General features: G+C 41.3%; 2 protein-coding genes and 1 long non-coding RNA gene across 16 annotated transcripts in view; 1 reads left to right on the top strand and 2 right to left on the bottom strand.

Moving 5' to 3' along the window:
- RIC8B (RIC8 guanine nucleotide exchange factor B) overlaps nt 1-109,056 on the bottom strand; it is a 140,802-nt gene extending 31,746 nt beyond the window's left edge. For 2 of the 10 annotated variants that reach the window (XR_014233215.1, XM_082349911.1), the window contains exons 1-9: nt 108,564-109,056; nt 101,221-101,268; nt 66,924-67,532; nt 57,148-57,242; nt 40,399-40,627; nt 39,550-39,645; nt 34,183-34,327; nt 24,163-24,307; nt 7,767-7,886 (exon numbers count right to left, since the gene is read on the bottom strand). Coding sequence is in view for 3 of the 10 variants with exons in the window: in XM_082349911.1 (XP_082206037.1) it covers nt 7,767-7,886; nt 24,163-24,307; nt 34,183-34,327; nt 39,550-39,645; nt 40,399-40,627; nt 57,148-57,242; nt 66,924-67,532; nt 101,221-101,268; nt 108,564-108,647 (1,571 nt within the window). In the remaining 7 variants the exon portion in view is untranslated. Of the gene's footprint in view, nt 1-439; nt 579-3,633; nt 4,819-7,766; nt 7,887-24,162; nt 24,308-34,182; nt 34,328-39,549; nt 39,646-40,398; nt 40,628-57,147; nt 57,243-66,923; nt 67,533-101,220; nt 101,269-108,563 lie in introns of all 10 variants that reach the window. The other 8 variants (XR_014233211.1, XR_014233210.1, XR_014233212.1 and 5 more) reach the window with 8 other exon arrangements.
- LOC309609055 lies at nt 40,634-56,887 on the top strand. The gene is made up of 3 exons (XR_014233233.1): nt 40,634-41,222; nt 41,258-51,379; nt 51,687-56,887. It is a non-coding gene; the product is annotated as an uncharacterized lncRNA (long non-coding RNA).
- A 10,011-nt stretch (nt 109,057-119,067) lies between the features above and the next one.
- Nucleotides 119,068-286,205, bottom strand: RFX4 (regulatory factor X4). Of its 5 annotated transcripts, none has more exons than XM_082349885.1 (18): nt 282,507-286,205; nt 258,438-258,524; nt 227,867-227,927; nt 212,662-212,785; nt 197,987-198,048; nt 193,710-193,923; nt 192,179-192,256; nt 184,912-185,075; nt 165,788-165,888; nt 163,714-163,772; nt 159,609-159,753; nt 155,224-155,318; nt 154,688-154,805; nt 142,779-142,898; nt 142,276-142,437; nt 130,986-131,148; nt 129,160-129,298; nt 119,068-120,673 (listed from the first exon to the last, which is right to left on the bottom strand). In XM_082349885.1, the coding sequence occupies exons 1-18, from the start codon at nt 282,862-282,864 to the stop codon at nt 120,401-120,403; spliced, it is 2,523 nt and encodes an 840-aa protein (XP_082206011.1). In that variant the 5' UTR covers nt 282,865-286,205; the 3' UTR covers nt 119,068-120,400. The 5 variants fall into 5 exon arrangements, with proteins under 5 accessions (XP_082206011.1, XP_082206012.1, XP_082206014.1 ...); XM_082349886.1 differs by having other exon boundaries at nt 142,276-142,434; XM_082349888.1 differs by having other exon boundaries at nt 285,545-286,205.
- Between the last annotated feature and the right edge of the window lie 2,153 nt (nt 286,206-288,358).

The raw sequence follows: 288,358 nt of genomic DNA, 5'->3' as shown, positions 1-288,358 counted from the left end.
TATTTAAAATTTTATAGTCTGTCTTTTTTTTCCCCAGATATAGTTCAACATTTTCCTGAGCCACCATTTCCCTGTAAGTATGGTCCTCTGGGATGCCTGGGCTTATGTAACCTCTCAGGACCTCAGAGAAGGTTCCACTTTTTAGGCTTCTGGTTCCTCCATAACTCTTTCTCCCAGAAATGACAGTGCAATATTGGGGCTCAGATACTAACATACCCAATAGCACATTATAGAATAGGCCAGATGTGTATGTGTATAAAACACCTTACGTGACCTGGAAACAAGAGAATACTCTTGCCCACAGCACATGTTTTTGTGCAATACAAACAAAGCATTCAATTCAAGTGTACTTGTTGAAAAACAGGACATAATTAAGCAGTTGGTAAAATGCATTCTTGTTTCCCACTTGCAGATCTCCCAAGAGTCCCTTCGAATTTACCTATACGAGTTTCAGCTTCCCGCTTGCCACTTAGCTTGATAACGACTCAAAAATCATTCCCTTGTTTTCAAGGGCTCTTCTTTCTTGTCTGCTCTGTGTACTACAGGGCAGTATTGACACATGGAATTAATGACAGGGTCTGTAATGAAACAACAGTCATGCAAACACCAGTCTGCTCTTTTGATAAAACAGCATGTTAGAGACCTATTCACCTCCCTCTAATTGAGTACTGCATAATAGTTCCGATCCTTTTATGTAACATATTTTGTTCTATGATTAGAAAAGAAGAAAAAGGGGGAGCCTATGAAGCATTGCTTCCTTCAATCACCCCCTGATTAATTCTCTGATTTTAATGAGGGTGGCTGCTATTTAGGCAGGTCCTGTTACCTACTTGTTTTGTTGACTTCTGTACAATGTATAACAAAACCCATGATGGCATAATTGGGAACCATTTCTTTGGCACAGGGATTCCTGTTCTTAATGTAAGGTTGGCTTGGAAAAAAAAGAACCCTGACATTTAAAATTAGCCATTTCATATTTAATTCCCTTTCACATTTGAAAGATAGGATGAAAATTAGTATATAAATAAAGCATTTTAATTAACAGAGCTTTTCCAAAAGTGCCTGCTGTAATGGAGCCTGTGAGAGCCCGGAGAAAGAAGCTCTGTAATCTTTGCTATAATTCCAAGTCTGAGAGTGCATCTTATTTCAAGATTTCAGTATCAATGGAACAGTCCATAATCCACTGAAGTACAATGGATTTCCCAATAACTTGTGATATTCTTAAGTGTTTTTAACGCTTTTTTCCTCACAGAAATTAAAACAACCTTTGGCACTGGTTAACATATTCAGTTATATACTATGAAAGAGTGTCCTTTGCTGATCCTTCGTCTTTCAGTATAATCTTTCATCTAATGGCTTCCTAGTGCTGACTGGTTGGTTTTACTGTTCTTTCACTAAGCCACTAACCCAGTAGGCAGGAGAGGTGTGGTGACTTTTCTATACCAAATTCGAGGTCTTCAAGCTGCATTTTTCAAAAACATTTCTGAGATCCTTCCCTCAGCCTCACCATTATGCTTTGGGATTGGGTACAGTTAATTGGGAAGGTAAAATACGTAACATAAAAATATCATTCCCAAGACAAATGGATATGGCATGTTATCTACACCATGTCCTTCCACTTCAGGAGTTGCCTAAACAGGCAACAGTCCTGTAAATAAGTAAGTAAGTCTTTCTAAAGTTAATTTTCTTAATATGATCACACTGAATGTAAGAATTTGTTAGAATACCTATAATCATTCTATTTTCAAAATAATTAAAAGACTTTATTAACATAGAATCATAGCAGTTTTACTGGTTTCCTTCATATGAAGTTGTTTCTGTTTGTTTTCTGTTTTTGATATAAGCTACTTAGGACCTGACTTGATATTTGAGAAAAGCTCAACTATGGAATGAAAAAGCAGGAATGAATGAATGGCCTCCAAATCTTAATTTCTTTGTCAGGTAAATATGCTTACTCTCTGTCTTCGTGCTTTGCATCTATTTAAAATTTAGAGCATATTATTAAAAATAATCAGACTGACAAATCTGAGAGCTGTTGGTAATTTTTCAAAATAACATAAGATCTGGAATATGAAGACTAAGAACCAAATCCTGACTATGTCATTAACCAGATGCCTGATCTTGGTTCAGTCACTTCATCATTGGTCCCATTTACTCCTCAATAAAATATCTCTTGCCCTATCTAATTCACAGGGCTGTTTTAACAGTCAGTGGAGATACTTTTTAAACTTTAAAGCACTATATAAATATTAGTCTTTTATTATTCTCATTTCTGTTAGAAGATCACATGCAAAGCTTCTAAAAATTTGCTATCTACCTCACATTAAAGAGCATGGTTAAGAAAATATAGAGAAAGAGGTTAGGGATAGTGCTCGAAAAATAAAACTCAGTTTTGTCCTTAAGTGAAGGTGATCTTTATTTCTTGGTAATTTCTCTACAGAACCTTTCTTTCCTGTTGTCCAAAATTAGCAAAATAAATATTAATAAGAGGTCAGCATGCCAGCTGACACTGTTGAATAAAGCAGTAGAAATGGAAGTTCGTACATGCTCTTCTCAATCAATCATAAAGTCTTAAAAGTTAAAGGAGGGTGACTGAGAGCAAACAGTCAATGGAGATTATTCTTATTTGATGTTTCTCTGATAAACAGAAGTCATTTCACCTAGTGCTTAAACCAAGAGCTCAAAGTAGGCACTCACTCCTACTACAGAGTTAAAGGCCAATGATGGGCAATACTAAGTTTGCGTGGCATCCTACTAAGAGACGTCCAGCCAGCTTCTCAAATTAGTCCTCCCCTACCACTTTAAGGGTATATCAGTTTAACTGGATCCAAGTTCCCTTAATTAAGCTTCTAAGCAACATTGCAGTGTATTTTAATGATGTAGAACAGTGCTATCTAATACAAACATGATGTATGTAATCTTAAATGTTCTAGTAGCCACATAGAAAAAGTGAGAAAAGATAGGTAAAATTAATTATAAAATAATATGTTTAATCCAATATATCAAAAATATTATTTCAATATAAAATCCATATTAAACAATTGAGATATTTATTTTACATTCTCTTTTTGTACTGAGTCTTTGAAAGTCTGAGTATTTAACACTTACAGGACATCCCAATTCAGACTAGCCACAGTCATATATGGCTAGTGGTTACCATATTGGACAGTGCAGATCCAAAGGATTTTCTGATGTAAATTAAGATCTTGACACTTTTGTACCTAAAATAGATCTCACAATGCTATAAAGACTGGATCATATTTCTGAAATGTACCTAAAAAGCATTTCCTTGATTAAGTCATCATAAAGGTGGGAGTAATCACAGTTATTTTTGTGAGTAAAGTAATTTAGTTACAAGAAAAAAATTATGTAGTTATTACTTTTCAGTCATAAATTACCTGTCCCAGCTTCCATAAGTTTAAAAATAACCTTTGGATTAAAGGGGAACTATTCCTATATTTGATACTTGCATTTACTAAGAAAGCCATGTCCCAAATACTACACAAAGGCTGGCAAAATATATATATTGGATAAGGAGTAGATAAGAAAAGGAAGAAATGGAAAACAATTATTTATATAAATGTAAATTTTAGAAGATTTTGATAGAATATATAAGCAATAAAGGCAATGTACCTTGTTAAACAGTGATGGGGTAAGGGCAGAGTAGAAGATTAATCAGTCCTGGTTCCAATTAAGAAACTAAATGGGATTAGAAAAGTCAAAACAAAACTGAAACTTGAAATATTACTTCCCTTGGTTAACTTAGGCTTAAGCCAGTCAATCCTCTCTCCCCTTTTGTGGAGGAGGCCGCGTCACTACATGCGGCTCGTGTGCTGTAGCTGAGGTGAATGCAGTTGTCTTAGCCACACTGGACTTGCTTAACCACATACAATCCCCATTCTAATCTCCCGCTTAAATTGCAGGGGCTTATTTTTTTTCCAATTCAGAAAAGGAAAGAGGAGGTGGAGAGGCAGGCAAATTTCATCCCCTTTTCCACCTCTGTTCTCACATTAAAAAAAATGTCAAATGAAGCTTTCTATAATCTTATGCCTCAGGTCTTATGCTTATGTCTGATAAATATTACAATTATCATTCTATATTAAAGAAGTTAGGTACCCCAATATTTAAATTAGCCAGTCGTGGGCCAAAGTACCTTATAGAATTCCTTCCCAGACCTGAATTTTATGACATCTGGCCAAGAAATGGAACTGACAAAAGTATACTTTCAAGTCTTTAAACCATGTAGGCTATTTTATTGAGCAAAAAATTAACCTTCGATTTGGGGATCTGCTTTATACATTATTTCATCATCACACACTGGGGAAACCACAGGGTACAAGGCACTGTACTAGCTAGACATGATGGGATTTATGGGGTTCAAATTATTCTCAAACTCTTAAGACCTCTAGGTCCATTGCCAGTCCCCTTATCTACATCTGTCACAAATACAATCCTTATACTAAAAAAAAAATTTAAAAAAATCACTTGGAATATACTGTCAGTTGGTAGTCAATGGGAAGAAAATGTTTGAGCGCTAATCTCTCCAGTATCCTTAAAAATCTAGCTGAGATAAAGCTGCTAAGGTGGTGAGCAACTTGAGGCAGTGGCTATGTCCGGCATGGAGGCAAAATGGAAATGTAATTTTAATTTTTGCATTGGTGGTTTTACAGTTTTGGTGGTAAATAACATCTGTACCCTACACCAGGCTCAGTAACAGTACTTGGCATGACCAACCTTAGTCATCACTTTGGTAAGTGCTTTGGCACGGGCCACTGTTGCTAACCACCATCCTGGTGCAGGTCGTTCACATCTGCTCTCCTATGGATGGAAAAAAGGAAGTGTCTAGCGTCCATTCATTGGCCACATCACCTCCAATCCTATCCTTTACTCGCACGCCTTTCAAATCAGGCCCAGGAGAAAATGATTTCACTTTTGGAAAGAAAGTTAATCAGACAAAGCTACAGTACACTCTTGGCACAGCAAGACTTGGTGGGATGCGGAACATCCTTAGAGTGACAGTTGAAGGAACTAACCAACAGCACACTGCTGAAGAGGATGATTAGGAAATGTTCTGGCAAACACTGACTCTAACAGACAGACACAGTAGCACAGTGGACAGAGCAAAGGTCTTGAGTTCTGGAAAATGAAGTTCTTAGCCTTACTTTAGCTAGAAAGACAGTGTATGTGAAAGTGTTTTGTAAACTGTGAAAGGAAATGGATTTTCACCAGTCATTAGCTTGGAAATGTTTGGGGCAATTCTTTGGGCCTTGCTTTCCCCAATGATAAATCTGATAACATATTACTCAAATAATGATAAAATAACCTGAGCTCTTTGGAAGAAAGATGCAGTATGTGAATAAAAAAGATTTATCTTATTAATAAGAATAAGTTTCCCCCCACCTAGAATGAATGGTCATTTCTCCATTTGTCAATTCAATACCTCTTAAACTTCAAGGATCAGCACAAATGCTACCTTCCCTGTGAAACAGTCCCTGATTTATCCCAACAGAATGAACTGCTCCTTTTCCTGGGTGCTCACAGTTCAACACAGACCTTATTTTGTCATTACTTCCTTCTAGAATATTCTAGAATAGATTACAGCCATATCCCACACTAAAATGTGAGTTTTCCAAAGGTACGGACTACCACATTCACCTCTGAATCTCCCTCATCTTCCTAGCACAGTGCCTTGCACAGAGTAGCTGCTTAATAAATGTTCCCTGAATTTACTGAATTTAATCTACTTTGGCTTTATGGCATCTTTTTTACCTCAAAAAACCAAACCAAAAACAACAGTGAAAAGAGAGAAGAAACTTAAGACAAACACATAAGACACATAAAGAATGGCTTCATTCTTTGCATTCCTGCTTTGGAATGCCCACTGCTGATCTCCATACAGTTTTGTCACTGATTGTTATTAGTGAGAGCAAATGTTAGAAAGCACATAAAGGCAGACAATGTAAAAATCCCACCACATGTCATGAAAAAAGTCTGTGATTTAGGACTATTCTCAAAGTTGCCTTAGCTTCAACTTTAATGGCAAAATTCATACCATCAAAGCCAACACAAGACATATTTGCTCTGCTTTATACATGTGAAAATCAGTATCACCTTCAGATTGAGCTGGGCATCTGCTGGGTGTTTACTCATCTAGGGCAAATGGGCCAGTTGGATAGCATCTGTGTTATCTTTTAAGAACTCATATTATTGAAATGAAATTTATGAAAAATGTAATTTATTCAACCTAACTAGTTCACTGTCTTCACGCTAATGTGCTCTACTCAGGCCCTTGGTAACATTTCCCCCTCCAGCTTCTACCAGATGGACTCTGTTGGTTCTCATCCCAGCTGCTGTACTTACAGCACTGTTTCATTAGCTACCTCAGATCCTTTTGGAAGTACAAATCTTACTTTTATATGTTCATTCAGAACCTTTTACTCTGCCTCCTATAGGTCTGTCCTATCAGCATCTTCTCTTTTATTGTAAATTCATTCAGGGAAGGAACATGTATATTGTATCCAAAGGTATGGAGAATGTCATATGCAAACAGATAACAATGTCTTTTGAAGACTGTGAGCATAGTGAGCTGTAAATTCTAACCTTCTTGGGAAAATGATGGAAATTTAAAAGGACTAACTGGAAGTTAACTAAATTCTAGTCATATTAGCTTTGTAGATGATGAAGCTACTTACTTCTATGTAACTTGTACCACATTACCAGCATCATGTGAAAACTCAGACTCTGCAGAAGGTCTAAATACCCTAACTTGTCACACTCCCCATGTCAGCCTCTTCTTATTTTTGAACACTTCTACTCTAAGCCTCCTGCTGTGCTCTTAGCCTCTGCTTGTTTCTTTATTACACTTTTCCCTTTAATGGTTGGCTTTCTGGCTTTCCCGTTCTAGTTGCTACTCCTCTTGATTGAGGGATACTAGCCTTTGCATAGCTGTTATGAAAAAGGAGATGACCAGAAGAAATTCACCTTCCAGTGGCAGCTGCCACCAACACACAGAAGCACTCACTCAAGATGGCTTAAAGGAGACAGTGACTCAATATACGACTAGAAAATTGAGCAATTCAGGCAAGTGTGAAAGGAATTAATACTTTCTAATAACTCCTCCAAGATGACTAGTTGCTTATTAGTATATATTTGATTTAATTATTTTCAAAACTGGCTATCTGGGGAGGGGAAGGAGGTGTGAAGCAAGAAGGGAAGGGGAGATTGTTTTTAGAATCCCTAATTAATACAAGTGCCTGCTTTCAGAAAATCCTTCATTTGAGCTATTCCTTTTCACTTTTTCCTATTGGGTGCATGACATTTTAGAATTCTTGGTTTTAGCAGCAATCCAGAAAGAAAGAATTGCAAACTTGCACATCAAAAATGGAAAAAAAAAAAAAAAAAGCATCATGATTTGGAACAAAAACCAAAACAGACTAAAACAAAAAATACAAGAAGCAGCAAAATCATTGAACCTAATTCACAGCATCTTTTTGAAGACAGGGAGGTTAGTTGGTTAAATATCACAATGACCTAGTAGTTACTATCCTAGCTTTGAGAGCTTAAATGTTTAAGAATGCACATCCATAAGCGGCACATGTAGAAGAACCATGGTAGCCAAGAGAAATCTGAACTACTGCTGCCTGGGCCATCCTGTTCCAATCAACATGGATTTCCAGAGTTGCTGTTCTATGGTAACTCTCAGTGAGAGAGACAAAGAAATAGAACATTTTTAGAAACCAAGCAAAAAATGGATGGGAATACAATACCTGGAAAGTTTATCAAGCATGTTGACAAGTTTCATGGCTTCATATTCTTTTTGTTCTTCTGTCATTTCATCTATGGGGTTTGGCATTGGTTCCTCTAAATGACCAGTGATAAGATTAATGCTACAAAAAGAAAAAAAAGTTATGCTGTATGTTTTCAAATTATGCTCTTTCTATACTTTTCTGGTCCAAGTTGTAAGTTATAATAAGAAAGAGTATAATAGCCAAAAAATTGGCAATAGCAATTTTATGATATAGAACTGCTATAGGAATTTTTTTTTAAATCGACTTTTCCTGCTAATTTGCTTTGGGAAATGGGTGATAGCGAACTTGCCAACTTTTTTTTAAAGGCATGGCTGCTTTTTAAAAATATGAAATTTGATTGGTGCCGTTAGGATAAATATCCTTGGATGCACAGCTTCTTCATTAATTATATAAGGGACAAATGATTTCAGAGAAGGAGAAATCTATTTTGTGATACAGCATAAAACAAATATGTCAAAAAATTGGAAAAATGATGACAGAGAGGCTGGAATCTGAAAATGAAAGCATGCCAATTTATAATCTCAGGAAATTAGTCCATTAGTGAGACCACAGAAGGCAATGAGTGTTTAAATAATAAAAGATAAAGCAGAAGAACAATTTTAATTAGATTTGATCTGACCTAGATTAAAAAAAGGAATGAAATCTAGCCTACCAAAAGACAGGTATACCATCTGGCTTTCTGGAAATAGATTTAATAAAGTACTTAAGATGAATAAGTTCCATAAACTTTGTATGAAGTTCTAATACCAAACAAAACTATCCTCTTAATTAAAAGTCACATTATTTTTTTTTTTGAGGTGAAATAAAAGATAATTCTTTCAATGGCTGCCAAATATTTATAGCTTAAACATCTTTCTGGAGAAGCAGAAAAGAGGTTACAGCATTTTGTACCAGCCAGGTACACACAGTATGTTTTTAATGATCAAATGAAATATCCCTGCAAATGGCAAATCGCTGATAAGTTACTTTCTAGGGTCTACAAACACAAATGGTTTCAGGGGCCAGGCCTTAAGGATATGCAAATGAGTGAATTGGTCAAGTATAAATAACATGGAGTATTGAGGACTAGGGTAAAATGGAGAACAGTGCTAGTCTAAACAGGGAAAAAAAAAATCATGCGGGCCAAAACCAAGACACTGCGATTAATTACATCATCTGGTGGCTAGCTTGCCAGCCCTGCTTTAGACTTTTACTTGGGCAAGTTAACTTTCTTTACAGAGCAGGGCTTTTCTCACTTGGAGCAAGGGCTAGGTACTATAATCTGTTACAAAAAAATATTTATTTTTCTACATTCCTCAGAGGCTGCCTGACATACAGATTCTTACAGAAGGACTCAATGCTCCCCATCCTTAAAAACCGGATCTAAAACATACGTTTTGCCATTCTTTCATAAGACCTATGTCTAGAGCCACGGTTAAAAAACTTTTTCCTTCAAAGTAGTGGAACCCCTCACCCTTTTTATTTTAACAAATGAAATCTACACAGAAAGCTGATTTATGAAATAGATGAAAGTGGAACTGCTCAGGCAGAAGAGGGGATAGGGACGGCCAAGGAGAGTGCAGGCCTAGAATCCCTTCTATTTGTCCGCACTCACTTGCTTCCTCTTAAGGCAGCCCCTAAGGCACTTTCAGGAACTCTGGGGAAACAGTCTGAAAACCCATAGGCTTCTCAGTGATTCTTAGCCTTGGCTATACATTGGAATCACTTGAGAAACTTTAAAGACGAGGCCTGGGCCTCACCTGAAACCAGCTAAATCTGTTTTGGTTTTTTTCCAGGTGATTGTGATGAGCATTGAGGTTAAGAACCACTGGGACAGAGCGCCTACTTGAGACATTCACTGTGTGCTACTAGTCCCTCTCCCTTTTTTCAGGTGCTCATAAAAGAAAAGAAAAAGGCGTCTAGTTAGTGGCCATTAACAAAAATGCCAAACGGGGTCATCACGTTTCCCAAAGGTCAAGAACAAAGAGGACCCAGACGAGGCTTCTGAGAACTATGGAGTTTTTAAGAAGTATCCAGATGCCATAGTGAAAATGTAATTCCACCACCCATCTATAATTTGCTTAGGTGTGTAACGACGGGACATATTTTCACTGGTTTCTCTTCTGCTGCCTGCTAAATTAGAAAAAACATCTAGTCTTATAAATAAGTAAGTAAAGGTACTTATATATAGGCACATACCACTTACCAAGCAGACAAAGGCAATAAGGCCTTAGAAGAAAGTATAAGGGAAGGCAGATGTATTAACTATTTAGACCATACTCATCTGTCTCTTGAGAGAAGGCTTCTCTCCTCAAGCTCAATGGAAGGGTGACTTAAATCAGATCCACACACTGTTTTAGAATATAATGAAATTAGCACAAGCCATCATGTGCCTCAGGGAAAAAATCTGTCAGGAGGACACACTGGTCAGCTCTGTGGTATTGTGGATACCACAGCACACAAAGTCAGGACATGCATTCCTGGATCAGAGCGTATTTGATTCTTTTCTTGGTTCTTTTAAGGGCTTAATGGAAATGATCTCTGTTTTCCATAAGCTGACCTCAAGTCCACTGCTGCTAAAATGATTTAATGTCTTGCTGTGAAATTAGCTACGAAAGTCACAAAATCCTTTGCTCACTGAGCATGAAAGCAGCAGCCAGAAATTCACTCTTACAGAGTAAGAACTTACCATCCTTTACCCATGTAGTAAAACATTCCAAACCCCCAAAATCACTCCAGGGATTGAGGTTTCATCTTTTTTCCTTGAAAAAACACCCCCTCCCCCTACCCCCACCCCGGTACTCAGAAGAACATAAACAAAGCCACAGCAAACACAAGTTGCTGAACCATGCCACTCTCTTACGGGAAAAATGCCAGTGTTCTGGGGGCAGGAGGCAGACTTGGACACTGTCTCCCCTCCAGCTCCCCACTTCAAACCAATCTCATGTAGCTTCTACCCAGAGGAAGAGAAGACAAATAGTCACCACCACAGCAACAGAGTGAGGTTTCATAAAAAACTACTTTTGAAAAAAAAAAGACTATTTTTGGTTGAACAAACACTTGCCACCTTTATAACCTTGAACAGTACAGTTTGAGATTTAACTTTACAGGTTTCAGGATCTTAACACTGAAATTCTGGGATTGGTTTTTTGTTCCAAGACTCTGAGTCCTAAGATACTTTAAGTACACTAACTGTGGTGGATATTTTATTGGATAATTTTATATTTATCATAATTTTTCCCACCCTGTCTCTGCTCCCCTCCCCTATCTACTCAGCACTCCAATCCTATTTTATGTCTTCCAATTAGAGGACAAGAAGTATCCAAACTCTTATGTGTGATATGTCACCAAGAATTTTGTATTATGTAAGGCCATTATATGACAGCAGCTGGAGACAAAAGGATTAAGACTTGCTCTTCAAAATGTTGCTACATTTGGCCAACATCAACAGTACTACACTAGTTCACTGAACAAAAAAAGAGCTATTAAATGTTCCCTGAGCTATATGAAAGTTAACATCTATCTCTAAAAAACGTGGATTAAATTTTGCTCAAAGCACCCTGGTTAATCAAGAGGCTATAAAGTCAAGTCCCTACAGAGGCTAAGGCAGATAAGATGAACAAAAAAGATACATTATCAGGGGATTGGTTCAAGATGACAGAGTAGAAGGATGTGCTCTCACTCCCTCTTGTGAGAGCACTGGAATCACAACTAACTGCTGAACAGTCATCGACAGGAAGACACTGGAACTCACCAAAAAAGATACCCCACATCCAAAGACAAAGGAGAAGCCACAATGAGATGGTATGAGGGGCGCAATCACAATACAATCAAATCCCATAACTGCTGGGTGGGTGACTCACAAACTGAAGAACACTTATACCACAGAAGTCCACCCACTGGAGTGAAGGTTCTGAGCCCCATGTCAGGCTTCCCAGTCTGGGGGTCTGGCAACAGGAGGAGGAATTCCTAGAGAAACAGACTCTGAAGGCTAGCGGGATTTCATTGCAGGACTTCAACAGGGCTGAGTGAAACAGAGACTCCACTCTTGGAGGGTACACACAAAGTAGTGTGCTCATCGGGACCCAGGGGGAAGGAGCAGTGACCCCATAGGAGACTGAACCAGACCTACCTGCTAGTGTTGGAGGGTCTCCTGCAGAGGCAGGGGGTGGCTCTGTCCAACCGTGAGGACAAGGACACTGACAGCAGAAGTTCTGGGAAGTACTCCTTGGCGTGAGCCCTCCCCCAGTCTGCCATTAGCCCCACCAAAGAGCCCAGGTAGGCTCCAGTGTTGGGTCATGTCAGGTCAAACAACCAACAGGGAGGGAACCCAGCCCCACCCATCAGCAGTCAAGTGGATTAAAGTTTTACTGAGCTCTGGCCACCAGAGCAACATCCAGCTCTACCCACCACCAGTCCCTCCCATCAGGAAACCTGCACAAGACTCTTAGATAGCCTCATCCACCAGAGGGCAGACAGCAGAAGCAAGAAGAACTACAATCCTGCAGCCTGTGGAACAAAAACTACATTCACAGAAAGACAAACAAGATGAAAAAGCAGAGGGCTATGTACCAGATGAAGGAACAAGATAAAGCCCCAGAAAAACAACTAAATGAAGGGGAGATGACAGGCAACTTTCCAGAAAAAAAATTCAGAATAATGAGAGTGAAGATGATCCAGGACCTCGGAAAAAAAATGGAGGCCAAGACGGAGAAGATGCAAGAAATGTTTAACAAAGACCTAGAAGAATTAAAGAACAAACAAACAGAGATGAACAATCCAATAACTGAAATGAAAAATACACTAGAAGGAATCAATGGCACAATAACTGAGGCAGAAGAACGGATAAGTGACCTGGAAGACAGAATGGTGGAATTCACTGTTGTGGAACAGAATAAAGAAAAAAGAATGAAGAGAAATGAAGACAGCCTAAGAGACCTCTGGGACAACATTAAACATAACAACATTTGCATTATAGGGGTCCCAGAAGGAGAAGAGAGAGAGAAAGGACCCGAGAAAATATTTGAAGAGATTATAGTCGAAGACTTCCCTAACATGGGAAAGGAAATAGCCACCCAAGTCCAGGAAGCCCAGAGAGTCCCAGGCAGGATAAACCAAAGGAGAAACATGCCGAGACACATAGTTATCAAATTGGCAAAAATTAAAGACAAAGAAAAATTATTGAAAGCAGCAAGGGAAAAACGACAAATAACATACAAGGGAACTCCCATAAAGTTAACAGCTGATTTCTCAGCAGAAACTCTACAAGCCAGAAGGGAGTGGCATGACATATTTAAAGTGATGAAAGGGAAGAAATTACACCCAAGATTGCTCTACCCAGCAAGGATCTCTATCAGATTCGATGGAGAAGTCAAAAGGTTTTCAGACAAGCAAAAGCTAAGAGAATTAAGCACCACCAAACCAGCTCTACAACAAATGCTAAAGGAACTTCTCTAAGTGGGAAACACAAGAGAAGAAAAGGACCTACAAAAACAAACCCAAAACAATTAAGAAAATGGTCATAGGAACATACATATCGATAATTACCTTAAACGTGAATGGATTAAATGCCCCAACCAAAAGACATAGACTGGCTGAATGGATACAAAAACAAGACCCATATATATGCTGTCTACAAGAGACCCACTTCAGACCTAGGGACACATACAGACTGAAAGTGAGGGGATGGAAAAAGATAGTCCATGCAAATGGAAATCAAGAAAGCTGGCGTAGCAATACTCATATCAGATAAAATAGACTTTAAAATAAAGAATGTTACAAGAGACAAGGAAGGACACTACATAATGATCAAGGGATCAATCCAAGAAGAAGATGTAACAATTATAGATATATATGCACCCAACATAGGAGCACCTCAATACAGAAGGCAACTGCTAACAGCTATAAAAGAGGAAATTGACAGTAACACAATAATAGTGGGGTACTTTGACACCTCACTAACACCAATGGACAGATCATCCAAACAGAAAATAAATAAGGAAACAGAAGCTTTAAATGACACAATAGTTAATGTATCTGGAGAGATACATTAAATTGATACATTTAATTGATATTTATAGGACATTCCATCCAAAAACGGCAGATTACACTTTCTTCTCAAGTGCGCATGGGACATTCTCCAGGATAGATCACATCTTGGTTCACAAATCAAGCCTCAGTAAATTTAAGAAAATTGAAATCATATCAAGCATCTTTTCTGACCACAACACTATGAGATTAGAAATCAATTACAGGGAAAAAAACATAAAAAACACAAACACATGGAGGCTAAACAATACGTTACTAAATAACCAAGAGATCACTGAAGAAATCAAAGAGGAAATCAAAAAATACCTAGAGACAAATGACAATGAAAACACGATGATCCAGAACCTATGGGATGCAGCAAAAGCAGTTCTAAGAGGGAAGTTTATAGCAATACAATCCCACCTGAAAAAACAACAAACATCTCAAATAAATAGTCTAACCTTACACATAAAAGAACTAGAGAAAGAAGAAAAACAAAACCCAAAGTTAGGGGAAGGAAAGAAATCATAAAGATCAGAGCAGAAATAAATGAAATAGAAACAAAGAAAACAATAGCAAAGATCAATAGAAGTAAAAGCTGGTTCTTTGAGAAGATAAACAAAATTGATAAACCATTAGCCAGACTCATCAAGAAAAAGAGGGAGAGGACTCAAATCAATAAAACTAGAAATGAAAAAGGAGAAGTTACAACAGACACTGCAGAAATACAAAGCATCCTAAGAGACTACTACAAGCAACTCTATGCCAATAAAATGGACAACCTGGAAGAAATGGACAAATTCTTAGAAAGGTATAACCTTCCAAGACTGAACCAGAAAGAAATAGGAAATATGAACAGACCAATCACAAGTAATAAAATTGAAACTGGGATTAAAAATCTTCCAACAAACAAAAGTCCAGGACCTGATGGCTTCACAGGTGAATTCTACCAAACATTTAGAGAAGAGCTAACACCTATCCTTCTCAAACTCTTCCAAACAATTGCAGAGGAAGGAACACTCCCAAACTCATTCTATGAGGCCACCATCACCCTGATACCAAAACCAGACAAAGATACTACAAAAAAAGAAAATTACAGACCAGTATCACTGATGAATATAGATGAAGAAATCCTCAACAAAATACTAGCAAACAGAATCCAACACCATACACCATGATCAAGTGGGATTTATCCCAGGGATGCAAGGATTCTTCAAGATATGCAAAACAATCAATGTGATATATACCACGTTAACAAATTGAAGAATAAAAACCATATGATCATCTCAATAGATGCAGACAAAGCTTTTGACAAAATTCAACACCCATTTATGATAAAAGCTCTCCAGAAAGTGGGCACAGAGGGAACCTACCACAACATAATAAAGGCCATATACAACAAACCCACAGCAAACATCATTCTCAATGGTGAAAACCTGAAAGAATTTCCTCTAAGATCAGGAACAAGACAAGGATGTCCACTCTCACCACTATTATTCAACATAGTTTTGGAAGTCCTAGCCACGGCAATCAGAGTAGAAAAAGAAATAAAAGGAATACAAATTGGAAAAGAAGAAGTAAAACTGTCACTGTTTGCAGATGACATGATACTATACATAGAGAAGCCTAAAGATGCCACCAGAAAACTACTAGAGCTAATCAATGAATTTGGTAAAGTTTCAGGATACAGAATTAATGCACAGAAATCTCTTGCATTCCTATGCACTAGTGATGAAAAATCTGAAAGAGAAATTAGGAAACACTCCCATTTACCACTGCAACAAAAAGAATAAAATAGGGGCTTCCCTGGTGGCGCAGTGGTTGAGAATCTGCCTGCTAATGCAGGGGACACGGGTTCGAGCCCTGGTCTGGGAGGATCCCACATGCCGCGGAGCAGCTGGGCCCGTGAGCCACAACTGCTGAGCCTGCGCGTCTGGAGCCTGTGCCCCGCGACGGGAGGGGCCGCGATAGTGAAAGGCCCGCGCACCGCGATGAAGAGCGGTCCCCGCACCGCGGTGAAGAGTGGCCCCCACTTGCCTCAACTAGAGAAGGCCCTCGCATGAACCGAAGACCCAACACAGTCAAAAATAAAATAAATAAATAAATAAATAAAGTAGCTATAAAAAAGAAAAGTGCTTTAAAAAAAAAAAAAAAAAAAAAAAAAAGAATAAAATACCTAGGAATAAACCTACCTAGGGAGAGAAAAGGCCTGTATGCAGAAAAGTATAAGACACTGATGAAAGAAATTAAAGATGATAGAAACAGATGGAGAGATATACCATGTTCTTGGTTTGGAAGAATCAATATTGTGAAAATGACTATACTACCCAAAGCAATCTACAGATTCAGTGCAATCCCTATCAAATTACCAATAGCATTTATTACAGAACTAGAACAAAAAATCTTAAAATTTGTATGGAGACACAAAAGACCCCAAATAGCCAAAGCAGTCTTGAGGGAAAAAAACCGGAGCTGGAGGAATCAGACTCCCTGACTTCAGACAATACTACAAAGCTACAGTAATCAAGATGATATGATACTGGCACAAAAACAGAGATACAGATCAATGGAACAGGATAGAAAGCCCAGAGATAAACCCACACACCTGTAGTCAATTAATCTATGACAAAGGAGGCAAGGATACACAATGGAGATAAGTGGTGCTGGGAAAACTGGACAGCTACATGTAAAAGAATGAAATTAGAACACCCCCTAACACCATACACAAAAATAAACTCAAAATGGATTAGAGACCTAAATGTAAGACCGGACACTATAAAACTCTTAGAGGAAAACAGAGGAAGAACACTCTTTGACATAAATCACAGCAAGATCTTTTTTGATCCACCTCCTAGTGTAATGGAAATAAGAACAAAAATAAACGAATGGGACCTAATGAAACTTAAAAGCTTTTGTACAGCAAAGGAAACTACAAACAAGACGAAAAGACAACCCTCAGAATGGGAGGAAATATTTGCAAATGAATCAACGGACAAAGGATTAATCTCCAAAATATATAACAGCTCAGGCAGCTCAATATCAAAAAAAGAAACAACCCAATCCAAAAATGAGCAGAAGACCTAAATAGACATTTCTCCAATGAAGACATACAGATGGCCAAGAAGCACATGAAAAGCTGCTCAACATCACTATTTATTAGAGAAATGCAAATCAAAACTACAATGAGGAATCACCTCACACCAGTTAGAATGGGCATCATCAGACAATCTACAAACAACAAATGCTGGACAGGGTGTGGAGAAAAGGGAACCCTCCTGCACTGCTGGGGGGAATGTAAATTGATACAGCCACTATGGAGAACAGTATGGAGGTTCCTTAAAAAACTAAAAATAGAACTACTACACAGCCCAGCAATCCCACTACTGGGCATATACCCTGAGAAAACCATAATTCAAAAAGACACCTGCACCCCAACGTTCACTATTTACAATAGCCAGGTCATGGAAGCAACCTAAATGCCCATCGACAGATGAATGGATAAAGAAGATGTGGATAAAGAACATTTATACAATGGAATATTACTTAGACATAAAAGGGAACGAAATTGGGTCATTTGTAGAGACGTGGATGAATCTAGAGAGTGTCATACAGAGTGAAGTAAGTCAGAAAGAGAAAAACAAATATCGTATATTAACGCATATAGGAACCTAGAAAAATGGTACAGATGAACTGGTTTGCAGGGAAGAAATTGAGACACAGATGTAGAGAACAAACGTATGGACACCAAGGCGGGAAAGTGGCGGGGGGTGGTGGTGGTGTGATGAATTGGGAGATTGGGATTGACATATATACACTAATAATGCATAAAATGGATAACTAATAAGAACCTGCTATATAAAAAAATAAAATAAAATTCAAAAAAAAAAAGATACATTATCAAATCAAAGGAGCTTATGCCTGGTATGACAGGGGCCACAGTCACTCAACTCCATCAGTCAGTTACCATGTGAGAATGCAGGCCTAATGTTATCAGAACTTCCACTTTTTCAAAAGAAGTTAGAAATTCAGCTTTTCACCTGAAATATCTGAATTCTAAATTATTTTAAGAAGCCCTATGTAAAACAAAAATTAAAAACATAAAACCAAATAACCAACACAACATCAGGCAAGTGAAGCAAAACCTACCTGTGGGCTAAATGTAGCCTATGGGCTGACAATTTGTAACCTCTAGGAAAGGGATCAGGGTTTTTAGGAAAAGGTGTTTGTGCGCCAGATCACGGAAGAAGGGGGCAGGTGGGGTGGGAAAGGAGACGTTATATGCACATGAAATTAGAAATGTCTTTCCAGGAAAAACTCTCCATAATATCTGCCACTCCACAAAAACAATCAAAAGAGCAGAGTGGAAATTTACCATATCCTGTTTTCTTGAATTCCATTCCCTGGTCCCACTCCCCAACTAGATGTGAAGCTTGATGAGGGCAGGGACCTCAACTGTCTTGGTATCCTAATGTTGAGAAGGGGCTGACCAAGTTAAATTTATTCAAAAACTCAAAAAAATTAATTTATTCAACAAAAATTTACTGAGTGCCTACAGTATGTGAGGCACTATTTTGGGGCCATCTCAATGAATAAAAAAATTTCTCTCATGGAGTTTATCTTCTAGTGGGGAAAAAAGACTAAATGAATAAGTAAATTATATGGTATGTTAGAAGGTAATAAGTGCTATGAAGGAAAAAGAGGAAGGAAGTGCAAGGTGGAGGGGTAAAGGTAGGAGTGTGGCAATTTTTAATATGGGGACAGGACAGACTTTACTAGGAAGATGATAATTGAGTAAAGACATGAAGGAGGTGAGGGAATAAGACAAGTAGCTATCTGGAGAATAGGCATTCCAGGCAGAAGGAACAGTCAGTGATGCAGAGGCCTCAGACAAGAGTGTGTCTGGAGCATGACAAACAGTGAAGAGCCCAGTGTGGTGACAGTACAGTGAGAAAGGGTGCGTGTACATCACTGCAGGGACTTTTGGTGTTTAGCCATTGTAGAGTTTTGAGCAGTGATGTCTGACTTACATTTTATAAGGATCGCATTGGCTGCTGAGTTGAAAACAGACTGAAGAGTGACAAGGATAGAAGCAACAAGACCAGTTAGGAAGCTATTTAAAATGATCCTGGAGGGAGAGAAAAGTTTAGCTTGGACTGTAGTAGTAGCAGTGATGGCAGTAAGGGGTGATTAGATTCTGAATGTATTATGAAGGCAGAGCCAGAATTACCTAACAGATTTTTATGAATTAGAATGAACTGAATAGAACTTTTAGCTTTCAGGGATATCAGGGTTTATAAAACATATATTTTCTCATTTTCTACTTTGGTTATATCAAAGAAAGATAATAGATGCTCTAAGAACAGGGAAATTATGTGAGGGGCAAATCATCTCTCCCTTTGATTGGCTTTGAAGAATATGGTAGCAGTTAAAACACAAGCTTTGACTTCACACCTGTTAGGATGGCTATTAGATTAAAAAAAAAAAAGCCAGAAAAATAGTAAGTATTGGAGAGGATGCAGAAAAACTGGAACCCTTGTGCACTGCTGGTGGGAATGTAAAATGGTATGGCAGTTCCTCAAAAAATTAAACATAGAACTACCATATGATCCAGCAATTCCACTTCTGGCTATATACCCAAAAGAAGTTAAAGCAGGGACCTGAAGCAAGGACAGATATTTGTACACTCGTGTTCATAGCAGCATTATTCACAACAGCCAAAAGGTGGAAACAACCCAGGTGTCCAATGATGGATGAATGGATAAACAAAATGTGGTAAATACATTATATAGAATGTTATTCAGCCTAAAAAAGGGAGGAAATTTTGACACATGCTACAATATGGATGAGTCTTAAAGACATTCCAAGTGAACTCAGTCACAGAAGGACAAGTATATGATTTCACTTATATGAGGTTCTTAGATTCCACTTATATGAGGTTCCTAGTCACATTCATAGAGAAAGAAAGTAGAATGGTAGTTACCAGGGGTTGTGGGGAGAGGGAATGGATACAGAGTTTCAGTTGGGGAAGATGAAAAGTTCTGGAGATGGATGGTGGTGATGGTTGCACATTAATGTATATAATGCCACAGATATGTATGCTTAAAATGGTAAATTTTATGTATATTGTACCTCCAAAATAAGAAGGCAAAGTGAAAAGCACAGTAAAACCTGCTTTGTCTACCTCAAAAACAACAACAAAAATCTCAAAAAACACCAGCTCTGGAGTTAGGCCACCTGACCACTCATGAACGGTGTGCCCTAGACAAGTTCTGGAAACCACTGAGCTTTAGTTTCCTCATCTGTAAGATGGGGATAACCCTAGCCCAAAGGTTTGCTGTAAAGATTAAATGAGATAATATCAGGAAAGTTCTTAGAACAGTACCTGACACATATTAGATAATAAATACCAGCTATTATTAGCATAAGTGAGCTACTTGCTAAGAAGTAAGCCAGCCAGAAGGCCTTGGATCCAGTGAGTTAGTCTATTAAGTTAAATCGTCACTATGGAGCTGCATGTGCTAAAGAAGCCACGCAACACTAGGTGTTTCGTGGAGTTATGGTTAAATTCAGATACAAGGTATTCTGAAGAGACACCAGTTAATAATGGTGACTGAGGTGAAAATGTCTCAAGTAATTTGAGAATTACCATATAAATATAAAACTGATTCCACATTAAAAGAGTAGGGTAAATTATGAAACAACATCTTAATCCAAGTTTTTGCATTCTATTAGCAATGTAAAGAAATAGGGTAATGTGGTGTAATTCTTTCACTTATTTATCAACTATTAAGTATCATGTATCATCCATACAAATAGACGTACTGAATACATACAGATGCGCCAAGTTGCACCTAGGCAATTAAAAAAGCTCCAAAATACCTTTTTAAATTATAGTGCTTTATAATGTTTCCTACATTGGGCTGTTGGATTAAGAGTGATATCCTTGATGTAAAGGATATAGAAAAACTATGGTTGTGAATCTGTAGGAAATGAAACCTGAAGCAAAGCTCAATATTGTAGGTTCAGGTAACACACCTTTTGCTGGCCATTTACCCAAATTAAAATACAAAAGAAAAATTAGAGAACTCAATTTTGAAAGTGCAAAACTGGTGTGATTGCAAACATCACAAAGGTTGGTTAACCAGTATACATGGCAGAAGTGGCAAAATTTTATTTTTGATTCCGGTCTTTAGAGATCTGAATTTAGGTTTTGTTTCATGATTGCTTACAGTAAATAAATTTCAGTTCCTAGAAAAGCTAGTTTCATCCTATTATACATAAATATACCATCACAGTCTAAACTAGGCATAGAATAATTAGAATCTAGAATTCTAGAATAACTAGAATAATTTTAATCTGCTGGGTATGATTATGAACTAGTATGGGGTATTAAGAATACAACGGTACATCCTAGAGTTCTGCCCACTTTGGCCATTCCGTCCTTCCACCCCTCCATACAGTGGCCCTATAAATACACCTTTTTGGACCCATAAGCTCCTATATACCATACCTAGCCTGAAAGCAACTGGTCTAAAATGAGCCAAATGTCATTACATACACATTTTTCAATTGATGTTTGGAATGATTTACAAACCACAGTAATCAGTTATGTTATACCACCTATTCAGTCAAGGGGCCTCCATGCTCAGAGGCATAAAAGAAACGGGTTAAAGTCAGAATTTAGAAATTTGGTTTCTTTTTGATAGAGGACCAAAGCTTATCTGAAAACTTTTTACAAACATGGCTAGACATACACCAAAAACCTGTGTGGCATGTACTTGATTCTATGAGTGTATTTTGTCTAAGTGTGTTAATTGCAGAAAGCCATTTCCAGTCCGTTAAATACATTTATTTTGACACAAAAAGGATTGTTGTGATATTAACTGTCTCTCATAGCCTGAATGTAAGCTCCATACAATTCTTAGTTTCAGATTCCACTAAAGGATTATAGGTTACCTTGGTGCATTAATCGGAATCCACTTACATTTTTGACAATGGGACGAGGGTCAACTGGATGAAGGGTAATTTCTCTGCTTTTGCCAATGCTAGCACTGTTTGTGAATAAGTGCATCATAAGAGAAGCAGACTGTGATCCTGAGAACACTGACTGGTGAGAAGTAATCAGCGGGTAGGGGACTAAGTCATCCTTTCAAATGCTGACTTTATAAACTTGACTAGATTGGTAAGAAGTTTTCTTTCCTCGAGCTTGTGGATCACTGCCCAGAACACAAAGGATTGTCTTGCTTGCAAAGTACTTTTCCACCACCCCTTCCATGGGGACCATTTTAATAAGTATTTTAAATTAACAAATGAAACATCCCACTACACTGTTGCACCTGAAAGAGGGAAGATGTAAGAGAAAAGCAGATGCAAATCTATCTGAAGAGGGAAGATGTGATGCTATGTGAGAAAAACATATTTATACTTATAATGAGCAATGTTTAAGAAACACAACAAGATCTCACAATGGTGACTATTCTGGCCACACTAACACACCATTCCTATTAATGATATAGGCCAGATCCAAAGGCTGAAGAAGATTCCAACCAGGGATGTTAAGGCCTAAGTACAGAATCTTTCTGACAGAGAGCCAAAACAATAATAATATCAAAATCATGGTCCTTGATTTAAACAAACAGTGCTTTCCTGAAATCTAATATCACTTCCATAATGTAACACATTTCTATTTCCTGTACTATTGGGAGAGACCCAGTGTGTTCTCGTATTTTTTCTGAGGTTCTTCTTGTTATAGTAGCGTTCTTGTGTTCGCTAGATATATGACCAATACCATTTTAGAAGTCATCTACCAAATAAAATCAACAACACACATTGAGATGCAATGATATCAACCACTCATGAGTACTCTAGAGTTTTCTATGTTAGTTGACTGTGTCCACATACCCTGGGACACAATGAATGCCTAATGTAATTTCTACCTTCATTTAAAAATATGAGACTCCTTAAATGGTATATTTTAATGTCTCAAATGGAGAGACAGAAAATATTAAACTGATATGGAAATATAGTTTATGGAATGGAAAAATCAAGAGCTAGCAAGAATAGTTTAGAATGATGACTTCTATAATTATGGAAAGATTAATGTATTATTTTTCTATCTTAGCTTCAAATACCTGATAGAGGTGCCCAACTTACAACATCTACATGGTGGCAGTCTTGAGAACTTACTGCTTAGAGCCGCTGCTAGCTTTTTTTCCCCCAAAGTCTTTTTCTTCTAGGACACACTCCTAGATCCTGTTGAGGCTGATAGCCCTGGCGATGCCACAAGTAACACCATCTACTCAGACCTGATTTGCCAAGAATACAGGCCATATAAGTCCTGTCTGATTAGGGAATGATCTTTTTCTTTTACCTTCTGACAACCTATTATTTTCATTTCAACAAAGCACAATCTATACTTTTAAAAAAAGAGCCTAATTTTGCAGATAATGATTTTTCTATCCCTGTTCAACTACTACATTATCCACATCACACTCTAGAAGACTGTGGATAGAAAACATAGCATATGTCAATATCATCATCAATAGGGAAGGGCATACCCTTTTAACATTCAGTAATGAAAACCAGAAAACTGAGCTCAAATAACTCCTAATAAGTGGAAACTAAGAAATTTACCTGGGATTGGAGTTGAGAGGGGGATGAAAAGGATGGGGAGTAGAAGAGTAGAGGTGGTTTGTTTCGGGATAAGAGACGATTAGTGTCTTTGACTTGTAAGCACTGACTCAGGGAAAACTTGATAGAGTCTCTGGTTTGCCTATCCAGTGTACTAATGCCTCTGTTAAAAGATGATTCCATAAGTGTTTGATTAAAATTTACCATAGAGCCAGTTTTCTTTCCTTTTGCTAGTAATGTGCCCTGTTGCTTTACTTTACTGACTCATAAGGGCTTTTCACAAGAGGAAATATCAGAATGTATGGAACCTACATTTAGATTTCTGAGAAAGACTGAAGTATCAAATAACCAACTTAAATACTTGGTCTTGGTTATACCTTATAAAATCTCAACTTATGGAAAGGAGAGCACAAAATAAGCAACAATATCCTTTAAATATATGACGGTAGACATCTAAAAACGCTACCTCTCTTAATACTTAGGAGAGGGTAATGAGCACATGCAGCAGAACATTTCTTGCAATGTTATCCTTCCTCGATCACTTGAAGTCACCCTCTAAGGCACTAGCTATGAAACTGCCTCTAAAACTATTAAACAGAAAGCTTCCAAATCCACAAAGGAAGAGAAATACTTGGAAAATGAAAGCCAAAGGAAGTGAAAGGCAAATAACCAATTCAAAGGCAGACATAGTTAGGTGAAAAGAAACATGATACTATACTTTGGTTTTGCATTTTTGTATTCTTCAGTGTCTGTGTCCTCGTCCTCTGAGTACCAATTATCTCCTCTTCCTCCAGCCAAGAGGCCCCTGGCCGCCAACAGTCCTGCAGCGTTCCCATAGCCAGTGTATTTCAGCAGGCTATCCACTGCAAAAACAGAATAGGCTTTTAGACAGGAATCCCTGAGTCCTCACTATCATCACCAACTACTCACCAACACAGGGAGGCTAGAGATATATGCCATGGTAGTAAATCTTAAAATTGAGAGGTTTTCAAAGTGTGGTAGTAGTAATCCTACATGCTCTGAGGACCAAAAACCTTTTTTCAGGTATCAGAAATTCAAATGAAGCTGTTTTGAATATACTTTGTGGCAGGAGTGGGGCTTCTGTGACCGCCAGGCCATTGGTAAGGGTGGTGTTTTTAAGTTTTTGATCACAAATTTGATTTCTTTATTCAGTTTCAGAAAAATGATGATTAGAAAGTTAATGAAAGCCAGATTGACATTTTACCAATATAGCACATAATGTGAATCTTTCCTATTCCTTTTATAGGAATTGGAGGGAAAGAGATTAAGAAATAAGAAAATCTAAGGATATTAGCAAATAGGATAGGCTAAGTTACTCCTTTTTCAAAGAAGTCAGCAACAATATGTAAGCACATTATACCCACTGAAAGGTAGGCCAGGAATTGCTGGACCTTAATAATGGTTCTACCACTTACTAGCAGGCTCTTTACTCCAATTTTCAGATACAGACAATTGGAATAATATCTACCTCACTGGTTAATACATGCAAGGTGCTTAGGAAAGTATCTGGTACAAACTAAACGTGTTCTTTTCCCCTAGTAATATGTAAAATGATTATTTTATTTTTTAAAGATTTATTTATTATTTATTTTTGGCTGCGTGGGTCTTAGTTGCGGCACGCGGGATCTTCGTTGAGGCATGTGGGATCTTGCAGCACGCGGGCTTCTCTCTAGTTGTGGCATGTGGGTTTTCTCTTCTCTAGTTGTGGCGCACAGGCTCCACGGCGCATCGGCTCTGTAGTTGTGGCACGCGGGTTCCAGGGCACGTGGGCTCTGTAATTTTGCGGCACGCAGCCTCTAGTTTAGGCACGTGAGCTCAGTAGTTGTGACACATGGGCTTAGTTGCCCTGCGGCATGTGGGATCTTAGTTCCCTGACCAGGGATTGAACCCGCGTCCTCTGCCTTGTAAGGCAGATTCTTTACCACTGGACCACCAGGAAGTCCCTAAAATGATCATTTTAGACTTATCTTAACAACAAGAAAAAAAAAGCCCAGTGAAGCACTTGGTGCAGGTCCTGTGTAAGTATTAACTTGTCATCAGTTCATCAATGTAAGGGGAACCCTGAATTGTAGGAATTTTTTTGATTTCTAAGTACCTTTAAGGAAAATACTAAGGAATATTTAGCAGCTTTATTTAGAAACTCTTTTCTTCAGGTACAGTTTCAAGGTGAACACTAGAATATTCAATCAAAACATAAAAAATGGCAAAATTTACTTAAGGCTTTCAATAAAATGTCATTCTAAAGACAACTGTAGGAAACAAAACATAACACTACGTATTTTATCCACGTATAAAGTCTTAGTAAAATCTACATCTGAAATACTACTGTAATTCATATAACTTACCTCAAAAAAGACAAAATAAAGCTGGAGAAGATTCAGAAGAGGGCAATTAAAATGACTTTGGGGACCTGAAAGGGGCAGTGGATAAGGAACTAAGTGGTTAAGGAAAAGGGATATACATAATGAGTATGAAACCATGAAGGGCATGGATAGGATGTAGGATAAATAGTCCAGGATAGAGTTGTTCATTAAATTTTCAAATACTTGAACGAGAGGGTACCTCCCTTGACACTGAAAATAGGTAATTTGGGGGCAAATAAAAGGAAGTCTTGCTTTCAAAGGACACAGCAAATGTGAAATTTGTGCAAAAGGAAATACAGATTAATAATATAAGTAGATTAAATAAAGTTTTACACTAGTCACTTTTAACTATTTTCTACATTAAAACCTACTGGTAACTGTGGTCTCTTTGGTAATAGTTCTCAATGGGTGCTGGGTAGAATCATATTAGAATTTAATGAGGGATCATGGTGGTGTAATCTGAAAACCCTCTGAATAAATCTGATATGCTCCCTCTTGCCTCCACAAGATGGAGTGATTTAGATAAATTAATGGATTCTTGATGGGTTATTAGGGGAAGTGAATATCCAGTGTATACAGATATTCTTAATATTCATGACCTTAACCACATGGTCAGACACAAAGTCACTGAGGCTGAAGGATCATATATCTGAACCCACATGACAATGATACTCTCACTAAGTTTTTGGATAAGGTTTATATTTTTTAACAAATACGATGTTTAGCAGTTCCAGAAAAGAAATATTCACTGAAAATGTGAAAGTCTAAACTGAGATGATATAAATAAATGGTTTAAATAAATATACTTAAAAAATAAAATAACAGTAAGAAAGACACAAAATGTAAATAACCACCTACAGTGGCCAAACATTAAAATAGCTTAAGAATACAGTTTATGAAAGGCCAAAATAGGTTAAAAAGAAGTCAACAGAGCACTAAATAACCTGCTTTCTTATGCAGAAAATCCTCCTGGAAGCTAGTCAATAGTAAAAATCTCTAGCACTTTTATGAAAATAGTGCTTACTGCTCATTCACTGGAACAAACATTCTGTGTCAACTCTGTGACAGCTTGGGTTACAAAGACTGTTTCAGACATACCTTGCTTTCAGAATAGTAGACAAGGCTACAGCCAATAGTTTAAAAATCAAATGAACATTTGCTAATGAGATAAAATACTTAAAAATGGGGGTTGGGGAAGAGGAGACAAATGGACTACAAAATCCACACAGTGAGAGGCATTTTCTTTGTGAAGTTCTGATTTATATTATTTGGTGGAGTGTTTTTAGTTACTTTTTAGTCTATTTTCATATATACTGTATAACATCCTGTTTGATATTGGGAACGTAGTAAGAGGAAAATAGACTGAATTTGGATGTTAAGATGAGTTGCTAAGGCAAACAAAAGATCTTCTGAGTGGTCCTTAAAAAAAAGAAACACACAAATGTATTTGTTCTTTGTCACAGTACTCATCCATGCAATTAGATGAAACTGCTGCAGAAATGAAACAAAACAGCATTCAGTCAGAAAGTTGCAAGAAATATTTCACCATTATTTTATCAAGATGCTAGAAGGCACTATGAACAGAGGAAAGCAACCACAGCAGCACACTGCAAAGTCAGAACTGCACTGGTAGTAACGGCATTATTGCTTATGTAGACGTGGGTTTTATCACACTCTCCTATGAAAACCAATAAAAGGGGTTTTGCTCTTTTACTACGGAGAAAGAACGGCAGAGCCAGATTCTACCCAGAAACGATTCCCCCTTCTCTGTTACACAGAGAAGGATTTACAGTCATTTTCCATTCAGTTAAATGCTGTGACTTTTTGAAATCCTATACTAGAAGCTTCCTCTGACTAGTCTTCCTACTTCCAGTCTCATATCCCTCCATTCCTGGTTCCACACAACTGCCTGTTATATCTTTGATATTCTTTTTTTTTAAATTTTATTTTATTTGGCCACGCTGCACAGCATGTGGGATCTTGTTTCCCCAACCAGGGACTGAACCCGTGTCCCCTGCATTGGGAGCACGGAGTTTTAACCACTGGACCACCAGGAAAGTCCTGCTGTTATACCTTTGTAAAGCAAAAAATACGATGTTACCACCTTCCTGGATAAAACCTCTAAAATCTCCCCGAAAGGCTAAAGCTCAAGTTCTAAAACAGGGCCTAAAGGAATCTTCATTTTGTCGCACCTGCCTTCTTTCCCAAACTCATCTCCTATTACTCCTGTGCATTGTGGGTTCCTCACACTTTGAACTAGTCTCTTTTCTGTACATACCAATGCTGCTTTCCACTCCTCTGTTCTCTTAGGTGAAGACTTTCTCTGACTTTCTCTACACCAACCAATCACTCTTCCAGGTTGCTGCAGTACCTGGCACATTCCTCTCATATGGTGCTTACCATAGTATCCTACAATTATTCCTTTGTATGGAGAAGTCCACAAGACACTGTATTCACCACACTGAATTCACAGACAGCACAAATATTTGGCCTTTCATTAAACATTTATGGGGTACCTACTATCTGTAAGATACTTTGTTGAAACACTGGGGATCCAAAGATGAAGACAAGATTTCTGACCTAAAGAAACTCAATGTCTACAATAAAAGTTTGATAAACAAAAAGTTACAACATAGCAAATGTCAAAAGTATTAACAGAGATAAGTAAAAATGGTACAAAGCAGAGAATGATGAACTCTACCTCAGATGATCTTCACACAGATGATGCTTAAGGTGATCTTCAAGAATACATAAAGCTCACTATGCTAACAAAGATGGGAGAGGCATTCCATGCAAAAGGAACAGCATCTGCAAAGCTATGGAGATATGCCAAGGAACAGTGCAGTATAATCATGCAAAAGTAAAGAATTTAGTATGATTAAGCAGAAAGTGCCGGGTAGGGAGTGGATTTAGGATACACTATAGAGGTAGGCCATGGAGGTAAAATTTAGATTTTACCATGTAGGTGACAGGGAGTCACTGAAAGTTTTATAAGGGGGAATGACAATATTATATATGTATTTTAGAACAGTCCTTTTCTTAGCCCTGTGTAAGACAGAATGAAGAAAACCTGACCAGAAACAGAGGGATAGGATTATTTTAGTAGTTTATTAAGAGAGACACAGATTTGGAAATCCCCCCAAAGCAGGCTGAAGCAGAAGCCAAGTGAGAGGAAGAGACGGCTCAGGAAGCAATGCAAAGTGAAGATGGGGCCAGAGAGAGCTTTACGGAATGCTAGCAAGTCGATGTGGACAAAGATACGAGTTAGCAACTCAGACTGAAAAGAATGAACAGAGAGGTAGGTCAAAGGAAATCTAAGGGTGTGTTGTAGCACAGAAAAAATGACAGTGGTCAATAGTGTCAACTGTTAAGAGAGATGTCATATGATAAAGACTAAAAAATACACATTCCTTTTGAAAATTAGTTAATTTGTGACCTTCCTGAAAGCATTTTCAGTGGCATCTGGGGAGTGGGGAATGGTGGAAAAGCGTTGCTTGCAGCAAGTTGAAGCCTGAGTGGGTAATGAAGATACTGAAAAGAACAAATCAGTCTTTCAAGATGTTAACATGTGAAGGACAGTGACATGAAGATGTATATAGATTGAGGAAAACATAGGGAGAGTCGACAAACAAAAGAACAGAAGGTAACAACTGATGAAGCAAGTCTTCTGAGAAGACAGGAAGGGAAAAGATCATCAGGAGAGGGAGACTGCTTAGCTCCAAGCTAAAGAGACACCTATTCCTCTGAGACTGAAATAAATGAGACAAAAGTAAGTGTATAACAGTGTGGGGCTATGTGCTGAGAGAGTTCAAGCCTTATTTATCTCTGCAACTCAGCTCCTTCCCTACCACAATGCCTAGCACACACTGGGAATTAATAAATGTGTTAAAAGGTAGGGGCTGGGGAGGAGGGGAGTACCCCACAAAGGCAGGGGGTTGTTTTACAAATTATTTTCTTTTATTAAACTATGTAAGGCTTGTCTTTAGGACCCCTTATAAAGTACACAATTTGCAGGGCAGGTTATAAAAATTTAGTTTTGTCAGCACTCAACAAAACAAGTCAGTAGCACGAGCACAAGTTAACCTGTGGGTCGCTATCAGTTGGAGATGTAGTTTAGCCTGGCACAGATGGCACTTGGACGGCTTTTTCTGTGCCAAGTCTTCCATAAAATTTTGGTCTTTGTATCTTGCCCCATTTCAATTTTCCTTTTTAATCTTGTCTCTGTGTTCCTAACCCAATTTGATTGCTGTTTGCTGTCTCTGCTTAGTGGTCTGAACTTTGTGCCTTGGTCATGGTACCTTAACTTTCAAACTCAGCTTTGAACATCTTTAAGAGGAAAGTTCAGTCACTCTGATAAATTATCTTAAATTTATTTCATTTTGATATAATCTGCCTCCAAACCCAACCCAAACTCTAAAATCTGATGACTTATGAGTTGAATATGGACTACAAAATTTTTTGGCGGGTGGGGGGCAGAACGTTTTAAATTAGAATTAGTTGACAGCATTTAAAAACTCTCCTGAAAAATCTGGGTGGTTTGGTAACACTGGCCACATGCTCCTTCATGGTAACAATCAGCTGGAGCTAAATAGCAGCAAGGTCCCTTTTCCAGTCTCCCACATTCCCCTGTTCCTCCACTCCCAACCCACAATCTCCCCAACAATTAGCTAAGTGTCAGTTTTCATTTATCATCTTACGTTCCGTTCATTTGACTTACTTTATTACCAGCCTGGCACTTTGTAGGCATCTGAGTTTGTAATCCTTGATAAAGAAAGTAAATAATATGAGGGCAGAGACCTTGCTTATCTTGTATACCTTTGTATTCCCAGGGTCTAGCTCAAAAAGTATTTGTTGAATAAGCAAGCTTTTATTTCAGAAGAATACTTTTACTATTAAATCAAACTAAAAGGAAAAGCAGACGAATATATATAGAATTGTTAAAGATCAAATGAAAAAGATACAATTTTGCTAATATGGGTTTGGGGCTCAAAGTTAGGACTATGACACCGCAAATACTGGGTCCCAGGGGGAACAAAGCTAACCATTTCAAATTAAAAACAATTAACAGATTCATTTATCAATGTATATACCATATTTGTTACGACACCAACTCATCAGTAAGGTGATTGATTATATTTATATATATAATTTATGTATTTAGATATATAAAATTATTTAGATATATATTTAGATATGTAGTTTATGTATTTAGGTATGTAATATATATTTAGATATGTAATTACGGAAGAAATAAACTTCATTTTTCCCCTCTTAAAAACTTTACATGTACACAAGAAATGCATGCTCATTGTAGAAAAATTATACAATACAGAGAACTAAAAAAAGTCACCAGTCATTCTACCACTTAGAGGTAACAATGGATAAGATTTTGATGTATTTATATTTTGATAAATACTTTTTAATGAATAGATACACATGTGTGGTTTAGATTTACATGTATATATGTGTGTGTGTGTATATGATCATACTTTAAATACAGCTAATTTCTGATCTCAGTAAAATCGATTTAATTCAGCCAGTATTTGCAGACTACTATATGCAAGGCACTATTCCAGTCAATTTCAAGATGTAGTATCTTTTTTCAGTCATAAAATAACTGAATTGTTTAAAAGAGCAGATGTTAAATAAACTAGTCTATGAGAACAGTTGAAGATAATTACAGTTGACCCTTGAACAACACAGGGGTTAGGGGTGATGGCCCTCCATGCAGTTGAATATCCTCCTATAACTTTACAGTTGGCCCTCCATATTTGCTGTTCCACATCCGTGGGTTCAACTGACTATGGATTGCGTAGTACTGTAGTACATATTTATCAAAAAAGAATCTGCATATAAGTGGACCTGGGCAGTTCAAACCCATGTTGTTCAAGGGTCAATTGTATTATGAGAGGAAATATGGCAGAATGGAAAGACAGCTCAACTGCATGAGCTTGGATAAGACCCTAGCCTCATTTATGACACTGAAATAATAATAATGTTTACCTTAGAGAGTCCTTATGAGAATTAAATGAGATTATGGCATAGAATGTTTGGCACATGAATACATAATAGTTGTGTTTATTATCATTGTAATGATATTGATCAAATTATGTTGCTAATATACCATCTTAACAGTAACTGAAGTGGTTGTACCAATTAGTCAGAAATGAAGTTTAAGAATTCAATGAATGCAACTGAATAACAAAAAACCCCAAATAATACGATTAAAAATTAGGCAAAGGACCTGAATAGACACTTTTCCAAAGGCATACAGATGGCCAACAGGTACATGAAAAGGTGCTCAATGTCAATAATCATCAGGGAAATGCAAGTCAAAACCACAATGAGAGATCACCTCACACCTATTAGGATGGCTTTTATCAAAAAACAAGAGATAACAAGTGCTGGCAAGGATGTGGCAAAGATGGAACCCTTGTGCACTGTTAGTGGGAATGTAAATTGGTGCAGCTACTATGGAAAACACTACGGAGGTTACTAAAAAAATTAAATATAGAACTACAATATAATCCAGCATCCCACTTCTGGGTATATATCCAAAGGAAATGAAATCAGAATCCCTATGAGATATCTCAACTCTCATGTTCATTGCAGCATTACTCACAATAGCCAAGATATGGAAACAAGCTAAGTGCCTATCAACAGATGAATAGATAAAGGAGGTGTGTGTGTGTGTATATGCATGCACGTGTGTGCACGCACGCACACACACACACACACACACACACAGTTGACCCTTAAGGAATGCTAGGGTTAGGGACGTCTACCCTTTATGCAGTCAAAAATCTGTGTATAATTTGATAGTCTGATCTCTGATTCTGTGGCTCCACATCCACAGATCCAACTAACTGTGGGTCCAACCTACCATGGATCATGCAGTACTGCAGTGTGTATTTACTGAAAAATATCCATATCTAAGTGAACCCGAGCAGTTCAAACTTGTGTTGGTCAAGGGTCAACTGTATGTAAAATCAATATTATTCAGCCATGACAAAGGAAATCCTACTATTTACAACAACATGGATGAACCTAGAGAACATTATGCTAAGTGAATAAGCCAGACAAAGGCAAATACTGTAGATCTCACTTATATGTAGAATCTGAAAAAAAAAATCAAACTCATAGAAACAGAGAGTAGAACAGTGGTTACCAGGGAACAGAGGGTAGAGAAACAGGGAGATCTGGTCAAAGGGTACAAGTTATAAGATGAATAAGTTCAGTTATAAGATTAATAAGTTCTGGGGATCTAATATACAGCATGATGACTATAGTTAATAATACTTTATAATACACTTGAAATTTGCTAAGAGAGTAAATATTAAGTGTTCTCACACCACACACACACACACACACACACACGTAACTATGTGAGGTGGTGAATGTGTTAATTAACCTGACTGTGGTAATCATTTCACAATGTATATGTGTATCAAATCATCATGTTGTATACTTTAAATATATATAATTTTATTTGTCAATCATACCTCAATAAAGCTGGCAGGGGAGAAAAGAATTCAACTGACTGAAGATTTTGAGAGACGTGAGTGAAGTTTTTCACTTCTAAGTTATCTCTCTCACAAAACTAGGGTACTTAAAAAAGTGTAATATAAAATCTGCTTAGTTGGGACTTTTACACTAGTACTTTTATAAACTAGGAGATGCAGAAAGAAATAGTAAGAATATCTGAATAACTTGGTTAAAGTTCCTTGTTTGGAGAGCTTTTGTAGAGCAAAATAATCCATATAATTTAAGGAAATATTTTAAATTGTTAGATGTATCTCAGAAGACAATCACTTTATACATACTTGTAAAATAGTATTTATTATAGTATAGTTACTTTTTAGTTTCTCTCTACTTCTGTCTTACCCTCATCTCAAGGGTAAGAGGTTTATCTTATGCATTTATTGATTAAAGAACTTAATGAAGAAACCAAAACTCCTATAGCTTTAATTCCAAGAGGAATTAAAAAGTGGAACTAACCCAGGCCTTTGCCTGGTTATCAAAATATTAGCACCTGAATTACTTAAGCAGATTTTTCAGAATGGCTCCAGGTCCTGACTCATCAAGATTAAGAAGCCTGGGTTAAGGAGACAGAAGGCAAAGTTTAAACATGAGCGTGTTTGGTAGTGTATCTGCCTGCATGTCTCAATGAATTCAGAAGCATGTAGAAAATGCTTTTAAATTATTAATTTTTATTATCTGCTCAAGGCCTCTAATGGAACAGATAGAGAATAAGCTCTGAAAAGAGTGGAATGAGATGGCCACTAATAACAGAAACATTTCTCAAATTCCCTCAGAAAGATGAAAAAGTAGAGGGCAAAGAGAGTTTAACCTACCTCTCTCTTTGCAAAGGACAAAAAGGAATTCAGCAGCAATTTGCTTGACTCCCAGGTCAACGTGTGTCATGAGGCGCACCAGCTTATTTCTCACAGTTGAGCCAACTTCAGGTCGATTTGTCACATCCCTCAGTGGTGGTAAAACCTAATGGCACAAATGCAAAACCATCATCAATCGTTTAAGTATTAGAGTAAGCGAGAATGGTACCAACCGAGCTTAGTTTTGTAAGAGTAGAAAAAACATTAAAAAATAAATAGGTTTACTTCCAAATAGAATAAAGCTAAACAAAAAACAAACCTCAAATAATTTCATGCCTGTAATGAAATTTCATTTGAAGTGAAACATCTCTTCACTGTACCACCATGATATATTCAAACCCATTCCTGAGTTTTTACTCATCTCAGCACCTGGAATGCCCCTGCTGCCTCTATCAAAATCCATGTTAAAGTCTGGGTCAAATTTCTCTTTCTTCCTTAATACCCTGACTCATATTGATTTTTCCCTTCTTTTAATTCCTGCAGCATTTTCATTATTTACTAAAAAAACCCAAAAACCCTGTACATATGTTTTCTAGTTGTTTTCTTTTATAATAAAATGGTTATTAATTATTGAGTACTTCCTATGTGCTAGTTGCTGTAATAGATGATATGCATACATTCTCTATAATCAACCCTCACAGGAACCTTGCAAAGGAGGCAGTAACATCACTATCATCCCTATTTTATAGACTGATCCTCAGAGGGATTACATAACTTGCTTGGTTTATCTGTTTGTTTGCTCACTCACTCACCCATCCATGCATCCACCCAGACCCCTCCTCTTTTGGTTCTCCACACTGGTTGCTTCATCTTAGCCTCTGTGCCAGTTCTCTTTTATCCTTTTGTTTTTAAGTGCTGGAATATTCAAGGGTTAAGTTCTTGGGAAACATTTCTTTACTATTTTCACTCTCTATTGGTGATCTCATCCAGTTTTACGGCTTTGTATGGTCTCTATTTACTGATAACTCCCTAAAGTATACGTCTATCTTGATTTCTTCCATGACCTCCAGACTTTTATAGGCTTCTCAAATTTAGCATGTCCTAAGCAGAATATTGAAGCGCCCAACAAAGCTGTTCCTTCTACAGTTTTCCATCTCATTAAATAGCAAGTCTGTTCTTCCAACTATTTACTGCAAACACCTTGGAAACAGCCTTGATTCCTCTCTTTCACATCCCACATCCAATCCATCAGCAAATTATTCTGGCTCTACCTTTGAATTATATCCATAACCCAACCACTTCTCACTATCTCCTCTAGTATTACCAAATTCAAGCTACCAATATTTCTCATCTGAACTATTACCACAGTCTCCTAAGTCATCCCTGCTTCCATCCTGGTCCTTCTATGATCTATTCTCTACATAGCAGCTAGGATGATCCTTTGAAAGTCAGATCATGTCATTCCTCTTCTCAAAGTCCTCCAGTTCCCATGGCTTCTCATCTCACTCATAGTAAAAGACGAGGTCCTTCCAAATTCCGTAGGTTTCACATAATGTGGCTTCCTGCTACTTTTCTGACTTAATTTCTATTATATTCCTTGCTTACACTGCTATAGTCTCACAAACCTCCATGGAACTCCTTATACTCACCGAGCACTTTCCTACCTCATGGTCTTTGCATTAGCTGCTCCCTCTGCCCAGAAACTCTTTTTCTGGAAACTGGCTTGGCTCATTCCCTTACTTTCTTCAGGTCTCTGTTCAAATGTCATTTATAGGAAGACATTCCCTGACCACCCTATATAATTAACCTTCAGCATTCTCTTTTTTTATCCCCCTCCCTCTGCTTTAATCTTCCTCATAGCACTTATCACCACCTAACACAGTATATATTTCTTTCTTTATTGTCTGCCTTTTTCCACAAGTCAGTTCCATGGGGGCAGGGATTTCTTTCTGTTTTGTGTACCGCTCTCAGTGCCCGGCATATTACAGGTTTCAATAAATATTTGATGATTGAAGGAAGAATGAATTAATTCAAGTAACTTTTTAAAAGTGCCTTCTATAAGCTAGGCACTATGCTAGGAAATGAAGATAGACACAAAGTCAAATTATAATTTACTATACCAGACTCTTTATGTGTATGTATATTATTTTTTATTTAATCCATTCAGCTGACTTCCTTCCTTCCTTATCTCTTTCTATACTGAGTGCCTACCATGTATCAGGAGGTACTGGAGGCCCTGGAGATACAGCTGGGAAAAAAACCCAGAAACTAAATCTCAGAAAAACTGAGTAATCTGCCCAAAGTGTTTATAGAATCCATGTTTCAATATCTCTGGTAGGATAGAACAAAATTCTCTTTGTGCCCGGTAGGCACAAAGTAATTGCACAATAAATTCTTATTATTTGATTCAGCCAACCATACTGAGTTTATCTCCCATTTCTAGAGGAATGAGACATGTAACAAATGATTTCATGTGGTATGTACCTACAGTTCCAGAGTATAGTATCTATTAGTAAAGGTTATCGCACAAAAATTCTCTTAGGTATGTTTTGGGTTCCTTAAGTTTTTGAAGTGAAATTTTGTAGTTTTTATTGTTACATATCATGCCCAAACTGCATATGTATGGAGCATTTCTATTTCCCCCCAAATACTACCCTCCATTAAATTTTTTCTTTTCTTTGAGAAATCTTGTCCAGTTCCTCTTTCAAATCCATAGAATCTTCATCTCTTCTATTAGCCTCTCCAGATGAATCCAACCTGAATCAGTAATTTCTACCATCTGTTCTCTTTCTACCTGCCCAAATACTGAATACTCAAGACCAATTTACTTTGGGTACGCACAAGTTGGATTTAATCAGGTATTAACTATGGGGCACAATAATTAATTAGCCATGGTTCCATTTACACTATTATCAAAGTTAATCATCTGTTACTTTAAGTTCTGCCCTTCTTGATCCTCATAGTCTATAGTGCATCTTCCTCAGAAGGAAAGTTGATTTCTGTATTGTGCCTTGTATCTTTCTTTAGTTGTCTTTTACTTGTCATGTCTCCTTCTTTATCTGTACTGTAGTATTTCTTTGAGGATAAGGAGTGGGTCTCACAATCTTTTGTATCTACATAATGTATAGTCCAAGACCCTCATATAAATAATCTATTTAACAAACAGATTTTGGGGGGGCTATCCTGGTTAGAGATGGCAAAATCTAAACAGTTTAGTTGAACGTGGATCTCCTCTGTGAAAAAGCTAAAATATAGAACACAAAGTATTTTCATTTATTATTCTCCACCAAGTCCTCCTAGTCATGATAGAATGTCTTAAAATAATCAAACTTGGAAATGACCTTAATTCATCAATTAACTAATTTATTTTGCTTAAATGATTATTCATGCTTTGATGGTAGCTAGTCTTCCAATAGACTATAAATTCTTCAAAGATAAGAGTCCCTACTTTCTAATTTCTCCTTATCAGCAATATCTATTAATGTGCTCTACACACAGTAAAGTGCTTATTAAATCTTGACCATAAACATATGGGGGAAAATGAACCTAGTTAATTTATTAAGAGAAATTCTATATGGCAATAAATGAACAATGAGGTGAATGGTGGTACCATGTAGTGAATGAGGAAAGAAGGGGAAGACAGAGGGTGGGGAGGGATGGGAAATCAAGAGATTAGTTTGGGATACGTTAAACTTAAGATACCTACTACACATCCAAGGGGAGGAGATGAGTAGGCAGTATGTTATGTAAGTCTGGAGCTTAGGGGACAGGTCAAGAGTAGAGATAGAAATTTGCGAGTCATCAGTGAATAGATGACTTTCAAAACCATGACTGTTGAATGAGACCAACAAGAGAGTAGAAATGGAGACAAAGATAATATTGCCTTGGGGAGCTCAAACACTGCAAAGAAGAAGTTCCCTGTTGTGTCCTAGACACCAAGTGAAGAAGGTACTTCAAGTAGGAGAGAATACTTAATTACATCAAAATGTTACGGGGGAATAAAAAAAAGATTTGAGAACTATTAGATTTCGCAATATCGGGTTGATGATGTTTGACAAACACCTTTGTAGTAGAATGAAAAGCATGAAAACCTAATTACAGTGGGTTCGGAAGAGAATCAAAATTAGTAAAAAGAAGAGAGCGGGTGAGCACAGAAAACTGTCCTGAGGAACACTGCATAAAGAAGAGAAGAGAAATGGAGAGGCAGCTTGAGAAGTGGGATTAAGGGAAGGTTTTTCTGCTTTTAAGATGGAAGATGTGTTTGGGTGCAGACAAAAATGATCCAGTACATTAAAAAAAAAAAAAAAGATTAATGTAAGAAGAAAGAGAGGGAGTAAATACAGGAGCAAAGTTCTTGAGGTGAGAGGGAAAGGTATCCAGGATACGAGTGCAGAGGCTGGCCACAGAAGGAAGCAGGGACAATTCATCCCTTGTGATAGAGGGGGGAGACAAAGGACATGGGGGTACAGATAGATGCAGACAGACAGCAGATGCAGAGGCAGAAAGATGACTTCTTACCATGAACTCCAACTACTACCATCTTACTCCGAACCTTCATCATCAGCTCTCTTTTGGGCTGGTCTCCTCACATCTACTCACACTCCTTTAGTCTATCTTATATATAGTAGCCAGAATATCTTTAAATATAAATGAGGTCACATCACGTCCCTTCTCAGAACAGTCCAATGCTCTCCCTTCTCACTTAGAAGAAAATCAAAAGTCCTATACAACCTTACGTTATTTGGTTCTTGCTTACCTCTTTTACTTCATCTACCACTCTCCCCCTCGCACAATGTTCTCTAGCCTTCTTGCTTTTCCTTAAGCATACCAAAGCATCCTCTCATCCAGGGACTTTGAAGTCGTTCTGTCTGGTACACTCCTCTTCTAGAATATTCACAGAACTATTCTCAGAGAATATCCTCTTCCAGATATTCTCAAAGATCCTTTCCTTACTTATCCAAGTTTCTGCTCAAATGTCATTTCCTCAGAGAGGCTCTTCCTTATTCCCTTAAGTTTTCCCTTCCCCTGTATCTTTCTTCTGAACACTTATCACCACTTGCCATTGTATCATACATTTATTTGTTTACTTTTTGTCCCCCTACAATAAGGGAAACTCCACAAAGCAAAGACTTCATGTGTATTTCAATGCTTAGAATACAGCACACAGATCTCAATAAACATTTGTTGAGTAAATGAATGAATGAGTCAAAAAAATAGACAGGGTCACTTATTTGTGGATTAGGAAGATTTCAAAGATTTAACACTAACTTTTTTGAGTTTCTGATATTCTGAAAGAAAACGACTGCGAAAGAATTCGACTCATTAATTTTATGTTAAAAAACACATATAAGATTAACTTTGAGATGTTAATATGCATTAAACAGTTACCTGATCTTTGAGAAATTTTCTGATGTTTCGATGGGCTCGGGAACATTCTGTTAATAAGCTGAGAACTGGAGTTAGACCCTCTCTATAGCTGCTTCCCTACAAAGAAAACCATACATGCTGCATTAGTTTACTTTCTAACAGTTTACTTTTCTTCATATAACTGAGTATATTAATACTCTTTTTTTTGAGAGGGAGACACTTTATGTTACCAAAGCTGTACACAAACTATTTTAAAAATTATTTTCCTAAAAATATTTCCATTTCATTAGTTATCTTCATGTTTACTAATGCCCATTTTTATCCTTCCTGGATTTTTCTACATTTTGTAGGGCCCTCACTGGCTCAGCAAATGGGCTTAAACAAGGCGAAGGTTTTGATGACCAACCCATCCTAGCTTGCTGCCTTTTAATATAGATACTCGACAAAGCAAGTGACAGAAAAGAGAAAATAAGCAGCTTACAACAAATGGAAAGTTGACAATTTTCTTTTAAAGATGTCTTTTAGGTGTTATGGAAAGTAGTTATCATCAAGTTTTGGGGGGAGATAATTTTTACTTCTAGAACTTACAAAATACCTACATAGAAAAGTAATTACTTTTTCCTTTGTTTTCAGGCACTAGTCACAATTTTGGTGTCGCATCAACACAATTTTCAGCTTTAAACAAATAAATTCACTTGGTTTCAGCAATTTATCATTTACTACAGTAAAATGCTTTCCGGAGTATAAATAATTATTCAAGATGTCAGCTATAAAAAAAAAGCTTAGATTCAAAAATCACATCCTGTGATGTCTGTAATGTGTGTACAATTACATTCTTTAGAAGCATCTTCTCAATTTTATCAGTCTTACCTTGTCTATTCTCTTCTCCATAAAACTGAGTAAAACATGAATGGCCTCCATATTCATACCATTGTATACCATGGTATTATTTTTCAAAACTGTTTCTTTCTCAGCTGTTTTATCACTGGGCAGTTCATCTAGTGTCGTTGCTTCTGGGGCTGTTTCTTCATGGGTTAATGGACAAATGAGAACATCCAAACAAGAGACCGGAACATTGCTTAAAAGGTTGACTGCATTGCTGAAAAGCAATTTAAAAAGACAATATTTTAACTTGACTGACTAGTCCTTTAAAACACAAACATAATAAGTTCAGAAGTGACTTTTAGGAGTCAATTAAAATTCTTCTTTTTCAAAATGAGCCTTTAATATTATTTGGCATTTACTGAGTAACAGAAAATAAAGAGAACTGTTTCAAATACACACATGACAAATTAGAAAGAACAGATGTTAAATGGATACACACAATCATATGATGTCATGTCACTTTCTGAAATGCTAAAATAGGAATTAGTGAGCTTTAACACTAGCTCTTTAATTTTATTATGATACAATACTAGCTTTGCAGTTTTTCCTTGGGATTTTAAATCCTTCTGTGGATCCACTGGTGTCTTATTATTCCTTAGATTACAACATAAAGCATTTGAGAAACACTGTATATAAGCAGCTTATCACAGAGGCAACAACATTAAAAACCAAATACTGTAGGGTTAAATTTTGTACTTTCTAGATATAGAAATACAATTTTTAGATCATCCCTTATTTCATAAGACATTTGCAGAAAATGGTAAATGGTGTTTTTCTCCTTCTCTTGTCCCCAGATTTCTTTAAAAGAGGCCAAAAAAAAAAAAAAAAAAAAAAAAAAAAAGAGGCCAACATAGCTACTTCGAATCTCTATTCCCCTCGGCCTTTCTTTCTATGTATTAATAAAATAACGAGCCTGGGATGCGCACCAGTAGGGGGAACCCAAACCTTGTATTTTTTGGTATTCCCTAAAAATCTTGTTCCGTTGCTCAGTGTATAAGAGATTAAAATTAAAATTGTTAGTGTTTAATTGACACTAACAATTTAAAAATTGGACATGCTCTCAGTTCATATATTTTCCTTCATGCATTATTTCATATTTTTTCTTTTAAAAGGAGAGGTGGTGTTCTGTGCTAACTGGATCTTAAAAGGCTGTGCCTCAGAACTTCCTGATAAACAACAATGGAGAGACAGGCATTACATTTCCTAGTGACAGAGAAGCAGATCTAAAAATAACTGCATCCTGACTAAAAATAAACTCTTGCAAATACAATTTAAAAGTCTAACCACTTGGAAACCAAATTCAGGGCTTAATCTAACTGATGCTGTCTTAATTTAGCCCATAGTAGTTCCTTTTAATTTAGATTATAGTGACACCTTCAAATATAAAACAAAATAAACAACAGCAAAACAGAAATAAAATACAAAATATTTTCTCTCCTTTACCCTGAAGTGTGGCTGCATTTCCCCAGGAATGAATATTTCTTTTCTTTCTTTTTATATTACGGGAAAAAAATTCATAAGAACTCAAAGTTGAAAAAGTAGACAATGGAGAACAATAACTGGTAATGTAAAGGGCACCAAAAAATCAGAACCAAGAACAAAAATAATTTAACAAGTCCTATAAGTGAATGGTTCCTGGTAAAATACAAGTTATTTGGTTGTCCCCACTAAGAATCTACTGCTGCTGCTGCTGCTATTACTACTACTACTATTCAACAAAGTCTCTAATTTTGATTATTTGTAAATAATCGCAATTGGCTGAAATACGATGCTTTTCCCTCAAACTTTCCTTTTAAAAGTTTTGCAAACATCTGTAGTTCCTTATCTATAGATAAAAATATTGCACTTCTGACTTAAGCATTTGGAAACAGTTATTAAATATCATAGATTCACTGGGGTTAAAAGAAAAAATAATAGAACTCTACGTTAGAATTACTTTCTAAAACTGTAAAAGCCACTTTGAAATGTTAGTTTTTTTTCAACACATAGAGCAATAGGCTGGAGTCCACCAGTAGTATGATTCTCTGAATCTACCATAGAGACCACACTGAAAAGTTTAAGGCAATGCATTTCATTACAATGGAATGCTTCCCTTTAAATTCATTTAAAATAAGCAGTTTCCAGGAACTTCGTAAATTTAAGAAACCAAATGTAGAGTTTGATTCAACAAATATTTGGAGGTTTTAGGCTTTTCAAGAAAAGTTCCCATTTTCTCGTTTCTTATTAAACAACTGGGTTCCCAAACAACTACAAAATTAATTTTCTGGCTCACTGTGTTTGAGCTATTCTTTTTAAGTAAGGAAAGCCAGCTTTTTGAGCTGTCACTTCTCTGACAGTTTTATTTGTGGTAGAAGAGTGTATGAAATTCTCCAGCTACCAGGAAGTCAGTGACTATGCACAGATCCGCACAATGGTGTTTGCATTCCTACTCCAGGGGGTAGAAATACTGTGTATATTACTCTCCCCTTTTCAGCTTCCTAGAGATCATTAATCACTGGGACATGACATCCTCCCACTTATACTCCCAGCCCCCTCCTGATATGCAGATTCAAAAGCAGGGCCTATTTAGAGCTCCTTAATGCTCTGATTAAAGCCTTGATAGTTGTGGGAGAAGGAAGGCAACCTAAAATCCAGGCCTGTATCAGCTGAGGGGCTAAACATAATTTAATACCAGATGACACTAAGGAGCATGATAACAGTACAAGCAGACCTACAGCTGTTGGCAAACTTTCCTGGTCAAATGTATCTTCTTTACATTTGGGGCTCACATATCGTTTTTCATGGCTGGAAAATCTACTTAAATGAACCTCAAGATCTCCAAAAGATTTTCACATGTAAATACCTAAGTTTACTTTAGTCTAACTCAGTTCAGTAATTATTTATTAATTACTTATGCCAGGCATTTTTTAGGCAGGTATTACGAAGAAAGCAGAAATAAATCCCTGCCCTTCTGGAGCTTATTTTCTAGCATGTAGAGACAGTCAATTAAATGTAAGCAAACAAAAAAAGTTAATTGAATAGAAGGTGATAAATGGTCTGAGGGTAAAATTCAGGAGGGTAAAACAGGACATGAGAGTTTTAATTTTGAATAGGGTAGTCTGAACAGACCTCACTGAGATGGTGTCATTTAAGCAAAGACTTAAAGGAAGTTAGGGAGTGAGCCCTGTGACTACATGCGGAAAGGGCATTCCAGGAGGAAGGGCAGGAGCAAAGGTCCCAGGGCAGGAGCAGTGGCATGTATGAAGAACTGCAATGAAGTTGGTGTGGCTGAAGCACCACACACAGGGAGAGGAGTGGGACAGGAGCTCAGCTGGGTAACAGGGGGGCCAGATTGGTTTTACAGGCTATTATTACTTTAGTTTTTATCCTGAATGCAATGGGGAACCACTACAGGGTTTGGCATAGTAATATACTCTATCCTTATGTTAAAAGGATCACTCTGGCTACTGTGTTGAGAACAACTAGTAGGACGTCAAAGGTGAGGAAGACCAACCAGTTAGGGTGTTATTATAATAACTCAGGTGAATGAACATGGTGGTAACAGTGCAGTGGTCAGATCTGGATACATTTTGAAGATTTCCTGATAGGCTAGTTGTGGGGTGTGAGAATACAAGGTTCTAGCCTTAGCAAGTGGAAAGCGAGAGTTGCCATAAATTGAAATGGGAAACACTGCAGGAGAAGCAACATTTTAGGGGAAGAGTAAGAGTTTAATCTTGGATATGTTAAGTTTGGAATGTCTGTTATACTTCCAAATGGAGATGTTAACAGGAAGTTAACTGTAAGAGTCGGGAGATCAGGGAGGGAGATCTGGACTAGAGATATAACGGGAGGAGTCATTAGCATGTAGATGGTATTTAAAGACCAAGACTGGATTAGATCAGTAAACGAGTGAGTGTGGATTGAGAGACTATGAGAGATAGGCCTGGGGCACTCTACCACCCAGAGGCTGAGTGGGAGAGGAAGAAATTACAACTAGTGAGGTAGGAGGGAAACCAAGATAGGATGGTATCCTGGAAGAAAGTATATCAGTAAGAATGGAGTGATCACCTGTGGTCAAATGATGTGGACAGATCAAGTAAGATGACAACTGAGAAATGTCCACTGGATTTAGCAACACAGAAGTGACCTTAATAATAGCCATTCTGGTGGAGTAGTGGGACTAAAACCTGAGTAGACTAGATTCAAGAGAGAATAGTAGAAGAATCAGATAGATCCTAGAGGAGGTTTATTGCAAAGCGCAAGAGAAGACTGGAGCAGCAAATCCAGGTGGCAAAGTGTTAACCCACAGGGACCTGGTCATTGTTCTCTAAGTGTGCTGTAGACATAGTCTCATTTCTGTATTTGTCCATGTTTTCTCCTGTTTAGAATGGTCTCATTCTTTAAGATTAGCTCAAGTCTCACTTTATTCTCAACAAATATTTACTATGCCTTGTACTAGATGCTAAGTATACAAAAATAAATAAAATATGCTCCTTTTCCTAAGAGAAGACAGCATAACATAATTTGTAGAGCAATGGGTTGAATTCTAAGTTGCCTCCTAGAAAAGTGTGCGTTGGGCAAATTACATGACCTATTCTAGGCCTTGGTGTCCTTAATTCTAAAGTAAAGGGAAATAAATTTATCCCATCAGGTTGATGTGAGGATTAAATGAAAAAAGGCATGCAAAGCACTCTGCCTGGTACATAGTAAATGGCAGCTATTAAGGAGCTTTTGAACAGGAGACATACTATACTATAGGAGGGAACAGCAAATATCTGGAAGAATGAGAGAATATGGTATCTGTGGGGAAATGAAAACAGGTTCCTAAGTCTAAAGCAAAGGACAAGGCCTCTAAAGGACAGGGCCTTAGTAGGCATTAAGACAAAAAAAGTGTATGTGTGAGTAGAGTGGGGAAGGGGGATTATAAAGGGGATTGCCATGATGAGATACATGTTACGGCCAAATGGGTTACTGATGACCTTAAACCAGAGTTGTGCTGGCAAAGGAGTAGGTGCAGAAGCCAGAAAAACAAATTTCCCAGATGCCTTTGCAGATCATTAATAAATGCATAGTGACAAAAGAACTTTGCTCTTAATCATAAAGACAGAGGGGAGGCACAAGAGGATTCTAAGCAGAGTTACTTTTTGAAAAACCACTCTGCATGCAGTGGAAAGGATGGACCAATCTGTCAGGTTAGGTAAAATTTTCCCACAGGACAGAGCAGCTTGAGTTTAGAACTGGAGAAAGAAGGTGGTCTGACAGATCTGGGGTTAGGTGCTTGAACACTGGCAGGACAGGACAATTAGGGAGTAGAGAGAGGTGAACCAAATGATGAACCAATGCTTTAGAATAGAGAGGGAAGAAAGGAAACCTTCAGGAGGCTTATAGGTAGGAGAAAAAGGAATCACCAGGGGATCAGAGGTCTGGATGAGGATGGAGAACAGGTAGAGTGTGAGTGAGGAAGACTTCCCTCATCATGCTAGACCATAGTGAGCATGTTATCTGAATTCTATTAGCAATTATTATTTGGATAATTAATTTACTGGGAAACTACTCAAAAACTATCTTGTGACATCTCTTCTATTTTTATCTTGATTGTTATTTAACTTTTCAGAATATTCATGTCTTGTTTCCCCATTTATACTCTATGTTCCTCCAGACTATGCACTATGGTGTGGAATCCTTCAAGAACCTAGCATGGTGCTCAGCTATAGTTCAGATAATATCTGTTCACCTAGATAATTGTTATTCACAGTGAGAATTAGGTTAAAGAGCTAAGAGCTTTAATAACAAAAAAAAGAAAAAAACCCTCTCCCCATTCTCTCCAAACTCTCCTTTTTCTGTATACCTATATAAGCTTGTTTATGTTTAACACAACACTCATCAAAACAAGTGCATTTATTCACTTAGCAGCCTCTTTTACCCCCTAGTTGGAGAGCCCTGGAGAAAAAAGATTATACTGTATTCATCTTTGTTGCCTCTAGAGCTCAACGTAGTGCCTGACACATAGTAAGTGCTCAGTTAATAAATATAAACCAAAATGAAATGGTCCAATTTTCAAACATTTATTAGAAGTCTGCCATGTGTAAGACATGCTTACTTTTTTTACATTTTACATTTTGCAATATGTGTATCAAATCAACACACTGTACACCTTAAATGTATACAATGTTATATGTCAATTATGTCTCAATAAAGCTAGAAAAAACAGACATTATGCTTAGCACTGTAATGAGGTGTCATTAGGTACTAAACTGTCCCCTTAAATACGTGAGATAAAATGAACTGGTTTAAACAAAGAACAACAAAAAAAAGCAGGGAGGTAAGTACTTTTTTTTTTTAATTTTTAAATTTTATTTATTTTTTTATACAGTAGGTTCTTAGTAGTTATCCATTTTATACATTATTAGTGTATATATGTTAATCCCAATCTCCCAATTCATCACACCACCACCCCCCCACCCCCGCCACTTTCCCCCCTTGGTATCCATACATTTGTTCTCTACGTCTGTGTCTCTATTTCTGCCCTGCAAACCAGTTCATCTGTACCATTTTTCTAGGTTCCACATATATGCGTTAATATACGATACTTGTTTTTCTCTTTCTGAATTACTTCACTCTGCATGACAGTCTCTAGGTCCATCCACGTCTCTACAAATGACCCAATTTCGTTCCTTTTTATGGCTGAGTAATATTCCATTGTATATGTGTACCACAACTTCTTTATCCACTTGTCTGTCGATGGGCATTTAGGTTGCTTCCATGACCTGGCTATTGTAAATAGCGCTGCAAAGAACATTGGGGTGCATGTGTCTTTTTGAATTATGGCTTTCTCAGGGTATATGCCCAGTAGTGGGATTGCTGGGTCATATGGTAATTCTATTTTCAGTTTTTTAAGAAACCTCCATACTGTGCTCCATAGTGGCTGTATCAATTTACATTCCCCCCAACAGTGCAAGAGGGTTCCCTTTCCTCCACACCCTCTCCAGCATTTGTTGTTTGTAGATTGTATGATGATGCCCATTCTAACCGGTATGAGATGATAACTCATTGTAGTTTTGATTTGCATTTCTCTAATAATTAGTGATGTTGATCAGCTTTTCATATGCTTCTTGGCCATCTGTATGTCTTCTTTGGAGGAATGTCTGTTTAGGTCTTCTGCCCATTTTTGGATTGGGTTGTTTGTTTTTTTGATATTGAGCTGCATGAGCTGTTTATATATTTTGGAGATTAATCCTTTGTCCATTGATTCGTCTGCAAATATTTCCTCCCATTCTGAGGGTTGTCTTTTCATCTTGTTTATGGTTTCCTTTGCTTTGCAAAAGCTTTTAAGTTTCATTAGGTCCCATTTATTTACTTTGGTTTTATTTCCATTACTCTAGGAGGTGGATCAAAGAAGATCTTCCTGTGATTTATGTCAAACAGTATTCTTCCTATGTTTTCCTCTAAGAGTTTTACAGTGTCCAGTCTTACATTTAGGTCCCTAATCCATTTTGAGTTTATTTTTGTGTATGGTGTTAGGGAGTGTTCTAATTTCATTCTTTTACATGTAGCGCTCCAGTTTTCCCAGCACTACTTATTGAAGAGACTCTGTTTTCTCCATTGTATATCCCTGCCTCCTTTGTCATAGATTGACTACAGGTGTGTGGGTTTATCTCTGGGCTTTCTATCCTGTTGCATTGATGTATATTTCTGTTTTTGTGCCAGTACCATATTGTCTTGAGTACTATAGCTTTGTAGTATAGTCTGAAGTCAGGGAGTCTCATTCCTCCAGCTCCGTTTTTCTCCCTCAAGACTGCTTTGGCTATTCGGGGTCTTTTGTGTCTCCATACAAATTTTAGGATTTTTTTTCTAGTCCTAGTAAAAAATGCCATTGGTAATTTGATAGGGATTGCACTGAATCTGTGGATTGCTTTGGGTAGTATAGTCATTTTCACAATATTGATTTTTCCAATCCAAGAACATGGTATATCTCTCCATCTGTTTGTATCAGCTTTGCTTTCTTTCATCAGTATCTTATAGTTTTCTGCATACAGGTCTTTTGTCTTCTTAGGTAGATTTATTCCTAGGTATTTTATTCTTTTTGTTGCAGTGGTAAATGGGACTGTTTCCTTAATTTCTCTTTCAGATTTTTCACCATTAGTGTATAGGAATGCAAGAGATTTCTGTGCATTAATATTGTATCCTGAAACTTTACCAAATTCATTGATTAGCTCTAGTAGTTTTTTGGTGGCATCTTTAGGATTCTCTATGTATAGTATCATGTCATCTGCAAACAGTGAAAGTTTTACTTCTTCTTTTCCAATTCGTATTCCTCTTATTTCTTTTTCTTCTCTGATTACCATGGCTGGGACTTCCAAAACTATGTTGAATAACAGTGGTGAGAGTGGTCATCCTTGTCTTTTTCCTGATCTTAGAGGAAATGCTTTCAGGTTTTCACCATTGAGAATGATGTTTGCTGTGGGTTTGTCATATATGGCCTTTATTATGTTGAAGTAGGTTTCCTCTATGCCCACTTTCAGGAGACTTTTTATCATAAATGGGTGTTGCATTTTGTCAAAAGCTTTTTCTGCATCTATTGAGATGGTCATACGGTTTTATTCTTCAATTTGTTAATATGGTGTATCACATTGATTGATTTGCGTATATTGAAGAATCCTTGCATCCCTGGGATAAATCCCACTTGACCATGGTGTATGATCCTTTTAATGTGCTGTTGGATTCTGTTTGCTAGTATTTTGTTGAGGATTTTTGCATCTATATTCATCAGTGATATTGGTCTGTAATTTTATTTTTTTTGTAGTATCTTTGTCAGGTTTTGGTATCAGGGTGATGGTGGCCTCACAGAATGAGTTTGGGAGTGTTCCTTCCTCTGCAATTGTTTGGAAGAGTTTGAGAAGGATAGGTGTTAGCTCTTCTCTAAATGTTTGATAGAATTCACCTGTGAAGCCATCAGGTCCTGGACTTTTGTTTGTTGGAAGATTTTTAATCCCAGTTTCAATTTCATGACTTGTGATTGGTCTGTTCATATTTCCTATTTCTTTCTGGTTCAGTCTTGGAAGGTTATACCTTTCTAAGAATTTGTCCATTCCTTCCAGGTTGTCCATTTTACTGGCATAGAGTTGCTTGTAGTAGTCTCTTAGGATGCTCTGTATTTCTGTGGTGTCTGTTGTAACTTCTCCTTTTTCATTTCTAATTTTATTGATTTGAGTCCTCTCCCTCTTTTTCTTGATGAGTCTGGCTAATGGTTTATCAATTTTGTTTATCTTCTCAAAGAACCAGCTTTTACTTCTATTGATCTTTGCTATTGTTTTCTTTGTTTCTATTTATTTCTGCTCTGATCTTTATGATTTCCTTCCTTCTACTAACTCTGGGTTTTGTTTGTTCTTCTTCCTCTAGTTCCTTTACGTGTAAGGTTAGATTGTTTACTGGAGATTTTTCTTGTTTCTTGAGGTAGGCTTGTATTGCTATATACTTCCCTCTTAGAACTGCTTTTGCTGCATCCCATAGGTTTTGGATCATCGTGTTTTCGTTGTCATTTGTCTCTAGGTATTTTTTGATTTCCTCTTTGATTTTTTCAGTGATCTCTTGGTTATTTAGTAGCGCATTGTTTAGCCTCCATGTGTTTGTGTTTTTTACGTCTTTTTCACTGAAATTGATTTCTAATCTCATAGTGTTGTGGTCAGAAAAGATGCTTGATATGATTCCAATTTTCTTAAATTTACTGAGGCTTGATTTGTGACCCAAGATGTGATCTATCATGGAGAATGTTCCATGCGCACATGAGAAGAAAGTGTAATCTGCTGTTTTGGGATGGAATGTCCTATAAATATCAATTAAATCTATCTGGTCTATTGTGTCAATTAAATCTTGTGTTTCCTTATTAATTTTCTGTCTGGATGATCGGTCCATTGGTGTAAGTGAGGTGTTAAAGTCCCCCACTATTATTGTGTTACTGTCGATTTCCTCTTTTATAGCTGTTAGCAGTTGCCTTATGTATTGAGGTGCTCCTATATTGGGAGCATATATACTTATAATTGTTATATCTTCTTCTTGGATTGATCCCTTGATCATTATGTAGTGTCCTTCCTTGTCTCTTGTAACATTCTTTATTTTAAAGTCTATTTTATCTGATATGAGTATTGCTACGCCAGCTTTCTTGATTTCCATTTGCATGGACTATCTTTTTCCATCCCCTCACTTTCAGTCTGTATGTGTCCCTAGGTCTGAAGTGGGTCTCTTGTAGACAGCATATATATGGGTCTTGTTTTTGTATCCATTCAGCAAGCTTGTGTCTTTTGGTTGGAACATTTAATCCATTCACGTTTAAGGTAATTATCGATATGTATGTTCCTATTACCATTTTCTTAATTGTTCTGGGTTTGTTTTGTGGGTCTTTTTCTTCTCTTGTGTTTCCCGCCTAGAGAAGTTTCTTTAGCATTTGTTGTAAAGCTGGTTTGGTGGTACTGAATTCTCTTAGCTTTTGCTATCAAATCTGATAGAGATCCTTGCTGGGTAGAGTAATCTTGGGTGTAATTTCTTCCCTTTCATCACTTTAAATATGTCATGCCACTCCCTTCTGGCTTGTAGAGTTTCTGCTGAGAAATCAGCTGTTAGTTCCCTTGTATGTTATTTGTCATTTTTCCCTTGTTGCTTTCAATAATTTTTCTTTGTCTTTAATTTTTGTCAATTTGATTACTGTGTTTCTTGGTGTGTTTCTCCTTGGGTTTATCCTGTATGGGACTTGCTGCGCTTCCTGGACTTGGGTGGCTATTTCCTTTCCCATGTTAGGGAAGTTTTCAACTATAACCTCTTCAAATATTTTCTCGGGTCCTTTCTCTCTCTCTTCTCCTTCTGGGACCCCTTTAATGTGAATGTTGGTGCATTTAATGTTGTCCCAGAGGTCCCTTAGGCTGTCTTCATTTCTTTTCATTCTTTTTTCTTTATTCTGTTCCACAGCAGTGAATTCCACCGTTCTGTCTTCCAGGTCTTTTTTTTTTTTTTTAATCTTTATTTATTTATTTTTGGCTGTGTTGGGTCTTCATTTCTGTGTGAGGGCTTTCTCTAGTTGTGGCAAGTGGGGGCCACTCTTCATCGCGGTGCGCGGGCCTCTCATTATCGCGGCCTCTCTTGTTGCGGAGCACAGGTTCCAGACGCGCAGGCTCAGTAATTGTGGCTCACGGGCCTAGTTGCTCCGCGGCATGTGGGATCTTCCCAGACCAGGGCTTGAACCCGTGTCCCCTGCATTGGCAGGCAGATTCTCAACCACTGCGCCACCAGGGAAGCCCTTCCAGGTCTTTTATCTGTTCTTCTGCCTCAGCTATTCTGCTATTGATTCCTTCTAGTGTATTTTTCATTTCAGTTATTGTATTGTTCATCTCTGTTTGTTCTTTAATTCTTCCAGGTGTTTGTTCTTTAATTCTTCTAGGTCTTTGCTAGACATTTCTTGCATCTTCTCAATCTTTGCCTCCATTCTTTTTCGAAGGTCCTGGATCATCTTCACTATCATTATTCTGAATTCTTTTTCTGGAAGGTTTCCTATCTCCACTTCATTTAGTTGTTTTCCTGGAGTTTTATCTTGCTCCTTCATCTGGTACATAGCCCTCTGCCTTTTCATCTTGTCTATCTTTTTGTGAATGTGGTTTTTGTTCCACAGGCTGTAGGACTGTAGTTCTTCCTGCTTCTGCCCTCTGGTGGATGAGGCTATCCAAGAGGCTTGCACAGGTTTCCTGATGGGAGGGACTGGTGGTGGGTAGAGCTGGGTGTTGCACTGGTGGGCAGAGCTCAGTAAAACTTTAATCTGTCTGCTGATGGGTGGGGCTGGGTTCCCTCCCTGTTGGTTGTTTGGCCTGATTCGACCCAACACTGCAGCCTACCCGGCTCATTGGTGAGGCTAATGGCAGACTCTGGGAGGGCTCACACCAAGGAGTACTTCCCAGAACTTCTGCTGCCAGTGTCCTTGTCCTCATGGTGAGCCACAGCTACCCCCCGCCTCTGCAGGAGACCCTCCAACACTAGCAGGTAGGTCTGGTTCAGTCTCCTATGGGGTCACTGCTCCTTCTCCTGGGTCCCAATGCGCACACTACTTTGTGTGTGCCCTCCAGGAGTGGAGTCTCTGTTTCCCCCGTCCTGTTGAAGTCCTGCAATCAAATCCTGCTAGCCTTCAAAATCTGATTCTCTAGGGATTCCTCCTCCTGTTGCCGGACCCCCAGGCTGGGAAGCCTGACGTGGGGCTCAGAACCTTCACTCCAGTGGGTGGACTTCTGTGGTATAAGTGTTCTCCAGTTTGTGAGTCACCCACCCAGCAGTTATGGGATTTGATTTTATTGTGAATGTGCCACTCCTACCGTCTCACTGTGGCTTCTCCTTTGTCTTTGGATGTGGGGTATCTTTTTTGGTGAGTTCCAGTGTCTTCCTGTCGATGACTGTTCAGCATTTACTTGTGATTCCCATGCTCTCACAAGAGGGAGTGAGCGCACGTCCTTCTACTTCGCCATCTTGAACCAATCTCCAGGGAGGTAAGTACTTTTTAAATACACACTGGTTCTTTTGGGTAAAAAAAAAAAAAAAAAAAGCTTTGTAGATGCCAATGTGTTGAGTGAAAGAAATTAGGCTGAAAAGCTGAAAGAAATTAAATCAGATCTGGTCCTCCCCTCTCCTTTCTTCTCTAGTGTATAGGCCATCCCCATCTTTCCCCTTCTCTCCAAATAAAACAAAATCACAACCACATCCACATGCAACTTTTTTTTGGCTAAGTGTTTATGCATAAGCTTACTGATTATGGACAAGAGGGCTCAAAATACTCTCAGGCAGATATTAGAGTTGGACAGAATTAGGATGTCCTTTAATGGAGCCAAAAAGTTGGATCATACCAACAATTTACTTATTACCATAAGTATAGACAAAAGGAAATGAAATAGAACAAATAGATTTTAGAAACTATATAAGATGCTGATTAGTGGAAAGGAAGTCAACATCAAGGTCAGCTATCTTTGTGAACTAACTCATTTTATCTCTAGGTCCATGTCCTCCTGATTTCTCTAGGGAAAAAAAAAAAGGCACTGTCTTACACAGACAACATATCAGAAAAACTGCTGCTAAGCCATTTTTTGATTCACTCATCTCCTAGAGCACCTTAACAGGCTCCTGACATGCTTACCAAGCATCTGGCTTGAGAAAATCTTAGAGAAACAGAAAATAGATTTCACTACACAATCGCAATATATACAAAGAAATAGCTTTCTAAACAAAACATCAAAATTCAATAAACTTCCACAATGTTCACTGCAGCTCTATTTACAGTAGCCAGGACATGGAAGCAACCTAAGTGTCCATCAACAGATGAATGGATAAAGAAGATGTGGCACACATATACAATGGAATATTACTCAGCCATAAAAAGAAATGAAATTGAGTTATTTGTAGTGAGGTGGATGGAACCTAGAGTCTGTCATACAGAGTGAAGTAAGTCAGAAAGAGAAAAATAAATACTGTATGCTAACACATATATATGGAATCTAAAACAACATAAAAAAATGGTTCTGAAGAACCCAGGGTCAGGACAGGAATAAAGACGCAGACGTAGAGAATAGACTTGAGGACATAGGGAGGGGGAAGGGTAAGCTGGGACGAAGTGAGAGAGTGGCATGGACTTATATATACTACCAAATGTAATAGATAGCAAGTGGGAAGCAGGTGCATAGCACAGGGAGATCAGCTCAGTGCTTTGTGACCACCTAGAGGGGTGGGATAGGGAGGGTGGGAGGGAGACGCAAGAGGGAGGAGATATGGGGATATATGTATATATATAGCTGATTCACTTTGTTATAAAGCAGAAACTAACATACCATTGTAAAGCAACTATACTCTAATATAGATGTTAAAAAAATTCAATAAACTTTAAAAAAGAGCTTTAGAACTAAACATTGGATCTAAAAGCTAATATGCTCATTATAATAATAGTAACACAAATAGCAGTGGCTGCAGTGTTGTGGCAGTGGCAGTAGCAGCTCCTCCCCCATTTTCTGAGAGCTTACTCAGTGCCAGGGACGGATGGCTTTACTAATGTCTCATTTAGTCATTATTACAACCCTTTGAGTTTGATGACAATGCATAACCACACAGCACACTATCTAGGTTTACCTCTTTCATTACATTTTTCCTTAAAAAAAAAAAAGCAAAAAACAAACTTAGAAATTAACTTTAAAAAATGGAATGAGATGTTACCTTGAAACATTCTGATTGTTTTTTAAATGATGCCTTAAACACACACACACACACACACACACACACACACACACACACACACTCTTTGCAGGGTCACTACAAATGGGCAGAATTTAGTACACATTACAATTCTAGTAAGGTTCTTAAAACAGCCCTTTGAGGTTGGTATAGTTTTTTTTCTGCATTTAAATGGATTAGCTTAGAGTCATTACTGCTCAAATGATACTAATCACTTTAATTCGGATTAAAGGGACATGCAGGGCCAGTCCAGATAAACTGTCAGGTCAGCAGCAACCTCAATCTCCCAGGAAAGCCTTTTAGCAATACATATAAATCTTGTCTATGGCTCTAGGGGTATTCCTTCTTTTTACAGTGCAGCTAACAGATATTTTATCAGAGAAACTTAAAGAAGTAAATTTAAAGAAAAATATCTTTTAAATTTATTTAAGAAAAATAAATATTTAAAGCAAATATCATCAGAAAGTAAAATAAAGAAATCTGTACTTTAAAAAAATCTGAGTGTTAAAACCTCTATACAGTTTTGCTCTCTTTTGACGAATACTGGGTACTGTTTTAAAATATTAAATTCACTCTTCAGAGAAAGCCTTAGCAATGTTTTTGTGACTACTGTAACAATTCCCATCAAAACACTTTCTTCTCACATCCTTGTATGAATGCCATTTAACTTGTGATATGTAATTCCCTAAATAAATAAATACATACATACATACATACATACATACATTTATACCTGGGCTTATAAACCCATTTTCTTGTAGTTTTAAGTTTTAAAAGCTAGATTTCTAGTGTCTCTTGATTATGAAAAATTAGTCAGACAAAAATGCTTAATAAAATCTTTTTAGAGGATATGATTTACTGCAGTTAATCTGATTATTTTTAAAGACACAGCTTCAAGAAAATTAAAGGAAATTTTCATCTGTAGCTGCAGAAAGTAGTATACTTTTTAATTTTGAAGAAAACAATCTTTTGAAGGCTTGCAGGGCAGAGTACATAAAGATAACCCACCAACAAACTCAGTACAATATCAAATAATAAACTGCCAATCATAACTAAAATAATATGGGTATGACTGAAAAAGAACAAGGGTATGTTTCATTTTACACTCTGGTTGTATTTCTATAGTTTTATTTAAGCCATATTTTGGAAAACAGAATACTATAAATGCTCAAAAGGTAATTTCTACTATTAGAAGAACTCAGTTTTAAGTTATTTGTAAAGCAGACTTAATGCCAAAGTTATTTGTTTGCAGATTTGAAATTTATTTGAATTGTTTAAAATGCCATTTGTGTTCTTATAGAATAAAGCATCATGAGCAATCTCATGTTAAAATCAGAGGTCTTGTTACTAGAAATCTGATACAAAATAGTAAGAGAACTAGAAAGATGCATTAATACTTCTTCAGCTGTTCTCAGAGAATGATAACTTTTTTTTAAAAATTAATTTATTTATTTGTTTATTTTTGGCTGCATTGGGTCTTCATTGCTGTGCGTGGGCTTTCTCTAGTTGCGGCAAGCAGGTGCTACTCTTCGTTGCTGTGCACAGTCTTCTCGTTGCGGTGGCTTCTCTTGTTGCGGAGCACGGGCTCTAGGTGTGGGGGCTTCAGTAGTTGTGGCTCTCGGGCTCTAAAGCATGGGCCCAGTAGTTGTGACATGTGGGCTCTAGAGCACAGGCTCAGTAGTTGTGGCTCGTGGGCTCTAGAGCGCAGGCTCAGTAGTTGTGGCGCATGGGCTTAGTTGCTCTGTGGTATGTGGGATCTTCCCGGACCAGGGCTCAAACCCATGTGCCCTGCATTGGCAGGTGGATTCTTAACCACTGTGCCACCAGGGAACCCCCGAGAATGATAACTTTTAACAGCAGTCCATAATAGCTCTAATAGGCAAGTCACAAAAATTGAACTATTTTTTATATATTAATACTTGAGACTGTGGCCCAATTTTTATAATAAGTTTTAAAAATTTAATTAATGTTGCTTAAGATATACTTTTTGGTAAATACTCTTAAAATGAAAATAGTGAGAGTATTAGTTTAAGAGTAGTAATTAAAATCAGGGTTCAACCCCAAGCTCTTTCACTTATTAGGGCTGAACAATCTTGGAGAAACTGCTTGATTTTTCTATGACTCAGTTTCATCATGTATTGAAAGGGAAAAATAGTACCTACCTCATAAGGTTGGTGTGATGATTAAAAAAGTTAATCTTTATAAAGCACTTAGCATAATGCCACACACAGTACTCAATAACTGTGCGCTATTATTATCGTTGTTCTGGGTTTTTTTGTTGAATGCAACAAATGCCAAATTCTCTTCTCTTGTTGGGGCTTAATATAACAAAGTCAAAGGAGACAGAATGAAAATTTCTCATCAGGGCATAGTAATGATTTCCGACCTACCAGCTACCCAGTTTACTGTAATATTTTCACTTTCTTGTGTTTATAACAATTAAAATCAGATGCATAAAAACAATAAGAACTTATTATGTCTTTCACTGAAATATCAGTAGAGGTTACCTACCTGTGTAGCTCTTCTGTTTTGTCTTCAGTTGGACCTACGATTAGTAAACAATGGCGAAGAACAGCTGCCATGACACGGAACTGATGAGAATCACCCTATGGCAAATAAAAGAGAGGTGAGGAAAAATTGGGGATTGAATGAATGCCTTAATGAAGGAGTTTGGTACGTTACTACAACCCTGGGAGTCATCCTATGGCCCATCTAACCCCCAAAACAGTTATTCTTATGCAATACATAATAGAAGTCAGGATATTCTAGGAAGAACTCCCAAGTATTAACAAAGTATTAACTAAGTGAATTGTCATCATCTCATATGAACAGCTACAGCCACTGCCAGAAATGGCTGAAACCATTAAGTTGTTGATCTATCCTCCCCCTTATGACATGTCAGGCAAAGAGAAGTATGATCAGCATCCATATATTACCTACTCTGTTTTACCTGTCCATAAGATTCAATTCAACTAGGGATCTTTTCCATTTCCAGAAAGTCTAGATTCTTTTGTTGGATAGTATACTGTTCCAGTTTACGAGTCATTATAAAAATTCAAACAGATATAATACTATCAGATATTTTAGAAGCGGGTTGTACATCCTTAATAAAAATGTCTTATCTCTTAACTTTCAAAAACAATGGATTAAAATCTATAATTATCAACTTCATTTTAATGAATCTTCTTAATCTCCTAGTTCCTCCAAATCTTGTTCCTAGTTTCTCCAAAGCGACCAGCAAGTGATGAAAAATAAGCACTCTGAGTTTAATCTCCTATTTTCCCAATGTTTACTCATTGGTAGTGGTATTAGACACACATAGAGTCAGAGGGAAGGCAAATAATAGGAAATAAGCTAAGCTCTGAATAATCACTTGGTTTACCGCCTCATTTATCGTGAGATCTTGGGCCACTACAAATTTTTTAATCATCTGAATCAAGGTTGTACCTTTCTTCTTCCAGATTTTTAGTAATTAAGAAGACATATGAAATTAGTGATAATTATCTATTATAATCAGATCCTGGATATGTTATATCTCAGGAAGGTTCCAATTACTTCAAAAGCTATTAAAATTTTTAAAGCTCTGTGTATATATATAATTGATTTCAAGTCTGTGTAAAGTGAAATATATTCACATATTATACATATATGGCCTATATTCATATATATAACTCAGCCCTTCTAGGAAGATGTCTTTTATAAAATCTAACAAACAATAGCACAGTTTCATTACTCATAATGTGTATAGCAATGTTTTAAAATAACACCATCATGTGTAGATTTGGAAGAGATGAAGGTCTCAGTGGCATAACAGAAAAAGCACTTTACTTAGAGTCAAGAGTCTAAGTTGTGACCTTAGGCAAGTCATATAGCTTCTCTAAGCCAAAGTTTCCCCATATGCATCTCCACAAACATGAGATTGTTAGGGTTGTAAAAGGATTAAATTAAAGCAGATGATACACATGAAAATGCTTACTACTTTCAGTGAAATATTTGAGGGTGAGGGGAAGGATGAGGCAGGAAGGAAACAAAAGGTAAGACTGATAGAGCTGAAATGAGTGATAACGAAATTATTGCATGTTGGGGAGGGGGACCAGTGGAATGCTAGAGACACTAAGGTTTTAGAATGAACACTGTTCCACTTGCCATCCATCTTCAAATGCCTGAATCAAAATTCTCTAATATGCAAATATACTTTTACATACCCCACGTTACATGAAGCACACTGAAATGCATGTGAAACTCATCCATTACTTAACTCTTAAAAAGATCATATTTTCCTTGGTTTTGATAATTAACTAGGAATGCACTTCCTTTTAAACTAGATTTTCCTTTATTTTAATTATCACAATCATTCTCTTCTCATGCTGATGTTGACAAGCCTCTTGCAAAACTCCATTTTGGTCCTTCCACTATTTGCAACTGTAAGTGAAAATCCTACTTCTTTCCATCCCCTTTCCTCCTGTCCCAATTTTCATGACACCAATTCCCCAGCTGTACCCTGTGTCTGCATGTCCTCTTTTACTGTAAACCCACTAAATTCTATTTCTTTACTCAAAACAACTACTGAAGTCCCGGGATTGTGTGCCTCTACTTTTAGTATCACTGACTCCTTTTCATCCTTCAGGTCTCAGAGAAGCCCCTTCTTTGACCACCTTATTTAGGTAGATTCCTTCTTTCATTATCTCTATCATTGTATCTTGTTATGATTTCTTTCAGGAAATCATAATCTGTAATTCCACATTTCTTTACATACTTACATATGCATTGTTTTCTCCATTCATCTAGTACCTTCACAAGTTTTAGAGGGCATGTGTTTAACAAGTGTTCAATAATTTTTAATGTAAATGAAAAGTAAAACAAAAAAGTGATCAAATCTTAAGTGTACAGCTAGATAAATTTTCACAAAATGAGTACGTCCATACAACCAGCATGAAAACAAAGCAACGCCAAGATTGAGAACCCCAGAACTGCCCTCATGACCCCTTCAAATGACAGATCTGCTCTTCAATTGTAATTCTAACATTTAACATCATGGGTTAGTGATTTTTGTTGTCACAAATTTTATATGAATGGAATCATAAAATATAGACCCTTCTGTATCTGTTTGTGAGATTCATCCATGTTGTTGTGTACAGTTGCAGTTTGTTCATTTTCATTGCTTGAGAGTGGTGCTATTCAAAGTGCAGTTTGTGGACCACTACTGGTCCACACCCTGTTTGCCACTGATCTGCAAAGCCATGAGTACAGAAGGTACACCTGAACATTTAGAAACTTTTCAAGCAGTCTGACATTGTGTGTAATATTGTATTATACAAGAGTTCCATTCTGACAGCTAAGGAAAGAAATGTGGTCCCTCACAGTTAGGTTAAGAAAGCACTGCTGGCCACATAGCACAGGGAGATCAGCTCAGTGCTTTGTGTCCACCTGGAGGGGTGGGATAGGGAGGGTGGGAGGGAGACGCAAGAGGGAGGAGATATGGGGATATATGTATATGTATAGCTGATTCACTTTGTTATAAAGCAGAAACTAACACACCATTGTAAAGCAATTATACTCCAATAAAGATGTTAAAAAAAAAAGAAAGCACTGCTGAATACAGTGAGTATATTACAATTCACTTATCCATTCTACTCTTGATGGACACTTGGACTACACTGAAGAGTGCTGCTATGAACATACTTTCTTATATGTCATTTGGTATGCTGGGTCATAGGGCATATACATATGACAGACTTTAGAAGGTACTGCCAAACAGTGTTTCAAAGTGTTTATACCACCTTACACTCCCACCAGTTGCTCTACAGCTGTGCCAACACTTGGTATTGTCAGCCTTTTAAATCTGTCATTCTCGTGGATGTGCAGAGATTTTATTATGCATTTTCCTGATGACTGATAAAGTTGAACACATTTTCTTATGTCTACTGGTCATTTGGATAGCTCTTTTATGAAGTGCCTGTTCAAGCCTTTTGCATATTTTTCTATAGGGTTGATTGACATTATTTGTAGGACTTGAATATATTCTAGGTAGAGTCCTTTATCGCATATATGTGTTGAAAATATCATCTCCCATTTGGTGGCCTGTTTTTTACTTTCTTCTCTTGATGAACTAATTTTAATGAAGACCAATTTGTCAATTTTTCCTTTATGGTTTCATCTTCATTTTGTCCTGTTTTAAAAATCTTTGCCTATTTAAGAAATGTTTGACTTGTTTAAAATAAAGTCATGAAGATAATCTTCTGTTTCTTTCCAAAAGCTTTGTTATTTTACCTTTTACATTTAAGTCTCTTATCCATCTCAAATTAATTTTTCTGTATGGTATAAGGTAGGGATTTAAATTCATTTTTAATTGATTAAAAAGCCCACCTTTTCCCCACTGCAATTCAGTGTTACCTGTATCATAAGTCAGTTGACTGTATATGTGTAGGTTTATTTCTAGATTCTTTATTCTATTAGTCTGTCTCAATAAATATTTGTTGAATGAGAGCTATCACTTAAAATGTCTTACTTAACAAAGGTCAGAGTGTACAGTATTTCCTACTATTGGTTGTTCTGCTGGGTGACTTTACATAAACAATTTAAACTCTTTGATGTTTAGTGTCCTCATTTGTCAAATGAGATTAATGCTCCTCCTATCTTATACAGATGCTTGAAAGAGTAAATATAATTGCTCTTTTTAAAACAATATACACAGTTTATACAACTGTCATTTACTTCTTCATGAGCTTAGTTTTGATATCTTTAGGGCATCAACAGTCTCTCCTCTGTAATCCTACTATCTCCAAAGGTTGAGAAGGAAAAAAATTCCTAAGACAAAGAGAGGAGGAAGAAAGAGAAAGCAAGCAGGCTTGTGACAGTAGAAATCAAAGTGAGATAACACTAAAGGAGAGGTAAAAACTCATGAAACTCTTTGGGATCTTTGTGGGGGCGGGGAATCTTTTTATACAGGCTTTGCTTCTTATTTATAGATTCCACTACTGTACTATTGCTTTCTTCTCCTGTGCAACCTGTGGAAGATTTTCACTTTTGTTTGGTAAAGGTATCAATATCCTCATACCTTTTCATTCAACGCTTCAACCGATCTAATCAATGCCTGAGAAAAAAGTCTGAAAGGAGAATACTTCACACCAATGAGTCCTAAACTGGTTTTGTTATCCCAGGGTAGTTCTCATTACTTCAAGAAGGTTTAGGAAACTTGTCCTATGAAAATTCAATTTCAATTCTACACAAAGTGAAACACAAATACACACTCACACACAAATGTACACACACACTCTTATTTGGAAATACAGCTATACATCAGGTAGTATTTCACCCTGTCTTACCCTAGCCATTTTGCAGTTATTTGTCCTACTAAATTGCGTATGTTCCTTACAGGCAAAGATTAAGTATTCCACCTCCACATCTTTTACATTTAACATGGTGCCAGGCATAAACTAATAAATGCTTTTTTGAATTAACTTACAAAAGGAAATATAAATGTTATAAAATAGTGTGCTGTATCTCCAAAAAGGCTAGAATCTGCTCTCTAAACAACATTATTAAATGTTTTAGGTTTCTAGAAAAATTAATAGTTTTGAAAATTTAAAAGGTATCATAAACTTTCCCTCCTCCCTGTCACTTTGGCTATTTCTCTTATATACTTCTACTATACAGATAGCAAACTGTATCACATTTAATTTCTCATAAAACAAATATTCATTGAACACCTACTCTGTGCTAGGTATGTTGCTTAGCAGAAAGACTATGCCAGTGAGGTCAGACATACCCCCAAAGATCTAGAATATATGGCATTTGTAGCGTCTGTGCATTTCTGAGTTGATTCTTTTTTATTTTCAAACATATAGAAAATATACAGAAGAACAGTATATAATGTGACAAACAGTTATATATCCATCTGTTTACATGTCTGATTTTCCTATAAGACTGTTAGTTCTCTGAGGGCAGAAATGCTTTATATTGCATCTTGTGTGCCTAATACAGAACTTTGCACATATTGGGCACTCAATAATAAATGTTTGTTGAAAAATGATTCAGTTAAAAAACATGGTACAGCGTGAAGCTTTATTTTTAATTAAATAATGTCAAGTCCTTTTTTCACACTTCCTTCAAAGTCTCTAAAATCATTATGGGGCTAATCTCTTCTGTTACAATGTGACATTCCCAATTAACTCCTATAGATACTCACTGTCTTATCTCACTCAGATAGCATCCTTTGACTACTCAGATACTTGTACTACTTCTCTGTTTGCACTTGGTTGTCTGGCTCTAACATGTGTGTTGGTCCTTGTATTTTCTCATTACATTGCATTGATACCTAGGAAGCACTGCAGAAGGGAATGTGTGCTAAGTAAGGGATCTCTAGAATAACATGCCTTCCTCCATGAACAGAGAGATTTAGCAAAGTGTTGAAGCAGGAAGAAGACAAGACCATTCCCATTAACTTTTCTAGAATTGATTTTGGGTCCTATAAAAGGAATAATTTGACTTTTTTAAACATACTACCTTCAGGAAAGGGAGAGAAAGAGGGAGGAAGGCAGGGAGACAGACTGACACCACATGTGGAAATAAGGCCAACTACATTTCCTAATGAATGGAAAGGAATCTCTGAATTAATCTGCTTGATGGCATTGGCTTCCAGGCAGGAATTTAACATTGAGGCATGAACCTAAAATGAACAAATCACACTAATTTACTAAACCTCAAAAAAAACCTAATTTTCTGTTTTTTTGTGAATTGTAAATGAACAGTCATAAAAATACCTACTGAAACAGTTACAACCAAAACCAAACATCTGCATTTTCTGTGACAACTGAGTTGTAAAGTAGGTAAAGATTTTAAAAAGTGAAATGCCGGGGGTTTGAGAGCTGTAAACTAGCACTATTCTTCTGAAGGTCAGTTTGGTAGTACATACAAATTTAAATACATATGATATACACAAAAAACCCTAAAGTTTTGAAAAACCCTTTGGCCCATGAATTTCAGGAATTTATCTGCAAAGGTTTTACAACAAGAAAATTCACCGTGTATTACTATGTAAAACAGCAAACAATTGCAAACAATCCAAATCTTTACACATAGGGCATTTGTTAAAGGTTGATAGATCCTTATGAAGGAATACTCTTAAGTATTTTTATACATATACTTATGAGTATTCTTTCATAAAGATTTATTATCTTTAACAAATACGAGAAGAGAGTGGTTGTTAAAAATTTTTTTTGGTTGCAGAACTCTTTTTATACCCCAAATGAAATCTAGTTACAACCTAAATTTAAAGAAAAACAATAGCAACAGCAACAATCAAAGGTGCTGGGTTTTTTTGGCCACGCTGTGCAGCTTGTGGGGCATGTGCCATCTTAGTTCTCCTACCAGTGATCGAACCCCTACCCCCCTGGAGTGGGAGCACAGAGTCTTAACCACTGGACAGCCAGGGAAGTCCCCAAAGGCGCTCTTTTTAAAGAAAGGGTGGGGAACTTGAAACATTGTCCACTCATCCCCAGAGGTTACTCCTAGGAACATTATGGCTTCAAGGAACACACTGTGTAATCCACTACTCTTCAAGAACATTTATTGTGAAAAAAAAAGCAAGATGATAAAATGACTGCATTTTTGTAAAAAAAAAAATATATATATCTATATATATATATACACACGTTTATATATTACACAATGAATAATGGTTAGAAAGATATAAATCAAAATGCAAACAGGGTTTATCTTTGAATGGTAGGTTTATAGGTAATTTGTATTTTCTTATTGCTCGTATGCTTTTTTCCCTTGGATCTGCAGTATTATTTAGCATGTATTATTTTCATAATAAGGAAAATATTATTTTTAAATCTATATTTTAAAGTTGGATTCTTCTGTACAGTATGCTTTCCATATCCCTTTATTTCAGCTGGTATTTTAAGGTATTAACAATTCTTTAGATGCTTGCTCAACTAGAGAAAGATGTCTTTAATCTGACAGTCAAGGAGATATTAAAATTCAGGTAAATGGACCCTTAATGGCAAGTTTCTCTACATCCTTACTACAGATTTTCTTTATGCTAAGTTATGTATACCTCAATAAAAAGTACTCTATGTTCTTATTTCTGTGTCTTTCCACACGTTGTTCAATTTCTGAGAAATGTTTCATCCCCCCATTCAAATGGCCAAATCATTCTCAGTCTTCAGATCTCAGGAGAGACTTTTAGAGGTCTTCTCTATCAAGTATTCTCCATCATTGTACTGTTTCTCTCCTAGTACTTAACATAATTTAAATTATATATTTGTTTACTTATTACCTATATCACCAATAAAACTGAAGTCTGCAGAGACTATGTGTATTATTTGCCAATATATTACACAACGCCTAGCATAATATCTGGCAATTGTTCATAAATATTTGTTGACTGACTGATTTACTAAATGCTTGCTAAAATTTGAATTTAGAGACTTATGGAGACTCAAGTGGTTTAAAATAACCTTTCCCACACTCTTGCCTAAGTGGGTTGGCAAGGTCCTGTTTTCAATACTGTTTACAATTTCTGATAACTTCAATAATAGCCCAGAGTCATATTAACTAGGCACATTTTACAATGCTTGTATAAAGTGATCCGTGACTCACAAGAGGTCTGTTGAGATGCCTGCTTCACGACTACTGATCCTCTATCATGTATCTTTTGGAAAATAAACATTCTATAATACAGAATAAGTATTTGCCACTTCAACATTTTCTGAAGCTTCTTCCAGCCCTGCTATTAATTATAATTGAAGCACACTAATTAGGGCTAATCTCAATATACTGATATTTATTACATATCATTCCATATATATGCTGATGTGTAGCCACTGAACTATAAACCCTTTCTGTCAGGAATCTGAAGAGCGTAGGCTACTATTTGGGGCACAATTTAAATAACAGGGGCTCCAACAATGGCAAACCAACAGTCTCAGAAGAGCTCTTGCAACTAAATGGAGAACTTAAAAACACCAAAACAAACAGTGTAAGAAAAATAACCATAGAAGGTACCAAATAAGCATAGAGACATAACATTTTAAATACTTCCAAATATTTGGTTTCAAAGCATAAATGGAGCATGTGGGCTTTCCACATCTTTTTCTGCCAAGTCCCAGGAAAAACTGACCATACTACAGTCATCTAAAACAGCTGTTAGGACTGATCTTCAAATATTTGGTTTCAAAATATAGACCTATTTGCACTTTAAAACTCAGATGCCTGCATACTCCTACTATAGCACTGCACTGAGATAATCCTTTCAAAGTAGGCTGCTGGCAAAAACAGATCTTTATTCATGGTGAGAACTGCTTCAAATGGACACAGCAAAATGTTAGCCTAAGTCCTAAAGTCAATTGTCAGAAAAGATAATTTGCTCTGCCACCAAAATACTTTTCTTTCTTTTCTTTTCTTTTCTTTTTAAGGCAGAGACTAAATTTTATGAGTTATTTAAGGTTAAAGAGAGAGGGTAAATGTGAAATGTTAAGATTCTAGAAGCAAGGGAAAAAGTTTATGTCCAGTTTACTTAAAATTGTTGACTTCCTTAAACTAAGCTTCTTATTTAGCATATTGTTCTTGTGGGTACTCAAATTTAAACTATCAAATCTGCCTCACTTTGGGTTGCTAGAAGGTCCAAGCCACAGAAAAGGATCTTAGTCTAGCAATAAGTCAAGTGGTTTAAAATAAACTTTCCCATATTCTGGTATAATTATACTTGTTTTCTAGGACTGTATATAAGCATGGCTATCTAGTTGTCCTACACTTCTGATAGTTATCTAACACTACAGAGTAACACGTTAGGAGACTAGGATGATAGGTGATAAACACAGTGTCTTTTACTCTACTGAGCAGACATCAATTCTGATTGATCAATTTCAACTTGCCTGAATATCTTTGTTTCTTTAAGACTGCAGGCAATGAAAATGCCTATACCTTTATGAATCACATTGTTTTGTTTCCCTTTAAATCCATCATTTAAACCTTGTTCCTGAAAGAGGCACTTAAAAAAAAAAGACATGATAGTACAAATCAGAAAAGGAACTATATTTGGCATCTAACAAAACAGTAGTCAATCTTCACCCTATTCTTCTGGTAAGTGTTACACAAATGGGAAGAATAAGAGTTATAATGGTTAAGAAATGTATCTTGAGTCATTTAAATGATTAATGAGGGAATTGGAAACTTTTTCCACCATTTCCCTACTTAGCATTCCTCTCTGGCAGGCAGCTCTAAGGACACCCTAAACCAATGAAATTCCAAGTAGATAAGAATATTCTTCTCAACCTTACCTCTTTATGCACCTTCCAACTGTCTACCGTCACATTGAAGAGAGCTTTGAGGGCCTCAATGGCACAGTCTGTCTCCTGAGGTGAGAGAGGAGGTCCATTACGGTCTATGGCCGATTCATATTCATCGGTCCACTTGATGCTAAAGGCACTTTCCAAGATCTGGGTTAGCAGCGGTAGTCCTTGGAGCTCATAACGCAATTGTGACCTGATGTCGGTGTGCAAAAGTGACAGGACGAAGAGCAAGCGCAAGTCAAAGCACTTAATGTCATTGATAAACTTTCGGTCCTTGCACTTTCTCAGGAGGTTACAGAGCTTTGCAGCAAGGTTAAGTTCCAGGCTGAGCTGCTGTGCCATCTGACTGTTGAACACTATGTTACAAAGACATTTTAATGACTCCACAATAACTGGGAACTCTGACACCTTCTCCAAAGAATCATCCGACTCATTTAGCTTGGCTAGTCGCAGCAGTATCTGCATATTTTCCTTAGTTGTTACAGGAACTAAAACCTTTTTGTCTCTGGAGAGAATGCGGAGAACTTCCAGGCAGGACACTTGACATGTTGTTGGGATGTCCTTTAAAAGGACTTTAAATATGCCTTCACAGAGTTTCTGAAAAACAAGAATGAGTATGAAAAAATCATTATTTGGCTTAAGTGATTTAAAACAGAATGTTTCTCTATCAATGTATTTAATTGCAGTTCAAAATCTGGCTAGAAAAGGTTTTTACTTTTTTAAAGTCACAGAATGTTAGAACTGAAAGAGACCTTATATTTGGTGTACTTCTTTCACTTTACAGATATGGAAATTGAGGGCCAGAAAGGTTAAGTTACTTGTATGGGGCCAGGGTGAATTAGTGGGGTAGCAACAGATAGAGTATAGGTTTCCTAATTTCCAACCCAATATTCTTTCTATAAAATCACTTATTCTCTTTTTAACTGACTAGTTTCAAATGTCTTATATGGCTTTGTTCTCAATGAATTTTTAACATCAGACTACACATACTATCAGGATAGAAGGTAATCATCTGAATCATAGCTGTTTCCTTCCTGGAAATAAAGATTAATGCCTTGAGAATTGGTTCACAATTGGCCACAAGTATAGGCTCCCATAAAAAGACTTAAAGAAGTCTGCATTTCTGCCCAGTTTTAGCTGTGCTATTTCTTCTGAGTAGTACTACTGCAGTAGTCCCATGTTTTATAAACCTTAGAACTCTCTTTAGCTAACGTGTAATAACATTTAATCATCAAGTGACCCCAGAGATCTTTTGCTGCCAACACTGATAAAAATTATTCCAAGTGTTGGGTTCCAAAGAGGGCTCAGCTAGCATATATGATGCCTTTGAGTCAACTGCAAAAAGGTGCCCCTCTCCAGGCTAACTGCAAAAAATGTTCCTACTGGGTAGACAAATTACAAAACAGCCCTCTTCCTCTGGGCAGCCCTGTGCCAGGACACATGGCTTGGGAAGCTCAGAGTGTGGGCAGGATCTTAAGCTTCCCTTTGTTCTCTTGGTGCAGGGCACAGATTACACAAATATATGTAGTAGTCCTGGTTCCAAATTTTGCTACCACTATCTCAGAAACAACTCTTTATTTGGACCCAAAGTGTACTCTATCTTGAATTTTTTGAAAAATAGTTATTTCTGTCATCGCCAAATTTAAGAACCACTGATAATTCTCTCAAAATTCAATGTCCAGCTTTCTTCTCCATAAACTGCAGATCTGGGTCTCTGAATCTCAAACCTTATATGTGCAGCAAGCAGGTATAACCATTCCACTGCTGACCATTTCTATACCCGTTACATTTTATTAAAATAACAGCAACAACAACTATGACCAATACAAGGTTTTACAAAGTTTCTATTAACCTATCATCAGACTTTAACTTTTTTAAAAAGAGGCTATCTGTGGGTCAAGCATTATGATCTTGGCAGGAATCCTAGGCCATGTGCATCTTCTCAGTACATCTGAGTCAAACAGCTATGGAAATGTCAATTTTATTTTTTATTTTTTTATAAATTTATTTATTTTATTTATTTATTTTTGGCCGCATTGGGTCTTTGTTGCTGTGCGCGGGCTTTCTCTAGGTGCGGTGAACGGGGGCTACTCTTCATTGCGGTGCATGGGCTTCTCATTGCGGCGGCTTCTCTTGTTGCAGAGCACGGGCTCTAGGCACGCAGGCTTCAGTAGTTGTGGCATGCAGGCTCAGTAGTTGTGGCATGCGGGCTCTAGAGTGCAGGCTCAGTAGTTGTGGTGCACGGGTTTAATTGCTCCACGGCATGTGGGATCTTCCTGAACCAGGGCTCGAACCCATGTCCCCTGCATTGGCAGGCGGATTCTTAACCACTGCGCCACCAGGGAAACCCGGAAATGCCCATTTTAAATGTACTATGCTCTCTAGATGGAGGTGGGAAGGAAATTAACCTAACAAGCTAAAAAAAACTCTATCCCTGGGACTTACCTGGTGGTCCAGTGGTTAAGATTCTGCACTCCCAATGCAGGGGGCCTGGGTTCGATCCCTGGTCAGAGAACTAGATCTCGCAGGCCACAACTAAGACCCGGGGCAGCCAAAAAAAAAAAAAGGCACTCTATCCTTTAACATACCTGATAACTGGAAGGGACTTCCATTTAATGTTTTAATATCATTGTTAAAGCATTTTTTTCATGAATGCAGTTTTGGGGTGAAGGAAAGTATAATGTGCCTACTATTAAAAATATAAAAAATGGGAAATTTTCTCCAATTTCAGATCTTTCACATCCAAGACAAAAAAAAAAAGTACCTTCTACATACTATTTCCTATGTGGTATATTCCTGGGTGGTGGAGTTAAATAACCTTTGCTCCCATACAATTTTACTCAAGAGGGAAATTATCTACATTCCTAGTTAAGAAATACATAATAAATATGATATTATAAAATACTATATATGTGAATTTGGAGTTCTACATATCTAATAAAACACAGAAATCTTTAGCTCTTTTCTTTCTAAACCAAAAACAAGAGCAACAATAAAATCCAGAAAAAAAAAACTGTGGGTAATATGGCTTCCTTCTTCCTCCACCTTCAGACTCAAGAAAGAAAAAAAGCAAAATATGAATACAAACTGGCATAGCCAAGGCTATTAGCCAAATGGACTATTAAACTCTGGGACATAAGAAGGCTACATAAAAGAAATTAGAGAGGCCTATAAAATTTATAGTTAAAAATTGCCTCATTTAAAGGCTTGTAGGAGATCAGCAACCGAGACTGTTTTAAGCACAGTTTTCAGTCATAGTTGTTTTAAACTCATCATAGTTGATGTCATTTCTCATCACAGACTTGCCTCACATGACAACAGTTAGGTAGCTTTTTGCTGTAATGTCCCTTGAAAAGTAATACCACTTCTTGGACAATGACCCCTCCCTTTTTTGTATTACAACTTGAAAAAAATCAGACATAAAAATATAACAAAGGAATAGTTAACAGACACACTCATCGCTGTACTCCATACGATCATTTCTCTTCAGAGAATATTATAAAGAACAAAGAACAAATAAACCATGTACCACAACTGGATGAATCAGAAAGTTTTGCTTTGCACATGAACACCAAGCAAGAACACTGAAGAGGTAGCATTCTTTACGATTGCTCCATCTGTTGAGTGCATGCGCGACTTCTATGTTTCAAAGGTGCTCCTGTTTCACCTTTATTTTGCCCTAATGTTATTTTCCTGTGCTATAACTTTTTTTCAGTTGATTTTACTCTTCCTAAAACATGCTCTGTTCTCTTCAAACACTTTCCATAGCTCCCTGTTGCCCACAGAATGCAGTTGAAATAAGCTGTGTCCCCTTTCCTACTGCTGTCTCCGTCACACACATACTCTCCTTCTCCTTTCTTTTCCAAGTGCTCCAAAGGGACTCCCAATCCCCTGACCATATGTCCTGAACCTTTCTCCTTCCATTCTCTCAGCATGGCCTACTCTGTCCCCATTTCCACCAGTCAGGACCCCACTCTTTTTCTAAGGTTTAATTTGAGGACTAAGGGGTCTAGAAGACTCCGAAGCCACTCCCTCATTTGCTCTCTTTCTATATAGCACTTAGTTCCAACAAGCACTTAGTTCCTTTTAACAGAGTGAGCTGTTGGGGCATCTCACTCCTTTTCCAGGCTCCTTGAGAACAGAGGCTATGTTTCATCTGTATCCCAGTGGCTGGCCCAAGTGTGCTACAGCTGTCTTTAAGTGCAAGATAACCACAGACTCCCAAAGATTACCAGCTTTAAAGTCTACCACCTGACTCTCCAGCCCCTTCCAAAGAATAACTCCTTTGTATTCCACCACCAACCACCTCTCACTATCAAGTCTTCTCTTCCTCATTTTGCAAGTACAATAAATCATCATTACATAACATTTTAAGTACAAACTGTTTTTATTTACTTTCAAAGTATTTATTTATACAAACTTGTTATCATTGTTCAACTGATATATTTTTAAATCTGAAACTATTTTGGTATCTTAGATAACCATGGAACACATAATTTTTTTTCCATTAGAATGGATGGAAATACCTTCTAAGTTAAAAACGTTTTCCTTAGAGGTAGGTTTTCAGGAACGAACTAAAGTCATAAAGCAAAGCTTAGGTGTGCTTACAAAGTATAATTACTTCAGAGAGGCTGAGGAAAAGCCCTTTTAAAATGCTCGTTAGCTTAGGAGCCATGGCTATTTCCGAAAAGTTAGACTGCAAGACCCAGCAGCAGAGACTCAAGATTGAGATTCTCAATCTTAATACCAGGTATTGTCAAAAATTTTTGGTAGTTTGCTCCGGAATGGAAACCCTAGAGTATACTACAGTAATGGTTCTCAAACTTCAGCATGCATGCTAATCACCTAAAGGATTACTCGTTGTTGTTGTTAATTTTATTGAAGTACAGTTGATTTACAGTGTTAATTTCTGCTGTACAGCAAAGTGATTCAGTTATATATATATATATATTTTTTTTTTTTTCATATTCTCTTCCATTACGGTTTGTCACAGAATACTGAACATAGGTCTCTGCGTCATACAACAGACCTTGTTGTTTATCCATCCTGTATATAATAGTTTGTCTGCTAATCTCAAGTTCTCAATCCTTCCCTCCCCACCACCCTCCCCCTTGGCAACCACAAGTCTGTTCTCTGTGTCTGTGAGTCTGTTTCTGTTTCGTAGATATGTTCGTTTGTGTCGTATTTTAGATTCCACATATAAGTGATGTCATATGGTATCTGTCGTTCTCTTTCTGACTTACTTCACTTAGTATGATAATCTTTAGGTGAGGATTGTTGAAACACAGATTGTTGTACTCACCTCCAGAGTTTCTGATTCAGTAGGTCTGGAGTGAGGCCAGAATTGGGACTTTTAACAAGTTCCCAGTTGACGCTGTCGCTTCTGGTTCAGGAGCCACACTCTGAGAACCACTAAACTACAACCAACAATGGACTGACATAACTTGGATGTTCGGGGCCAGGGGTTAACTGACAGTAGCTGACCAGATAAGCACAGAAAAGTAGGCAGAGCTGAAAGCCATTAACACAAATACCTTAACTTCTCCTCAACTGTCCTAAAGATGTATAAGGGTGGCAGGAATAGGAATGGGATGTCATTATCTGGTCACATTACCTTTCTTAAATGTTAAAAATCACTAGAGGTGTGAAGTGTATTACTTAAGATCAGTGGTCCTGGGCCTAAAACTTGTTCAACTTACCATGGATTCTAGAACCAGAACAGTGTTGTGATTAAGATCAGGGGTTCTGGATTTAAATTTCTTGTGTTCAAAGGCTGGTTCTTCTACTGTCTTCTAATGGTGTGACCTTGGCAAGTTACTGACTCCTTGGGCCTCATCTACTGTAAGACTTAAACGACATCACACATGTATAGTACTTAGAACAGTGCCCGGAATGTGTTAAGTGCTCAGTACTGGTTATCATTTATATATTATTATAAGGTAAAAATCTCAAAGTCCTCAGTTTAGCATTTAAGATCCTCCACCCTGCTTTTTGAGTTTTCTCTTTCATATTATTCCCCGATCAAACCCTCCTCTCTAGTTGTATTCCTTTTGAATTATCTCATATAGAGCTTTTTTGCTTTCTTACCATCTCCCCTCTACCTGCATGAGTCCTTCTCCCTCTTTGACTATTTAAGTTTTAACCATTCTCCAAAGCTAAGCTTAAAATTAACTTTTGATATAAAGTTCTTCCTAACCACTTCAGCCCCCAACATTCTTCCCCTCCAAGGAACACCCAAACCAAAATTTGTAGCAATCATTGGTGCTTAGTACATTCTTTCTGTTTTCTTTTTATGAGTTTGCCTCAACTACTAAAAGCTCTCTGAAGGTGGAAAGCACATCTTTCTTTTATGAGAGAAGAAAATGTACTATAGTGGCTTTTGAATCAGAAAAACCTGGTTTTAATACCCAGTTTTACCACTGTGTGATTCAGACATGTTATTTTACTTCTCTGAGTCTCACTTTCTCATTTGTAAAATGGGAATAATATCACTTACTTCTCAGAGGGCTGTTGTGAAATAGACTCTGGGGTGTAATAAGCACTCTTTGAATTGTGACTATTATTGTTTTATTTAGCATAATCCTTGTAGCCCTCAGCAGAGCAACTAGAACACAGTAAGCACCCCAAATATAAACTGACTGTACTAAGAAGTTCCCTGAATTTAAAGCATTAGTAGAAGTCTATTAATGTTGTCTTGACACTTCTCCTTTCTAAGACGGAAACAGAGAAGTAGTAAAGGCTATTCTTGTGATTGTACTGGTAGGATGGTTTGCCCCGTGGCATAAAATAGTCTTTTCATACAAGCAGCAGAAATTATTTGTCTTCATATAAAGTTCTTTTTTCTGAAGAGTTTAAATTACTTAAATATATATGTTCTTTAAAATGTAAAATGCATCAAACTACTGAAGAAAATAGAAAAAACATTCATAATTATACTACCTAGTATATTTTATATGCAGCTGACAGAAGGATTTATCCTTAGTCAATCTATTTGAGTATCAGTAACATGCATATTACTTCAGCCTACACAGTTACAATCATCATGTGTATATAATCTTGTTTCCTGTCTTAAATTTAATTTTTAATGTAATTATAAGCATTTTCCACATTTCTATAGAGCCCTTATAAACATAATTTTAACTTGATGCAATATTAAATACGACTCCTGCTCTCAATAATCTTTAGCATGAAATACAGCAGAGTTCAGAAAAAGCAGTGGACTTAGCATCAGAAGGGATGACTTCCTAATTTTAATAATTATAGTAATATTATTTGCTTATGTGCTTTATAGTTTACAAAAAAACTTTCATGTATGTTCCTCAATCTAAGGAATGCTTACTGAACATTTACTATATGATTCTTTAAATGACTGCCTAAGGACACAACTAAGAAGTAGAAGGCCAGGACTCAATTGAGATCATCTGACTCCAGTGTGATTTCCACTATAAGTCCATGATCATACTATAGCTGTCTCTCATTTGTTAACTGTGACCTTCAGCATGTCACTTTATTAGGTTTTCTTCTTCCTCTATAACATGCATTAAAAGTCTTTAAGGCAATCTTCTTCCAGCTCCAGAATGGTAGGCTTTTCACTATGAATCTGTAAAACTAGGATTAGCTTTGGCTTTAACTATGAAACAAGCAAAACATGCTATGATGTGTATGTGAGGATTCAAATGATCTATCATGATTTATATATGGTCCTAAAAGTATATAATTGATGTATAGAAATAGTATTGATTTCTAAAAATATTTTAAAAAAAAGAAAAGTCGTTTTATTTTTTTTTCCCCCTAGTTTTATTGATTTGAGATCTCTCCGTCTTTTTCTTAATGAGTCTGGTTAATGGTTTATCAATTTTGTTTATCTTCTCAAAGAACCAGGTTTTAGTTTTATTGATCTTTGATATTGTTTTCTTTGTTTCTATTTCATTTATTTCTGCTCTGATCTTTATGATTTCTTTCCTTCTGCTAACTTTGGGTTTTGTTTGTTCTTCTTTCGCTAGTTCCTTTAGGTGTAAGGTTAGATTATTTATTTGAGATTTTTCTTGTTTCTTGAGGTAGGCTTGTATAGCTATAAACTTCCCTCTTAGAACTGCTTTTGCTGCATCCCATAGGTTTTGGGTTGTCGTGTTTTCATTGTCATTTGTCTCTAGATATTTTTTGATTTCCTCTTTGATTTCTTCAGTGATCTCTTGGTTATTTAGTAGTGTTTAGCCTCCATGAGTTCGTGTTTTTTATGTTTTTTTCCCTGTAATTGATTTCTAATCTCATAGTGTTGTGGTCAGAAAAGATGCTTGATATGATTTCAATTTTCTTAAATTTACCGAGGCTTGATTTGTGACCCAAGATGTGATCTATCCTGGAGAATGTTCCGTGCACACTTGAGAAGAAAGTGTAATCTGCCGTTTTTGGATGGAATGTCCTATAAATATCAATTAAATCTATCTGGTCTATTGTGTCATTTAAAGCTTCTGTTTCCTTATTTATTTTCATTTTGGATGATCTGTCCATTGGTGTAAGTGAGGTGTTAAAGTCCCCCACTATTATTGTGTTACTGTCGATTTCCTCTTTTATAGCTGTTAGCAGTTGCCTTATGTATTGAGGTGCTCCTATGTTGGGTGCATATATATTTATAATTGTTATATCTTCTTCTTGGATTGATCCCTTGATCATTATGTAGTGTCCTTCCTTGTCTCTTGTAACATTCTTTATTTTAAAGTCTATTTTATCTGATATGAGTATTGTGACTCCAGCTTTCTTTTGATTTCCATTTGCATGGAATATCTTTTTCCATCCCCTCACTTTCAGTCTGTATGTGTCCCTAGGTCTGAAGTGGGTCTCTTGTAGACAGCATATATATGGGTCTTTTTTTGGTATCCATTCAGCAAGCCTGTGTCTTTTGGTTGGAGCATTTAATCCATTCACGTTTAAGGTAATTATCGATATGTATGTTCCTATGACCATTTTCTTAATTGTTTTGGGTTTGTTTTTGTAGGTCCTTTTGTTCTCTTGTGTTTACCACTTAGAGAAGTTCCTTTAGCATTTGTTGTAGAGCTGGTTTGGTGGTGCTGAATTCTCTTAGCTTTTGCTTGTCTGTAAAGCTTTTGATTTCTCCATCGAATCTGAATGAGATCCTTGCTGGGTAGAGTAATCTTGCTTGTAGGTTCTTCCCTTTCATCACTTTAAGTATATCATGCCACTCCCTTCTGGCTTGTAGAGTTTCTGCTGAGAAATCAGTTGTTAACCTTATGGGAGTTCCCTTGTATGTTATTTGTCGTTTCTCCCTGGCTGCTTTCAATAATTTTTCTTTGTCTTTAATTTTTGTCAATTTGATTACTATGTGTCACGGCGTGTTTCTCCTTGGGTTTATCCTGTATGGGACTTGCTGCACTTCCTGGACTTCGGTGGCTATTTCCTTTCCCATGTTAGGGAAGTTTTCGACTATAATCTCTTCAAATATTTTCTCGGGTCCTTTCTCTCTCTCTTCTCTTTCTGGGACCCCTATAATGTGAATATTGTTGCGTTTAATGTTGTCCCAGAGGTCTCTTAGGCTGTCTTCATTTCTTTTCATTCTTTTGTCTTTATTCTGTTCTGCAGCAGTGAATTCCACCATTCTGTCTTCCAGGTCACTTATCTGTTCTTCTGCCTCAGTTATTCTGCTATTGATTCCTTCTAGTATATTTTTCATTTCAGTTATTGTATTGTTCATCTCTGTTTGTTTGTTCTTTAGTTCTTCTAGGTCTTTGTTAAACATTTCTTGCATCTTCTCGATCTTTGCCTCCATTGTTTTTCCGAGGTCCTGGATCATCTTCAGTATCATTATTCTGAATTCTTTTTCTGGAAGGTTTCCTATCTCCACTTCATTTAGTTGTTTTTCTGGAGTTTTATCTTGTTCCTTCATCTGGTCCATAGCCCTCTGCCTTTTCATCTTGTCTACCTTTCTGTGAATGTGGTTTTTGTTCCACAGGCTGCAGGACTGTAGTTCTCCTTGCTTCTGCTGTCTGCCCTCTGGTGGATGCGGCTATCTAAGAGGCTTGTGCAGGTTTCCTCGAAAGTCAAGTTTTATATACAAAGAAAATGTGTTTGCTTAAAATACTGACATAGTCTACTGTACTCTGGCAACCTAAAGAGGTAGTTAGAAAACACTTTAAAATAATTAATTAATTAATTAATTAATTTTTGGCTGCATTGGGTCTTCGTTGCTGCGCGTGGACTTTCTCTAGTTGTGGCCAGCAGGGGCTACTCTTCGTTGTGGTATGTGGGCTTCTCATTGCGGTGGCTTCTCTTGTTGTGGAGCATGGGCTCTAGGTGCGTGGGCTTCAGTAGTTGTGGCGCATGGGCTTGGTTGCTCCGCGGCCTGTGGGATCTTCCTGGACCAGGGCTTAAACCTGTGTCCCCTGCATTGGCAGGCAGATTCTTAACCACTGCACCACCAGGGAAGTTCCCAGAGAACACTTTTGAGACAAGTACTACTGAAAAGTATCTGCAGATTGGTGCCAGTTCACAAACTGTTTGTTCCCAGACCATGCTGAGATAGGTTCGTAAGTTGAGATAGGTATAAAAAGTTGAAAGTATGTATTCAGAAACCTTTATAGTGATTTGACTTTGCTATGACATCCAAGGATGTGATTATTTCTTTAATGATTCATCTTTATTGTATTTTTTAAAGTAGTGGTCTACCACAAATTAGGGAAAAATTAACAAACAAACAAAAAACTTGGTCCTTCATCACAAATAATGTGAGAAGCACTGTTCTAGTGAATGCATTTTATCCTGTATAAGTTTTCTTCTAGTATATAATCAAGGCAGAAAAACTAACTAAGATCCCAGACTAATGAGGAAATAATATAAAGCCTCATAAACATACTTCCTAAGACTTTGTTTAATTGTTAGGCATTGTGGTGAAAAGTGATAGATGTCCATCAAAATCCATTCTCCCTTTCTTAAACAGTAACAGAACTGTGGCAAGTCTCATGGCTGCCTAGCTACAGCACGCTCCTCAGCTCTTCTTCATGGTCATATGACTGAGCTCTTGCTGGAATGTGTGTGGACACACTGTATGCCCTTTTCAGGTTTGGGTCATTAAGACAGCGGGCATGCCTTCTCCCTTTTCTTGTCCCCTTCTGCAGCCCAGAACCTGGAAGTGGCAGCCCCAATATAGGCTAGAACAACGCTCAACGGCAAAGCATGACTTGACAAACTTATAAAGAAACTGGGTCACTGAATAAACACATGGAGCTGACCTACTCATCTGCATGGTTGATCACCTCAGGACTGTTACTTGGAAAGGTAATAAACACCTATAGTCCTTAAATCACTTCTTTCTTGGGGTCCCTTCGTTGCAACAACTTAGCTTTAAATTTAAATAAGAATGCACCTTTGAAATATGATGCCCCACTGATGCCCCATCCAGAACCTCTTATACCATCATTCCATAAGTAACAGAAATTATATTTTGCCTCAATGATTAAGCAACTACTCTCTATATCTAATACCAAGAGTTAGACCAACTTGGCCTGGTCGTGCCAAGTTGTTCATTTGCTCATTGTTCAGTTGTTCATCTATTCGCTCATTAAGAACTCACCAAGTGTCTATTTAATAAAGCCAAGATAAAATAGGCATGATAGTAGCTACTTCATAGGGTTGTTGGGGGAATTAAATGAGATAATGTGTATGTGCTACCTTAGAATAAAATAAATACTAAATAAATTTATGTGCACATACATTGTAACTACAATGTAGGTGCTGTATGTATAGTATTACCATACAGTTTAGTAAGAGGCTACATGGTATAATAGAGAATATGAGTTGCCAAGTTAGACAGCCTTCACTTTGCTATTTATTACCTGTGAGATCTGGGCACGTTATTTGTTTTTTCTGAGCATAAGGTTCGTTACGTGTGAAATGGGATAATACCCTATGTATTACAGTGTTGTTTATTAAATGAGAGGATGGTACACAGTAACAGGCAAAATTGTACATTTCTAAGAACAAGACCTCTAATTAAACATCTCAGCCAATAGCAGTTATCTTGAAGGAGGCTTGTTTTCTGATTGAAATAATAAGTCTACATGTACATTTGACATCTAGTTTTCTCTCCAACAACAGTGCTTACCAAAAGGATTTAATGTACAGAGGTTTTAAAAAATCTTTATTATTAGTTGGTGAAATTCAGGTAAAGATTCATAAATTAACTTAGAGTAAAAATGGGCCAATGACTAGGGACTTCCCTGGTGGCCCAATGGTAAAGAATCTGCCTTCCAGTGCAAGGGACGCAGGTTTGATCCCTGGTCAGGGAACTAAGATCCCACATGCCACGGGGCAACTAAGCCCACGTGCCACAACTACTGAGCTCGTGTGCCTCAACGAAGAGAGCCCGTGTGCCGCAAACTACAGAGCCGACACGCTCTGGACCCTGTGTGCCACAACTACAGAGCCCACACGCCCTGGAGCCCACGCACCACAACTAGAGAGAAGCTCACACACCTCAATGAAGACCCTGCGTGCCGCAAGTAAGACCTGAGCCGCAACTAAGACCCGATGCAGCCAAAAAAAAAAAAAAAAAAAAAAAAAATGTGCCAATGACTGAACAACCAAATAAAACAATGAAACAACAGTGAACAGAGAAAGTGAACACTGCAAAAGACAAGGACTAAACTAAAGTCTGTTTTATTTATAAGAAACAGGAAAATGCAATAACTTTCTAGTTCAAGTTGGAAAGAGGGGCAGAGTACACACATAGCACAGGCAGTGAGTTCAACTTGGCAGTAACCCTACCATAACTACAGGCCAGAAAAGAGTCAAAGAGCCAAAAAAAAAAAAATGAGTGTAATTTCCAGAATCAGAATATTAAGAGTTATAAAGGGCTGTAATGACTACTTAATATCAACAAACACTAGCAGTGCAAAAGGTTCTACTAAAAAAATGGGTTTTGTGGGAGAAGAAGTCTGGGAAACTTATAAGACTTATTAAAATATTAAAGATTCTCAGAATAACTATGAAAAAGAAACCTGTTTAACTTTAAAAGCTGATATTTCCTTTATTTATTTGACTCCTTTCAGAAAACAATACCTAATAACATACACAGCATTAGGGGATATTTATTTTATAGGTATGAAAACTGACTACCATGGAGGCTAAATGATTTGCTTAAGGTAGCACGGAAAGCTACAATTGGAAAGGGGACTAAGATTATTATTTGACTCCCAGTCCTACTCTCTTTTCATTGTACTGATATCTGGTGATGAAATAAATAAAAAACGAGTGTTCCAACATTCAAAGCAATTCTGGGATAAGCTAGGTCTGTGAAAGGAATTACTGAGGAATGATTTTTTTCTCCTTAAATAAAGAGACTTAAGCCCTTAAACATGGTTCTACTTCTTCTTCTTATTATTTAATGTTTCTGTTCTTCTATTGTAGTGGGAGTGAAATACCTATCCTTACAGTCTACCACTTTCTCTTTAGTAAGAATGGATTCCCCATCCCACCCCCACTTTGTTGTCCATTATGTCTACAACGTTAGCCACATGCTTGATTTATGCTCTCACTGCAATCAACCAGTGCTCCTATAGTGATGGGATAAGGACCCTGCTCTTAAAATAGGCACATCCGGGAGATATGGCACAGTGCCAGGGATACTTAAAGTCACAGGACAATCCTTGTGCATCCTCTTTAACCACTGTTTTACGGAAAGATTTATCAAAGGTGGGGGTAGGGAAGTTTCTACATAAAAATAAACAAATGTGTTAAAACTCACAATACAAAAAGTCACATGAATTTTTAAGATAAAAATTCAAATGTGAAAGCAATTTTACAGTTAAGGCAGGATCCCTTGAATGATGCCTCCCTGGTTTCTCAAGGTTATGCCTACATTCTTCCTGATGGATGTCACTGGATATATAGTCCACATGGATCTAATTTTAGTTCTTAACTGGAGCTGAAGGTCAACCACCTAAATCTGATAGTTCTAAACTTTTGCCCTCTGCGTACAGCAATATTGAGTGTGTGTGTGCACGCGTGCACACTCGCACAAGACAGAAAAAGAGGTATTAAATTCTAGAATAAGCTTACTATAATCAAGTTAGAACAATGCTGTGAGTTCCAGAAGACAGACCTATCAAAAAAATTGTATTTTACAAAAACATTAAACAATTAATGACTTACTGCCAGGATCTACAATGCGCTTTTAAGAAAGGTTAGAGAGGATTCTGGAGGTCAAATTTAGAATTTCTTTATAAAAATCTGATGATGAGATTTTCTAAATGAATATTCACGCAGCTGGTTTCATTTATATTTAGTTTAATATTATATCTATACACTTTGGGGGTTTTATTCCTACTTGTAGTATGGGAGGCAACAGTAATTGCCCCTTTTTATTTAATGAATACTGTCCTTGTGAATGGGGTTTTTTCCTCACTTCCTAAATTTCACCTTTAGTTCCCCTTCTTGCACATGTACATTTTTTTCAGTAATACAATCCTTCTGGCTATGTTCTGTATCATGGTGATCCTGCCAAAAGACTGAAAAGAGAGTTCAGAGTAACAACAATTATGTAAGTTTGGCTCACGTTTCTTTGTTAATTAGCAATCCTGAGAAAGACATGATGCATCATCAAGAGTTCATTAACAGATGGGAAAGACAGCTTAGGTGTAAATGAAAACTTAAAAACCAATCAGCTACCCTTCTCTTCTTGACTGAGGGCAGAAATGGGCATGTCAAAACTTTTAATTTCTCTTCAAACATAGTACCAGCCAAATCTGCTTCTCTTACTACTTAAGCAGGAGTCTTTATTTTCAGAAAGCCCTCTTCTCCACTACCGATGCAAAACATATATTAATACTGACAAATAAAGAAGTATTATCATTTCTTGCATTTTAATTAGCCAAATGAGGGGAATTATCTCATTTAATCTTTACTGAGTTCGTAGTGAAGTTATAGTTTTTTCTTAATTCTATTAATTTTACTTTATATATATATATATATATTTTTTTAACATCTTTATTGGAGTATAACTGCTTTGCAATGGTGTGTTAGTTTCTGCTCTATCACAAAGTGAATCAGCTATACGTATACATATATCCTCATATTGCCTCCCTCTTGCATCTCCCACCCACCCTCCCTAACCCACCACTCTAGGTGGTCACAAAGCACTGAGCTGATCTCCCTGTGCTATGCAGCTGCTTCCCACTAGCTATCTATTTTACATTTGGTAATGTATATGTGTCCACGCCACTCTCTCACTTCGTCCCAGCTTACCCTTCCCCCTCCCTGTGTCCTCAGGTCCATTCTCTACGTCTGCGTCATTATTCCTGTCCTGACCCTAGGTTCTTCAGAAAGTTTTTTTTTTTTTTTTAGATTCCATATATACGTGTTAGTATACAGTATTTGTTTTTCTCCTTCTGACTTACTTCACTCTGTATGACAGTCTCTAGGTTCATCCACCTCACTACAACTAACTCAATTTCGTTTCTTTTTATGGCTGAGTAATATTCCATTGTATATATGTGCCACATCTTCTTTATCCATTCATCTGTCCATGGACACTTAGGTTGCTTCCATGTCCTGGCTATTGTAAATAGAGCTGCAATGAACACTGTGGTACATGACTCTTTTTGAATTACGGTTTTCTCAGGGTATACGCCCAGCAGTGGGATTGCTGGGTCATATGGTAGTTCCATTTTCAATTTTTTAAGGGACCTCCATACTGTTCTCCATAGTGGCTGTATCAATTTACATTCCCACCAACAGTGCAAGAGGGTTCCCTTTTCTCCACACCCTCTCCAGCATTTATTGTATGTAGACTTTTTGATGATGGCCATTCTGACTGGTGTGAGGTGATACCTCACTATAGTTTTGCATTTCTCTAATGATTAGTGATGCTGAGCATCCTTTCATGTGTTTGTTGGCAATCTGTATATCTTCTTTGGAGAAATGTCTATTTAGGTCTTCTGCCCATTTTTGGATTGGGTTGTTTGTTTTTTTTGTTATTGAGTTGCATGAGCTGCTTGTATATTTTGGAGATTAATCCTTTGTCAGTTGCTTCGTTTGCAAATATTTTCTCCCATTCTGAGGGTTGTCTTTGCGTCTTGTCTATGGTTTCCTTTGCTGTGCAAAAGCTTTTAAATTTCATTAGGCCCCATTTGTTTATTTTTGTTTTTCTTTCCATTTCTCTAGGAGGTGGGTCAAAAAAGATCTTGCTGTGATTTATGTCATAGAGTGTTCTGCCTATGTTTTCCTCTAAGAGTGTTATAGTGTCTGGCCTTACATTTAGGTCTTTAATCCATTTGGAGTTTACTTTTGTGTATGGTGTTAGGGAGTGTTCTAATTTCATTCTTTTACATGTAGCTGTCCAGTTTTCCCAGCACCACTTATTGAAGAGGCTGTCTTTTCTCCACTGTATATTCTTGCCTCCTTTATCAAAGATAAAGTGACCATATGTGCGTGGGTTTGTCTCTGGGCTTTCTATCCTGTTCCATTGATCTATATTTGTTTTTCTGCCAGTACCATACTGTCTTGATAACTGTAGCTTTGCAGTATAGTCTGAAGTCAGGGAGCCTGATTCCTCCAGCTCCATTTTTCTTTTTCAAGATTGCTTTGGCTATTCGGGGTCTTTTGTGTTTCCATACAAATTGTGAAATTTTTTGTTCTAGTTCTCTGAAAAATGCCATTGGTATTTTGATAGGGATTGCACTGAATCTGTAGATTGTTGGGTAGTATAGTCATTTTCACAATGTTGATTCTTCCAATCTAAGAACATTGTATATGGCTCCATCTGTTTGTATCATCTTTAATTTCTTTCATCAGTGTCTTATAGTTTCCTGCATACAGGTCTTTTGTTTCCTTAGGTAGGTTTATTCCTAGGTATTTTATTCTTTTTGTTGCAATGGTAAATGGGAGTGTTTCGTTAATTTCTCTTTCAGATTTTTCATCATTAGTGTATAGGAATGCAAGAGATTTCTGTGCATTAATTTTGTATCCTGCTACTTTACCAGATTCATTGATTAGCTCTAGTAGTTTTCTGGTGGCACCTTTAGGATTCTCTATGTATAGTATCATGTCATCTGCAAACAGTGACAGCTTTACGTCTTCTTTTCTGATTTGGATACCTTTTATTCCTTTTTCTTCTCTGATTGCTGTGGCTAAAACTTCCAAAACTATGTTGAATAATAGTGGTGAGAGTGGGCAACCTTGTCTTTTTCCTGATCTTAGTGGAAATGGTTTCAGTTTTTCACCATTGAGAATGATGTGGGCTGGGGTTTGTCATATATGGCCTTTATTATGTTGAGGTAAGTTCCCTCTATGCCTACTTTCTGGAGGGTTTTTATCATAAATGGGTGTTGAATTTTGTCAAAAGCTTTTTCTGCATCTATTGAGATGATCATATGGTTTTTCTCCTTCAATTTGTTAATATGGTTTATCACACTGACTGATTTGCGTATACTGAAGAATCCTTGCATTCCTGGGATAAACCCCACTTGATCATGGTGTATGATCCTTTTAATGTGCTGTTGGATTCTGTTTGCTAGTATTTTGTTGAGGATTTTTGCATCTATGTTCATCAGTGATATTGGCCTGTAGTTTTCTTTCTTTGTGACATCTTTGTCTGGTTTTGGTATCAGGGTGATGGTGGACTCGTAGAATGAGTTTGGGAGTGTTCCTCCCTCTGCGATATTTTGGAAGAGTTTGAGAAGGATAGCTGTTAGCTCTTCTCTAAATGTTTGATAGAATTCACCTGTGAAGCCATCTGGTCCTGAGCTTTTGTTTGTTGGAAGATTTTTAATCACAGTTTCAATTTCAGTGCTTGTGATTATTGGTCTGTTTATATTTTCTATTTCTTCCTGGTTCAGTCTTGGAAGGTTGTGCTTTTCTAAGAATGTGTCCATTTCTTCCAGGTTGTCCATTTTATTGGCATATAGTTGCTTGTAGTAATCTCTCATGATCCTTTGTATTTCTGCAGTGTCAGTTGTTACTTCTCCTTTTTCATTTCTAATTCTGTTGATTTGAGTCTTCTCCCTTTTTTTCTTGATGAATCTGGCTAATGATTTATCAATTTTGGCTATCTTCCCAAAGAACCAGCTTTTAGTTTTCTTGATCTTTGCTATTGTTTCCTTCATTTCTTTTTCATTTATTTCTGATCTGATCTGTATGATTTCTTTCCTTTTGCTAACTTTGGGGGTTTTTTGTTCTTCTTTCTTTAATTGCTTTAGGTGTAAGGTTAGGTTGTTTATTTGAGATGTTTCTTGTTTATTTATTTATTTTTGGCTGTGTTGGGTCTTCATTGCTCCATGCGGGCTTTTTCTAATTGTGGAGAGCGGGTGCTACTCTTCGTTGTGGTGCACGAGCTTCTCATCGTGGTGGCTTCTCTTGCTGTGAAGTACAGACTCTAGGTGCACGGGCTTCAGTACTTGTGGCTTGCGGGCTCTAGACAGCAGGCTCGGCAGTTGTGGTGCACAGGCTTATTAGTTGCTCCGCAGCATGTGGGGTCTTCCCAGACCAGGGCTCGAATCCACGTCCCCTGGATTGGCAGGCGGATTCTTAACCACTGTGCCACCAGGGAAGTCCTGTTTCTTGTTTCTTGAAGTAGGACTGTATTGCTATAAACTTCCCTCTTAGAACTGCTTTTGCTGCATCCCGTAGGTTTTGGGTCGTCGTGTATTCACTGTCATTTGTTTCTAGGTATTTTTTGATTTCCTCTGATTTCTTCAGTGATCTCTTGGTTATTTAGCAGTGTATCGCTTACTCTCCATGCGTTTGTATATTTTACAGATCTTTTTTTCCTGTAATTGATATCTAGTCTCATAGCGCTGTGGTCGGAAAAGATATGATCTATCCTGGAGAATGTTCCATGAGCACTTGAGAAGAAAGTGTATTCTGTTGTCTTTGGATGGAATGTCCTATAAATATCAACTAAGTCCATTTTGTTTAATGTATCATTTTAAGCTTGTGTTTCCTTATTTATTTTCATTTTGGATGATCTGTCCATTGGTGAAAGTGGGGTGTTAAAGTCCCCTACTATTATTGAGTTACTGTTGATTTCCCTTTTATGGCTGTTAGCATTTGCCTTATGTATTGAGGTGCTCCTATGTTGGGTGCATAAATATTTACAATTGTTATATCTTCTTCTTGGATTGATCCCTTGATCATTATGTGGTGTCCTTCTTTGTCTCTTGTAATAGTCTTTATTTTAAAGTCTATTTTGTCTGATGTGAGAATTGCTCCTCCAGCTTTCTTTTGATTTCCATTTGCATGGAATATCTTTTTCCATCCCCTCACTTTCAGTCTGTATGTGTCCCTAGGTCTGAAGTGGGTCTCTTGTAGACAGCATATAGATGGGTCTTGCTTTTGTATCCATTCCGCCAGTCTATGTCTTTTGGTTGGAACATTTAATCCATTTACATTTAAGGTACTTATCGATATGTATGTTCCTATTACCATTTTCTTAATTGTTTTGGGTTTGTTATTGTAGGTCTTTTCCTTCTCTTGTGTTTCCTGCCTAGAGAAGTTCCTTTAGCATTTGTTGTAGAGCTGGTTTGGAGGTGCTGAATTCTCTTAGCTTTTGCTTGTCTGTAAAGGTTTTAATTTCTCTGTCGAATCTGAGTAAGATCCTTGTTGGGTAGAGTCATCTTAGTTGTAGCTTTTCCCGTTTCATCACTTAAAATATGTCCTGCCATTCCCTTCCAGCTTGCAGAGTTTCTGCTGAAAGATCAGCTGTTAACATTATGGGGATTCCCTGGTATGTTATTTGTTGCTTTTCCCTCACTGCTCTTAATATTTTTTCTTTGTATTTAATTTTTGATAGCTTGATTAACATGTGTCTTGGCATGTTTCTCCTTGGATTTATCCTGTATGGAACTCTCTGCGCTTCCTGGACTTGATTGACTATTTCCTTTCCCATATTAGAGAAGTTTTCAACTATAATCTCTTCAAATATTTTCTCAGACCCTTTCTTTTCTCTTCTTCTTCTGGGACCCCTATAATTTGAATGTTGGTGCGTTTAATGTTGTCCCAGAGGTCTCTGAGACTTTCCTCAATTCTTTTCATTCTTTTTTCTTTATTCTGCTCTGTGGTAGTTATTTCCACTATTTTATCTTCCAGGTCACTTATCCGTTCTGCTGCCTCAGTTATTCTGCTATTGATTCCTTCTAGAGAATTTTTAATTTTATTTATTATGCTGTTCATCATTGTTTGCTCTTTAGTTCTTCTAGGTCCTTGTTAAGCATTCCTTGTATTTTCTCCATTCTATTTCCAAGATTTTGGATCATCTTACTATCATTACTCTGAATTCTTTTTCAGGTAGACTGCCTCTTTCCTCTTCATTTGTTTGGTCTGGTGGGTTTTTACCTTGCTTCTTCATCTGCTGTGTGTTTCTCTGTCTTCTCATTTTGCTTAACTTACTGTGTTTGGGGTCTCCTTTTTGTAGGCTGCAGGTTCATAGTTCCTGTTGTTTTTGGTGTCTGCCCCCAGTGGGTAAGGTTGGTTCAGTGGGTTGTGCAGGCTTCCTGGTGGAGGGGACTGGTGCCTGTGTTCTCGTGGATGAGGCTGGGTCTTGTCTTTCTGGTGGGTAGGACCGCATCCAGTGGTGTGTTTTCGGGTGTCTGTGATCTTATTATGATTTTAGGCAGCCTCTCTGCTAATGGGTGGGGTTGTGTTCCTGTCTTGCTAGTTGTTTGGCATAGGGTATCCAGCACTGTATCTTGCTGTTCATTGAGTGGAGCTGGGTCTTAGTGTTGAGATGGAGACCTCTGTTAGAGCTTTTGCAGTTTGATATTATGTGGGACCCGGAGGTCTCTGGTGGACCAATGTCCTGAACTCGGCTCTCCCACCTCAGAGGCTCAGGCCTAACACCCGGCCAGAGCACGAAGACTCAGTCAGCCACACTGCTCTAGCTTCTTCCTAAAGCGGACACAGTCTTGTAAATAATTCAAGCTATCCAGAAGAAAGTGCTAGTCTTGTCCTGACTAAGCCCTTTTTTTCTTTCTTGACTGAGTCCAGAACTTTCACCTTTTCACTCAAAGGAAGCACTTTACGTCTTCTCTCTGGTGTGTCCGAATTGCCAGCTTCACTCCTCTTGCTTTGGGGTATGTATTAAGTAAAATAAGGGTCATTTGAGCTCAAGCCCTGCGACACCCCAGTCAGTCTGATAACCCAGACAGCCACCAAGTGATTCACGAGTGGGCAGGATGCACTGGACCAAGTGTGATTCACGTTCTTCTGGGCGGGATGACATGCCAAGTTATAGTTTGACTACACAGTACACTAACAAGGCTGGATGATGTATATTCTGTCACAACATATATGCCATATTTTGGTGGTTGATACAGATCCTGGTCCCATGGATTTCTACAGCTTTTTGCCTTTTTCAGTGTATCAAAGTCTTTCCGATATACAGTCTCTTTGGAATTTCCTTACTTTGTCTCCAGTGCCATCTACTCCACAACACTCAACTCTTCACTCTGAACTAGTTACTCTATCTCTAAATCCCTAGTTCTCAGCTCTAGTAGCCCAGGCATGTATAGCAGATAGTCAAGGGCTCTGATGGTAAGCTGAAGTTATGGACTAACTGTTTGTATCCCCATTAAATTCATGTGCTGAAGCTCTAAGCCCAATGTGATGGTATTTGGAGATGGGGCCCTGGTCCTATGGGATTAGTACCCTTTTAACAAGAGACACCAGAGAGCTAGCTCACTCATTCTCCACCCCCTTCCCTTCTCTGCACAAAGAGGTCAAATGAGTACACAGTGAGATGGCAGTTGACAACAGGCCAAGAGAAGAGGTCTCAGAAGTAAATCCACCTTGCCAATACCTTGATTTTGGACTTCCCAGCCTCCAAAACTGTCAGACGTAAGTTTCTTTTGTTTATGCAACCTAGTTTTTGGTATTTTGTCACGGTAGTATGAGCAGACTAAGACAGCCAAGAATATGGACAAGAGTGAAGTTGTCTCAACGAGACAGTTGTGATGTTAGAGGTCTTCAAAGGCACAAGAACACACTAGTGGTGTAGCAGAAAAAAAAAAAAGCACAGAAACAGTTTGGGTTCTTTCTAATTCCCAGTTCTATTATTTTCTGAACTTGGATCTGGAGTAATTTACTTATTCTATCTGAAGCTAAATTTCCTCATGTGTAAGATAGAAAAATATCTATTTCACATGGTTATTGTGAAAGATCTATCTATATTATTAATATTATTATATTATTTAATATGGATAGCATCTGAGACAACATACTGTAAGGTGTAAGGCAACTACAAGTTATTTATTGGGAAACAGTACAATTGAAGTAAAGAAAGCACTTGGATTCAAACACTAGCTTGTAGCTATGTGATCCTGGCAAATTTTTGGAAATCACTGTCCCTCATTTCCTCACCTCTAAAAATAGGGATAACATCTAGGGCTTATAAATATTAAATGAGATGATATAGTTAAAAATCTCTAGCATAGTGCTTGGGGTAGAATGGAGGCCCATGCACATTACATCATAAAGATGGCCAGGTGGACAAACAGATCAAGTAACATTAACAGGCACACTCTGCACAAGCACAATAGGGCTAGGAAATTTTTATCTATATTTTCCATTTAATGACAAAGCCCCTTGAAAAGGAAAGTGCTGATGTTATAACATTGCAATTTTGTATTAATTTTATAGATTCTACAGTGTTCATTTAGAATCTATAGAGTTCATTACTGAGCACTTATGTGCATAGCCCTGTTACAGGCACATAACTTAAAATGCTCCCAATTTAAAATTCAAGTACATGCAAACTATTCAAGAGAAATAAATTCTAACCAAGTGACAAAAAGTTTATTTTGGGTTGGGGAGCTATAAAAACATGACTCAAGTTATTTATAATATTAGAGAGATTAAACATATGTAAAATGAGTGAATAAGGAATGTAAATGTATTTCAATGCACAGCAGTTTAAGCTGTATATTCAAAGATTAAAGGAATAAACTACATATAGAGAATTTAGCCAGAGAAAGCTTCTTGATAAATGCGAGTGCTGGGCAATAAGTAGGGGGGAAAAAATGAAAGAAATGGAGCAGGAAAAAGAAGATAGAAGACAAGCTAAATGGTGGACAAAGGCAGAGGCAGAGAGGGATAAAGTAGGAGGATCAACTAAAGCAGATTTAGAGTTCATACAAGTAAAAGCTTTCTAACAAGTAAAGTTATCTAACAGCAGAGTGGCTGCTGTGCGGTTCCCATTATTGAAAGTATTCAGTCAGAGTGTGATTACCCTCAGTGCAAGATACCTTAGAAGGAATCACTGCACTGGAAGATAGTCTGGGTCCCTTAGTATACTATACTGTAAGTTCCCTGAGGAGCCGTCCTGCAACAATGATCACTGAAGGTAGAAAAGGAGGCAGAGGACCTAGTTTGAGGCCCAGATTTTCCACTCATTAACTGTAACCTTAGGTAAGTCAACCTCTCAATTTTTCATTTATAAATGGGGAAGTTAGGAACACTGGAAATGTCTGTTCAGCCAAGAACTCTTTCAGGTCCTAAGAGTTTTTAATCAGCCAAAGATGTACACATTCTCCACTTTCCTTAGTACATGGTCAAACTTTGTAAGGAAGAGCTAATTGCTGAGGAAAAGAACCCTACATTTTAGGCAGGAAAAATAATAATAATAGTAAAAAAAAAAAAAAATCTGCAGCATGCCTAACTCCTATAGGTCAATTTCTGTACTGCTAATGGGGAGGGCTGACACTAGATATCCTTACTAGTTATCCTATCCAGTCATACTGCAAATCATGTGCTTCTGTTTCCTGTCAATGGTCTTAATTAGTTCAATGTCAAAGCTTTGTTTACGCTCTGCATCAAGTCTCAAATTTTGGATGCCTACAATCATAAAATAGAATCAATTCATAAACTATAGAACAGGTCAATTCAATTATTAATGAGTGGCAGTATGGCGCAGCACAAGGGCTGTGGAGCCAAACTGCATAGGCTTAAATCATGTCCTCCTACTTCACTAGTTTAGGCATGTAATTTACTTCACTAGATAGGCAAGTAATTTCTTTGTGTGCCTTAGTTTCCTCATCTGTAAAACAAGTAAGATGACAGTACCTACTTTATAGCTTTGTTGTTAAGTATTAAATGTGTTAATAGTCATACAGTGCTTGGAATAATGATGGGCATGTAGTATTTAATAACAGCTTTATCGATATATAATTTACATATCATAAAGTTTACCCTGTTAAAGTACATAGTTCATTGGTTTTCAGTATATTCACACTTGTGCAACCATCATCACTGTTTAATTTTAGAACATTTTCATTACCCTAAAAGGAAACCCAATACCCATTAGCAGTAAATCCCCATTCCCCTGTCCCTAGATCCTGGGAAACCAATGATCTACTTTCTGTCACTACAGATCTGCCTATTATAGACATTTCATATGAATGGAATCATACATTATGTGGCCTTTTGTGTCTTGCTTCTTTCACTTAGCATAATGTGTTCAAGGTTCATCCATGTTGTAAGCACTTATCAGTTACTTTGTTCTTTTTTATGGTTAAATAATATTCCATTGTATAGATATAACACATTTTATTTATCTATTCACAACTGATGGACATTTGGGCTATTTCCGTCTTTTGGCTGTTACGAATAATACTGCTATGAACATTCAAGTACATGGTTTTGTGTGGACATATATCTTCATTTCTTTTGGGTAGATACCTAGGAGTACAATTGTTGAGTCAAATAGTAACTCTGTTTAATCCTTTGAGGAATTCCCAGACTGTTTTCCAAAGTGGCTGCACCACTGTACATGCAGTAACCTATCAGTAATGTATGAGGGTTCTATTTTCTCCACATCCCTGTCAACACTTGTTATCTGACTTTTTGATTTTAGCCATACCAGTGAGTGTAAACTGGTATCTCATTGTGGTTTTGATTTGTATTTCCCTGATGATTAATGATGTTATCATCTGTTTATTGGCTATTTGTATATCTTCTTTGGAAAAATGTCTATTCAGATCCTTTGCCCATTTTTAAATTTGGTTATCTTTTTATTATTGAGTTCTTTATATATTCTAGATACGAGTCTCTTATCAGATATATGATTTGCAAATACTCTCTTCCATTCTGTGGGCTGTCTTTTCACTTTCTTGATAGTGTCCTTTGAAACACAAAAGTTAACTTTGATGAAGTCCAATTTATTTATTTTCCTTTGGTTGCTTGTGCTTTTGGTGTCTTATCTAAGAATCCACTGCCAAATCCAGGTCATGAAGACTTACCCTATGCTCCTGGTCAGAGTTTTATGGTTTTAGATCTTACATTTGGGTCTGATCCATTTTGAGTTAATTTTTGCATACAGTGTGAGATAAAGGTTCAATACATTCTGTTATACGTGGCTAAGTGTCTCAGTGCCATTTTTTAAAAGACTATTCTTTCCCCACTGAATGGTCTTGGCACCCCTGTCAAAAATTAGTTGACCACAGACACGTTGGTTTATTTCTGGACTCTCAGTACTATTCCACTGATCTACATCTATATCTATATGCAGGTTTTTTCCAGTAAATACGTATTACAAGATCCACAGTTAGTTGAGTCTGCGGATGCAGAACCATGGATATGGAGGGCCAACTATAAAGTTATACCTGGGTTTTTGACTACTCAGGGAATCAGCGCCCCTAACTCCTGAGTTGCTCAAGGAGCAGCCGTATTTATGTTTACCTATCCTTGTGTCAACACCACACTGTCTTGATTATTGTTGCTTTGTAATAAGTTTTGATGTTGGGAATTATGAGTCCTCCAAGTTTGTTCTTTTCAAGATTGTTTTGGCTCTTCTGCATCCCTTGCAATTCCATATGAATCTTAGAACTGGCTTGTCAATTTCTACAAAGAAGCTACCCAGGATTCTAAAAGGTATCTCATTAAATCTGTAGATCAAGTGGGAAGTGGTGCCATCTGAGCAATAATGTCTTCCAATCTATGAACATGGGATGTTTTCCCATTTCTTTAGATCTTTAATTTCTTTCAACAATATTTTGTAGTTTTCCACAAAACAGAGTTACTTTCTGAGTTATTTCCTTAGTTGTTGCTCTAGCGCTTAATTAGTGTATGTATGTGTGTATATACACACACACACACACACACACACATATATATCTTCACTTACCAGAATTAGCTCCAGATTTAGATTAATTTAATTCCAGTGAGATACAGAAACATTACTTCTATATGATGCTATTTCTTTCCCCTCTTTTTGTGGCATTATTGTTATCCATAGCATAACAACAATTATTACTTGATATATAATTTTGTCTTTTGAAGACACTGAGAAGGAAGGACAGCAAGTATATATGTATAGCTTTTGTTATATTAGCCTTCTTATTTATAATTTCTGGTTCTCTTGATTTGTTCTTGAGGATTAGAGTTACTATCTAGAGTCACGTCCTTAGTCCAGTACAGCTTTGCTCTCATCAACCTTTGTGCTATTTTTGGCAAATATATCACATTTCTATATGTTATTGGCTGAACAATATACCATACAAATATTGTTTTATACAAATGCTTTTAAAATCAATTAAGAGAATAAAGGAGAAGAAACATGCATTTACATTATGCTTTATAATTACATAATTACCGTTACTAGTTCTCTTTTGGTTTTTTGTGTGCATTCAAATTGTTGTCTGGGGTGATGTGCTTTCTGTCTGAAGAACTTTTAGTATATCTTGTAAGGTGGATCTAGAACAAATTCATTTTTTCATTTATCTAAAAATGTTTTTATCTCCCCTGCAATGTTGAAAGATAGCTCTGCTGGATATAAGATTCTTGGCTGAATTTTTTCTCTGAGCTCTTTGAATATATTATTCCACTGCCTCTGGCCTACATTTCTGATGAGAAGTAAGCTGTGTATATCACTGAGGTTCCGTTGTAAGTGGTGAGTCATTTTTCTTTCCCTGCTTTTAAGATTTTCTCATTGTCTTTGAGTTTCAGCATTTTTACTCTAGTGTGGCTGTGGATCTCTTTGAGGTTATTCTACTCAGACATTATTGAGTTCTCTGGATATGTAGGTGTTTTCCAATAAATTTGGAAAGACTTTAGACTTTTTTTTTTTGAAAGAATGGATGCATTTATAAATTTATTTATTTTATTTATTTATTTTTGGCTGTGTTGGGTCTTTGTTCCTACACATGGGCTTTCTCTAGTTGCGGCGAGCAGGGGCTACTCTTCATTGTGGTGCACAGGCTTCTTATTGCAGTGGCTTCTTTTGTTGCAGAGCATGGGCTCTAGGCTTGCAGGCTTTAGTAGTTGCAGCACGCGTGCTCAGTAGTTGTGGCTCACGGGCTCTAGAGCACAGGCTCAGTAGTTGTGGTGCACGGACTTAAGTTGCTCCACAGCATGTGGGATCTTCCCGGACCAGGGCTCGAACCTGTGTCTCCTGTACTGGCAGGCAGATTCTTAACCACTGCACCACCAGGGAAGTCCCTAGACATCATTTCGTCAAATATTTTTTCTTCTCTTTTCTCTCTCCTTCTGGTACTCCAGTTATGTGTATGTTGGTATATTAATGTTGTCTCATATTTCTCTGAGGCGTTCATTTTCTTTTTCCTCAGTTCTTTACCTTGTTTACACTATTGATTTATCTTCAAGTTTGCTTATTCTTTCTTCTGCCAGTGTGAACCCAGTGTTGGGCCTCTTTAGTGATTTTTTTTTTCAGTTACTGTACTTTTCACTTCCAAAATTTCCATTTGGTTCTTTTTCTTTTTAATAATTTCTATCTTTGTATTGATATTCTTCATTTGATGTGACATTGTCATCAAACCTTGCATTACTTCTTTAAATATGGTTTCCTTCAGTTTTCTGAATATATTTATAATGACTACTTTGAAGTCTGTCTGTTAAATCCAACATCTAGTCATTCTCACAGGCAGTTTCCATTGCCTGCTTTTTCCCCAGTGCACAGCTCATTCTTTCCTGTTTCTCTGAATGGCTTTTGTTTTTCTTTTTGAAACTGGACATTTTAGATAATATATTATATCAACATTGGGTAATGCTTATACCCTCCAAGATTTGCTATTGTTATTTTATTTGCTCAGTGACTGGCTGAATTATTTTAGTTAAGTATATTTTCCTCCTCCTCCCTGCAGATGTAGCTCCTCATAAGGCTCATCCTTTTGTATGCCACAGTCATCCTGGGATAACAGTGGCTTTGGCAGGCCTCTCTTTGACTTTCTCTTTCCCTGACCACACCCAGCTGTTAAGCTCCACTAACTGCAGGCTGATTGATCTATTGTCTTCAACAATGTCCTGAGGCATAAACTGCTCTACAAACTGAGCCAATTTATTAGGGCTCCTTTGAAGAGATAGTTCCTGAGGTAAGTATGTAAGATTTGTTCTAACTACAGGAGGGTTCCTCCCAGCTGTCTTTCCTACTTTCTTTCTAGCAAACTATCTAGCCTTCTGGTTAGCCTTATATCTCCAATGAATCTGTCAATCTCCTCCCAATTGCCTTTCACCACAACCTGTACTTTCAGGCAGGAACTTCACACTGTTGCAAATTAAGTTGGTTCCTTTGGGGAAAGATTCAGAGCTCACTGTTATAAGCTCTGCTTGTTCCTCTGGGCAAAGTTCCTGAGCCTGGTTCTGATGCTGAGGGCAGAGACAACAGCATGCTTCTTTCTGGGTGACACCTCCTTGAGAGATCAACTGGAGAGGACAGGGGAGCAGCAGGCCCAGAACTCCTCAGCTGGCCTCTCCCAGGGTGGAACCTGTGTCCCACCAGCCAGGGCGAGTGCAACTGGGGCCCTAATATTCTCAATGGTGCCCTACCCAAGGTAGAGCCTCTGTCCCATGAGTGGGGATTGGGTGAAAGGAGGGAGACCCCACCTCTCAGCTACATTCACCCAGAATTTTGTCCCAGCGACATGTAGCTCAGGCAGGATGAGAAATGCTGACCTTACCCCTGTCTCTACTGGGTAGGTAGCCTTCCAACTGAGAGCTGAGGGAAGTGGGAGCTCCGTGTTCTTGGCTGCATCAGTTTGGAGGAGAGTTTCCATCTCACTCCACTGAGAGTGGGAAGACAGGGAGCAGGTCTCAGTTCAAATCCCACAGACTTTCACTCTTCTTACTGAGTTTTAGTAGATTGTCCTGAATAAGTGTTCCTTTATTGACTGCATGCTCTTAGGACTATTTCCAGAGACTTTAAATGGTTGTTTTTTTAAAATAACCAGTTTCATTGGGGAGCAGGTCCATAAAGCTCTCACACTGTCATGGCTGGAAGCAGAACTTCTTGATGAGTTTTTTATATGAGAAAAAGGATCCGAAACTCTAAAGTGTAAATCAGAGTTACTACTCTTAACATTCCCAGGCAGAAATCCTAAAAAGTGATCCATACAGAGATCACGTATGGACTGCCACATCTATGGCTTACTAAATCAGAAGGGCTGTTCTGTTCTTTCTTCCCACATTTAGTCCTTCAATACCTTGGCAAAACATCTAAAATAAAAAATGGAGTCTGAAATGAAGTTTAAATTGTTTCATTTTTGAACTACTGTGAGGCATTCATCCTGGCCTATGATATAATTCAGCCCTTCTAGTTAAGTTTTATGCCAGATCCAGCTGGACAGAAACTTAAAAAAGTAAAAGTTTTAGAACGCTTTTGGTAGTATGTGTGTTTGTGTGTTTTAAGGAAATCAAGATGTTAAAAAGGATTATCTTTAAAGTTATTGGTTTCTAAATGAGAATTGTACTTGCATCATATATCAAAGTATTCCCTAAGGTGAAGACATCAAATAAAATTTGAGTCAAATTTGCAAGACACACAAAGCTCATTTTGTTCTAGTGAAAACTGGGGTTTAACAATTTCAAATGACTAAACTAAGTGTAAAAGGCTTTCAGAACAAGCATCCATGCCTCAAGCTATTCCTAAGCATGGATTCACAGTATAGGATTGATGGTTCTATCTTGGCACATTTTCCTTGGGGGACTCTAATATGGAAAATTACCCGTTCATTTTCTATAGTCCACAATGGAAACCCTCAGTATGCATCCGTAGCTGAGAAAGCACCAAACCAAACACCATAGGAAAATAGCCAACTTAGGAACTAAGGCCTAACGCAGGACCTGGCACAGAGGAATTACTGAAAAAATATTTGTGGACTACAGAGATCTCTACTAATATGCCAAGTACATCCAACTTTGGGGAAAAAAAGTAAAATGAAGAAATATTTCAAATGGTAGAATGGACTTTTGTGTACAAATAAATTTATTTCAGTCCATAAACTGGCTCCACAAGTGATACTATCTCCAAACCTAGTAACATTTTTATGTTCCCCCAGAAGGAATATGTAAGATAATCACAAAGGCCCAATTTTAAAGAAAATAAATGATTAAAAAGTATATTGGTCTTTGCTTATGCCCCCAATCACATTACTATAAAAGAATATATTATCACATATAATATGTAATTATCATATTCTTATATCATTATCATTTACTATAACAGAAAAATTCAAAATACAGAAAAGAGAAATTAAAATATCATCTACAGTAATAATACTAAGCCACTGTTTTAGTGAATTTCCTTGTAGACATTCTTCTTTGCATAGTTTTTATTAGCTTTACATGGTTGTGATCATTCTGTATGAATACTTTTGTATTCTGCTTTTTCAGTAAACAACATTATGAAATGTGCTTGAGATTCTGCTCTCTAGTTATCAAACTCAAAACCAAACCGTATGTACAAGTTATAGGAATTCTGGCCTCCACTCAAGCTCCAAGTCCCCTTTATTCATTTAACAGGTGTTTATTGTAGGTGCCTATTTTGTGCCACATGCAGTGCTGGGGACTGAAAATACAAAGAAAAGTAAGCCAGAATTTTTGTCCTCAAAGAGTTCTCAACTCAGTAATTACTCTCTGCCTTCACAGAAGTATGAGCTTACCTATGTGAGTTTGAAGTTAATGAAATAAACGCTTGAAATTTATTTTTAACTTCACTCTTTTGAGGAAAATTACTAAATACATAAAGGTTTATCTCAGACAACAACTGAAGTTTTCTGCATTTAATATGGTTGTATTCTTATCTTACAGGTGAAAGAGCTGCAATTCTTTTAATCATTTTATGACAGGTATTTTTCAACATTTATTGCAATTAGTTCTCTTTATTGGCCTTGAGATCAGTTGTATTTTAGAAACCAATATAAGAGCTTTCATTTCCTCAAGCTGTAAATTTTCAGATTATTCATCATACCTCCCTCCATCCTACATATTTGCATGGTATATGTGTTTATGTGCTGGTAGATAATCATAGCCACCAACTGAGGTAGAGAAGATGTAAAGCAAACGCTTCAATAAGCACAGGTGCTTATACCCAAATATATCATGAGCCACATGCACCTGGAACTATTTGCATTCTATGCACAAACATTAGCAATTGTATCTGACTTTACTTCTCTGGAAAAATTTAAGCATTCCTAGTTGGTAATTTCCTTTGATATTTTCCAGTTTAAGTCTAGTTGCCTAAATGGTGTCTCAAGGTATGAAATAAGAGATAAAACAAGGTACTGAGTCATAATTTCAAACCTTCTGAGATATACCTCAAGTGGTAATGAGTGGGAGCCGTGGAGCACTGAGCAGTGAAGGAGCTGCACATAATAGCCAGAAAATCTGTTCTCTAATCGAGGCTCCACCACTTACGAGTGATATGAGTGTTAACAAGTTGTCATTAACATGAGCCTCGGTTTTCTTATCCATAAAACTGGGATGGTGATATTCTCATCATACTTACAACATCACTGTATTACTAATAAAAAGCAAATCTTTCTAAAAATGCAAAATGCTATGTGTTAGGACTTAGGTCTAAGGATCATTACTTTATAACCAATTCCTAAAAAGTTCATATAATCAAGTTTTATTTTTTGAAAGGCTCTATTTCCTTACATTTACTTATAGGTTGCCACAAGGTTTTACATAAGAGAGGTGTGTTTTTCAGAGCGACAGCACCTGTAGTTTATTGAAAGGGGCGCTGCTGTTACCAAGGAGCTGCTGGTAGAAGGCTCCAGAGACATGTTTAGGAAAGAGAAAAAGAGAACTAGGGCAGCAAAACAAACTGGATGGTAATTTGAGTTCCTCTTATTTTAAGATTGGGTTTAATGTTGGAGACATGCCTACTATTCCATGCCTCTCTACACTGAGAACTTAAAAGGCTGTTAGGATGTAGAGCCTTTAGAGAAGTCCAATAATTTTGATTTCAAAGTCTTTTTAGAGCTTTAGGCATGAAGAGTCTCTAATGGTTTTAACCCCTGGAGACTGAAATAGTTTTGTTTGCCAATGTTTTTCCATTAATGAAGATTACCTAGCTAGGTCCCTAATGACATTTGTTTATATCAGACCTCCCAGGAAGCAGCAATCTACACGTAATACTGAAAGTAACACTAGTACAGTAGTTACTGTCACCAAAGATTTAAAAGGCAGTAAAAGAAAATACTTGGAAAATGTTAGGTTTTGCTACTATCCTACAGGAAACAAACATGCTTTATTAATAACTGTGTGGGAAATTTTTTTCCCTTAACTGAAAGTCATATGGCATGGGGGGGGATCTCTGTCTTCATGCACTTATTTTGACCAGTAAAAGCACTACCAAAGATTCTAGTGTCAGATTCACAAGGCACCATGGAATCTATATAGTATGGATTCTCCCAACTAAACCAAATAGCAGCTGCCTTCCTAGCCTGAATACCTATCATGAGTATATTAAAAACATGTTCTTTTTAACACCTTGTTTCTTTTTTCTTTTCATGTAACTATCTCTCCCATTAGCACATAACAGTCTTTCTCCTTCTCCCTCTTCCTCCCTCTTTACCACAGCAAAATATTCCATTCTGCAAATATACACAAGTTTCTACAAATATTCCCTAATTGCTGGAGGCGTTATTGTTTCCAATCGTCTGCTACTATGTACAATGCTTCAGTGAATAACTTTGTTTACGTTATTTCAATCTGTCCACAGAATAGATCTAAAAGTGACATTGCTTAGTCAAAGGGCAAAATACATCTGTAATTTTGGTACATACCGCCAGTATATGCAAAGGTAGGAAGTAGGAAACAGAAGGGATGTGTATGTGTATGTAACTGGAAACATTTCATATTGCTAGAGCATAAATTACAAGGGAGAGAAGCAAGCAATAGGCTGCAAAAAGTAGGCAAACTTCAGATCGCTGAGCATCTAGGTCATGTTAAGAAGCTTGAACTTTATTCTATAGACAAAGAAAGTTACTCAAGGGTTTTAAGGCTGGGCGTGACACAGTCAGATTATTGTTACAGAATTATGGACAATGGACTGGAAGGGCATATAACTTGAAAAAGAAGAAACAGTTAGGAAACTGGTACAGTAATCCAGATGAAGGACTGAACTAGGGCCGGGGTTAAGGAGAGAATGTACTGAGAAATCTTAAGAGGCAAAGTGAGCAGGATGTAGACAGTAAATATGGGGGTGGAGGTGAATAGAGGGATGATTTCAAGGTATGCTCAAACCATTACCAGCAAAGCACCGGATTCAAGTTATTTCTCCAGCAGCAATAATACGTTTACACAGATTCAGTCATGCTCTCTTACCTGGTCTTAGCATTTGTGAGGCCAGGGATAGTGGTATAGGGCCCAGCAAACACACAGGCAGAACTGGTGAGCTTCTCCTTGAGCATCGTGCTCTAATAAACTAAGTAAAGCAACCACGGGTGACCCCAACAGGCCAACATGACACTTCATAGCTCTATCTCTGATGCACCCTCTCATAATAACTCCTCTATTCGTAAGCCTCTTGACCCCATTTTCCTCTTTGCCCATGAAGTCAGTGACCAAGACAATTGCTGACAACATAAATAACTGCCAGCACAGGGAACAATATGTGGTTGAGGGGCAGCTGCATGAATAGCTGTTTTTCCAAAACTTAACCCAAAGCCAAGCTTTACTGTAAACCCAATATTACAATATTAGCAATGCATTTTTGGCAGCCTGCAGTCCTGCCACCAAACAAAGTTAATCTTTGGAGATGAGACGATATGGAGGAGAGTCCCCTCTGAACCCTTCCCATTCCCCTGATTTATGCAAGTGTAATGGTCCTATGGGGATGGAGCAGGAGGGTGTTACGTATAATCCATACTAAACATGGCACTTGTCTTTATTCTCAGAGCTTCTAAAAACCAAACTGAAGGGAAACTGAGAAGTAAACTATCAGATGAAATCAAGTCCACTGTTTATCAAGTCCATGAAAGAAATACATACATACACACACACACACACACACACACACACACACACACAGAGTAACACCAAGGCTTACCTTTCTTTTATCTTCATCTGTTGATTCAAATTTGAAAGTAGCCCTATGCTGAAGAGGGAAAAAAGGGAAACAATGTCATTTTAAATACACAGATTTTTGATTTTGGCTGTTTAAAAATACCTAATGTCTTTAAAACGTTGTCTTCCCATATCATGTCTCAAAGTTCTTATTAAAGTAAGAGAGGCATGTAAGCAAATAATTGTAAAACAGTACAAAAGACTAAAGCAAAAATATATACAGAAGAGACAGAGTACTGAGCCACTAACTACCCAGGGAAATCAGGAATTCTTTGCATATAGTACAGAGCATTTGAGCTGGACCTTGAGGGATGAATAGGAGTTTGCCAGGTAAATGGAAAGCATTCTAGGGATGGAAACAAAGGCTCATGTGTGAAGTGGTATGATATATTTATAAAATAAGCAGCTCTGTCAGAGTGAAACACAGGACACATGTTAGGGGATGAGAGGAGTGGAGAAAGATGAGAATGGGAAAGTAGACTGGACAGAGATTTGGAAGGATCTTCCAGTGTTGCTGAGGAGTTTGTACTTTCTTTATCATATGCAATAAGAAATCACCAGAGAATTGTAGATAGGGAAGAAATTGATAGACTGGCATTTCAGAAAAGTAATTCTGTAAGAATGAGGGTTTAAATCATGGCTCCACCACTTAATAGTTAAGCAAGTAACAAATTATAACTGTATTTCCCATGTGAAAAGAGGGGGTACCTAGTTCATAAAGCTGCCATGAGGGTTAAAACAGCTATGACATATAATGTACCATCTCAGTGCCTGGCACATAGTAAACACTCAGTAACTATTAGGATGATAATAATGATGATGCCAATGACATTGAGGAAAAATAACTGAAAGAAAAGAATGTCATGACTCTCCTGAAATGACTGGCAACACTATATTTTCCACTCTGTGGCTGAAATAGAGAATGGAGTAAGTTGACTTGTCCACTTCCAGAGAGTGATGGTACCCAAAAAATAGAGCATAAAGTTCCTCAATCTCTTCTCAAGTTTTATTCAAGAGAACCAAGTGCTCTTATGGATCCTAAGTTTTCATTTAAAAAAATCTTTACTGAACATCTCTCTGCCTTTCCTTTGTATTTCTCATTGGCAACATGGCAACCCACCAGGAGTTAAACACAGTAAGTACTAAAGATATCATCATTACAGGTGGTTCTGCATTGACAGCTTCGCAGAAGAAGCAATTTTTGAAATTAAATGAGATGGAGAAATGTTGACAGAGAAGCAGTTCTGAAAGTAAGAAATGGTCAGAGGGAAGACTTACAGGTAATAGAGAAGGGCCATTTGAGGAAACCTAAGAGAAGCTGCCTCACATACCGTTTGCAAAACAATTAAAATGGATGTCAGGTGGTAAGGCCTTGGATTTAAAAATGTATACCTGAATTGGCATATAGGTGACAGGCAACCAGGGGAAGACCCTGAAGGAGGTGTGAACTCATTCTGGAAGAATATTTTGGGTGGTAGTTTACAGGCCAGATCAAAGAAGAGCAAGACTGAGGACATAAAGCCCTCTGAGAAATGGGCATCAATAATCCAGGAGTGATATTGCTGGAGGCGGTATAAATTGACACCAACTTCAAAAATGAAAGTGATTTGGCAACACATAATAGAAACCATAAAAATATTCACAGCCTTTGACCCAGAACTTTTACTGCTAGAAAGTTATCCTAATGAGATCATCCAGAGGAGAGAAAAATTATATATGTAATCATATTCACTGCAGTGTTATCGAGTATTATGGAAGAAAAAAGAGAGACAACCTGAATATCCAACAACAGGAGACTGATGAAATAAATCACTGTGTATTCATCTGATAGATTATTATATTGCCATTTTAAAAAAAATATGGCTAAAAAGTTCTGTAACAACATGAAAAATTATTTATGATGGCAGTAAGAGGAAAAACAGTAAAACATCAAACTGTATGTCTATGATGACAGTACCTACATAAATGTATGCATGATTTCAAACGAAGGCTTCAGTGTTAAAATGCAAAAATAAAAACAACTATATAGGGTTGGTGGAATTGCTGGTGATTCCTTTGACAAAACTCATTGTTGGTATATTATTTTTATAATTAAAAGAAAAATTTTATATAAAAAGTAAATAAATTAATGAGTGAGCAAGGAAAGAAAGAAAAGAAGAAAAGGAAGGAAGAAACAACAAAGACTATAACTTAGGAATTTACAGACCCAAGGTTTAGTAAAAACTAACAGTGAATAAAAGATCAAGAATTAGCAGATTGTATGGTTATAAACTGAAGCTTAGTAAAGGTTCACTACAAATGAAAACTCATAATTGCACTTAGAAACAAGAAGCTTAATTTCTGCCATTATATGTGAAATATTAATTCCACACATTATCTGGAATAAATGTACCTAGTTGCCAATGTAATAGTTCTCCTAAACTTTTTTTTTTTTTTTTTTTTGCATTTATGGTAAGGGAACAGAAAAAGAAATCATCTTTTGGAAAGCCCCTCGTTAAGTTATAAAAATATCTTTTAAAAGGTTTCTACATAGAATTAAATCTCTCAAGGTGATAATTTAGAATAGTATCAAGGACTAATTTTTATTTTTCTTTTTAAATGCAAGGCTGATCCTGTCACAAAACTGCAACATTTAAAAAAAAAAAAGAAATAAAGGAAAGAAGAAAAGCAAGCTTTCAAAAGCCCTAACTAACATGAGGGCTTAATTTAATTAGCAAATATACTGGTATTGTGAGGCAATACAAATTGAATTTAGAATATGCCAATCCATTCAAAGTAACCTCAAAGTGTAAAACAAAAAGTCCTCTTACATAGTCCAGGATATTTATATATCCTATTCAAATGTGGAGGCTGTACTTCTAGAACTGTCCCAATATTAGGTCCCTATCAATCAGGTTCTTCTAGCACATAAATGAAGACCTCACTGCTATCAGTGTTGTTTTCCTCTCTTATGAGGACTACTCTCAGAGACCTACATACCTGTCCGTATCTTAAATAACTTTTACCTTTCATTTGGCCATAAACTTGCCACACTTCCATAATGGAATCCTACTGGAGACTGCTAAGGGGTAATTGTATGTCTAGGTGGCCTCTATGGCCACCAAGCCACCTCTCTGGTTATCAACATAGTTGATGATGATGCTAGGCCTCAGTTTCTTCTCCTATTAATTGAGAGTGTTGGACCCAATTATCTTTGAGGTTCCTTCTTGTCTAAATACCCTGGATTCAAGGAACTAAGATACTACTATGCACCTCAAGGCTCTTGATCACTGTTTGTTGCTGATAATCATAATGATGCCAACCAATCTCTCTACTAAATCTGTTAGCAGAACAAGCCCTAGGGGAGGAGAAGAAGCTTGGACAGCCTAGACTAGAGCAATATATACTTCCCACATTAATAGCTCATTCTATAACTGGAGTGGGGTGACTGGGACCCAACAGTAGCCAAAGGAAATAGTCCTGAAAACCCTTTCTCTTCTGTGCTCAATAACACAGAATAGACAGGGGAAAGCCAACAGGGCCTTGCAAAAAGAGCCCTGGATATTGAATCTGAAGACTAGGTCTGCCACTTCTAGCTATGTGCCTTTAGGCCTGTAGACAGTTACTTTGTCTTTCTGAACCTCAATTTCCTAGTCCCGAAAAAAAGGGAGAATACTTCAGTCACCCTCGTAAGTTTTAATACGTGATGACATGTGAAAGCACGTAGGATAATACACAGTACATAGCAGGCACTCAATAAATGCTATTAGATGAATTGAAAGTGAAAAAGAACAACCACTCTTCCTATTTTTAAAAAATACTTTCCTATGCTGAGTCAACTTGCATTATGCCCTTGAGAAACAGACAAGTTTCATTTTTTTCTAGGATAGATAGCTCTTCCTTCTCCCCAAGACAAGAAGGGTCAGTGAATGAAGGAAGAAATCTTGAAAATTAGAATCTCCTTAACACAGTAGAAATTAGATGTTACCTGGAGCCAGACGGGTAAATGTTAAACATGGTACAAGGTATTTTGCTAACCATTAAAAAGTGCACGGGTCAAGGAAAAAGAGAAAGAATGGAGTATATTCTCTAATTTTTTTTTTATCAGGCTACGTCAACTCCATGCCACATGCTTAATTCCTGACTTTTTTGTTCAAAACTAACAGTTATGGGTTTTTCTTCAGTGCCAGGCACTGTTCTAAATGATTTACACATATAAGTCATTTAATCCTGACAACAAACCTATGATGCGGGTACTATTATTATCCCTGTTTGGCAGATGAGGAAACTGAGGCACAGCAAAGTTAAGTACCTTGCTCTATGCCACGTGGATGGTAAGCCGGGGACCAGAGTTCAGGCAATCTGGCTCCAGAACCCGTGCTCTTGCCGCAGGACCTCTTGAGCACCTTGACCATTAGTGAACGCCTCCTACATGCATTATGCACAGCGTTCGGCATTATACTTCACTTAATTCAGGTCTCATAATAACTTAGATGATAGAACCCTATGTTACAGATAAGGAAACTGGGACTCAGGCTTAAAATAACTTGTCCATAGTCATGACACTAATAAATGGCAGATGTGAACCAAGATTTATCTGACTCCAAATTCCACCTTCTTTCCATTATACTTGCTGCCTTCTTTTGAGAACGACTAACCAATCATTCTCTCTCTACATCATTCATTTCCCTTTTTCGTTAGACTCCTCAATGCCCCATAATCACTTCACTCTAAACATTTCCCAAATCCATGTTTCCAGATAAGGAATATGAGGCACATGGTAATACCCAGGTACTTTTTCAGGGTTTCAGACTCCATTTCCCATAGAACAGGGCAATTTAATTCCCCCTCCCCATTCTTACTGCCAGACCACTGCAATCGTGCTTCCCCTTCTTCTTCATCGGCCTCTAGTGTCTCCTGCCTTGAGGGGCAAAGCCCCACCGCCAACATAAAACTCAGCTATTTTCTTTGTACTCTGGACCTACTATAATCAGCATTAAACATGAGAACTCTTTTCTGAAGGAGCTGGCCGAGCCGGTTCACATCAAGACACAGCTTTCTCAAGCCTGGCCCCCAAAATACCACCCCAAACAATACCCATTGGACATTACAACTTTAAAACCATTCCCAATGTGAAAGGAGCTGGGGATGTCCAGAACTTAAGCTCTGACAGCACTGGGCCAGGAGTGGTAAGTGGAAACCAACCTGGAGGGAGATCAAGGAGAGGAAGAGATAAACTGGAGGAAGCAAATCTGGAGTTCTAATTAGTTTAGCCATGAAGGGAAGGAGAAAATATTGAAGGAGGAGATAAGATCCAGTTCGAGGTTTTTTCCTCCTCCCTTCTGTATAGAAGAAAGTTCCTATTTATTGCTGGATACCTGGGATATAATAAGTGCTAAATAAACACTAGTTGATTCAATACAATGGCCAAGTTTTCTGTTGTATTTCTTTCTTTTGAAAATCAGTTTGTTGCTGCCTCAAATCTTTTTTGGAAAGCAATTATAAATCCAGTTGAATGAATACACAGTCGGGCCTCCATATCTGCAGGTTCCACATCCGTGCATTCAACCAACCATGGATCAAAAATATTTGGAAAAAAAATTGGAGAAAGTTCCAAAAAGCAAAACTTGAATTAACTGGCAACTAGCTACAAAGTATTTGCATTGTATTTACAACTATTTACATAGCATTTACATTGTATTATTAATAATCTAGAGATGATTTCAACTATAAGGGAGGATGTGTGTAGGTTATATGCAAATACTATGCCATTTTATATAAGGGACTTGAGCATCCATGGATTTTGGTATCCATGGGGGAGGTATAGGGTCCTGGAACCAATCCCCTGCAGATACCAAGGGATGACTGTAATCTCCACAATATGTACATCTGTGCATTAAATGAATTTCTCCTAAATTACGCAGATACGCAACAGTAAAGCATATCAGAAAGCGAGGAAGCTAAGATATGAATAGAACTGAATCCATGCATCCTCCCAAAGAAAGCAGCATAGTACTGTAAAAGAGCAGTCAGAAAACCTAGATTCAAATCTCAGCCCCATCTCTCAATGACTGTGTGGACTTGAGGTAACATCACCCTAAATTTTATCGTTTGTGAAATGGGAATACCACCACTTTCCTCACAGGATTGTTGGGAAGATTAAATGGGAGTGAAGGTGCCTTATTTTTGGATCTTCTCCACATAGAGCAGAAATGGCATACTGGCAGCTCAACAATACAAAGTGTATGGAAGTGCAGTGGTGGGCACACAGCAAACACAGAAAGGGAAATTATGAATGGAGGCAAATGAAAGGAAGAAAGATGTTATATCTAGGGTGTGACATGGTATTGGGTGTGTTTTCACAGAAGTCAGTTATTTCTATAAAGTGGTCTTCTAAATGGAAGGATAAAGGTGTGGTATGTTACCTTCAAGAGTGAGCATATAAAACTCCTGGAAGGTAAAGTAATGGAGAGCTAACGGGTCTTGAAGAGACATTCAGAGAAGTGACTGGGATATATAAGATACCTTTTTACTGCAGAGTTGTAAAGTGGAAAGAATAATACCTAGGTTGGAATCCCAGCTCAGAAGTATGACCTTGGGCAAGTTACTTAACCCATCTAGAATCTCAATTGCAAAATGCAGATAAAACCTCACAGGATTGCTGTCAAGATTGAAGGAGATAATGGATGGGAAAGCTGTTAATGTGATACAAACAACAGGTATTATTAGGAGTTAGTCTGCCCCCAGTTACAACATAGTATGGCCATGACCTTGGCGTGATTTCAGTTCCTAGTGCCTCGGTTTTCTCATCTATAAAATGGGGAGGATGATGCTATCTACCCTATAAACTCTCTGAAAATCAAGTTGGACCATATATATGAGACATCACGCCTTGAAAACTGTACAGTCCTGTACGTATATAAGGAACTGCCATAGTGGCCGACACGTTTTATGCATGTCAGGGCCCGTGTTTATAGACAGAAACACGTTATTTTTAAGCTATGCAGGTGAGGAAGACTCGCGTGCATTTATGCATCCATGAGAGGGGCACAGACGCACGCTCACGGATTCCGGGGGTGTGACTTGCACGCTTGGGAAGAGGACCGTGGGACAAACTGCTGGGCCGGAATCAGAGGGGTGGGCGCCAGGGTGGGGGCAGGGGGGGGGATACAGGATGCACGGATGGAAAAGGCTGGGGGCACAAACACGCATGCCCAAGCCGGAAACGTTTTCAGGGGAGAGCAATGCGCATCCCCGGAATGAGGGGGGTTGGGAGGGATGTGATGTGCAAGCCCGGGGGGCGGCCCGAGGGTGCTATACCGCACGCCCGGGGCCAGGGCTCTTTACCTTATCGCTGTAATCCCTCAGGACCCGCTCGATAGCCCCCGCCTCGCCGGCCCGGACGATGTAGAGGGCGCGCTCCTCATCCATGGCCGCAGGTGCGGGGGAGCCGCGGCCGCTCTGCGCGCCCAAGCCGCTGCCTCCAGGTAAACGCCTCGCGCCCCCGCTCGCTCGCTCGCTTCTTCCCAGCTTCCTTCCTTCCCTCCTTCCCTCCCTCCCTCTGCCTCCAACCCGCCAGCCTCCGCCCGGGCAGGCCCGACGTCACCGCCCCTCAACTTTCACCCCGCTACGTCACCGGTCCCCCAGCAACCGGCGCCTCGCGGCCACCCCCGACAAGGCCCAGGACTCGGTAGAGGCCTGGCGAACGGCCTGAGGGGGGAAGTCAAGCCCGACGCCCTGCTAGCTCTCCTGCCTCTCCCTCCCTCGGAGAAGAGTCCAGCCTTTTAAGTGTGCTTTCACAGACAGACCTGTTCTCTCCTGACCCTCCTCTATGAATCATTCTCCTCAGCTGACGAGAGCGACCCGGCTCTTCCCCGCCCCTCTAAGAGCCAGCAGCTAAATGGACTACAATTCCCTGCGTGCAATGGGGTCATTCCACTCGTCCATCTAACTTACCGGGGTGCCGAATGGCATGTCGGGATTAGTAGTCATCCAGCGGGAAAGACTTCCCTCCAAAGGCATGCTGGGAACTGTGGTCCTGCGAAGGCCGGAAACCGGAGTCCGGCGGCCGCCTGAGGCCAGCGGCCCAGAGACCGTTAGGGGGAGGGCCTAAGCGTCGGCTCTGCCTCCTTTTTGTTCCTTACGGAGCTGACCGTCCTGCTCGAGCCTTTGCTGGTTGGGCTGGTTGACAGCCGCGGAGACTGGCACCCCTTGGTGGGAACTGTCATGCACCGGTTTAATTCCCTCTTTTCTCGTTTAGCGGTTTCGGTCTCTTTGAAATTCTTTCCTTCCTTCCTTGTTTGCGGTCATGCTATGTATTCAGCTACAATAATGTGGGAAATTGCAGGCAGTTCTCGGATAAAAAGGGGACTCGGCGGGTTTTTGCCTTAATAATAATAGCCGGCTTGTATCGCGTGTCGCCGGGTCTGCAGACTCAGAGTTAGGTGATTTCTCACTACACTTGAGATTTTTGTGGAACCGTAGGAACCCGAATAGGTTAAGTAATTTGTCCTAAGTCACATAGCCAGTAAATGGGGAATTCGAGATTTGTATCAGCGTCTTTCCCCAAAGGCAGCTGCTCTACAACCGCCGGTAAATGTGATAATACGGATATACTAGTAATGGTAGTGATGGTGATGATGATGGAGGCTCACATTTGATCAGTGTTCGCTACATGCATTCTGTTACATACTTTACTTGTGTTATCTCAGTCAATTTCTCACAAATTAAGTCAACAAATATTTGAGCATCTATGCTGTGCCAGGCACTGTTCAATACCGTTCAATACTGTTCGGTATGTTTACAGTGGACTCAAAATGAAGTCCCTGCTGTTGTGGAGCTTCCATTTTAGTGCTTAAAATGAGGTACTATTCTCATTTTAAGATGAGGAAACTGAGTATTGGAGAGGCTAATAGATTAATTTACCGAGGTTGCAGAATTTGGAAACTGAATTTGAACTCGGAACCTATCTATGCTCTTTCTGCTCTCCCAAGCTATTTGCTAGAGAGTGGATGAATTCTCCAAGCAACTTTCAGTTTTCCATTCCAAGCAGCCTTTACCAGAATCATCTTTCATGCCAGCCCTGCTTGCCTCTCCCTCTTGAGCTGTGCTGAAGAGGAATTAGAGGGGGCAAAATTTATTCATCTAATAATTATTGAGTTTTTTCTATGTGTCATACATTGTGCTAGGCTCTGAGAACTTAGAAATAAAAACAAGTATGCAATCTGAGCTCATGGAGCTTTTTGGTCTTTCTGTGGATTAGACTTTTCACACAGCAAACCTTTATTGAGCATATTTGTTGAGCCAGGTATTGGGGTAAGTGCTGTGTCCATAATAAAGTCAGAAAGATTTTAATCTATCTCTTTACAAAGCACCTTCATGGAAAGGTCACGGTATAGTAAGCTGTATTCCTTAGGTAATAGTAATATCTTCCAGTTATTTTTTTTAATCATTTACAAAACATTTTAATATACACCGTCTCAATGGATCATTGAGGAAGGTATTGTTTCCATTTACATATAGGAAATCAAGCTCAGATTAGTTAAATTACACCAACTGGGACTCGCACTGAGAGCTGTAACGTAAAATATTCGGGTGCTTACTCTCTGTCCAGTACTGTACTACGTGCTTTTTGGGTAACCATACATTTATTTTTGGAGCAAGGGCTCCTGCGCAGGATACTAACAAGCATAAAGTATCTGAGTAGAGACGTTTCTTTTAAAGAGGGTCTTATACACATGTGTTTGAAATGCCTGTTTACCAGAAACAGGCTATGTTTTTAGGCTCCAACCCTGTACTTCTAAAAAGAGATTTAAAAAATGTGAAACCACATGAATTAATGGCTTGGGAAATTGCACTTTAGTAAATCTTAATTAAGCACCAATATTCTGATTTTATAAATCAAAAGGATCTTTGACTCTAATTCAAGTCATCCTTTGACCACTGACGAGACTCTGGTCCCAGAAAAATTAAATGACTTGTCCAAAATCAATAGTTAAAAGCAGACTCCGGGACTAGAGCCTAGACTAGCTAAATCCTGGGTCACTACATCACTTTACCTCCCTGAATATTTAGTTATGTGATACTTTCAGTGACTAGAGTCTCTGGTCCAGCGGTAACTCCAGTTCCTGTTGATTCTTGCGTGGCTTGGTGCCAAGGAATTAGGATTTAGAGCCTGGGTAATCAAAGCAACAAATATTTATTCAAAAGTCACTGCTCTGAGATGTAGTAATATAATTCTGTACATATGTATGAATAGTGCTTTACTGTTCTCAAAATATCTCCACGTAGATCATCTGATTTAATCCTTGTCATAGCTGAAAAATGCAAGGTCAGTAGGACAGGCGCTATCTTCCTTTTTATAAAGAAAAGGCAAGTTCAGTGTGTTGATTAGCTTGCTCATAAGCAATAAGTATGCTAATAAGTGGTATAGTTAAGGGCTAGAAACACTCTGGGCTCTGATAGCATAAAATGTTATGAACTTATAGGTCAGGGCCAATGAAAAACCCTGCAAATAGTTACCAGTCATTTATTTTCGACTTTGATATATCCTGCGGTGGCATTTCCTCTGCCGTGACAATGGACTAGTTGGAATGTGCCAAATTGAGGGTCTTAAAGGAGCACCTGGTGCTAACAGCTTTTAGAATCCAAATCTTTCACATGTAATACTTTTTATACATTTTCTTTAGAAGAAAGCAGAAATTAAAAAAACTAAACAGCTTGGTCTAGTCGCTACAGCTCCAGAACTGGAGTTCAGAGAATTTTGCTAATTCAAGATACAAACTGTCACTCAACAACCACTGTGCCACTATGTGAGGCTACTCTCTCAATCTCTCTTAAGCCATGGTGTCCTCAGCTGTAAAATAAAGGGACTGATCCAGATAGAATCTTGGTTCTCTCTCAGTTCTAAAATTTTGTGATTCTAAGGACAACAACAAAACCACATTTGAACATGCTCATGCTTTAGACAAATCTGTTAATGAGAGTGAGGTTGTACATATCAATGTGTGCAAATCAAAATATCAATATGATACATGCAAATCATTGCTTGGGCATACCTGCAAGGATTCTGATTCAGTTGATCTGTGGTGAGGCCTGGGTATTGGTAGTTTTAAAAGCTTCCCGGTTGATTCGAATGAACAGCCAGGGTTGAGAACCACTGGACTAATATTCTGGTAGAATATCAACCACTAAACTAATTTCTTGCTAGACTACCAAACTTAGGTGCACGTGACTCACTAATTAGTCTTTGAGAAATCAGAAAAATATAGCAAGGTAAAAGTTATCTTAATTTCACTTTCTATCAAGAATGAAGTCTCCCTTTTGTAGCAAAGTTAATTAACATGATTTGTACCTTTAACAAATATTTGGTGCTCATTGGAGCACAGCATTGTCTTACGTACCATAAAAAAGAAAAACAGTAGAATCAATTGATCCTGTTCTTCAGGGATACAAAAAACATCCAGGCAATCAGCAAATCGTTTCTACTGACAGGTAGGAACAAATTAAATGTAAGTATTATGCAAATCAAAGTAAGATAAACATTGATGGAAGAAGAGTAATCAGAGAAGCCTTCTTGGAGGAGGAGAACTATATAGAGAATAGTACAGAGCGCTTAGAGGGCTAGCAGATAGGGGGAAATGCCAGGAGAGAAGTTCAGGAGGCCAAAACCAATGAAACACTTGTTGAGAAATGATAACCAACTTGGCTGAATTTGAAAGCCAGTAAGGGAGACTCCTTAGAGGTCAATTGGTCAGTGGGATAAGGAAAAATTAAATCTGAGAGGCATTTCATTATCACTTTTGACTCTATAACCAGCCTATCCAACTTGAGCTTACAACATGTTACATTCCTGAAAACTATCTCACAATACCATACGACACAAATAGAACTGGGAGACAGAAAAGGGTCTGTTGCCAACTGGTGTCAAACCCTTGTGCACGTTATTTTAATTTCTCAGGATCTTATTTATAAAATTAGAGTTTAATTAGATGACTTCAGAGGTTTTTATTTTAAACTCTTAGAGATTTATGACTACTTGATCCAGGCTTTCAGCACCTTTATGAGGTTCCTCCATAGTATTCCCAGTGTTCTAATTGCTAACATTGAGCCCATGCTGTTAGTCCTTGGCAAATGTACCTATAGTTGTTCAACACTGATTGACTATCCACAGTGGGGCTCTCCAATTAAGCACACAAAATGGGCGCTGCCCTTTAGGAGTTTTTATTTATCCAAGAGCTGGAATGTGGGTCAGACCTATTTGCATCTCGCTGGCTTGGAATCCCATCCAAACACCTCTTGGGAAAACCCAGCGCTTTGGGTGGCAATGCTGTAATGTGGCGAAAGAAGTGGGACTGGGAATTGGAAAACCTGGTTTTTAGTCCAGACTCACTGTGTGAGTCTCAGAAGCCCATCATTTGTCAAATTCCTTAAAACCCTTCTGGCAACCAGTTTTTTGTATCTCAGAGGAAGACTTGAAAGCCAAAGGACTCTACTTGCCCTCTTTGAGCATTGATTTTTCTCAACTGTGATGAACATAATCATATCTACTTTGCAGGATGTCTTTAGGGTTAAAGGAGATGGCTGTCAGAGTGGCCAGCACAGCAGACCTGGCATGGAGTAGCCACTCAAATGTTAGCTGAACTGGAATACAAAATGCAACCCCCCTCACAATGATGTTGGAAGATGTAGGGACAAAGGTCATGTTATTCCTATCGATGCACAAATGCTTGAGTTGTGTTGTTGCTGATGTTGTTTTTAACAACAGAAAAGTAATTCCAACACACTGCTTTGATCTTTAAACCTTGAAGTTAATGTCTTTAACACTGACATGCTTTGACATAAGACAGTTTGGGGATAGTGACTGTCATATATGTGTGTATGTAAATAAGGAGCCTAAAACACTACACACACACACCCCATATCAATGTCTTTGCAATTAAGCTTTTGAGATTCACATGTCAGAGGAAATATATTCTCACAGCCCTTCTTCCCGTCACTTCCTTTTTAGCTCTGTATGCAGTAAAGCATTAATTTACTTACCAACATTTGACTAAACTCTTAAGGTTCAACCCTAGGAGGAGGTGGCAGTGGACAAAGGATTATTGTCATTCATCATCAACACATTTTAGTCTTCCCCTCCAGTTGCCTATGAAGGATTAGCATTTCCCTGAAAGGAGGAGGACAGAATAAATTGCATCTCCCGCCAAAGAACTGCCAGCTCCTTTCAGCTGGGGGCACATACCGGGAGCTTTTCCCATATTAGTCAGCTTTATCTCAACTTTTGGGCAGTGCCTGCATCTGACTTTCATGGGTTTCAGGGTCAGTCAAAACAGAATTGTAAGGTTGTCGAGGTCAGAGGCCACTGCTGTCAAAGGGTAGTGACCTGAACAGCAAGAGGGAGCCAGCGCCCCCCTCCACCCCCTCCAATGACTTCATTCTAGTGACTACTTGGCTCATTGCACCTCCCCTGCAGAGCTTTTTTTTTTGACCTAGTAATAAAAATCCTCCTGTGACCTGGTGTTTTTTTTACATTATTATTTTCTTTTGTTCCTGTTTCTCTAAAGAATGACCAAGTCTTGGTCCTTGAAAACGTATTGGTTTGTACGTACCCTGGGAAGTGATGGAGGGAAAGCTGGTCTGCTGTTTACTTACAGTGAGTGGATGCCACCTCAGGTGCAGCTTACAATCTGCCTTCATTTAACACACAAAACTTTCCCAGAACTTCTGAAACTCTCTTCAACCCCAGCAGGTTCTCTTACCACGGTCAAGGTTGATTTAAAAACTGCAAAGCCGCTTAGGAGAGAGGAATGGGGGTGGGGTGGAAACAAAAGTAGGAAGGAGGAAGAAGGCAGGGCGCTATAGCAAAAGAGCACAGGCTCTGGGAGTGGGGCAACGTAGTTTCCACATCCCAGCTCTGCCATTTACTGTGTATGACTCTGGCAGGGCACTAACCTGCTCAGAGCCTCTGTCTCTCCACCTGTAAAGAGAAATGATTATACTACTGACACTTCTCAAGGAGGTTTTGAGAAGTGGAGATGACGCCTCTGATGGACCTGGCACGCAGCAGACCCCCAGAAACAGGAACCTCTACGGAGTGAGGCAGAGCTGTTTCAGGAATGGACCATATGTCACTCAGTGTGAGATGAGGAAAGCGTGTCTCATTTAAAGCTTGTCCTTCTGTCTTAACTACATTTCAGTTCTTAAGAAGACATTTTGCAGTTTGTCTCCGAGAGGTGTAGCCCGGGCCAAGACATTTCGGATTCCATCTCTGGTGGGGGCATCGTTTGGCAGTTCTTTGAGAATTCACTCTTCTGAACTTCTCTCAGTGGCTTTCCCTTCTATCAGGAGACTATTTTAAATATCAAGGATCAGCACTGCAGCTGCTTCTGAGGCTGATGCTCTCACCCCTGCTGTCTCGGTCAGACCTTGTTATTTTTCATAATAGTTCTTAAACAACTGGTTTTAGCTCTGGAGGCATTTATGATGACAAACGGAGGAATAAAACTGGGGAGCCCTATTTCTCCCGCCCACCCTCTCTCTTCACCCACACTCTTTTCCTAGCAACAGCTCTTTTCTCAACTCTTGGGCCTACGTCTTCCGTCCCACCTACACCAGTAGCAGCAAAATATGGGGGTGAGAAGGCTGGAGTGGGGGGTGGTCGAGGTGCAGGAGGAGGAATGGGGGAAGAGCTTCAGGGAGGAGGCTGATGAAGCACAAAAGGTTCTGACCTCCTCGGAAGAAGAGGAAACCACAAGGGCTGGCTTAGCTTGGGAGGCTGCCAAGGAACTGAAGCAGAGAAGGGCCAGGTTAGGAGGGCAGGCGGCAGAGTGGTAGGGAGGTGGGCTGGGCTGAAGGACAAACAAAACAGTATAGTCAGGGAAAGGTTTGTCAGCTGGGGGGAAACTGTGAACAGTGTGGATGACTGGCATCTGCCACTCCGCACAAAAGAAACTTGGGGTGCCTATTCAGGGAAGAGCAGTCCCTGGATCTTAGAACTTCAAGGTGGAAGGGGTGGTGTTTGTCAACCCTGGCTGCATATTAGAATCATCTGGGGAGCTTAAACGACTACTGATTCCCCATCACATTCCAGGTCAAGTATTGACTGTGGGTGGGTCCTACCTATCAGTATTTTTATAAAGTTGACAGAGTAACTCTGACGGGCAGCCAGGGTTGAGAACCGCTGAAGTCCAGGCCTACTTAGAGCAGGAATGTCCCTTCTGTAACATCTCTGGTGGAACCAAGATTTAATCTCATTTCTACCTCACTTTGAAGCCAGTTAAGTACATCCACCTTTTTTCTTTTAAGCTTCCTATGATGATGATGTGCATACTTCAGACTCTTGACTAAGTCTGAACTCTGAGCCTCAAGATATCTACAGCTGCCCCTCCCCACACTCTTTCCCCTGTAATAAAGGGAGACTAGCCCCTTCCCAGGATTTTTTTAAAAAATCTTTCGATTCTGCCTTTAAGGGGTATGAGAAGCTGGGACAAACAGCCTGTTTGTTTTTGCTCTTTCCTTCTCCAGATTCACTTCAGACATTTTGATTGATGTCACTTTAAAGCAAATATTCAGGACAAGTCTGGAGGGAGGGGGAAATAGCAGGAGACTGCCATCCCCAGGGGAGTCGTGTAAGAGAGGGTGGGGTTGGATACGAGGAAGGGGTGTTGCTTGGTGACGGTGGTGCAGGTATATGGGACTCAGCTCCTGGGCATGAACCGCAGCCCGTTTCTTTAGCACCAGCTGGTGGAGCCGTCGCCTTCTCTCTCATTGCTGCCTTCCTGAATCACTGCCCAGCTGCCAGTCTGTTCTTTGTTTTCCCTAAGCTGTCCACCCTCCTCACCCAGATCTGCCCGCCCTGGTCCATCAGCACACAGACTATAATTCAGGATGTCACAGTCATAGAGCAGGTCCGCTCGAGGTCCAGTGGGGAGGTGACCCCTCCAAGGTCACATGGTGGTGAAGCCACGGCTCCCTTTCTGTTCTCTTTCCATGATTTCGGCCCCTCTCCTCAGTGAGGTTGGGCTCACTCGACGGCAGACGTTTTTGATCGGTCTGTAACTGGGTTGCCGTCTCCGAGGGGCCACAGCTCCCCTTTCTTTCCAGACCTGGGCTATACTAGAGGCCTGACAAGGACACAGCAGGATGGGTGCCTAGGACGCCACAGGCCTGTGACGTGGGCGAGACATCCTGGCTGCTGTTCATGACTTCAGCCAGCTTCAAGCTGGCCAAGTCCTTTTCAGAGACAGTCCTGAAGAGGGCAGGGTCCCTTTATTGCCAAGACTCCTCTGTGCACCCTCTGACAAGCGGCTGGCCCCGCTCCCAGCTGCCGGCCTTGCCCATTCCCTTCCTGGTGGCTGGCTAGGGGCCACCAGAGGGAGAGAAGATGCAGCTGAGTCATGAGCTCACAGCAGCTGTTGTCTTCTCCTAATCAGATCCCTCTGTGTTCTGAAGTGGAAGCTTTAGAACAATTGGGAACATAAGCAGTACGCTAAACTCCCAAGATATGGGGACCTTGTGCTCTGGAGAGAGCGCCCAGTGGCCACTTGCCTCATCTGAAGCTGCCCCCTTCCTCCTACAGCGCTGCTGACTCCCGGTTCTCGGCTGTGCTGTGACGAGGAGGCCCTTGTTCTCTCCTCTGCAGAGTTCCTCGAGCAACCACTCTATTTTCTGGGATTCAGGCCCTTGTTGATTGTGACTATTTTTTGCCTAAATATCTGTGCATTTAAAGAGCTTGTGGTTGTTACTTGTACACGGGTGTTGTTTATTCTGTGCTGCTGCTACCTGGCTGGAGAATCTGGCAATTGCTTAGTTTTTTGTGCTTAGTAGGTCGAAAGTCAGACTTACTACACCCATTCATTTGTGGAGCATGAGCTTTGGATTGCAGGAGAGCAATAGGTCTGGTTATTCTTAGGCGTATTTTCAGTGACTAAATATGAAATTTTATTCGTCCTCTCCCTTATTTGCCTCATATAAAGCCAACTAATGGACCTTGGCTGAAAGAGCAAACTAATTTACCATCAGAGAGTGAAATCCAACATCTGCTTTCTTTTGGTAGAACAACACAGCTAATTTTTTTAAAGGGGATGCTATGTAAAATGTATAATTTTAATCCTAAAATTAAAATTTCAGGTATAAGTATGTTATGTAATAGCAAGTAAGAGCTTGGCTTTAAAAATAAATCTTTCAAAATGCAAATTGAGTTGTCAAATTCTCATGCCTTTTAGTTAAAATAGTCACTACTGCCATTTCTGGAAATCTGTGGCTCTGAATTTCTCATAGATCCTAGACTCTTAACATTTGGGCAAAACATTTAATCATTTTCCCTCTGTGTCCTCACTTCCCAACCCTAGAATCAAAATGCAGTTTTGGAGAAGAATTTGTTGGTACTTACTAAGTATTTAGTACTGTTACTGTTCTGTTCCAGAAGTTTATTAGCGTTTAAAGCACTGTGCTTGAAATATCTTTATAACCAGTGATCATTAAAGCATAATGAACTAAGTACCAGGGGACCTCTTAATGATGCTGGTATTGAAGAATAATATTCCCTGCAAGAGCTGAAAGGCTCCTGCCCTTTGCTGACGCTAGCCATCATGAAAACTTCAGGTAAATCCTTGTATGTAGAACTGGTTCCCTCCATCAGGCTGTGGGTACTAAATCATCGTTTAAGGACTGCATGTGTGGCCTTATCCACATTTTAATGATGACAAGATCACAGGGAGCTGGATAAGCACAACCACAGAAGACCACTTAGTTTTGTTTTGCCTACTTACACCCTAAGTATTCAGAATGTCATTTATATTACACACACACACAGGTCATTATCAAATGCAAAATGAAAATGAAGAAAGCAGGTCATTCCAATACTTTTTATTTGAGTGTGAAACCATTCATATCTTGCACAACTGTACAGATAAAACTATTTCCATTTTAGCTGTAGACATGATTATCACACTGAGTGGTGCGATCAAATATTTTATTTACAGAACAATTGCTAAAACATCCGATGTCATGTTTCCATTTATTTCTTACCCATAGGGTAATAGGTCCACCATAATTTCTTGGTGTTTTTTATAATACAGAAAGAAAACCTATGTTAATCTCTAACAAACCTCACAAATTGCTACAAATCTGACAGAAAAATGCCTACGAAAAGATTTTCCAAAAGTACAATACATTTTTATTTCCACACATACACAGTATAGTATAGGCTCAAAGGCACAGCTTTGAATTTTTTTTTTCTATCAAAGTGTCGGAAATTATTATAGTCTTATGAAGGAACCATGAAAGTCATTTTCACACTTGGTGCTTGGTAAGTTAAAAGTTTGGTCCATTCAGTTTCACAGAGTTAATACAGCAGAGCTGAGTATGATACTCAGTGCCATAAATCCACATTCTCACAGAACTTTAAAAACCCCTCTCCTGCCTTTTGCTGACACTAGCCATTGTGCAAACTTAGGACAAATACTTGCATGTAGAAGAACCGGTCCCCTACAAACCTCACTCAACTTAAGGCATACAGAACAGGCCTCTTCCTTCCCTCTAAACAGTGCTTACATTCCAAGACAATGCAGGTACTGTGACAGACATGAGTGTAACAGGGAATCTAGAGTTTCCAGATACCTCCACTTAGCCCTGGTGCTCCAGGAAGCAGTGATGACACCACCAGGAAGAAGGGATGCTTAGGACATATCTGGGGGGGCTGTCTGTTGTACAGTAAGATGACAGCCAGATGGAAAGGTGAATGCTCTTGGTTAAATTATGTGCCCATCCAAAAGCACAAGCCAGGTTCCGTCTCTAGTATCCACCCTTCAAGGCTAAAGAGCTTTTGTCAACAGGAAAATAGGTAATTTACTGGGAATGGTTGCCAGCATAAAGTGAAGGCATGGAACAGAGGGAAAAGGCACAGGTCGGCCTGCCCGAGATAGTGCTCTATACAAACAGTCAAGTCTGGCTTGGCTACAGGAACCCAACCTCACTGACTTTTAGTGAGTCCCATTTCTGAACTAAAGTTTATTCATCCCACACTGAATCCCAGCCTCATGTTCATTAGGAAAATGGACGCCTAGGAATAGTCCAGGAGTTATGATGTATTGAGATAAAATTCTTCTGGGGGGTGGGTGTTGAGTTTATTATTATTATTAATAATTATTATTAATATTAAATATGGATTCCTATGAAAGCAGTCACTTAGCCCATCCTGTGGAGGCCTCTCCGTTGATGTAAGCAAAGCCAGGAAAGTGTTGCATGTGCTCATACTCAGAATTCCTGCGCGTGGTCAGGGGTGTGTACATGTCACTAGAGTTTCCATACCTTGTGGAATGCACAGACGGGCTTGTGTAGCACGTGTTGGCTGTGGGCACCTCTGGCCATCGGGGGGTGACTGGGGTAGGATGCAGTCTGGGAGTACTGCTCATCAAACAAGGCTCCATCCGGGAAGTGGGGCTATTAAACGGGTACTTGTTGAGGGGAAAGAAATTCCACAAAGTTAAAATTAGCTTGAAGTTGCACATACACAATATCAGTCATGTTCACAGTTTAAGTTAAATTTCTTAAGACGCTGTTAATGAAAGTTGATGGGAAGTAATCAGTGAAATTCTGAAAGATTGACTCTTGGTCTAGGAAGCATATAACAGGAGAAATGCAAAGGATTTCATAGCCAGAGCTAGGCTGATAGTCACTCAACCAAAAATACTGACTTTGTGCTCTTAACCTGCAATATTTTGGGAAGTCAAACCCAAAAGAAGGAATAACCCCACTGGGAATACAGGAGAGAGAGAGAGAGAGAGAGAGAGAGAGAGAGAGAGTGAGTGTGTGTGTGTGTACAGGAAGAACAGCATGTCCAAAGAGATACAGATATATGGATGGATGGTTTTGAGCTTTATCACTTTATCATTTTAGGAGATGTGATAGGTCCCACTCCACCAACCCAAGGGAACAATACTGCCAAGAAAAACACAATGACATCATTAAAAATAGCATTTTACAGTTGAATTCAATTATGAACTGCAACCTAAAAGCAGGCTTTTGAAGAGGAAGCAAGTCAACAGCTTCAAAGGTTATTATTAGTGCCTATCATTCACAGAACATCTCTCTTTTTGGTTCACATTCACTGAAGTCCTAGAAGATATACAAGCAGGAAATGGTAAATTATTGGGCTTGGTGTGAATGTGGAAGAAGGAGTCAAGATAAGCCAACTGGGAGGGGAGGTGCTTTTGTGCGGGCCAGGAAAACAGGTGTTAATAGCTACAAGAAGAGGGGAAGCCGTTCTGGAGAGAATCGGGAATAAGAGGAGTGCCCCTGAAGTGCTGCTTCTTTTACATTCTTTTCCGTTACCGAGACAGCTATGCAAATAAGCCGCTTTTAGTACAATCAGAGGGGAGGAAGGGGAGGAGCTCTGGGCTCCCTTTGCGAGCTCCCGGTCTGCAGGCCAGGCAACACAAAGATTTCCTTGCTGTGCTAAGGGCCACCCCGACAAGAGCAGGAGCCAGTCAATAAGGGTGGCAAGGGCAACGAGTAGGGAGAGAGCCTATATGTGCAAATGTCGGAATTCTTCTGCTCCCCATCTGTCTTCCCTGACAGTTGGAGAGTGGAGCCCCGAGGGGTTCGGTGGGAAGCTGCCCCCTGTGAGGGAGACAGACAGGCTGAAGCCTAGACAGCCAGGAGAAGGGGTTGTGACAACAGTGGTGCCCCCTGTAGAGTGGGCCAGAGGGGAACTGTTCCGCCTCTTTGAGAGGGAGCCCGAGGGGCAGCAGGGGAAGGCTGTGAGGCCCAAAGCACGCGAAGAGAACCAGCTACTCACAGGTCAAGGGGGAGGGCGCCAAGTTCTAGTATGAGGATTTTGTCCTACCTAGGACAGACGACACGCCCTCCGCAGTCAGAAGAACAGGTAGGAAAGAGGGAGAAGGGCGTAGGTGGTATCTGGGAGCTCGAGGGAGAAGGCACCAAGGGGTGTTGCCAAGGAGACCAGGGACAGCATACGGAGCCTTTCATAATCCCCAAATCAGCTGTGTGTACGGCAGCCACGGTGGACCCTCAGGCCTGGGCGGTGGGATTCTAGCCCAGAACCCATTCTAAACCCCAAAGAGACCGTACGGAGATTGGGCCCTGCCCAAGATAACAAGATCCCGGGTGTTAAATAGGTAATATATTAATTAGTATTATTACAAAATGGTCTCTAATTTTTTCCAAAAGGTGGCTTTCCCCTGCTGACAGTCTCTTAAGTAAGCTCCCCGGATGCATGTCCCCTCCCTGGCACAGAGGCCTCCACTCTGGTCCTTTGGCCTGCCCAGCTGGTTCCCACCTCAGAGAATTTTGTCCCACCTGTTCCCTCTGCCTAGAACACTTCTTCCCCACCCCTACCCCCAAGCTCCTTCCATGCTTGCCTTTTCATCATTCTTCAGACCTCAGCTCAAATGTCCCCTCTTCAGAGAGACGTTTCTGGACATCCTCTCTCTCCAAGCTAAGTGCCTCACCCCCCATCTCTCAGGTCAGGATCTTAACATCCTGCTTGTCAGCTGTCTCCTTCCACTGGCTTATATTCCTAAGCTCCTGGTGGGGCTTTGTCATGTTCTCTACCATATGCCCAACATCTGAATTGATGCCTGGCACCTAGCAGGTGCTACATAACTTATCTGGTGAATGAACACTAGGACGTTACCGCTAGAAAGAACGTTAGGGATCATATAATCCAACCCCATGTTGTACAGATGTTGTACAGAAAACTAGGATCCGTAAAGTGAGGTGCCACATGGCAAGCTAGTGGGAGAGCTGGCAGAAAAGCCCGGTCCTGGGCTGGTACTTTCCTCCACATCAATTTGACTGGCCCAAACGAGGCATGACCCACCACAGCTGAACTACAGAGAATTCAGAGAGGAAGACACTCCTTTCCTGGAACACAGCCCATTAAACTTGAATCTCTCTGTCACTCTTCCTTTAAGCTCCCCCCTCCCCTACAGACCACAGGGTCTTACAACCCTGACCAGGCCTCAGCTTGATGCTTCTGACAGAGTCCTACTTGCCTGGCTTGTGTAGGTACCATGTCACCGTGTGGACTTGGAGGCTCCTCCCCACAGAACCCAAGAGAGCGTGGCTTTTGTGCCAAATCAAGGACCCTAGATGCAGCTGTGCCCAGGGGTTGTGTCACAGGCTCAAAAGAGTAATTGCCTGGAAATGAGACTGGCTCAAAATATCTCCAATGTGACAATAAAATTCTGTTACCACAGAATCCGGCCTGGAAAATTCTGTCCCGTTAGGTCAGCTAATTGCAAATGAGTCAGTGACTCGTCTTCCCCGTGGTGAAGAGACCATTGAGAGCTGAGAGGCTGGGGTGCCCGCTGCCCGGCCTGGCCATTAAAGCCACCAGTGAGGCCTCTCTTTAGTCTGGCGGGAGCACCCGCCTCACCTTTCACACTTCACATCCGGGTTCAGGCGGGCTCCTCGGGCCCGCTGGGCACAAACCCTGGGGTCCCGAGAGCTCTGCTCAGGATAAAGGCACTTTTTGTTGAGGGCCCCTAACCAGAGGTTAGCCTTGTCTAGGTCAAATCCCACACTGTTGCTACTGATGTGAAAATGGAGATGAGTCACCGGTCCCCGCCCCGTGAGAGGTGTGCGAGGGGTGTCTGTGGGCACGTGTATGTGCACGTGTGTGTGCACATGTGGGCAAAGGTTCCCTCAAGGCGCCGTGACGTGAGTCCATCTCAGCTGAGACTGACCCCGGGCCTCTCTGGAACCATTTTAGGAAGTGCTATTTTGAGAAGTGACTCCTCACACCAAGGGCTGACTTTCCTGCACTTGGAGAGGGAAGAATGAGCCCTTTATCCCTGACCCTCGCCAAACGGACTGCTACTTGAGCACGGGTGAAAGGTGGCCCCTGTCGGGAGCACAAACTGTTTTCCTATGAAAGGCGGCTCTCACTGACCAAAGTTCTGCCAACAGGCACCCCCCCCCCCCACCCAGGACATGGCTCCCCCAAGACTGTGCCAGACGGTCCACATCTGCTGAGTTCTTCGGGTCAGGATTAATTGAGTTAATACATGTGAAACACTTCGAGCTTCCACACAGTAAGTTTTCAAAACGTGGTAACTATTATGGATATTCTTCTTCTTCAAGTCCTAGCATCGTGGTCCACTAATGACAGGAAGAGCCTTAGGGACTAACCACCTGGTCCTACCTCTCACTTTACAGATGAGGGAACTGAGGGCAAGAGAGGGGAAATGATCTACGTGAGGTCACACAGCAACTTACTACCAGAGTAAGGATCCACTCATCCCTTCATTCATTGACGAGTATTTCCTGAGGACCCACCAAGGGCCAGGTCTGTTCTGGGTCCTGGGAATATAATGGTCAGAAAAAAAGAACCTGGTCCCTGCCTTCACAGAGCTAGTAGAGTTGAGGAAGACAGAAATTAATTCTCTAATTACGAAAATACAATAACAGTGGTGTTACAAAGGATAATGATGAAAATATACACACAGAGTGTTAACTATGAGCTAGGCCCTGTTCTAACCTTTATTAACTCACTCAAACCTCACAACAACCCTATGAAATAGGTACTAGAATTATCTCCATTTTTCAGATGAGGAGACTGAGGCACAGAGCTAATCAGAGGCAGAGCTGAGATCTGAACTCAGGAAGCCTGGCTCTACAGTCAGAGATTTTATTCCACTATGGTGGACTGCTTTTATTCCACTATGGTGGACTGCTTTTACTCCACTATGGTGGACTGCTTTTATTCCACTATGGTGGACTGCTTTTACTCCACTATGGTGGACTGCTTTTATTCCACTATGGTGGACTGCTTTTATTCCCTTCGGCCCAGGATGCTATCCCAAAGTGGAGCATGCTAAGCAAACTCTGTAGCCGTCACTGGGCCACTGAGATCGAGGACCCGCTGGCCCTGGGCTGGTCCGCTGGAGTTGCTGTGAGAGCTGTGTGACCGGCTGGCAAGGCTGGGCCTTGGCCATACAGACGAGAAATGCAGAACAACTTTCTGGTCCACTCTAAGTGTCTTTCTAGCCAGTTTGCTTCTGGTTGATCAAATGGCTTTTGAGCTCAAGGGCCCACTTCACATTCATGGCTGCTGACAGGGTAGAGGTTCCATGAATGTGTGTTGAATGAGGCTCAGAAATACTTTGTGGCCGTGTGTTTGGTTTGTTTTCTCTTTCTGGTTGGGCATGAGAATGGGGAACCTGGGATAGGGCAGCTAATACTATCCCTTGTTCACTTATTTTGGTGTGGACAAGTGCAGCACAGCGGCAAGAAGGGTGTTTTTCTGAAATAATTCAAACCTTACCCTGTGCAATCTGATTCATCTGGACTCACTAATTGAGAAATTATGAGAATTCAAGCAGGACTGGAGGTTTACCTTTGTACTACCCATGAAGAAAGCATGTCTTGTATAAATGAGTAGTATAAGCAAGGGCACACAATGCCCTATTTCAAAAAACAAATGACTTCACGTTATTTTGTGTATATAAATGCTGGGATGTCTGCGATTACTGAACTTCACAGAGGTGTTGTATCCATTCTTTAAGGCAAACCTGGTAAGCATTTACTTGCAGAAGTTAGTTTCTTGTGCTAATGACCAACTGCATTCTTTAACCATATTCTATGGTCGTGATTCTTCTTCCATTCAGACTAATCTTTTCCCCACCAAGTCCAATGTAATGAAGTGTGATATTCAGTATTCAGGAGTGGAACGGCTTGACCTCTGCTCTGGAAAGCTAAAACTAATGAGCCCTGCAGTGGATTTTCCCCTATGTGCTCAACCTTAAACCAAAGTACCAGGAAAGGAAAGAAACACAGTATCTTGGGTGTGTGATTCTTCTCTTTGGGAACTTGAAACTTATTAAGAACAGCTGCAGTAACCTCTCCAATTTACCTCCCACCCTCCAAAACACACACCATGTAGTGTTCAGTGCCACGGGCCTTGGGTTGAGATTTGGAGGATTTGCCTTTAGAGTCTGCTTTGTCACTTACTGGATGCATGACCCGGGGCAAATTACCTTCTGAGGTTTTCCTCGTCTTTAAATCCTGGGGAAAATGCTTTCTTCCTGAGGTTGCTCTGAGAATTAAGTGAGCCTCTGTATCTGAAAGTGCCTAAAACAGTGCTTGACGCATAAATGTTAATGAAAAACTAAACGAAGGATTCTTTGTCTTTAGACAGTACCCTCCCCAGGAGAAGCACTGATCTCACCCTTCTAACCCTAACCCTAACCCATCAACCTGGGCAGAGATGTTATATGACTAACGCCTCCCCACCCCACTTTACAAATGGAGACAAAGGCATTAAGCACCAAGTGGGGAGCATGAGCGGGTGGTGGGGGTCAGAAGTTGTGAAAGGACCTTGGCTGAGAGCCACAGGACACGGTGGTGAAGAGGCTGCAGGACCCTTTCACCTCCCACACCTAGTCTGGGTTCCGTGGGCTCCTCCACGGGCGTTCGTTTAGTCCTCAGCCCTTCGATTAGGACCAGCGATTAAATGATAATGCTCCAGCTGGGGACCGTTGTGGTTTCCAGGGTGGATGCTTCCACCTGTCTTTGATCACCAGGGACCGCGCGGGCCTTTAGGAGCCGCTGGCTTCTTTTTGTAGCAAAAGGCTTTAAAAATAACACCCCAGAAAAACCAGCTCCAGAAATTTCATGAGGAGGAATAAGGGAGTGAAGAAAGAGGGAAGATAATGCCAGGAGCTGTGGTGGGATTTTAGCTTGATCTTGCCAGTGTCTCCTTACTGGAGCCGAAGCTCTCCCAAAGCAGGCACGCTTCCGTCTGATTCTCCCCGTATTCTCAGAGGCTAAGCAGTGCTTGCCGCATAGTGGGCACTCGACAGTCGTGGGGGGGGTGATTGATTGAATGAATGAATGAGTGGGCTGCTTAGACTGTGTGTGACCCAGTCTATGGCAGCAGCTCTAAGTCGCTTAGGGGATCACCGTGGGGAGCACAGACTCTGCTCCCAAGGGAAGCAGTACCTAGGGAACAGGCCTCTCTGTGTGACGCAGTTGGAGACCTATAATGAATGCCCCAGGTGATGATTTAGAGGAATCCACTTCTTGGCTTGTCTGGGGATTATACCAGGGCTCCCCCTGGTACTGCGGATGGAAATCAAAACAGACGCCTGCTCGCCCCGAGTGCCCGTGTACCGCGGGTACACTCTGCTCGGTGCCCTCCCTCGGAGGCAGGCCTGTGCTGACAGCTGATGTCACTGCAGCCTGCATCCCAGCTCACGTCCCGCCACCTCCGTCCTGGACTCCTGCAAGTGCTTCCCGGCAGCGCTCCTGTTCTGCCAATCCCCTCTCTGCTTCGGCGTCCTTCGGCCGGTGCTGCAGGAGCTCTTTCCTAAGCACAGCTCTCATCTTGCCTCCCAAACCTTCTGCCCCTCCCACCCTGCCTGCCACACACCACGGTTGTCTATGCTGCCCCACCTCCTGTTCACTCCTCTGTTCAATAAACAGTGGATGCCCTCCAGGAGAGGTGACAGAGGCTGGTGCTCAAGAGCCTGGGCAGCCAGGGTCACACTGCCTGGGTTCAAGTCCTCGGGCAAGTTACTCTCGCTGCCCTTCTGCAACGGTTACCATGGAGGTGTGGAAAGTGCTCGGCACTATGCTTGGCACGGGACGGCATTCAGTAAAAGCTGGCTGTTCTTTTTGATGGGTGCTGTGACCCGGAGACCCTAGACTTAATTTCTGCCTTCAAGGAGCTCTGGGGTCTCCTGTGGGTGTCGGGAAAGTCAGTGATGACAAGTATGCCAACAGAAGAAAGCCCAATGCACTATGTGAGTACAGAGGAGTGGCACCGAATACGGTCCTGGAGGAAGGACGAGGGCAGCGTCAGCAAGTGCCGCGCAGACAGTGGGATGCTTGTCCTGAACAGCAAGCAGAAGAGGCTGAGGAAGAGAATCCCAGCCCGAGGCAACGGTATCTGCAAAGACCCGGGGGAACTGCACGTGGGCTGCCATGGCTGGGGCAAAGGTGGGGTACGGCTGGCAGGCCAGAAAGGCAAGCAGAGCCCAGATGATCATGAGTCTTGAGAGACGTGCTAAGGAGTTGAACTTGACTTTGAAAGCGATGACATGCAAAAGAGGGAGAGTGTTATAGCCAGTTGGCTTTTTTTTCCCCAAAGATTCCTCCAGCTGCAGTACTGGGGATGGACCAGAGACGGGGCAAGTTCAGTGGCATGGCAACAGATGGGAAGGCTCTTGTCATCATCCAGGTTGGATAAAGACCTGACCTGAGGCAAGGACAGTGAGCGTGCAGAGACTACGAGGATGCAGAACTGGATGGAACTGGTGACCAGTTGTGTTTGGGGCCCAGTGCACAGGAACACGTCTGAGACAAGTGGAGCACCCAACACTGGTGTGACAGGTGCAGCCACTGTCCCCACTCACCAAGGCCACAGAGGAGCAACGTGGTTTGTTAGACAGGGAAGAGCCAAAGGCCTGAGAATGGTCTGATAAGGGTCCATTTCAGGAGGACTCTTCTGGTAAGGTTGTGTGTGTGGGCTGGACTGAAAAGGAACAGACGTGAAACCAAGAGACCAGTCAGGCTGATGCTGGCATGACAGTCCTCCATGACAGGACTCCATGAGGGTCTGACTGCACCAGGAGGGGGTGATGGGAGAGGATACAAAAGATCCAGCCTGAGGGTGGCTGCCCCAAAAAAGGACAACAGACATTGCAGCCGCCTGGCTCCTGGGAGAGAGGTCAAAGGGAGGACAGAACTAAAGGCATGTGGTCGGCGCCCATGTACGTGAAAGCAAGTAGGGGTGAACGCTGGCTGAGCACCCACTGTGGGCAGCCACTGGAGGGAAGAGATGGCACTGAGGAAAAGACCGTCCTTTCCTTGGAGGCACACAGTATGCAGAAGGTGCTTATTAATTGTGTTGAATTGACCAGACCTGGCACCAAGCACACCAAGGCCTGGACAGCAAGCGGGGCCACCGACTCACCTGTGCGGAGCTCCTGTGGTATGGGGAGTAGTGCAGCGGTCCCGAGATGGCTGTGTCGTGCGGGAGGGCCGGGTACTGGCTCTGCATTGGGGGAGGATGCTGGTTGCCATAGCTCCCATAGTTATAGCTTCCCGTGTATCTAAAATGCATTAGGCACGTTGAATATTGTGAGTACCAGCAGGGAGAACAGATCAGTTTGACATCTTTAAAAATCAACTTCATCTACTTTTTTTCCTCTTTGTTCTTTTCTTTCTTTTTGTTTTCCATTTTTCTTCTTTCTGTTTCCTACCATCTCCACTCTGCGGCTTTGTTGTGATAGTTTTAAACTCCCTGGTGGGCTTTCCTCCTCCCCTCAGCATACCTCCCTCACCACCCGGCGAGTGCGCAGGGAATGAAAGCCAGCCCTGAGCAAAACATCATTAGTGATGGAAACCTCTTCTCCTGTTGTGGTAAAAAGCCCCATATTATAGCCTGAAGTCAAACAGGAAAAAAAGAAGAAATTACTTTGGGACTTCTGTTTTTGTATTGTTCAGTCCTTTGCTTCCCCATCTCTCTGGTGGTGGGGGGACACCACGGCCAACCAGGTGTCGGCCTCCGGTTCTAAGCCTGGCTCCACCACTTCCCAGCTGGGGGACCTTGGGCTACTCGCACCCTTGTGTCTCACATCTGTAATAAAAATGCTGCACATGACCCTGAGGGTCACTTTCTATTATAAAATAGAAAGTCTTGTGGAAACATAGGATACTATTACCACTATTCTTCTTAATAACATCTTTACAGCAAAGACGCTGACATATGACCATGCGGGTGTCTGTTGTGCCACTTCGGCAGAGTCGGAAGCTCTCTGAAACAATTTCTAAGTTGATTTTAAATGTGTGGGGAAGTACTCCAGGAGGCCCCGTGAGGAGATGGGGGCTGCCCCACTGACAGGGCAGGGGCACGTGAGCCTGTGGAATTCACTCCAAGTATGCCCACAGCCAGGCCTCAGGCTACCACGTGGAAGGGACCTGAGCGGTCCTCCTCCGTCCCCTCCTGTGTCCCCCAGAGCTGGTCTGTTGGAACCTGGCTTGTGAGGCTTACTGTACCTACATGGCAGTCTCGCCTTCTTGAGAAGAAGGGCCCTTTTTAATATCGTAAGTGTTTTTCAGATAACTGCACATTAGACACTGTGTGAGGAATGTCTTTTAATAAAGACAATGCAAAGTGGCAAAAAGCTGCTACGGTTCAGGTTACCCTTTTAAATGGATGTGTAGCTTATTCATCACGGTAACATCACTACAGATTTGGGGAAAAAATATGGGCAAAATCAATGATTTATTTATTCAGGGTCCAAAGCGCCACTGGAACCCAGGGGGATTCCCTGAACCCCATGAATGACTGCTGCCCTCCAGGGACCTCCAGCCTCGGGTGAGGAAGCCCTCCTCCTATGGAGTCATAAAAGACTTGGACCCACCATGAAGCTGTATGTTATAAGGCTACAAAGTGCACGAGGAGCCACCCAGGGGAGCTGCGGAGAGGGAGTATTCAGTTTTCCTTCCTAAAGGAGGCAGACACAGGCTCAGTCAGCCTGACCCTTACCAGCTGTGTGGCCTTGGGGAACTGGACTTGGTGCAGCCTCAACTTCCTCATCTGTCAAGCGGGGTCACCCGCCTACCTCACCTGGTCATTGCGGGGACTGCATGAGACAGCTGTACAGGGGCTAGAGCACGCTGAGAACTCAACAGAAGGCGCGACCTTCCTGTCCTCTGAGAAAACTACTACCAAGTAAACCCTCCCCTTTCAAATCAATCGTAAAAGCAAGGCAACATCCCAGGAAAGTCACCTACCCGTGCTCGTCTCTGTGGGGATAAACTGGGATCCTGTGTGTGACCGAGGAGGAAGGCACGTGTGTACTCCTCATACAGGGCAGCTGTTGGGAGTTTTCAGCTGGGGACCCTGCCGCCGTTGTCACTGTGTATGTTAGAGACCACGTGTATGACTGCATTGCTCCTGCAGAGACAAACGAAGATGCATCAGTCAGTAACAGTTCTCACACCCCCAGTTCTTCCTTAGAATGCTAGTGGCTTCCCATTGCTCTTCAGCCGAAAGCCAAAATCTTTATAAAGCATGTGTCTTGGTCCTTGCTGATCTCACAAGAAGCATCCCCTACCCTGTGCCTTTGTGCTATCTGATCCAGCCACAATAGCTTTCTTTCATGTTTTCCAGAGTACCTTGATTCCCAGCAACACAGGGCCTTGGCACAAGCTGTTTCTGCCGCCTGGAATCCTCAGTTTTCCCTTAGTACCCACTCGTTCTTCATATCTCAATACAAAGAAGCTGTCTCCTAACCCCAGACTAAGTCAGATCCCTTACTGCATGGTGGTGCCTACCACAATTTGTAATCTTACACCCATTAATGAATGTGATAGAATTAATGCCTAATTCCCCACACCAGACTGTAAGTTCCATGAGGGTAGGAGCCTTGTCTATTTTGCCCACCATTAGGTTCCTGGTGCTTAGCATGGAGACCGGTGGCCAAAAGATTTTCAATAAAAATTTTAAAAGGAAGAAAAGGGAAAGGGAAGACAGGGAGAAAGAAAAAGAGGGAGGGAAGGAGAAAGGACAAAAGAAAGTTCAGGGCAATGTAGCTCAGACGGGCTCCCCAAATAACTTCTCAGCACTCAACTAAACAGGTGTTAAGGATCCAACAAATTGCTTTAAGCAAAGATAAGTAGATTATTGGACTCTGCCTGCCCAGGTCTTTTTGAAGATTATTAGACAGTGACCTTAACGGTGACCTATTCCATACATATTATTAATTCCATTAATTTGCTTTTTAATTGGATACCTTGAAAGTGCTAGGGACTGGGAAAAGAAACTGACAAAATTTAAAACCTTCAAGAGGCTTAGGAACTTTATGAGATAGAATAAAAAATGGTAATTTAAGAAATCACTAATAGTGATAATAAACTCATCAACTTAATTTCTGATAAATTTAGAATGTTGATATAATGGAAAGGATTAAACCTATTTTAAAAGGTAGCGGGAATAGGATTCAGCACCTCCTTGTAGGCACATGGAAGACTGAAGAACTGGTTAAGGGAGGTCATTTTTAAGGTGAACTAAAAGAGAAAACTGTGGTCCTCCAATCCTGTACCTTCTACGCAGACCATGTTTAATCTTGAAATTCTTCTGGGAAGATAAAGGAAAGGTTTTCATTTAAAAGTGGAACTCTACCATAATGTCTCTTTGCTCTGGGTCCTAATTCTGCCATGCACTGGCTGTAAGATCTTGAGCCAGCCTCTTAAATTTTATCTGCCTTTCTTTCATAATCTGTAAAATAGGGATAATTACACCTATTATATCATGTAAGTCATATAAGTCATGTAAGTCATACCTTGTATGACTGTTGTGAGGATTAACTGAGATAATATATGTCAAAAAGCCTGGCACGTGGTAGGCTTTTAATGATATTCAAGCACTCTTCATTATGAATTCAGGTATTCTTACATCAGACTTTCTTAAAGTAGAAATTTCTTTATTTCCCATTTCAGATTCCAAGGAAGAAAGACAAGTTTCTTGGGTCAGATTCTGTCACCAGGGGTGAAACGTTTGAATAGCGACAGTGATTTAACTAATTACAGCAAACCTCTAAACCCATATTCTTCTGCAAAATCACAAATATCCTTATCCACCAGTATGGCTAAAAGCACCCCTTCCTGGTTTGGATATCCACACCATTATTTTCCCCCCAGAGATAATGACTTTAGCAGGCTGTGTGCTAGGTGTCATTTATAATAAATGCAAGAAGACTAGAAGGAAAAAAACCCCAAAATGATCATGTCTCAGAGGACTGGATTATGCCTGACTGCTCTCCTCTATATTTTGAACTTCATATGAAATTATATAACTGTTGTAATTTTTTAAAAGACCCTTTTTTATTAAAACAGCTTATTGCTAAGGATGGTTTTAACATTTTCTTCATTTTGCTTATCTGTAAAGAATGTGTATTGCCTCTGTGAAAAGAAAAACATTATTAAAATGTATTAAACAAATTTCAGAATTAGAAATGGAATTGGAGGGGGTGGGAAGTTTGGGAAAACAATGAACCAGCCACAGCAAGTAATTAACCCTTCAAGGCCCTGGGACCTCAGGAGAGCACAGCGAGGTCAGTGGGTATTTTAAAAGGGGCAGTCGGGGAAGCCAAAGGATTTTCTTCCCCCAGCTCCGCAAGCAGTAGGAAGACACAGTGAGAATAGCCATCACCTGAGAGAATGCAGCACAAGTTACTTTTGTGTGAGTTCCTGGAGCACAGCAACGGTTCCTTATTCATCTCTGTATCCCCAACAGAGGGTTTGCCAAATAGTAGGTGTTCAGTAAATTTTTGTTCCATTGAATTTGTTGTTGAAGGAGTAAATGCTGCTAGAAATAGACGTTATCAAACAAAAAGCTAGTGGAACTCTCGGGAAAATGGGCTCCTGTGGTCTGGGAAACAAAACCCCTAAATGGCCATGTGCCAGCAACCTAACAGATCCACTCAGGCAGGCTTAAGCAGATTAACACCTACTGGCTTGGGTGAGAAACGCTCTCTGCCTGGGGAGCAGAAAAGAACACCCCTTGCATTCCCTTTCCTACCGGTGGGACCTCCAGTGAGGATTGCTGCTGCTTCGTTTTTAAGGAAACTAATAAAAGAAAATCTGTGCAGTTAATAGTTTGTGCTTAACTTTTAAGACAGCTCTAATGCTTTTTATTTGTTGGTAAAACAATAACAAACCTTCCATGTTTGTCTAATTCCCATCTTTCTCTTATTCTCCCCTCCCCATTCCCCCACGTCTAATTAAAAGTCTGAGAATAGTGGTGAAAGTCCCTGATCTTTGAGAATCCTATAAAGTTGTTGTCCATGTTATAGTATTGAAACTGCTAGAGAGGACTGTTTTCTTTCCTTCCCACCCCCCCCAGTCAAACATTCTTCTTCCCTGAGTTTTTGTTGTTGTTGTTTATTTTCTTCTTTTCTTGAAAGGGGTGCCTCAGGACAGGGAGGATGCTTAGAATATAATAGGCAATCAATAATGATTTGTTAAATGAGTGAATGAATGATCGTCCAACATAAACCAGTTCTCATACTAGTTTCTTTTTTTTTTTTTAATAAGTGTTTTTTTGTTTTTATTTATTTATTTATTTATTTATTTATTTATGGCTGTGTTGGGTCTTTGTTTCTGTGCGAGGGCTTTCTCTAGTTGTGGCAAGTGGGGGCCACTCCTCATCGCGGTGCGCGGGCCTCTCATTATCGCGGCCTCTCTTGTTGCAGAGCACAGGCTCCAGACACGCAGGCTCAGTAATTGTGGCTCACGGGCCTAGTTGCTCCGCGGCATGTGGGATCTTCCCAGACCAGGGCTCGAACCCATGTCCCCTGCATTGGCAGGCAGATTCTCAACCACTGCGCCACCAAGGAAGCCCCCCTAGTTTCTTTTTATATATTGACTCATTGGATCTTCACAATAATCCTTTTGAGGTAAATAGTATTACCTCCTTTTTCAGGTGAGAAAAAAATTGAGGCCCAAAACTTGGTCAGGTAAGTGGCAGAGTTGGGATTTGAACCCAGATCTGCCCAACTCCATAACCTTTCCGCAATAACAGTTGCTTCTCACACTTGCATGTGCATTTGAATCGCTGGGGATTTTGTTAAAATGCAGATCTGATTCAGTGGGAGATTGGGAGTTGAGCCAGCGATTCTGCGTGTATAACAAGCTTCTAAATGATGACGATGCTGTTGGTCCATGGAGCACACTTTGAGTAGCAAGCCTCTCGGAAACACTGCCTCCTATCATGCGGCGTGTATGTTCAGGGCCATTACAGATCACAAGTTGTGAGACTCTGGTACAGACTTGTGAACATTTAAACTGCTTCCTAGTCTACCTGGCCATACCCTTCTGTCAGATTTTGGACTAAATCATTTGAACCCTTTCCCCACTAGGATTCTATGGACCATTACAGATGTTACTCAGGTTTTGGGCCAGCCTAAGCTTTTCTTAGTACCTTCCTGAGAAATAAGCTCCTTTAAGTATGTCTAGATTCTAGAGCTGTCCTGCCCTATACATTAGCCAGTATAAATTTAAATTAACTAAAGTTAAATACAATTAAAAATTCAGCTCCTTAGTCGCACTAACCACATTTCAAGTACTCAGTAGCCTCAAGTGGCTGGTATCTACTGTTTTGGACAGCTCAGATTCAAAAAAAAACAAAAAAACGTTTCCATCATCACAGAAAGTTCCATTTGAACAGCATTGTTTGAGAGTATTTGATACTAAACAAACATTTCCTGTAACCTTCAACACTGAGAAGAGAAAGAAGATTTTATATCGATCTCCACCCCCACTGGCTATCATCTATCCTAAAGGTAGCTGTGCTTAAGGAGAATATTTGCTGAAGTTGAAAACCTCATCTGTTTGAGTTACACTTTACCAATAGTTCCATGGCCAAAATCTGACTGACAGAACTGACCGGGTGCAGCAAATGCATCAGTTCCCGGAGAGAGAAGCTGATACGGCATGACCTGGCCCCTGTCCACCTCTGCAGCTTCCTCTCCTGCAACCTCTCCCTCGTTTGTATACAGCAGTCGGCCCTCACTATGCCAGGCTCTTTTCTGCCTCAAGCCCATACACATGCTGATCCCCACTACCTAAAATGGTCTTTTCTGCTCCCCAGCCACATATGTGGCTGGCCCCTTGTGATACTCCAGGTCTCAGATAAATGTCACATCCTCAGAGAGGCCTCCTCTGACCACCATCTATGATGGGTCCCCAGAGCACTTCTGACCATTCGAAATTATATATTTACCTGGTGCTTTACTTCTGTACTGACTCTCTTACCCGCTAGAATGTAAGGATCATGAGGACAGCAACTGCGCCCGTTTTTCTCGCTTGTGTAACCCAGGGCATGGCACAGATGAGACATGGAATTACTTTTTGCGGAATGAATGAACAGATGAATGAATGAGCAAATCCAAAGGTCCCAACATGAAGCCAAGCCCCTGGTGGTGTGAAGTCAGGGGCAGATTAAACAATCTATTTTCAATCCCAGCTTTTATTTCCTAATTTCATTCCTTTGGAGAAAAGGAAGCAGCAGGGATGGAGGAGGAGGAGGAATTCACTGGCAGGGACAACTCTGGGGCTCTGTGAGTGAGTCACTGCGGCTCTGTGGCGGGGCCGCAGTGTCCACCAACTCCCACTCACTTCAGCTGCCCTCAGAATAACTGAGCTTTTGTTACTTGGAAAGACTAGCCACCAGTTATCTTTGTTACATCCTCAACTGATGCAGAGAAAACGCAGCTGGGCAGGCCAGATGTTCTACAGTTAGGGCTATTTATGAGGAATTTGCCTTTATATTTCTTTAGGCATCCTAGCATCTCAATGATTTAATTTGCTGGCTTTGTGTTGCAGGGAACCCGTGGTGGGAAGCTGAAAACATAAGTTTAATAGTTAACTTTTATTGTCAGTGCTGAAGGAGGGAATACTTAAAATGACATCATAAACGAGGTCTTAGAACCCTTCGGGGGCCTGACTTGGACAGAGTGGGATCTTAACGTTTTGCTTTAAAAGACATTAAAGAATTGCAGCCCAGTGTCCTGTGAAGTGGGTTGCTCCGTTTGGAACCACCTGCCATGCTCCTGAAGAGGAGAAGCACCAGTTTTCCTTAAAGAAAGCTAGGGTTTCTGCACTTGCTGGGCCAGGAGGAAGGTGGCAAGCCCACAACATTAGAAAAAAAAGGATACATGGGCCAGATTCTACCTTGTGGAAATCTGTTGAAATGGAACCTTTTACCCAGTCTCTTCTCATGGCATTGCCACAGACTCTGACATAGCCAATCAAAACTGGCCATGCATCAGGTGGTTTGGGGTGCTTGATATGCCTTTCCTTTTCCCTCTGACTTTTAAAAACAATTAATAAATACCATCCTAAAACATATTTAGAAATACATACAGGTATGGACAGAGAACCAGATACAGATACAGATGGGTGGCTGTTTTCCTAGTGAGTCATAACTCATTCTCACACTACTTTGTATTCACTAGTCCTTGTGTCAAAGGTTCCCAAAAGGTTATGTGCAATGAATTAATTTTCTCTTTGTGCTCACCAAACAGACATAATACTGTTCTCTTTTTCACAGCTGAAAAATGGGGAAGTGTCCATCAACAGTGAGACACTGCTATGTGGAAGAGCTGCAGATACCTGGTTGTCCCTGACTCTCAATGAGCTAAACTTGATAACATGTATATCATCTGAGCAATGATATTCAGAGTCCTAGAAGCCCAACAAAGTCACTAGATCACATAAAATTTCATTTAAGGTGTTAATAAGCTGTTTCAGCCAGGAGTTGTTTTGTTTTGTTTAATCTTCTCTACTTTTCTATTTCTTGCTTCCTGGTTTGGGTCCTTTTTAAAAAATTGGTTTTGCTTTTTTTTTTTTAATTGTTAACCACTTTAGATACTTCTTGGAAAGTAATGGTATACAAATCAAGCAATAATTTAAAGATGGAAATAAAAATTAGCTGGTCATGAAAACCATATGCTGAGTTAACTTAAAAAAAAAACATGGCAAATGCATTTTATAAAATGTATAATAATTGTTCTCCAATTTACAACATTATTCAGTAAAAAACTGCACAAATTCCCAAACTTAAGAAGCCTACTATAATAGATTTCCTAAGATTTAGGTGTATATCATGGATAATTTGTGCTTTATATTGTAATAGCTATAAAACCATACATGTTGTCAGGAAATTATGTTTATGTTCCCTCCAAGACCCACAATGCATGCCAAGGTCCAGTCCAATTTAGCAATGGAGTATTTCAAAAGTGGTACTTGAGAAAAATATTACAGATAGTTTTATACAGGATAACATTTTTAATGCCCCCTGGAGATATCTGAGAACAAAGCTGGAATGTGTCAAAATCTTCAAAGGCTACACTCATCTGAAGAGAACCTGTTTCACATTTGTATTTCTAAGAAGCTACTTTTACGACTCCTGAACACATTGCACAGAAATCTCTGTACACATTTATGATATTCCCGTGCCGCTGACTATCACACCTGCCATACCATGAGGCCTCCAAATTGCTACAAAGAAAGCCAGCAGCAGACCCACTAGCTGGCTGAGAATGATGATGAGATCCTAGAAATCTTTCCTTCGCACTCCTCCTTCCCCTTATTTCCTTAGTGTCCCCTTGTTTGATCTGTTGCTACATTGGAAGAAAGGTTCCACTCAAATTGTTTCTGCTTCATAATGCAGAACTGTTTCATTTGCATAATTTCCCTGTTTATTTTAGAAGTAAGGATGTTATCACTGACTGACTGACATGTGTGTCTGCTGGGCGGTGGTGGGAGTACGTGGGCAGGATTATTCAGGTAAGTGGCTCCTAGCTGCTCTCACTGCCCTTCCTTCCTTAGTGAGGCAGGAGACCCCCAATTCCAGTCTCCGATGGACCCCTGAGCAGCTGCAGAGCTGTGAACAGTGCTTAAGTTCTTTTCCCTTTTTATTTTCAGCGAATAACGTTGTTCTGTACTTTCCTTCCGGAGCCTTCTAAGCAGGAACTACAGCAATCCACTAGGGAGAGAACATGGGAGGGAGGTGGAAGGCGGTCAAGTTCTTTCTGCTCCAAGTAGAAAACTAAATGCGATTTGAGGTGCATCTATGTAAACAAATGCAGGGATGCTCACATGTGAATTTCCACAGAAGAGAAGGACTCTCCAGCTGTGGACCCAAAGTGAAATCACCGCTCCATCTAATGCCAGTTGTTGACAACCCTGCTTTTTTTCATCACTGCTCTGAAGAACCCAGTCTCCTGAGCTGTCTCTGACAAAGGACCACTGGGTTTGTTGACACGTTTCTGCCCCTGGCAACGTGCAAAAGAGGGCAGGCACCTTACAGGCTCTTAAGCATCTGTTCACTCCCTCTCTGAGTAGCTCTGGTTCTGGAAACTTTAGTGAAAGAATTAATCAAAAGGCTCTTGGAAAATGACATGCTCTCTTGCCTCCAGGCCTCTGTACTACTTACTTCCTCTGCTTGGAATACCTTTTCTCTCATTATTTGGCCCCCCACCAGACCCTCCAAATAGAGGCTGGAAACCCTGCTTTGTGCTCCCTAACACTCTGACCTTTCTCCCAACTCAGCACTCATGACATTATATTGTAACTGCCGTCTTGCTCATCAGAACCCTAACCTCTCACAATAAACTCCCAGGGGCAGGGACCACGATTCACTTGTTTGTATCACCAGCTTTTGAAGTGTTTAGCTGACAGAAACCACTTGAGAAATATTTATTAGATAAATGAATAAATGGATGGACGTGTGAGTGAATGAGCAGATAAAAGATAGCACCTAAATACGACAATCTCATCCTATTTGATCTTCAAAACTACATAATTTAGTTCCCAGTGTATTCTAACTAGAACTGGGATATAACTAAGCCCACGCTACGAGGGGCTGGAGGAAGATTCTAACCTGGAGGATACCCAGCTTGAGAGTCACTGTGGATGCCCATGAGAGGTGGGGAAGGCCTGAACCAGATGGCAGCAGTGGGCTGGGAAGGAAAGGGTGGGTCAAGATTTGTGTTAGAACAACTGGCCTTGGGAGGTGTGGAGGAGAATGCCAGCTGTCTCTCCCATATCTGTTTCCCCTTCCCTGCCTGGGAACCCTATCCTACATTTCCCCGCCTCTCTTTACAGTTACATGAGGCCATGTGACTAAGTTCTCGCTGATGGAATCTAAGTGGAAGTGACATCCGCCAGCTTCAGGCCAGGGCTTTTCCGAGTGGGTCTTCCTCCTCCAGACCCACTCTCCATTTCCATTAGCTGGTTGCAGACTTGACAAAGCCCTAAGGCAGTGGTCCTCAAACTAGTCAGCCTCAGAATCACCTGGAGGCTTCTTGAGCAAATGGTTGGGCCCCACCCTAGAGCTTCTGATCCAGTAGGCCTGCCCGTGGGCTCTGGTAATGAGCATTTCCAACAAGCTCCCAGGTGATGCTGATACTTCTGGCCCATGGACCACACTTTGAGAACCACTGCCCTGGGGTACGGTGGAGCCTCATGTTGAAGGAACACGTGTCTCTAAATGGTTGCATTAAAGAGAGCCTCCTCTCTGACTGAAACACCCTGCATGAAATAGATTTCCACTGTGTTAATGCCATCCATGTTTGGGTCTATCTGTTACAGTAACTTAGCCTATCCTAGCTAATAGAGGAAGAGCTGAGGGAGAGGAGAGCTGATTTCCAGATTTGGTACTTGGGTAAATGAGGGAATAGAAGATAATGAATTAATTAGCACAGTCTTAACCAAGCTCTCCACTCCACAGTCTGGTCTGTTCACCTGCCCCACCCTCACCCAGGGCCATCTAGCAGAAGGTTGTTTCTGCCTTTGGTTCCTGTGTGCTCACTCCTCGGTTAGCTGAGTCCTTCTCATCTTCTTCTTTTTTTTTTTTTTTTTAAAGATTTGATTGATTGATTGATTGATTGATTGATTGCTATGTTGGGTTTTCGTTTCTGTGCTAGGGCTTTCTCTAGTTGCGGCAAGCAGGGGCCACTCTTCATCGCGGTGCGCGGGCCTCTCACTATCGTGGCCTCTCTTGTTGCGGAGCACAGGCTCCAGATGCGCAGGCTCAGTAGTTGTGGCTCACGGGCCTAGCTGCTCCGCGGCATGTGGGATCTTCCCAGACCAGGGCTCAAACCCGTGTCCCCTGGGCTCAAACCCGTGTCCCCTGCATTAGCAGGCAGATTCTCAACCACTGACTGCGCCACCAGGGAAGCCCCCTTCTCGTCTTTTAAGGCTGCCTTTGAGTCTCACCTCTCTCCTGAAGACTCTCCTCCTGCCTGCCCGGGTTCCAGTGGGATGGAAAGGGTCTGCTCCTCCCTCTGAACTCCTATACCCCTCTTGGCTGCAGCCCTCATCTTATAGGCACTCCTAACAGTAACCCCTTCTATCTGGATAGCAGTGCACTGTTAACAAAGCACTTTGGCTTTTCTTACCTCATCTAATCCCCACAGCAACTATGTGAAAAAACGTGGAGGTGCACACAAACACACACATGTGCGTGCACACACACACACGTGCACACACACGCACTCTATTTATTATTATATATTAGCTAACACTTACTGCAGATTCCACATCCAGTGTATCATTTCCACAAGTCTTGAGAGCAAGGACATTTGCTGAATGACTGAATGAATCAATTTGTTTATGGTGGTAACTGCTGACTGTGGTGCCCGGGACCAGGAATTTAACCCTTCTCCACCCTTTACTTTTCCTCCTCCATAAAATGGAACAATAGTTACCTTGCAGTGTTACTGTGAATATCAAGTGAGACAATTGAGGGTCCTTTGTACATGGTAAAGCAACATTTAGGCACTAGTAACTAGCTATTATTATCCTTGTAACATTTCTTCCATTTTCAAACCTTGTCTTGGCATGCAAGATCCTGCAGGATGTGACTCCAACTTACCTTTCCAGGCTTGTAACACTTCTTCATGACCACCTACATTTTAACCACTTTCCCATTCCCCGAAAAGGCCCCATACTTCCTGCCCTGTGCATTTGCACACACTGACCTCTCCCCAGAGGCCCTTCTGTAATACCTTTGTCAGTTAAAATCAAGTTTCAGCTCAAATCCCCTCCTTTGTGAGGTCTCCAACCAGATGGACTCTCCCCTTCCTTGGGGACCCTGCGGCATTAGCTTGAACCTCCATTATTGCCCCTGCCTTGATTCTGGCTACCATGGCTTAGCATATGACTTCCTGTCTCCCCACTTTCCAGAGACGCCTCTCAGTTTCTGGCTCATGGAGGGCTCCCTTTCTTGTTTTCAAGAATGGCTGTGTTCTGTGTTTTATATCGTTTTAGTGACTTATTTTTTTGTGGGGGGGGGGTGGAGATTTTATCATGGACTTAATCTGCCAACTTGAAAACAGAAGCGTAAGGAATACATACGAACGAATAAATGGATAACTGCAAGTCATCCATAAATCCAGGAGGACACTCAGATTTTGGCATTGTTTTGGGAGGGGGCTGGAGGGAGAATGTTTTTCCAGAAAGCTCTGGCTTTAAACATCCACTCCCCACTCAAAGCCTTTGAGGGACTGTTCATTACCTGTAGTGCTGAGGCCAGTGTACTCAGGGGATGGGTTGCTGACAGGGGAGGAGGGAGGTGGCACTTCCACGGACGTGGCAGATTTTGCTGGAGAAAACGATGGCACTGGTGAAGGGGTTGGTGGGGCAGCCTCCGTCAAGATAATCTCCTCTCGGACTTCTGCTATGGGTAGAGAAAGGGTGGGTGCTTAGAGCCAAAGGTCAAGGCAAGTTGTCCTTAAGGGACTTTTCAAAAGCAAATACTCTTTCTAATCTGTGTCATGTCACGCCTCTGCTTATAAAACCTCTGATGGTTTCCCACCACCGTGGCGGCATGCAAGGGAATTCCCACGTACACCCAGGCCCGCTCTCAGGAAGAAAAAGACATTATTGGTTTCCCACCATTTGACTTGTTCACCATAACTAAGTTCTTCGGGATGCGGAGCTAAAGAAACACAGAGCACAGAAGTAAGGATACAAGTCAAGTTGACAAGGAGGACGATTCCCAGTGAGGTGCCGGCTTACCGGTGCTTCCTTCTCCCTTCATGGCTCGCATGAGCTCACTGGCGCGCTCCTGGGAGTGCAGGGATTCTAACAGGTAGAGCACATAGTCATCAAACATCAAGTGAATTAGGTGAAAAGACCCTGGTGAGAGAAGATCCAAGCAGAAAGGTAAGTCATGTCGGCTCGGGTGTGGCCCTCAGCCTGGTCGATAACACGTCACACGGTGCTCTGACCCTCTGTCCTGGACCCTCATTCCCTCTCAGTTACGGATCACCTGGCGGTCAGAGGTTGCTCTCCTTTGTGGTCTCCTCACCTAGCCTGGTGTTTAGCGTAAGGTAAGCGTCATTAACACTGTGGCAAGTGAGTCTTTTCCTTGCTCGATTTATTAATAGGACATCATCAAAAATGGCACCTATCGAGCCATCTGTCGAAACGCGCCTGAGCTCTCACATTCGCACTGGCCTCATCCTCGTCTGGGCACCCCTCACTTTGTTCAGCATTGCTTGACGTAGTGTCTTGCATTTTTCTCTCTTCCACAAGTTTATCTTATTTCCCCGACTGGACTTAAGGATAGTCACGGCAGGGACTTTGCCTTCTAACTCACTGGTGTCTACCAATGTACACAACATAATTCCAGGAGCATAACTGACACTTTAAATTAGCAACAACTGAATTATTTCCTTAAATGTTTCTGAGACTTCCGTTTAGCACATGGTTGTTACAAAAGGTATTAAATTGAAAAGATTTGGTATCCTCGAGCAGTATTCTTCATTTTAAATTTAGAGTAGATTACTTCATAAAAAAGGATGTGAACAATCATTTTAAAAGATTTTTCCCATGTGCCAGTCTTTGTGCTCAAAGTATTATATTCTCTAATTCAATATCTACCACCACCTTGTAAGGCAGGTGCTCTTACTCCTGTTTTACAAAGTCAAGTACTTGTGCAAGATGACACAGTACATTACTTCAAAACCATCTTTTTTTAAAAAAAATATTTATTTATTTATTTATTTATTTATTTGGCTGTTCCGGTTGCAGCCTGTGGGATCTTTGTTGTGGCATGCGGGATCTTTAGTTGTGGCAGGCAAACTCTTAGTCAAGGCATGTGGGATCTAGTTGCCTGACCAGGGATTGAACCTGGGCCCCCTGCACTGGGAGTGCAGTCTTAGCCACTGGACCACCAGGGGAGTCCCCCAAACCATCTTTTCTTGCATGTCATGCTGCCACCATGGACAGTGGAAGATCCACATATGGAAGGGGCCTTTATGTCTGCTGTCATGAAGACCTCACGGATGCCAGCGTCAGAGAGGCCAAGCCTTCATCTCTAGTCCCATGTTTCCACCTCTCAAAGGGACATCTCCACATGGACATCCTGCTGTCCCATGAAGTGTCCAAAACGTCTCACTGACTATTTACAAGCTGCCCTCCTCTTCCTATTTCCCTCGAGTTTGCTTTTCTTAGAAGCCTTATGAGACTCTGGCATTATTTATTATCTTGTGATCCTAGCATCCTCATCAACACCACTATTATTGTCATCATCATCGTCATCGCACCTCCCATTTATTGAATGCTTACTATGTGCCAAGAACTCTGCTAAGCACTTAACACAGGTCTCATCCTTTCACCAGACTGTGAGGTAGGTGGTATTATCCTCTTACACACAAGGAAATGAGTCTCTCCATTGGAATTAAGTAGGGATCGGCCTCAGTTTGCTCTGGCTCCAAAAATCTGTTCCCATTTCCCCTACAGATCATCTGGTCCAGTCTCCTCACAGCACAGATGGGGAAAATAAAGGACATGGTCCCCAGAAGGGCCAATTGAGTTGGGCTCTATGCCTTTTCAGGTCTCAGAAATAAGGTGATGAGGGCCAGTTGGGGGCTTTTGGATGACTCCTCTTTGGTGGAATTTATTAATTTTCTCCTTTTTAGTTGCACCTGGCTTCCTTGTGTGCACACGCGCGTGCACGCACACACACACACTTCATTTCAGATAGATAGATCCTTTTGCTTCAGAAATGTTACAGAAGAAAATCCCTGGCTTAACTCTGAGGCCACTGGATGCCCTACAGGTCATGCACATCTACACCAATACCCCCTCTCTCCGGAGCCTGCCGCCACCTATGATCCCTGTGCCCACAGAACTCCACGCCCACGTCCCCTGTCCTGCACTTTCTTCACATTTTTCCTCCATCTCCAGGGTGCTGTGTCTGTTTTTTGACCCCACTTGGAATTCAGCAAGGTTCAGGGTTTTTTTGAGTCATTGTGAAATGCAGACTTCCAAGACTAAACTTTCCATCTCCTTCCCCAAAATGAGTCCTGTGAACTGCTGAGGAGGTACAGCACTGTGGGTAACTGCCTGGGGCTGGATCAAACTGCCCGGGTTGAGCTCCAGCTCTGCCACTTAGTAACTGGGACCTTGGATGAGCTGCTCCTCGAAAATGTTAAAAATAAAACCAGCCATTTACTGAGCCCTTGCTCTGTGGCCGCCATGGGGTTAACTGCTGCAGATTTATTATTGCATTTCATCCTCATCACAACCATCTGAGATGAGCGATACCCTCCTTCTGCAAAGGAGGAAACTGAGACTTAGAGGAGGAAAGTAACTGTCCAATGTCACACAATTATTAAGTGGCAGACATGGGATTTGAATCCAAGACTGATTCTGAAGTTGTTCTTCAATCGTGCAATACGGCTCTCTAAAAGGGAAACAGTCAAACCTATTTTACAGAAGTACCATAATGAGGAAAAGTATATACTAGATGCTTAATAAATAGTAACTAAGGTCCCTTTTGCTATTAATATTCTAACACCCTGTGATGTGACTGCTTTGTTCATAGAGTCAAAGAAGTCAAAAGATAGCATCAAATACCTAAAAGGAAAAGGTCTCCAAAATGAAGAAGTATTTGCTGAGATGTGGCTCTAAGTCAATAAGGATAGAAAGAGAGAAAGACACTATGAAACCGAATTAGAATGGAAAACCCTAGATAATAAAAATGGATTTAGTAGTTTTAGCACAGGCAGGCACCTTGGATCATCTATACAGCACCCCTGTCTAACAGATAAAGAAACAAGATCTGAGGTGAAGACACTTGCCTAAGACCACACTGTTAGAAAACATCAGAGCTGGGTTTGGAGGCCAGTACTCCAGGGGAAGTGTTGATTTGGGGTTTCAAGCTCTCTTCCTAATGACTCTGATCAGTTACCCAATTGGTCTGATAATTTTCAATCATCTTTCAAACAAGGAGAGTTTGTAGAGCTACTGCTGCTTGCTTATTACTATTGTGCAAAGTGCTCTGAGTACAAAGGAAACTTAAAGCTCAGTCACCGACTCCACAAAAGCTACAGTGTCCTTAACAAAAATCAATCCTTAAGATTATTAGGTAACAAACAGTTCAGTGCCAGGGTACACAAAGACTGATGAGAGGGAGAGGGAGAGGAGAAGGAGGCAGGGGAGGGAGAGAGGGAGAGGAAAAGAGAAACAGCAAAGACAGGAGAGAGGCAATTATAGCTAACATTCCTGCTTTATTTCTTCCCTTAGCACTTAACACCATCTGCTATACTATATACTGAACTTATTTATCTTTATCACGTGCCTCCCTACACTAGACTGTAAGCTCCATAAATGCAGGGATTTTTATCTGTTTTTTTTTTTCCCCACTGTTCTATACCCGGTGTCTAGAACAGTGCCAGGCCCAGTAGAGGCTCAATGGTTATTTGTTGGATGAATGAATCAAATGAGCAAGCACTGACCACTTACCATATGCTCTGTGCTAAGCCCTTTTAATTTTCCAACAACACTATGAAGGGTTTTTTTAAAAAATTTATTTATTTATATTTTGGCTGCATTGGGTCTTTGTTGCTGCACGCGGGCTTTCTCTAGTTGGGGCAACCGGGGGCTACTCTTCGTTGCGGTGCGCAGGCTTCTCATTGCGGTGGCTTCTCTTGTTGTGGAGCACGGGCTCTAGGTGCGTGGGCTTCAGTAGTGGTGGCACACAGGCTCAGTAGTTGTGGCTCGTGGGCTCTAGAGCACAGGCTCAGTAGTTGTGGCTTGCGGGCTTAGTTGCTCCACAGCATGTGGGATCTTCCTGAACCAGGGCTCGAACCCATGTCCCCTGCATTGGCAGGCAGATTCTTAACCACTGCACCACCAGGGAAGTCCCAAGGAGGTATTATTATCTTCAGTTAACACATGGGGGAAATGAAGTCTCAGAGGATTTTAAACCACTTGCCTAAAGTTACAGAGCTATTGAGCATCAGAGCCTGTTATGGAAAAAGGTACTAGGATAGAGACAAAACGAGATTGTTTTTGTTATATGGTAACATAGTTAATGGCATCTTATAAAATCAAAGCATTTCTTTTTTCTTATGAAAAATTTCAAACATATGGAAAAGTATAAAGAATTTTAAGGGAATTCCCTGGTGGTCAGGGGTTAGGACTCTGTGCTTCCAATGCAGGGGGCAGGGGTTTGATCCCTGGTTGGGGAACTAAGATCCCGCGTGCTGCACAGCATGGCCAAAAAAAAAAATGAATTTTAAAATGAACACCAGTGTACTCAACACCAAGCTTTATAATATTTTAACATTTTACCATATTTGAATCATATTTTTAAATTGAAGATAAAAATGAACCCCCTGTGTTCCCTTCCTTAATCCTACTTCTCTGCTTCCTGTGTTCATGCCCTGATGTAATCACTGCCTCGAATCTGGTATTTATTGTTTACATGCATTTCTATACTGTTACTACATATATTTATATATCCATAAAAACACATGATAGTGTTTTTTATTTTCAAACTTGATAGAAATGGTACCATACTTTACAGAGTATTCTACAACCTGCACTTGATACTTTGGGTGTTTTTAGATCTATCCACACTGACACATGTAGGTCTTGTTTAATGGCCATTGTGTGACTATACCACAATTTATTTGTCCATTCTCCTGTCGATGGAATTTAGGTTATTTACATTTTTCACTATTGGAAACTGGCTCTAATGAATATTTTTTGTACCTGTTGTCTAGGTACAAAAAATACCGGGGTCTAGGACCAGAGGTGGAATCACTGGGTCCAAGAACACCTGCATCTTAAGTCTTAATGAGATAGTGCCAAATTGCTCACCAAAATCTTCTACATCCTTACTGGTAGTGTAGAAAATACAGTATTTGCCATCTGAAGGGTATGAAATGTTACTCTCTTTATAAGTTGCAGTACCCTAATTACTAGAAAGGTCCACCTCTTTTCATATGATATTGCCCATTTGAATTTCCTCTTCTGTGAACTGTCTATTCATATTCTTTGCCCATTTTTCTACTGGGGTATTTGTCTTTTAAAAATGTATTTAGAGGGATTTATCATATATTCTGGATATTAATACTTTGTTCGTTATATGCATTGCAAAATATCATCCCCCCTTTCTGTGGCTTTTTGTTTTTTTGGCCACGCCATGCGACTTGTGGGATCTTAGTTCCCTGACCAGGAATCGAACCCAGGCCCTCGGCAGTGAAAGTCTGGAGTCCTAACCACTGGACATCCAGGGAATTCCCTCTGTGGCTTTTACCTTTTAATTTCATCTATGTTGTGCTTATTAAACAGAAGTTTAAAATCTGAGTGCAGTCAACTTTGCCAATATTTTCCTTATGATTTATCCTTTTTGGTACTTTTTTAAAGAAATAATTTCCTATTCCAAAGTCATAAACTTATCATCCATATTTTCTTCTAAAAGGTTTTAAGTTTTGTTTTTTTTCTTTCATTTAGATGCTTCTTTTCAGAAGGGGAAAATTGTTTCTAGGGAAGGGGTCTAATTTTATTTTATTTATCCTAAAATGCGTGTCCCAGAACCTTTGTCCACTGATTTTTAATGCCATATCTCTGTCACACAGATCATCTGTACAATCCTCTTGTTGAGACAGAAAGGCAAGAATTTGATGAGGTAAAGACAAGTTTCATGTCAGTCTGTCTTGGGCATCTCTGCTGTTTCACTACTCTTTGTCTAGCACTGTTAGATGACCACATCATCTTACTCCTTAATAAACCTGAATATCAGGTAAGCAAGTCCCTATACCTGTTCTTCATTACTTTCAAAATGCCTTTACTATTCTCAGCCTTTTGCTTTTCTATATGAATTTTAACATCAGATTTTCAAAATCAAAGGAAGAAAAAGTTAAGAACCAGATGGAAATTCCAATTGATTTATATATTTGAAGGGCATATCCTTTTCCAGATATGAACAGGGTATATTTCAGTAATATTTTTAAATGTTTTTCCTTGAAGGTCTTAAAATAATTTTTGTCAGAATTTTTTTATGGGCACATTTCTGTTGCTATTGTGAATGGGAATATATAGACATAGATACATAGATACATACAGATAGATATTTTCTAGTTAATGGTAAGAATGTCAATGATTTTTAAAAAACTGAATTCAGTAACCTGCCTGAATTCTTATTTGTTCTATTAGTTTGTAGATTCTCTTTTTCTTGTCAGCCATCATGACATGTCTATAAATAAAGACAATTTTGTGTTTTCCTTTCCAATTCTTATATTTCATTTCCTTTTCTTATTGCATTGGCTAGGACCTCCAGTACGTATCTATCAGAAACAGCATTAGAAGGCATTTGTGTCTTATTCATGACGGGAATGGGAAAACTTCTGAAGTTTCACCATTTAGTATATTGTTTTCTGCAGATTTTTGAATGCTCTTTAACATATTAAATAAATTCCCTTCTATTCCTAGTTTGCCAAGAGTTTTTAAAAATTATACTTGAAAGCTGAACTGTATCAAATACATTTTTTCCTTTGTATCTATAGAGATGATCATATGATTTTTCTCTTTTAATTTGTTAATGCAGTATGTTAATTAGTAATTTTCTGACTTTGAATCATACTTGAATTCTTGGCATAGGCCTCATTAACCATGATTTAAAAAAAATCTGCCCTGGATTTGATCTGCTAGTATTTTATTTAGAATGTTTTCATCTATATTTATGTGTGGTTGAGTCATAATTTTCTTTTCCTCTACAGCTCTTCCAAGATTTTGCAACTGAGATTATATTAGTTTCATAAAATTAATTGTACAGCTTTCCTTCTTTTGTTTTTGTGTTCATTTTCATAAACTAAGGATTTTATGCTTCTTAAAAGTTTAGTAAATGTTGCAATTTATGCCTGATGTTTTTTGAGGGAAGAGACCTTTTCATTTACTGTGGTTATTATTTGATCTTATTTCTAGCATCCTGTTTTATATTTTGAGTTTACGATCCTTTTTCTAAGCTTCTTTTATCTTCTCAATTCTTGCCATTTAAGTTTTCACATTTTTCCATTTTTCTTTGGTAACTTATGATTCTATTCTTTCAGTGATGATCATATATCCAAACATCTATTAAATCCAAACTATAAATTTTTTTCAACAAAGTCTACATTTATTTAGTATTTCAAGACAAAGACCTTAGCATGCATTAACTATTCCTTAAAGATTCTCTCCCCACTACCCTGTGTTTTATTGTTCCCTGGAATTTGGTTTTACCTTTTTGAAACACACACAAATTAGTTTTTAAATTACAACCAAAAGTTAATTAAATTTGCTTATATATTTTAAAATTTCTCTCATCTTAAAACAGGGCTCCCAAATTCTTTGACACTCCTTCCTGGGAAAATTGTGGGGGGGTGTCTATGCACTTCCTTCAATCTTGGTAGGTTTGTGACTGCTTTGATCAACAGAGTAAGGGGGAATGAAACTTTCACTTCTGAGATTGGGTCATAAAGGCAATGCAGCTCCCCCCTCGGCACACTCACTCATGGGGCCTAAGCTTCCATGTGAGAGGTTCAACTGGTCAGGGGCCACTGTGTTGTGAGGAAATTGAGCCACATGGAGAGGCCACTTGAACACACTCCAATCGGCAGTCCTAGTGTTCAAGTCATCCCAGCTCAGGCACAAGACACGTGAGGGAAGAAGCTTCCAGAGGATGCCAGCCTCCAGCCGTCGATGAGCTCCAGCTTTTGAGTCTTCCCCTCTGAGGTCCCAGACATCATAGAACAGAGACAAGCTATCCCCGCTGGACCCTGTCCAAATTCCTGACCCGTAGAATCAGTAAGCATAATACTGTTTTAAACCACTACACTTTTGTTAAACAACAACAGTAACTAGAATATTGTTGTTTCTTGTATCCCAGACCTTAGCTATGGTTTTATTTTTCTTCTTATTGAAATCCATCCTTTAATTTTTTTTTATGTGAAGTTCTATGGGTGCCATATAGTTCTCTTAGTTTTTGTATAACTGAATATGTCTTTGCTTTGCCCTCACTCTTGAATAATGGTTGACAGTTCTTTGTTCTCAGCACTTAAAAGATATTATTCCATTGTCTTCTGGCATCTCTTATTACTCATGATAGTCTAATTATTGTTCTTTTCTCTCATAGCTTAAAAATTTTTTTACTCTATCAATATGGTTTTAGAAAAACCACCTATGAGGGGTGAACAAATTTGTCTAGCCTTTTTGTGCCATGCATCTGAGCCCAGGATATTTGTCTTAATTGTGGTAATTGAAAAAGCATGGGTTTTGTGGTCATGCAGATCTGATTTTGAAACAGAGCTCTGCCACTTGCCATATTGATTTTGGGCAAGAAAATTCTCCAACTCAGTAAAAAGGTACCTATTATTATCTGCCTTGCAGAGTTGATGTGAGAATTAAATGGTTCTGTGTGCTTCGTACACATTTGTTATAAAGAGTTAGCATTATCCTGCCTTTGCTTCATGTTCTATCACGGCTTCCTTGTCTGTTATATTGAGGGCAGTAATAGTGGACCTCATAAGTTGTTGTGAGAATTAAATGAGCAAGTGCCTAATGTTATGTCTAGTGTACACTAGGCCCTGAATAAGTGTTACTTTGCTTTTCCTATTACTATTCAGCGGAAGGAAGTGAGGAGAGGCCTTGGCAGTGTGGCTCTCGCATGGGATGGATCCCCGGGCGAGCTCAGCTCACTTTGCTGTGCATCCTCGGCAAGCCCCCTCTCCTCTCTGGGTCTCTGCTGCTTCTCCCGAATACAGGGAAAGCAATTCCTGCCTCCTGGTGCTTGGAGGAGGCCTGAGAGACATTTTGAATGTCAAGATTCTGCAATTTAGCAGGTTCTGGGTAAGAGAGCCAGGCCAGGACATCTAAACATTGAGAAGCAGTCTGGAGGCTCCGTCCGTCATGGCCACTTGGCCTGGGAGTTGCTCCCATGTGGCCTCCCCGGCCCTGCCCGAGTGGGTGAGCTTTGATGCTAGGCCAGAAAACAAGTGTGTAAAAAGGTGAAAACCTGGGAAATGATACGTAGCCCTGCCCCCTTAGCCGTCGAACCCGAGGCAGCCTTTCACAGCATTTCCTGCTGAAGCACTTCCAGGAACTATTGCTGCCTTCCGGATGTTCCTAACAGTGAAACAGGGGCATGTGGTAAAAACCCATAGTGAAAGGTAAAGGCACCTGCACTGACTTGGGATCCAGGTATCCTACGAACTAAAATCAGAGCAGTCAACTGAAAATATGTTGTTGTTGCTTTTTTTAAATAGAACCTCTAATTTCCTCAGCCCCATTAGAATGAAAAGTTCATTGCCTGCTACCCTACCTTTGCTGACTAATTTTGCTAGAAAGTGCTGCTTGCAGCAAAGAAAGAAAGTCTGGCTACTTTAGTTCACCGCATAGGCTCTTTCAGTGAAAAGGAATTAGGGAGAAAAGAGTGAAAAGGAATTAAGGAGAAGAAAGGAGTCAACTACCTTTGAAAGAGGCTGTTCTGGGAAGAGGTGATAGAGTCCCCCGCGGGATCACTGTAATATTCCACACGATCATTGTGACGGTCAGCCTGCTACTCGGACATACAAACCCCGCACCATTCACAGCTACCAGGACCGTGTGGGAGTTATAAGATATATAGAGCTGGCCCCTGTGGTTGGGGGAGGGGCCAGGGAACAGAGGGCTCTTTTTCCTAATTAGCTGTTTTTATACAGGGAACACATGACCCAAACACAACCACCAACTGTGTCTTTGACATATACAGGCAGAACGGGGGAGCTGGGCTTTTGTCTGCCGCAAATTCTTTCAACTTGCCTGTCACCCCAAGCTGTAAAACTCAACAATGAGTCGGATGAGCAGGACCATTTCAGATAGTTTGCTAAATGGACTTGGAGACAGGTATTATTTCCATCTGTTCAGGGTTGAAAAATACTGTAAAAGTGAAATTGCGTTAATATCTTTTTCCTTTCCTTTTCTAAAAGATTTGTGACCATTTTTGCCATTTGCCTGAGTTTCCAGTGTATCCTAGAATGTGTGTGGTTCAAAAAGAAATAAACACATTTTAAGGAATAATATTTCTTAGTAATAAATTCAACCTATTCTAACTGTTCTACTGTCCATAACAGTGACTGTTAACTTAGTACATACAAATGGATTTCAAAGACTATTACAACATAGACTACTTTCCCTGTCTAATGAAGGGTGTTTGATAATACACAGTCAGTATAAGAATCAGCAAATTGAAGAATAAGATATAAAACAAGGAAAGGGTGCTTGCTTTGTGGATGTATATATACTTATTTGTGTGGTATCGTTCTTCTTTGATTCTGAAGCAATGAAAAAAATCTCGAATATTTTTCACGCATCAGCTTAACTGAAAGCAGTTATGCACAAATGATTTTCCCAGAGCCAGAGGTAACATGTGCTAACACTAACTAAGCTGAACTGGAAGTCATCAAAATGCCATGCCTGATGGCACTGCCCAGGTAGCAGTCACCAGAGCACTTCCATATACAGCTCAAAGAGAATTTCCATCTGTAGCCATGGTGCAGGCAGGTTCAGAGAACTTCCCAATGCTGAGATTAAAGAAATCCACAACAAAACGCTTCTCCAATTGGGTAAACACAGTCTTTCATGGACAGAGCTGTTTAGAAAAAATAGTGCCTTCTTTGTTTCACCACATATTCACTGCATTGTATAGCACAACTGGGAAATAGTGACAAGACCATAAAAAGCTAGATGGAAAAGTGTCAAATTAAACCCAGAGCAAAACCCAGAGCTGATTGGCTTAATTGGAGATAATGAGAAGCAAAACCACATCTCTACTTGCAAAGTAAAACTGAAGCAATTACCCAGAAAATTCACCAACAGCCCTTTGCCGAAATGCCTAGAAAACTGAGGCCAAAGTGTTTTGAGATTTCAAATGTCTGGATAATGCCTTAAAGTTCCACCTCACTTTGCTAATGATGACCTGGACTCAATGCATATGCCATTCTTTCCAATGAAAAATGGCATTCACCCCAAGTCGGTGATTAGGTTCCTGCCCGCAGAGACTACTGTAAGCACCTCCGGTCAGAGATTTCAAGTCCCGTTACACTGGAAAACAGGAGACAAGGACTTGGGGTAGGGATGTCTCCTGGAGGTGATGAAAACCCAAGGGGTCAGTAAAACAAAAGGGAAAATGAGTGCAAAAGTCCTTTACTAGGGATCAGACTGGGGCACGTTATCAAAGAAAACTTTACCCACCACTGGCCTGTCAATCAAGCCATTTGCAAATGTTTGAACTCAGAGGCTTCTTCATGTGTCCAGTCTTGGCAAATCCACACTATGAAATTTGGCAAAATAGACCAGTGGAAGCAGCCATGACTGGGGACTTCCAGAAAAAGGGGAGCACAGCCACTGCTATTTACTCCTCTTTAAACTCAAATAATGTTATCTGTGTGCAAGCCTCTCATTTTCAGATATGTATACTTCTCCTTTAGCATGCAATGCCATCTTTCTCCCTGAAAGTCCTAACAATACCGTGTCCCCCCAGAACAGAGAATGTTTCCGGGTGATGTCCTTGTGGTCTCAGAGACAGCAAGACCATGCCTGACTCCGGAGAGATGGCCTTGGTACATGGAGCCCGGAGAAGAAGTGTTTGGATGTGGGGAGGGCTGGGGTGGCCTTACCGAAGCTGGGGGCACTGTGCAAGGTCATGTCCCGGATCACCCTTGTGCCAAAACAGGACCACATCAAGAGGAACTGCTGGGCCACCTTCTTCAGGGACCCTTGCCTCTTGGCAGCCACCTACAAGAGAGTGAACGGCTGCATGAGTGGTTGATTTGACCTTCATTTATTACTGTCTCTTATTAAAATGACAGGAAGGCTTTGGGTCTCTAAGTTCAATGTTATAGACTTTTTATTTTTAACAGTGAAAATACACTTTAAGAAATGAAATCTTATGTCGAGACTCAACACATACAACCGCTAAGAGAGATGCTGACTTGGTTGAACCAGGGGAGGGAGACTCAGAGTCCTGCCCCGTGACGCACCCCTCCCCACCTCCTGAGGGGGGCCCAGGCCTCTCCTTGTATCCCTAGGGCTCCAAGGCTGCTGAGGAAACACTCAGCTAGCTCACTGTGGGGCTCTGTATTACCCAAGCGCCATCAAGGCGAGTGATGGGCTGCCATACCCGGGCCTGCACCTTCCGCTTCAGCTTACCAACCTTCACAACACACCGGTCCACCATGGTGTCCAGCCACTCGATGTAGGACTCGATGGGAGACTGCTCCTCCAGGAGATGGTCGAACTCCTGATACACTGTCAAACAGAGGAGACCCCACACACCATGCAGTTGTGTTTAAACACACACAGGTGTTCAAAGAGCAAAGGAATACAACTGAATAAAATAAAAAACTCCGAAGTCTTAGCAGGGCATTCAAGGATTTAGAGAATACACCCCAACTTACCTTTCCAGGCTCATCTTCCATGCCTGTGAACACTTTAAGCCCTGGCCACCCCGGGTTACTTGCCATTCCTGCTTTTCTCAGGCAGTTCCCTCTGCGTAGACTGTTTAGTCTGTCATGAAACAGCTGAAATGATCCTCCGATGAAACCCTATTTACCCTCCCATGCCCCTTTGCCAGCAGAACTGATCACTCTCCCTCTGTACTTTCACAGCACTTTACTATCTGCATTCTACCTTCACTATATCACTAAGAACACTGTTATAGTTAGGGGTGTGCATGGGTGTGTCCCCCTGCCACTTCTTTGCCTGATAGCTATATTAGCTGGCACATTACCCGTGATATAGCTCTTATCCAGTACGCAGTTGCTTGCATGACAGGGGAGATGCGCTGCTGCCCTCTTGCTCTCTGCCCCGTGGTAAGGCACATTTGACCATTCAAATGTTTCTGAACCACAACCATATTGGACAAGCAGCCTAACCAGCCTCTCAGTGCTTGACACGTAGTAGATGCTTAATAAACATTTGTGTAAAGGAAACAATCACTGTGCCCTCAAGTTTCCATATTGGTCAAAGGAGGATCGTCATATCACTTTACAGCCTGTCTTCAGGTACAAGTCAAATAATTGAATATAGAAGGACTCTGTAATCAGTGAAGCACTACAGAAAGTAGAAACATTGCTGTGGTGATCTCCAATCCGAAACATCTCTTCTTATTACATTTCTTTGTGTTTTTGTATGTGAAGCTCAATAAACCAAACCACAATTCAGGATTCACATGTTCCTACAGTTTTCATTTGTCTGAGCAGCTTTTGTTGTCCCATTTTCCAGGACTGGCCAATCTGCTCTATTTTACTTAATTGATAACTGCTGCAAGAGGTCAGCTTCCAGGACCCGAAATCATATACTTTAGAATGAGAAAGGACTTTAAAAAACCCATTTAGTTCATCTGTCTCATTTTATAGATGAGGAAGCTATGTCTTAGAGATCAGATGACCCCCTCAGAGTCAGAGGGTGAGGTGGTGGCAGAGCAGGAACTGGAACCCAGTCTCTGACTTTCTCTCTGGTGTTCCTTCACTCTTCCCGGCACTGTCTGTGCGTCTGAGCCACTGTGCTTCAATCCGTGATGATAATGATCAAGATGGCAATCAAAGTGCTAACTGCCAACATTTACTGAGTGCTTGCCGCACGCCAGGCACTCTCCTAAAATGTTTTCTACGGACACACTCTGACCTTAGACTACCCCTAGAATGTGAATGTCATGAGGCCAGGACCTAGAACAGTGCCTGGTACATAGTAGTTGCTCAAATGTTTGTTGAAAGGATGAACGGCCCACGGAGGTAGGTACTATTATTACCCACCCCACCCCAGCCTTTTGACAAATGAGGCAAAAGAGGCACACAGAGATGAGTGACTTTCACAGCTGGTTAATGGCAGAGGCAAGTTTCAAACACAGCCTGATTCAAGTGCTTGCCTCCCAACCTCTTCTCTACACTAGCTCTACGCTGTGTACCATGTATGTGGCACACGTTGTCCCATTTAATCCTTTTGCATTATCCCCATTTTACAGATTTGGAAGTCAAGGTCACAGCGCACCAGAGCCAGGGTTTGAATCAAGGTCTGTCGGGCATCCCAACCGCACGCTCTTACCACAGCACCACTTAAGACTCGTTCTAATCATCATGCTCAAGTCCCAATGTGTACTTTTTAATTTAAGGTAAGCCAGGCATCCCCAGCCAGCATCTACATCATGGATGTGATGGTAACCCCCTAAAGCAAGAATTTGCAGACTTGTCAATTGGTTGTAAGGAAAGGAGGGTGCAGCACACAGTTGCCCCTAGTCCTATTCAAACTGACCTTTGGTCCAGCTCATTGTGTTCAGGGACTTACTTCCCAGCTGTCTGGAAGGAGCAAGGATGATACCCGTGTGCCAGGCCATCTGCCTTCAGGCTTCCTCAATCCCCCTCATCCTGGCACTGCATCACATAGTATGTCCTCTTTGGTAAAACGCAACCATTTGGAAATTACTTGTTCAACTTCTGATTTGTCATTAGCTCTAAGCTCCACGTGGGAAGGGCAGTGTCCATCTTATTCACTGCTCTTTGCTCAGCGTCTAACACAGTGCTAGACCCAGGACAGGCATTCACTAAGTACCAGGTGGGCTGCACTGAACCTCATTATGACTCCCTTCCTCTAGAAGAATACAATCACAGATTTAAAGGACAACATTCTGCCCCCAGCCTAAGAAAGCTAGAAGAGAAAGCCCCAAAAGGTTCTTTCTTGGAGAAGCAGCAGTGACCTTCGTGCGGCTCCAGCAAAGGCTCAGAGCCTGGTCCCTAAAAGAAGCAATGGTGATTGTATTTTTCCTTATGGGTCTGGGTCACATTTTCTTCCCCCCATGAAAGGTGCTGAGGGGAGAAGAGAGCTGAGTCTAATGCTGCTAGAAGTGGTTAGCAGAACCAGGAAGTTGGATCATTCCGGGATTCCACCCATCTATTTGGTCCTCCACAAACACTGCTGGCCCCTGCCTCTACCCCCTGGCCCTGTGTGAGGCCCTGGGGACATGGCCATCAGGAGTATAGCTAGCACTGTTAGGGTGCTCTTAGCCATGCTTTCCATTGCCTTCCAGAAGGAAAAACAGAACAGGAAGCATGATTGTAAGCACTTGGAAAGATCCTGGAACCTCTAAAGCTTGCCCACATCTCGTTATTTTTGTCTCCTCTGGCATGCGCTAGTGCATGGCGGTGACACCAAAACTAGACCTGGGTTCCAGGTCTAGCTCTGCTACCTTGGGAAAGGTTCACCACCTCTCTGGGGCTCAGTTTTCTCATCTGTAATATGGGGGTGATAAGTGAATCTTCCCCAAAGGGTTGATGTGGAGATTGAGATCATGACACAGGACCTGGCATAAACTAGGCACTCTATCAGCTGAATTATTATTTGTGACAATCTCTAAAATTCTTAACAGGGGGAAGCAGGCCGGAGGCTGTTGCACAGGAAGAAATAAGAGCCTGAGAGGAGCTCTGGGGTCACCAGGAAAGAAGAAGCCCCAGGGAAGGTCCACGTGATCCAATGCTTCAGCTGCTCCATTTGTTTTTGAAAAGACGTCTCTAATAGGAACATCTTAGAGAACTCTGTTTATAAACATGACATGCTTAGGCTGGATGAAGAAAGTTTTCCTTCAGGGCAACAGTGTTGAGGGGGTGTAGTGGAAACCTAAGGGGCTCGGGGCTCTCAGAAGAGTAGGCCCCTCTTCTCAGGGTGGAGGAGGGGACAGCCACTCTGCAGCTTCCTGAATGTCACTATTAGGGCCTTGGGCCTCACCCCATCCAGAAGGCACAGCTGCTGCCATATCCCCCCCCCCCCACATCCAGCACAGCCTCAGCACCAAGCTTTCCAAGAGCTGATGGGGGTGGGGACAGACTCACCCTCTGTCCTCATGCTCCCTTACCCCGAGGCACAAGAAGGGAAGGCTGAGCAAAATAAGGAAGGAGCCAACAGACCCTGGTGCAGGGGATTCCCTGGGCAGAGGCTGTGAGGGGCTGTTGAGGAACAGCACTAAGAATGGTGGTGTTCTCTGGTCCTCCATGTCCTCTGCCGCTAAGAGCAACCCGACCACATCAGGATAATACCTGGAGCGGTACTCTAGCCATCTTTATCCACAGAAGTGAATCACCTTCCATCCCCTTCTCAAACATCTACTACGATTGAGAGGTTCACCTGCCAGTAAATAGGTGGGCTGACTCCCGTGACCCTCCACAGAAAAGAAAGCAGCATTTCCAGCTGCCTCCAGGCTGACATAATGACATACACTGAGAGAGGCAGCAAGCTTTTGTCCTCATTTGTTGATGCCACCTAGGGAACAGCACCTGGCATCGAGGGTCACGGGTGGGGGCCTTTTGCCTGACACTGTGTGCTGCCCAATGCCCCAGCACCCATTTTCTCCAGCAAGGCTGACCCATGTCCTTGCAAATCAGCTAGCCCCTCCATCTAGGCCTAGCCATTTAACAGGAACAAGAGAGGGGATGGGATCCCAGGGAGAAGGACAGGGTGGGAATGCCACCTAATTATGTACCAAGATACTCTTTCTTTTTTTCTTTCTTTTTAAACAAATAAAAAGACACACGCCCTGGTAGAGCATCTTACACTGGATTATGAGCTTCCGGTGCTCATCTCGAGTGTCTTCCATGGTGTAAAGGGTTTGCTTGGTGATGCTGTTGAGGTCCACGTTCCTCCAGTCTTCCAGCATTTGGAATGTGATGTCTGCACTGTGGATCACTGTTCGAGATGCCTGGAATCCAATCCAATCAACTCATTAGCTCATGGGTTGTTAGGTTAAAACCCCTTCCTTTATTTCCTTTTAGTTCTTTTTAATGAATCTGCTTATGGTACTTTGCAAAGTACTTTGAAATTCAAGAAAACTCAGATGACGAGTCTATAACTCAGAAGACCCGTATACCATTTTCTCTGCGGCTCTCTCCTCACATCTCTCTTTATAAGCAACTACCCCATGGCGGCCTAGGCCAGACCAAACCTGCTGTTCCCAGCCCCTTTGGTCTTGACCCCGTGGAACAATGGGATGAAGCCCAGAGATCTGTCAGCCTCCTGATGTGAGCTTGTGGGCGAGAGCTCTGTGTTTAATAACCCGTGTCTCTAGCGTGTGAGAAGCAACAGGCTCAGATCTAGGAAGGGTCCTGCTACCCTTGGGCCTATGATAGATTCAACCCCAGAAATTTTACAAGGTGTATTTTTCATCTAAGTGCATTCTGAAGCAGTTTATGGTCTAGCTTTCTGCTTTTGCTTTTTGGTTTTTATGTAACTACAATAATTAAAACAAATATGAATAATTGAGATGGAAGAAAAGGAAACTATACCTTACAACTCAGTGGTCTTTAATGTGGTCTGTGTGAATGTGAGAGTGTGTGAGTGTGTCTGTGTGTGTGTGTGTGTGTGTGTGTGTGTGTGTTTAATCTGGGGCTTCCTCAGCAACCCTCATAGTAGAACTTAAATTGGTAAGCTGGAACAATACTCGGAACAACAATACTTGGAACTACCAAGTTGTAACAATACTGATAAAAGCAAAGAAAAACACTTCCAGAATCATTTCCTTTACTTGCATGTTTTCAAAAATGTCTTTAATAAAACAAAACAAGATTTCAAAGACACATGGACATTATAAGTCGCCTAATGCTTATGAATTTCCAATCAAATGTAAATACTGACAACCCTTTTACATGTAGACTGTCCGAGCACAGGTAAAATAAAATCTTACTTAAATCATTGTAGAACTCTTTGCACAACACAGAGGCCTAGAATATATGAATATATGAAAAGTGAGTTGGGTTGGTTTCTAATGATAACTGAATGTGAAGGTCTAGGATTCTGGATTCAAATATACTTAGTTCAAATCCTGACCTTGCTACTGACCAGCTGATTGATTGGGGGTAGGCAAGCAGATTAACCTCAGTTTCCTGATCTATAAAATGGAGATGTAATAGTACCTATCTCTTCAGGAGGGCCACTGTTGAAGACTCCTTGGGATAATGCTTGCAAGGTGCATAATTCAGGGAGTAAGAGCTCAATAAATGAGGCTCCTGCCATGCAGGTCGATTCTCTTTGTTGTGATCGCTCTGACACCCCAGGACCTTTGCACAGGGTGCTCCTGCTGCTGGAATGTTCTCCTCTCACCCTGCCCCGGCCACCCTGCCATCATGTGTGCTCCAAATTAAATGGAGTACCCATGGAGAGGGCTTCTCTAACCACACTATCTAAATAGGATCTAAAATGCCCCGTTATTCTCTATTTCCATTCTCTTTCCTTCATAACGCTTATCACTTTTCATTATTTTTTGTTGGGCAAGTAAGTACCACTAAGCATAAGTGTCTCGCACACAGTAGGCACTCAAAAGATTTTGTGGGATGAATGGCTGAGATATGAATGCCAAGTTGCTTGCTCAGTGTATCCAAAAGGGCCTGAAGAGTTGGCTCTTGGGTTTAAGTATCTGAGGGTGAGTTTTTGGCTGGATGTTGTTTAGTCTGACTTGCCTTGTGTGTGTTCAGGAAAGCTTGCTAGGATATTAGCTAAGATGTTCCATGGTGTTTCATTCCCAGCACTAACCCTAGTCCTTTGGCTGATCCAGAAATGTGTCTGATAGCTGTCCAGTGAAGATGGAAAGGTAGCAATTGCTGATTAAATTATGCACTGTCTATGTGAGAAGCGGCAAGTGGGTGTGTGCGCATGCACGTGAGCATGCGGGTGGTTGCAGGCATGGGTGTGGATGCTTTTACCTACATGGTACATTAAAGGGTCAAAGGCCTTTCTAGACTTCCTAAATGTCTAGTTTTAACTATGTCCTAAAACCGTATCTACTTCCCTGATATGACCCAAGACCGGCTCTTCCAAGCTGGGAAGAAGAACCAGACGGCATGCACCCTCGGAAACAAGGCAGTCTTTCCTTTTTTTTTTTTTTTTTTTTTTAGAAGAATATCTCAAATCAATTTATTTTATATACACACTAAAATCTTTTATATTTAATAAATGTGTAAGATACAAAGACAAAAATGACAACTCCCAAGACCCAATACCCATGACGAATATGAGTTTCCCTGACCCAGAATTTACCATCATTAAGGTCTGGAAATATTTGCTTCCATCTAATTGCTGTTTTTGTTATTGTAAAATTATTATTGTTTTTGTTTTAAAAAGATACACATATTTATGCAATTGAAATTTAATAGAAAAAATTAAACAAGAAATTTTTTATCTTTATGTGTAGATACTATGTTTAGTGATATTAATAGAACCCTCAGGCTTGTGTTGAGTCCCTCCTAAAACCTTTTGATGGACAGAGGTAGGATCTGAAAACTAACCCTGGCAGTGTTTCTTTATTTTGTTACTATTCATTTTATTTCCTGAATCCCATTAATCTGTGAGGCTCTGCCCTACCCCAGAACAGTGCCCAGGTGTGGCCTCTGAAACAGTACAAACGTGGAAGGTTTCCCTCTGTGTCATTTATGCCAGGGGCAGGGGTGGAACAGTGAGGTGTGTGTGGGGGTAGGTGGGGGTAGTTTTACACTGTCTGGTTCCTGGCCTGGAGCCTTCCTTCAGGCCACTCTAGCTAGAGACCCCTCCCCCTCCCACCTTGACCTTGAGTAACCAACACCAACCCAGAACCAACAATATAAGGGAGAGGTTACAAACCCGAACACACAAACAAGGCAGGCAGGTGAAGTGCATGAGTGAGGTGGGCCAAGTGTAAGAGAAAGCGGAGGTGATGAGAGGACCCTGCCTGCTGGAGAAAAGCTCCACCCATCCAGCTGGTTATTGCCCTGGGGAAATTAGCTCTGGGGTTGCCAGCTCGTACAATTTTTCTACAGAAAATTTGGGTGTTTAGTTGTCATCTCCTAGTTTCAACTGTTAGTGACTAAGTAAAAAAAAATTTTTGAACATATGCCAATCAAACAAAAATAACCCCACACATTTGTGGGGCCAGATTTGACCTGCAGCCACCAGTTTGTCCCCTGGGCTTTAAGGTCATTAATATTTTAATGAATGTTAATGGCCTGCCTTAACAGACTTAGATTCCCTTCCTTAAGGTTCAAAATTAACAGAAATGAAAAACTATGCCATCAGTTAGAACTACAGAGCTATAGCGGGATCTTCCACTTTTTACTGTACGTATATACTTTCATTAATTAAAAAAATTTTTTAATAGTAAGCACATGTCACTTTTGTGCTAAAAAGAACAGAAACCTGGGGAAAAAACAAAATTGGGGTGATTTTGCACCCTCCAGGCTACATGTGGCAATGGCTGGAGACATTCTTGACTGTCGCAACCAAAGTGGTACTTGGGGGTGGGTGGTCTTACTGGCATCTAGTGGGTAGAGGCCAGGGATACTACTAAGCATCTACAATACACAAAACAACTCCCCACAACAAAGAATTACCCAGCCCAAAAAGGCAACAGTGGCTGAGAAACCCCGATGTACTTAAGCAAAACACAAAACCTGTGGACCTAGAATATATGAAAGGTTAATGGGGAAATGATGTCAGAAATTATTTTGTATGTTAGTTGAAACTATTTAGTGATTGGCTAGTGTTTCATTTCCTTACCTGTAGAAATTTAAGATAATGGTGAGAGTGTACTATTAAACAACCACACCCTGACAGATCCTCTCCAGAGTTACTGAGGATTTGCCCCTCATTTGCAATGACTTAGCAGTAGTTAGAACACATAACACAGGACAGCTACCTGGCAAAGGTGATTTAGTGATGTTTGCCGTCTCAGAATTTGGGAAAATCTTCTCGACACTACAAGAAGAAAAGAGTGAGTATGAAATATTTTATGCTTTATGGTCCAACCTTGGATTTTCCCCAGGCCGATTTCAAAAAGTAGCTTCCTTGTTTGCCTAACTTTGTCACTGTCCAACCCTATTTTCTGCACCCACTGGCAAAACCCTGCATCTGCTTCTTTGTTCTCCCATGTGGACAACTATTTCCTAAGACGGCGATATTTGGGGTACATATTTCAAAGTTGCCCACACTCCACACTGGCAGGTGTGAGAAATTGTGGCGTCAATCAACCGTGAGTAAAAGCAATTATTTACTTGTCTTTCATTTCGCTAATTGCAAGCTCAATCACTTCTCCCCATAAATAATTGCAGGAATCAAGTGGAAGCTTTGAAGAAGGCCCTTTAAAAAGTAGTATATCTACTAGGAAACCTTGATTGAGCAGGGTTGCTTCTAGGATAGAACCCTGGGCGGCACCTTGAATGTGGCTTTGCATTCATAATCTGTCGTTTTCATCCAACAGTCTCCACGACCTATTTGTATGGATGATCCTGGGTCCTATGCTGACATAATAGGCCGATGCTTTGAAGTGGGGTGATCTTATATGTGTAGATTTCGAAGCAGACAAGCCATGTGCCAGCCCAAGGTCTTCATCCTTACAGAGTCCTTTGGAGAGGTGTGTGTCTCCACTCCTTGCACGTTCTCGAAGTGCACCCCCAAGGATCCCTGGGGAGAGTGGGCGCCTCCAGGCTCCCATAGGTGGCAGGTCCAACAAACCTCCTGGCTTCGGACTTTCAACAGGTTTGCTTTGCCAGCATAATTAAAATGGGCACGGGGCATTCTTCTCATTAATTTCTGAACTGGTCAAGAAACAATCAGAAATTTCCCTGGGATTATTCTAATTTGTACTCAGAACCAGCTTGGTTGGAAAAATAGGGCATGGGGTGGAGGAATGGGGGGGGGCAGGCGGAGTCGGGGGACAGATGAACTTCTAATTTTCCAGGCTGATCAATCGTTAATCCTTCTCCTTAATTACTTTTTCTTTAACTTTGTGATGTGGAATTTAGTGCTCATGAAAAGAAAAGAACTGAGAGCCGTGAAATAAAGCAGGCTTTATCAATAGGTGATGGGCACGGCAGGCGGCCTCAAAGCACGTCTGAAAGGGCCCCCTTTGCCTGTGGAGAGAGGGTAATTTGATCTCCTTCATTTTCCTTGCTGGCACTTATTTCGGGCAAGAATGGCCAGCTGTATTCAAATGGGGCTTTAAGAAACATATATCTTAAAACTTTATTTTGCTTAAAATCATTTCACCTTGGCTTAATAGCACGTGAGACTTCCCACAAGTAAAGACACATCGAGACAGAGAAATAGGACCAGTTTTCTCAGGCAAAATGAATGCTGGGGAATGAGTGGTGATACTCAGCAGAGAAACGATTCACAGTCCGAATCCCCCATGAGAAATATTAATTTTGCTTTCTCCTTAGGCAGAGAATTAAATATGTGAAGCCCTGAAGCTCTTTTCTGTCTTCTATTACCCCCACTTTGTGGACAGGAGCTTCGGGGAAATCTCCATTTTAGGGTCAGATAGGCGTGAGTTTGACTCCTGGCCCCTAATTACCATCTGTGTGGCTGTGTGGCTTTGGCGAAGTTTCTTTGCCTCTCGGCACTTCACCCGTAGAAGAGGGATACTGTTTCCTGCATTGCAGAGATGGGTGAGGATTAAATGGGATAAGGAGTGTGGTTGTGACAGCAGAAACTTTGGCGTCAAACAGACCTAGGGGCCAATCCTGCCTCTGCTGCTTACTTCCTCTCTAAGCCTGTTTCATTTTCTGTAAAGAGAGGTGTGCCACCCATCATAAACATTTTGTGAGGATTAACTAAGTTAACGCATGGAAAGTGCTAAGTATGATAGTTGGTGCTTTGTAGGCATCAGTAAATTCTTAGCTATTACTATTATTTTATTGACGACCTATGTAAAATATCTGGCACTAAAATGTTGCCCTCCCTTCCCCTCTGCTCCCAAACTTCATACTTACATTCAAACTTGATGTTTCGTAAATTTTCTGGGAGGTCATGGAGAGCCACTTTTAGCCACTCATCCAGCTGTTTGGCAAACTTTCGGATCACCTGAGTTAAGCTAGAAAGAGAAATGACACATGCTAAGTGCCTCGTGGGTTGCCCAGTCCTCCCCACAGGCCCCTACAGAGTCTTATTTCCTCTGATGGTGTTTTGACTGCAACCATTAGGTGCCACTGAAAGCAGCAACCTCAGGGACAGGGCCGGCAGCCCAAGCCCTGTCAGGAGAGCTGGTGGGTCTGAGAAGGGCGTGGACAGAACGTGCTCTGGTGCCCACGCTGGCCGACGAGGGAGACACAGCATACGCAGGTGTGGGGAAGAGCCCACTGCAATGCTTGGCAGCATCCAGAGCCCTGTCTGCGAGTAGGACACCGTCCTTCGTGTTTTTGAAGAGGCTTGTGGGAGGGGTGATGACGGTGGACAGTGGGCCTGAGAGCACCGTTTGCAACTGGCCTCTCCTCCTCATGCTGCCCGGTCCTGTTGGAGCTCCCCAGGCGGGCAGGAACCCCATCTGCAGCGTACCGCCACGCTGGCCCACCCAGCCGGGACTCAGGCTTACTAAAATGTTTGCCTCTTGGCAGGAACTGGGAAGCAACAGTACATTTTTAAACTGACAGACAACCCTGACACAGACCTGGAAGCCATGTCAGATTTGGAAAGTCAAGGACTGTTTGGGGGCAGGAGATGGGGGGCGGTGGCTAGAGGGGTGAAGGGTTGAGGGGGCAGTCGGTTGCAATATGAGATGGGAATTTGGAGTCGAGGAGACATTGAGCACCATTTTCAGGCTCTCACCATCAAAATCATCTGCTCATCACCACAGGTCCGGTGTCCTCCATGAGGTCCTCCTTAGTCATGCCGGCCATAAGGACCTCTCCCCACCCTCACCATCCACACCATCCTTGCCTTCCACCAACACCGCCTACCCTGCTCTCATTCAGTCTCCCTCGGATTCTCCCCCTAGCTGAGCAGTCCTAACTGTGTTCCTCTGCTCACTCACTCTTTCCTCTTCCATGACTTACTACAACCTTCTCCGTGCTCCTCACACTTCCAAACCCCCACCTCCCCCCTCTCCACCAGCAGGTGGCATCACCTCCTACTTCTCAGGGAAAATACCCCAAAAGAAGTCAGCCTTCCTGACAGAATCAAGGAGCCAGCCCCACCTCTTCCCCTCCTGCCTTCTCAGGAACCTCCCACTGCTGACTGCTCCTTGTACTGCATATTCACCTTTCCCTCTCTCTCGATCATTCCTCTTGTCATATTAACGTGCTGAAAACTGTCTCACCTTAAAAACAAAAGACCCTCTTCTTTCCTCACTCTGTCTCCTCGAGCTACTACCCTCTTTCTTCCACTTCACAGACATACTTCTTCAGAGTTGTCTAGACTCTCCATCTCCTCTTCACCTCCCGTTCACTCCTCACCTCACTCCTGTCCCTCCGCCTACAAAGCTCCCACCCAGGCAGCAACCTCCATCCATGACACAAACCCATAGACTCATTTTGGTCCTCACATTGCTTGACATCTGGCAGCATTTGGCTCTGTGAGCCCTTCCTCCTTTTGGAAACGTTTTGCTTCCCTTGGCATTTGTGACCCCTCCATCTTCTGGCTACTTCTCCCCAGTCACAAAGCTCAGCCCCCTCTACCTGGCCATTACATCTTCCAGTTCTTCCAAGTCTAGTCCTGGGCCCTCTCTTATCACACTGTATTCCTTCCTTGGATAGTTTCTCCATGCCCACAGCTTCAGTCACCATCTCTAGAGCAGAGGACTTCAGAACTCTGGACCAACTGCATGTAGGACACGTCCATTTCAAAGCCCCAAAAGGTCCATCGAACTAAACATGTCCAAACAGAATTCATCATTTCCCCATCAGACCTGGTTCTTTTCTGTGTTCTCTATTTCAGTGTGCACTCTACTTTCTGTTGAGTTTTGTTTTTAACATTTTTATTATGAAAAACTTCAAACCTTCAAATACCCATGACCCAGCATCAATAATTAGCAACATTTTGCCAGTTTAATTTATCACATGCTTCTCTTTCTTTTCTGGAGTGTTTTAAGCAAATTCAAGATGTTATGCATTTCTAACTGACAAGTTTTAAATTATGTATTTATATATGTACATACATGCACACACAAACACTTAAAACCACCATGCCATTGTTATACCCAACAGAATGAACAGTAGTTCCTTAATATTATCTAACGCTGAGTCTGTACTCCAATTTCTCTATTCCTCTCAATGACGACATCTAGTTTGTCTGAATCAGGATCCAAACAAGTTCCACACATTGCATAAAAGATATAATTGCCTCGTTCTATTTCCTAAGCCTTTTTAAAAAATTCTATTTCATGCCATTGGTTTATTGGCAACATCATGTTATCTGTTCCATGGAATGCCCCACATTCTGATTTGGTTGATTTCTTCCTTGTAGTGACACTTAACTGTTCATTTATCCTGTGTGCTTCCTATAAACCGGGCACAAAAGGAGGAAAAAAAGAAACAAAAGCTGAAGGAACTAATAGAAAACAACTAGCAAGATAGAAGATTTTAATCCAACCATGTAAATTAATTACTTTAAATATAAAGGTCTAGACATAGCAACTAAAAATTAGAAACTGTCATATTGGATAAAAAAGCAAGACCTCATTATATGTTGAGTATATGAAATCTACTTTAAATATGAAGACATAGAGTAACAGAGTGGAAAAAAGATATACCATGCAAACACCAATAAAAAAAATAGCTGGAGTAGCTATCTTACTATCAAAGTAAACTTCTGAACAAGAAATATTACCAATGATAAAGAAAGACATTACATTATGAAAAGCAGGCAATTCATCAAGAAGTCACAACAACCCTAATGTGTATATACTTAATAGAGCTTCAAAATACACGAAGCAAAAACAAACAGAAGTAAAAAAAGAAATAGACAAATCCAAAATTATAGTTAGAGACATCTATACTCCTCTCTTGGTAAACAATAGAACAAATGGACAGAAAATCAACAAGGGCATAGAAAACGTAAAAAATGCTAACAATAAACTTGACCTAATTGACATTTATAGAACATTCCACCATATGACAGCAGAATATACAGTCTTTTCAAGTACACATGGAATATTCACCAACATATTCACCAACATATTCTGGGCCATCAGACAAGTCTCAAAAAAATGTGAAAGAACTGATACAATACAACATATGTAACCTGACTATAAGAAAATTAAACTAGAAATAACAGAAAGATATCTTGAAAATCCTGAAATATTTGGAAATTAAACAACTCACTTCTAAATAACACATGAGTCAAAAAGAAAGTCACAAGGGAAAATATTTTAACTGAATTAAAATGAAAACATAACATCAAAATTTGTGGGATGCAGCTAAGCAGTGATTAGAGGAAAATTTATAGCATTAAATGCTTTATTAGGAAAGTAGAAAGATTTATAATCAATGACCTAAGCTTCCACTTAAAGAAAATAAAAAAAGAAGAGTATATTAAACTCAAAGCAAGAACAAAGGATAAAAGCATATATTGATAATATTGAAAACAGGAAAACAGTAAGAAACCAAAGAAATCAGAGACTAAAAGATGGTTTTTGGAGAAGATTAAGAACATTGATAAACGTCTTGGGACACTGACCAAGAAAAAGAAAAGAAGATATAAACTACCCACATCAGGAATGAAAAAAGGGACATCACTACAGATCCTACAGATGTTCAAAGGATAATAAGGAAATACTATGAACACGTTTAAGCTCATGGATTTAAAATTTTAGATAAAATTCTACACAAACTCTTACAGAAAAAGGAAGAGAGGGACTCATTTTATGAGGCCAGGATTACCCTGATACCTAAACCAGAAGACATTAAAAGAAAATAAAACTAAAGATCAATAACTCTCATGAATGTAAATCCTCAACAAAATATTAACAATTCAGATGTAGCAATTATACATATGTATGAAACTATCATGACCAAGTGAGTTTACCCTGGGGATGAAAGCCTGGTTCAATATTTGAAAGTCAAACAATGTAACCCACCTTATTAACAAACTAAAGAAAAAAACCATATGATGATCTTGGTACAAAAAAGCTTTTAACAAAATTCAAAATCTTTTCATGATACAAATTCTCAAAAAACTAGAAATGGAAAGGAATTTCTCCAACCTGATAAAGTGCATCCATAAAAAAACCCTACGGCTAGCATCATTTTTATAATGAATATTGAATGCTTTTCCTTAAGATGAGGGAAAATGCAAAAAATGCCACCCCTACTTAAACGGGGACATCATTTGAGAGGTGCAATAAGACAGGGGGAGAAAAGAGTATACAGATTGCAAATCAAGACATAAAAGTGCCTTTATTCCTAGATTACGTGATTATACTCATAGAAAATCCCAAAGAATCTACAAAAAAGCTATTAGAACTAATCAGTGAGTTTAATAGGATCTCATACAAGATCAACAAACAAAAATCAATCATTTTTATTCAACTATCAATGAACAATTGGAAACTGAACTTAAAAAATAGTAGCATTTACAATAGCACCAAAACCCACAAAATAATTAGATATAAACCTAGCAAAATATGTACAAGATCTATTTGCTAAAAACTCCAAAACTACGAAACACCAATGAAGAATATTAAAGAGGACCTAAATAGATAGAGAGATATACCACATTCATGGATTGGAAGACACAATATAGTTAGGATGTCAATTCTTTCAAAATTTATCTATAGATTCAATATAATCCTAAACAAAATTTCACAGAACTTTTTGCAGATTCTACGAACTTAATATGCAGAAGCAAAGGAACAGTTTTGAAAAAGAAGAACAAAGTTGGAGCACCCGTACTAACTGACTTTAAGACTTATTACAAAGCCACAGTCATCAGAACAGTGTGATATTGGTGAAAGGAGGACATATAAAGAAATGGAACAGAATTGAGAGTCCAGAAATACACACACACACACACACATGGCCAAGTAAGTTCCCACAAAACTTCAATGTAATTCAATAAATAAAGGTTAAGTCTTTTTAACAAATGGTGCTAGGATATTTGGACTTCCATCTGCAAAAAGCAGAAATGAACCTTTATCCCTACACCTTCCACCATATGGAAAACTCAAAATGAACCAATGTAAAGTCTAAAAAATTATAAAATGTAAAAATTGTAAAACCTAAAACATCTAGAACATAATCTAGGAAAACACTGTGACCTTTCTTGGCAAATGATTATTAGATATAACACCAAAAGCAAAATCCACAATATAAAATATTGATAAATTGGACTTCACCAAAAGTTGAAAATTCTGCTCCTCAAGTGATAATTGTGTAAAACATGAAAAGCCAAGCAAAGATTGAGAGAAAATAGTTTCAAAACACAACTCTGGAAAAGAACTTGTATCCAGAATACATACAGAATTCTGCAACATCCATTTATGATAAAAACTCTCCGGAAAGTGGGCATAGAGGGAACATACCTCAACATAATAAAGGTCATATATGACAAACCCATAGCTAACATCATACTCAATGGTGAAAAGCTGAAAGCATTTCCTCTAAGATCAGGAACAAGACAAGGATGCCCACTCTTGCCGCTTCTATTCAACACAGTTTTGGAAGTCCTAGCCACAGCAATCAGACAAGGAAAAGAAATAAAAGGAATCCAAATTGAAAAGAAAGAGTAAAACTGTCATTTTGCAGATGACATGATACTATACATAGAAAATCCTAAAGACACCACCAGAAAACTCCTAAAGGTCATCAATGAATTTGGTAAAGTTGCAGGATACAAAATTAATGCACAGAAGTCTCTTGCATTCCTATACACTAAGAACAAAATAGCATGAATAGAAATAAAGAAAACAACCCCATTTACCATCACAACAAAAAGAATAAAATACCTAGGAATAAACCTACCTAAGGAGGCAAAAAACCTGTACTCCAAAAACTATAAGATGCTGATGAAAGAAACTGAAGATGACACAAACAGACGGAAAGATTTACTGTGTTCTTGGACTGGAAGAATCAATAATGTTAACATGACCATACTAGCCAAGGTAATCTACAGATTCAATGCGATTCCTATCAAAATACCCACGACATTTTTCACAGAACTAGAAAAAATAATCCTAAAATTTATATGGAACTGAAAAAGATCCAGAATTGCCAAAGTATAAAAAAAAGAAAAAAGAAAAAAGAAAAAAGAAAAAAGCTGGAGGTGTAACCCTTCCAGATTTAAGACTATACTACAAAGCTACAGTAATCAAAACAGTATGGTACTGGCACAAAAACAGACACATAGTTCAACAGAACAGGATACAAAGCCCAGAAATAAACCTATGCACTTATGATCAATTAATCTACAACAAAGGAGGCAAGAATATACATTGGAGAAAAGATGGTCTCTTCAATAAGTGGTGCTTGGAAAACTGGATAGCTACATGTAATGAAATTAGAACATTCTCTAACACCATATACAAAAATAAACTCAAAATGGATTAAAGACCTAAATATAAGATAGATACTGGGCTTCCCTGGTGGCGCAGTGGTTGAGAATTCGCCTGCCAATGCAGGGGACACGGGTTCGAGCCCTGGTCTGGGAAGATCCCACATGCCGCGGAGCAGCTGGGCCCGTGAGCCATAATTACTGAGCCTGCGCGTCTGGAGCCTGTGCTCTGCAACAAGAGAGGCCGCAATAGTAAGAGGCCCACGCACCGCGATGAAGAGTGGCCCCCGCTTGCCACAACTAGAGAAAGCCCTCGCACAGAAACGAAGACCCAACACAGCCATAAATTAAAAAAAAAAAAAAAAAAGATAGATACTATAAAACTAATAGAGGAAAACATAGGCAGAACATTCTGTGACGTAAATGGCAAAAATTTTTTTTTTGATCCGTCTCCTAGAGTAATGGAAACAAAAGCAAAAATAAATAAATGGGACCCAATTAAACTTAAAAGCTTTCTCACTGCAAAGGAAACCATAAAAAAAATGAAAAGACAACCTACAGAATGGGAGAAAATATTTGCAAACGATGCAAACAACAAGGGCTTGATTTCCAAAATATACAAACAGCTCAACAACAACAAAAAAACAAACAACCCAATCAAAAAATGGGCAGAAGACCTAAATAGACATTTCTCCAAAGAAGACATACAGATGGCCAAATAGGCACATGAAAAGATGCTCAACATCGCTAATTATTAGAGAAATGCAAATCAAAACTACAGTGAGGTACTACCTCACACCAGTCAGAATGGCCATCATTAAAAAGCCTACAGATAACAAATGCTGGAGAAGGTGTGGAGAAAAGGGAACCCTCCTACACTGTTGGTGAGAATGTAAATTGGTGCAGCCACTACAGAAAACAGTATGGAGGTTCCTCAGAAAACTAAAAATAGAATTACCGTACGATCCAGCAATCCCACTCCTGGGCATATATTCATACAAAACTATAATTCACAAAGATATACGCACCCCTATGTTCATAGCAGCACTATTTACAATAGCCAAGACATGGAAACAACCTACATGTCCACTGACAGATGAATGGATAAAGAAGATGTGGTACATATACACAATGGAATACTACTCAGCCATAAAAAAGAATGAAATAATGCCATTTGCAGCAAGACGGATGCAACTAGAGATTATCATACTAAGTGAATTAAGCCAGACAAAGACAAATGCCATATGATATCACGTATATGTGGAATCCAATATATGGCACAAATGAACCTACCTACAAAACAGAAACAGATTCACAGACATAGAGGTTGCCAAGGGAGAGGGGGAATAGGAGAGGGATGGACTGGAGTTTGGACTTAGTAGATGCAAACTATTACATATAGAATGGATAAACAACAAGGTCCTACTGTATAGCACAGGGAACTATACTCAGTATCCTGGGATAAACCATAATGGAAAAGAATATAAAAAAAAAATGTATATATGTGTATAACTGAGTGACTTTGCAGTACAGCAGAAATTAACACAACATTGTAAATCAACTATATTTCAATTTAAAAAAAGAACAAATTACTGTTACACACAACAACATGGATTATGCTAAGTGAAGTAAGTCAAACTCAAAAGGCTACTTACCATGTGATTCCATTTATATAAGATTTTGGAAAAGGTTAAAGTATGAGCACAGAAAACAAATGAGTGATTGCCAGGGGCTGCCAGTGGGGAGAGGCATTGACAAAATAGGGGAAGTTTTTGAAGTGATGAAACTATTTTATATTTTGTTGTATACACTAAAAATGATGGATGTTAATGAATACAAGGTATACTTCAATAAACTTGAATTTAAAAAATTAAATTAAAAGCTATAAAATATAAATAATAATAGAAAATAAACTGATAGAACTAAAAACAAAAGTATCCGTTGTATCAATAAATGTATATGGGCTGGACTTACCTTGTAAGAGAAAAATATCAGATTGGATAATAAAACAAATTCTAATGGTTCTGTATACAAGTCAGTTATAAAGGTTAAAAATAAAAGGGTGGGCAAATGTATTCCCTCCGATGAAAACAAAAAGAAAATAGAGGTCATGATTTCAATATCAGACAAATTAAATTCTGGGCCAAAAAAAATTAAATGAGACTTTATAATGCTAAGAGTGCAATTTACAATGAAGATATTGTAATTCATAAGGAAGGCATTACAACTCACACTGAAGATGAAGCAGTTAGAAATATCAAAGCACTAACATTCAAAAACAAAATAATAGGAAATACAAGGTGAAATAGGTTGGCACACATTAGAAATCAGTCTTTAACTTACTAACCTTTCTCAGTCCATAACAGTCTAAATGGACAAACACTAAGACAACATAAGAACTAAATAACAATAAATTTGGTCCAAATACATATATGTCAAAGTCTGTATGAAGATACAGAGTGCTTCTTCAAGTGTAACAAAACTGACCATATATTAGACAACAAAATCTAAGCATAGTCTCAAAAGAAGAAATAGTTCAGAAAACAGTCTAATCACAAAGCAGTAAAGTTAAAATGAATAACATAACCAGAAAATAATAGCTCCAAACAACTGGATATTTTTTAATGTGCTATTTAAATTCTTAGGACAAGAAGGAACTCCAAGTCAATGTCACAAAATATCTAGAAAATAACAGTATTAAAATATTACATATAAAAACCTATGAGATAAAGCTAAAATAGTGCTCAAAGGAAAAAAGCCAAGCCTGAAATAATTATGTTACTAACCAAAAGTAAAAGAAAGTATATAGGGACTTCCCTGGGGATGCTGTGGTTAAGAATCCGCCTGCCAGACTTCCCTGGTGGCGCAGTGGTTAGGAATCCGCCTGCCAATGCAGGGGATACGGGTTTGATCCCTGGTCTGGGAAGATCCTACATGCCACAGAGCAACTAAGCCCGTGCCCACAACTACTGAGTCTGCACTCTAGAGCCCATGAGCCACAACTACTGAGCCTGCATGCCACAACTACTGAGGCCCGATGCCTGGAGCCCATGCTCCGCAACAAGAGAAGCCACCACAATGAGAAGCCTGCACACTGCAATGAATAGTAGCCCACGCTCACTGCAACTAGAGAAAGCCTGCACACAGCAACAAAGATCCCATGCAGCCAAAAATAAATAAATAAAATAAATAAATTTATTTAAAAATAAATAAATAAATAAAATAAAGGTAGAAATTAATATGTTAGAAAAAAAGAAATAATAATAATACCAATAAATACATCCAAGAGCTTTTTCCTTGAAAAAAATTAAATAAATTAGGTAACCTATTCACAAAGAAATGGCAGAAAGCACAACTACACAAACAAAAATGCAGTAAAACAGAAATAATCACAGACACAAAGGAAACTCAATGAATCTACAAACTCCCTTTGTTCAACCCTAAGCAAGTAAATTTAAAGATCTGGAAGAAACCGATAATTTTCTAGGAAAATATAATTTACCAAAACTTACCTCAGAGAAGATAGAAAACCTAAACTGACCAATTACTATAGGAAAAAAAGAAGAAAAATTTCAAAGATTTACTCCCGCAAAACACTAGGCCCAGATGCCTTCAAAGAGAAATTAATTCGGTGTAATCTTCAAGAGCAAATAATTTCAATGCTACTTAAACTGTTTCAGACCTTAGGAAAAAAAGTAGGGGCAGAGGGAACCTTCCAGATTCCTTTTATGAAGCAAAAATAACATTGATACCAACAACTGACAAATATTCAACAAAAAAGAAAAGTGCAAACCAATCTCACTTCCGACTCTTGATGCAGAAATCCTAAATAAAATAGAAAATAAAATCCTGCAACACATTAAAGAAAATAATATACTATGAGTAAGTGGGGTGTATTCTAGGAATTCAAGAATGGTTCAATATTAGGATATGGGTAATATGATCACTTCTACAGATGATGGTAAGCACTGGATAATATGCAACAACCATTCTTCATCAAAAGTTTAATGAATTAAGAAAATACAGATATTCCTTAGCATGATAGAATATCTCATTCTTTTTTTTCTTTTTTTTTTTTTATAAATTTATTTATTTATTTATTTATTTATTTATTTATTTTTGGCTGTGTTGGGTCTTCGTTTCGTGCGAGGGCTTTCTCTAGTTGCGGCGAGCGGGGGCCACTCTTCATCGCAGTGCGCAGGCCCCTCACTATTGCGGCCTCTCGTTCCGGAGCACAGGCTCCAGACGCGCAGGCTCAGTAGTTGTGGCTCACAGGCCCAGTTGCTCCGCGGCATGTGGGATCTTCCCAGGCCAGGGCTCGAACCCGTGTCCCCTGCATTGGCAGGCAGATTCTCAACCACTGCGCCACCAGGGAAGCCCAATATCTCATTCTTAACCCAAAGCCAGCATCATGTTTAACCAAGAAACACTAGATGCATTCTCATTAAAGTCAAGAGCTTTTAACATGTTCTTGAGGAATAAGCCAACATAATTAGATAAGAGAAATAAAATAAAAAGACATTTTTAGATAATATAATTCTAAACCTGGAAAATTTAAGAGAAGCCCCCAAAAGGAATACAACATTAAGATAGTTAAATTTAAAACAGTCAGGTCCAAATATAACACACAGAAACCAATAGCTTTCATATATATAAACAACCACCAGTCAAGAGATATGGAGGAAAAGACTGCATTTACAATAGCAACAAAAAAAAAGTAAGAAAGAATTTAATTTTAAAAATATATATGATTTATATGAAAAAATATTTACAACATTCCTGAAGGCCACAAAATTTAAGATCAGACAAGGCAAACACTGTTCTTTTCTAGGAATTCTCAATACCATAAAGATATAATTCTCCCTAAATTAATCTATAAGTGTAATGTAATCCCAATAAACATACATATATTTATATATACATTTTTATATGTATATAAATACTTAAATAGACAAACTGATGCTAAGGTAGTTCATATGGAAAAATAAGAGACAATAACAGGAAAATTCTAAAAACAGAAGTAAGTATGAGGAGCTAGCCTATCAAATATTAAAATATGTCTAAAAGCGCAAAACTTAAAGACAGCGTGACCCTGGAACATGAATATATAGAAATAACTATGGTATAGGCTAGCAAGTCTAGAAATAGCACCAATGCATATAACATTTACTACATTAAATAGGAGGCACCTCAAATCTGTGAAGAAAAAATGGAATAATTAACATATGTATCAGCATAAGGAGAGCTGTTCGGGAAAAAATGAAGCCATACTTTACATCTTACACAAGGATGAATTCCAAATTGGATAAAAGTTCAAAAGTACAAAATCAAAGCATAAAGTTTGCAGGATAAGCCATGGGAAAATTATTTGTAATTGGAGTGGGAAAGACTTCTAAAACAATGATACAAAATCCAGAAGCCATAAAAACAAAGACTGATAAATTCAACTACACAAATATATTTTCTGTATGGCAAAAACAAAAGAACAAAATGAGAAAATATTTACAACTCTTATTACAGATAAGTGGTTAATAGTCCTAAAAAATAAAGAGCTCTTAAAAATCAATGATAGGGCTTCCCTGGTGGCGCAGTGGTTGAGAATCTGCCTGCCAGTGCAGGGGACATGGGTTCAAGACCTGGTCTGGGAAGATCCCACATGCCGTGGAGCAACTAGGCCCCTGAGCCACAATTACTGAGCCTGTGCGTCTGGAGCCTGTGCTCCGCTACAAGAGAGGCCACGATAATGAGAGGCCCGTGCACCGCGATGAAGAGTGGCCCCCACTTGCCGCAACTAGAGAAAGCCCTTGCACAGAAACGAAGACCCAACACAGCCATAAATAAATAAATAAACACAAAGTTTAAAAAAAAAAAAGAATTACCTCTTCAAAAAAAAAAAAAATCAATGAGATAGTCTCATCCACCAGAGGGCAGACAGCAGAAGCAAGAAGAACTACAATCTTGCAGCCTGTGGAACAAAAACCACATTCACAGAAAGACAAGATGAAAAGGCAGAGGGCTATGTACCAGATGAAGGAACAAGATAAAACCCCAGAAAAACAACTAAATGAAGTGGAGATAGGCAACCTTCCAGAAAAAGAATTCAGAATAATGAGAGTGAAGATGATCCAGGACCTCGGAAAAACAATGGAGGCAAAGATCGAGAAGATGCAAAAAATGTTTAACAAAGACCTAGAAAAATTAAAGAACAAACAAACAGAGATGACCAATCCAATAACTGAAATGAAAACTACACTAGAAGGAATCAATAGCACAATAACTGAGGAAGAAGAAAGGATAAGTGACCTGGAAGACAGAATGGTGGAATTCACTGCTGCAGAACTGAATAAAGAAAAAAAAATGAAACGAACTGAAGACAGCTTAAGAGACCGCTGGGACAACATTAAACGCAACAACATTCGCAGTATAGGGGTCCCAGAAGGAAAAGAGAGAGAGAAAGGACCCAAGAAAATATTTGAAGAGATTATAGTCAAAAACTTCCCTAACATGGGAAAGGAAATTGCCACCCAAGTCCAGGAAGTGCAGCGAGTCCCATACAGGATAAACCCAAGGAGAAACACGCTGAGACACATAGTAATCAAAGTGGCAAAAATTAAAGACAAAGAAAAATTATTGAAAGCAGCCAGGGAAAAATGACAAATAACATACAAGGGAACTCCCATAAGGTTCACAGCTGATTTCTCAGCAGAAACTCTACAAGCCAGAAGGGAGTGGTATGATATATTGAAAGTGATGAAAGGGAAGAACCTACAAGCAAGATTACTCTACCCAGCAAGGATCTCATTCAGCTTCGATGGAGAAATCAAAAGCTTTACAGACAACCAAAATCTAAGAGAATTCAGCACCACCAAACCAGCTCTACAACAAATGCTAAAGGAACTTCTCTAAGTGGGAAACACAAGAGAAGAAAAGGACCTACAAAAACAAACCCATTATAATTAAGAAAATGGTCATAGGAGCATACATATCGATAATTACCTTAAACGTCAATGGATTAAATGCTCCAACCAAAAGACATAGACTGCCTGAAGGGATACAAAAAAAAGACTCATATATATGCTGTCTACAAGAGACCCCTTCAGACTTAGGGACACATACAGAGTGAAAGTGAGGGGATGGAAAAAGATATTCCATGCAAATGGTAATCAAAAGAAAGCTGGAGTAGCAATACTCCTATCAGATAAAATAGACTTTAAAATAAGGAATGTTACAAGAGACAAGGAAGGACACTACATAATGACCAAGGGATCAATCCAAGAAGAAGATGTAGCAATTATAAATATATATGCACCCAACATAGGAGCACCTCAATACTTAAGACAACTGCTAACAGCTGTAAATGAGGAAATCGACAGTAACACAATAATAGTGGGGGACTTTAACACCTCACTTACACCAATGGACAGATCATCCAAACAGAAAATTAATAAGGAAACACAAGCTTTAAATGACACAATAGACCAGATAGATTTAATTGATATTTATAGGACATTCCATCCAAAAACGGCAGATTACACTTTCTTCTCAAGTGCACACAGAACATTCTCCAGGATTGATCACATCCTGGGTCACAAATCAAGCTTCAGTAAATTTAAGAAAACTGAAATCATATCAAGCATCTTTTCTAACCACAATGCTATGAGATTAGAAATCAATTACAGGGAAAAAAAACATAAAAAACACAAACACATGGAGGCTAAACAATACGTTACTAAATAACCAAGAGATCACTGAAGAAATCAAAGAGGAAATCAAAAAATACCTAGAGACAAATGACAATGAAAACACGATGATCCAAAACCTATGGGATGCAGCAAAAGCAGTTCTAAGAGGGAAGTTTATAGCAATACAATCCTACCTCAAGAAACAACAAACATCTAAAATAAACAATCTAACCTTACACGTAAAAGAACTAGAGAAAGAAGAAAAAACAAACCCCTAAGTTAGTAGAAGGAAAGAAATCATAAAAATCAGAGCAGAAATAAATGAAAGAGAAACAAAGAAAACAATAGCAAAGATCAATAGAAGTAAAAGCTGGTTCTTTGAGAAGATAAACAAAATTGATAAACAATTGGCCAGACTCATCAAGAGAAAGAGGGAGAGGACTCAAATCAATAAAACTAGAAATGAAAAAGGAGACGTTACAACAGACACCACAGAAATACAAAGCATCCTAAGAGACTACTACAAGCAACTCTATGCCAGTAAAATGGACAACCTGGAAGAAATGGACAAATTCTTAGAAAGGTATAACCTTCCAAGACTGAACCAGAAAGAAATAGGAAATATGAACAGACCAATCACAAGTAATGAAATTGAAACTGGGATTAAAAATCTTCCAAAAAACAAAAGTCCAGGACCAGATGGCTTCACAGGTGAATACTATCAAACATTTAGAGAATAGCTAACACCTATCCTTCTCAAACTCCTCCCAAAAACTGCAGAGGAAGGAACACTCCCAAACTCATTCTATGAGGCCACCATCACCCTGATACCAACACCAGACAAAGATACTACAAAAAAAGAAAATTACAGACCAATATCACTGATGAATATAGATGCAGAAATCCTCAACAAAATACTAGCAAACAGGATCCAACAGCACATTAAAAGGATCATACACCATGATCAAGTGGGATTTATCCCAGTGAGGCAAGGATTCTTCAATATAAGCAAAACAATCAATGTGATATACCACATTAACAAATTGAAGAATAAAAACCATATGATCATCTCAATAGATGCAGACAAAGCTTTTGACAAAATTCAACACCCATTTATGATACAAACTCTCTAGAAAGTGGGCACAGAGGGAACCTACCTCAACATAATAAAGGCCATATATGACAAACCCACAGCAAACATCATTCTCAATGGTGAAAAACTGAAAGCATTTCCTCTAAGATCAGTAACAGGACAAGGATGTCCACTCTCACCACTATTGTTCAACATAGTTTTGGAAGTACTAGCCACAGCAATCAGAGATGAAAAAGAAATAAAAGGAATACAAATTGGAAAAGAAGAAGTAAAACTGTCACTGCTTGCAGATGACATGATACTATACATAGAGAATCCTAAAGATGCCACCAGAAAACTACTAGAGCTAATCCATGAATTTGGAAAAGTTGCAGGATACAAAATGAATGCACAGAAACCTCTTGCATTCCTATACACTAATGATGAAAAATCTGAAAGAGAAATTAAGGAAACACTCCCATTTACCACTGCAACAAAAAGAATAAAATACCTAGGAATAAACCTACCTAGGGAGACAAAAGACCTGTATGCAGAAAACTATAAGACACTGATAAAAGAAATTAAAGATGATACCAACAGATGGAGAGATATAGTATGTTCTTGGATTGGAAGAATCGATACTGTGAAAATGACTATACTACCCAAAGCAATCTACAGATTCAGTGTAATCCCTATCAAATTACCAATGGCATTTTTTACAGAACTAGAAGAAAAAAATCTTAAAATTTGTATGGAGACACAAAAGACCCCAAATAGCCAAAGCAGTCTTGAAGGAAGAAAACGGAGCTGGAGGAATCAGGCTCCTGGACTTCAGACTATACTACAAAGCTACAGTAATCAAGACAGTATGGTACTGACAAAAAAACAGAAATATAGATCAATGCAACAGGATAGAAAGCCCAGAGATAAACCCACGCACCTATGGTCAACTAATCTATGACAAAGGTGGCAAGGATATACAATGGAGAAAAGAGAGTCTCTTCAATAAGTGGTGCTGGGAGAACTGGACAGCTACATGTAAAAGAATGAAATTAGAACACTCCCTAACACCATACACAAAAATAAACTCAAAATGGATTAGAGATCTAAATGTAAGACTGGACACTGTAAAACTCTGAGAGGAAAACATAGGAAGAACACTCTTTGACATAAATCACAGCAAGATCTTTTTTAATCCACCTCCTAGAGTAATGGAAATGAAAACAAAAATAAACAAATGGGACCTAATGAAACTTAAAAGTTTTTGCACAGCAAAGGAAACTACAAACAAGACAAAAAAACAACCCTCATAATGGGAGAAAATATTTGCAAACGAATCAACGGACAAAGGATTAATCTCCAAAATATATAAACAGCTCATGCAGCTCAACATGAAAAAAACAAACAACCCAATCCAAAAATGGGCAGAAGCCCTAAACAGACATTTCTCCAAAGAAGACATACAGATGGCCAAGAAGCACATGAAAAGCTGCTCAACAACACTAATTATTAGAGAAATGCAAATCAAAACTACAATGAGGTATCACCTCACACCAGTTAGAATGGGCATCCTCAGGAAATCTACAAACAACAAATGCTGGAGAGGGTGTGGAGAAAAGGGAACCCTCTTGCACTGTTGGTGGGAATGTAAATTGATACAGCCACTATGGAGCACAGTATGGAGGTTCCTTAAAAAACTAAAAAGAGAACTACCATACGACCCAGCAATCCACTACTGGGCATATACCCAGAGAAAACCATAATTCAAAAAGACACATGTACCCCAATGTTCATTGCAGCACTATTTACAATAGCCAGGTCATGGAAGCATACTAAATGCCCATCGACAGATGAATGGATAAAGAAGATGTGGTACATATATACAATGGAATATTACTCAGCCATAAAAAGGAACGAAATTGGGTCATTTGTAGAGACGTGGATGGACCTAGAGTCTGTCATACAGAGTGAAGGAAGTCAGAAAGAGAAAAACAAGTATCGTATATTAACGCATATATGCAGAACCTAGAAAAATGGTACAGATGAACTGGTCTGCAGGGCAGAAATTGAGACACAGATGCAGAGAAGAAACGTACGGACACTAACGGGGGAAAGTGGTGGTGGTGGTGGTGGTGTGATGAATTGGGAGATTGGGATTGACATATATACACTAATATGATAACTAATAAGAAACTGCTGTATAAAAATATAAATATTCAACTCCATTCATACTAAGATAAATGCAAATTAAAACTTCACTGAGACAAGTTTAAGTCACAGACCCTTTGAACCAGCAATTCAGCCCTTTAGGAATTTATCCTGCACCTATACTCTGTGTAGTAGGATGAAGGGTTGTTCCCCCCCATAATATGCCCACCTGGAACCTGTGAAGCTGACCTTATTTGATAAAAGGGCCTTTGCAGATATGATTAAATTAAGGATCTTGAGACGAAACCTTGGATTAACTGGGTGGGCCTTAAATCCAATGACAAGTGTCCTTACGGGAGACAGCAAGACACAGAGTGGGAATCAATGTGAAGATGGGAGGCAGAGACTGGAGTGATGCAGCTACAAGCCAAGGAACGCCAAGGATAGATGGCACCCATCAGAAGCTATGAGAGGGGCATAGATCAGATCCTCCCTCAAAGTCTCTGCAAAGAACCAACCCTGACAACACCTTGATTTTAGACCTGTGGCCTCCAGAACTGTGAGGAAATAACGTTTGTTGTTTTCAGCCACCCAGTTTGTGGTACTTGGTTATTGCAGCCCTAGGAAACTAACAAACTGCACCACGTAAAAGAATGTATTAAAAACATCATTCATCACAGCATTGTAATAGGACAAGATTGGAAACATCAAGACAACTAATTAAACTCAATACAGAGGAACAATATGCAGGTGTGAAAAAGAAAAAAAAAAAAACCTCTTTATAGACTGATGTAAAATGCTCTCTGTAGCAGTCCCAACAGGAAACAGATGACACTCAAAACTGTAGAGTTTATTTTATAAGGGACAAGTCGTAAAGGCGTGGATAGGCACAGGAGAACCCATAAAGGTGACCGCTGCAACCGGGGGTTAGGGCCAGCAGGCTCTCATCCACCTCACGACCAAAGGACAACCTGGAGGGAGAGAGGCGGCCTGGAAGGCAGCAGAGCCCAGTGGAGGGACGTGGCCAGCCGGGGGTGACCTCATAGGGAGGGAGGTAATGAGGCCATCTCCTGACTTCACTCTCCTCCCTCCCTTTGATGTCCCTTCTGACCCCCTCCCCACCACTGGCTGATCGGGGCTGGAAGCCAGAGAGAAAGGGGGCCCCGTAAGGTGTTCCATGCAGATCACCCTCCCCACCTACCCCTCACAGGGCAGGAGGCAGCATGGAACACAGCGGAGCCTGCATCGGAAGGGGCACAGAAGCTGCCCAACACAATCTCCAAGACGTGTTTTTTTGAAACAAGGTACAGAACAGTATATGTAGTATGTCATCATCTGAGTAAGAAAAAGTATATGTCATGCACTGGTTACGTGTGCATAGCAGATCCGGACGGGGCCCTAAGAAAATGACTGTATTTGATGCTCTGGGGAGAGGACCTGGGTATCTGGGGAAGAAGATTAGGAGGGAGACTTTTCACTGTGTAACATATTATCCCTTTTGAATTCTGAATGATACAAGAGGTTCAAAATATTAAATTTTATTTATACTGGAAATATTAAATTTTATTTATATTCAAAAATATAAATAAAATTTAATATTTTAAAGTCCAATATTAATGGTCTTTACAAGGGAGGCCCCCAGACAGTCCATGGTTCTATTCAGTAAATGAGAAGCAGGAACGATACCTGCTGAGGACCAACCATGAGGGGATATGAGAAGAAGCGTGCCCACCTGTCAGGTAATGCCTGCAGCACGGTGGGCATCAGCACTCCGGAGATAGCTTTGTAGAGGATGGAGTCACACACGCCGACGATGTTCACCACCGTGGAGGAGCCCAGCACGGGCAGCATGTGGGGCGGCATTCCTTGCCAAAAGTGCAGAAGGAAACTTTGAACCTGTATCAACCCACAGAGAGAAGAACCGTTGAGGTTACACAAGGCCCTCCCAGCAGAGCCTTGGGACTCAGCGAAGGCCAGCCCAGTCCACAGCGCTATTTTCTCCCCTCCCCTTGCAGCAGCAGAGGCCGTCCCAGCCTGGGTGGCTTACGAGGCCCTGGAAGGTCCTCCTGTCCCAAGTCTTCACCCTGCCTGTCTGGGTGCATGCCCCCTGCTGGAGAAGCACTTGGCCTGGCAGCCTGGGGTCTACCCTGCCCTGGGAGAGAGCAGTAGCAAGTTAACCCATCTGCCTCTTCATGCTTACCGTGGTCTGGGTAAAAAGTTTAAGAAAGGGAAGGTGGGATGTTGCTTCTAAAAAGCTCAGAGCACTACAACTATTCTTTGGGCCTGTTGGTGCCTCGGGGACCCCAGGGTGTTCTGGAAAGGAAGGGAACATTGTGTGAGTTGCTGGTAAGGGGCCTATGTCTAGGAGGAAGAAGAGTAGGTGTCACAGACAGAAGTCTCCTGATACAATCTTGTGCGCCCCAAAAACGAATAAAGTGCAAAGGCCTCTTTGTGGCCAAATTCGACCATTTTCTCAAAGAGCCCTTGGTGCAGCCTTGGCTGGCTAGCGCCATTATGGGACGCTAGACGGTGCCATCTGGACAGTAAGGTACGAGGACACCCAAGCCCAACCACTAGCACAGGACAGAAATCTAGCGGGCACTCAAAATGGAGTTATTGTTATTAATATGAGGATAGCAGGCCCCCGACCCCTGTGTCTTCCAGGGTCTGAGTTGGAGGTCAGGGAGAGAGCAGGTGGGGGGTAGGACAAGATAAGGGAAGTGAAGGGACACGGTAGAAGATGGTTATCTGGTACGTATAATAACACTAAAGATACCTAGACTTCAGCTAACATTGAGGAGTGACTCATCTTAAAGTTAGGGAACAAATAACTGAAGTTTTGTGAATTCTTACAAGCTCAACTTGGTTCCTGTACTATGTATCTTTCTTTCCTCCACAGATGGGCACTCCTGAACCCCTGGTGTACAGCGCTGCCCACATCCCTGGTTCCCCAAATCAATCCTGACCCAAGGCAGGAGGTCATTTAGTACCCAAGTCTAACACTTTGGAGGTGGTATTATTAATGGCGTCAGCGTTATGTATTTATTGAGTGCTGCTATACGCCAGGAACTTAGCACAGGTTCTCTCAGTTAACACTACAGCTTAGGATCACTGCTCCCATTTTGTAGAGACATTAACTTATTTGTCCAAAGCCAGACAGCAAGTCAGGGAATGGATGAATTTGTCTTTTCACAAATCAGTCTAGCGGCTCTTCACATGGGCTTCTACCCCATTCCTGAGACCTATGCCTCTTCTTGGACTGCTGCCCACATCCCAGCTTTCTGCCCCAGCCTGGGGAGCTGCAGTTGTCCTTCAAGCCCCTCTTAGGAGTAGGGTCTTGCTTTCCTTTGACCAGGCTACCTCTGACCCCAGCTTGGTGACCTGAGCTCAGCCTCGGATGGACAGAATTCCCTGATCCCCGTTGCCAGGCTGGAATTCCCAGCATAAACACTGGATGGGAGGCTTGGGGAGTGAGGAATGAGGAGAAAAGCATGCCTCCTGACTTCCTAGAGGAAAAATGGTGATTTCCAAAAACAGGATCAAAGTGGTAAATGAGGTCAGGTTTGTAAATTATGAAACTCAAAGTCACAGTTCTGTTAATTCCACGAGAGTGAAAATATTGCAAAGTTTACAACGAGATTGAAAATTAAAACCAACAAAAAAAAATCCAAATGAGTGAAGACTGCCTTCCAGGGTTCTAATCCTGTCACCACTACCAACTAGGGGTATAATATCTCTATGCCTCAGTTTCTTTACCTGTGAAATGGGAATAAAAGTAGTATTTACTAGATTTTGGTAAAGATTCCTAAAAAGTACTTATTACAGTGGTTGGCACATAGTAAATGCTCTATAAAGGTTAGCTGCTATTATTATTACTATTATTATTATTATTATTTGTATCATGGAGGCACTACAACTATGAGGCCCAAGAAATCAGTCCACTGCCCTAAGACATTTGAGACACCCTTGCCTACGTTTCTGAGCGTCACCCACCTAGGATCCCCATGGTGGCTCTGCTCACCTGTCAAGGTTCCTGTTCTTATTGGGACACCTGGTGTCTGACTGCTGGCTGCCTTGGGCCTGGAGGTGGCCACACCTCTTAGACAAGGTGCTTACCCTCCAGACAACCCTCTGCTGTCCCCGGATCCCATCTCATCCCTGGGCACTGGCCTCTGGCCAGGTCCTGGACCTCCCTGCCTGTCCTTCCAACTCCAAATAAGCATTGCCCAGTTGATTCCTAGTATTTGGTAGATTCTGAATTCATTTGCCTTTCTAAGCTCTCCTTGCATGTAGCCCTACTCTTTTTTTTTTTTTATGAGCAGTCAATTTCTAGCAGAAATTCTGGAAAACATTAGCTGCTGTGTACATTAAAACAAATCTGTAGAAAGTCACTCTCATTAGCAGCCATCTGTCTTTTCCAAGTCTGTTCAAGTGGCACAGGGAGCCCTGATCAGTCCTGGTACCAGGGCAGTCTTTGTAGAGGGCATATTATCCAGTTTTGATCTCCCTTCCTACTCTGCATTTAAGAGCATTTAATGTCCAGTGGACTAGTTCCTCAGAGTGAGAAGAAAAAGAAAAGGAGGGAGAACAGTGTAAAGCTCAAGGGGTGATACTTGGAAGTCAGGGGTGAAATGGACAGACACAGTGTTCATATCAGGAGGCTGAGCCAACAGGACCTCCTGATAGACTAGATACGAAGCGTGAGGGGAAAAGAAGAACCGAGGTTTGTGGTTTGAGCAATTGTGTGTGGTAGTGGCAATCTAAGACTTGGGAAGAACAAATCTGGGAGCGAAAATTAGAGCTCTGATTAGACCACCGTAAGTTAGACGGCAAGTCATTTGAATCCGGAGCTCGGACTAAATAAATATATACATATGAGAGTTACCAGCCTTTACAAAATGGAGATGGTGTCTACCTATTAGTAGGATGAAATAAGATAACTTATAAGATGCCTGGCATGATGAAGGCATTTAACAAATGGAAACATAATTAGACAGAAGGGAGAAGTTCTCCTTACTCCTTGCAAGCATAAATGGCGAACGAATCAGGGGTAAATGACTGAAAATGATTATTTAAACCAAGTTTCCTGGATTATCTACTTTAGTCCCTTGAACTCCCAGCCCTTTTTCTCTCTGTTCAATGAAGTATCAGGAGATGATTTCCTTAAGAATACCTAAGTAAGTTTCCTATTTCTTTTCCATGCCTATGTTTAGTTCATTCCTAATATATTGGCACCTTGTGGAAACATATCTGATGATTTCCAGTCATGGGCACTTAATTGTTACAGTGTTAAAAGGAACTTGACAAAACAATAACTACCAAAATACCTACCACTTATTATGCTCTGAGTTTGAAATCACATACTTTATCTATACAATTTCCATGTAATCATCACAATTTTACTGTGAGGTAGATATAGTTATTACCTCCATTTCACAGAAAAAGAAATTGAGGCTCAGAGAGGTTAAGTACCTTGCTCAAGGTCACAGGCTAGTAAGTGGTAAATTTGGGACTCAAACACAGGACTATCTGATTTTACAGCTCTCTGTGCAATGTAGTTTGGAGAAGGCTTTGCAGCAAGTCCCCTACATGCAGACTTGGACTCTTTGTGCTTGCCTGACAATGCTATAAGTCTGTGGCGGTTTTCCATCCATCCACCCATCCACCCATCCACCCATCCATCCACTCACCCATCCATCCATCCACTCACCCACCCAAGAAACATTTACTGAGAGCCTGAGAGTACAGTTGACCTGGATACAGTAGTAAGCAAGACAAACAAGGTCCCTGCCCTCAAGGGCTTCCATGGTGGTGGTAGGAGACAAACAATGAACAAGCAAACAATAAGATAATTTAAGATTGTGACACTAGTATACATTGTGACCTCAACGGATATTAAAGATCTTGAAGACCTGAAACAAACTATACCATCAAAGTGTACCAGATGCATCCACCATTTATTTACCAATGACTTTTTTCAGCTGTAGGAGAAAGCCATGCCCATCAGAGGTAAAATACCCCCCTTCATTCTTTTGTGTTTGGGTAGAATGAACAACATCTCCATCAGCCATCTCAAAAACAGCCACAAATACCCCTGCCCAGGGGTGGAAAGAATACTGGACCAGCAGTGTTAGGCGACAAAGATCTAACCAACTGTGTGACCTCTCTTAACTCTCTGGTTGACGTATCTGACGAGAGCAAGCATTTGTATGACCTTTTACCGGGCACTGTCTCATCTCCTCCTTCCAGTAATCCTGTGAACTGGATAGGCAGGGATGATATTTTTATCTTCATTTCTAGGATGAGGAATTGAGCCATGTCTTGAATGCAAGCCTAAGCTCCAAGTCTAGCACTCTTCCTGCAGGAGCACTCAAGCCCTCACAAGGTTTCTGGACCATATATTCTGCATCCTAATTGCTGGTGTGCATGCCTTTTTTTCCCCTCAAGACTGTGTCCTGTCACCCCATTTCTGGGGGCTAGAGCAGCATACGGCACTATTAGATGCCCAACAATTGTTGGAATTAACGAATGGAGTTCAGTGAAGTGAGATGATGGTCAAGTTTTGAGATGTATAAAGCTAGATATGAACATAAGGGAGGACTGTCACCAGTTCTGTTGTTAGTACTTGTGGCAGAGAGGGACAGCTATCCACTAGAGCTCCTCTTCCCTAGTAGTATAAGCTGCCGCCAGGACTGTCACCAGTTCTGTTGTTAGTACTTGTGGCAGAGAGGGACAGCTATCCACTAGAGCTCCTCTTCCCTAGTAGCATAAGCTGCCGCCAGGACTGTCACCAGTTCTGTTGTTAGTACTTGTGGCAGAGAGGGACAGCTATCCACTAGAGCTCCTCTTCCCTAGTAACATAAGCTGCCGCCAGGACTGTCACCAGTTCTGTTGTTAGTACCTGTGGCAGAGAGGGACAGCTATCCACTAGAGCTCCTCTTCCCTAGTAGCGTAAGCTGCCGCCAGGACTGTCACCAGTTCTGTTGTTAGTACCTGTGGCAGAGAGGGACAGCTATCCACTAGAGCTCCTCTTCCCTAGTAGCATAAGCTGCCGCCAGGACTGTCACCAGTTCTGTTGTACTTGTGGCAGAGAGGGACAGCTATCCACTAGAGCTCCTCTTCCCTAGTAGCATAAGCTGCCGCCAGGACTGTCACCAGTTCTGTTGTTAGTACCTGTGGCAGAGAGGGACAGCTATCCACTAGAGCTCCTCCTCTTCCCTAGTAGCATAAGCTGCCGCCAGGACTGTCACCAGTTCTGTTGTTAGTACCTGTGGCAGAGAGGGACAGCTATCCACTAGAGCTCCTCTTCCCTAGTAGCATAAGCTGCCGCCAGGACTGTCACCAGTTCTGTTGTTAGTACCTGTGGCAGAGAGGGACAGCTATCCACTAGAGCTCCTCTTCTCTAGTAGCATAAGCTGCCGCCCATGAGGGGCCACACTTCCCAGCTCCCCTCACCTCAAGGTGGGGCTGTGAGACCAGCTCTTGCCAATAGACTATGGGCAAAAGTGATGCATTTTATTTCTGGGCTGACAAGGTTAAGAAGGGGGATGTCTTCCCTGTAATCCTTTTCCCCATCCATCAGCTGAACAGAGGACTCCAAGGCTCTAGGGCAGGGTGTGGCCACAAGGTGGAAGAAGCCTGGGTCCCTGAACCACCCCCAGAAACCAGCCTTCCAACCAAGGGCGGCCACATTGGATTGTGACATGTATTGTCTCACCGTGTTAAGACTTGGGGCTTATCTGTTACAGAAGCCAGTGTTGTCTTAACCAATCATGTGTCATGGTTTGCCCAGATCTCAGTGCACTGCCTTTGATACGTGAGACACAGCCAAACTACAATACGAGAGAAAGCACTGAGTTTTCTTTCTTTAAAAAGAAAATAATTCCACTTGAATGGTCACTCAAGGAATTTGGGAAATTTAAGAATCTAGTGGATGAAAGTCAAGAGCAGGAAGAATAGTCCTTCTCTGCCAACACGCTGCCACCTCTTCTGGAGCCGTGTCTAAGAACCGAGCGATAGCTCACATATGGTGGTACCACTGCTACACTGGGCTCCTGAAGGAACAGTAAATAAGCTGCACAAGTACCAGCAAGTGCTCAACAAGCATTCACTGCCTTACCTAATCCTCTTCCCCTCCATCTCCAACAGCACATGCCCCCCTAAAACACACAAAAAGGGAATCTCCAGCATCTTTTTCACCAATAACTAATGATTTTTATAGCCCCTATAGAACCTGGGTTGTCTTCCCTGAAGTTGAATGCCCACACCTGATCCCAGGGTGGTGTCTTTGGTTTAGTTTTTTTTCTTTTTTTCCTGCCTGAAAGGCATCTTCTTTAAACCGAAAGGCCTCAGCTTTATGGGGTGAAGTGTGTGGTTTCCTGCCATCCTGTTGGAAGATTCTTTTGGATGGCATTTTAGGCAAGAAGATTTTATTGTCTCTTTGGTCATGTAACCAGTGCTTCAATCCTCCCTTATTTCTCCTCTCCATTCCTTAACTGTAATATTTTTAAATAAAAATGAAATGAAATTCTTAGATTGTCTGTATTCAAAGATGGCCCTACTGGCAGTGTTAGAGGGACATGGGGACCAGACCTTGAGAATGGAGGGTAACTGGCTCCAAATGCACTGAAGTGGATGAGCCTCAGGAAAAGGTTAAATCCAAAATAAAGAAAAGCTTTCCTTTAGTTTTTCTGAATGTATAATTCTGGGTGTAATGATACCTTGGCAAAACTGTGTTCCCAGGAGGCCAACTAGGCAGGATGCAGTTCACTAGACAGAGCAACTAAAAAGCCTTGCCAACTGCTGTTCACACTGAGAATCTGTAAAATGGGGATAGTAACAGTGCCTGCTTCCTAGGATCACTGTGAGGACTAAATGAGCTAATGTACACCAAGGGCTTCCAGAGGCCTGGCCACTAGTAGGGAGCTCATGAAACAGAAGCTAGTGTTATCATAATATTTTATTGCAGAGTATTCATAGCTCAACACTTGTTGACCTACCTCATCAAAGTTGGCTCTTATTACAGTGTCCAGTATTCTCTGACAGTGTGTTCTGTACATCATAATAAAGGTAGAAACCTGTGAGGGGTGAGGAGGGATCAACAATAAAGGCATAGATTAATACACGTTACTTCTGCCCTTGGAATTTCAAGTCATTTATTCTCTGTTGAGGGGATGAAATTCGCCTAATTCCTACTCATCCTGCAAGACCCAGACAAAACTCATTTTCATTAGGTGGGGCCCGCTGACTCTCAGCTCCCTCCTCTGTGCTCCCATAGCACCTGAGTGTGTTTCTCCCTCAGAGCACTCACCCTGTGGTACGGAAATCATGGGTTTCTCCCTCTGCCCCATCTCCACCCCCTGAAACTGTGGACTCTGGGAAAATAAAAATAGCATATTATTCATGCTTGTGTATCCAGCATTTAGTACAGTGCCTGGCACATAGTAGACGCCTTCCAAATTAAATTCTCATCAGCTGATATATTAAAAAGTTAAAACCCAGCATGTACTCATAAGAGGAGGTGCTTTTGCCCAAATCACAAAAAGACATTTGGAAATTCTCTAGAATCTGCTTAGCAAAAGAACTGCATCTCCAGCTCCATTTAACTAAGAATTTTAAAGCAATGGTACAGGAAGTTTGTTGAGAAAGAAAGCAAATTTGAGAAAAAATAAGGATTTATCTAGTTCTTAGATTTAAAGCATTCTTTCCAGGTATTCTTTTTGCTTTAGAACCTTGATATATGTTTTATGTAAACTTAGTTTACTTATGCAAGCATCTGTCTCCCTGCTTGACTGTAAGCTTCCTGAGAGCAGGACTCAAGTCTCATTCACCACTGCATCCCAGTGTGATACGTAGAAACTCATCACCTACTGGCACACTGGGCAGCACAAGATAGGTGCACTAGGATGTGATCACCCAGGGGAAAGTCTCGAAGTTTGTGTTTCCAATTATTTCTTCCCAATACCCTATGGCCCAAACTATCCGATTCACTATACCTATAAAATCTTCTTGGTCTATGGGACGATAATTTCACCACATCCTCTGCAGCACATGGGAAAATAAACTTTATCCTTTATAAAAGCAATCCAGAGGAGGGGGCCCTTGTGAAATGAGACAGTGCAACATCATAGATGGGTAGGAAGGTAGGTAAGATAGATAGGTAGAGAGATAAACTTTTAATTTTAGAATAGTATTGGGTTGTAGTACAGTTTTGAAGATAGTTCAGTCAGTTCCCTTATAGCTCAAACCCAGTTACCTCTACCGTTAACATCTTGCATTAGGATGGAACATTTGTCACAACTAATGGACCAACACGGATACATTGTTATTGTCAACTAAAGTCCATACTTGAATCTGATTTCTATCTTTATATTTTTAAACTCACCATTTTGCAATAAAAGTGTGTGTGTGTGTATGTGTGTGTGTGTGTGTGTGTACGCGCGCTGTGGTGTGTGAGAGAAAAAGAGAGAGAGAAAGAGAGAGAGAGAGAGAGAAACCACCCACTCCCAGCAACACTTCAGACGTGGTCACCTTCTCCTCTGGCAGACTGGCCGGCAGATTTAGATCTTTGACATTTGGAAACTCTGGCAGCAATGTTCCAAGTTTGGACCGGGGTGAATATGCCACCGTCTGTTTGCTCACTTCTTTCTTGCCCGTCTCGCTCACCCAGGCGGCTCCTTTCTTGGAATACATCACATCATAATATTGGGAGCTTTCCTTCACCGCGATGCCGTAGTAATGATACCTGGGCCACAAAGGAAGAGAGAGAGACCCACATGCACCCTCATCAGGTGGGGGTTCCTGAGCCGCAGGAGCCCAAGGCCAAAGACGGCTGGACCCATCCTCCCTGAGCTAGAAGAGTTAACTCCTCTGTAAGGCTCAACATGTTGGAAGTCTAGAATTAAACCAAAGTTCCATGTTGCCAGCCATCAATCAGACAGGTAAAAATAACCAAAATTGCCTCCTACAGAAAATGTTAAGTCAAATACTTTGCAAAGCAGAAAGTGGGATAAAAAAATTTCCATTTGTACTTAATCTCTTATATACAGGGACCCAAGAAGAAGAGTGTGTTTATGACTGCTAACTGTACCACCAGCAAAAATTCACTTGGCCTATGTTTTTCTTAATCAATAAATGGCAGTCTTAAAGAACTGTATCTTAAAAAGGATAAACTCAGTGTCTCAGTTGACACTGAATGTAAGACAAAGACCAGGACCTTTTATTAACTCAGAATGGGCTTAATAACAGCAATGTTTTCAATTAAGACTAATGAGGGATGGAGGCTGCATTTTGCTTGGGTTTTAGCTACAATCTATTGAACACTTGCTATGTGCTGGGCACTTTGGAAAGTGCTTTACCTACATTAATTTGTAAAATAATTCTATGAAATGGGGATTATTATGATCTTTCTACAGATGAGAAAATGGAGGCAAGAGAGCTTAAGTAATTTGTTCAAGGTCATATGGCTGTTTAGGGGAGGAAGCAGGTTTGTCTGACTACAGAGGCACTGTGCTACACTAAGAAAACACACTGCATGGTGGTGTTAACAAACTTTGATGTTTGTCAGAGCCACTTATGGAGTGTAATAAAAATACAGATTCCAAGGCCCCTTCCCAGACCTAAGGATTCAGAACAGGGAATAGGGGCCAAGAATCAGCACTGAAACGAACACCACAGATAATTCTGATGCACATCCGTTTGAGATCAGCAAGCCTGCTGGGTTAGGCCCCTGCATTACATTCCTGGCTCTATGAGACTGCCATTACCTACTATTGTAACACAGCAGCTAACAAGGTACTAAGTGCTTTACACACATTGCCCGATTTCATCTCACAAAACCCCTGGGAGGCTAGAACTAATTATTATCCCCATATTACAGACTAGGAAACTAAGACCCAGAGAATTTAAGTAACACACCCAAGATCATATAGTGAGTAAGCAGTAGAGGCAGGATTTGAACCTCTAAAAGTGCTTTTAAGCGCTGAGCCAGTGATTGTCAAATTTTACTAATAATAAGAATCACCTACAAAACATATTAAAATACAGACTCCCAGGCCCTGCTTCCAAAGATTCTGATTTAGCAGATCCAGAGTAGATTTTTACGATCACATGGCAATACTAATGTAAGTAATTCATGGACCTCACTTTCAGAAACGCTGTACAACGTATTAACTACTCTTTTCTACTCATGGAGATATGGTGGTGTCAGTCACGAAATAATACAAAACAGAAAGCAGTCTGAGTTCTGGGAGAGGCTTCCCAGGGAGAGGAGAGCTGAGCACAGGTAACCTTCCCTCTCCCCGCTCCCCCTTCACTCCTAATACCATTCTGTGATACTTCTGCTTAGTGGGCATCTCGCCTCTATCTGAATGCCTCCTGGGATGAAGCACTCGGACCCTCCGAAGGTAGCCCAGTTCATTTTAGGTCGGTGTAGTGATCAGAAAGTTCTTCTTTGTGTTGAGCTGATCTCTGTCTTCTGCGCCTTCTACTTCCCAACTGTCATAACTGCCTTTCCACCTGGAGGGCACTCCTTTGGTAGTGGGGGCGGGGGGCGGGTTCCATTTGCTCTGGAAGCCCCTCCAGGCGGGAGGGCAGTTATGACACGCCTCCCTAACTTACAAAGTCCCCCCTTACACTTTCTTAAGATCAAGCTAGTAATAACATGTTCATATCAGACCGCTTCTTGATTTTTCAGACTGTATGTTGCTAGAATTGGCAACTGCAGTGAAGCCAGTGCTCTGACCACTTCTCAGTTTTCTGTTTCAGGTCTGTAAGGCACGTCAACACACTCTCCATCAGCCCCCTGCCCCCCCAATTTATTCTGTCAAAGTAAATTTGCTGAGGGATTTTCTCTATAAGGCCAAGTGGCATGTTGGAGACTAGAGCTTCTTATTACCTTTCAATTGGTTGAAGGTGAGACCAACCTTGGAGGATCCTTATGGAGAGGATACAATGAAACTGAATTTTTAAAGAAGATATTGCCCAATTTGCCAACCTCTAGGTTAAAGAAAAAGAAAACAAAAAAACAAAAGCAGGCTCTTACATGTAGACAGAAGGAAACTTTCTCCAAACTTATGCAGGATGGGAAACCATGCTGTTCTATCTTTACTACTTTTACTGCCTGTCTTTACTATCTATCTTTACTATCTATTTGTACACTTTTATCTCAGAAATGGGCAACAATGTATTGGAGCCAGTGACTCTAAAAAGACCATAAGCTGGAGAAAAATAATTCCTTTCCATTCATTCAATAGTCTTCCAACCATCCTCTTCTCTGTGATTTCCCCTTGTGTGCCAACCACTGTGCTCACCAGCAAACAAATAAGGAAGAATCTGGGTTTTCTACTCTATACTCTTACTAGGGCTGAAAGCTCATTTTTAAACAAATACTGGAATTTTTCATTATGAATGAGATTTGTTCATCAGAGGAGTCACCCTGAAAAAATTATTAGAAATTTATTCCAAAATGTCCCTTGCTCAAAAATTTTCTGTAAGTCTCTTTGGAAATTGCCCCCAGAGCTTCTGAGCCACATGAAAAAAATGAGTCTCGTCTATTTTCAGAACTTTACTAAAAAGGGTTTCCCCCAGTTTGATCATCCACTTTCCACTTTCTTTACCTAATTTGGCTCCAAAGTTAAACCCACCCTTGCAGGATGGGAATGTGCTGCCTGGGGATGGCCGGGGTTAGAGTCGGGGGGCAGTATTGGACATGCTGCTTTTGAAACACTTTTAGTGACAAGTCTTACAAGTCCTATGTGGTTGTTGTCTTTTAATAAAAAGTTTCATTATTTCATAAGTCAGTATGTGTTGATCTGCTACTCAGCATGGTAAAAACGTTTAGAAATGCTGAATAAGGCCCCCTCTAATGGAATCACGGTGTACAGTAGTATAATAAAGGTTCTGACAAGTCCTGCATAAAGGAACCTGTTTAGCTCAGTGCTTACCAAACTTACATGGCCAACAGACCTTCTTCATGGAACACCTAGTCACTTCCAACAGTTTTTTGAAACACCCTTCGAGGCAAGTCTCTATAAATCCAGATTTTAGTGAAGCCTGGGCAAAAAAGGCAGAGTCCCTTCCCATTGACGCTCACCTGGGAGACAGGCATCTACACAGCCTCTCACTCCTCGGATCACCTCCTCAGTAAGCCCTTCCAGGGCTACCCTCTCTAAACCAGGCCAACCTTTTGTTATTCTCTAGGACAACCCTCTTCACAATTTGATGATCTTTTTTTGTCTGTCTTCCCCTGGAGAATACATGTTCCATCCAGTAGGGCGGAAACCTGTTTGCTCGTGTGTCCCCAGCACTTAGCACCATTTATCTGACATGCAGAAAATGTGAAGCAAACATTGGCTGGTTGGTTGGTTGACCGAATGGATGAATGGGAAGCAGTACACCCTGGGTACCACAGCATGGCTGAAGCTTTCCGCCCCATCTCCCTTGCAGGGATTGGTACAGGGTTGCTTCTCTGGCAGACTGGATACTGTCAGAGTAGAGTTTGTTGACCAAAACAAGCCAAGTAACCTGGAGATTGGTCAAGAAACCACAAGGCGCTCCTTTTAAAGAATGCCCAAGACTCTTTCACAAAAACAACTAAAGGCAGGGTGGCACCATGTCGGATTCCTTAAAGCAGCTGGCCTTTTGGACAGCCTTTCTCTCGGGGCTCCTGGGAGAGGGGGCCACTCTCTCCAGCCACAGACTTCCCCCGAGGCCTGCGGACTGAGCTCAGGATGAAAGGCCTGGGGTCCGGACCTGACTGGAGGCCCGTGGACGTGCACTCTGCAGGTGGAAAGGCTGTCGGTGCTTACTTGGACTGTCCTCGGGTCCCGAGTCTTCTGGTGGTTAACTGAGGAAACTGCTGCCTTATGATCTGTAAGTCAACACAAGCATCAGTTACGCACTGGGAAAAGCTGGGAGCACAGTGACGGAGTTTACAAACAGCAATCTAAAGAATGAAGGAAAACATACACCCTTGGTTGCGATGACTTATTAGGAGTCCAAGAGGAACCCCGAGAAGACCACTGGTGCTGGGGACGCCGGGGGGGGAGCACCTGAGTGACGGTGGGGCTCTGGATCCTCAGCGGGGGTCTCACTTGGCCGCTCTGGGCTTCACCCCCCTCCTCACAACGTAGGCAGTGTACGCTTTCATCCAGAACATGTCACCCCTGTTTACAGCCCTCCAAAGGCTTCCGCTGCACCTGGAACTCACCCCCACCTCAGCCTCTGTAACCCGGTCCCTGCTTACCTCCTGGCCTTCCTTCTCCTCTGACTCTCACCCTTCCTCACTGGATACCAGCCACACTGGCTTGCTTTTTATTTTAGTTTTTCCCTGTTCCTGAAACATGCCAGGCTTCCTCCCCCACTGGGGGCCTTTGTACTGCAGCTCTCTCCATGAGGAATGCAATTTCACCCAGATCGTCACAAGATTAGCTCCTTCTCCTACAACATTTGGGCCTCTGGGCAAGGTCCCTCTGCCCAGAGGCCTTCTCTGACCAGCGGGTGCAGAGCAAACAAGCAGCACTCCCAGCACGCGACCCTGCTTTCTGTCCTCCTCTCGGCACTCTCCGCAGTTGTCTCGCTCGCTTACTCTCTGAGTGCTTATTTCACATCTCCCCCGACTTGAACATAAGCTCCACGAGAGCAGGGACCTGGCCCAGGTCACATGTGAAGAGCTCAGTCCATGTTTGTTGAATGAAGGCATGAAGCCCGACCCCTGGCCTGGAGAATACCCTTTACTCATTTGCCAAGTGGACGACGCTAAGTGCTGCTTCCCAGGACAACCACGTAGATCTGCCAGAAACCTAGGAGGAGGGGCCGTCTGCCAAGGTGAAAACACAACCGATGGGCCTCTTTCTTGGTGTGTACAGCGATGGTGTTTGTGAAGAGGCAGTACGGTAGAGGGGTTCTGTGCAAGGGCTTTGGAGCTAGATTACCTGGATTAGATCCAAGCTCAGCCATTTGTTATTCCGGGGCCCTTGGGCAAGTTATTTAACATTCAAATGACTCAGCTTCCTCATTTGTAAAATGGGAATGATACCAACCCCTACCTCAGAGAATTTTTGTGAAAATTTAAAACGTAAACGCATGTAAATAATTAGCAACAGTGCCTGGCACTTAGTAAGGGCTCAATAAACGTTGCCCATTATGACCAGTGATTATCCTGATGACTCATTCATTCCCTTTTATTACCAGGGATGTTTAAGTCTAGCCACATTCTTCTAACTCCCTTCTCTTCTAATACAGCATGGAGCAGGCAGGTGTGGTCAGAGCGAGGGAACCTGCACACCGTCCTTCATAAGAGATGCTGCTGCTGATTCCCCACTGGCAGGGCATGAACTACGAGCACCTTCTCAGAGGTGGGGAGGAATCTCTACGATCCGCTTACACCCTCTTCCAAGCCTTTCCTGATCCCCTGACCAGGTAAGAGCTCTTCCTCCTCCAAACCGCTGCACCTGCTGCTTCCAGTCTGTGACCAAGTTCCATCCTCCCTCTATCGTGAACATATCCTGATTCTCCCCGCATCTCCGTCTCCACCGGCCCCAGGGCCATAATCTCACACCTGGGTTGCTGCAATGGTCTCACTGCCCCTACTGCCAGGTATGCCTCACCTCAACCACTCCTTCATGAAGACTCCAGACAAAGTCCAAACCCACCAGGTCCTGCCTTCATTCCAGCTCACCTCTCGTCCTCCTCCTCCTCTCCCAATCCCATGAAGTATTGAAGGATATTACCACACTTTAAAAATGGGCTAAATTGAAGAGCCAGAAAAAGACCTTTGCCTCTTTCTTCCATTTGAGCAACAGGCTTTTTCATCTATCAAATGGGGATAATGACGCTTTTTCAACCTATCTTCCAGGCTTACAGCAGGAGTCAAAGGAGTTAGGGAGTGCACCTAGAGCTTTGTCAGCCAGGAGGAGGAGGAGGATGGAGGGTAGGAGATCCACCCCAGTGGAATTTCATTGGCTGGACGGGTGGAGAAGAGGGACCAGCTGCCAGGGAGGGGCCCCTCTGCTAATACGTCTCTGCCCCCCCTTGATGTCTTCCAGGATCATCACCCTTTTCTAGCACATTCTCTTCATCGACAGAGGTATCCTTCAATCCTTTGATGGCTCTTCAGAGGATTCTCAGAAAACCCAGTTTCCAGGCTTTTGTGGTTATCTTATGGTCTCCCAAGCAATATATTTGCGGGGTTAGAATCTTTCATTCCATTTGTGAAAATACTTTTTCCCTAAAAATATTTGATGGCCAAATCCTCTCCTCCTCCTCCAAAAAGAGAGAAAGGTCACTTCAAATAAAGTACGAAGAGGAAAGGAAGCCTGTTAGGAGTTGGGGGTGGGGGATGGGTGGAGGCCCTGCTGCACCACATCGCTCTCTGCCCAACTGGAGGTCAAGACTTTTCCCACTCTGAGCAAAGAAAGCTGTTGCAGACAGCACCTCCTCCTTCCAGCCGCAACAAAAACCTGTGGGAAGGGAGTTTGCTTTTTTTTTAAGTGTTTCTTATGGGCTGCAAATTACAAATTATTCTCTTTGCCTTTCACCAAATAATCAGCTGGTCCCTGAATCTGAAAGCCCAGCACAATTTAGTTTGAGTCTCAAAATGCAGGGTCGGTTCAGCCCTGCTAAGGCTGTTCAGCTTTTAATTTCTGGAGCAAGACTCAGCAAACAGTCAAACACTTTTGTGGAGCTGTGAGAGTTGAGCTTCACTGTTTGATAAATGGGCAGACGGCAGGCAGCCCCTCTTTCTTTTTTTGTATGGATTCAATGAAGCCTGCCTAAAGAACACCACATGCTGTTCTAGCTACTGATCTAACATTCCGCAACATCCCAGCCTTCCAAATTCCCTTTAATTACTCAGGAATCCCACCCTCTGCTCTTTCAGCCTGGGCAGACGGGGCTGGGGTCTCCATGGGCCAGGGGTGGGACGCGGAGAAGCTCTGGGGAACCAGTCTCTCCGGGGCTGCTGGCATTCTTTTTTAGGTGGTGGTCGGGTTATTCATCTCTTCCGTCCGTTCTTCTCTCCATTAAACACGTGGCTCCAGGTGGAAGGAAACTCAGCACGCAGGCTACCCTGACATAATTTTGTGGTTGTAGTTTTCTAAGAAACATGAGTGAGTTTGGGGCAAACATTCCTGAGATGGCATCTTCAAACCACAGGCCTCATTTAAGATAAGGAAGGGGAAGAGTGAGAAGAGGAACTGACACCCATCGGGCATCAGTAGGCACCACGCACTAGACAAAGTATTTTACTCTCGGTATTAAATTTATCCTAAAAATCGCACTGGAGGAGAATACGATGGTCCCCGTTTCACAAATGAGGAACTGGGGTCTAGGGTGATACAGGCCGCTCGGATTCACAAATGCCAGCGAGTAGAAGCAGCAGGGATCCAGTTCCACTGTCTCCTGGTCATCACTGTCACCAACACCCAAGGGAGCCAGCAAGTGTCCACTGACTGTGCATGAAACCCTCAGCATCCTCTGTGGGTGTCACCTCAAGAGACACCTTCAGAGCCACACAGCAAAGCCACTCGGCCTCATTACTCTACAGAGAGGCCTTGTTTAATTTTGACCCCAAGTCGTATGGTCTTGATCCAGCTTGATCTCCAAACTTAGTCATCAGGGACGCTCTGAAAAAAGCCTTTTGGTTGTTCCCAAAAATTCAATCCACCCTCAGTAGGCAAAGATTTGCCACCAACAAGAACTGATCCAAAAGAAGTTCCAGTGTCATGGAATAAGTGGATATTCTCCCACACTCTGAGGGAGACAAACTCGTGTATACAAAGAATCAAGTATGCTTAAGACAGTTTTAAAACAAGAGCTCCTGGTCTTATTTCAGAGGTCATTTGGGTGTGGGAAAAAGAAAAGGGGCTTTTCAAACAGCAAGAAATTATAAATTCAGTACAATGGCAAGTACTTGTTCCTTCTCTTAAAAAACACACACAACAATTTTTTGAACAAGAGAGAGAAATGGCTAGGGAAAGAGGTTAAAGGGATTCTAATTGTCACAACTTTAAGTCTGAAAGTGGGGTACTCACTTTCTTTATTGGCAATAGACCTTGCGCCTTTTTCAAAGAAGAAAAAATAATTAAGCCTGGTAGTATGAATAAGTTTTCCTAAACACTTTACCTCAATGCTACCATCTTGAAATGGGTGTTTGCCAGAGTAATTTTACTATGCTGGTATAACTCTATCCATTTAACAATTTTGGGGGGAGTAACACCTACTGGGTGCCAGGCACTGGAGGTTGAGGTGGGTTCCACCCCACTGCAGGTTCCACAGGAAATTCCACAAAAGAAATTTTTAAAAATTACAAGAAATTTACATCTAGAGCAATGAGACAGAAATGGAATTTCAAATTATGCATACGGATTGATGAAGGATTCCGAGAAAACCCCCATGGCTAGAAAGGTAACAATCTGTTGCCCCCTGATAAGTACCGTGGGTAATAATTCCAAGAAGTCCAAAAATCCATATGTGAGCCCAGTATTGTCCTTGGGATGATGGGATGATGTGTCATGTCTGTGACTGTGAGAATAGACAGTCATCATACACCCATTTAGCTAGAATGTGGTGAGTTACATAAGATAGAGGTTAAGTCAAAAATGGAATAATTCTGAAGATGATAATACGAAAGGGTGAGTGTGGCGATGGTAGCATGTGTGCAATGCGGGAAATTTTTAGAACAATTGTTCTCAAAATTGCTCAGAAGGAAGAGCAGCTAGAAAGGTTGAAACATTCATATGTTAGTGATGATATATTAAAAACATGATGTATTAAAGTCATGAAATGTTGCGATGGTAAACTGAAATCATAATTATAGCTAAAGTGCATTGAGTGTTTATACTTACCAGGCACTGTGCTAAGGCAGCCCTTTTAACAGTCATTATCTCAACAGTCCTCAGGTGGTTGGTACCATGTCCCCATTTTACAGAGGAGAAAATTGAGGCTCATAGCTATTAAGAAATCTCCTGAGTTCACACAGCTGGTAAATGGTGGAGCTGGGATTCAAACCCACACAATTTGATTTCTGAGCTTTTACACTGCACATCAGTAAAGACGTGTGAAATAACAAAATATGGAATCTGGTGTGAAATCAGGCATTCTGACATCACAGCAGATACTAAGGGTTAAGAAAAACATATGTAAGAATTTAAAGTAGAAGGAAACTGTCCATGTGCTTAATTTTTTTCCTTTGCAAATTGAAAAAAGACCATTCCTGAAGAATCCTAAAGATGCCTCAAGAGTACATTTATCTCCCTCTGTGCCCCTCCACAGGTGCGCAAACGACCTGGGGTCAGGGCAGATTGTGAGCGCTCTTGAGGAAGAGGGCAGTCATGTAAAACGAGAGGAACCTTTAGCCTTATCTCTGTTCCAGGCATATGTGGCTGACAGAAGCATAGGTCCCCAGAACACTGTTGTCTATCTGTTTGTTTCTTGCAGTGCTCAAGCATGGGCGGCGGGGAGGAAGGAGCCACATATTCAAGGAAGCAACACCCACAGCCCAAATGGCTAAGTACCTCAAGCCCTCACGGGGAAAAGGCAGGATATAAATAAATTCAATTCATACAAGTACATCTGCCGCCCCAGATTCCATTCCTCCTGTCTCCCTACCTCTTACTGGGGGGGGAGGGGGGGTCCCTGCCCAGCAGGTGGCATCCACTGGTCTCCCCCCTTCCCCTCAGATCCAGCCCTGCCACTACATGTCGGACCTTGGGAAGCCCACTCAATCTCTTTGACTTTCAACGTCCTTGTCTGGAAAATGAGAAGGTCTCACCAACAGATCTCTAAGTCCCCTTAATAGATTAAACTTATTTACATTGAGGTGTTAGTAACTGGTAAGTATTAATGAATTATCCTGCTCTTTTGTAGTTGCATCTCCACAGATTTAAACGAAAGGAACTGAGGATTTTGAGATATCAGCAAGCCTTCGGGGGAGGTGTATTTGCGAGGATAAAGCGCCTCCTCACGTATTCAAGTCGCACTGTGTCACAGCTGTCTAGTTGCCTATCCATGAATCAGCCTCTTCCTGACAAGCTCAACAAATCTTTGACCGTAAATCACGTTACCCCACACAGTCTAAGCTAGTCACTTGGTGCCACCTATGTTTCCTCCCATGGGCTCCACATTTGAGAGTACACCCTGCACTCTCTCAGGATCCTGGGTTCCATTTTATAGTTGTGACACATAAAAGGACACATGGAAAGAAATGGGTGAAGGTGATCAAAAGGGACAAACTTCCAGTTATAAGATAAATAAGTCCTGGGTTGTCATGTACAGTATGCTGACTATAGTTAACAATACTGTATCGTATGATTGAAAGTTGTAAGGAGAAGAGATCTCAAAAGTTCTCATCACAAGAAAACAAAATGTGTAACTCTGTGTAGTGATGGATGTTAACTAAATTTATTGTGTTGATCATTTTGCAGTACATACATACATCAAATCACCATGTTGTACACCTAAAACTAATACGATGTTAGATGTCAATTAGATCTCATTTTTTTAAATGAAAAAGGATACGTGGATTTCTGAAATGCCCTTATGTGGATAAAATGGCTAGTTGTCTGCCCCTTTCCCTTTCTAACCAAACTCTAATTTTTTATTCCAGGAGGCAATGGACTACATTTTCCTGCCTCCCTGACAGCCAAGGGCAGACAGTGAGACAAAAGGGAAAATCACTGGGCAGGGCTCTGGGAAAGCTCCTAAAGACAGCTGACTCAGCTGGAGTTTTGACCTTTCTCTCCCTACACCCTGTTTTCTACTTTTTGCCTGGAATATAGGCTTTGTTGTCCAGCAGTCACTTTGGACCATGAGGTGACCTAGAAATTAGAAGCCATCTGCTAAGGATGTCAGAGCACAGAGAGAGAAGGAGCCCAGGTCCCTGATGCTCTTATAGAGCTGTTATACTAGCACAGGTTACCTTCTTTTAGACTTATTCTATGTGAAGAAAAGTAAAACCACAAATTTATTTAAGCCATTGTTTGGGAACGAGGAAAGGCGTCTTTTACGCACAGCCCCAATACAATTCCTAACTGATACACCTTTTGATTTCCACCCAGGATTTACCTCATAGGAAAGGTTCCAGTGGTCCTGGAATCAGCTATCTCATCTTTAAACAGGAACAAAAAACGGCATCTAGTTCACAGGGCTGAGGATTAAATGAGGTAATGTGTGCAAAGGGCTTGGCCCAGTGCCTGGCAAAGAGTCAGTGTTATTGTCATTATGATATCTTGTTGAAAAGTGTTTCCAGTTGATATGGTAAAGATCCTCACACCTTTGTAGACTAACTTCCCCACGTGATAGATGCAGGGACTGAGGTTCAGAGAGGGAAATGGGACCTGTCCAGGGTAATACAGAGAGTAAGAGTGATAGATCCTCAAATTCAGGGCCCAAAACCTGGCGTTCTTGGAAACTCCTCGCCTACTGCACATGGTGGACCCTCAGTAAAAGTTTGTGGAAGAAGACATTCTTTTGCCTTTAATCCTCCACCGGAATGCCTGTACAAATGCATGGAAAGCAATCCAATTTGTAAGTTAGAGATATTCTCTTAGCTCAGAAATCTGAGGTCCACTTTTTCTTTCCGAAAAAAGCTTAGCTCTTGCTAAACACACTAATGCTCCATCTCTGGGCAGGTGGAGTTTTTAGTTTCCAAAAGACCAGTGGAAAAGCAGGAGAAAGAAGCATTTGGTGAAACTGAAACACTCGCTTCAGCTTCCATGGATCTCGCAAGTCTGCAGGTTCGGAGAAGGCAATACTGGGTACCTAGAGGTACTCCGGGATTGACCTGGTTCTCAGGCTGCCCTCACTCCCCACCCCGAGGAGGCAGCAGTTTCCTCCTCTGCATCCCTCCGATCCTGGGTGTTCATAGCTCAGGGGGCACACGTGCCATCTTGCTTTGCAGTTTCTCACATGCATATGCCCCTTTGCAGCCTCCTCCCCTAGAGGACTCCATTTCCCATCTCCTGAGATAAATGCATACCTAATAAATGCATACCTAAGGTTCACTTGGGTGAACCCAAGTGTTGAGGGGGAAGCAGAATGGGAAATACTGGTAGGGGGGTTCCCAGTGCCTGGAACACCCTGGGGGGAAGATCTGAGGGGAAATTTCTCAACTGCAGTGACCAGCGCACTTGACCCCGAGAGACAGAGAGGCCGAGACTTCACTTCCAAATTTGATCATATGGAGGTGTCCAGGTGACTGCTAATGACAACACCAAAGTCAAAAGGACAACTGTTTACACAAAACCTGCCTCTACACATACCGACCCGACCGTACCCCCAAAATAAGTTGCTCTGTGTAAATGAGACAGTTAAGTCCATGGACTCTAGAGCCAGACTTCTCAGGGTCACATTCTGAATCACACATCTACTTACTGGCTGTTTGACCTTGGGCAAATTACCTAACTTCTCTGGGACTCAGTTTACCCATGTATGAAATGGGGATAATAGTTTCTAGCTCATAGAGTTGTTTGGGGGATTAGACAAGGTTGACATATGTCAAGTGCTTAGAATAGTGCCAGGTAATAGAAAGCACTATGTAAGTGTTTGCTATTTTTATTAATTTTATTAAACATCTGTGAATGCTGCATTCATAATTAGACATAGCTAGACACTTCTAATATCTGTTAAAAAGAACTGTCTTTAATAAGCTTGGGTAATTTAGCTGAGTATGATGTCATGTGTAGGCCAATTCTGACATTACCTTGTGTTTGTTTCAATTTACAGTTCTGTGGCTCTCTAAACATTTATTTCACTGCTTTTGCTGGAGAACTAGGGGTATCATTTTGGAAGTGTTTTTTCTCACCCTGACAAGCCTGGAGGCACCAGTAGCAGGAAGGAAAGGTCAGGGAAGAGCAGGTCAGACCACTCTCCCCTCCTCCACTGCAGGTCCCCAGGCCACGCGTGGTCAGTCCTGAGCTGGGGGGGGAGGGGAGGAGTTTTCAAATGGATGAGAGACTGCAGGTTTCAACTAGAGCACTAGACTGGACTTTAGTGTATACAAGAGCACCTAAATTGTTGAAAAGAGGCTTGTTTTTTGGTTTTTGTTTTAACATCTTTATTGGAGTATAACTGCTTTACAATGGTGTGTTAGTTTCTGCTTTATAACAAAGTGAATCAGCTATACATATACATATATCCCCATATCTCTTCCCTCTTGCGTCTCCCTCCCTCCCACCCTCCCTATCCCACCCCTCTAGGTGGTCACAAGGCACCGAGCTGATCTCCCTGTGCTATGTGGCTGCTTCCCACTAGCTATCTATTTTACATTTGGTAGTATATATAAGTCCATGCCATTCTCTCACTTCGTCCCAGCTTACCCTTCCCCCTCCCCGTGTCCTCAAGTCCATTCTCTACGTCCGCTGAGGCTTGTTTTTATAATCAATAACCGAAAAGCTATTAAACCTGCCACAAAACCATCAGGCATCAGGGAAGGGAGTTTGGCCGTAACATGGTTGAGGAACAAAGCAAAGCCATTTTCTGTTTGCACATCACCAAGGTGGGCCTGTTCCATACCCGTCACACTCGTGGGGGCTCCTCTGGGCTTCTCTAAGAATAAGAGTGTAACACGAGGCATTCAGAGAGCTGGTCAGAACCCTCCAGCATAAGGCCAGAGCCACAGGGTGAATCCTCAGCGGAGAAGCAAGAGCGGTGGGCAGTGGGAGGTCAGCTGGAGAGCACAGCCCTTCAGCCAGTGTGGACAGAGATCCAGGGGGTCTCGCCAGAAACCCACCACTGGACCCCTTTCCCCCAGCATATGGATGACGATCACAGCACAGGACACAGATAGCTGGGAGGAGCCTTCAGAGAGCACCAACTGGTCAAAAAGGCTCCTGTTGCCTTTCCTCTAGATACCCTCCCTCACTGTCCCCCTCCCCCGACCCTGGAGGAGTCAGAAGAGGAGAGAAAGAGTCCCCCCTTCCCTTTCACAGAGCAAATTCGGAGGCATCGTGGGGGGAGGTCTGACTTCCATGTGAGATGGAAGTTTTAAATTGGACAGAACTGGGCTTTTTCATAGCTGAGAATGAGTTTTAATTATCCAGCCAAGACTGATATGATGGCTGATCACGGTCTGATGCGTGGGATTGCCCTGCGATGCTGTCAGAGGGCAGAGCAGGAAGGACGGACAGAGGACTCTGAAGGCAGCTCTTTAAAGTAAGTGAAAATACAACCAGTTTCCATTGGTACCTCAACAAGTTCATCCCTACTCAGCAAATGGACTAATGGAAAGTAGGTACAATGCCAATTTCCTATGGTGACCATAAGGCTTAAACAAATTGCCATATGTCAAACAATTCATGGTCTTCTTAGCAAACAGCAATAATATGAATCATTCAATCTTCAAATATCTGAAGATCTATTATGTGCCAGGCACTATTCTGGGGGCTAGGGATGCATAGTGAACAAAAAGGTCCTCATGGAGCTTCCATTCTAGAGAAAGAGACGGACAAAACACAAGCAACTAAAAAATACATATGTTACATATTTATTAGTTATATGCATTAATAATTATATATTATATGTAATAAAATATATAGATAATACCACCATATATAGATAACTATACATATATATTAGTAACAACATATATATATAGTAGTTCAGACAGTGATAAGTGCTATAAAGAAAAATAAAGTATGGTAAGGAGATAGAGGAGTTAGAACGGAATGGAGCCAATTTTAGAAACTAGTGATTTCTTCCATTGATAGAGAGCTTTACAGTTTTAAAAAACATTATCATAAGCACTGTCTCATTTTATCCCTAGAGTAATTTGGGATACTTCCCATCTAAAGGTAAGGAAATGGGAGCTCAGAAAAGTTAAGTGACTCCAAGTTGCGTGACCTTTCATCACCCCAGCCAACAGCAAAAGCAGGCACAAGAAGTTAGTTCAGCTAGCAGCCTCAGCACGCTCTGCCATTCCGAAATTAATTCCATGACCCAAAGTCAATACAACATTACTGGAAGCCACTGCTTTTGGAGCTTGGCCACGGTGTTGGGAGAGGGGATTTTTATTTCAGATCTTACTTGCAGCAAAGCAATCGCTGCCATCCACTTTATCAAGAAGAGGAAGGATCCCAGCCAGGCGACATGGGGACAGCTTTACCACTGAGGTCTGCTTCACCTCAGCCCACTTGCAAGCCAGTTGGGAAGACGACCACCAATCTAATTTTTCTCTAAAACCGAAGCTGAAATAGTGAACTTTTTGCCTGCTCTGAGTTAAAAGTTCAGAGATGAATCATAAGTTTGGACGGATCGGCTCAAAGGAAGACTGTCCACAATTACACTCCAAGGTTTGACAGAACTAGTCCCTTTCTCTCAAGGAGATGGCAGCTGCAGCGTGCTGGGAGCCCTCAGGAAGGGAAAATGCGTCTGGGATTTCAATTCAACAGGCTCAATGCGAAAACCCTCAGCAGGTACCTTCTGTCCTCCGTGGCTGGAAGGAGAACCCCAATTTCCAGTGCACTTGAAATCGATGGCAAGGCAGCTGCAGAGAGCTTTTGCATTTGTGCTTTTATTTCCATTAGAGTAATTCCTTGCTTTGGGACTGAAGATAAGACGGAGTTCAGATGCTTTTTTTTTTTTTTTAAACATCTTTATTGGAGTATAATTGCTTTACAATGGTGTGTTAGTTTCTGCTTTATAACAAAGTGAATCAGCTATACATATACATATACCCCCATATCTCCTCCCTCTTGCGTCTCCCTCCTTCCCACCCTCCCTAACCCACCCCTCTAGGTGGTCACAAAGCACCAAGCTGATCTCCCTGTGCTACGTGGCTGCTTCCCACTAGCTATCTATTTTACATTTGGTAGTGTATATAAGTCCATGCCACTCTCTCACTTCGTCCCAGCTTACCCTTGGATGCCTTTTTCAATGACTATTTTGGAAGCAGCTGGCACTGCAATTCTTCTTAGAGAGGAAACTTATTATTTGGGAAAATATTCTGAAAAGCCATTTGGATTAAACGAGACGTGTGGGCATAGATGTCAGCAGGAAGCGAGGACTAGAGAATAGAGGAAATTTGGTGGAGCTTGTCCCAAGAAGGAAGGAGAGGGAGAGTGAAGGGAGCAGGAGGAGGTGGCAGAGGAGGACGGGAGAGGCAGCCGAGCAGAGAGGGCGGGGACCAGCTGTGGGGCACTGGCAGGAGGAGCACCAGGGCGCGTTTGGAGGTGGGGACGTCTGCTCCATGGGACAGTGTTTGGGAGGTAAAGCACCGCTGCACACTTCAGTCTACTAGGATGCTTTAGTCTACACGGACGCTTTCTGTGGACTGCCTTGTGCAAAGCAAAGAGGACCCTGAGTTTCATCCCTAGCTCGTGATGGTACAGAACAGGGCTGTCCAACAGGACTGTCTGTGGAGATGGAAATGTTGTATTTGCACCGTCCAATATGGTAGCCTCTAGTTACATGTGGCTACTGAGCATCTGAAGTATGGCTAGTGTGACTGAGGAACTGATTTTTAATTTTGTGTAAGTTAAGCAACTGTGTGTGGCCAGAGGCTACTGTACTGAATAGCACAGGTGTGGAGAGAGGGGGTATATGCAGAAAGAGGAGTCCCAAGTCAAGGTGACCCTGAGGATGCAAACACCCTGGGACTTGCTGAAATCTTGGGGGCAGATTTGAGACTTGAAATAGGAATGGAACTGGGATGCTGGCAGGAGAGGAAGAGCTAAATCGATTTTACCTAGATCACAAGGTCAAGGAAACCCTCAGCTGACAACAGGGTTACAAAAGAATTTGAGAGAAAAAGGAATAGAAGGTCCTTACACAGGCAAATTGAAGTTTCTAGAAATGCTGAATTTTTTTGTTTTTTGGTTTTGTTTTTGTTTCAGAATCTAAGCTAACAAACGGCTATTTGTATCTGTGCACAAGCATCTCATGGAAAATTCATAACAACAGTTGTAATGGCACATGGTAGGTGTTACTAACTATCTGAGCGACCAGATGACTGAGTTCACAGAACCCTACAGCAGCCCGCCACCCTCTCAAGTGAATCTTGCAACATCCCAGGAAGAAGGCAGGGGTTAATTCCCATTTCACAGCTGAGAGGACTGAGTCTCAGAGAGGATAAGTGATAAGTCCAGGAGAGCTAGGAATCTTGGTCTTTTGGTTCACCCAACCTGACTCTCCATTTCGGCCTCTGGGAGGGAGCGTGTAGATGCAAGAGAATGTGCCAGGACCCCAGACACAGGACAGGAATACACTCCTGCTGTGCTCTTCCTTCGCCCACTGCTGAGAGGCTCTCAGTGCCCCTCTCTAGACTGGGAGCCCCTGCACAGCAGGACCCATTCCGGGATCCCTCTGAGTCTCCACTGCCTGACACAGCGCATGCCACACAACCAGTCTCAGCCAACACTGCCCGGCTGAAGAAAGGAACGAATGAAACAGCAAAGGGGGTTTCGCCACTGATTTTTTAAAAAAATTCCTTTCACTTTGGAGAAGGAACATTAACCCATCACACAAGCATCTTTCCCTTCCTAAGTCACCACAGAGCATCTTCTCATTTACTGAGTGGAGCCAATTCGCAGCCACTCAGTTTCAGACTCTCCCGGGTGGTTGGCTCAGGCCTAACATTGCCCTTTGTTTTTTTCTTGCTGATGATTTATCTGTTGAGGATCTGAAAAGTGAATTTCTGAAACACTGACCCCTCCCTGCCATTTCAGTCCTTGTTACGCTTGCACTCAGGAAACTGGTAAGGAATAGTGGTGCAGGACAAGCTTGCCTATTTTTTATTAGCCGATGTGGAAAAATAGTTACACACAGGAAAAAGAAGCTAATAAAAGGAGAAAGAGTTTAGATGTATTGACTCAAATTAAATTGAATATTTGGGGGGGTGTAAAAAAATCTAGATCTTTATCAAATAAACACACGATGAGTCTTAAATAGAGTTCCAATAGCCTTCCTTGGCCAGCTGAATATGAATGACCAAGGGTAGTGGTTTTTTGTAGAGAGAGCCCTGAGTGTGGGATGTATTTTTATCATAAGTGGATAGAGAACAGTCAGGCCTGCAGTGATATTACGAACAGTACCACTCCCAGCTGAGGACTCCCAGACCTCCAAGCTATGATACAAGGCCACTTCCCAGTTTCTCTAAGGCGCTCACATTACTAAGCCAAGCAGTTTGCCTGTCCCAGGCTCACTGACATACACATAACACACCTGCGAGTGCAATATTTGCTGCTCAGAGAAAAGAAGTTACTGTCTGCAAATTAAGTACCGAGGAAATTCAAGGTAGATGTTCACTTTTACTTTACAACATGTCTGAATTATTTGAAATTTTTAATACTTTGGTATTACTCTGTTTTGGTATTTGGTTTGGTATTACTCTGTTAACAATTGTTTGAAATTTTTACAGCAAAGTAACCAAAGTATTTACTTTGGTAACCTAAAAAAAAAAATTAAATGATTTAAAACATGATTAGGAACTGTGCATAAATTACTTAGAAGTGGGGAAGAAAAGGAAAAAGCCTGGTGAAGTTGGACTCACCTTTCCAAAGCTGGCAGCATTGACGGGCTGGGTGTCATTCTTCTCGCAGAAATCCAGGTAATGCATGTAGAGGGCACTGCGAGGGATGCAGACCCCTTCTGCAATCTCATAGTTCTCCTCCAGCCTGGGGAAATAAACGCCCAATGAACAAACCCAAGAAAGAAGGATCTGTTCTTTCTAGTCCTCCTCCAGAGCTGGGCAGACCTGAGAAATCACTCTTTTCTTACAGATGGGGAAACCAAGGCCCACGAAGAGAAAACAATCTGCCTAAGGTCAGGAACGGAGTTAGCAGGTTAGCAGGATCAGACCCCTGGTCCCTTTGGGTATGACCTCAGGTCACTTTTCCAGCCCAAATTCCCAGTCCCTTTCCTCTGTGTTGTCATTAGCCTGACCACATTCTGGGTGAATCAGATTCCCCCAAACTCCAAAAAATGATAGAGGATATTGCAGGTGCCCCCCCCCCTCAGCCAAGCTACCCACTGTGTAGCCATTCCTGATAGGTGTTAAAATCTTGGAGCTTCTTGGCTAACAAGAGCAGCAGAGTGAGACAGCCTGGGAAAAACAAATGCCCCAGCACGGGCTGGATAGCTAGACAGCCACTAACCCACTGACTGAGGGAGGTTATATGACCACAGCAGGGAGCTGAACTGCTTGTTTCCTTTAGGCTCACCTTCCCTGCTGTACTGGGATTATATGATTCTACACCCATTACCTTCTTAATGACTATAGGTTAGGGTTTCAGGGTAGGAACTTTTCCATCTGGGTTCAAATCCCAGCCTTATTACTTGCTGGCTTGGTGACCTCGGGTAAGTTACTCAACCTCAGCCCTCAGTTTCCTTTTGGAGGTACTGACTGTAACCGCCTCTCAAGGTTGTCACGACAATCAGATGTAACGTGTGACATGCATCAGCATGGGGCCTGGCACATGGTGAGAGCTTAGTAGGTGTTAGACCTCATTATCATCCACTTTTCTGCTCCATAAAACATTTTTGGGCACTCAGATGTCCAGAATTTGTGCTAGATACTGGGAACATAGAAGTAAACTAGATACAGTTTTTTTTTTTCCCTCTTTAACCCAAACACCAGAATGTAGACATCCAATCATCAAGTTCCCCCTCACCACCATGTCAGCCGTGAAGAAAACAGAAGACAACAAACAACACACTGGTGTTCATTGTGGATGTCAAGGCCAACAAGCACCAAATTAAACGGACTGTGAAGAAGCTCTATGACATTGACATGGCTAAGGTCAACACCCTGATCAGGCCTGATGGAGAGAAGAAGGCATATGTTTGACTGGCTCCTGACTATGATGCTTTGGATGTTGCCAACAAAGTTGGATCATCTACACTGAGTCCAGCTGGCTAATTCTAAATATAAAAGTTTTCACTGTTAAAAAGAAAAGAATGTAGGCATCCAAAAGAATCAGGCTCCTTTGTCATGGACACTTTGGAAGGTTAAACATCTCTTCCAACAAAACTGCTGGGGCATGTGACAGTTTGGGGACTTCTCTTTGGGCCTCACTGCCTTCAGTGTGGGGTACACACTGTTCAATAAACTCACCAATAGAAAATATTTCTCCTCTGATTGTGAATTGGATTTTAGGAAACAACCCCAAGTCATTTGGAACCAAGTTTGAGGGCTAAAGTGACTGGAATAACCCTTTTCTCCCAACTGTTTTTCTAGGGGTTCAAAAATAAGGCATGATGCTAAAACAATGAAATGAATGTCCTCAAGTGGCTTCTAACTTTCTCTGAGGGCACTTGCCAAAGAAGTGGTCCAGCGCTGTTGTAACTGAAGTGGAATGAGGACACGGCCTCCCGAGGTGCCCACTTGAAAGGGCAGTGCTCTTTCGGCTCATTGCAACATGTGGTTGAAAGAAAATCAGTTCAATCATTTCATCCCCAAACCCCACGGATGACGCAGAGGACCAAACAACCCGAGGAACGCTCGGATAGATGAAGATGCCTGTGCTGAGCCGTCCCAGGTAGTCTCACCCACTCCCCCCTCTTCTGGGAAGGGGAACACTGAGTAACGCCTGACAATTTTTATAAGTGTTCCAGGAAATAGTTTATGCAATCCCTTCTAGGCAACCTAATTCCTTGAGGCTGGGGTGGTGTCTGATTCACTTCTGCATTTTTAAAGTCCAACAGACTCCGTAGCACACAGCAGGTGCTCAGTAAATGTTTGATGGATAGATTGTGTCAGTCATATATTCATTCAACAAATATTTACTGATCTCTTATCACCCAACAGGTGCTGGGGATACCACGGTGTGCAAGGTAGCCCTTGTTTGCACGTGGAGAACAGATTAATGGTGGACAGGTGGATAAAGACACAGGTAATCTTCAATTCAACAAATATTTATTGAGTGCCAGGCAGTGTTCTAGACTTTAAGGAAACAGTGGTGAACAAAACAAAGGCCCTGTCCTGAGAGGGCTTACATTCTATGTGTCCCCAACATCATACATTGGAACTCTAAATGTATTTCCCTGTGGGAAAATCGTTTCACATAGAGATTAGGTTTCTTAGGACTATCCTAAGCCTCAGGGCTGGTGTGAATGGGGATCAGCCTTCTAGTTTAGCCTGGACTCCTAAATGCCATTCACAGTATTGTTTCCCTATAAAAGTGAGTTCAAAGGTCCAAATAACCAGCTTATGCACAAACTCGTGGGGGTCATTTGAAAAATGCGGCTTTCACAAGATAGGGTCTCACAAACATTCTTTGTTTGGCCTGAACAGTGTTGGCCCAACTTTTAAAATTCAGGACATTTCACATAAGAATCTGGATTTCTGGCTTCTTTTGAAAAGGCTGAGATCTGGCAACACTGGGCCCATATTCCCGCGTGACAATTGGCCAGAGTTACATGTGCCCTCGGGTTGGCCAGAGTCCTCACTCCTCCCTATTTTTCTTACACCCAATCTATTTTCTGTTCCTTGTCTGTCTCCTGTAGGGTCTTGTGTTGACATAAGACAAAATCTATGCCCTAGTTCACTTTGCAGTTTATTGTGGGGAGAATAATGCACAGAAATAAGAATATTTAAATACTACCAACTCCCAACCACAGGTGCAGAGGAATGTGGGAAGACAGAGAGATTACTGTGTAGATGGGAACAGATGATTAAGGTTTCATGATGAACTGGAATTAGAACTTTGTAACAACAACAACAGCTAGCATCTGTTGAGCTCTTACTAGGTGCCAGGCACGGGGTATACATTATCTCACAATAACCATATGATGCCCATATTTTAGGTGAGGAAACTGAGGCACAGAGAGCGAAATTCATTTGCTCATGGTCATGCAGCTGGTAAATGGGAGAGTTTGTCTCACTGTGAACCACTGAGGTATTCTGCCATGGGAGATGGAGGGGGTTCCAGGCAAGCAGAACAGCAAGGCTAAGAGACAAACGTGGCTCGAGCTTTGGATGATGGAGACACTGGTCTGAGTGTAGAAGAGGGCTTGTAAAGGAGTATCTAAAAGGAAAGAACCATGGGGGAGGGGCATGCCGCATAAGAGAATATGGCTTGGCCTAAGAGTTTAGCAACCTCCAGAGTTGAAGAGTTACTATGAAAGTCTTATTTTCAGAAGGCAATGGAGTGTTACTCAGACAGAATTGAAAAAAATATTCAGAGACAGGAAGACCCGAGTGTTTCCAGGATGCTGTAGGAATAATAATAATGTAATCAAATACAATGGAATACTGCTCAGCCATAAAAAGGAATGAAATAATGCCATTTTCAGCAACATAGATGGACCTAGAGATTATCATACTAAGTGAAGTAAGTCAGAAAGAGAAAGACAAATACAATATGATACCACTTATATGTGGAATCTAAAATATGATACAAATTAACTTATTTACAAAACAGAAACAGACTCACAGACATAGAAAACTTATGGTTAACCAAAGGGGTAAGGGGGTGAGGGACAGATAAATTAGGAGTTTGGGATTAGCAGATGCCAACTACAATACATAAAATAGATAAAGAAGAAGGTCCTACTGTATAGCACAGGGAACTATATTCAATATCCTGTAACAAATCATAATGAAAAAATGTGAAAACTAATATATATGTAACTGAATCACTTTGCTGTACACCAGAAACTAACACAACATTGTCAATCAACTATACTTCAATTTTAGAATGTAATCAACAACAGTAACTAGCATTAATTTAAAGTTTAATATGTTGTATTTGCCAGCAATGGATTGAGACTAAAAGAACGTTTAAACAAAAAAAAACAAAAAAAAACCCCAAGTCTCATAGGTTTCCTCTTAGACGACTGAGAGTGCCACTAAGCAATTTCCTTAGAAAGCTTAACTTCAGCTCTTTAGGCTACTGTGTTGTGGGATATTTTCCAGTTTAATGCATAGACAAGAACAATCTGGGAAGCTGGAACTTTGTGCATAACCAGCTGTGTGCTTTTTGCTTATATTTACTAATGATTTTCTAAAATTAATTTTGGCCAGAAAAATCCATGGACACATTCAACAAACATGCATTTCAAACCATTCAGAATTCATCTTATAAAAAGCATATGATCCTTTAAATTATAGGGAGCCAGTTAAGTTTTTAAAGCATAGGAGTGCCAGGATCCAATTTATTCTCTGGAAAGGTCACCTTGGCACCTCTCTGGTGAGTGGGCAAGGAGCACTAGTGAAGACTGGCACGTAGTGGCTGACTAGGCAGTACTTGTAGAATGAATGAGTGAATGAACGAACAAATGAGATCGGTTTGGAGCCACGTTAATAGTCAGGGCAGGAAATGATGGAGCATGGATTGAAGGAGTGGCTGTCAGGGCAGAGATAACACCTAGGGTGTGGGTCTCATGCTGCCAGATGTGAGGAGGGTGGGAGCAACAAAGGAAGCCCTCAAGTTCATAACTGGGTTGAATGGGTGAAAGGGGGCTCCATCGCCATGATTAAGAAAAGCTGGGGCTTCCCTGGTGGCGCAGTGGTTGAGAGTCTGCCTGCTAATGCAGGGGACGCGGGTTCGAGCCCTGGTCTGGGAAGATCCCACATGCCGCGGAGCAACTAGGCCCGTGAGCCACAACTACTGAGCCTGCGCGTCTGGAGCCTGTGCTCCGCAACAAGAGAGGCCACGATAGTGAGAGGCCCGTGCACCGCGATGAAGAGTGGCCCCCGCTCGCCGCAACTGGAGAAAGCCCTCGCACAGAAACGAAGACCCAACACAGCCAAAAATAAAATAAATAAATAAATAAACAAATTTTTAAAAAAAAAAAAAGAAAAGCTGACGAGGTGAGTTATGGGGGGGTGGGAATAATGCTTCCAAATATTGTGCTAAAGGGCATGGGTTCCCAGATAAATTCCTGGCTCCTCCCCTCATTGGTTACTTTACTTAAGCCCCCTGTGCCTCAGTTTCTATTTGTTGTTTGTATGGTTTGTTTGCTCACTAAATCTGGTCAAGAAATCAGGTTTAAATACAAGATCAAGTTTAAAATACATCCCATTAAATGAATCCACAGCTGCAACAAACTATCAACATTTGAATCATATGGGTGTAAGTCACAGCTCACACAGGCTGAGCTAATGAAGCAGTTACCTGCCAAAGGCCAGAGCCTTCTAAATAACTATATTCTTATCCACGTTTTGTTTCTCTTACTGGAGCTTCTTTGCCTCAAGGTATCTAGGTGGCTTGTGACTATGAAGCATTTTAATAAGCTCTATGAGTGAAGACACGTAATTGGAGTGAAGGGCAGCTTTGATGCTTGATGAGTTTCTACAGGAATAGCATCATGACACCTTTCCCCCAAACCTTCTTACAAACTCCAGAGGGTCCGTGCACGTACCGAAGTTGCTAATTGAAATGCCAGCTTCCTGACCAAGGCGTGGCAGAAAGGCAGTTAATTATTTCTCTTCATATCTGATGAAATTTCCCCTTTTCCTCCTCACTTTTACAGGACATCATTAGTCTGACGTGGTGAACAATACTCCATTATACCTGGATATTTTTTTTTTAATGATCACAGAAACATTCTCCACATCTTCCATTTTCTGATCTTCTATTTAACAACTTGATCATATTTGAATTGAGCCTATCCTATTATGGAGAGATAATGACCTCGGTCCACTAGCCAACATGAGTCATTATCTGCAGTATACATTTTTAAAAGACCTCCTCACAAGGTTTCAGCATGCAGCATCCAGGGGCACATGGTGGAAGCTTCATATTAGCGCTTTACAGTGAACAGCAGATGTCTCAGCACGTAGCATAATCTCTCCCTCTGCTCTCATTTTAAACTTATGTTTTCTTATATGTTCACATGGGCTTTCAGTCCAGCCTCCACTTCTCGAGTCCTTGTAGACATGTCTGGGACAGAAACTTTTTTCTTCTATTTTACCCAAAGAAAAGAAAACAGGATTTTTTTTTTTTTTTACTTGCTAAACATCATAATTTATTACTGAGGTTATCAGAGAGATCTGAGACTGCAAAATATGTGAGAAAAAAAATTTGGCCAAACAATCAGAGCCAGACAATAGTCTAAACCCTTCAGTGGCTCCCCTCTGCCTCTCACAGAAGTTCAAATTCCTTATCTTGGCACCCAAGGCCCCCTATCTCTCTGACCCTGACTACTTCTCCTTCTCCAGGCTTCTCTGGCCTCATTCCCCTACACATACGCTTCTCTCCAGCCGGCGGGACTGTCTGCCATTCCTCAAACATATCTTGCCACGTTCCCAGCTACGGTACACGTTCCCTGGCCTTCCCACCATGGGAGGGAACCCCCTCTGCTGGGCCTCACCCTTCAAGGCTCAGCTCAAATTTCTCTTCCATAAAACTGTGCTTAATTTCCACCCAGCCCCAACTGCTGATCACTCCTTAATCATTTCTTCCTTGACAAATTCACGTATTCATTCATTTGATAACATGTAGAGAGTGCTGAGTTATGTCTGTAGAGGAAAACACCTTGATTGAACAGACACACCTGCTGCTCCCAAAGCTCTCACCGCCTCCTGGCGATTTCCACAGCTCTTCCTAACAGCTTCACTGAGAGACAGTGGTTTTGCAGTCAGGGATCACTGAGTCTGAATCCTCCTTCACCACTTGCAAGCACTACGGTCTCAGGTATGTTACCTGAGCTCTCAGACTCTTGCTTCCTTCATCTGCAAAATGAGGGAAATGATACCCCAACACCCATCTCCCAAGCCTGCTGTGAGGGTTAAACAAGAATCCAGGCACAGCCCTCAGCCCTCCAGCTGGCATATGCACATCACTCAACGGAGGGTAACTATCGGTATCATTCTATATTAGTGCAGAATATTCAGGTAACACTTCACACCTTAGACTGAAAGTCCTTTCAAGGCAGGGACCAAACCACACTTCTATTTATGCCAGCATAGTTCCTAACACTGTGACCTGAACACGGTCAGTAACACTGTGGAAGGAAGGAGGCGGCGGGGTGAGGGCTCTGGGCAAGAAAGGAAAGCAGGCTTTTGCACAGATCAAAAAAAAGTTTAAAAAAAATCCTAACACCTGGGGGGTTAAAGGAAAAGCCTGTTTATATTAACAGACCTGATTTATATTTTCAAGTGCCTACTCTTGTGCCAGAGATGTTCATATTTGTTATCACTACTCCCACAAATGGGTAACTTTATCTCCATGACATGGAGGAAGAAATGGAGGGTTGGGGAGGCTAAGTGACTTGCCCCAAACTACCTGGCTGGGAAAAGCCTGCCTTGGAGTATGAACTCAGGGACGATGCTTCTAAAGCTCTCCCTCTGTGCTAGGGACTGACATCCATGTGCTCAGTGAGTCAGCATTACCTATTGAGCACCTACTATGCGCCAGGCACCGCAGAATACAGCAGTGAACAAGAAGACGCAATCCCCACCACTGCCTTTAGGAAGCCGACAGTTTCTCAGAAGGAAGATGGGAACCAAGGAGAGAACACCACCAGATGATAAGTAAGTACAAAATGGTGGCATTTGGCTCATGTGGGCTCGGGTTCTACAGAAGGCCAAAACAAATAAACAAAAACTACCCAATCTATTTTATTAAACTGCAACAATTAAGCCCACAATTTGCTGCTGGGTAGACAAACACGAGTTCAGGTGGGTCCCTGGTGTTTCTCCTAGGACCTCGCTGGCCCCGCCTCCCCTTGGTTGAGGGTCTTCTTAGGAGGCAGGCATTTCCCCCACGTGGGTGGAGTGAGACTGGGACCATCTGCTGTGTTGAGTTGCCTGCTTGCTTTTCCTCCTCTTGCAATAGGGGTAATAATCCTGCCTCCTCTACCCGGTTTTCGTGAGATCCAGTGAGCTCAGCCAGCAACATCAGCTGGGGTAAGCCTGGCACACCAGGGGTACTGGCTCAACCTGTAAGTTTGGTCCCTGCTCAGCCATGGACTGAATCAGGGATTTATTTCTGCCATTGTAATGACTCAACTGGACCAGAATCTGGAGTAATCTAATCCAAATCTTGTGCTTTGCCTACAAGCTACCAAAGTGGTGTTCCAGAAAGGCCTGGGATTAGCCAGCTTCTGGCATCCCTCTGTTCGTTTTTTGATTAATCAAGTCCTTTTCTTTTTTTTTTTTTTTTTTTTTTGACAAAAACTAGGCAGTCTAGTAGCAGAGCGTCACAAGTTCTGTGCTGCTGCTAACCCACCTGTCGGGGCCTAGGCTAGAGGTTGGCAGCCAGAGCGCTGGTGGCCCCGAATGGCAGCGGAGGGGATTTTGGCACCATCCTCTACCATAAACCACCCCCTTCAAGCTTCCCTTTCCATCTCTTCCCTGCCTCTACTCACCTCCACTTCACCGTTACAAATAGGGCTGCAAAGAACATCTTCATATGTGTCCCCCTGCACACCTGGGGGAGTGCTTCTCCATGTCAGTATCCAGGAGTGGATGCACATATTAAAATGTTAACGGGATGCAAAATTGCCCATTCAAATGGCTTTACCATTTTATACCTTCACTCACAGCACAAAATATCTTCTAAAAATAAGAACCTAGGTCCGCAACATAGCATCTCATTCTCTGAGACATTTACACCCTTCGTGTTGTCCTGCTTAAGCTACCTTGCTCCATCTCTGGCTGAGGACTTCTAGCGGGACACAGTCACGCCTATTGGCACTATATGTCACTTCTGGTTACATTCAGAGCTAAAAATGTTTAGCCTCCCTTTCTGGAATGAGGTGGACTAACTCATACTATGAGAGCAAATAAGGTTATGCCACCGTTGAATAAAGAATTAAATCAGAAATGGGTGCACAACGTCAGGTATTGGTGACACCCCATGGGTCTGGTCTAGCAGCTGTGGCCGGGTCTAAAACGTCACCGTACTTCTTTGGCACAGTACCCAGCCCAATTTTCTACCTCTGGCCTCCGAGAACATTTTAAAGAGAAACACCGAATTTATTTTGTTTCATATTGATTTGAAATATTGAAAGCCTAGCAATCACCCAAGCCTCATTTTTATTTTTTCCAAAGAAAGGAAAATGTCTCCCACGAAAGTGACAATTTGGTCTTCAATCCTCTTCCTTTGGGGAAGGGCCTCCCTCTCTCCCTGGAAACTGCAGACAGGGAAGTGTCTCCCCGCTGATGGCACACAGGAGCTCAGAGTGACACTGGCAACAAGAGAGGTGTGTGAGAGGGCGGGGCAGTAGAGGGGGGCACGTGCTGGCAGCGAGTAGGCCAGGACAGCAGACAGGCTGCTTTCCCTGCCGAAATCCTCATTGTGAATAGAGGTTATTGTGTGGCCAGGATTCCAGCAGGGCTCACCATCCCCAGTGGGTTGGGCTTTACTAACCTCATGACCAAGGATGGGATGCTGGAAAGGGTTTGGCGGAAGGCATTTGACAATATTTGCCTGTTTTCTGCTGGGAACTGCCTCCAGGTCACGTGGCCCTGCTTATTTTCAGCTGCTTGGCTGTTGTATTATTTGTTCTTAGAGTGGGGATGGTCTCTGGGGCGATGGGGAGGGGCTCTCGGCAAGGTGGGGGAAGGCAGAGAGGCAAATAGCTCCTAAACCAATTCCAGGAACAAGCCAAGCGTCCCGGGAGAACTGGGCACTATCAGGCCAGTGGCTACCACCTTGGCGGTGAGGCCAAGGTCCTTTCCTGGGGCTGCCCGCTACCCCTGGAGAGAGGGGACAACGTGAAGGATATAGATGCCTCGGAGGACGAGATGCCGTGTTGTGGAGCTAGGTTCCTGTTTTTTAAAAAACAGCATTTTGTATACTTCGGCTGAATATAAAATGGTAAGGCCATTAGAGTGGGCAATTTTGCAATCCTGTTAACATTTTCTGTGCACCCAGCACTTCCACTGCCTGATACCCATACAGAAGAAACACTTCAGCAGGTGTGTGAGGGGACATATGAAGATGTTCTTTGGGACTTTATGTGTAAAGGCAAAGATGAGATTTGGACACAACCTAAATGTCGGTCAAAGAGGGAAATGGCGAACTGAAGTCTGCCGCTGTCTTACATGAAATTCTGTGCAGCGGTTAAAATGAGGTTGTTCTTTGGGGACGAATCTGGGTATAGCTTCAGGATATTCGACTAAGGAGAGAAAGCAAGCTGTGGATCAAAACAGTGTGACAGGTTGTGGAACAATATTTTTAGAGTTCTATGTCTGTATTCTTTTTATAAAGGAGAAAATACTAAATAAAAAAACCACAATTCAGAAACTTCTATCAGTACTTATGCATGTAAATGCATAGGCAAGGGACAGTAAAAAAAAAATATATATATATATACACACACACACACACACACACACACACGCATGTACGCACAAACACCCACACACATACATATTTCTCACTGGTAACAGCGCTGCTCTGGAGGAGGTGAACTTTAACCTTATCTGTAATGTTTTCGTTTTAAAATAAGGAAATGTATTTTTGTGTAAATAAAATAAAATTTAAATGTAAATGCGTATTTGTTGAATTTATTTGCACCTTGCCTTTTTCTAAAAAGCTAACAAAATAAACACAAAAAGAAAAAAATTAGACAAAGGGAAGAGATTAAAAAGTATATAAACATCAGATTTCGCTCTGAACTCCCTGGCAGCCAGAGCAAAGAGGGGACATATGGTATAAATTGTATCACTTTCCCTTGTAGAGTGGAGGGTGCATCCAGTTCCTTTTGAGAGACAAAGTTTTTACACTGAAACTCTAGTCTAAAAAAGTTTACTCATGTGGAACTTGATATAGGATGTCACATGTCCTCCACCATGGTCTTAAGCATGACTCTATCCCTAAGTTTAGAGAAATGTCCTACTTTTTCTTCCCTGCTATTTACATACTCCCCTGCCTCCTTCCCCCACCTCATCTGTACTGCTGTCTTCCTTGCTGGCTACGCTCCAACCACACGGGCCACCTTCTGCAGTTCCTTGAACAAGCCCAGCCTGCTTCCAGCCTGGAGAGAGTGGCGGATACTGTGGTCTGTGCCCAGGTTACCTTTCAGGACTGAGGTGTTCTTCCCCACCGCTGAGACGTTGATTGCTGAGGCTGAATCCTTCCTGGGGAGCTGTCCTCAGCAGGATGGGAACTGCCTCGCCCAAAGCTATGCCCCCTCACAGGGCGGGAAGGGGAGGGTGGGATGAACTGGGAGATTAGGTTTGACATAAATGCACTACCGCATGTAAAACAGATAGCTAGTGGGAACTTGCTGTGTAGCACAGGGAGCTCAGCTCGGTGCTCTGTGATGACCTAGATGGGTGGGATGGGGGCGGGGGGGAGGTCCAAGAGGGAGGGGATATAGGTATACATATAGCCGATTCACTTCACTGTACAGCAGAAACTAACTCAACATTGTAAAGCAATTATACTCCAATAATTAAAAAACAAAACCCCACCAAAGTTATATCCCCTCCCTGGGGGCAAACTACCTGCAGTGATGAGCAAGATGGGGGAATAAAAACCTGGATCCATTGCCTCAATTCATCTCTGAGGCCCACCCTGGCTTCAGAACTCCCTGTGAGATCGCTGAAGCCTCTACTGTAGCCTCCTCGCAGCCCGAGACCCCCTCTGCCCATCCCCTCGTACCCTCATGGTGTCAATACTGGGTGCCTTACCTAATAAGCCACCTGTAGGCACGGCTCTGCTCAGAGTCTGCCTCTGGGAGAGCTTGACCTGAAATGTTCCCTCTGCCTAGAACATCTCCCTGATTTTAACATTGTCACGGTGTCTGAGGACTTCTTGTCATACAAATGTCCACTTAAATATCACCTCCTAAGGGAAGCTTTCCCTCACCATTCAACCTAAAATAGCCTCTGAGATATGATAACATCAGCCAATTCTAATTCTCCGCACAGCACGTATCTGTATCTAATACATTCCTTTTTGATTTATTTATCATTAATATAATAATTTTTAAAATTATCACCCAACTTTTTCTCTCATCAGCCCCTATTCTTGGTCTGTCTTATCCACCACTGCATTCCCAAAGCCTAGAATAGGGCCTAGCAAACAGTAGGTGCTCAGTAAACATTTCTTAAATTAGTTAATAACTAAAATTCTATCTTAAAAATATAATATAAAGGGAATTGGAGGAAAATTTGATGTTTGAACAACTTGTTGCCTTTTGATAATAATAATACTAAAATTTATACATTTTCAAACCTGATGTGACTCTGAAAACAGATTTTTTTCATCAAAACAAATCCACTGCCTAACTCTGTGAACTGGAGGATGAAATTTCTTCCGGAGTGATCTATGTGACCTTTTATTTAGAAAAACCGATATTGTGTATAGAATTACGTACAGTAGAAGGAGAACTGATAATGCATATGTCAGGAAGGAGGGAAGCCCTATTCTGGGATGTCCCTGTGGGACTCCGAAGGAAGAGGTCTGCTGAGCGATCCATGGCTGCTAAGATTTACCTAGCACCCACCCTACACCAGACACTGTTCAAGCACTCTGTATATACGAACTCACTTCCTCTTTGTAACTACCCTAGAAGGCAGTGGTCCCCAACCTTTTTGGCACCAGGGACCCGTTTCATGGAAGACAATTTTGGCATGGACGGGCGGGCAGCAGGGCGATGGTTCAGGTGGTAATGTGAGCGATGGGAGCGGCACGTAAAGCTTCACCTGCTGCTCACCTCCTGCTGGGCGGCCTGGCTCCTAACAGGCTGCAGACCAGTACCGGTCCACGGCCCGGGGGCTGGGGACCCCTGATACAAGGTAAATACTTCTGCCATCTCTATTTTACAGGTAGACTGAGGCACAGAGAGGTGCAGGACCTTGCCCAAGTTCACACAGCTAGAAAAGCAGAGCTGGGAGTTAATTCCTGGCAGTCTGATTTAAGAGATTACACTATCGGGCTTCCCTGGTGGCGCAGTGGTTGAGAATCCGCCTGCCAATGCAGGAGACGCGGGTTCGAGCCCTGGTCTGGGAAGATCCCACATGCCGCGGAGCAACCAGGCCCGTGAGCCACAATTACTGAGCCTGCGCGTCTGGAGCCTGTGCTCCGCAACGAGAGGCCGCGATAGTGAGAGGCCCACGCACCGCGATGAAGAGTGGCCCCCGCTTGCCACAACTAGAGAAAGCCCTCGCACAGAAACGAAGACCCAACACAGCCATACATACATACATACATAAATAAAAAAAAAAAAGAATGTAAGCAGACAAGAATATCATTAAAAAAAAAAAAAATTAAAAAAAAAAATTAAAAAAAAAAAGAGATTACACTATCTACATCCTTGCTGTTGCCAGGCAAATGTCAGAGAATCACAGAAAAACAGACATGAACAAGGTGATTTTCTTCTAGTCCCTTTCAAATTTTTTATTCTGAAATGTATGACATGTTCAGGTTATTAAAGCAAGAGCGTCTGTTGATTCCTAGCGTTTCTAGAAACTCTCACTCCCAAAGTCTTTTATGTTGATGCCTCATTCAATGTGCTAGCATTATGAGAATCTGTGTGACCATAATTTGGGGGGAAAGGGTGCAGGGAGAGATTTGACCAGGGAAGTAGAGCAGAATTTTAAATAAAGCAAAAAGCAGCAAATGCAATGAGAAAAAGAATGCAGGGACACATTGATGGAAACAAACCAAAAGGCTGGAAATGGAGCTCTTGAAAACAACCTCTGCTATCCTTGTAGCAAAACAAGTTGACTACCGAGACTCTTGTTAGAGAAGATTGAGTTACATTTGTGAATGCTTTCTCCCAATGTTGTTTTCCTCTCACCTGTGGGTGGATTAGTCAAAAGAATCTAATATGATTTGCTCATTAGAGCCAATCTGCTTCCTTTTCTGATCTGGTCTCTCTTCTTCTCCATCCTTCCTGGTTTTTCTCTTCCTTTCTTCAAAAGCATAGGCTTTGCAATTAAAGTGACCCAGCCAGGTTCCTGCCTCTGCCACTTCATGGCTATGTGTATATTCAGGCAAATGATTTAACTGTCTAAGCTTTATTTTCCTCATCTGTAAAATGGGCATAACAATACCAACTTCACAGGATTGTGAGAATGAAATGAGGCATGTATACAAAGTGCCTAGCATGCAGGCTGGCACACAGTAGATTCATTCCTTTCCCCTCCCCACTTCTCTCTCCTTCCCCTTTGTTCCTTACTTCCTTCAGCTTCGCTGGGCTGAACGAGAGTAGTAATAGCATTTAACTGACAAGTTCTTCTGAGAGGTGAGTCTCAGGTATAGAATAGCTTTGGTGTTCAAAGCTACAACATAATTTCTAAGTAAAACTCTTAGAGGAGAATTCACCTGTAAATACCAAACATGGGTGCAAACACTTAAACAACATCATTAACTATAACATCAAGTCCAGGAATTCCAAGTATTAAAGGGAGAGCCACTCAAGTAGATAATTTGTATTAATGTTAAAATAAATGTAGTATAGTTGCAATAAATTATTAATTTATTAAGAGTTCATTGGTAGGGGTGAACAGACCTGTTTCTATAATTGGCTGGAACATTATTTATTAAAATAATAGACTCTATTAAAATCAATTAATAACATCCATGTGGAATCCAGTTCTTGCCAGTGTTTTGATGATGGGAAAAAAAATCTACTCCCAAATAAAATAAATATGAAAAATTCAAATCTCCTGTCCATGTCTAAGTTGAGTATTTTATGCATACTTACAAATTAAACTGATTGCATATGGGCTATTGGATGTCAAGTTATTATGACAATGTCAAAATATCCAAGTAATATGCTGTCCTATCTGTAGGAAGACATAGTTATATGAGCTTCCCATCAAGAGAGAACTTGCTCAGAATGGAACTTACCATTGCAGAGTAGCAGGAGTGGAGTGGGGCTTGGATGCTCTATTATTTTCTTTTTCCTCATCTGTTAAATGAAAGAAAAAGGAGTGAACTTCAGTAGGAAAACGTACAAGGCCTTTCAGCTCTCCCAAGTCTCAAAAGACTACGTTGCCCTCAAATGTTGATGCTTTGAAAGCAATGATATTTTGGCTTTTCTAACATGTTGAATTTATCACACTTTAATAAGAGAAAAAGGAGAAACTGACTTTTACGGAAGACTCTTATATCAATTTGTATTTTTATTTGACATAATACGTTACAGTTTGAAGAGCTATCTCTCTTCATCACTGAACAATATGACTGCACTCCCCCAACGTGCTATGTTCGCAACTGAAGCTGGACATTTGACACGATGATTTTGACCCTAAGAACACACTGACTTTGCACACTATCTGCTCCTTGTAACTCCAATGGAACAGACAGTTAGTGTAGGGAAGGGAGAGTGTAAGTGTTCAGAAGAATCAGGTTAGCAATACAGTAGAACAGGGGTTGGCAAACTTTTTCTGTAAAGAGCCAGTTAGTAAATATTTTAGGATTTGGGAGCCAAGAGGCAAAATCAAAAATATTATGCAATATTTATATAACACGAGAGAAAACAAATTCCATTTCCATATTGACAAAATTCAAAATATAATAATACTAGTTGATTATAATTTTTGTAATACAGGTCTATTAATTAAAAATGAAATTAATTTGGGGGAGCGGGTAACATTTTTCTTAATTGGGGTTCAAAGCTCACATTCCCTTTCATCCAACAGATTACAAATATCCATCTATAAAATCATTCTTAGTTTACAGCCCTACGAAAACAGGTGTCAGGCCAGGTTTGGTCTGTGGGGTTCTAGTTTGCAGACCTCTGCAACACAGCAATCTGAACAACAGATCAATCTTTGCATACCTAAGAAGAACTGCTCACAGTTTTATCATGAATTAACTAGAAATAGATTTAATTAGTTGCATCCAATTCTTAATGAAGATTATTGATAGAAATAATCAACATAAAATTAAATTTCTAGGGAATTCCCTGATGGTCCAATGGTTAGGACTCCACGCTTCCACTTCAGGGGCGCAGGTTTGATCCCTGGTAGGGGAACTAAGATCCTGCAAGCCGCATGGCACAGCAAAAAGAAATAGTAAATAAAAAAATAATAAAATTTCTTGACCCACAAAATCTGACCCAAGAAAACTGGTACAAAAATAACAGTCTCAAAAGAAAATAATGTCAAAACCTACAAATATAATCAACAAAATTTAATAGGAACATGTAAAACAATCAACGAAATAAATCTGTGGTATAAGATTTATATGGGAAAGAATTTGTACTTGTGAAAATAATTTAAGTAAAACTAAAATGAAAGTGGAAGAAAGTAAAATATACTGCAAAGGAAGTAGCTTAATAAAGTTGCCCTCAGAAAATATTTCCATGATGAAAGCTTATCAATATTGGTATAATTCTGATTAAAATGTCTGCTCATAAAAACTGTGAAGATATTGTTGTTGCTCATTCAACAATTGTACATACTCACCTTCTTCCTTATTAATAGAATCCCAATTTAAAGGGGACTACGTGTTCAGGGAGGGTTATCCCCTCTCAAATCCTAGAGAGATGAATGTTGATTAATTTAAATCTATCACGGTAATTTTATGTCATCTAGCCCCTGATGGATTAGGTGGGGCATGTGACATGGTGATGTGGCCTATCAGATTAAGAAGGAGCCCTCTGGGTGCTTCTGGGAAAGTTATTTTTCCCTAACAAAAAGGAATGGGGGCCTTGATGTCAATTTCTGGCCTCCAAAACTGAAGGAAGGGAGGGAGGGAGGGAGGGAGGAAGGAAGGAAGGAAGGAAGGAAGGAAGGAAGGAAGGAAGGAAGGAAGGAGGAGGGAGGAGGGGAAGAAACAGAAGAGACACACTGGCCTGTCCTGCTTTTGAACACAGCTGTGAGTAGATAATTGGAGTGAAGCAGTAAACTTTCAACTGGGAAAAGAGCAGCCTGAGGACAAAGTCAATGCCAAGGAAGGCAGAGAGAAAAAGGGGGAAAACCTGGGGATTCTGAATGTCATGATGTGCCTCTGATTAACCAACCCTAAAAACTGCTGCCTCTTTATGAGATAACACAATTTTCTGAGTTAATAAATCCTCTTTTCATTGGGTATTCACTTCCTTGCCTCCAAAACCATGTTAACTGGTACAACACTAACGCTAAATGTTCTCAGGGACAAAATGTCCCAATACATCATTGGGCTCAACATCTGTTCATGCTGCTTTGTCAACCTGGAGTTACTTCTAAATGTTTGTCATCCTTTCCAGTTTAGAATATACAACACCACCTCTTCAAAGCCTCCAAGTCAGGAATCATTAATCCTAACTCTGTTCTTCTGTACCCCATTATTTGTCTCTCAGTCAAATGGTTTAGCCATCCGGATCATTATTTCTATGCATATCCATATCCATCTCTCTGACTTATGTATCCTACTTAAGAAGGCAAGGAGGCCTGTTTTCAAACTATATTACAAAGCTATAGTAATCAAAAGAGTAAAATACTGGCATAAAAACAGACACATAGATCAATGGAACAAAACAGAGAGCCCAGAAATAAACCCACACACACAGTCAATTAATTTATGACACAGGAGCCAAGAATATGCAATGGGGAAAGGACAGTCTCTTCAATAAATGGTGTTGAGAAAACTAGACAGCAACTTGCAAAACAATTTAACTGGACCACTATCTTACACCATACACAAAAATTAACTCAAAACCAATTAAAGACTTGAATGTAAAACCTGAAACAATAAAAGTCATAGAAGAAAACATAGGCAGTAAGCTCCTTGACATTCATCTTGGTGATGACTTTTTGGATTTGATACCAAAAGCAAAGGAAACAAAAGCAAAAAATAAACAAGTGGGATTACATCAAACTTAAAATCTTCTGCACAGCAAAGGAAATCAGTGAAAACAACAAAAAGGCAACCTACTGAATGGGAGAAAATATTCGCAAATCATGTATCTGATAAGGGGTTAATATTCAAAATATATAAAGAAATCATACAACTCAATAGCAAACCCCCTGCCCCTGCCAAACAATCCAACTGAAAAATGCACAGAAGATCTGAATAGACATTTTTCCAAAGAAGATATACAGATGGCCAATAGGTACATGAAAAGATGCTCAACATCACTAATCATCAGGGAAGTGCAAATCAAAACCACAATGAGATATCACCTCACACTTTTTAGAATGGATATTATCAAAAAGACAAGAAATAAGTGCTGGTGAGGATGAGGAGAAAAGAGAACCCTCACGTACTATCGGTGGGAATGTAAATTGGTGCAGCCACTATGGAAAACAGCATGGAGGTTCATCAATAAATTCAAAATAGAACTATTACATGATCTAGCAATTCCACTTCTGGGTATTTACTTGAAGAAAATGAAAACACTAATAAGAAAAGATATCCTCATCCCATGTTCACTGTAGCACTATTTACAATAGCCAAGATATGGAAACAACCTAAGCATCCAATGACAGATGAATAAAGAAAATATTTTATATATATATGAATATTATTCAGCCATAAAAAAGAATGAAATCTTGCCATTTGCAACAATAATGATGGATCTTCAGGGCATTATGCTAAGTGAAATTAAGTAAGAGAAAGACAAATACCATATGATTTCATTTACATGTGGAACAAAAAAAAAAAGCTCATAGATAAAAAGAACAGATACAGACTGGTGGTTGCCAGGGGGTGGGGAGGTGGGGGGTGAAATAGATGAAGGGAGTCAAAAGGTATATACTTCCAATTATAAAATAAATAAGTCACGGGGATGCCGTGGACAGCATGGTGACTGCAGTTAACAACACTGAACCGCATATTTGGAAGTTGCTAAGAGAGTAGATCTTACAAGTTCTCATCACCAGAAAAAAAATTCTGTAACTATGTGTGGTGATGGATGTTTATAGACTACTGTGGTGATCATTTTGCAATACGTACAAACATCAAATTATTATGTTGTACACCTGAAACTGATATAGTGTCTTGTATGTCAATTATATCTCAACTTAAAAAAAAAGAAGAAAGCAGGGATGGTATCTTAGTCATCTTTGTGTTCCCTCCAGCCAATGCCTTCCATTCACACTTAATTAAATAGTTGAGTCTGCCTTTCACAACTGTCTTCAACAATCTTAAAAACAAATAGCACGAAAAGGAGCGTGAGTCTCAGAAGAATGTAGGTAGACAGACACAAAGAACAATACTCAACCTCAGCTGTTCACAAAGAAATAAAAAGAAGATAATAATGAGGCACAACTTTATACCTCCGAGAACAACAAAAATTTTAAATAATAATCTCCAGTGCTGGTGTGTAAATGGTAAAACTGACATTCTCTCATTTCTCTGAAGGTAGTGTTAACTGGTACAGTGGTTTGGTAAGTAATTTTGCAATGATACTGAGAGCTATCTACAATATCCAGTCACTTGGCCTAACAAGCCCAACTCCTAGGAATTACACTAAGTAAATAATTGAAAGGCTATGTTAAAAAACAAGATCAATTGCATTTTTTTAAACAAGGAAAAATACATAAACAACCTAAATATATCTCTGTCCAGCTTATGCTGGCCCATGATTTACATTTTTGTCCCCCCCTAGAATTGGCAGGGTATTTTTTTTCTCTGCTTCTTTAAATTTCAACACATCAGTCAACGTGGGCCACATGTCGAAAGATCTATATTCTAAAATCAATTTAAAAGCTTACTGGCCATGACTGAGAAAACCCCTCAACCTCTGAGCTTCATTTTTCTTCGCTTGTAAAACTGGTCATTTTAAAGGGCTATTGAAGGGATCATATTAATTAATTCAACAAAAATTTATTGAATACCTAATGTATGCCAGCTAGACACTGAGAATAAAGAAATTAAGCTCTTGTCCTTTGGTCTGGTTGGGAAAAGAGAAAGACGAACAGTAGAGAGAGAGGCCAAGTTCAGTAAGAAGTGATAAATGCTGTCCTGTGGGTAGGCAAGGAGGATCCTGCCAACCCAGGCTGCATGAAAAAGCAGGGCCTGTCAAGAGAGGCTTCCGAGAAGAAGCCACAAGTAAGCTGAGCCCTGAGTGGGCCAGAGATGGGAACCAGGTGTCAAGGAAGGTGGGATGAAGTCAGGGGTAGGGTGGAGAAGGTGGGGGACAGATAAAGCCATGGGGACCTGAAAGATCAGGCAGCCTTCCCAGAAGCAAGGTGGCTGCAGCACGGGTCCTGGTCAAGCGGTGGAGTGGAGTAAGGGCACTGAAGCGGTGCTCTGTGACATCTAGTAATCCCGTTCAATCTTTAAGACAGTCTCTGGTCTCTAAACTGACAGTAATAATAATGCCTACCTGGAAAGATATTCGGGAGGATTGAGTGAAATGAACTTAAGAGCTAAGAGCTGGAAAACATCAGTGCAGAAGCTGCATGGCAAAGGCTGCCCTGGGCTGCTCTGGCTGGGAGGCCTTGGAGTGACTCTGCTCAGCTGGGATCTACTGTGGGAAGCAGGCAAGGGAGGCCGCCTCTCTGCTCGGGAAGGTTTACAGGGGCAAACACAACGGCATCGACAGGGACTCTGCAAGGCAAACACACAGCAAGGGACATCAGGGCTCCAAATAGGACGTGGCATTTGAGCTGGCCTTGAAGAGATGGTCAGAATTTAAAAGACAACCTTGTTTACTGTTTGCAAAGATAATACATGTTCATTTGCATTTTAATTTGGAAAATATTTTTTATTTTTTTCAAGTTTTATTGGAGTATAATTGCTTTCTAGTGTTAGTTTCTGCTATACGGCAAAGTGAATCAGCTATACGTATACATACATCCCCTCTTTTTTAGATGTACTTTCCACTTAGGTCACCACAGAGCATTGAGTAGAGTTCCTGTGCTATACAGTAGGTTCTCATTAGTTATCTATTTATACATAGTAGTGTACATAGGGAAAATAGAAATCTCTGGAAATACAAGCCCCTCTCAATAGAACAAACTATTGTCAACTCTTTATCCTATCTACCTCCAGTCTTTTTTTTCAATGTTCTCTTTCACAACCAAGCACGCACACACACACACACCCCTAACTTAAAATAAGTGAGGGTCACATAGCACATTCCTGGCTTGTAACCTGTTTTACTCAGTCACCTTTGCAAGGACAGGTCAGACTTTGAGAGAAGGATGCTGAGGGCAGGGGTACTCCAGGGGGAGCAAGCAGCATGAGAAAAGTCCTGGGGGAGGGAAAAGGCAAATGGTCTGTTGCCTGGAGCCAGAAAAGTTCCCCATTCTGGGATTCCACCACAGTGTCTCCCATTCAGGGGATACCTGTCTCTATCGTGTCAGATTTTTTTTCCCAACTAAACTTTGTTAGGGCCCATTCCTGATACCAACCGCTGGTAAGAGAACTAGCTTTGAGGGCAGGCCGACCTGGCTTTGAATTCCATCTTTGCCCCTAACTCTGTGGAAGCCTAAGCAGTCACTTGACTCATCCAAGTTGGAGGGCCCTCACCTAAAACATGAGAATCATAACTTATGTTACAAGGATGGTTTGAAGATTAAATATCATAAAATACGTTAAAAACTAGATACATTTCAAAAGAATACCATAACAATACTAATAGCCTTCATTGGCCAAGTACTTAAGCCAGGCACTGTGTGTCACTTTTCATATGCCATCTCATTTTATTCCTCCCAACAGTGTTATTAATTAGTTTTATTTTTATTTTATTTCATTTCACTTTATTTGGCTGCATTGGGTCTTTGTTGCTGTGCACGGGCTTTCTCTAGTTGCAGTGAGCAGGGGCTACTCTTCGTTGTGGTGCGTGGTCTTCTCATTGTGGTGGCTTCTCTTGTTGTGGAGCACGGGCTCTAGGCATGTGGGCTTCAGTAGCTGTGGCGCACAGGCTTAGTTGCTCTGCAGCATGTGGGATCTTGACGGACCAGGGCTTGAACCCGTGTCCCCTGCACTGGCAGGTGGATTCTTAACCACTGCGCCACCAGGGAAGTCCCCTATATCCCTATTTTATAAGTAAGGAAATCGAGCTTTGCGTGAGGCTGAAAAATCTGCAGGAAGCCATGCGGCCCGTGAGTGGAGACTGGACCTCACTCAGTGATGGGCATGTGGCAGCTACTGATAGTATTTAGATAAGAACTGGTCTACCTGGAGCCAACAGGGACCCTCCGCTCAGTCATCAAACAGGTGCCTCCCACCTCTGCAGGCCCCTTTCCCTCCAGACACTGGTGACTTCATTCCCAGCCTTTTTTCCCCAAAGAGACTATGTGTCACACCCAGGCCTGACCCTCCTATCTGATGGCTCTCAATCCTAATTCGCCAGAAGTGCTGGTAACTCATGCACTCATTCATCAAATATTTATTGAGTGTCTAGTATGTTCCAGCCCTATGCCAGGGGCTAATCGGGGAGAAAAAGCAGACATGGTCTCTACTCTCTTGAGCTCAGATTGTCAGCAAATAAAATGCAAGTCCTGGGCAAGAGCTGAGAAGGGCAGGCCCAAGATGCTATGGCAGCACCAAGTGTGGGGTACGAGCCCAGGCTTGGGATCTGAAGGAGAAGAAGGAGCCAACTAGACAAAGAGGACAGGAGAGCACATCTTAGGAAGATGGAAGTAGCCATGGTTGGTAGAGACTTTAGGAATTGGCCTTCCCAAATGCCTCTTCATTTTAACAGGCAGAAACCAAACAAGATTCATCCTGTAAGGCCGAATTCCAGGCTGACAAGACTCCTGGAGCCATTCACGGCACACACGGAGCCATCCACCCTCCAGGCCCACCCTGCTCGTCCTACCAAAGCCGGAGAGCAGCATCTGTTTAAAATTCCTCCCACCGAGATGTTGCCCAGTGCCTGGACTTCTCCCTGACACCCTGTTCCCTCCCACTTTTCAATTATGATTCCTAATACGTCCCCGCCCAGGGAATCCTGGTCCAATTCCCAATGGTGAGCATCTCTACTCCCCTTTCTGGATCTATTTCCTAATATTAACTCTGGGGCCAAATTTCCAGGCTCAAATCCTGGCTCCTTCACTTGCTAGCTGTGTGACCTCAAACAAACTTTTGGTGCCTTAGTTTCCTTATTTGTAAAATAGGGGTAATAATAGTACCAAGCCCTAATTGTGAGGGTTAACTAAACCACTCCTGGCACAAGGCACGTGCTATCTACGTGTTCCTGATTACAATAACAGTCGTCACTCCTCCGGAGAGGTCATGTACCTGGATCCCTGTCCTGCCCGTAGGCCTGGGTTTGTCAAGTCCTGCATCTGGGCCAGAGTTATCCACTCCTCCCCTGTGCTCCCACAGCACCTTGGCTGGTCCCTGGCGAAGCCCTTGTCACAGGGTGTGGTCGCTACGTGCTGACCAGTGCATCTGCCTTGCTGGTTTGTAAGCTCTGTAGGGCATAGACCACATTTGCCACTGTGTCTCCAGCACCCACACATGGAAGTATTTGTGGAATGAATGAATGGCTAAGATAAAACCACAGTCAAATGCTGAGCCTACCCATCTGATTGCAGTAAGCATATAAAATAACAATACTATCCGGGAACGTTCACTGGAGTCTTATAATGTGCCAGGCACTGGGCAAAGCTCTTCACATTACTGCATTTAATTTTCATAGCTTCCTGAGACAGTGAATAATTTAATGCATGTGAAACATCAAATATGGTGCTTGATATATACTTAGTGCTTAATCAATGTTAGGTTTAATTATGAGTATTATCCCTTTCATAGAGGAAGAAACTGAGGCTCAGAGAAGTGAAGCAATTTGTCTGAGGTCACACAGTTTAGCAATGGAGCCAGGAAAGGGACCCAGGCTAGCTGACATCTCAACCTCCCTGAATACAAACATTTACGAGCCTCATTCTCTCCTTAAACCTGTGGCACTGAACTAGAGATGTTCAGGGAACTATCTACTTAATCATTTATTTTCTGCCTCTATGCTGATTGAATTCATGATATTTGGGAACCTATTCTAGAATATTTCCTGCCTAGAGCCAATGTGGCAGAGTTTAACATTGACGGAGAACATTTCTAAATTAATTACTTCTTTTCAAATCCCAAGAACGGTTCAAATTTATGTGAATCTCAAGTTTCACTTCAAAGTTCTAATTCTATTTCCTTTCATTATCCTAATCAGGCTGCACCTGGCCAGACCTCACCTGTTGGGAACATGGGGCTGCCAAACGTTTCATTTCCCCTTATCTACCTCCTTTCCAGCCCCTGCAAAGAGCATCAGCTGATGCTCAGGGTGCCTGGACCAGGCCTTTGGCAGTGTGCATCAGCCCCTGGCAGCAAACCCTTCTCTCCGTGGGAACAGAGCTAAGTCCCAAACAAAACTGGGATGTTGGCAGCATTGCTCTGAGGGGGCCCACACCTGCTTCCTTTCACCTCCTCTGGGTGAATTCCTTCATAATCTTGGAGTAGGAAGGGGCCTTTCTAACTTTGATACAAAACCCAAAGCCATACAAGAAAATATTGAGAAATTTTACTACATAAAAAAATCTAAAGCTTCTATGTGAGGGAAAAAAACACACTGCAAGTACAAAGATAATGACCCACTTGGGAAAACTGCAACCACAGACAATGGTCTCACCTCCCTGCCACAGAAACAGCTCCAATAAAACCACAAGGAAAAAGACCAAGATACACAGTTGGTGGAAAAAATGCAAATGTTCCTGAAATGTGAAAAGACAATCTCAATCAATGAAAATGAAAGCTACACTACAATACCATTTCTCATGTATCGGATTGGCAAAAATCCAAACCACAATGACACAACTCTGCCCTGAAGTGTTCTGCCATAGGGAAACAGGTGCAGGGGGAGTGCAAAATGGTGCCTCCCCACATGGAAAGACATTTCACAGAATCTACTGAAATCCTACATGCCCTTTTATCCAGCAGTCCCACGTCTGCGAACAGATCCTGCCGCTACTCCTGGAAACATGGGAAACGACCGCACACGAGGTTATTCACTGCAACTTGGCTGTAACAGCGAAAGTGTTGGAAACAGCCCAGCGCTCATCTAGTTAACTAAATCACAATACATGCTCACAGTGGAATACTACACAGCTGTGAAAAAAAGAAGATTAAAAGCAAGAAAAGAATGAGAATGCTCTCTCTGTTCTTACTCATATGGAACACGCCAGGGTTTATTATTAAGTGAAAAAAGCAAGTCACAGCAAAATGCATATAGGGTGCTATTTTTTGTGTGTAATAAAGTGGCAAAAAAAGAACATATATTTGAATTTTTATTTGCATAAAAAAGTCAAATGCTGGAAGAATACACAATAAACATTGGAAATACTCGAAGAATGCATAAAAAACAAATAAAAATGCTTCCCACTAGGGAGCTCAGGAGGTACGACAAGGGTGGGACTAAGACTTCTCAGTGAGTACCTTTACAGCATTTTGATTTTTGACTGTATGAATGTATTATCCATTCAAAAATACTCTAATTAATTTTGAACAAATTAAAAGACTCTATTAAGGAGGGAACGTCAGAAGGAAGAACCTCTTCAAATGGCTAAGTGGTCCTGGAGTGCCAAAAACTGAAAGTGAATTACAACTATTACTCGTAATCTAGCATGGCTTTATAGTATTTTGCTTTGCTAACATCCATTACTGAATAAACACTCACTGAGCACCTACTATGTACCAGGCCTTCCATATTAAGTGCTGGTGAGACACAGTCAATCAGACAGGCTCCCTTCCCCTCAGGGACTGAGGGCCGGTGGAGGGAGGGAGCGGAGGTGCAGAAGGATCCTGGCAGTGTGCTCCACACACAGAGGAGGGAGCCTAATTCTCCACAAGGAGAGGACAGATAGACACTCAGGGGGCAGAAAGGGCAGCCCGTGATGGATATGGAGGCTGAGAAAGGGGAAGAGTCGGTGGGTTGTCTTAAATCATAACCTAACCACTGGGCCTCCTGAGCTCTCCAGCAGTGTTGTACCTCAGTTCCCAGCCAGGACTAAAACTGCAGCGTTCACCCCACGAGGACAATTCAGCTTTTAAAGCCATCATGGGAGGACTCTCTGTGAACTTCCCCACCCCGGACTTCCCACTCTAAGCCACTGCCCTTGCTCTAGGAGCTGTCTGAGAACCTTCCTGCTGTTGGCAGGGATGGGGGCTTTTGTCCACAACTTGATGGGAATATGGACGAGTTTAACCACATTTCTCTGGAACCCCTTCTATGGAGTTATAAGATCCCAAACTGGAATAATAACCTGACATGCTCAGTGGAGTGAGATATGTGACTTTCACAAATATAGCCCTGAAATGTGAGCCCTGAAATGTGATGAGATTTTAATATGTTAATGATGAGTCACATTAGGTTGTGACCCACTGTGACCCCAGTTCTACGCCACCGTGCTGATGAATTCCAACTTTTCCTGTCCCTGTGTTATAAATATCCTCTGTCACCACCAGTCTGTCAGTAACTGCCACGATGAGTTGGTGAAGGGTTGGGGAGGATAAAGGAAGCAGGGACATTCCAGTGGGGCAGGCAGGATGGGGGATGGCAGTTGTTAAGAGCTGTCGAAGAACAGAGGGAACGGGACTCAGTATGGACTGTCTCTCACACACACACACACACACACACACACACACACACACACACACACAGAGCCTGATAACTCTTGGCGATAAAGGGAAAACTCTGGACTCCTGCCTAGGATATAAGATGGAGGCTGAAGTCATTTGATTTAGATATTAAGGAAACGATGACCTGAAGACTAGCGGGCTTGGGCTTATATTTAATTTGTTCTGTTTCCCAAGGAGGGAAACAGGAATCCCAAGGAATCCCACGGGGTTCCTGCTCTTTGGCAACATCCTATCACCCCAGTCTCTCCAATTCTCTCCATCCTACTGATACCATGCTGGTCTACAGCGTCATTGCCTCACCTGGACCAGGTGGAAGCCCCTGAAGTGCCTTCCTGGCTTTAACCCACCTGCAGAGAACCTCCACACTAGCCTTCTGAAAACTCCACTTTGACCTGTCACTCCTCCACCCAACTCCTTCAGTGGCACCTTAACTATCAAGCTCCAAACCACTTGTGGGAATCAAAATCCTTCCACAATATGGCCCAAACTCCCCTTCTCAGCCCTGTTTCCCATGATTCTTCAATCTCTCTGCTCCAGACAATGTAGAAAACCCTCCAAGCTCAAAACCTGCCTTGTGGCCTTTTGCCTCCCAGCCCTTTACTTAAAGGAACCACATGGATCCTATGAGGCCCAATGCAAATGCCACCTTCTCTGAGATGCCTTCCCTGGTCACCTTCCAACTTTGTGACTGCTCCCAAACTTTACCAAGCAATCTGATCACCTGGGGGTTTGTTCAAATGCAGAGTGTGCCTCAGTGGGTCTGGAGTCGGCCCAAGATTCTGCATTTCTAACAAGGTTCCAGTGAGGTCGTGCTGGAGTCCAGGAACATACCTGGTATAGCAAGGTAGAACACCTTGCGTAATTCAAGTGGAATTTATCACATACAATCTTGCATTATTAATACTCAAGCATGTGCCTTAGCTTCCCTTCGGGAATGAAAATTCTTTGAGAGCAGGGACCCACAGAAGAGAGAGTTTATACAGTAGACAGAGAACCAGCTATAAAATCAGACAGCTCTAAGTTTGACTCTTTACCACTTATTTGCCAGGCTATAAGTCATATAACCTCTGATTCTCAGTTTCCTCATCTGTAAAATGGAAATTTAAAAAAACCTCCCTCCCAGAGTATTAGAGGAAAGAGTGGCTGTGATTATGCCAAGCACGCTGCCTGATGCTGAATATATTTTAATTTTGGCTCCCTGCTCTTTCCTTCCATGTATAACTTCGGGCTTTCCACAGAGTCTTATATGTAATAAGTGCGCAGGGAATCTTCTGGGCCCAATTTCTGCAGAAACGTCTGTTCCAACCTGTACAATTCTCATCAATGCACACTGCTAAGCTTTCCTCTCTAGATAGAATGCTCTAACCAGTCATGAACCTGATAATATTTTACAGTCATAGTCTCCCTATTTGTTGGTAGGCATGCCATATGTTTCTAAACATAAAGATCTGCTGACATCTACCAGGGATAAACTGCAACTTATTCAGGTTGGGAATGAAAATTCATTTGACCCTAACTATGGTAAATAACCCATCCACTCTCATTCAGACTCCCACTCATCAGGCATTCAGGGCTTGACCTCACTGGTCCAGGGTTTTCTTCCCAAATGTATTCCATCAAAATGTCCCATGTCCCATTTATTCATGCTCCCTTAAGCTCTAGTTACTCAATTAAACTGATCTTTCCTGAGCTGCTAAAAGGGACATAACAGGAAGAGCATTAGATAGAAATCAGAAAACCTGGGTTTACAATTTTGGTTTTAGCACTATCCAAGAGTAAGATTTTAGACAAATACTTCCCTTCTCTGAGCCTCAGTTTCCTCATCCATAAAACTGGAGAGTGGGCCAACATGATCTATAAAGGCTCATAGTCTTTTCTAGGCTAATAAACTGATTATCCTCCCACTCCATTTCATTCGAACCAGCACCCTCCTGGTGCTAATGCCCAGCTCTTACTCAGGCCAGTGGAAGAAATATTTTTCAGCAGGTGGAATTTTGACCTCTCTCAAATCACCCTGAGAAGGCATTTTGACCTGCTTGGTGTGGCTCAGAGATAAACTCTACAGCACACCCTTTAGCTTGCCACTCAATAGCTAGTCTTTCATTTTTTCTGCTTGCTAATCAAACCCCAGTTTTATTCAAGGTAGTAACGTGACAACCAAAGAGGTACTCATGATTCGTCTCATCCAGGGGTCAGCAAACAAGTTCCGTAAAGAGCCAAATAGTAAATATTTCAGGCATATTGTCGCTGTCACATATGCTTCTCCTTTTTTCTCTACTCTTTAAAAAACAAGAGAGAGTAAGATGGCGGAGTAGAAGGATGTGCTCTCACTCCCTCTTGCAAGAGCACCGGAATCAAAACTAACTGCTGAACAATCATCGAAAGGAAGACACTGGAACTCACCAAAAAAGATACCCCACATCCAAAGACAAAGGAGAAGCCGCAATGAGACGGTAGGAGGGGCACAATCACAATAAAATCAAATCCCATAACTGCTGGGTGGGTGACTCAAAAACTGGAAAACACCTACACCCCAGAAGTCCACCCACTGGAGTGAAGGTTCTGAGCCCCACGTCAGGCTTCCCAACCTGGGGGTCCAGCAACGGGAGGAGGAATTCCTAGAGAATTAGACTTTGAAGGCTAGCAGGATTTGACTGCAGTACTTCAACAGGACTGGGGAAACAGAGACTCCACTCTTGGAGGGCACACACAAAGTATACGCATCAAGACCCAGGGGAAGGAGTGGTGACCCCATAGGAGACTGAACCAGACAGACCTACCTGCTAGTGTTGGAGGGTCTCCTGCAGAGGTGGGGGGTAGCTGTGGCTCACCATGAGGACAAGGACACTGGCAGCAGAAGTTCTGGGAAGTACTCCTTGGCGTGAGCCCTCCCACAGTCTGCCATTAGCCCCACCAAAGAGCCTGGGTAGGCTCCACTGTTGGGTCGCCTCAGGCCAAACAATCAACAGGGAGGAAACTCAGCCCCACCCATCAGCAGACAAGTGGATTAAAGCTTTACTGAGCTCTGCCCACCAGAGCAACACCCAGCTCTACCCACCACCAGTCCCTCCCATCAGGAAATTTGCACAAGCCTCTTAGATAGCCTCATCCACCAGAGGGCAGAGAGCAGAAGCAAGAAGAACTACAATCCTGCAGCCTGTGGAACAAAAACCACATTCACAGAAAGACAGACAAGATGAAAAGGCAGAGGCTATGTACCAGATGAAGGAACAAGATAAAACCCCAGAAAAATAACTAAATGAAGTGGAGATAGGCAACCTTCCAGAAAAAGAAATCAGAATAATGATAGTGAAGATGATCCAGGACCTCGGAAAAAGAATGGAGGCAAAGATCAAGGAGATGCAAGAAATGTTTAACAAAGACCTAGAAGAATTAAAGAACAAACTCCTAGAAGAATTAAAGAACAAACAAACAGAGATGAACAATACAATAACTGAAATAAAAAATACACTAGAAGGAATCAATAGCAGAATAACTGAGGCAAAAGAACGGATAAGTGACCAGGAAGACAAAATGGTGGAATTCACTGCTGCGGAACAGAATAAAGAAAAAAGAATGAAAAGAAATGAAGACAGCCTAAGAGACCTCTGGGACAACATTAAACGCAACAACATTCGCATTATAGAGGGTCCCAGAAGGAGAAGAGAGAGAGAAAGGACCCAGGAAAATATCTGAAGCGATTATAGTTGAAAACTTCCCTAACATGGGAAAGGAAATAGCCACCCAAATCCAGGAAGCACAGAGAGTCCCAGGCAGGATAAACCCAAGGAGAATCATGCCAAGACACATAGTAATCAAATTGACAAAAATTAAAGACAAAGAAAAATCATTGAAAGCAACATGGGAAAAACAACAAATAACATACAAGGGAACTCCCATAAGGTTAACAGCTGATTTCTCAGCAGAAACTCTACAAGCCAGAAGGGAGTGGCATGATATACTTAAAATGATAAAAGGGAAGAACCTACAAGCAAGATTACTCTACCCAGCAAGGATCTCATTCAGATTCGATGGAGAAGTCAAAAGATTTTCAGACAAGCAAAAGCTAAGAGAATTCAGCACCACCAAACCAGCTCTACAACAAATGCTAAAGGAACTTCTCTAAGTGGGAAACACAAGAGAAGAAAAGGACCTACAAAAACAAACCCATTACAATTAAGAAAGTGGTTAACAGGAACATACATATCGATAATTACCTTACATGTGAATGCATTAAATGCTCCAACCAAAAGACACAGGCTTGCTGAATGGATACAAAAACAAGACCCATATATATGCTGTCTACAAGAGACCCACTTCAGACCTAGGGACACATACAGACTGAAAGTGAGGGGATGGAAAAAGATATTCCATGCAAATGGAAATCAAAAGAAAGCTGGAGTAGCTATACTCATATCAGATAAACTAGACTTTAAAATAAAGAATGTTACAAGGGACAAAGAAGGACACTACATAATGATCAAAGGATCAATCCAAAAAGAAGATATAACAATTATAAATACATAGGCACCCAACATAGGAGCACCTCAGTACATAAGGCAACTGCTAACAGCTATAAAAGAGGAAATCGACAGTAACACAATAATAGTGGGGGACTTTAACACCTCACTTACACCAATGGACAGATCATCCAAACAGAAAATTAATAAGGAAACACAAACTTTAAATGACACAATAGACCAGATAGATTTAATTGATATTTATAGGACATTCCATCCAAAAACAGCAGATTACACTTTCTTCTCAAGTGTGCACGGAATAGTCTCCAGGATAGATCACATCTTGGTTGACAAATCAAGCCTCAGTAAATTTAAGAAAACTGAAATCATATCAAGCATCTTTTCTGACCACAATGCTATGAGATTAGAAATCAATTACAAGGAAAAAAATGTAAAAAACACAAACACATGGAGGTTAAACAATACTTTACTAAATAACCAAGAGATCACTGAAGAAATCAAAGAGGAAATCAAAAAATACCTAGACACAAATGACAATGAAAGCACGATGATCCAAAACCTATGGGATGCAGCAAAAGCAATTCTAAGAGGGAAGTTTATAGCTATACAAGCGTACCTCAAGAAACAAGAAAATTCTCAAATAAACAATCTAACCTTACACCTAAACGAACTGTTGAAAGAACAAACAAAACCCAAAGTTAGCAGAAGGAAAGAAACCATAAAGATCAGAGCAGAAATAAATGAAATAGAAACAAAGAAAACAATAGCAAAGATCAATAGAAGTAAAAGCTGGTTCTTTGAGAAGATAAACAAAATTGATAAACCATTAGCCAGACTCATCAAGAAAAAGAGGGACAGGACTCAAATCAATAAAATTAGAAATGAAAAAGGAGAAGTTACAACAGACACCGCAGAAATACAAAGCATGCTAAGAGACTACTACAAGCAACTCTATGCCAATAAAATGGACAACCTGGAAGAAATGGACAAATTCTTAGAAAGGTATAACCTTCCAAGACTGAACCAGGAAGAAATAAAAAATATGAACAGACCAATCACAAGTCATGAAATTGAAACTGTGATTAAAACTCTTCCAACAAACAAAAGTCCAGGACCAGATGGCTTCACAGGTGAATTCTATCAAACATTTAGAGAAGAGCTAACACCTATCCTTCTCAAACTCTTCCAAAAAATTGCAGAGAAAGGAACACTCCCAAACTCATTCTATGAGGCCACCATCACCCTGATACCAAAACCAGACAAAGATACTACAAAAAAAGAAAATTACAGACCAACATCACTGATGAATACAGATGCAAAAATCCTCAAGAAAATACTAGCAAACAGAATCCAACAACACGTTAAAAGGATCATACACGATGATCAAGTGGGATTTATCCCAGGGATGCAAGGATTCTTCAATATATGCAAATCAATCAATGTGATACACCATATTAACATACTGAAGAAGAAAAGCCATATGATCATCTCAATAGATGCAGAAAAAGCTTTTGACAAAATTCAACACCCATTTCTGATAAAAACTCTCCAGAAAGTGGGCATAGAGGGAACCTACCTCAACATAATAAAGGCCATATATGACAAACCCACAGCAAACATCATTCTTAATGGTGAAAAACTGAAAGCATTTTCTCTAAGATCAGGAACAAGACAAGGATGTCCACTCTCACCACTATTATTCAACATAGTTTTGGAAGTCCTAGCCACGGCAATCAGAGAGGAAAATGAAATAAAAGGAATACAAATTGGAAAAGAAGAAGTAAAACTGTCACTGTTTGCAGATGACATGATACTATACATAGAGAATCCTAAAGACGCCACCAGAACACTACTAGAGATAATCAATGAATTTGGTAAAGTTGCAGGATACAAAATTAAAGCACAGAAACCTCTTGCATTCCTATACACTAATGATGAAAAATCTGAAAGAGAAATTAAGGAAACACTCCCATTTACCACTGCAATAAAAAGAATAAAATACCTAAGAATAAACCTACTTAGGGAGACAAAAGACCTGTATGCAGAAAACTATAAGACACTGATGAAAGAAATTAAAGATGATACCAACAGATGGAGAGATATACCATGTTCTTGGATTGGAAGAATCAATATTGTGAAAATGACTATACTACCCAAAGCAATCTACAGATTCAGTGCAACCCCTAGCAAGTTACCAATGGCATTTTTTACAGAACTAGAACAAAAAATCCTAAAATTTGTATGGAGACACAAAAGACCCTGAATAGCCAAAGCAGTCTTGAGGGAAAGAAACCGAGCTGGAGGAATAAGACTCCCTGATTTCAGACTATACTACAATGCTACAGTAATCAAGACAGTATGGTACTGACACAAAAACAGAAATATAGATCAATGGAACAGGATAGAAATTCCAGAGATAAACCCACGCACCTATGGTCAGCTAATCTATAAGAAGGAGGCAAGGATATACAATGGAGAAACGACAGTCTCTTCAATAAGTGGTGCTGGGAAAACTGGACAGCTACATGTAAAAGAATGAATTTAGAATACTCCCTAACACCGTACACAAAAATAAACTCAAAATGGATTAGAGACCTAAATGTAAGACCGGACACTATAAAACTCTTAGAGGAAAACATAGGAAGAACACTCTTTGACATAAATCACAGCAAGACCTTCTTTGATCCACCTCTTATAGTAACAGAAATAAAAATAAAATAAACAAATGGGACCTAAGGACCTAAGGAAACTTAAAAGCTTTTGCAAAGCAAAGGAAACTACAAACAAGACAAAAAGACAACCCTCAAAATGGGAGAAAAATATTTGCAAATGAATGAACAGACAAAGGATTAATCTCCAAAATATATAAACAGCTCATGCAGCTCAATATTAAAAAAACAAACAACCCAATCAAAAAATGGGCAGAGGACCTAAATAGACATTTCTCCAAAGAAGACATACAGATGGACAAGAAGCACATGAAAAGCTGGTCAACATCACTACATATTAGAGCAATGCAAATCAAAACTACAGTGAGTTATCACCTCACACCACTTAGAATGGGCATCATCAGGAAATCTACAAAAAACAAATGCTGGAGAGGGTGTGGAGGAAAGGGAACCCTCTTGCACTTTTGGTGGGATTGTAAATTGATACAGCCACTATGGAGAACAGTATGGAGGTTCCTTAAAAAACTTAGAATAGAATTACCATATGACCCAGCAATCCCACTACTGGGCATATACCTAAAGAAAACCATAATTCAAAAAGGCACATGTACCCCAGTGTTCACTGCAGCACTATTTACAATAGCCAGGACGTGGAAGCAACCTAAATGCCCATCGACGGACGAATGGATAAAGAAGTGGTACATATGTACAATGGAATATTACTCAGCCATAAAAAGGAAGGAAATTGGTTCATCTGTAGACACATGGATGGATCTAGAGACTGTCATACAGAGTGAAGTAAGTCAGAAAGAGAAAAACAAATATCGTATATTAACTCATGTATGTGGAACCTAGAAAAATGGTACAGATGAACTGGTTTGCAGAGCAGAAGCTGAGACACAGATGTAGAGAACAAACGTATGGACACCAAGGGGGGAAAGTGGCAGGGGCAGGGGGTGGTGTGATGAATTGAGCGATTGGGATTAACATGTATACACTAATATGTATAAAATGGATAACTAATAAGAACCTGCTGTATAAAAAAATAAATAAATAAAATTTTTTTAAAATTTTAAAAAATAAAAGAAAAAGAAAAAGGAAAAAACAAAACAAAAAAATATTTTAGATCATGGGCTGTATAAAAACAAGAGACAGGCTGGATTTGAAGTGGGGGCAATCCAACCATCATAATTCTACTCTTTTCTATTATTTTGACAAATATTCACTCTCATCTTTTCCCTTTCAGCTACTAGATAAAGCTTTGGACACAAACAAACAAAATTAAAAAAATGTCTACAGAGGGCTTCTGGGAAAGCTGTTTTCTTCTTCTTCCTTTTTTAAAATTAATTAATTAATTTTTATTTATTTATTTATTTGGCTGCTCTGCATGCCATGAGGGATCTCATTTCCCCAACCAGGGATTGAACCCGTGCCCCTGCAATGCAAGTGCAGTGTCTTAACCACTGGACCACCAGGAAAGTCCCTATTGTTGTTTTCTGATAAAAGGAAAACACATAAGAGGAAAGCTACCTGGTGCCTCCCCTTGCCCCATCCATCTGTTTTAAATGTGGACCTGAATCCTGGACCTGAAGCAGCAATCTTGTGACCATGAGGTCACAAGCCAACATGAGGACAAAACGCCAACAACTTTGGAAGACTTAGCAGAAATACATACAGAGCCTGGGTCCCGGATGATGTTGAGCTCTTGAATAAACCTAGGAACTTTCTACCTCTCATCTTCTGGTTAAATAAGATAGTAAATATTTACAGTTTAAACCACTGTCAGGTTACTGTCTTTTACAATCCAAAACATTCTTAAAATACTAAAATTAAGAGAAAAATTAATTTTTGAAACTTCAACCATATTCTAAGGCCCCCACTATGTGCCAAGACCTGGGGTTACAACAGTGAACCACACAACATTCCCGCCCTCATGGGGCTTTCAGTCGAGTGGAAGAGATGACAAGGCACAGACAAGTATTAACATACCAATCAGCCACTGAGAGGGAGTGGTGGGCCTTCCTAGCTCTGGCCTTGGTATCCCTATGGACAAGGTATGAAATCCTCAATGGCAAGTCTTTGAAGCATTACCTTCTGAGAGGCAGAACAGTGCAAAGACTAACTGCCTAATGTTCAAAGGCACACATACAGACCTGGGCTGAAATCTTAGCTCTACCACTTACCAGCCGTGTAACTTTGGGAAAATTATGTAACACCTTTGAGCCTCAGTTTTCACATGTATAATTGAAGCTCATAAGAATAAGTTACCTCCTGGGACCACTGTGATAACTGAATGAGATATTGGAATTAAAGCACTTCTCATTGCTTAACAGATGATAGCCATATATACATATTAGCTATAAATATATACATATATGAAACTTTGTTTAACAATATATGCTTAGAAGAACAACCAGAAGGAAATACAAAAACATCAAGAGTGGTTACCTCTGGATAGCAGGATAGAGGCAATTATTTTTCTTCCTCATATCTTTTCCCCTACATTTTTCAAATATATACACGCATGACTCGTATAGCCAGGGGGTATATTTCTTTAATGTAGTATTTTTGCGTTTTGAAAGCAAAAACAAAATATGGACTGATAGGAGTCAGGTGGCCCACGTTTTAGATCTAGCACTGGCACCAACATGAGCTCCACATCAACCTTAGATTTGTTCCTGAGGATATTTCTAAATTGCTACACTGGAACCTAAGCAAAGAGTGTAGTCTATTGGGCTGATGAGACTGAAGTCAGAGTTTGGAGATGACAGAGTGGCTAAGATATAAGGAGCAACATTCCAGAGAGAAGAGAAGAAGACAGACATGCCTGCATTCAAACTCCCCTCAAGTCTTTAGCCCATTCCTATGCTGCACATGCAGAGAGTGAGAAACCAAAAAAACCAAAGAGAAAACATCAGCTTAGAGGCTAAAGAGCTGGTCATTGATTAGCTAGGGTGTCAGAAGTTGGAGTTCAAGCTGGGTCAAGGTAGAAGGAACTTGGTAAATACCCAGGGCTTTCAGTTGTGGACCCAGAAAAGCTATGACCTAGGAGTAAAGACCACACTCTGGTAGTATGGACAAAACTGAAATAGACTGGACTTAACCAAGGCTTGACAGGATCAAGGAGACTTGCTGGTTCTCTATCTGCCTGCTAGAACAAAATTTAACACTCTGTGGAGGATGTTAACATCATTCACTCAAAACCTCTCCAACTTTGCATCCATAATGTCGAGCACTGAATCAAAAACTATAAGGTATATTGAAAAACAAGACCAAAACCCTGAAATCCAAGAAAAAAACAGATAATAGAAATAGATCCAGAGATGATTGAGATATTAGAGTTATCAGACAGAGACTTTAAAATAACTATGGTTAGTAAGGTTAAGGAGATAAAGGACAGTCAAAATAGAGGAAGTGATGGACAAAACAGACGAAAAATGTAGAATATCAACTGAGATTTGGAAAAAAAAAAAAGAATCAACTGAACATCTACCGTAAAAGAAAGAATACAATATCTGAAATTAAGATAACTTGGGTAGGGGACTTCCCTGGTGGTCCAGTGGCTAGGACTCCAAGCTCCCAATGCAGGGGGCCCGGGTTTGATCTGTGGTCAGGGAACTAGATACCATGTGCCACAACTAAGAGTCCACATGCCACAACTAAAGATCCCTCATGCTGCAAATAAAAGATCCTGCATGCCACAACTAAAGAAAGATCCCTCATGCCACAACGAAGATCTCGCGTGCCACAACTAAGACCCAGTGCAGCCAAATAAATAGATAAATAAATGAATGAATGAATAAATAAATGAAAATAGACCGCAAAACTATAAAAAAAAAAGATAACTTGGATGGGCTTAATAGCAGACTCTAGACATGACAGAAAATGGGAATTGAGAACTGAAAATGATGTCAACAGGATACATCAAACTGAAGAATGAAGAGAGAAAAATGGACAAACCAGAGCAGAGTGTAAGAAACATATGGGGTACAGTCAAAGGTCTAGTATTCATGTAACTGGAATTTCAGAAGGAGATAAGGGAGAATGGGGCAGAAAAGATATTTGAAGAGACAATGGTGAACAATTTTACAAATTTCATGAATGACAACCCACAGATGCTAGAAGCTCAGTGAACCCAAGAAGGAAAAATATAAGAAAACCATGTTTATGTACATCATAGTCGAACAGCTGTAAACTAAAGAGAAGGAAAAAAATCTTTTGCCTGAGACAAAAAGACATTGTATTCAAAGGAGTAAAAATAAGTCTGATGACTAACTTTTAGAAGCCAGAAGACAATGCAATAAAAGTTTTAAAGGGTTGAAAGGAAAAAAATCTTACCAGACTAGAATTCTATATCCAGCAAAAACGTCCTTCAAAAATGTAGGTGAAATAACAATGTTTTTCATGATCTATACTACTCTATACTGCACTACCAGAAATAGCAAAGGAGTTTCTTTGGGTTAAAGAAATAATGATCCCAGATGGAAGCATGGACTTGCTGACAAGAATGATGAGCCCTGGAAAAGGGCAAATATGTGAATAAATACATTCACATATTAAAATATGTGAATGACTAATATTTAAAACAATAATAATAATAATGTCTTATAGGGCTTATAACATATGTAGATGTAAGATACATTAAAGCAATGGCACAGAGGGTGGGAAAGTGGTAAATGAGGTTAAACTATGACAGTGTTCGTGCACTGTATTTGAAGTGGGGGAAGGATTAACGTGAGGCAGACATGAAAGGAAGGGTACATAGTGTAATCCCCGAGAGAAACACTCTAAAAGAATATCTAATTGGAAAGCTAGCAGAGAAAAACATTAAAAATATTTAACTACATTAATCCTTCCCAAAAAGGGAACAAGGGAGGAATAAAGAAATAAAGTCAGATGGGAGAAATAAAAATTAAATACAGTACCAAGTTTGTTGATTTAAGCCCAACAATGTAAGTAATTATATTAAATTTAAATGATCTAAATATTCCAATTAAAGATAAAGATTATCTGACTGGCTTTTTAAAACTATATAAAAAATCTTAATATTGAATTCAGAAAGGGTGAAAATTAAAAGACAAAGATACACCGTAACAACCCCAATAAAAAAGAAAGCTGGTGTAGTTATATTAATATCAGACAAAATAGACTTGAAGGCAAAAAGTATTACTAGAAATAAGGAGGGACATCTAATAATGATAAAAAGGATCATTTCAACAAGAGGATACAACAATACTAAATTTCTAAGGAATGAACACTTCAAAACACGTAAAGCAGGAATTAACAAAACTGAGGAGGTAGATAACCACAATACAGCACCTCTTTCAGTACCTTATAGACAACAACAAAATCCATAAGGATATGGCACATCTGAATAACATGATTAACCAACCTGACCTAATTGATAGTTACAGAACATTCCATCCAAAAACAGCAGAATACACATTCTTTACAAGCATACATGTGCATTTGCCAAATAGACCATATGTTTGGACAAAAAAGCAAGTCTCACTAATTTTAAATATTGAAGTCATACAGAATATGTTCTCTGACCACAGTGGATTATAATAGAAATCAGTAACAGAAAGGCAACTAGGAAATCCCCAAGTTTTTAGAAATTAAGCAATAGATTTCTAAATGAATCATGGGTAAAATAAGAAATCACAGTAGGAATTAGAAAGTAAGTTTGACTGTATGGTAATGAAAGTATGACACCAGAAGAATTATGTGATACAGTTAAGTAGTACTTAGAGGAAATTTTATAACTTTAAATGTCTATCTTAGAAAAGGTTGAAAATCAATGATCTAGATGTCTATCTCACAATAGAAAAAGACAAAAAATTAAACTCAAAGAAAGTATAAGGAAGGAAAAACTAGAGAAAAGAGCAAAAGTAAATGAAATTTTTAAAAGATGTAAATTGAGAAAAAAAAAAGCCAAAAGTTGGATACCTGCAAAGACTAATACAGTTGATAAACTCTGGCAAAACTGATCAAGAAAAATAGAGAAAACATATCAGAAATGAAAGGAGGACAATATTGTAGATGCTAAAAACATGACAAAAAGTAATAAAAGGAAAATTTAAACAATATCATGTAAATAAATTTGAAAATTTAGATGAAATGAATTCCTTAAAAATAACAATTTGCTTAAAGTAACAAAACAAGAAATAGAAAAATATGAATAATTCTATTGCTATTTTAAAAACTGAATCCATCATTAAAAACTTTCCCTCAAGGAAAACTCCAAACCCAGATGACTTCAGTGTTAAGTTTTTCCTAATATTTAAGAAATAAATGAAGCCAATCTTACACAAACTTTTCAAAAGAGCAGAAAAAAAAGAAAGTTTCCACATCTTTTTATAAGGACTGTATAATCTTGATGCCAAAACCTGACGAGGATAAAAGGAAAATCATTGGTCAATAAATCTCATAAACAGAGATGTCAAAATTCTTAACAAAATAGTAGTCAATCTAACCTAGAAAAATACAAAAATTAAACTTTTGACCAAGTGCAGTGTCTTCTAGGAATGCAAGGTTGGTTTAACATTCAAAAATTTAATCAATGTAATTCATGACATTAACAGAATAAAGGAGAAAAACATATGATCAGCTCATATGTTCAGCTCAGTAAACCATTTGATAAAGTTCAACACCCATTCAAGAAAAGTCTCTCAGCAAACCAGGGATTCAATAATGATACCTACAAGAACTTCATAACAACCAACAAGCTTAGTGGTGAAACATTAAATGTTTTCCCCTAGGTAAGGAACAAGGCAATAATGTCTGCTATCACCACTTCAACTCAACGTTGCAGTAGAGGTCCCAGCAGGTGCACTAAGGTACAGAAAAGAAATAAAAATTTGAAGACTATAAAAGAAAATGCAAAACTATCATTATCCGGTGACATGATTATGTTCATAGTAAACTCATAAATAATAAGCAAATTTAGCAAAGTGCCTGGTTACAGTCATTATCTAAAAAATAAATTGCATTTTCATATACTAGCAACTGACAATTAGAAAACATTTAAAAATAATACTACTTACAATAGTACTGAAAAATATCAATTATCTAGGAATAAATCTAATGAAAGATGTACAAAATCTCTACACTGAAATCTACAAAACACTGTTGAGAGAAACTAAAGGCCATCTAACACATGGAGGTTTAAAGCACATACACAGATTAGAAATTTGATGTCGGCAAGATGTTATTCTTCTGAAATTAACTGTGGATACAATGTAATCCCAATCAAAATCCTAGATTTTTTTTGTGCATGTGAAAATAGATAAGCTGATTCTAAAATCTATATAGAAATATTAAGAACTTAACCAAAACCATCTTGAAAAAGAGGTCTTATGTCACCATGTATTACAATGTACCATAAAAGGTACAGTAATAAAGACTATTGTACTGGCTCTAAAACAGACAAGCAGACCAGTGATTCAGAATAAAGATCAAGACATAGATCCACATGTATATGATCTCCTGATTTATGACCAGTGGGTAAAGAACATTCTTTTCAGAAAAAATGGTGCTCTATCAGTCAAAATTAAAAATAAAAAAAGAATTTTGACTCCTCCCTCACACCATTTATAAAAATTCCAGATGTCTGTTGATAGAAAAGTAAAAGGTAAAATAATAAAACTTCTAGATAGTAACATGAAGAAAAGCTTCATGACCTTAGGTAGGCAAAAATTTCTGAATATGACACAAAAGCACTAACTATAAAAGAAAAACACTGATAAACTGGGTTTTATTAGAAGTAAGAACTTCTGTTCATCAAAAGATACCACTAAAAGAATAAAAAGGCAGACCACAAACTTCAACACTTTTATCTGACAAATATCTCCTATTCAAAATATAAAAACAACTCTTACAAATCATTAAGGGGAAGACAAATAGCACAATCAAAAAACAACAACAAACAACAACAACAGCAACAAAACCTGACAAGTAAAATCCCGAACAGGTAGTTCATAAAAGAGGATGTCCACAAGAATATTCAGACTACCAATCCTTCTCAAACTCTTCCAAAAAATGGAAGAGGAGTGAACACTTCCAAACTCATCCTACAAGCCCAGCATTACCCTGATACCAAAGCCAGATGAAGACACTATAAGAAAACTACAGATCAATATCCTTTATGTACAGTGATGCAAAAATCCCCAAGAAAATGCTAGTTAACATAATTCAACAGTGTATTAAAAGGATTATACACTATGACCAAGTGGGATTATTACTTGAATGCTAGGATAGTTCAACATACAAAAAGCAATTCATATAATAAACCACATTAACAGAACAACCACATGATCATCTCAATTGATGCAGAAAGAGCATTTGATAAAATTCAAAATCTTTTCATGATAAAAATACTCAACAAAATAGGAAGAGAAGAAAACTATTTTAACAGAGTAAAGCCTATATGAAAAACCCACAGCAAACATCATACTCAGTGGAAAGACTACAAGCTTTTCCTCTAAGATGAGGAACACTTTTGCCACTTCTATTCAACATACTACCAGAAGAAGAACACACACACACACTGCTAGAACTAATAATGAATTGAGCAAAGTTGCAAGATACAGAATCAACATACAAAGTCGGCTGCATTTTTCTGCACTACCAATGAACAATCCAAAAAGGAAATTAAGAAAACAACTCTAGGGACTTCCCTGGTGGTCCAGTGGTAAAGAATCCGCCTTCCAATGCAGGGGATGCGGGTTCGATCCTTGGTCGGGGAACTAAGATCCCACATGCCGGGGGGCAACAAAGCCCAAGTGCCACAACTACTGAGCTCACGCGCCTCAACTAGAGAGCCCATGTGCCACAAACTACAGAGCCTACATGCTCTGGAGCCTGTGCCACAACTAGAGAAGAGAAAACCCGCACTCCACAACTAGAGAGAAGCCTGCGCGCTGCAATGAAGAGCCAGCGTGCCACAACAAAGACCCGACACAGCCAAATAAATAAATATTTAAAAAAAGAAAGAAAGCAATTCTATTTACAATAGCACCAAAAAGAATAAAATACTTAGAAATAAACTTAACCAAGGAAGCAAAAGGCTTGTACACTGAAACTATAAAACATTGCTGAAAGAATTAAAGAAGACATCAGTAAATGTGAAGACATCCTGTGTTTATGGACTGGAAGACTTAATATTGTTAAGATGTCAATACTATCCAAAGAGATCTATAGATTCGATGCAATCCCTATAAAAATCCTAACAACACATTTTTGCAGAAATAGAAAAATCCATCCTAAAATTCATATGGAATCTCAAGGGACTCCGAATAGCCAAAACAATCTTGAAAAAGAACAACATTAAAGATCTCACATTTCCTGATTTCAAAACTTAGTACAAAGCTACAGTAATTAGAACAGTGTGGTACTGGCATAGAGACAGACATATAGACCAATGAACAGAATAGAGAGTCCAGATACATACATGGTCAAATGACTTTTGACAAGGGTGTCAACATTCAATGCGGAAAGCACAGTCTTTTCAACAAATGGTGTTGGGAAAAATGGATATCCACAAACGAAAGAATGAATGTGAATCCTTACCTTATACCATATATAAAAATTAACTCAAAATGGATCAAAGACCTAAACATAAGAGCTAAAACTATAAAACTTCTGAAAGAAAACATAGAGTAAAACCTTCATGACATCGGATTTGGCAATGATTTCTTGGATATGACACCAAAGCACAGGCAACAAAAGAAAAAATAAATAAATTAGACCACATCAAAATTGAAAACTTCTGTGCATCAAAGAACACAATCAACAGAGTAAAAGGCAACCCAAAGAATGAGAGAAAAATATTTGCACAACATATATCTGATAAGGGGTTAATATGCAAAATATATAAAGAACTACAATTTACCAACAAAAAAGTAAACAATCTGATTTAAAAGCAGTCAGAAGACTTGAATAGACATTTCTACAAAGAATATATACAAATAATCAGTAAGCACATGAAAAGATGTTCAACATCACTAATCATTAGGGAAATTCCTACAATTCAACAACAACAAAAATAAACAATCTGATTAACAGATGGTCAAAAGACTTGAATAGGCATTTCTCCAAAGTGTATATACAAATGGTCAATAAGCACATGAAAAGATGCTCAACATCACTAATCATTAGGGAAATACAAATCAAAACCACAATTAGATACTACCTTATACACTGGAATGACTATTACAAAAAACCCCCCAGAAAAATAGAAAATAACAAGTATTGGCAAGGATGTCGAGAAATTGGAACTCTAGCACATTATTGGTGAGAATGTAAAATGATGCAGCCACCATGAAAATATGGCAGTTCCTCAAAATAGTAAACACAGAATTACCACATGATCCAGCAATTCCACGTCTGGTTATATATCCAAAAGAACTGAAAGCAGATATCGGCCAGGTATTTGTATACCCATGTTTATAGCAGCATTATTCACAATAGCCAAAAGGTAGAAACAGTCCAAATGTCCATCAGTGGATGAACAGATAAACAAAATGTGGTATATACATACAAGCGAGTGTCACTCAACCTTAAAAAGGAAGGAAATTCTGATACATGCTACAACATGGATGAACCCTGAAGACATTAAGCTAAATGAAATTAGCCAGTCACAAAAGGACAAATACTATGTGATTCCACTTAAATGAGATTCTTACAGTAGTCAAATTCATAGAGGCAGAAAGTAGAAGAGTAGTTGCTAGGGACTAGGGGGAAAGGGGGATGGAGAGTTATTGTTTAATGGGTACAGAATTTTAGTCTGGGAGATATAAAAAGTTCTGGAGGTGGATGGTGGTGATGGTTGCAAAACAAGGGGAATGTACTGAATGCCACTGAATTATATACTTAACACGGTTAAAATGATACATTTTATGTTAGGTATATTCCACCACAATAAAATACACTTAATAAAAGAATGTTCAGAGATGCTTAAGAAACAGTAAAAAACTTGAAACAATTTAAATATCCATCAACGTTTAGATTGATATATATGTTGTGATATATGCATACAGTGGAGTACTATGCAGCAATGAAAAAGAAAAACTACTGTGACATACAACAGTATGGCTAAATCTTCCATGAAGATTCCCTGAATCTTCGAGAAAATTGAACTAAGGAGATGCTCTTTACCAACCAAGAGAGACACTCTGTCCCTGCTGGAAATGACTTTTATAATAAGCTGTCCCCTTTTTGCAGTGCTTTAGGAACAAATACAAGTCCCAAGTAGTCTTCTGCTCTTAATATAAGGCACCCACAGCCCCAGTCTGACATAACACAGGGAAAGGTGTAAACAGAGCAGTTTGTATCTGTCCATTAATACCAATTCTCTAGCCCAAGATCCAGGAGAAATGGTTACTTTCAAACACCAAGGACATTCACGACTCTAAAACAACGGTCCCATGACACACTTTAAACCCACATCTACATGGAATGGCCTTTCCCATTCAAGGTCCACATTTTCCCACTGGAGCATCACTGAGATGGGGTCTTTAGGGACTCAGACAATAAAAATGTGTAAACAGCAAGTTTGTGCCGTGGCCTCAGTTTCCACATTCACCTGACTGCATTGCACTCCTTACTGCAGGATATTACAGGGAGGGCCTGGGGTATTTCATAAATGGCTGGAGAGCCTCTTGTTTCAGGTAACTTGCCCCAGTCTAGCATTCTAGAAGCACCATTCCTCATCAGGACACAGTCCGCATCCAGGACACCGTGGAAGAATGAGTTTCAAGCACTTACTTTCATCATTAGAAACATTCCCCAGAGATGTGTGGCTAGAATAACGTTTGTTTTCACTTTCGTTGAGACATCTTTCAATCCAGCTCTCTAAAAATGAAAAGAAAGAAAATCATGTTGTTGGTGTCTGTGAAGAGAAGAGAACATCATCAATGCGCTAGATTTAAATGCCCATCAACTTTCATCTGAGATCTGCCCAGACTGGAATTGGATTTGACAGGAAGTCCCACATGCACCGTTGCTGATGAGACTTGGCTGAGTAGTTTGGAGGCAAAATGGTAATTTGAAGCCCCACTTGAGTATTTCTTGGTCAAATTCTACTAATTCTGGAGTATTCATAGCCCAATAGTACCAACTGAGGATTATGTTTCTTCAAAAAAAGACACATTCCTGAGAACTAGTTTGTAAAACAAAATTTGGTCAACTGAATCACTAGTGGTGGTTTGGAGACTTGTAAATTAGCAGCAGAACCCTTTCTTCAAAAGAAAACAAAAAAGAAAAGCAGATACAACCCTGAGGGCTCTGGTTGAAGAGGAGGAGGGCAGGGAACCTTACAGCTCCCCTCCCTTTGCCAGCGACCCCTGAAGGGGCTCTTCCAAGCACAGACTGAAGGTCACTGCAGGAGGAGGCATCAAAAGCTCTGTAATAGTTATCCATTACTTTTGAAATCCAGAAGACCATGGTTTTTTTAAAATCCAATTCCAAAGGCTACAAATGTACTTTCCACAATGCAGCATAATGCTTATTCTATCATCTAGACCAGGGGTCCCCAACCCCTGGGCCGACGGACCAGTACCGATCCATGGCCTGTTAGGAACTGGGCCGCACAGCAGGAGGTGAGAGGCGGGCAAGCGAGTGAAGCTTCATCTGTATTTACAGCTTCTCCCCATCCCTCACATTACGGCCTGAGCTCCGCCTCCTGTCAGCATTATGGTGAGTTGTATAATTATTTCATTATATATTACAATGTAATAATAATAGAAATAAAGTGCACAATAAATGTAATGCGCTTGAATCATCCCGAAACCAGCCCTCACCACCCCCGCCACCGCCATCAGTGGAAAAACTGTCTTCCACAAAACCGGTCCCTGGTGCCGAAAAGGTTGGAGATCACTGATCTAGACCACCCACTATTCATTCATTTATTCAACAGCATCAGCTAAGCACATCATTTCTGCTATACTGCTTGTTTTGAAAACACAAATGCATTCAATGCAAGTGATACATTAGGGAACAATTTGTGCCTAGCACAAACTTTCTGTTTGCTTATGCTTGATTTCTTCCTTAAAAAACATCGAATGAATGCAGAAAAGTGCACCTAGCTGAACTAAGCCCTGTAGGAATATGCAAAAATGCACACGTGCTCACACCTCAAACATCTACCAGCTACTTGAGTTTACAGTGTGGGTTGTGAGCCACACCTGCCCAGATAACCCACGTTCTAACATTTCACAATAACACACAAGCTGCAGCCCTTCCGAAGTCCACTTCCAAAAGCAAACTTCAGGGCTTCCCTGGTGGTGCACTGGTTAAGAATCCGCCTGCTAATGCAGGGGACACGGGTTCGAGCCCTGGTCCGGGAAGATCCCACATGCCGCGGAGCAACTAAGCCCGTGCGCCACAACTACTGAGCCTGCGCTCTGGAGCCCACGAGCCACAACTACTGAGCCTGCGTGCCACAACTACGGAAGCCCACGCACCTAGAGCCCACGCTCTGCAACAAGAGAAGCCACCACAATGAGAAGCCTGCGCACCGCAACGAAGTGTAGCCCCCGCTCGCTGCAACTAGAGAAAGCCCGTGTGCAGCAACAAAGACCCAACACAGCCAAAAATAAATAAGTTAAATTAAATTAATTTTTAAAAATGTATTATAGGGCTTTCCTGGTGGCGCAGTGGTTGAGAATCTGCCTGCCAATGCAGGGGACACGGGTTCGAGCCCCGGTCTGGGAAGATCCCACATGCCACGGAGCAACTGGGCCCGTGAGCCACAATTGCTGAGCCTGCGTGTCTGGAGCCTGTGCTCCGCAACAAGAGAGGCTGCGATAGTGAGAGGCCCACGCACCGCGATGAAGAGGGGCCCCCACTTGCCGCAACTAGAGAAAGCCCTCGCACAGAAACGAAGACCCAACACAGCCATAAATTAAATAAATAAATAAATAAATAAATAAATAAATAAAAATTTAAGAAACTCATTTGACATGGCACTAAATGTTGTCCCCCACCCATCATACAATAGAATGTGAACTGCCTAAACTTGCCCTGGGGTCACTGTTTCTCAAAATTATCATCCTTTAAAAAAAAAAAAAAATGTATTATAAAAAAAAGACTATTAAGGACTCGTAGAGCTTCAAAAGCAACTTCAAGTCCAAGGTGAAATGCCATATTTACTGTATTTATGTGCCTCTTAACCATTTAACAAGTGTAAAACTGTGCTATCCTATTAGGTTCCTATCTCTTTTCCCATGCATCACTGACAAAGTTTTTGAGTGTTGTGCCCCTAGCTTATTATTCCAGTGATCTCTGTACTTTTTATTGTGCAATTTTGTAGAATGACGGCGATTTGGGGGAATGCATATGTGGTATTACAGCAGAACTGACTATACCTATGGATGTGTGCTTTTTGAACAGTGCTGTCTCCCGCTTCTTTATAATATGGGAGCTAGCATTTACTGAATCCCTATTTTAACATGCCAGGCCCTTTACATATGTTATCTCATTGAATTTGGACAATTCTCTGAAGTAAGGATTTTCATCTCCAGTTTCCCTAGAGAGCAACTGAAGCTTAATCGAGCAATGTGACGCCTCGTAATTCAAAGAGCCAAGGAAAAGATCATTACTTTTCCTTGGCTCTTAGTAACATATTGTAAAAGGAAGCCATGCGCACGCTGGCGAGTAAGCTGTGTAGTGAGGGGAAAGCAAACGTCAACAGCAGGGAGAAATGTTAGGGTTTTGGTTTGTATTTTATGTCCCAACAAACTGCTCTTTTAAAAGCTGCTTCCAAAATTGTAAATAAGTAGGAGAGAAATATCAGGGGAGGAACAGGAGCCAGCTTGTTAAAGAGTATATGGAAATCTGGTATTTCTAAGGAAACACTGAGCTGCAGAGAGATTCAAAACATTAAAACGCTACCCCCTTCCAGATTCCAAATGCACAACATAGAAACAAATGGCCTGTAATGTTTTCAAAGCTGTGATGGCACAGGATGGGTGTTTCTCATCACATCTTATGCAAAACCACATCTGGATGCAAATCTCTGGAATTCTTTTCAGAACTCTCTAGAATGTCTCTACTCAGATCTTCTAACCCTTTCAAGTCCTGGCACGTTTTCCCTGGCAACAGCTACGGCTGATGTTGGATGGCGTTCCCTGAAATCTGCGGCCCCTTCCTCCACCAAAGCACACCACCAAAAGCAATTTCTATTGTTCTGGGCCAGTCCCTAGTCTTCCCAGCTAGGTATGCACACCTTCACACTCTCACGTGCATGTAGGCACACAACATTCACACATACACCACCACCCTCTTTCATCAGAAACAGGGAACTAAGGCAACACTCTCGCTCTCACCCATCTGCCTGTGCCAGGATCAGGCCTGTTATCGCTGGAGTCCTGGAAGGGCCTACTGTTGCAGGTGAGAATTCCCAGTGATTGGTGGGGCACACTCTCTGAAGAACTCATGGCAACATCCCAGAGAGGAGGTGGCTCTGAGCACCATGTGGGCCAAGAGAGGCAACACCCACCCACGAGAGTTCAAGTCAAAGAATTTTGCTGATGGCTGTACCTCTCCCCACACTGCCCAGCCTCAACCCTGGAGAGAGATGAAAGCAAGGTTACCGAAGGGAAAGAGGGTAGAGAGAAGAAATCCCACCAAGTACTCCCTTCCCCCACCCACTGCCCCCACTTAGGGCTCTCTGACTCATGGCTTATGCCTGTAGCCACTCCGCTACCCAGCTCTGCTCCCATGAGCAACACAGAGTAAGTTTGGTCTCTGCTGCAGACGGCAGATATAGGGAGAAGCCACCATGTCTCCATTTTCCTTTCTTTTTCCTTTTTATTTATTTATTTAATTTATTTATTTTTGGCTGCGTTGGGTCTTCGTTGCTGCGTGCGGGCTTTCTCTAGCTGCGGCGAGCGGGGGCTACTCTCCGTTGCTGTGCACGGGCTTCTCATTGCGGTGGCTTCTCTTGTGGTGGAGCACGGGCTCTAGGTGCGCGGGCTTCAGTAGTTGTGGCAGAAGGGCTCAGTAGGTGTGGCTCACAGGCTCTAGAGCGCAGGCTCAGTAGTTGTGGCGCACGGGCTTAGCTGCTCTGCGGCATGTGGGATCTTCCCGGACTAGGGCTCGAACCCGTGTCCCCTGCATTGGCAGGCGGATTCTTAACCACTGCGCCACCAGGGAAGCCCTTGATGTGGACCATTTTTAAAGTCTTTACTGAATTTGTCACAACACTGTTTCTGCTTTATGTTTTGGTCCCTTGGCCCCGAGGCATGTGGGATCCTAGCTCCCCGACCAGGGATCGAACCCACACCCCCTGAATCGGAAGGCAAAGTCCCAATCACTGGACTGCCAGGGAAGTCCCTGTCTCCATTATTCTAGTCAAAGTACTCCACTTGTTTCAGCTCTTTCTTGGGAGAAATTGTTCCCACTTCTTTGCCATCCTGTTCATCTATTTCTGGCTGTCTTCTATGTCTGTTTGAACATGTCGCACTCAGGATGAGCTCTGAGAGTTCAGATGGGGTCTGAGCAGTGCCAAATATAGCAGAACCATCACATGTGTTGCTCTGGACATGGGGGTTTCCAGTGCATTCAAAGGTCTTGCATTCCAGACTGCATGGATGCAACACTCTGAAATATCTATACAGGCCATGGGCCTTGGAGCCCTTTGACGTTTGTCTTCTTCCCTAGGGGGACCCTCAACAGTGGCATCTGAAACTCGTGTCCCATAAGTTAGGTTGCTCCACAGGACTGGAAGGCCTCTATTTAGGTCACCTGAAGTAAACTTTATGTACTTTAAAACTACTAATAATGGATTTTTGTCTTGCAAAGATCAAGAATTACTCAACCAGAATGACAGGTATATTGAATTTTTAATAAAGCACTGTGTTCATCTATCTTACTCATTTGTACATTAAGTGACTTAATAAAGGCCACCATATACTGAGCCCTTATAAGCATTATGCAAATGCATTCCATACACCATCATACTTAATCCTCATAGCAGCTCTATAAGGTAGGTTCTATTAATATGCACATTTTAGAGATGAGAAAACTAAGACTCAGAAAGATTAGGTGACTTGTCCAAAGTCACCCAGCTAATAAGAGGTAGGGTTAGGACAAGCATTCAATCTCAGGTCATAACCACAACGCTCTCTCCAAGGGTATCCTGAGCTCTCCTTATCCTGTGTCCCATATGGTTTCCAAAACACGGTGCCAATATTGCAGCACTGATCACAGTCTGCCTTGCATTACAACTTTTGCTAAAACTCAATTTACATATTACAATTTTTGCTAAATTCACTTACATATTTCTTTGCAAGCCTTTGTTATACATAACAGGCTCTTCAGTTCAAAATATAAACATCTTAAGAATGCTGTCCATCTTATTCTATTTCTTTTGACTCTCCAATAGTGCCTGGTATGAAGTTTTTCCTATAGTCTGGCCTCAATGGACGTTACTTTATTGACACACATGATATCAAAGAATGCACAGCATGTAAGGAGGTACATCCACATATCTACAGAATTTCCTAATCATTTTCTTTTTTACCACATAAGGCATGAAAAAGGACAACACATCAAAGGCAATTTTCCAAATAAAGAAAGGAAAATTCAACAAAAATTTATTTTATACTGTCTAGATATAAGAAGCTGTAGTAGAGTGAGTCTGATACAAACATGAGTAAGACTGGTTTCTGCCCTCTAGTTGCCATCAAGAAAGCAAGGAAGGTGCTACTCCGCCAGCTCATGAGTGCAGCCACCCTGTCATCTTTATTCACCTGTCCCCAGTGGCTGGCACTGTGCCTGGCCCCACAGATACTGTGCAGTAAATACATGTTGTTGAATGTATTACTTTCTTCAGAAAACAACAGTAAGTTCCTACTGTGTGCCAGGTACTACGCAAGTTTTCACACGTGCGGTCTGAATTAAACCTCAGAACAATATGATGTGGTATGTCTTAATATCTCTATTTACTGATATGAAAACTGAGGCTTGAAGCAAAAGTTCTAATACTGTGATCAGTGTGGCAGTATTGGCGCTGTGCTCTGGGACATGGGAGAAGGAGAGCTTAGTTCACACTTGGATAACTTCCTGCTCCCAACTGCCTCATTCTTGATCCATAAAAACCATCTGACCGATGGCCAAGAAGCACATGAAAAGATGCTCAACATCACTAATTATTAGAGAAACGCAAATCAAAACTACAATGAGGTATCACCTTACACCAGTTAGAATGGGCATCATCAGAAAATCTACAAACAACAAATGCTGGAGAGGGTGTGGAGGAAAGGGAACCCTCTCGCACTGTTGGTGGGAATGTAAATTGATACAGCCACTATGGAGAACAGTATGGAGGTTCCTTAAAAAACTAAAAATAGAATTACCATATGATCCAGCAATCCCACTGCTGAGCATATACCCAGAGAAAACCGTAATTCAAAAAGACACATGCACCCCAATGTTCATTGCAGCACTATTTACAATAGCCAGGTCATGGAAGCAACCTAAATGCCCATCGACAGACGAATGGATAAAGAAGATGTGGTACATATATACAATGGAATATTACTCAGCCATAAAAAGGAACGAAATTGAGTCATTTGTTGAGACATGGATGGATCTAGAGACCGTCATACGGAGTGAAGTAAGTCAGAAAGAGAAAAACAAATATCGTACATTAACGCATGTATGTGGAACCTAGAAAAATGGTACAGATGAACCTGTTTGCAGGGCAGAAGTTGAGACACAGATGTAGAGAACAAATGTATGGACACCAAGGGGGGAAAACCGCGGTGGGGTGGGGATGGTGGTGTGCTGAGTTGGGCAATTGGGATTGACATGTATACACTGATGTGTATAAAATTGATGACTGATTAAAAAATAATAATAAAAACCATCAGACCTTTTAGTAAGGACCAAGCTTGCTCTAAGTGCCCAACAGGATTTACTGACGGCTGTGAGCATAGGCTCCTGGGCTGCGAGGCACCCCTCACCTGACTCATCTGGGATCATGGGCAGGAAGGAGGATGCAGAATGCCTTATAGATTTTCATCTTATAAGGAGTTTAACCCACGTTCCTTAGAGGCAAATCTTCACTCCTCCCCACTTCGTATCGGAGATTTGGAAACCCCAATTTGAAGTGACTTTCTCAAGTTCATAGAATGAGCCATAAATGGTTGTTGGGTTTCCTAGGAGACTTGGTTCCCTTTCCAGCAGCAAAAACAACCAGGAAGTAGCTGTATCGGAGGCATGGCACGTCCAAGGCGGTCCAAGACTCAGAGCAGTGCTTCATGAACATATATTGGCCTGGCAGGAGGAGCCAACTGAGTTAGCTGTCAAAAGGCAGGTAATCCTTGAAGTTTACAGAGCACACTGACATGGAGAACCTGATCTGAGCTTGACAGTCTACCTCATGAGACAGAAATTTACACCACTTTACATATAAGAAGACTGAACATGGCAGTGGCTTGTTGGCAGTGGTGTGGCCAAGGTCACACAGTTCAAAGGTGTTAAAGTCAGAATTCAAACCCAGATCTTCAGTCTCCAAAGCCTATGCTTATTCTTCCTGCTGCATCCTACTGGGCACAGGCTAGTTGTTCTCTCTCATCCATCTATCCATTCATTTTGCAAATATATAGTTATCAAGTGTCTTCAGTGTAAAGTTCTAACAGAAGAGATGGACAAAAGCTATTTAACAGGAAGCCAATATAGTAGAGCAGGATATCTCTGATGGACCAGGGTCTCAGGACCTGAAAGTATCTTGGTTGCTTATGTATTCTTTTTTTATTATTGATGTCCCCCACTCTTAAAACTGTAAGTTCTAACAACCTTGAGGATCTTGTTCAGCACTTAGTTCCCAAGAGCCTGGAGCAGTGTCGGGCACAGAGCTGGCGGTGATGGCCGTGATGAAGCGAAGCAGAATGAAGGAGCAGGGAATGCTGGACGGGGGGTCCTCCCCAGGAAGGCCTCTGGGAAGAAACAGCATTTGAGCAGAGACCGAGCGCGGTGAGGGAGCAAAAAGGGCCTTCGAAAGTCCTGACAGCGGGGACCACAGAGGCAAAGGCTCTGAGGTGGGGTCACGTGTGACCTATTTAAGGAACTGGAAGAAGGCCCGGGGGCTGATGTGGAGTGGCCATGGGGGAGACAGTACAAGATGAAAGAGGAGACAGAGGCAGGCCAGGAAGAATGTGGGGCCTGGGGTCAGAACAACTGGATTTCAAATCGCAGTCCTGCTACTCACTAGCTATGAGACACTGACATGGTTCTGGAACCTTCCTAAAGCCCTGCCTCCCAGGTTTCTCCAAAGATTAACTGAAATGATACGGGTGAGGCACTGAGCATGCGTGGCTTTGTGGGAAGATGAGGAAAGCCTGGTCTCTATCCAGCAGGTGCTCACAGCCATGATGGGGACAGACAGCAATGGTGACATTTAGCATTTATTGAGCGTCCTCTCCATGCCGGTCACTCTGCTTCACCTCTGCTCACCTCCAGCAGCTCTGAAACAGAGACCTGAACAACTCCGATCTGTGAAGAGGAAAGTCTCGGAGAAGCTAGGTGATGTCACCACCACAGGTCTGTCTGACCCCAAAGCTGTTGGCTGTCACCACGGCACCCTGCCTTGCTAAGCCAGCAGGTAACCAGGAGTACATCTAGATTACAATAAGGTGCTTCCGGCTCGGCCTGGCTGCTTCACAGAGGGTGGGGGGAAGGCATTTCAGCTGGTCCTTAAAGGAGTCGGCATCGGCCAGACCAAGGAGGAAAGGAGGGCATTCCGGGGAAGAGGGCCACCGTCGCAGACAAAGGCACAAAATGGGTTCTGAGAAAGGTGAAGAGCCCACTGACCCGTGACCCAAAGAGTGGTGGGAGACAAGTGGGAGATTCCATTAGGAGCGGATTGCAAAGGCCTCACCCACCAGGCCAAGAAGCCTGCAGGCAGCTGGGAGCCAGCCATGATTTTTAAGCAGTGGGGGAGTAACACGATGAGCTTTGTTTCTGAGGAACTGGATGAGAACAGGGAGTTTTGACTTATGCAATACCTGAAGAAAACACCGCCTGACTTATAAAGTGTCACTGGGTTTTAATAGAAGGCGTTATTCATTCTCTTTATATCAACAGTCTTTTGGGGCGCTGTGCTGAGGCCTATTTTAGGAACCTGCAGCTTTAGAAATGCTACATGAAAGAGCTGACATGCCACACTCGCAGCTACCAAGGGAGGACAGGGCCCCAGATCCCTCTGGAGGTGCCAGAGCACACCCCAGTGTCCCCTCCCCCAGGCCCTGGTCGTTATCAGGAGAACCATGCCACCGGGGCCTGCTCCCGTCCCCCCATGCACCAGGATGCTGCTTTTCCTCTCTCCCCGGGACTCCCCATGGTGGTGACACACAGGATGCTGTGGAAAGTGGGCCCAGGAGGCGGGCAGCTGTGGCCTATCCAGGAGGTACCTCAGGTCAGTGGGTTGCCATGGCGACACCACAGGCCCCACCCCAGGGGCTGCTGGGTTCCAGGAAGGGGTCCCTGCCCTGCCTCCAAGGAGCAGCCCCACGCTGCCGCTGCTTTTATTCCTTCCCTCGCCCACCAAACAGTGATTTAGTGCCGACTGTTTGCCAGGCTCTGAGGATCTAGTGATGAACATGGCAGGCAAGGTCCCTGCTCTCAGGGAGCTTATATTCTGTGGTGGAGACAGACAAAAACAAATAAGCAAGAGGACTTAGAGCACGGTGAGTGTTCTGAAGAAACGAAGCCCTGGAAAGGGATAGAGAGAGATGGGGGTGCTGTTTTAGGTGGCAGGGATGCTGAGGGCCTCTCGGAGGAGGTGATGTTGAGGCAACTGCAAAGGCCAAGGTGGGAGTGGGCTTGGAGGGTGTGAGGAAGAGCCAGGAAACCAGTATGGTGGAGGAGAGGAAGGAAGGGGGAGGGCAGTGTGAACTGAGGTCAGAAGGTTAGGAAGGGCCCGAAGTTTGCTGGCCAGAGTAAGAACTCCACATCTATTCCAAGTGTGCCAAGACGCTATTGGAAGGCTTTAACCAGGTGACATGAACTGCACTGGCTCAGAAAGGGCAGGCTGTGAGGGGACTTACATTCATTCATCCCGCTGTCCGTTTATCAACTATTTATGCGCTAGCATGTTGCAGGCACTGAGCTATACAGTAGGGAGATAGCAGGGAACAAGACAGTTTCTGGCTTCATGGAAGGTCAGAGTTTAGTGCAGAAGTCAGCTATTCAATAATCACACAAATAGAGACATAATTACCAAGAAAGCCAGGGTAGAGAAAAAAAAAAGGTCTGACCTAATCTGTGAGAGTCAAGGAAGCTTCTGAGAGGAGGCAGCATTAAACTGACAGCTAAAGAGTAAGAAGACATGTGTTACTACCCCAGGGAAAAGAGGGAGGAGTGTTCCTGGCAGAAGGAACGGCATATGCAAAGTCCCTGAAGCTGGCAGAAGAATGACACGCTCAAGAAATTGACAAGCAGCCTGAGTGTGAATGGACACATTCATTCAGGTGTTAATTCAACATGTGTTTACTGAGACTATCCTGTATAACTAGCACTCTGTAACATGCTAAGGGGCATGTGCACATAAAAGCCCTGCCTCTGTACTCAGGGCTGGGTTAAGGAGTCTGGATTCTATTCAGTAGATGGTTGAGAACCTCTAAAAGTTTTTGAGTAGAGTGTGGCATAAACAAATCAGTTCTGTGGGCAGCTCCATCGGGGGCTGCTAAACACAATTTTAGTGGGGAGGGAAAGGGAAGCAGGAGACCATATCATTTATCATCTAAACCTGGACATTTCTGAGACTGAAAAGCAGTGTTAGTAATAATTTTGCCAGGACCATATGTGTAAACCAGGATTGTCCCAGGCAAACTGGGACTTAATGTCCCCCTAGTAGGAGGCCACTGCAAGAGTCTAAGTCTTCGATGCTTGAACCAGAACAGATGAGTGAGAAGAGAAAAGATAAGAACTCTATCCTCCTTCTAGCTAACTGTATCCACTCCTCTGGCCGATCCACGTGACCAGTGTCCCCATGTCTCTTCTTCATCAGCTGGGGTCTCAATCACCGCATGACGCAAGTGAGTCCACTAATGACACATCCTGGAACGTGGCCTCTCAATGAAGTACCATCATCCTCGTCAACATCATCATCAGAGCAATGACTTGCCCAAGATCACACAGCCAGTAAGCAGCTGAGCCAGGGTTTGAATCTGACTCTAACCTAACCATTAACTTATACTGTAATACGCATAATTACACATGCCTTAAAGTCTCATTGTGAGCACTAAGCTGTGTCTAAAATAATACCAAACACACAATATGTGCTCAGTAATGTTACTGCTCCTTCTTACTTCAGGAAAACTCAATATAGAAAACTCTAAAGTGGGCAAAGAGATTAATTAAGATGTCATTGTTTGCAATATACAAGAATTAGGGAGGGAACCCTGAAGGTATACCAATGCTGATATTTCACAGATCATGAACTCACCAACAGTCTCCAGAGACTAGAGAAAATTAAAGCTAAGGTGTTCAGTGCCATCTCCTGTCGAAGATAAACTCAATGTAAAAGCAGATCTCTGCTCTGAAAATATCTCTGGGAACACCAGAGTTAATGTACACAATTGCATAACCAGGTTGTAAAAATTTCATTTCCCCTCCACTTCTCGGGGGGGGGGGCATACCTACCCTTACCCAATGTTGACAGACTTTTTCTTTGTTTCTATTGCTATTATTACAATATTATTAAAACAGAAAATCTGAAAAAGATTACTGGAGCCACGGCTACTCGCTGTGCACATCATCTGGTATTGATTCTTGACATCACTGCCTTTCCTAGGTTTTCGTTTGTTTGTTTACCTCTCCTGCATTTCTTCTCACCGCCTGTATTAGAGGATGTGGATTCCCCCTCCGAAAACTCAGGAGTCAGGCACTCCTGGCTGCCGGACCCAAAGAAACTTCAAACTAGCCTGAACTTTTGAGATAAATCAACAAAATATCCTTCTCTTAAGCAAAGCGCTTTTTTCTTTCCTGTGTTAATCTATCGAAGAAATTATACTTTAAAAAAAAAATTTATTTATTTATTTATTTATTTTTGGCTGTGTTGGATCTTTGTTTCTGTGCGAGGGCTTTCTCTAGTTGCAGCAAGCGGGGGGCCCCTCTTCATCGCGGTGCGTGGGCCTCTCACTATCGCGGCCTCTCTTGTTGCGGAGCACAGGCTCCAGATGCGCAGGCTCAGTAGTTGTGGCTCACGGGCCTGGTTGCTCCGCGGCATGTGGGATCTTCCCAGACCAGGGCTCGAACCCATGTCCCCTGCATTGGCAGGCAGATTCTCAACCGCTGTGCCACCAGGGAAGCCCTATACTTTTTAATGTTGAAAAGAGAAACATATTGACCCACAGTCCCACCCCTCTAACGTGTGAACTACTTGTCCTCTTTCTGCATTGCTCCCCAGCCTCGTGTGCACCTGTGCACATGTGAACTGTAATCTCAGGGAATGTACAATTTCTATTCCTTTTCCTCTCAACATGCTATCATGCAGATTTCCCCTCTGCTGCTACAGTCCTCATGTTCGTCATTGTTTAATACATGCCCAGTGTTCCACTGAGCTAATGTTCCTATTTTTTACAATGTTTTAATGGACAACGTGGTGCAGGTAATGTTTTCTTTCATTTGGATCATTTCCTGAGAATCACCTAGGAGAAGGAAAAGTAAGCATGTGGGCTTCGTAACTAGCTACAGACGAATGGTCTGAATTACAGCCTTAGTACTTACTAGTGAAAAGACTTTAGGCAAATTCTCTAAACCTCAGTGTCCCCTTGTTTAAAATGTGAGTAATAATAATGTGCCTACCTCATCTTAGTGGTGTGAGATTGCAGTGAACAAATGCATGGAAAGCACTTAGAGCACAGTGCCTGGCACAGAGCACGTTCTAAATATATGGAACCGCTGTGAGTCCCAGGCACCTGTTTATGACTAAGGCACTTTTCTGGTTTGTTTGAATAACAAAGTAGTAGTTAAGGACACAGACCGTGGAGCTCAACTGCCAGGTTCAAGTCTGACTTCCTTGAAGTATGACCTTGGGTGAGCAACTCGACCTCCTTGAGCCTCAATTTTTTTAATCTGCAAAATGGGAGTGGTAATAATAGCACCTCATGGGGTTTGGATGACAATTAAGTGAATAAGGCACAGAGAATGTTTACATGGTAAGCACTATATAAGTCTTAGCTATTATAATTTTTATATCATGCCCACCTCCCAGGAATTACTCTTTAGTTCCTTCCTGTTACCATTCTTTCCGTTTGATTCTTGGATCTCTTGGTGCATGGCCTTGGGAGCCGGCAGGACACTAATTCTAATCCTCCCCTTACAAGGGACCAAGTAAATTCTGCAACCCTGGGCAAATTACTTAACCTCATGGACCTCAATTTTCTTCCTATATTAAAAATACTTACCCCATGAGGTTATTATGAGGATTAGGAGAAATAATATAAGCTCCTTAAGAGCTGACTGTACCTTATTCCCCACACTTAGGACGGTGCTCGGCACAGAAGAGCAGATCAATGAGGGGAGAAGAGGAAGGGCTGAGAGGAGGCAGGGAAAGAAAGAAATGAATGAAGCACCAGCACCATGCCTGGCTCACAGGGGCTCAAGAGTGTCAGTTCATCTGCAGTTAATCTATCAAGTACTTGCTTGCATGGAGCCTTGAGCCAGCCTTCCTAGAAAGCAGGCAAAGAGATGCAGCATTCCTCAGAATACGAAGGAGGAATTGATTTATATCTTAAGTAAATACTCATCAAGCACTGACTTGTGCGAGACACCCTGTGCTAAGCACAGAGAATAATGACACAGGTGGAAATCTTGAGAAACAAAGGAAGAAGCATCAAGTAAACACTGAAAACAAGGATTGGAAATATGTGCACTTTAGGCTCACGTGGATAAGAGCACCGTGAGGCAAAGTCAAGACAGTCAGAGCTCTATGTGGAAGGGAAACCACCAGCACCTTCATTACAACTGCATGTTTTTAATTGGTATGGCGATGGCCTGGTTTAAGAAAGCAGGACCAGCTTTGGTGCCATAACAACCTCAGTTCGGATACTCTCGCTGTACGAACCAATGCACATACAGTGACTGAATCCCACGGAGTGGTAGTTTCACTAAGTATAAGATGGGAATGATCCTGCCCAGATCACAGGTTTATGAGGTTATGTACTGAAAAGACTGAATACAGTGGAAGTGTTGTGTAAAATGTTTTCTTCTCCTATGTAGTCCTGGGGGGAGGGGCAGAAAGGGGAATGGGGAGAAGGCAGGTCTTGGAAGCTACTAGGGGGACACAAGGAGAAGCAAGTGCTCGAAGCACCTTCTGTTTATTGAGCTTTTACAACATGCCAAGGCCCTGTGTGGACCCCTTTGTATGCATTAGTTCATTTAATCCTCACAATACCCTCTAAGGTAGGTACTCTGCATGATCCCACTTTACTAACAAGCAAACTGAGGCTCAGAGAAGTCACGTGACTTGCTGAATTCATACATCTAGCCCATGGCAAAGCCGGTTCTCACTAAGTCTATGGGATTCTAAAGCCAGAGCAGTTAAATGATTGTATCAGTGATTGCAAACTCCCTGCTATTAATGATTGTATCAGTGGACTTCCCTGGTGGCGCAGTGGTTAAGAATCCACCTGCCAATGCAGGGGACACGGGTTCGAGCCCTGGTCTGGGAAGATCCCACATGCCGTGGAGCAACTAAGCCCGTATGCCACAACTACTGAGCCCACATGCCACAACTACTGAAGCCTGTGCACCTAGAGCCCGTGCTCCGTAACAAGAGAAGCCACCACAATGAGAAGCCTGCGCACCACAACAAAGAGTAGCCCCTGCACGCTGCAACTAGAGAAAGCCCGTGCACAGCAATGAAGACCCAACGCAGCCATAAATAAATAAATGGAAAAATGAATAAATAAATATTTTGAAATATGATTGTAACAGTGATTGCAAACTGTGACATGCTACGCAATGGAAGGGGCTGTTATTTTAACACCCAAGGTTTTTATGCTTAACCTATTGTAAGGAAAATCATGTCTGTAAGTAAATAGGTAGGAAGCCTTTGATGATATAAGATGTCAAATTTGCCAGAGTAACTGGCAGGCGGGGGATACCTCCCCAGTGGTGGTGCCAGGTTGAACTCAGAAGCTCTGAGAACACTTAGAGATGAAAGGAACACCTGACATGAAGGTGCCCCCGCAGGAAGGAGCCCCCGTGGGTGTCCTCAGTCAGCAGTCTGCTGCCAAAGTCACATCCAGGTGCCCATGTCAGCCAGAAGCCCACTGACACCCGTGACAGTGTGCTCCAGAGAACTGCAGCATGAGCGGCCATCTCCCCCAGGATTAGGGGTGACTTGACCTCCTGAACTTCGTTATACAGTAGAGCAGGTGAGCTAGGATGGACATCTCCGAGGTCCTCCTTCTAACTCCAGGTCTTAGGAGGAAGGAGGCAGCCTGCTTTGAAATCAGAATAATCTGTGCCCAAATCCTCGTTTGACACTAGCCATTTGGCCTGGACATGTTACCTAGGCTCTCTGCACCTCGGTTTCCTGTTCTGTAAGATGGGGAAAATAATGCCATCGGTTGGGTATGAAAATTAAATGAGTTAACATGCATAAGCATTTAGCACAGTGACTGGAAAAGATTATAAATGTTATTAATCTGCTAACCGATTTCAAAAAGGGAGCCACTTGATTAAAAAAAAGCAACTAATAATTTTGAAACTAATTCATTAAGGCAGCCTGCCGTCAATTACCAAAATAATTTGTGTAGTTCCCTCCTTCTCTCCCATCCTCCCTCTGTCCCTTCCTTCCTCCCTTGTCTCCTTCCTTCCTTCTTTCCTTTCTTTCTCTCTTCATTCCCTTTTCCTTCATTCTTTCCTTCTGAAAAACAATCTATGTATCAGTATGTAGTCTCCAGGTACTATGTACAATCATACGGCTTTGGTGTTTTTTTCCTTTCTTCTTCTTTTTTACGTATGTCTCAACACTAAAAAAAAACTCTGAACAGAACAAGGACCCACAGGGAATCCTTTTTTTAGGTTCCTCGTCTCTTGGATCTCTCTGGAACCCTCTGGACCTCTCTGCCCTGCACGCTTTCCCTGCTATGCTCGGGGCTCAACCAGCCTGAGTGAGGCTCACGCCTGTTGCGGGTGAGACCAGGTCCAGGCAGGCAGCTCTCCCCGCTCCCAGTGCCTCCTCAGCCGTGCCCTGCAAGGTAGCTCAGGCGGAGAACGCCCCGCAACCTGGGCACCCAGAGAAAACCCCAACGAAGCAGACAAATAATTCATTCTTCTAATCACAGCAAAGTTTTCAAACTTTAAAACGGAGCCTTGATTAGAAGAAAGGCTGTGTTTTTTTTTTTCTAAAAGCCTGGCATTTCTGAAAAGGTCCCCTACCCAAACCACAGCAACCTCAAAAACTCTGCCCACTGAGTTGAAAATAAAAGTTCATGGAGACCAAAGGCCCTCTCACAACAACAGCTCAACGCTTTAGAAATCTTCTTTCCAATGCTTGAAAGTTTTCACATTTTAACTGAGGGCCTGAAGCCCTCTGGGATCTTCCTTCCTTGTAAACTCCCAGGGCTTTCTCGGCCAAAGTTACGTATTTTTTTATGATGTCTAATAATGCTTTGTGGAGAAACTAGTTTGTTTTTGTAAAAGGAGCCATCAAGTAAAAGAAAAAAAAAATCCTAGAAACAGAAATTTTAGCTTTTTTTGTAGTCGTGTAAGAATGATACAAAATTACTTCATTTTCTTTTTGGTAGAACAAAGAACTTATAGAGGCGGCCAAATTCTCCGCCTGCCCCCACTCTGCATTTGTTATCAGCAGTGGAACTGAACACCAGAAAGAAAACACGGCGAAATATTTAAGGTGATCAATCAATTCCACCATAAACACATCTGCGTTTACGCCACGGGCCCAATTCTGGAACTTGACAAAACCCCAACAACTTCAATAAGAATTTCACCTACCCATGAGCTCTGCGAACCAGTTCACAAACTATAAATACATCACATGTATCAACACCCCCAAATTTAGACTCATCATTCAGAAAAAGATGATGTGGAACTCAAATATCACCCCTGCTTTTTAAAAAAATTATAAATTCTGTAATTGTAACATTCAAAGAAACGCCTCCTTCTTCAGAAGTCTAATATTAGCTTGAAATGACTTCAGAGCCGTCACAAGATTCAAGACAAACATGTTAACATGAGCTTCTCCACGAAATGCGTTCGTGCCTCAAAAATTGGTTGCTGGCGGTATAATTAGCAATCACTAATCACTCTTTAGATTATTCAAATGACAGTTCAAAATCTAGTCCAGGAGTAGTTCACTCGTGTTCACTGATACTGCATTTTCTCCAACATGATGGATTCAGGAGATCAATGCTTATGAAGTAGTAATTCTCCCTTCCAATTAAATAAAAATCTGCTATATTCATCAATCTCACTTAGACTGAGTCTAAACAATGCTGACCTTTAGCACAATTGGGTAGTCAGAAAACACGCAGGGCACTAAGCCCTAACTAACCTTCACTGGGTTGAAGCCTTTTCAAAGGCTTTATTATCCCCTTGAATTAAAGCAAAACCATCACAACAATATAAACCCAACACGTCCAGGTTCACCTGTCTACTAATAATTATTGATTGCTCAGAGGCAGATTATGCTTTTACATTTTATTGAGGATTAACCAACCACAAGAGTGGAAACTATATACCTATTTTAAAGAAATTCTGCTCTGAGGATCAGATCTGACCACAGAAACAACGTAATCTACTGGCACAGGTAATCCAGCCCTGGTTGCCTAAATTCAGATCGTATTCAACTGAAAACAGAAGGGCTGAATTTCATTCTTTCTTTTCTGCTTTTTATGATCTTTCTCTCTCTCTTAAAGAAAGCTGTTACTATTTCAAAAGCCCAAAAACCACAATGTAGATAAAATCAAGTTATAAAGACAGAAACTGAACAAATGGACATTTTCTCCTCACGTTAGAAAAATATGCAAGAAAGGCCAAAGAACTAAACGAGTTTCCTGCTAAGGCGGGTTTCAGAGAAAGACTCCCTTGAAACTGGTTTCCCCTTCTTGAAAGTCAAGTGTAAAATGTTTCAGTCTTTAATAAAACAGTGATGCCTACAAGTATTGGGCAGCTGGGGGAGGGCAGTGGATGAAGAACGTGGGCCATCACGTTCTAACTGGGAGGGCGTCAGGGGTTGTGCAGGGGCCTTCATCAGAGGTGTGCACCATACGTCTCCTCTGAGAGCTCCATGGAACTCTCTTGCAGGATTCAAATCCCAGTCAACAGGTGTTGCCTCTACAAAGACACATTTTCCACTTCCTTTAACAAACTGGAAAATGCAAGGGTGAAACCATGGCAAACAGAAGCACATAAAATGCCTTGTTCATGGGAAAGGTAGAGAAATGAAAATGACATGAATCCCTCAGCCTAAAACCTTTTAGAAGAGAATGATTTATCTTGACATGAGAATTGAGACTATGTCTACGTGGTACAGAAAACATCTAGATATGCTGAAACAATCTAAATTTTTTTCAGCATTCTTATCCCCTTTTCCCAACTAGACACCTAGGATTTGGCACAGGAAGGCCAGATAGTTATTTTCAATCATAGTAAGGTCTGCCATTTACTGAGCAATTTCTAGGAGCCAGGCTTAACTTAAAGTGCACAATCTCATTATATCCTCTTTTTGTTCTTATTGAAGTATAGTCGACATACAATATTATGTTAGTTTCAAGTGTACAACATAGTGATCCGACAAATACATTACCACACAATCACCACGACAAGTCCAGTAACCATCTGTCACCACACAAAATTATTACAGCATTATTGACTATATTCCTTATGCTGTTACAGTACATCCCTGTGACTTATTTGTTTTATAACCGGAGCTTGTACTTCTTAATCCCCTTCACTTATTTCACCCAACAACCTCCCCCTCCCCAGTATATCCTCTTAAGAACCCTAGAAGGTAAAGAGTGGATTTTTTCACAAAGAAGGAAGTTGAGGCTTGAGAACTTAGGTCATTTGCCCTGGGTCACACAGCTAGCAAGTGACCAAGCAGGGATTTAAATCTTGGTCTATCTGATAGCAAAGCCCATGTTCTTTTCATTAAAGCACACCCACATCTACCTGAAGTCACAGGGGAACACGTATCTGTGAATGACTTCTAGCTCTAATATATGGTTTGTTAAATTACCAAAAGGCTACATATATAATCACAGTACTTAATGGCTTCTGCCTCATTAGTTTATTCTGGCTGAGGTATGTCTGTATGTGAGCATGAATGAAGCCTAGACATTCACAGACACAAAGCGAATGGTAACTAAACTTCAAATGAATCCCCAAGAAGACTACAGTGCATTTCATATCTGTAGTAAAGATGTGTCCCTTTATGTCCCTATTTTTGCCAACGATAATTTACAATTTTGTCTTCACAGTATAAAAGACTATCCTAACACTTTCTAACAGGAAGAAAATAGCATGCTTTTGCTAAAATAATATACGCTTTCATTGGACATCCTTTCCAACACAACCCTCTCCCTCGCTAAAACAAAAAAGAAGAGAAAGACAGTGTAGCCCTGTGACTAAGGGTGCGGATCACTGCAGGTTAGGGTACTTACCCCCTTCAAGGATATCCTTTATCTGCCTCCATTTCCCATTGCATAGAATGGAATGGATAATAATAGTACCCCTAACATATATTTTAAAATACAACTAATAATGAATTTAAAGTGCTTAGTACATGCCCGGCATGTGAAAGGCACTTGACAAACATTAGCTTTAAAAATGAAAACAAAAACCTAGGTTTATTACTTGCATTCTGTCTCAGGAAAGTTTGGCACACACGCAATTAAGATCGATCTTGCTTCCCATGCAGTCAAGGTATGTCTCACAGCCCAACTTCTAGAGCTCAGAAACTTTTCAGTTTTGAGCCTGTTGGTTTCCTCCTTTAAACTGCGAATGATAACAGTTCCTTCTTCGTAGCGTTGTTGTGAGCATTACCTAGATAATGCATTTAAATTAAAATGCTTAGCAAAGTGAAAACATATAGTAAGTATTGAATATGTTATTTATTATCACTTTCGCATTGCAGACTCACAACAGCCCTATCAGACAGTTCTCTCAATTCTGTAAGAAAATTGAAGCTCAGCAATATCTAGCTTCCAGACCAAAGACACACAGCTTCATGTGGCAGAAAGGCACCCTGTGAAAGGTAGCAACCTCCCCATCACCACACTCTATCTTCATTAATCTAGATAGTGTTTTCTCTTCACAGTACGTATCACTAGCTGAGATTATCTATTTTTGTGTTTATCTGTTTGTCTGTCTAGAATTTATGCTCCAGAGGAGCAGAGATGGCATTTTAAAGCTCAGCATTTAGCAGAATGCAGGGCATGTAGAAGACACATAGAATTCTTGAATGAATGGATAGATGAAACAAGCTAAAATTTGCCCAAAGTCTATAACTCTACTCAACCCTTATGATGCACTGCCTCCTACCACTGCCATCATTTAAAATCCTCTTCAAATCCAGAATCACAGGACAACTTCAGAGACGTTTTCTCTGGAGCTCAAAGACACAACATTCCTTGCTCCTCCACTCTCATCCATGCATTTCCCTTCTCACCAAGTGGGACTCAAATCCACCTGGCGGCCAGTGTCATCACCAAGCCCTGCCAGGCTAGTGCTCTACCAGTGTCCGGCTGAAGCAGGCAGGGTGGGGCGAGGGAACGGGCTCTCCCAGGCTGGCCTCCGATCTAGTTCTGCCACGTACAAGTTGTGACCCTGTGCAAGTTCCAGACCCTCTTTCATCCTAAAAAGGGACAACGCAGAACTGCTGTCAGGCTTAAATGGCTAACGTGTGGAAAAGTGCCTGTTAACGGGGCTGCCATATGGTGGGTGCTCAACAACAGAGAGCAACCTTTCCTCCAAGCCCCAAGGGGACACTATTTTTCTGTCCCTTGTAGCGCTCACCACTCTCAGTATGTCCATGCCTTCCCTCATCAAAACGTTCTAAAGTCCTTGACAGTAGGGACTGTGGCCTTATTCATCCCCAGGCTCTGCCACCCAACAGGTGCTCAGTGAGCGAGACTGAATAAAACCTCCGATAAATTCACCCAAAGTCATTTTTTTTAACTTTTACCTGACACCTCCAAATTATCTGTCTTTGAGTTATTCTCTCCCCTAACCTTGATAAAATTGCAAAGACATCTCAAATAGCGCGGGGTGTGGGGAGAAGCAACGTCAGAGATTCTCCCCCCCACCGCCTTTTCCATCCTGCAGGGCCGTGCATCCCCGGAGGGGCAGCTGGAGAGCGTCCCTAGTAACCTGTTCAGCAGGCAGCGCAGGCTCTCAGGGGCCTACGCAAGTGGAGACCTGACTGTCTGGCGTCCAACTTGTGATGTCACCATTCCATACCTTTTCAGCCTTTTTTTTTTTTTTTTTTTTTGCACAGACACCAAGGCGAACACACACATCAACTTGACTTAGAATCACGATTTTGCAGTGTTGGAAATAGAAGAGAAACCCTGTGCCTGATGCAGGTCACAATAATACCTCTCTCGTGGAGCGCTTGTGAGGATCAATGTGTGATGAACTACTTTATAAACCTAGTACCAGGCAGATATCACAGACACGGGCATGTAAGTTAGTCATACACTTTCAGACAGACCGTGGCAATCTTTACATCCAATCCGTTCATTTACAGATGAGGCGACAGAGTCTGGGGAGAATGGAAGGACTCCTCTGCTGAACATATCACCAGGAGGGGTGGCCAGGTGTGAGAAGAGCCTCACCTCTTCCTAAAAGCTTGAGCAACGGAGGGTGAAGTCTGGTGTACTCTTGACAGCAACATCTCACCACATGGGCCAGTGTGGCTTCTTATCCAGCATCTGTGGGGGTCTGTGATGCTGGCTTCATCACCCAGAGGCATTTCAGTGTTGACGCCGGGTACAGCCCCATAAAATCTAACACCTTAAGGGACGCACCTCAGGTGTAACTGAGAAAGGCAATTGCAGGTCCTTAAAAGGAGGTTATTCAAGGTTCTTGACTCTTAAAATCCTAAATGACTTGTAAAAATATTTTAGTATATTATTAGTTTGGGGAGAGAGTCACTAATTGTGCAGTGGATCATAGTTCAGATAGTGGTAACCTGGGTTCTATAACAAAGAGGGATACGTCTAACTTGTCAGAGAATCCCAGTCTGTGAGCTGTCTTACCCTTCATTTTACAGGCAATTAAAATTAATCTTGTAAAGGCTAGAAGATTTACCTGAAGTATCATTACAAGTGGCTGAGTCAGAATGATAACCCCGAGCTTTCCTCACTGTACAAAGGAGGAAAAAATCCGGAGGATCTTCTCTTCAGTACCCTCCCCACCCCTCCAAAGGAGAAAGCACCTCCTTCTCTTCTCTTTCCCGCCTTATCCTAACCCCTTACCCTTTCAGATCCAGTTTGGGGTGGGGGGGGGGCGATGAGAAATTCATCTGGGGCGACCCACGGGTCGTGGGGAAGAAAAGCCAGAACCTTTCACGTTGGTGAGCCTGGGGCTCCTGGGGGGGGCGGGCGCACTGCCCAGCTGGCGCCTAACTTCGGGATGGGGAGGGAGGCTGGACGAGAACCCGGAGGAGGAGGGGTGGGAGAGAGGGCGAGCAGGAGGGCTGAGAAAAGGTGTAGCTGCTGGAGAGAAATTAGAGACCTCGGCGCCTCTGGGAAGCAGGATGGTCCAGCTCTCACACAGCGGCGGGGAGGCCCCGTGCAAACTCCTCTCTCCTCCTCGTACTCGGCCTTTTGTTGTCGGCCTCTGCCTCTGGCTCCTGCTCATGCCCTCCGGTCCCCTGCCCCCCCTGAAGTCACCCCGACTGCACTCATAATATTTTGCTTTGCGCTGGGTCTGTTTTCCACCACCAACTTCCAGCAGTCTCCATGGCGACGCGCTGGGGAGGGGGGCGGGCGCAGCTATGGAAATCTCAGGGCCTAGCCGCCGGGCGGCCCCTGCAAACTTTTCCGGGTCTCCAGGACCTACAGGCCGGGTGGGAAAGAGCGTTGTCCCCGGCCGCCGCACCAAGTCGTGTGCGGGGCTCCCCGAGCCCGGCCTGCACCCGCGTCCGCGCTGGCTAGTGCTGCAGCCACCCGGACAGGGGACCTGGGGACCACGCGGCCTCTTACTTGACCCTGATGCCAAACCCAGACGTAGGCACTTGGCAGGTGGCGAGGGTGGGGCGAGCATGTCCCCTTTACCGGCCACACACACACACACACACACACACACACACACACACGCCGGGAAGGGCGAGACAGTCTGATTTGGGCGCGGGGGCAAAGTTCAGAGCCCCGACCCCTTGTTCCCCGAGCTCGCAGTCCGGGTCCCGGGGCTGGAGAAGACGACTGCTTTCCTAGGCCCGGGGCCTCTTCCCACCCGGGCGCTCTCTGCCCCACCGGGCCCACGCCAAAGCCACTGAAATGTCCCCACCTGCGGGCCCTCGGAGCCAGGTCGGGCCTTGTGCTGAGCCGGGGGCCTGTACACCAGAGTGCCTTCCCGCCGTTGTGGCCCAGGGAGCTCAAATACGGCTGCAGGGGTGCTTTGGCCTCTCTGGGTTTTGGAGGTCGCGGCGGAAAGCGGGTAGAGGCAGAAGTTTCCAGGTCGGGTTCGTCAGTGCCCCTCTGTAAGGCGCCATCCCGTTTAACAAGAAACAACCCTTCTGTTGCGTAGGCGACCAACCTGGCCGCGGCCCACTTTGCACAAGTTCTCCGTGGCCTAAAACTCTACCTACTTTCCCCCCACCCCGCCCCTCGTTCTCGAATTTCCAGGTACCTTGAGTAACTGAGCAACGCTCGTCTGGGAAGGGCAGCCGGGATTGGAGCCACAGGCCACGAACACGTAGGCGCCGGCGGCGACCCTCGTGGTGAGGGCGGGCCACACGGGGCTCGGCGCAGAGTTTGCGCGGCGCGGGGCTGAGGCGCGAGCCGGGAGCGACGCAGCTGCAAACCGCGCACCGGGCGGAGGGCGCGTCGACCGCCCCACGCGTGCGCCTGCGGCCTCCGCCGCCTCCCCGAGCCCGGCCGCGCTGCGGGCCTCCTGGGAGAGGAGCTCTGCTTTGTGGCACTCGGCGGCGGGCTAGCCCAGGGCCCAGAGGCGCGCGCCGGCTCCCCGGCCTCCTCCGACGGGGCATTGTCTCAGCCCTCACACTTGTTGAGTATTTTGGGAAAACTCGAGGAATATATTACCGCCTCGGTGCGCGGAACAAAGGGGCGCGTTTCCGCAGGTCACGCTGAAGGGGCCCCCAGGCGGACCACTAGAGCCCCGGCCCCTGCAAAACTGTCCTCCCGGGCCCGAGGCACGTTGCGGGAATTTTCTTTTTAAGAGGAGGGGACGGAGGCCTGGCCCGCCGGCCTCTCCGACCCCGGACGCTCCGGACATCGCCCCAGCACTTGCTGCGAATCGATTGTTCCAGCCCTTTCGGAATGAAATAATAATAACGATAATATTCGTGGTTCTGCCGTAAGATGTGCGCGCAATCTGCCGTAAAAGGAGCAGAATCGAACTGCTCCAAGGAGCGCAGGTCTCAGCAAGCCGGGGAGAAAGGACCTTTACATAACAAGGGAAACGCCAAAGAAAAGCTAATTGGATTAAGTTCTCTGGAAGCGAGGTGAGGGAAGGTCCTGGATCGGACCGCGCCGAGCCGCACTTCCCTTCTCGTCGGTTTTGCAAGCCCGAGTGAAAATGTCACCTGGTGCGCCTCGTGTCATTTCTTCACGCTGCCGTTTCCCAGAACTTTTTGAGTTCAGGATGGCGATCTAGGGATGTCTCAGATTTTCGAAAAGGGGAGGGAGTGGATGGGAGAAAAGATTTCAGAACCCGTTGGGGGTGTCTGCTGTAAGTAATGACCAGGTGTCTCCACGACCACTAGCTAGAGGACAGAAAACAGAACGTTTCCACAACCCCGCAGCTCTCCCCAGAACGCACCGAGAAGCTCCAGTCGTGTGGAAGGGGTGGCTAAAACCCCCAGCTGGGCCATGGCTGGTGTGGGGCGTGGAGACCCCAAGTCCCTACGTGGACCCCTTGCAAATACTTGGTCGCAAACCATGCAGACGTGGGTTTAATTTTGTTCAAGGATATTAACCTCTAAAGTTGGGGTGCTCAGGAGTTGCGTAGTGACACTAACACTTGGCATAGCAGTATGCAGGGAGGGTCTCTTTTCCCTCTCTGGGCGCCCTCTTTACCGCCAGTGCAGAGGATCCAGCAGGGCTGGCCGCGCACTTGCAGCCGGGCGGGCGGCAGGCGATGCCTCTCCTTACCTTCGTTTGTCATTGCACATAGTAAGGAGTTCCGCGGGGCTCAGCCTTTCCCCACTCCCGGGGGACCCACACCCACTCGGGAGAGCGCAATGGAGAGGGACTTAGCTCTTGAGATCAGAGACAGACAATTACCCTGGAAAATCAAAGATACCCCTGGTCAGAGGGGGTGGGCGTCTTGTCCACCAGGGCCCCAGCAGAAGCCAGGAGAGGCTGGAAATCTTTCTGCAAGGACGGAAGAAAGACCATCTGGGGCAATGCCCGGATGACCCCTACTCCCACCCCACATCCATTTCCAGCCTGCTTCGGAGTGGAGATGGGGAAGCAGTCGTGTGGTGTTTATTTGCTCAGGGAGGAGTCGCGCGTGTGTTAGGGGGCGGCAGAGGCTGGAAGGCACCTGTTGCTCCGCGCTGCAAAGTCCGGCAGCGGATGCTCCTAGGCAGCCCCTCCAGCATCGCGTCAGGCTGCTGCCTCGGCCCAGGCTGCTCTCACTGCCCTGTTTCTGCCTCTCCCCAAGAAACGCCAAGGCTGCAGCCAAGCCGGGATAGGACTGCACTGGTTGGAAGACTGCGGCTGGGGGAGGAGGTGAACTTCCAGAGAATTTCTTTCACCTGGAAGTAGGGAGCATAACTCTGATCTAGAAGTTTGGCGGCTCTTCAAAGGCGCTAGAACTGGGAGGTGGCGAAGACTCTACTGGAGAAAGAACCGAGACGCTGGGCTTTTTCGTTGTAAGAGATTCCTTGGCTTGCTTTCTCTGTTGTTACGGACGGCCGCAACCCCAAAACCTGATGCCCACAGCCAACAGACCCCAAAGTGCCGAGCAGTTTGCACACCCAGACGCCAGGCCTCTCGCCAGCCGCTCGGCGTCTTGTCCTCCCTTCAGCAGAATTACGATCCCCAAGCAGAGCGCATCGTCGGGTGCCCCTTCCGGGCAAGGAGGCTACACCCCGCCTCGGGCGGCCCGGGGCTCCCTCCTCCAGACCAGGCGCGGATTCCCCAGGACCACCGGGTTCGCCGCCGCCACTCTCTCCAGCTGCGCATCTCCACCAGTCGGAGCCTCTGTCCCCACCTCCCAGGCGCTGTGCGGAGCCGTCTCCCTCCCCCGCCTCTGGGGCGTTCCGCTCGGCTTCCTGGCCCTAGCCACCAGCTCCAGAGCGCACCGCTATTCCGGGGCCCCCAAACCGGGGGAGGAGCCGGGCCCGGGAGGGGGCGGTCGGCTCGCAAAGTTTCTGCAAGTGGCACCTCGAGCTCGCCGCGAGCCAGCGAATCTTTACATAACTTTGTGTCCGGGGCTAGCAAAAGCGCGCTCCTCAGCGCGCGCGCGCGCGCACACACATTTACACACACAGTCACACGCTTACACACGCGCACACTTCCACGCATCCGCTTACAGACATCGCACATCGCATGGGATTGAAAACTTCTGCAGGCTCCGTTATTTCCTGGGGTTCCGCTGTCAAGTTGACCCTTCTGAACTTTTTGCGACTCTTGCTGAAGTTCCCCTTCTACCTCTTCTTTCCCTCCCAATGTCTCCCCCCAACCCCCACCAGGACTAACCTGTGGAATCCATGTCGGGTTCCTCCAGTAACCCACAATGCATGCTCTTCCCATGGACAGCACAGGCGCCCCCCAAAAGTCCTGATGTTTGGGGGTCCCCTGTGCTAGAGCTGCCCAGGGAGGAAGGGAGGAAGGAGGGGAGAAGGAGAAAGAGACGCAGAGAGTGCAAGGACGGAAGGATAAAGAAGAAAAGGAAAAGGCAGAAAGAGAAAGGAGAACAGAGAAAGAAGAAAAGAGGAGAGAGAGAGAGAGAAGGGAGAGAGCTCGGAGAAGGGGGAGAGAGAAAGAGCGAGCGAGCAAGGGGACACTCAGTAATCCAGCCGGGCAAAGCCAAACCCGTCAAAATGTTTGCGGATGTTTCATGGGAAAAAGCATCATTTTATAGGAGCCCCGATGGGAGCAATGTCATTGATAGGCCAGCCGGCCTGATGAATGGCCGCTCGTCAGATGGGGCCGTGGCGAGGCGCACTGTGAAGCCCATTGTGGGCCTGTTTTGAATAAGAAAAGCCTCCTCCGAAAAGGGGGGCTCAGAGCGACGCAATCCCAGCCCTCCGACTTCCCCCTTCTATTATAGCATTAGCAACGTTTTTCTTATTTAAAGTTCCAGAGGCCTTCTCCAGCCTTCGCCCGGCACTCATTATAGGCGAAATCAAAATTGGCTTAGATGTGGCCCCCTCCCCCCTGCCCCCCTCCCCCGATCCGGCCAGGCGCGGCGCAGGCTTGGGGGGTGGGCAGGGGACTCCGAGGAGCCTGGGGAGTCGCCTACGCGGCCACGAGTGGGCCCCACTCCTTTCCCTCTTCTCTTGGGCCCCCCAAGTTTGGTCCCGGGTTAGATTTTGAGTGGGAGCCCTGGGGATGAGGTAAGCCTTGACTCCCTTCCACGCGGATCCGCGGACACGCGTGGGGGAGTGGAGAGCGCTGAAAGGGGGAGGGGAAGGGGAACTGCAGCCCTAAGACCCCACCCCCACCCCGGGCGGCGAGAAGGCCGCTTGGCAGGGAGGGTGTGAGGCGCTGACTCATCTCCAGAACTTTCTCTATCTTCTGGGTGTATCTGCCTCTCTCCGCCTGCCTCCCTGTCTCTGTCTCCCTCTGTCCTTCCCTCGTCCTCTGTGTCCCTCTATGTCTCCGGTTTGGGCTGCGTGCGTTTCGGTCCAGCCCCTGCCCCCTCACCTCTTTGTCTCTCCCTAGGACTCTGCCCCTCTCTGCCTCTATCCCCCTTGGTCTCTCTGACACTCCCCGCAGCCCCCGCCTCTTCCCGTAACTCTTGTCTGTCAGTCTGTCTGTGTCTCGGTCCCTTCCTCCCTCCTCCCGCGCCCGCCCCCAGCCAGACACGAAGTTTGCGAGAAGCCCGGGCCTGCGAGTGGGGACGCGGTTTTCCCAGGGACCCCCTCCTCGGCTGAGTGTAGAGTGCAGAAAGAAGGGGGCGAGGAGCTGGGGGGCTGGAAGTGGAAGTGGGGGGGCCGGCTGCGTCTCCGCGGGCCCCGATAAAGTGGCTGTTCGCGGGCCGGCCGCGCTGTGATTAGAATATGAATGGGGCTCGGCGGGCGGAAGAGAAAGGCGGATTACCCGGGTGCTTTGACCATGGACAGAGGCAGCGCCGGCCCGGCCGCGGAAGGGGCGGGGCGCGCGGGAGGGGTCCCCAACTCAGGGCGAGGGAGTCTCTAACCCGGGACCCCAAGCAGGGCGCGGCTTCCGCGGTCCCTCCGAAAGCCCCCCCCCGTCTGCCCTCCTAAGTGGGACAATGTTGGGATGGGGGGCGAGGGGCCAGCACGTGCCGAGTTAAGGTCACGGTGCGGAAGAAAGGAGGCGGCGCGGAACGCGGGCTGGAGAGTACGGGCTTAGCGTATTTCAGAGAGCTGGGTTCGAATCCCATTCGATAAATGCTTTACTCTTTATGGGCCTCAGTTTCCTCGTCTGTAAAATGGGGCAAAGATGTCCCCTCTCAAAGTGTGGGGTAAGATTAAACGAGGTAGTGGATGTAAAAGGGGCTGAGTATTCGCTGTTCTCTCTACTTGGAACTCTCCTTACCATCTACCTCCTCCCAACACGTCCCCGCGTGACCGGCTCTTTCCCACCACCCTGATCTCAGCTAGCGTCGCCTCCTCGGAGTGCGCCTGACCACTCTGTGTGAGGCGCCCCTCTTGCTCCGGCCGGTGCCTGGTTCATTACCCGTTTGTTTCTGCAGGAACACCTTGCACAGCCGTTTGCTCAGAGCCCAGAGCAGCGCCAGGCACATTCTTTCCGGCCGCGATGGTTGGTGAAGGGAAGGGGGGTATGAAACCAACCAAAGGCGACGGTGGTGATCACCGCACGTGGTCGTGGTGTGCGTGGTGGCAAAGACTGCGGGATTCCAAGTCATAAGAGTAGAGAGGCCGGGTTCTCCTTTCTCAGCCTCAGTTTTTCCCTGGACGAAATGGGGCGAATGATAAAAACCTCCACCAGCCAGCTGCAGGGGCCCATTGGGAGGTAGAAGATTTGGCGGGGAGCTTGACCAGGTGCCTTCCGGTGGTTGCGGGGAAGCCCGTGCTTCAGGCCCTGGGAAAATCCTTGAGGGATGCCAGGGGCCGGGTTGTCTCCAGAGGGCGGGTGAGACTATTATTATGGCTGTTGCTATTATTCTTATTTTAATCATTATGCACGCAAAATTGGGGCGGGATGGGCCAGACTCGCCAGGGAGGAGTGAGGAAAAAGAACTCATAGGTGGGCCGCGCAGATGCGTGCCGTGCACAGTTCAGGACGCAGGCTGGGCTAGGTCCCTGCCCTGCGCTGTCTAACCTGGGAGGGCACTGTTTCTCAGACATGACAGTGCTGCAG

The sequence above is a fragment of the Balaenoptera borealis genome, assembly GCF_965194805.1.
Source record: "Balaenoptera borealis genome assembly, chromosome: 13".
Taxonomy (NCBI): Eukaryota; Metazoa; Chordata; class Mammalia; order Artiodactyla; family Balaenopteridae; genus Balaenoptera; species Balaenoptera borealis.
This window is presented reverse-complemented; position numbering and strand designations above follow the sequence as displayed.

What these genes read in the sequence shown, in the direction of transcription:
- RFX4 (XM_082349885.1), bottom strand. Translation starts at nt 282,864, where the DNA reads ATGCCCCGTCGGAGGAGGCCGGGGAGCCGGCGCGCGCCTCTGGGCCCT. An exon ending in GCGTTGCTCAGTTACTCAAG is followed by an intron (nt 258,525 to 282,506) that starts GTACCTGGAAAT and finishes TTTCATTTTTAG; the next exon opens with AGAGCTGGATTGAAAGATGT. An exon ending in GCACAGTGCCCCCAGCTTCG is followed by an intron (nt 142,899 to 154,687) that starts GTAAGGCCACCC and finishes TTCTCTCACCAG; the next exon opens with GGTCTTTTCACCTAATTCAC.